The sequence below is a fragment of the Podarcis pityusensis genome, assembly GCF_964106645.2.
Source record: "Podarcis pityusensis genome assembly, chromosome: 7".
Lineage (NCBI taxonomy): Eukaryota > Metazoa > Chordata > Lepidosauria > Squamata > Lacertidae > Podarcis > Podarcis pityusensis.
In genome coordinates this window covers 71720592-72005326 of record NC_138031.1, presented here as the reverse complement: position 1 = coordinate 72005326, position 284735 = coordinate 71720592, and the positions used below count along the sequence as shown (strand labels likewise).

General features: G+C 42.5%; 1 protein-coding gene and 3 long non-coding RNA genes across 12 annotated transcripts; 2 read left to right on the top strand and 2 right to left on the bottom strand.

Annotated features, from left to right (window-relative positions):
• The first annotated feature begins 55501 nt into the window (after nt 1-55501).
• On the top strand, nt 55502-262605 carry LOC308482073. 8 transcript variants are annotated; one of them, XR_013988949.1, is made up of 6 exons: nt 220772-220806; nt 221722-221822; nt 223197-223303; nt 230823-230957; nt 261996-262109; nt 262217-262605. It is a non-coding gene; the product is annotated as an uncharacterized lncRNA (long non-coding RNA). The 8 variants fall into 8 exon arrangements; XR_013988951.1 differs by having other exon boundaries at nt 220773-220806; nt 230823-230941; XR_013988946.1 differs by lacking the exons at nt 220772-220806; nt 221722-221822 and adding an exon at nt 55502-55568 and having other exon boundaries at nt 230823-230941.
• LOC308482065 (uncharacterized protein) lies at nt 55515-76474 on the top strand. Its single transcript, XM_081015081.1, has 4 exons — nt 55515-55770; nt 58599-58642; nt 59952-60047; nt 76162-76474. Exons 1-4 carry the CDS (start codon nt 55711-55713, stop codon nt 76268-76270), a joined length of 309 nt encoding a protein of 102 aa, XP_080871207.1. The 5' UTR covers nt 55515-55710; the 3' UTR covers nt 76271-76474.
• LOC308482159 lies at nt 246239-254564 on the bottom strand. 2 transcript variants are annotated; one of them, XR_013989098.1, is made up of 3 exons: nt 254531-254564; nt 249539-249789; nt 246239-246435 (listed from the first exon to the last, which is right to left on the bottom strand). It is a non-coding gene; the product is annotated as an uncharacterized lncRNA (long non-coding RNA). The 2 variants fall into 2 exon arrangements; XR_013989099.1 differs by lacking the exon at nt 254531-254564 and adding an exon at nt 253884-253962.
• Nucleotides 262173-267885, bottom strand: LOC308482086. The gene is made up of 3 exons (XR_013988978.1): nt 267447-267885; nt 263308-263430; nt 262173-262332 (listed from the first exon to the last, which is right to left on the bottom strand). It is a non-coding gene; the product is annotated as an uncharacterized lncRNA (long non-coding RNA).
• Between the last annotated feature and the right edge of the window lie 16850 nt (nt 267886-284735).

Genomic DNA, 284735 nt, shown 5'->3' with positions numbered 1-284735 from the left:
CACAGCTTAAGTATTTTTGGCATGTGTTACTTGGCAGAAGAGCTGCATTGCAAAATCCAGAGCCGTGAATTTTGAAGGATGGCTGCGTTTCAATCCTCCTATTGTTCCAGAGTGTGAAAAGTTGGTAGGTTTGCTTTTACATGCAAACTTACATGGATTTCTCCCCCCATTCCTATTCGAGAGAGGGCCTTTTTAATGTTCACACTCCAGTTACAGAATGTCCTCTTCAGAAAGGCTAATCAGACACTTAATAATGGTTCTTTGGGCACCCAAGCTTCCCTCCTCAATATTTTTTATTCACCATTTAGTCAGTGCTATTTTTCTAGAAAAAGAGGTGCTGGAAATCACCATGAATGCCCGCCTTGTTCTCTTATATTGGCAATGCTGCCCACCTAAGAGATTCTGAAACTAAGTTCCGGCAAGTTCCAGCTGAAAAAAGCCCTGCCTTTAGAACTTTTTTTGTCATTTTATATTACAGTGGTACCTCAGGTTAAGTACTTAATTCGTTCTGGAGGTCCGTACTTAACGTGAAACTGTTCTTAACATGAAGCACCACTTTAGCCTATGGGGCCTCCTACTGCTGCCGCGCCGCCGGAGCACAATTTCTGTTCTCATCCTGAAGCAAAGTTCTTAACCTGAAGCACTATTTCTGGGTTAGCGGAGTCTGTAACCTGAAGCGTATGTAACCCGAGGTACCACTGTATTTTCTACTGCAACTTCCTCACCTTTCGTTGTAATTATTTGCTTACTGGTTTTGCTTGTATATTATTTTGCTGACTGCTCAGATAATGTTAAGTTATTGGGTGCTGTGAACCAACCTGAGATCTATGAAGGATGGTTTGCAAATTGATCAAATAAATAAATACGATGCACAAATGCTTAAATAAAAATAAAATAATCGAATAGACTGTACATCCAAATTCTGTGATGCACAGTGGTTTTTTACTGCAATGGTCTTGTCTTTTCCAAAACTAAAGACAGATAAAACCAGTGCCTTGCATTCAGGGAGTAACCGATCCCATACATATCCCACCAGTGCTTATGGGATCGGTTCAGATACTTATTCTGCAACCCACCGAGGGACAGGTTGAATTGCTTCTGCAACAAAATGTAGTTCCAATCTCATGGATGCAATGATGTTCTTGATGGCAACCACATTGTTTCAGGTGCACATGAATTGATCTAGTGTCCTTGAACATTCATCGATTATTAATCCATTACATTCAGGTAGGTAGATGTGTTTGTCTGATGCAGTAAAAATAAAAAAATAAAAATTGTCCAGTGGCACCTTAGAGACCAACTAACATTTGTTTTGTGCATGCACACAAAAGCTTATACCCAGAACAAGCTTAGTTGGTCTCTAAGGTGCCACTGGACAAATTATTATTATTATTATTATTAATTACATGTTCATTCCAACTTTTTCCCCAAAGTTGCTCAGGATGGTGTCTCCAACTGTATCTTTTTAAGAACTCTGTAAGGTAGGTTAGGTTGAGAGATAGGCATTGGCACAAGGTCAACCAGCAAAAAATTGTGGCTGAGTAGAACTGTTTGTATTTATGTCATATAGCATAAAGTGAAGGTCAGGGAAATGAAAGATAAAGAAGATTACAGTGGTACCTCGGGTTAAGTACTTAATTCGTTCTGGAGGTCTGTTCTTAACCTGAAACTGTTCTTAACCTGGAGCACCACTTTAGCTAATGGGGCCTCCTGCTGCCGCTGCGCTGCTGGGGCATGATTTCTGTTCTCATCCTGAAGCAAAGTTCTTAACCTGAAGCACTATTTCTGGGTTAGCGGAGTCTGTAACCTGAAGCGTATTTAACCCGAGGTACCACTGTATGTCTGTTGAATTTCTACCACCTATTGCATACATTATATATATATATATATATATATATATATATATATATATATCTCAGCAGCCATTTTTATAGAAATCTGATTTTATAGTCTAATGGATATGAATTGTTTAAATACAAATAATAATTACCTAGCATACCTACCAGTTATGTCAACTCCTCAGTCCAGTTAAGAACCAAAGTGCAGGTTTACTGCAGAAAGCCTTTACAATTACAAATTCAATAGGAATTTTGCTACTGGCTTCCATTAGAGGGGATTATGCTATGACTGTTTGAGACACAGAGGAGAAAAACCAGTGTGATGCTGGTATCACAATTGACAGTGTTGTTGCTGTTGATAGAATCCTCCAAATTTCTCATCTTCCAGCTTTGATGTTGCTTAGAATTGCTACAATGATTGCCAAATAGCCCTACAGACCTGGAGAAACAACATTCGTATGCAGTATTATAGATTAAATGTGGCTGGCTTCAACCCTATCTGAAATTTAGCACAATATTTTCCAATGGACTTGCAGATTCCTGCAAATTCCATTTTGTGGGAATTTTGTACATCTGAAATTTGCTTCTTGGCTGCGGCCCTTCTCCTGAAATTTGCGCTTCATATTTTTACTCCCTGGATACATTCCTCCTAGCTATATGTCAGCATGTAAAAGACTAAAGATGCAGAGCAGACTATTGAGAGGTTCTCTGAGAGTGCATGATTGATTGCATTTATCCAACTTATCATTAGCCTTACAGCTTGTCTTTTTACCTTTATTCCTAAATAATACCATTAGGTGTTGCATGAATATGTGGGGCAGAATTGCACAATGCACACTACAAAACAGCAGCCCCCATATAATAAGCCAACAAAAGAAAATTATAGCTTTTATGTAGAACTCACCGAAACATGCAATTATCCAGCTGGGGGGGAGAGAAAAAGCCATCAATGAATGATAGACATTAATGGTGTCAATTTGTTCGTCAATCAACAGACAATCTGAAGCCAAATCTTGGCAAATACAATGTTTTCCAAATTTCAGGAAGTACGTTTTCCATGTAACCTATCATTTGGGTGGTAAGGATCTATCTAATCTTGTGGACCGGTAGCATATTTTGAAAGTTATGTTCATCATATGTCAAAATCTGGCAGAGAAGCATGAATAAGGGCCACGAAAAGTGCTCAGAAACATAGTGGTTCAATATCTGGAGCTGTGGGGTATCTGTGGAAACATGTTAGCATATTTCTGGGATATTTATTTTTTCTTCCTCCAAAGACCTCAGGGTTTCACTGAGAGACTGACCCTCTGACTTTATTGCTTACATTTTATTTTATATTACCAGGCAGACATAGCTTTTAACTGAGGATAACACTGCACACATCTGATGAAGTGGGTTCCAGTCCACAGGAGCTTATGTCATAACTCCCTTGTAAATATATAATGTAAAGGAAGATTCATTATTGCTTGGTCAAAGTCACCCAGTGAACTTCATGGCAGAATGGGGATTTGAACCTTGGACTACACAGTGTAGATGTTGATTGTTGAGTACAGAGTACAGAGTGGGAAGATGACGACTTCTTCTTCTTCTTCTTCTTCTTCTTCTTCTTCTTCTTCTTCTTCTTCTTCAATTTATATACCACCATATACCCGGAGGTCTCAGGGCAGTTCACAGAAAATATCAACATAAAAACCACAGTAAATATAATAAAAACAACAACAACCCATTAATACCCCCCACCCAAAAGAGCCGCATTTTAAAAGGGTATGTTGTTGTTCTTTAGTTGTTTAGTCGTGTCCGACTCTTCGTGACCCCATGGACCAGAGCACGCCAGGCACTCCTGTCTTCCACTGCCTCCTGCAGTTTGGTCAAACTCATGCTGGTAGCTTCGAGAGCACTGTCCAACCATCTCGTCCCCTTCTCCTTGTGCCCTCCATCGTTCCCAACATCAGGGTCTTTTCCAGGGAGTCTTCTCTTCTCATGATGTGGCCAAAGTATTGGAGCCTCAGCTTCAGGATCTGTCCTTCCAGTGAGCACTCAGGGCTGAATGGATAGGTTTGATCTTCTTGCCGTCCATGGGACTCTCAAGAGTCTCCTCCAGCACCATAATTCAAAAGCATCAATTCTTCGGCGATCAGCCTTCTTTATGGTCCAGCTCTTAAATGATTGACTAGTGAGTCATCTGGGTCTTTAAATTCTTGGGTTCAAATGTGATTTCTTTGGGGGGGGATGGGGTGTAGGGGGAACTAGGGACCCCTTTCCCCTTTCCAGAAGCTTTTGTACCTACCTGCCAAACTGCTTTCTGAACTTGGAAGACTTCAAAGAGCAACTTGCAGGATCGAGGGATGAGCAGCATCTAAAATGGCAGCTCACGGAGAAACAAGAATTTTTATTCAGCCAGAATCATTATTTAATAATAATAATAATAATAATAATAATATAATTCATCAGCAGGGCACTGATATCAGGAGTAGAAAAACAGTGGGTGCATGCTTGATTCTTTCACTTTCTCCTGTTTGTTCACTCAAAATCACCCTTAGCTGATTTCCCATTCATCGGAGAAAGTGCCAAGGACCCTTTAACTTTTCCCCCCACTGGGAAAAAAAGCAGCTGGGGTGGGGCAGTTTTGAGTAGAGAAATGGAAGAAATCTCCTGGTCCCCCACTTCCAATTTTAGCTTTTATTTATTATTTGAAAACTATTGCAAATAATTCATTTGCATATCTGTATTTATGTGCCAAAAAAAGGTCTAAGAGGTGGATCATAGCAGTGAACAACATCATATCAACAACACAAGACTGTTGATGGGGATAGATGGCCTACAACATTTGTCACATTTGCTAAAGCATCTACATGGCTTGCCCATATGCTACCAGGCCAGATTCAAGGCTCTGTGTTGATATACAAAGTCCTGAATAACTTGGGTTCACGATATCTTTAAGACTGCGTGAACCCTTATATCCCAGCCCAGTTTCTGAGATCCTTGGGAGCAGCGCTGTTCATTGTCTCCCATGTTACAGAGGACTAACTGGTCTCAGCCATAGGAGATCACTAATGAGGGTGTGGGAGAGGTATAAAGATTTAATAGAACAAAAAAACACCCTGGTGGTTATCACCAATTGAAGCTTCGTTACTCAAACCGCTTGGCAAAAAGGGGAAGTGGCCTACATACAGAGATTTACTGAGAGATCATGAAGGGAAATGGAAATTTAAAGACTATGAGGAAATTAAAGACCATTTTCAGAGTTGGTTACATTACAGACAACTACATGAAATGTATAAGGAAGATAATAAGAAAGGGTTCAATTATACAATTTCCAGATTTCAAAAGGAAGTTATAGAAGAAGAAGTGAAGCTGCTGAAGAAAGCATATAGTATTCTGCTAGAATGGGAAACAAAAGACGAGGAGGTCAAATCAGTCATGATCAAATGGGCACAAGATATAGGACATAATATACAATTTGATAATATACAAATTGTGAAAGGTAGATCTGAAATTTACAGAATGTTCTCTTTTGAAAGAAAACTATAGGAGAATAATGTACAGATGGTATATCACACCAGTACAAATAGCAAAAATGTACAAAACCGAGTCAAATATATGTTGGAAATGTAAAGAAAAAGAAGGTACTTTTTATCATATGTGGTGGGAATGTAGAGAAGTTTAAAAAAATTGGGAAATGATATATAATGAACTGAAAAAAAAATGTTTAAAATGACATTTGTAAAAAAAACACAACAAAAAAAAACAGAAGCATTTTTTTTAGGGACTGTAGGACAAGACCTGCCAAGAAAAATAAAGAACTTATTTAAGTATGCTACAACAGCATCAAGAGTCTTGTTAGCACAAGGTTGGAAGAATGAGGAAATCCCAACGAAAGAACAGTGGCAAGAAAAATTGATGAGCTATGCGGAATTGGCCAAATTGACATACAAACTGCGTGATAAGGACAATTGTGACTTCAAGGAAGAATGGGAACTTTTTACAAATTACCTAAAAAGACAACAAAATGATCTGGACTCCTTGGCAGGTTTTGAATAAACATCCACAAATTTATGAGTTGAACACGTGATAGATAAGGCAAGGGTAGGTACAATTTTATAACACGCAGAGAACAATATGTGCAAAGAAATCAGAGAGGGGAGCTGAGGGAAGTCCTGGGGGGGGGGAGAGGGAGGGATGTGGGGGAAGGGAAAAAATAATGCAATTGATTATTTGAACTGATAATTTGTTATGCTGAAATTGTTTAATAAAAATATATTTTTTAAAAACTGGTCTCAGCCAGAAGACAGACATTTAGTTATGCTGGTTTCATGCGGTGGAGTACTCTTCCAGCAGAGATTTGGCAGGCATCTTTGCTTTTCAATTCAAGGCACCTATTGAAGGCTTGTTTTCCATTCTGACAAGCCTATGCAGTTGTTTAAAAACGTTTTTTGGAAAAACCAGTCATGTTAATGATTGTTCTGTGCTGCTTTTAAAGCTTTTAAAACTGCCCTGATGTTTTGTAAGACGGCCGGACACAAATGCTTTTACAAATTAATAAATGTACGTCTCAGTTCAGGGGATCACATTAATTAATCGAACATAGCAGGATCAGCCCTCAAGGAAAGTATTGGTAGGCAGGTGACCTAAATGCCAAAACCGAAAATGCCTGCCTGAAGTTCATTGGGAGCACATTCCAAAAGGCATATAATGCCACACAAAGGATCCAGGTCTTTCTGGACATAAGATGAGCCCTGGGCACTGCTTACAGATAGGTAGAGTGTATGGAAGAAGACTTGTGGAACCACTCATCATGTGCAGTTTTGACCTCCATTTTAGCTAGAATGGGTCCTCATCAATTGCCATGTTAATTTGGTACCATTCCCGAAACTTTCAAGGACAGCTCATGGCACCCTAGACTAATGTTTTCTTTATAAACAATGCATATTAGCTGAACATGGTGTGCATAAGCAGCCAATCTCCTTATTTCTAAAGCTTGCTTTATGTAAATGCATATTGCTTGCATTTGGCCTGTTAAAACCTAATTTACAGTTTGTGCCCCAAGAGGATAAGAAGTTATGCCTATATGCTCTACTGTGTGTCCCTAAGAAACAATTCTCTCTGTAACTGTGATATTTTTTTTCTTCCCATGGCAAATTGGTTCTGAGATAGGAAAAATAAACACATTTGTTTTCATGAAATGCTATAGGGAAAGAAAAGTCATCATTTCCTTCCTCCTCCTCCTCCTCCTCTTCTTCTTCTTCTTGAAATGTGCCATAATTTTTGTCTTTTGCACTGGAGGTTTCACTATTTAACTGCAATGATTGCTTTTAAACACAGGGGAAAACCTTCTGCAGGGGTAATCACAAATAACTCACATGTTTAAAACAATCGTGATTTGGGATTTTAGAAGCATGACTCAGCATCATTTCTGGATAATATCAGTTGGGGCCTCAGTACCCAGGAAGGGCCTAGCCCCACTGTCAACTGCTCTGGTTCCCCCTTACCAGGTGACAAGCACTATCATCCATGATTTTAATATCCCAAAATGGCCTACAGCATGAATTGCAAACCTTTGACCCTCCAGATGCAGTTCCATCATGCCTAAAAGTCTGGTAGTTGTTCTTCTCTTTGACATCTGGTGGGAGGGTGTTCCATAGGGCGGGTGCCACTATTGAGAAGGCCCTCTGCCTGGTTCCCTGTAACTTGGCTTCTCGCAGTGACGGAACCGCTAGAAGGCCCTCGGCACTGGAATTCAGTGTCCAGGCAGAACGATGGGGTGGAGAGGCTCCTTCAGGTATACTGGACCGATGATGATGAAGAAGAGGAGGAGGAGGAGGAGTTGGAGGAGGTGGGGGAGACTGAGAAATTTCAGGTCACTCCTTACCTGCCTCTTAATAGTAAGAAGAGACATTTAGACAGTGGGTTTTTATTTTGTTTTTCATTTCTACTCTAAAATTAGACTTTGCTGGTTGCCTTGTTTTCATCTACCAAAAATGTTGCTGGGCCTTATTTGCTGTGGAATTTCACACTGAAGCAGCAGGTTGTTTTGCCATGGACCTCAGCAGCAACAGCCAAAAGTAAACTCAGCTTCTCTCTAGGTTCATTATTTTATACCAGAAGTACTCCCAAATAGCTACAAGTCAAATTAAGGATATTTGAGGAATCAGATTTCGATGAATTCCAAAGTGTGCTGACCTGATCTGCTTCTCCCAGATTAATGTGCAGGTAAGAATGTAAGAATCATAGAATAGAATCATAGAATCGTAGAATCATAGAGTTGGAAGAGACCACAAGGGCCATCGAGTCCAACCCCCTGCCAAGCAGGAAACACCATCAGAGCACTCCTGGCATATGGTTGTCAAGCCTCTGCTTAAAGACCTCCAAAGAAGGAGACTCCACCACACTCCTTGGCAGCAAATTCCACTGTTGAACAGCTCTTATTGTCAGGAAGTTCTTCCTAATGTTTAGGTGGAATCTTCTTTCTTGCAGTTTGGATCCATTGCTCTGTGTCTGCTTCTCTGGAGCAGCAGAAAACAACCTTTCTCCCTCCTCTATGTGACATCCTTTTATATATTTGAACATGGCTATCATATCACCCCTTAACCTCCTCTTCTTCAGGCTAAACATGCCCAGCTCCCTTAGCCGTTCCTCATAAGGCATCGTTTCCAGGCCTTTGACCATTTTGGTTGCCCTCCTCTGGACACGTTCCAGTTTGTCAGTGTCCTTCTTGAACTGTGGTGCCCAGAACTGGACACTGTACTCCAGGTGAGGTCTGACCAGAGCAGAATACAGTGGCACTATTACTTCCCTTGATCTAGATGCTATACTCCTATTGATGCAGCCCAGAATTGCATTGGCTTTTTTAGCTGCCGCGTCACATTGTTGGCTCATGTCAAGTTTGTGGTCAACCAAGACTCCTAGATCCTTTTCACATGTACTGCTCTCAAGCCAGGTGTCACCCATCTTGTATTTGTGCCTCTCATTTTTTTTGCCCAAGTGCAATACTTTACATTTCTCCCTGTTAAAATTCATCTTGTTTGTTTCGGCCCAGTTCTCTAATCCGCCAAGGTCATTTTGAAGTGTGATCCTGTCCTCTGGGGTGTTAGCCATCCCTCCCAATTTGGTGTCATCTGCAAATTTGATCAGTATGCCCTTGAGTCCATCATTCAAGTCGTTGATAAAGATGTTGAATAAGACCGGGCCCAAGACAGAACCCTGTGGCACCCCACGTCACTCTTCTCCAGGATGAAGAGGAACCATTGATGAGCACCCTTTGGGTTCGGTCAGTCGGCCAGTTACAAATCCACTGAGTGGTAGCATAGTCAAGACCACATTTTACCAGCTTCTTTACAAGAATATCATGGGGCACCTTGTCACATGCCTTGCTGAAATCAAGGTAGGCTACATCCACTGCGTTCCCTTCATCTACCAGGCTTGTAATTCTGTCAAAAAACGAGATCAGGTTAGTCTGACATGACTTATTTTTCAGAAATCCATGCTGACTATTGGTGATCACAGCATTCCTTTCTAGGTGCTCACAGACTGTTTGCTTAATGATCTGCTCCAGAATCTTCCCTGGTATTGATGTCAGACTGACTGGGCGGTAATTATTTGGGTCCTCTCTTTTCCCCTTTTTGAAAATAGGGACAACATTTGCCCTCCTCCAATCTGCCGGGACTTCGCCTGTTCTCCAGGAATTCTCAAAGATGACTGCCAGTGGTTCTGAGATCACATCTGCCAGTTCTTTTAATACTCTTGGATGCAGTTCATCTGGCCCTGGAGACTTGAATACATCTAAACTAGCCAAGTATTCTTGTACTATCTCCTTAGTTATTCTGGGCTGTGTTTCCTCTGCTGAATCATTTGCTCCAAATTCTTCAGGTCGGGCATTGTTTTCTTTATCGGAGAAGACTGAGGCAAAGAAGGCATTGAGGAGTTCAGCCCTTTTTGTGTCCCCTGTTTGCATTTCACCATCTTCTCCTCTGAAGCATCCTTCAGATTTTCCACAACTTCAAGTTTCGTGATATAGCTCTCAGCTCAAAAAGCATGTGGAAATGAGTTTACAAATGCGCAGTTTAGAATAAAACAAAATACATTAACCAACACATGCATTGGGATGCAATACATAATTGATGAAATACATATTTAAAAATATGTACTTTGTGATAAAAAATATTTAAATGCATATTACGCAGATTGTCAAGCTGATTTTTATTCTATTTCTTACACATTCCACTCACTAATGCAGAAATGTGATAGGATGGATTTAGGGATGAATGCAAAATTATCAATGGCCAGAAGTAGAGTGATACGTCCACTGCTAAGTCAAATAGTTTGCAAAATTTAGAGCTGCTCTATCTTCAATGCCTTCTAGTCTGTTTCCAGGTTCAATTCAAAGTGCTAATTTCAGATTTTTATACCTCTTCATGGCAGGGGAGACATGTATAAACAGTTGCTTTGTCCCTGTTGTCCAGTTCTGTTAGCTCACTAAAGGTTCTTACTGTTATCACTGTGTCTTGTCTTGTGGGAACCTACTTATACTTCAGTTGGAACCCTTGTGCTTGCCCTTCAAATGCCTTAGGTTTTTATTGAGGAACTGCCACCTCTAATTGCACACTGGACAATCACTTCAGCACCAGTTCTACCATAGATTGTGCTTCCTAATGTTGCCACTGGTTAAGTGCATATACTGTTCCCATAGCCCAGTCGTCCACTCAAGTTCCCTACCCTCTAAATTCTGAAGCAAGATCAGTGTTCCTTCAGCAGAAAATTGCACTGGACTTTCACTGGTAACCATGGAAAGATATTTGCAAAATTAGGGGCTGGGGGTGGGAATTAAGGATGTTGCTAGAGAATTGTTGTTTCTGACCCGTGGTGCATTTATGGTTGTTGTTATTATAATTTTTAAAACTTAATTAAATACAGTATCCTATATATATATATATATATATATATATATATATACACACACATATATATATGTAAAGGTAAAGGGACCCCTGACCATTAGGTCTAGTCATGGACGACTCTGGGGTTGTGGCGCTCATCTCGCTTTACTGGCCAAGGGAGCCGGCGTACAGCTTCTGGGTCATGTGGCCAGCATGACGAAGCCGCTTCTGGCAAACCAGAGCAGCACACAGAAACGCCGTTTCCCTTCCCGCCGGAGCAGTACCTATTTATCTACTTGCACTTTTTAAAAATGAGTATTTATTTTCCATGTTTGAACTGAGCTATTTTAAAGCCCTAAATCCATTTAAGTTTTGTCATCACCTGTAACAAAGCATGGCAAAAATTGTGTTCCAGTGTCTGAATTTCCCCTCTGTTCTGCATGTATAACTTGTAGCACTGCAAGCATCCAAGCCTTTGTTCCATGTTATGGATTATTGGCACCATGATTTAGAGTCCACTTGGTTGCTATGCACTTTTGTGCCAACTTGTTCTCTGCTGCTCTTTCTCACATTTTGTGTTGCCTAATGGTTTATGTTGCTAGGTAACACACCTACTTTTCTCGGTTACCATAGTGCCCCCTTCAGAGGAAGACAGAGCAAGCAGAGACACATTCTCCTCCACACAGTGGGTGAATGTAGAGAGAAAAATAAGTTTTTACTCCAGGATTGACTTCAGATTTTTCCACACACTCCCTTCATAAGTGCATATTTGTTACTAGTTTGTGCAGTATACTCACACATCTTCCCTCGAGATTGCACATTTCCCAGTTGACTTTTTTATTTTTTCGTTTTATGTCTTTATCAGGTAAAAATGGACAAAAGTAATGTCAATTTCATGAAATCTACCCAGCAAGGATTTTCTGCCAGTATCCCAAAATATCAAAAACAGACAGCAGTTCTTTCCTTTTGTTCTGTTGATGTTGTTCTATCCTTCTTTCACATTAGGGGAAAAACAGGGATACAGCAGCAACAGAACAGAAGGAATAACCTTCCACGTATATCCTGGATTCTTTGGGATATTGGTGCAAAATTGTGTCTGGGTAGATTTCATGAGAGTGAATTTCTCCCACACACTCATTTCTCATGCTTGTTTTGAAAAGACAGCATAGCTAGTTGGAGACGAGTATAATCAGAGTTAACATCTGAGGGAGGAACATAAACGTTGGAAAATGCTGCAGTATTAGGAGGTCAGCAGAGTGCAACCTTGGGAGCTCACAGGCTGCCACTATTTTTGAGTAAGGTGCCCTCACATACCAGCACATGTAGGTTATGCAATTGAAGTTAAAATGGTGTTATTGCAGAAGAAACTCACTCCTCCTCAGATTTCTTGCAATAAGGAAAATGACAAAAAAAGTGCACTTGGAAGTTGCTTGATGCAATCTTGTCTTGCCTCCTCACAAACAAATTAGGACGAATGAGCTATAAACAGCTGGTGTCATCTACCACCCTACAGCCTTTCTGCAAATCAGGATGAATGCTCAAGACACATGTCATCTGGAAGCAACTGCAGATATCCTGTTTATCCCTTTAATATTTCCTAGGCACGGGGGGGGGGGGTCTGGGGATACTCAAGAGTATGCAGTGCCGGCTCTTTTTTGTTCCAGAAGAAAAGTTCTGGTTAAAAGTGTGGCATTTACTACAATAACTTCATGGTGAGTTTCACACCTTTTTTTTTCTAGGAAAAAACACCCCATGGCCATATCTGTGTCCATGAATATTACCCTCTTCTTAAAATTCAGAATGCTAGTTTGCTTTTCCACAGCAACGATTATATGTACAGTCATACCGCGGGTTACAGATGCTTCGGGTTGCGTGATTTCGGGTTGTGCACCGTGCCAAACCCGGAAGTACCGGAACGGGTTACTTTTGGGTTTTGGTGCTTGCACATGCGCAGAAGCACTAAATCATGCTTTGCGCATGCACAGAAGCGTCAAATCATGACCCGTGCATGCACAGATGTGGTGCAGGTTGCGGACAAGCTTCCCGCACGGATCCTGTTTGCAACCCGAGCATCCACTGTACTATAAGAATTCATTGTGGCCCAAACTCACATTATGCCAAAATATTTCAAGAGATGATGTCTTTGCAGCCCTTGCAAATGGGCTCTTCGTTTCCATATCTAAGGTCCTCTTCTTCAGACAAGTGGACTTGATGTCTGTGACACCCATGACCTTATGAAACACCCACTCTCATCTTGATGACCCCTTTTCATTATTATAACATCCGGCTGGCCACATTTTCAACATTATGTTTAAGAAGGTTCCACTCGTCACCTTGCTCCAGGTATGTGACATTTACCTGTCTGCCAAAAATGCAATGAATAACCTCATGCATCTTTATAGTCTTTCATCATTCTAGCTCTGCAACTCTCATATCTTTCTATTTAGCTATAACCTCTTCCTCTCTGTTCACCCCCCCTAAACTCTGTCTCCTTGCCGATCTCTGAACTCCTGCCAGCTCTTATAATACACGTCTATTCTGTACTTCTTTTCCAAGCCCCCTTCTTTCTTCCTCTCACCAGTGCTATCTGTTTCATTTCTGAATAGTTTGATGTTCCTAGCATTAATTTTGAGCAGATGACATTTCTACTGCTAAGACAGTGTAAGCTAACCTGGTCTCAAATTGCTAACATATTAGGAAAACAACAGTGTGGCCTGCTTACTCCTGTGCCTTTAACAGCTGAAACCAGCAGAAGAAGGCTTTAAAGATATGGAGATAGGTATTATCACCTCTAATGTCTACAGTTCAAGTTGCTGTTCAAGGCACAGGAGAAGAGGCCAATTTTCAAAAATGAACATCCTTAATAAGGTCACCTCTCTCATTCTAACAAGGTGACTTATTTGCCAAACAATTTCCTGTCAGATCGAATTCCTTAATTAAGAGTGACTTCTGGATTAAATAATAATAATAATAACACCAGGGTTGTCCATTGATTAAAGATTTGTTAGTTGATTAATCATCTGCCATGTAACCAATGAATGGATGAATTAATTACATATTATTTCACCTTTCTAGTGCATCTGTAGCAGCCAGACACCATTCATGATATTTATTTAAAAAACACAGGCACTGCTTCAGTCTTACAATCCAAGCAAATCCATTTGATAAGTACCAGCTCTTTAATATACTAAAGGAAAAGACAATGTAATTAATATAACAAAATTATTTTTCAAACATAGCAGCATAATTCCCCCCCCCCCCTTTTTCCAGTTGTTCTAATGAAAACATCCCAGAAATGCAATGGCTTCTACATAAATGTCTCTTAAATGATACACTTACATTGAGGTTATTTTGTTTGGGCATGTTTCTCAGCTCCACTAATTAAAATGCCTACTGATTAATATTGCTTTTGATCAATTAATCACCTACAACTATAGTGGATACATTCACCAATTAAAACTTGCAGCCCTAAACTATTCCTTTATTTTTGAGTGATCTAACTTCCTTTGTGTATTAAAAATTACCTAGACCATCTTACTAACATCACTTCAGCCAACCACATGCTTTTTGGGACTGCATTATTTTGCTATTAGTTGTATATCTTAAGTCAGTAGTAACGGACATCTTCATTATGATAGGCTGTAATGGTGAGAGAGGGGGGGGGGAAATATTTCGCTTCAACAAAATCTCTCCAGAAGAGCTCCATTAAGGCATTCTGCTGCATGTAGTGAAGGTGCAAACTGTGCCCTTGGGACACATTCTCTGGCCCTGATCCCACATCATACAGGTGTTGCTCACTCATCCACTTCTGATATTCATGCACTCAGAATGACAGTGCCGGTGAAGGAGATGGCACCATTGGGAGGTTGTTGGTGCTGTTGTTTTCAATGAATTCATCACTTAATACAAAATGTCTCTATGTGACTTACATGAGCAATCAAAAAAACCAGCCATGAAGTTTCGCAATAAAACAACAGTACTCCAACAACTCAAAGCATGCAACACATCACGAAGTATGATAATCACATTATTTCATGGGAGAACATGCTAATGCCAGTGCTTGGTGGGTCTTGTTTGGAAGAGCATTTTATAGACTAGGGGCTACAACTACTTACCCTTCAACATTTCTCCGATGAAAATAGGGATGTCCTATTAAATAATAATAATAATAATAATAATAATAATAATAATAATTTGATTTGTATCCCACCCATCTGACTGGGTTGCCTCAACCATTCTGGGAGACTTCCAACATAAATAAAAACATAATAAAATAATAAACATTCAAAAACATTCAAAAACGAGTGGAACCTCGTGTTACGTACTGTCCTCCTTACGAATGTTTCAGGTTACGAGCTCTGCTAACCCGGAAGTAGGTCTCCTGGTTGCGAACTTTGCCCAGGATGTCAGCGGAAGTCGCACGCCAGTGGCAGCGGAAGGCGCCATTAGTGAAAGCACTCCTCAGGTTAAGAACGGTTCCAGGTTAAGAACTGACCTCTGGAACGAATTAAGTTCGTAACCGGAGGTACCACTGTACAGGGTTGCCTTCAGAAGACTCTGGGGTTGGATAACTCCACACCCTCAAACATTTCTATGATGAAAATAGGGATGTCCTAAGGAAAAGCGGAACATTTCAGGATCAAATCAGAAACTGAGATGGCTTCTTTAAATCTGGGACTGTCCCTGGAAAATAGGGACACTTGGAGGGTCTGCAACTGTGAAGACCTTCTTTGAACAACTCTTAGAAGAAGGGACTCACATAATGAATGCAGGGTCTGGCATATTTAAGTCAGGAGAGGCTTTCATGTACAACCCCATACATTCTACACAGTTCTCTACCTATACATTCAGCCAAATGTCTGAATACTGCTAATCCAAAGTAATAAATGTTGGAAACATAAAGAAAAAGAAGGATCTTTTTATTACATGTGGTGGGAATGTAAGAAAGTGAAAAGCTTCTGGGAAATGATATATAATGAGATGAAAAAAAATGTTGAGATATACATTTATTAAAAAAACCAGGAGCATTTTTACTTGGCATTGTAGGGAAGGATATTAACAGACAGGACAGTAAATTGTTTTTATATGCAACAACGGCAGCAAGAATATTATTGTCACAGAAATGGAAACAAGAAGAACTACCGACGAAAGAAGAATGACAGATGAAATTAATGCAGAATTAGATAAGATGACAGGATGGATCTGAAACCTGCAGGACCAGAGATTCTCAGAGGACTAGAGTAAATATCTGAACTGTTTGAAAAGCAATTGTAATCAACAGATTACGCTAGTAGGACTGCAAGAAGTTTTGTATGGAGGATTATGCAAAATATTGCAGAGAAGATTATGAAGAGAATTATTAGTCAAGGTCAATTAAAAGCAATCGAGAAATTAAGAAATGTAGATTAAGTGATAAAGACTGAAAACTTTCAGATGTGGTTGATGGAAATCCAAAACATTGTATAAGATAAGAAAGTATGTTATATGATTTTTTGGAAATTATGTGTGTGTGTGTATGTGTGTGTGTGTGTGTGTATGAATACTGCTAATCCAGTTCAAAGTTCTACTGCTGAAGTCCTACTGAAATGAGTAGGAGCTCCTCAACAACACTATAGTGGCAATATCCTTTGCTTGAAAAGTCCCAGGAAGTCTGACGCTGATAATGAACACATCTTCTGAGCGACAAAGTGTAGCATCAGAATGTCAGGATCTGGGATGCCCATTCCACTTTGCAGCAGCAGGCTGTTTGCCTTTGAGACAGGCTCCAATGCCTTGAGTCATAAATGGAGCAATACCAGTGCAAGCTTCACAGAACTTTGTCACGACAGCTGCAAGTTTCCTGTGCAGCCATATATCTGGATCAGGAAAATGCAACCATCAGCGTTTTTTGATGGCAGAAATGAACGTGCAGAGGGAGAAATAAGCGAGAGAAGAGAAATAAGCAAGTCTGCGAGGCATTTTGAAAGATAAAAGGACAAGAAATCATAAACAGTAATAAGCTTGAAAAGCACTAAGGTCTATTAAATGCAGCCCATAGCACAAATAAACGAGATGCCCATGGTGGGTTTGGATGGTGGGAAGAGGAAGAACGCAATAAAATTGACTGGTTGAAGTCATAAGCATGTCATTCAAGCTAGTATATCCACTTTAGAGATACGTAAGCTGGGTCCCTCACCTAGAGTCCGGTTCTTGACAAACTAAGGGCCCTTCAACATGGTGCACAAATACATAGAGATGGCTATCACTACAGTGAACTCGCCAATACCAGGAGCATTTCCTATTCCAAACACAGAGCTGAATATGGAAAGAAGCCCTAACTACACACAAAGCTCACCCATTTATTTTCAGGTTGTGAACTGAAAGTGACCTCTAGAGCAGGGGTAGGCAAACTAAGGTCCGGGGACTGGATCCAGCCCAATCGCCTTCCAAATCCGGCCCGCGGAAGGAATCAGCATATTTTTACATGAGTAGAATGTGTCCTTTTATTTAAAATGCATCACTGGGTTTTTTGTGGAGCATAGGAATTCGTTCACCCCCCCCAAAAAATATAGTCCCCCCCCCCAAGATCTGAGGGACAGTGGACTGGTCCCCTGCTGAAAAAAGTTTGCTGACCCCTGCTCTAGAGCTTAAATCATCCCTTTAAGGGGTGTGCCATTTATTGTGGAACGATGCTTAAGTAACTTCATCCACAATCTGGATTACAGCACTTCTAATTAAATGTCCGCAATGACAAATCAAAGCACTCCATTTCCACTGGGCCACTTTCATGTGGCACCAAGAAACGCTTTGACATTTGAGCGTTGGGAAAGTGCAACCTCTTACAAACTCTTTTTGCCGCTCTCAAATTCTCTTGCCCTAACCACCCATTGAGCTGCTGGGACAGCTTCTTGCAATACATTCAGACATAATTAAGATACCAATTAGGGACTGAAATCAAAAAGGAGAATATGGCTATTTAGCATGGGCTGGAAATGGCTGCTTTGATCGCACAGCAAGAGCCACAGCCTTGCTGCCTGACTCCACAGGTAAGTAAAGAGTATCATAATCAATAGTTCAGTGTTCCAGGGCACAATCATTCCATTCTTTATAAGCCGGTACAAGTATCTTTAAATCAATTCAGCCTTTGACAAGAAATCAGTGCTTACAATTTAGTACCCATTTGGTCTTTATAAAGGTTATGTTTACAGGGTACCGTGGGAGTGGGGAATCTGTATAAACTGGAGTTTATGAACCAAAGCAAACATCTGGGGGAACTGGAAGTAAGACTCTTGAATTGCCTATATCGTGTTGCTACAAGCAAAAGAAGAGAAAAGCAGCGTGACTTGGTTCATAGCATCTGTTTCACCCATAGCTGTCAACTTACAGATTTGAAAATAAGGGACCAGCAGCCTTGAAAATAAGGGATCAGCAGCCAAAATAAGGGACCTGTGGCCTCACCTGTTTCAGGCACTCCAGTCTTCCTGTCCTCCTGCAGTCTGGTCAAACTCATGCTGGTAGCTTCGAGAACACTGTCCAACCAACTTTGTAACCAGAGGTTCAGCTGAATAGAATCTGAATCACATGCACCACAAGGCCTACGCCGCCTCAACTTGCTCCCCAGCCTGGCTTTGCACTGCAAAGTTTGCAGCAGCACATGCAACAAAATGGCGTCCAGCATTCAAAAAACCCCTCAGCTTGCATTAACTAGCCACACACACACAGCTTCCCCCCCTCGCCACGAGATCGCCAGTCACCCACCATTTTAGCCAACCAGCTCCTTTCTTTCCCCCCATGTCAATCGAAGGAGTCTCCAAAACAAATTCAAAAGCTCCCCCCCCCAAGATCTCCTTTCCTTTTCCCCCACCATGTGCCCCCGCTCCAGACAGACCTTTTCGCCGGCAAGGGTGAGTGGGCCATCGATGACGTATCCATCCGATTCCGATGCAGGCACTCAGCACAGGTATGTTCCACTTCTGAGCCCCTCTGAGCCAAAGGCAGAAAGCCCAGCCAGCAGCCAAACAAAGCCTCAAGGAAAACCACCATCACGTCTCCGCTGGGAAGCGCTGAGCAAAGGCGAGTCCCCAGGCAACGCAGCTGATTTGATCAGCACAAGGCATGCAAGCTCCACTCCCCAGTCGTTCTTAGACTTCTTATTGGGTGAGCAACACAGCCAAGCAACACAGTTGGAGCCTCCCTCCTCCCTGGCTGGCAGGGAGGGAGGGAGAGGAGCTGCTTCCTTTGAAATTTAAGGGACATCATTTAAGGGACATCCATCAATAAGGGACAGCAGCGGGACATGGTGCTGGAATAAGGGACGCTTGACAGCTATGGTTTCACCTCTAGTATACTGTGCTAAAATTTGATGGAATTCTGTTTTTTAAATTTTTAAAAAATCTAGAGGGGAGATGCATCCATACTGTAGCATCCTTTGGTGTCTTCTCTGTTCCAAAAGTAGAAACTGACAAACTGATGCCTTTTCCCATTTTTATTTTCAATTAATTAAAACAAAAAAACACTTCACTTGCTGAAAATGTACAACCCCTGTTGGTCCCACAATCTGCTACATTCCCACACCTAGGCAGGGACTGGGGAGCATCTGAAATCTTTGAGGGGTATATCCTGCAGAAATCAAATGTTGATGATTAGACATACCATTTTGCATACCTGCCTTTATAGTCTCAAGGGGTTGGATGGTGATTGGCAATGCACTCCACTGGCTTTTGTTGAATGCTATATTGCAGTGATGGTGAACCTTTCAGAGACCGAGTGCCCAAGCGGCAACCCAAAACCCACTTATTTATTGCAAAGGGCCAACAAGGCAATTTAACCTGAATTGGTGCAGAATCTGCAGTAGCTGTCACTACTCTGACTCCTATTTAGCCCTTAAGAAAGAAGTACCTGGTTACCATATTGCATTGTATCTGGGGAATTTGTGTGAAGTCAAGGCAAGCTTTTGCATTGAAAGAAAAGATGTATATAGATCTTTTTGCCAACAATTACCCATTCTCAGCACTGTTGTTTGCCTTCATGAAGGTAAGTGTAGTTAATATGTTTTGACATCACCACCACGAGACTGGGTTTGTCTTCTCTATGAGATACTCATCTTCTCTGTTAGGATAAAAAACTTGTTTCTGCAGCAGATGCAGCTATTACAGAAAATAAATTCCAACAGTGTTTTCCCCGCTCCCTCGCCCAGCCCTGACCGGCTCGTATGCAGGGTGTCCGGCATGGCCCCAGCTGTGCCATTCACTTGCTGTGCTTGGCTGTGGTTGAGCCACAAGAAGTATGCCAGCAAGTGGGAGGTGATCATGGTGTGGCGAGACCGGTGGGCCCCGGTGCCGGGTGAGGGGCGACAAGGACGGGGCAGAGGCGGCACTGCCTGGCTACCCAGCACTGGAACAAAGTGGCTTCTTGAAGCTCGCCAGCATTGCCATCCTCCCCTGCTGGCTTCTGCATGACACGTCCTGCCTGGTGCCTCTCATTGGCCCTGGCTGGAGGGTGTGTAAAGCCTCAACCTCGCAGCAGCAGCAGGACGAAGGAGGCTGCTCAGATGCCCAAGTTGAGCCCAAGTTGAGCTGAGGACTTGATGTGCCACCCTCGCCTTCTGCCAGCTCCATCTTGGGGCGATGGTGCATGTACCCACAGAGAGGGCTCTGGCACGTATGTCATAGGTTCACGCCACCACTGCTATATTGTCATAAGGAATGCTAATTTCTGTCTCTTCTCTCACACTGTAAAACCAGATCCCTAAATTATTATTTTAAACCATTCCAATCTGTGGGATTTTAGAACAGCCAGATCAGTTAAGTGTTGCTAAATTAGCTTCATTGCCCTTTTATTTCTACCAGGTAACATGTCAAAATGAATGATGGATATCTAAAGCCTCTGATGTAAGACTAGCTAAGACATTATCCAAACGAAATGTTTAAATAATAGAGGAAATTATAAATATGCTCAGCTTGCACGAACACTTTCAAATGGATGCTGCCATCTGTATTCTTCAAATTACAAGGACAGGCCTCAGGGATGGTTTTCATCTGATTTTGAAAGAGAGAAAACAGACCTGCCATTTACCTCTATGAATAGAGCAAATTGAGATGCCCTCAAAATTCATGGATAATACATACAGTAGTAGAATTCTAAAACTGAGTCTCAAGGTCTGGGAGGAGAAGCAATTTGTCCCTCTTCCATTAGCATCAGGTTTCCCCCGATAGCATTGTTTTCACTTTGTTCCATACAACTCGGTAGAGCGTACATTGATACTCTTGTATAACAAAAAAGAAGAGCTATAGTCTGGAAAACAGTTCTATCCCAGGCCGACCACCGAGTGGCTCAGTCAGTGACTCGGTTGCTTGGCTGATGTCAAGGAGCTGTCAACGAACCAGGTCAACCACAGGGCAGGCACACACACAGAAGGCACAAAATGCCATTTGCTTTATTAACAGAAAATAACAACACAGCAGAGGCCTCTGGTTTGTCTTAATCCTGCTAAGACATTGTTGAAACTGACCACTAGCTCTGCCCTTCCCCCTCTAGCCTCTCACTCTGGATCCCTCCGAAGCAGACAAAGGCTACATCTAGGGGGTGAGCATCACCTCAGCAATGTGCAGGACTCCTCTCGAGTGGGGTGTCAGAGGGGTGGGGGGAGAGCCAGCAGGACTGTGTCTGGCCTGCTGCTGGGTAGCAAGGGCAACCTCTGTCTGAGTCTGCTCTCACACTGTGACTCTCAGCCTCTAAGCCTGTCTTGGAAGACCCTTTATCTCCTGACCCACCTTGATCACTCAACCCCCCTGCTTCTAGAACCTCCCAGCTCATCCCTTCTGCAGACTGCTCTTCCGTGTCCCACCACGAGGATCCGGGATCTAAGTCATCATCTTCTGTGCCCTTCCTGGAGGGCTCTTGGGCGGGCGGTTCCCAAAACTCTTCCTCATCCAGTCAGTCTCTGACAGCTGAGTACTTTAGGAAGACACTCCATTACCCATTCTTCAACCCAAGTTACGTTGTTCTTCCATGTATGTTGACAAACATGCTAGGTTCTGAGCCAGCTTTTCTGTGCCAGCAGCCTCTCATTGGGTAGAATGGAGCCAGAGTCACAGTGAGAAGTACAATCCCCCGCCCCCAGTTATCCATTATTATTCTGGAAAGATGTATCCCCTGAACATGGAGAATTAGTTTGCAGATGTGTACAGAGACACATGTCCAGAGAAAGCAAAGCTGCAGGGGACCATCCATGGCTCAGTGCTTACCGGCCCTATTGTGCTTCTAAGCATGTCCATGTTACTTGTCTCCTAAAAGCTTGAGGGACTGGAGTCCATTTCTAACCTTGCCAGGCTTTGCAACAGCTGGAAACAGGCCCACATCAGCAAGGCAACTGTGTTCCTTGCCATCAGATGTGACTGATTCTGCCGTCTTTGGATGCTTCCACACTGACACAATTTTCAGATAGGATTCAATCACAGACCAACAAATCTTGGTTGTTCAATTAAAATTTGGAGCCTATCCTCATAGGACTTTTTGTGATAAGGAAAGTGACATGAAAATGCACTGAAAAGTATGGGGCAACATAGGGTTGTTCCAATGTTGCCAGGATGAGTGCTCAATAAATAGCCCACATGGTTTAACCTCCCCCACAAATGCTCAGTGGCTGTGTCGGACTTCACTGCCATAAGCACAGTACAATAGGAAATACATTTAACTACTTTAAAACATGTCACTTGTAGCTGAAAACTTGTCAGTTCATTTGGCCATAATGAAACAATAGTCAACATTTAAGGAGGCAGTATTTCCCTGCTGGCTTTAGGTTTTGCACAAATTATGATGTCTGATTCTCATTACACATTCTTAATTTAATTTTTACGAGGAAAAAAGATCCACATGCACTAGTTCTCAAGAGTGCAATAGTAACAAGAAATCATTTTGATAATTTTAAAGTGATGGAGTGCCCTATTATAAACTCTGTATTAATTTCATATTAAAAATTAATTTGCTTTCTGCTTAATTTGAAATGTAAAGTAAATAAACAGATGGGAGGGGGATTTTTTTTTAGTAGCAAATGGCTTTTCAGATTTTCTGCTAGTGAGCTTATCCTAAGGTGAATAAACTCTGGTGCACTTAAAATGTGGAGTTGCATGCATATATATATATATATATATATATATATATATATATATATATTCAATATCTTCTCTATTTTTCTTCTGCCCAATTTTCCAGCCTAAAAGCCCTTATGTCAAGGCATCTTTTAAGAGACCTATATATGGGGATGCTAATGTCAAATTTTGGTTTCTCATCTTTAAGAAAATCTTAAATTCATTTCTCCACAGTTCCACATTGGTTTGTAATTATACTTTATTTCAGTCCTCATGAAAATTCATCAGAAATCTGGTGTGGATTTCTCTGAATAATTTTTTTTGCAAAAGAACTTTCCTCATATAATGCATTTTATATGCTTTTTTCACCCACCAATATATGCATATATGCATACTTTACTCTAGTATATGCACTTTTGTACACAAAATGACTGGAGAACTGCGTTGCAACATCTGGAGATGTGTGAATTTTGAAGGATATCTGTGTTGAAGTTTGCATATTGCTTTGTAAAGCGCAAGTTAGGTAAGATCACTTTTAAATGGGAACTGAACTGAAATTGTCCCCCGTCCCACTATATCTATATTTAGACAGACAGACAGACAGACATTTTCTTCTGGATCAGGATCTGTGATTTTTGTTCAAAAGGTGGAAAGAAAATCTTTTTTTTTTCTAGGTTGGGGGTAAGTAAAGGTAGATATATATATATATTTATATAAATCTAGATCAATCTTTCCAAATCTGATATCCTCCCGATATCTTGTCCTAGTGTGTCCATCAGCACAAGCTAGCATGGCCAATGAACAGGTATGCTGGATATTGTTGTATCCCTCAAGAGCACCAGGTTTTGGAAGGTTGATCTAGATCAAGAGGCTTGGACATTAAGCAGAATGTGAACTGAGAAGCAAGAATATTTTAGTTTAATTGTTTAGAAAATTATAGAAACATTTTCTTCTAAAATTAAACTTACCCAAATATCTGAAAGCAGGACTGGAACATTTTAACAAGGGCCAATATTTTATGTCCAGTTTTGTTTGAATACAAGAACCTATGAAGAACTTATACCATGTCAGACCATTGGTCTGCAGTCGACTCTATACTGACTGACAAATGACTCTCCAGGATTTCAGACATGGGTTTCTTCCATCCCAACCTGAAAATGCCAGGGACAGAATCTGCACACAAAGCAATTGATCTACCATGGAGCTACATGCCTTCTTCACCCTTACATAGTCATTTGGTTCAGGGTATGTTCACACAGCTATGTGCTAAAGTATTCATATCGGGGATTTGTCACCATTTATTCTAGACGGGAGCCATTTTCATGATCCCCATGTGAAAATGGCTGCAGTTGCTATGTCAGAGCAACTGTTGGTTTTGAAAGGCTTTCTCTGACATAATATCTTTAAACAATTTCAGGTAAACTGCTCTCCCCACCTGAAAATGAAGAGACAAAATCATTGTGGTCCAGTTCACATGCTGATCCTCTCAGCAGGTTGATGAAGTGTTAATCTGCATGGGCTGTCATCATTCCTGCAATTGGAATACAGTGGTACCTCGGGTTATATACGCTTCAGGTTACAGACTCCGCTAACCCAGAAATAGTACCTTGGGTAAAGAACTTTGCTTCAGGATGAGAACAGAAATCGTGCTCCGGCGGCGCAGCAGCAGCAAGAGGCCCTATTAGCTAAAATGGTGCTTCAGGTTAAGAACAGTTTCAGGTAAAGTACAGACCTCCGGAACGAATTAAGTACTTAACCGGAGGTACCACTGTATGGCTCATGATCATAGTGTTTTGCAGAATGCCTCTGAATACCAACTGCTGGTCAACACAAGTAGGAAGAGTTGTGTGACAGCCAGCCAGTATCCTGTTGCTTATTCCTGAGGAGAGTCAAAATGCCTGCATCTAACTGACTTGCCCTCTAGTTCACAGACTAGATAAGGTTGCTCTAGTGTAGAACTTTTGGTATCTCTAACAAGAAATCAACCCCTTTAATTTTGTACTGTTGGATGCAGAGAGAAAAACCAACCCCTGTATATGCAGTTTATTGACCTGACTAAGGATTTTGACACTTTAAATCGTAATGCCCTGTGGACTATCCTTCTGAAAATTGGCTGCCCAGATAAATTTGTGAACATCATTTGATTCCTTCATGATAATATGACAGCAACAATTGCAGATAACAATGGCTCTCAAAGTGAACCATTCACAGTGGGATCAGGTGTTAAACAGGGTTGTGTTATTGCCCCAACTCTATTCATTATTTTCATTGCCATGATCCTACACTTTGTCGAATGGAAACTCCCCACCAGAGTAGAAATCATATATCAAACAGATGGAAAGCTCTTTAATCTGAGCAGGCTGAAAGCAAAGAGTAAGGTTACTGTAACTTCCGTCATAGAGCTTCAGTATGCTGATGACAACGTAGTGTGTGCACTTTCAGACGATGGCCTCCAAACCACCCTAAATATCTTTGCAGAAGTTTATGAAAAGCTTGACCCATCATTCAACATCCAAAAAACCAAGGTGCTGCGCCAACAAGTACAAAATAACCCCTCTGCAGTGCCACAAATCCAACTCAATGGTGTAATGTTGGAAAATGTTGATCACTTCTCCTACCTGGGCAGTTATCTTTCCACAAGGGCCGACATTGAAATTCAGCATCACCTTAGCTCTGTGAGTGTGGCTTTCTACCGATTGAGGTGTAGAGTGTTTGAGGACTGGGACATTCGCAGGGAAACCAAGATGCTTGTTTACAAAGCTATTGTACTACCAACCTTACTGTGTGCTTGTGAAACATGGACAACTTATAAACGTCATCTACAACTTCTAAAAAGATTCCATCAACGGTGTCTCCGCTGTACTGGAAGAAGCAAAGATCACCAGTGTTCTTCAACATCAGCTTTGTTGGACTGGTCATGTTGTGCAGATGCCCGATTATCATCTTCCAAAGCAACTACTCTATTTCAAACTTAAAAATGGAAAGTGCTATGCTGGTAGTCAACAAAAGAGGTTTAAAGACTCTCTCAAGGCAAATATAAAAAAATGTAGTATAAACACAAACAATTGGGAAACACTTGCCTGCGAGTGCTCCAACTGGAGAACAGCCTTTACCAAAGGTGTCATGGGCTTTGAAGACACTCGAACTCAGGATGCAAGGGAGAAATGTGCTAAGAGGAAGGCACACTTGGCAAATTCACACAGTGATCAATTCACATCAGGAAACCAATGTCCCCTCTGTGGAAGGATGTGTGGATCCAGAATTCACCTCCACAGTCACTTACGGACTCATTGTTAAAACCATGTTTATGGAAGGTAATCTTACTTGGCTATGAGTGATCGCCAAAGAAGAAGACACTCCTTCTTCACCCTTGAAATGTGCATAGTCATTTGGTTCAGGGTTTTTCCACACAGCTATCTGCTAAAGTATTCATATGGGGGATTTGTCACCATGTATTCTAGATGGGGGCCATTTTCATCATCCCATGTGAAAATGGCTGAAGTTGCTATGTCGGAGCAACTGCTGGTTTTGAAAGGCTTTCCTGGCATATCTTTAGACAATTGCAGGCAAACTGCTCTCCATATGAAAATGAAGAGACAAAATCACTGTGGTCCAGTTCACATGCTGATCCTCTCAGCAGGTTGCTGAAGTGTTAATCTGCATGGGCTGTCATCATTCCTGCAATTGTAATATGGCTCGTGATCATTGTGTTTTGCAGAATGCCTCTGAATACCAACTGCTGGTCCACACAGGTAGGAAAAGTTCTGTGCCAGCCAGCTAGGATCCTGTTGCTTATTCCTGAATCTAACTGACTTGCCCTCTAATTCACAGACTAGATAAGGTTGCTCTAGTGTAGAACTTTTGGTATCTCTAACAAGGCTTCACCCACTCTAATTTTGCACTGTTGGATGTATTGTCTGATAGGCATCATTATGTTGCATCATTCTCAGCAGGAGGATATTGTGGAAAATGTAGTTTTCATGAACCCTAACCTTCTAATATCACCCATGGATTCTTCTATCCAGGATGCACCTCTGGCAGAATCTCAGGTCTAGATTAGACAGCACTGTGAATGAGGGGAAGGCTAACACCCAGCCGAGACCATGATGAGCTGGAATTGTATCTTAGAACTTGTAATTGGCTCAGATATCCAAATGCCATAGCCACAACATACAAACAACACATTTGTGAATATTCACAATGGCTCTGTACTATTATTTTTATACCATAAATGATGTTTCTGTACCATTTCTGCCCAGAGTGGCTGAAGCAACCCAGTCAGATGGGCAGGGTACAAATGATTTGTTGTTGTTGTTGTTTCCCTTGCTGATGATCTTTTCTCTTTCCTGGATTAAGACACATAGGCCAATCTGGCCATCCCAAGATCATACTTTAAATGCAAGAATGTCCCAATAATGAATGAGATTTGTGTTAGAATCATAGAATCATAGAGTTGGAAGAGACCACAAGGGCCATCGAGTCCAACCCCCTGCCAAGCAGGAAACACCATCAGAGCACTCCTGACATATGGTTGTCAAGCCTCTGCTTAAAGACCTCCAAAGAAGGAGACTCCACCACACTCCTTGGCAGCAAATTCCACTGTCGAACAGCTCTTACTGTCAGGAAGTTCTTCCTAATGTTTAGGTGGAATCTTCTTTCTTGTAGTTTGGATCCATTGCTCCGTGTCCGCTTCTCTGGAGCAGCAGAAAACAACCTTTCTCCCTCCTCTATGTGACATCCTTTTATATATTTGAACATGGCTATCATATCACCCCTTAACCTCCTCTTCTCCAGGCTAAACATGCCCAGCTCCCTTAGCCGTTCCTCATAAGGCATCGTTTCCAGGCCTTTGACCATTTTGGTTGCCCTCCTCTGGACACGTTCCAGTTTGTCAGTGTCCTTCTTGAACTGTGGTGCCCAGAACTGGACACAGGACTCCAGGTGAGGTCTGACCAGAGCAGAATACAGTGGCACTATTACTTCCCTTGATCTAGATGCTATACTCCTATTGATGCAGCCCAGAATTGCATTGGCTTTTTTAGCTGCCGCGTCACACTGTTGGCTCATGTCAAGTTTGTGGTCAACCAAGACTCCTAGATCCTTTTCACATGTACTGCTCTCAAGCCAGGTGTCACCCATCTTGTATTTGTGCCTCTCATTTTTTTTGCCCAAGTGCAATACTTTACATTTCTCCCTGTTAAAATTCATCTTGTTTGTTTTGGCCCAGTTCTCTAATCTGTCAAGGTCGTTTTGAAGTGTGATCCTGTCCTCTGGGGTGTTAGCCATCCCTCCCAGTTTGGTGTCATCTGCAAATTTGATCAGGATGCCCTTGAGTCCATCATCCAAGTCGTTGATAAAGATGTTGAATAAGACCGGGCCCAAGACAGAACCCTGTGGCACCCCACTAGTCACTCTTCTCCAGGATGAAGAGGAACCATTGATGAGCACCCTTTGGGTTCGGTCAGTCAGCCAGTTACAAATCCACTGAGTGGTAGCATAGTCAAGACCGCATTTTACCAGCTTCTTTACAAGAATATCATGAGGCACCTTGTCAAATGCCTTGCTGAAATCAAGGTAGGCTACATCCACTGCGTTCCCTTCATCTACCAGGCTTGTAATTCTGTCAAAAAATGAGATCAGGTTAGTCTGACATGACTTATTTTTCAGAAATCCATGCTGACTATTGGTGATCACAATAGTGTTAATGGAGCTGAGTGCAGTGAAGGCAGTGCAAACAAATAAATGAATGGTTTTACAAGGATTTCCAAACCATCATTTGAGGAGGAGTCATTTTTTTGACACTACTGAAAATGTTGACAAAGTTAAATCATGAGTGGTTTCAGCTCATCTTGAACAACAATGTATTTCAGAGCAGTAATATTACTAAAAAGAGTCAGGGACGTGATGCTTCAGTTCTGTGGAATTTCTTTGTGCCTCTCAACAGCATGCTTCGGTGTCCCAAGAGTCTTGCATCATTGTCTTTATTTTCATTCGTGTCCATGAATCACGCTTATTAAAGACACATTGAAGAAGGTATCATTTTCTCCTTCCCCTCTTCTATTTTGAAGACTGTCCTTGTACAATAGAAAATTGCCCCATTGTTCAATGATTGAGCTATGCTTTAAGTACACTAATTTCATCTATCTGTAGATGATTAAAAACAAAAAGCCCCCCAACAGGAGGACATAATTTCTTGAGAAATGGCATAGTATGATCTACAGTTAGCAATAATAATAATAATAATATTTGGATGTTGGACAGTTTGGAGACATTGATATAAATAAAGGAGTTATTTGTTAACTGTAAACTTTTAGATTCCCCAAAAACAGAAACAAGGAATAAGTTCGTTCAAATAAAGTAAAAAGTGGGTCATCGTCCCCTTTGTCATGGGTATATATAAGAGGTAGAACCCAATTCAAGATATATGAGAAATTACTCAAGGAGTCTACGGGAATGAAATTCAAAAATTGGAAATATGGCAGAGATCTCTTTACAGAATTGTTGCTTGCTAAAAGTATAATTATATTGCTGACCTTTAGGATCATTTACAAATATATGAACTCCATGTTCTATTCCTTACTTTACAAAGACCTTAATAATCTCAGAGGTTTTTGCTCACATGAACCTTCCTGGTTATCAAGGACTTCTCAAGAGGCTTTGTTTTTATGTCTTGCTGTTGACAGATCATGGAACTCACTTCCTGGAGGGCCCCCATTTACATTATCCTCTGGGTAGCGATGCGGGTGGCACTGTGGTCTAAACCACTGAGCCTCTTGGGCTTGCTGATCAGAAGGTTGGCGGTTCGAATCCCTGTGATGGAGGTGAGCTCCCGTTCTTCTGTCCCAGCTTCTGCCAACCTAGCAGTTCAAAAGCACACCAGTGCAAGTAGATAAATAGGTACTGTTGTGGCAGGAAGGTAAACAGCATTTCCGTGCACTCTGGTTTCTGTGACTGTGTTCTGTTGCGCCAGAAGCGGTTTAGTCATGACCCAGAAAGCTGTCTGTAGATAAATGCCAGCTCCCTCGGCCTGAAAGCGAGGTGAGTGCCGCAACCCCATAGATGTCTTTGACTGGACTTAACTGTCCAGGGGTCCTTTACCTTTTTTTTTTACCTTTTATCCTCTGGTTGTAGGATCTGCTGCACTGTACACACCATTAAGACACTATCAGAAGCCCTGGAGCACATGGGATAAGACTGTGTTGCAGCTCTTGCCTGAGACAATGTTGCACTCTCATAACTTGCATTGTTAGGGGGAAGACAAATGTAAGATGCTAATGTTGACTCTGAATAGTTGCTCAGAAAGAACTAAAAAAAGCATGGTGTTAGCACTACATGGACAATTATCTAAACAACAACAACAACTTTATTTATACCCTGCCCATCTGGGCAGCTTACAGCACATAAAAGATTGTAAAACATTAGACCTTAAAAGTTTCCCGATACAGGGTTGCCTTCAGATGTCTTTTAAAACCAGATAGTTGTTTATTTCATTGACATCTGATAGGAGGGTGTTCCACAGGGTGGGCACCACTACTGAGGAGCCCCTCTGCCTGGTTCCCTGTAGCTTCACTTCTCACAGTGAGGGAACTGCCAGAAGGCCTCGGAGCTGGACCTCAGTATCTGGGGTTGAACGATGGGGATGCGGGGGCGGAGAGATGTTCCTTCAGGTATACAGGGCTGAAGCCCTTTAGGACTTTAAAGGTCAGCACCAACCAATTGTGCTTGGAAAGGTATGGAGATTATATGATTTGTACCCCTGAAAAATTCAGAATTAGGCTAAGAAACACTACATTCTTAAATTCCCCAGATACTCTCAGATAGAGTCTGTGCTGCAAAAACACACATCTGCAAATTAATTCCTGCACTAAGGGTTTTTAAATGTTAATATTAACATTAAAGTCAGCACTGAAATTTCATCCAGATTTAAATTCAAAGTGAGTGTCTGGGTTCCTCCTCCCATGAAACACCTGAGGAATTCTGAGGGAAGCCAGAAGGGTTTTGATAGCAAAATTTCTCAGGGGGTTCCATACAACCTTACAAAGGCACCGAATTCTACCCAAGCACCTTTGGATATTCTTCCTTTATACTAAGCAACTGAGGAATATTGTGGAAAGACAAAAGAGCTCTGATATAGCCAGTACATTACATCCTTCCCTCTTGGCTGAAAATTCTGGCAGATTGCAGCTTGCATGCTCTCTACACTCCTTGATATCTGTATTAGTAATTTAAATTGATCACAGGAAAGGCAGATGTTGTAGGAAGCTACGGATGGGAGATTTATATGTGGGATTTGGTGTTTCCAACCTAGTGGACCTTTGCCCACATCAGATGTTATGAATGAACCAGCCCCCAGGGAAGGGTTGCAACCAGCTCCCAGTGAAGGAAGTAGCCAGGAAGAGAGAGGGTTAACTGCCAGGCAAGATGAGCATAGCTTAGTGCCAACTCCCCCTCCCTTTGGAATGCCAGTTGAGAAGAGAATGAGGGTGAATAGAGAAGGAAGCAGTTCATCAGGTGGGAAAGAGCGAAGAGACAGTCCCTCAGAGAATGAGGAAGAGGCGGGAGCTGCCCCTTTCAGTCCCAGGTCTTGGCGAATGGGAGGGTTACAGGATAGGAGGCAGGGCAAAACACATCAGAGGAAAAAGGTCAGCTGCTTCTGGTCTTGCAGGACGTAGTTCTGGTCTTGCAGGAAGCAGTTGATGAGACTAGCGGCATGTTAGAGCCGTCTGGATAACTCTGTTTTTGAAATAAATCTTCCTTTTTAATTAACCATGCTTGCTGTGTTATCAAGTCAGAGACTGGGACTCCTGATATCAGACCACCACTTGTTCCATTGCTTCATGCACACCTGTAGTGTCTGCAGGGAGGACATGACAATGGGGGGGGGTGTCTTCCGTATCATGAAAACCACTGCTTATGTAATTAAAACAAAGACTTAATCCCGTGTCTCTTTCAGAAGTCATTTTAATATCATTGATTTGGCAGGTCTCAAGCCCATGGATAGGGAATCTGGTTTGATCCTTGAAGAAAACATGTGAAATTATGGTCCAGAAAAGGAAATACAGGTAAGACATGATGGGAAAATGCCGCTCCAAACTTAAGGAGGGAATCTTTGCCACACCCTGGGCTCACCTAAAAAAGAAGACTCAGAAATATTGCCCAGGGGAGGAGTGGACAATGACAGACAGGTCCTAATGGGCCAATCCTGAGTGAGAGCTAGTTGCATTTTATTAGGTAGCTCCTCCCCAGGAGTGCCTCACTTTTCTCCAATTTTTGCACCCAGCCTCCATATTCCAACCAAACTGAGCTTTGTCCACATCAGACCACCTCCTATTTCATGCATGCCTATAGTGACTGTGTGGAGGACATGACAAACTGGGATGGGGGCAGTTCACCTAACTTAGTCTACTTCCTACCAACAGCACCCCTCCGAAGAAGAAGAAGAAGAAGAAGAAGAAGAAGAAGAAGAGTTTAGATTTGATATCCTGCTTTATCACTACCCGAAAGAGTCTCAAAGCAGCTAACATTCTCCTTTCCCTTCCTCCCCCACAACAAACACTCTGTGAGGTGAGTGGGCCTGAGAGACTTCAGAGAAGTGTGACTAGCCCAAGGTCACCCAGCAGCTGCATGTGGAGGAGAAGGGAAGTGAACCCGGTTCACCAGATTACGAGTCCACTGCTCTTAACCACTACACCACACTGGCTCTCTAAAGTCCTAGCTACAATGCTACCCATCTATTGTGGCCTGTCAAATGCTTAACAAACCCACATTCTAGGTGGGCAGCAAAATCTAGTAAGTTTATGGAGCCTCTGTTGGACCACCATCTCCAGCTAGCAGAATGCATTGTGTTCTGTCTCAGGTTGTGCAGTCCTTTTGTCCTTGGAATGTTGTATTTACAATTTGCTTTCGATTACATTTCCCCTTCCTATAGTCCCTGACTCTGTTTTACATAATGCACACCTGCGGTTGGTATCCTGTCGTATTGTATATGCATTTGGGACCATGGAGAAATAGGTAAATGAACAAAGGGGCATTGCTTTGTTTCCAATAGGTATATATTTCAGTGGCACACTGTTTAAACAGCATAGGCTCACAAGCCCTCCTAAGGGAGCCTTTTGAGAAGTCTCTGCACTTATCCATTCTTTTGAGGAAACCAGAGAATTGGTGAGTCATAATGATACATGGAGCTCATCTCTGTTGGAAAACATCTTTCATTTGTCTACTGCTGAAAAATGTGCTCCATCCAAGTTTACTTTGATATCTGTTAGACATAAGGAGAGCTTCACCTTCTTATGAGCCACATTAAATGATTACAGAAGTATATCTTAGCTCTATTTTTATGTCCCCTGATGCCAGGACATCATGTCTGTTGTTTTCCCCAAAGCTCTGTGTGTGTGTGTGTGTGTGTGTGTGTGTGTATCTCAAAGTAATTCTCAAAAAGAAACCTTTTGGAAGATTGAGGAAAAGGCGAATTAAACACCTCCACTGATATTGAGGAACACCATCATGGAGCATTTAAGTACATGTGATGTGATTTTCAGAAAGCGTGTTCTCCCTCATGGGGAGCACGGGTTGCGGTTGGGGATGACAAGACACCTCACTGTTGCTGGGCAAAAGAGTTTGGCCATCTTTAAGCAGGGGTGGGCTGTTACTGGGGAGATTTATATGTTGCCATTTATTGATTGACAGCCCTATTTGTTAAATACAATGGACGCAGCGACAAACCTCCTCTTTTCGCTGCGTGCTTCGGATCACCCACCCTCCATTTCCTAATTTTAGGCTGTTTGCTTGACCTTGCTATGCCTGTCATGGGGTCGTCTGCTTTGGGGCAGGGGCCTGGTAGGAATTTTGTCCATTTGGCTGATTAGTGTGTGCCATTTGGTTTTTGCCTACTGCGTGGCAAATCGTCACAACTTGTAAGGTTGCGGTTAGGAATTGGTCTGGGAATTGGTTGGTGGAGGGGTATGGATTTGGCTGTGCCTGCCCCTCCGAAATACTGATGCTGCAAGGGTTTTCCATTAAAGGAACCCAGGGGCTCCCCATGCTTTTGTCCGAAACCCCCTGGCAAGGGGCTAGGGCCACGCAAGCCCCTGGGAGCATTCTGGGGAGAGGTGAGGCATGGTTCCCAGTCCCGTCTCTCTCCCCAGGTGACTTACCCTTGCTGACTTCGTGGGGGGTGCGAATGTCAGAGCTGTCCCCGTGCGGGGTCAGTTAGTGCTACCAATGTCTAAGCAACCACTCACATTGCTGTAATTTGAATAAAGTTGTGGCCAAAATTATGCCAAAAACCTTAAACAAAAATTAAGTGTCAATTGTGTTTTTATTTGGGGGGTGTCCTGGGAACCTCAACGCGCAACACAGTGGCCAAAAGAAAAGAAAAAATGTGGAACTCAAACAAACAAACAAGAGTAGGAAAGCTTGAAACCCCTTTATAAAAACTGATTGTAAAATTTCAGTACAAGGATTTCTCAACAGTTCAGTTTGTAATGATATTAATATTAGCACTGTCTTTTGTACTGTAAAGTAGACTTGCTGTACAGAAGCCTAAACTGAATGCCACAACCAGACTGCAGAACCCCTTTCATCCTATGGACCACATTCCCTCATTCAGAACCTTCCAGGGACCACATGCCCATAACAGGTGGGGCCAGAGATATAAGTGGGTGGGATAACTGGTGTGACTTTCACTTTTCTACAGTAGGTAACATTCCAGTCACACAAAAGTAAGAGCTTTCTATGCACCTACAAGTCACTCAATCATTCATCCAGGCAAGTAAGCTAGACACAAGTGCTCAAGTAGGGTGTGGACTAGAAGAGGTGTGTGGCATAGAAAACATCTCAAGAGTCATACAGGCCTGGAGGACTGCATTATGGCTGAGGTTCTACACAGACACCAGCTCTGGGAGGCTCTGGGTGCCAGGGCACCCACAATTTTTTGTGTGGCTGCTGGCTACAACGCAACTTCTGGTTTCTACCGGAAGTCATGTCGGAACCCCAACACAACCTCCCAGACACCATCGGAGGCCCTGTGAAACCTCGGAACATGACTTCCAGTAGAAACCGGAAGTTGCATCAAGGTCTTGCAAAGTGTCGGATGTGACCTCTGAGACCCCACGAGGCCTCAGGAGAGCTGCTGTGCTGCCAATGCAATGTGACATCATGACATCATGTTACATCACAGGTAACTTATAACCTGGGGCACAAATCAGCACTCCTGGTTCTACACCACTGTAGTACAGCATCCACTTGACAGCAGCATTGCCAATGCTCAGAGATGATAGTAAATGCAGGGCTTCATGTTGGCTACCATGGCCTAGTTTTCACTGAGATGGCAGCTGTACCAATTCGTGCAATGTAGGGAGGAAGCTCCCATTACTGAATGTTCTCCCCCCCCCCCACTCCACAACAAAGCATATTGAGGAAGATGCTAGGATAAAACCTTTCTTCCCCAAATCTAGGGGTTTCTTGTGTGGAGTTTTTTCTTTCTTTTTTTCTTTTTGAATGAAGACTATTCAGTGATGGTTCTCACTTGCAGTCTGAAATGATACAACTCAGACGCAGGCAGTTCTATGACAAAAGTGAGAGCGAAGCAATTGATGGAGCAATGTTGCCTTCCTTTCCCACAATAAATAGAGCAACTACCTTAAGTTAAAAACACTCAGCTATATAAAATGATCATTGTAAGAAAGAAAAACAAACCCACATGGTTTACCCTGGATTATGACAGCTACAAAAACATCATTTTGTTCTTTCCCTTCCACTGCTCTTTGTTTTCCATTACCATCCTTGCCAGCATCCTTGAACTATTGTAACCATTGTGGTATGACAATAGCACCTTTATTGCTGCTGATCAATCCACCTGGAATACATATGCTGCTCTTTCATAACCAAAATTTGCTAAACAATTACTCAAACAATTTCTCTGATTATTATTTTTTATATGTGTATTCTGCAACCTAGTCCATATGCCAATAAAGATATCATTCTCGAAATGTGGATCCTAATGTACTACCAACCTACATACAAGCGTGGGATATCAGCTGGGTTTTTTTTCATATTTGTAGAAATACGAAAAAAGGTGTGTGGGGGTGGGGGAACTCAATGAATAAATCCAAGATTTTTAACAAAGCCATTAGGCAAAACTGAGTCCACCTCCAGCTCGTTCTGCAAAAACTGAACGCCTGCAGCAAATAGAAGAGTTTCAGCTCTTTTAAACTCAGTTCTTATTTAATGTGAAAACTTTAAAAACTAGCTCTGCGTATACAAATTGTCAAGTAGATACAGTTCTCTATTCCTTTGTAGCAGGATAGAAGGGGCCGTGGCTCAGCAAGATGGCTTATGATAGCCTTGCAGTGTAGTTCATAATTAATATTGCAAATCAGGCACAGATTGATTCAGAAAGAACCCTGTTTGTCAGAGCTGCCAGTTAGGGGTAGGGCTGAAGCTGAGAGAGTAGCTTGTGACTTTCGATTTTTCCAACCCTCTAGCCCAGGCGTTGTCAACCTGGTCCCTACCGCCCACTAGTGGTCATTTCAGCATTCTAGGTGGGCGGTAGGGGGTTCTACAGCACAAGCTGAATCCTCCTTCTATCGAGCACTGGTGGGCGGTAAGGAAATTTTACCATCAAGAAAGATGCACTATTGGGCGGTAGGTTTAAAAAGGTTGACTACCCCTGCTCTAGCCACAGGGTCAAGAAACACACACAACAGGAATACACCACAACATTTTTTTGCTGGGCTCCATTGGTATAATGAATATTAACAGTGAATTCATACTCAAGTGCTTATCCTTGTGTATAAGCACCAACCAACAGATTTGGAGGAATCCCAAGGTTTGCACAAATACCCTTCCTTAAAAAAAGAAAACCTTCCAAAAAGAAGCTCTATGGCTGGGGAGAAACTAAAAGAACCCCAGGGAGAACAGAGCATGCTGTATTGCCATATTACAGAAGACCACTGTGGTGCCCACAAATTGCACCTCTCATATCCACATAATACTTAGAAATCTTGTGGCCCCTTTAAGTGGTTAATTCATTCCCGCTCCTAGTATTCCATAAGAGAATCCTTTCACCCAGACTTTGTGGGAATTGTGAACTTCTCGATAAGCTTCCACAGGGATCCTCTGATGACACCAGCTGTATGGAATTTCTGCTAGTCCCAGAGCTATCTATGGTGGCTGCTTGTCATATATTAATTAGTTATTTTCTCTGGCAGGAATCCATGCATTATGAGAAGGCCACTGACATATAAAAGCCACCAACAAATCAAAACCACTGACATAAATACTAGGCCTGGTTTATGTAACCCTAAGAGTGTATCAGTCCTGAGAACATCTCAGTTGGCTAGCCTGGTACATGAGACTGGGAAGAATAAACGCCCAATGCCTGAGCCAAGGTCTCCCTACATCTGAAACTTAATAAAGTTGTGGCCAACACGTTGTCTTGAGTCATTATTCTGCTTGGGGGTCGCCTGGGGTTGGGGGGACTCCGCCTGTCCATGCAAACAGCTTTCCATACAGAAATGTTGTGTCGCACAGCCCATTCATAGGTCTCTGTATTCTAGAATGTGTGAAAGTTATAAGCACATTACAAACTAGACAGAACTGCAATGCCTGGATGATTCTCTCCTTTTGTTGCTCATTAAGCATTTTGCCTTAGGGTTCAAGCTCAGCAGGGTTTAGGTCCTATTTCTCTATGTCGCATAAGGCTTGGATTCCAAAAAGCTCCTTAATCACTTCAATCCTTTTTGAGAGTGTGTGTGGTTCGCACAATACCCTTAGGATGTAAGCAAGCACATGAAATTCCCTGAGTCACATCAAGGAGCTGGCAGTGTTCCGAGAACCACTGTGTTTTTGTTTCTGTTGTAACACCAAACATTTCAATTTCATTGGACTCAAAATGTTGAGACAAGGAGGGTGAGCTGACTCTTCCAGATAAGGCTGTCTCTTTAAGAATTGTGTATTAAAACAAAACAAGCCCTGAGCTCCCGTTTATAACAGTCATAATCTTCTTGATGTGCTGCTGTGATAATGGTAATCCCTTTGATTTGCTCGTGTTAATGACCCTTAACTCCGCCTTGGGTTACTGTCACTACGTACTGGTCTTTAACTGCAGAACAGTAAGAAATGAAAAAGAGAATAGCAAACTGTTTGCCTACCGTTATTGCTCTGGCAATGAAGACAATATCATTTTATCTCATATTATCACAGCTCTCTGAAAAATAGTAGAGACACGGTGGTCTACCAGCAGTTCCTAGAAGGCGCTAGCTACTTCACAGGAGTAGGGTGATTTGTTTTCCCATTGGGATGAAAATAAAAGAAATATCAGTTCTGGCAAACACTTCCTCGACACTTCATAGAATATTCTTGGAAAACCCAGGGTGGGTGCAATGATTTCTGGCAAGCACTACTTATTGACCATTGCTGGTCAATTCATCAACCAGTGTGCCGAGTAAATGAAAAATAACTTTTACAAATTTGCAACTCAATCCTATGCATATTTAGTGAGCATATTGTGTTCTATTGAACCTACCTCCTAATACGTGTATTTAAGGCTGCATTCTTATACTGCAACTAGGAATGTTGGGAAATTATGAAGGAAATGGTAAGGGGAGCAGAAATTGCTGGTGTTTGCTTACTTGACCCATGTCTATGTTGGAAGTGTCAGGGTGCAACTCAGCCTATGTGATCTGTGTTGATCTTTCAGTGTTAGGCTGCTACTTTTAGGGTTACTGGCCTTCCTCCCCCAAGTCTTCCTCTTGAGTGCAGACATATTTTGGATCTCTCTTCTCTTGAGATGCAAAAGTATCATTGCAAAAGATGCTCATTGCATCTCTACCATAGCCAGATAAACCAAAGCATCTTTCCAAACATCGTGCATTTCCGATAATAAATATAAGCCTTCTTGTTTTCTTAAACCCAAGAGTGTAAGTGAGATTGCATCCAGGGGAAGCGTGCTCCTAGAACACAGATTCGGTTTTAGTTAAGCCTTTGGGATGGAAACCAATCCAGTGAATATGATCAATATTCACTGTGGTTGTTGTTTTCAGTCCACAAACAAGTAATTTATGACTTTTCCATTGCATTGTGTTTCCTATGCATGGAAACTTTTCCCACCAAAATGAATGGTGTATAACATAACTAATGCTGCAATTAGTTACATAAAATTCAACCATGGTGGGCTAACATGGTTTTTGTCAGAAGCTGAACTGCAGCAGAATGGCAACACTGGCATGCAACAAACACAAGTCAAAATGCAAATCAATGCCTTCCTATATCTCCAGCTGCAACTCTCTGCACATTTAGGAGCAAACCTCACTAAGTAAAATGGGACTGAGTTCTTAGTAAACATGCAGAGGATTACATAGTCTGAATTACCTACACTTCCAAATATAGAACAGTTTATAGAAAATTAAACAATGTAGTTAAATGCAGCTAGTCTCCCACCTAGGTAGTTTAAAGGGACCAACCTGCTTAGTTCTAGCCATAAAACTGTCTCACAAATCCTAATACAATTTCTGGGCCATAAACCCTTTGGCTAACCTGCGAGTAAGCCCCGTTGGGCACAACAGGACTTTCTTTTAGGTGAACACACATGGATTTGAGGTTGCTCTTATGAACTATTTCTGAAGTTGTAAAAACTGCTAGCTGAAAATATGTATCAAAAGACAAAGAGGGAGAGAAAAAAAGGCTTCCATATTTTTGCTCTAAATGAGACGGTTCAGGTTTTTATTCAGTGAGGGATGCAAAATTGGCTCACGTTTGCCAGTTTGCACAGGTGCAGATGTGTTTGATCATATGGCATGCTTACTGACAGCCAAGGGCACATCTCCAAATTGCAGACCCAGATGCTTGGATCTTTGCTGCCTTCTTCACTGCCGGAGATGGAGCCGGATGCATTCACCTACTTGCTCTCTCGCTAGACTAGGAAGCCAATCTCTTTTATCAGACAAAATGTGCAAGGAGAATCAGGTGGTGTCTCCAGATTGTCATAGCCAGTGTTCCTTTAAAATGAAATAACCCTATTTTATGCTTGGTTTATCTATACCCCCGTGTCCCGGCCTAATCCCCCCTCCTGCTACAATTCTAGGAAGAAGGGAAAAAAAGCTATCCCCTCCAGCAAAACTCCTCTCCTTCCTCCTCTTTCTTGATCTCTGGTGGCTTTTGCATCTATTATGGCACTCTGCATGAAACAAGCTCATGTCAATTCCCACTCTTTCATCTTCATTTTTAATTAAATTCACTTGTTTTGTTCATGGCAATATAAAAATCTGCCTGTCGCAGTTTATTAAACTCTGGCAGTATGAATATGTATTTTAGATGGAAAGCATTTCAATATTTTTATAGATAAATTGCTCCCGAGTTTAAAAATAAAACAGAGAGGAAACAAAAGAGGAAGGTGGGAAGGGTGCTTTTTCGTGCCTGCAATGCAGACCTTTTTAGTTGTTCAGTCTTGAAATGAGTGGAGAACCTTTATTGCCGCAATTCAGAAAGAAGATCGAGTAAGCCTGCTTGAACTTAACAAGATAGGAAGGACAATCCTATACACAAGAACCTGGTGTAAAGTTAAGCCAAGCCAGGATAAATAAATCAGATCCAAACCCCATGTCAGTATCCCAGGGTGAGAGGCTGGGAGGAGAAAGGATTCCAGTTGAGAGCTGGGAGGGACTACCTTTTGTGTGTGGAAGGGGCTGAGAATGGCCTTTAGGAGAAGACTCCTACCTTTGGTTGTTCTGTTTGTAATTTTTGTAGTTATTATCTTGTTGTATTGTTATGAACTTCAATAAAAGTTCGATAAAATGCATTCATTAATGCATTTATCCAAATAAAATAGTAAAGGTAAAGGGACCCCTGACCATTAGGTCCAGTCATGACCGACTCTGGGGTTGCAGCGCTCATCTTGCTTTATTGGCTGAGGGAGCCGGCGTACAGCTTCTGGGTCATGTGGCCAGCATGACTAAGCTGCTTCTGGCAAACCAGAGCAGTGTATGGAAATGATGTTTACCTTCCCACCAGAGCAGTACCTATTTATCTACTTGCACTTTGACATGCTTTCTAACTGCTAGGTTGGCAGGAGCAGGGACCGAGCAACGGGAGCTCACCCTGTCGGGATTCAAACCGCTGACCTTCTGATCGGTAAATAAAATAGCATACATCAAACTGTTGCCTCAGCTCCTTCGTAGCTGATACAAATTCAGGATGTTGCTTATGTCAGTCATCTCTCTCCCTATTTTATCCTCAGTCCCTTTGTGGGATACTGCTATGGCGATTCTGTCAAACGTGGATGTCCTTAGTTTACTGACCCCCAGAACTGTTCAACAGGGCTGGCCACTTGGGGATAGCACTCTTTTTAGTGGTGCCGGTGGCATCATCTAATAAACAATACAAAGAGGTACTACATCATGAGTATCAGCATCTTAACCTTCAAATCCTAGGGCCAGCTAGTCAAAGATATTTTGCTTCCCCTAGTGGCCGCACCTCATCATATGAGAGATACAGCCTTTGAGTGATGCAGCCATATGCAATCACATATGCTTCCTCACTATGTTGGAAGGGAGTGTATTTGTAGCATAGTGTTATAAAACTGCTTGGAGCAGCAAAATGTCCCCAATGAATGACACGGCATCTTGGATCTGAATGCCTGCATAACGCCACAGGTTATGATGCTATAATGATACAGTGGATGTTCGCCCTATTCCTAAACACTTGCCTCATGGAATTAGGCTGTAACTTCTTGAAAAATGCAATAAGGAGACTGCTGGGCCATACCTTGGCTATTTACTGACCATGCTTGTTCCCAGTTGTCTGTCCCTGCTTGCAACTCCTTGACTCATTAATCAAGAGTGCTGAGCAAACGTCCATTTCCGGCACTGCAGCTCCGACCTGCTTTCACAGTTACTAGATTAGCACAACCCAACACACATATTCTGTAAACTGCGGCAAAGGCCAGGCTGGCTTCTTATCTTTTGTTTGCACAGGAGGCAAAACGAGCAATAATTATGTCTCAGGGTATGCTTGCAATTCTACTTTGCTTAAGCTGATTCATTCATAATGTATTTCAATACCGCCTTTCAGCTCTGGAAAAGAGCTCCCAGCAGCGTGATGCCTGTTCAGATGGACCGAGATCCTCAGCATCCTTGCTAAACTACAGTCTGGCTAGCATCCGTCTGTCTCGGAAGATAATGGAAGAGTGTGCCTTTGGGGATGAAGTCGAATCATTGGAGAGTTGCAGCGTCTGCTGTGGTTGCAGAGACTGAAATGGGAGAGACATGTTTTGTTGCAGCTGGGGCAGATGAAGGCTTCCAGTTGTGTTGATGCAGGTATACCATGATGTTTCTTCTTTCTGTGCTCCTCTCAGCAGACCAGACCGCCTCTGGTCACTGTTGTACACACATGACCTGATTGTGTCCAGACACTGTGGTCGGCTGCAAGGGATTCCCACATGGTGGGGTTAATGTTGTGAGCCTTCATATCATCTTTTCAGACATCTTTGTAAGCAGACAACACCACTGGGCAGGAATGGATCCACCCTTCCCTGTATCTAGGAATGCCTACACCTGTTTTTATCTGTTTTCAAATGGACACACTACAGGGTAATGCAGAATCAAACAGCACTGAGCTTTTATTTTTGGAATTAACCCAGTTTCTCAAGAAGAGCTTGTCAGTGGCAAAAAATATGCAGTGGATCTAGATTGTGTGGGGACCACAAAACAAGCATTCAGTTTCCATTGTTTCTAGAGCAAAAAGTCATGTATCCACAGTCCTAGTTTGTCCCCTCTGAGGACTGGGATGGACTGGATTTTAATGGGACCCTCCATCTCTAGTGGCAAGTGGGAAAAAGGCCTCACAGTGGTAGATTGCACTTCATCTGCTCATTGCTAACATACAGTACATAAAAATCTTATATAAAATAAGAATAAATGCCCTGCAAATTCAAATCACCACAAAGCGGATTATGCAGCAAGAATCATCTCAACTAATTCTGAATATCATATCTGGCATACGGTATCAATTTCTCCTAAAGCCTGAATGAATAAACACACTTCTAAACATGATGGAAATGAAATACTGGAGCTACGAGTGGAGCGGGGGGTGAGTTGTTCATTTTTGGTACATCCTTATTCATTCTGCTACTTTTTACTGTTACAGTGGTACTTTGGGTTACAGATGCTTCAGGTTACAGGCTCCGCTAACCCAGAAATAGTACCTCGGGTTAAGAACTTTGCTTCAGGATGAGAACAGAAATTGTGCGCTGGCAGAGGGAGGCCCCATTAGCTAAAGCGGTACCTCAGGTTAAGAACAGTTTCAGGTTAAGAACAGACCTCCAGAATGAATTAAGTTCTTAACCTGAGGTACCACTGTATTAGTCACATTCGCTCCTTTCTTGTAGACGACTTTAAATGCTTTTCATAGACAACTGTCATATAAATGTTTTAAACAGATAAATAAGGGCATGAAAGTAGACAGAACATGTTCATGGAGGCAAACATGTCCTCAAAATGCATACCGCTGTGTGTGCCATGAGACTCCTAAGTTATCAATAATTTCCGCTGCCTAGCTTACATATGGAAGCTGCATTGTCAATTATTTTTCTTCTTCAGTGGTAAATACATTTTGGAATTTCAATAAACACATTTGCACCCTCTGGGCAAACAAGAAGACTCCCAAAGTGCTACACCATATGGCCATTTGGATGCAAGCCATGCTTCATGCTGTTGCACTAATTAAAACAACTGTGACTTTAAAGACATCACATGGGTCCCCCCCCAATGGGTTAATAAGTTCATATCATTAGTAATGCTAGTGTGGTGTTTCAGGGGGCTGCAGTTTAAAATTCCCGAAGATATGTTTTGGGAGACCATTATGAAAGAGTTAGTTATAAAAGAACATTTTGGCAATGAGAATAAGGTCTGATATGCATATGAAGCTATATGGCACGGTGGAATACTGAAATTATAACATTGATGAACTCTCTCAGTGTTCCAGCATGGGATCACATTTTTCTTGTTCTCCCCAGTATTAAAATTCCTGAAAAACAGAAAAATAGTGCAGCATACAAATGCATAGGGTCTAGGGTTGAGCATCTCCCTCTCGCTTTCTCTCTCTGGTAGAATTGTGACATTTTCTGCTTGTATGCGTGTGAGAGAGGTGGGAGGGCTCATGAATGGTATGTCTGAATCTACCCCCACATTCTGCCACATATGTAGCTCTAGCCTAAGCAAGGTCAAAATGCTGACCAAGGAATCCTAGACTAGAATGCTACCACAGCTGCAATCTTTTGCAAACTTATTTGGAAGTGAGTCCAATTATTTTACAATGGTACCTCAGGTTACAGGCGCTTCAAGTTACATACGCTTCAGGTTACAGACTCCGCTAACCCAGAAATAGTACCTCGGGTTAAGAACTTTGCTTCAGGATGAGAACAGAAATTGCGTGGCGGCGGCGTGGTGGCAGCAGTGGGAGGCCCCATTAGCTAAAGTGGTACCTCAGGTTAAGATCAGTTTCAGGTTAAGAATGAACCTCCAGAACGAATTAAGTTCTTAACCCGAGGTACCATTGTACTGGTATATTCTTAAGAGTAAACACATTTAGAATTGCACTGTTAAAGATATGAGGAGTTAATTTTGAGTCATTCAGTGGCCTACCTAGACCAGTACTGAATTCAGCACTATTATGAGACCATATGGAGTATGGAGATCCAGTTCTGTGCATTGCATTTTTAAAGATATAGATCCAGAGGCAGGAATCTGGTATCCTCCTGTCAGGCTGCTGCCAGTGACTCCCACGGCTGGTTCCCCAGGAATGTACAAAGACAAGGAAATGTTTCTTACAACCTGCTTTTTATTCAGTATTTACAGAGGGAGGCTATAGAATCTCCACCCCCCCCCCGTCTCTCCCACTTCCTCATCCATCTCTTCTACACGTGCTGATAGGTGCCCTCTGTCTTTGAGCTCTTTGCTCTTCTACTTTCAAGGCTCGCTGGCTTCTGGGAGATGGAGGGTCTGGAATGTTTTCTAAAGACACTGTATCCATCAGCTGTCACCCCCCTCGTGCTTCCTCTTCCTCCTCCTCCTCTCCCATTATTTCCCAACTTTCTCCTTCATCTGCCTCTGAGCTGTGACCTCCCTCAAAGAGTGGACAAAGCTGGTGTGTAACTTTTGAATAAATGTGTTCCTAATAAAATAATAATAATAATAATAATAATAATGGTAATAAAGAACCCCCAAATGTGTGAGGCATTGCCCCCAAAGTTGAGTCATTAATCACTGAGTAGGTGAAAAATATTTGTGGTCTTAAATTTTAAAAAAGATTTAAGCCCTCCAAAATAGATGGGAGGTATGAAAGAGGTTTTGTTAAATAAAAGTTATTACAAGAAACACTACAGTAATGCTTCCAAATTTGGCTATCTTATACTTGATACATACCCTATCAGTCATGGATTATATTTTCCATAGGAAGGAAGATATAATGCCCTTGGAGTTACCATATCAGCAGAATATAAAGAGAAAGGAGCTGCTGGGTGTGTGTGGAATACTTAATATTACTAAAGAGCTTTCTGGAATTGGGGGGGGGGGAATCTAAGTTGTTGATTGACTACCTGGTCCAGTTGACATATAGCAGGACAACATTATTTCCCACTGTGTGAATAAGCCCTGAGTTCATAACCTGTTCTGGTCCTCTCAGAGAAAATCTCCATGGGTTTGTTTTTCTTCCCTCAAGCAAAATTTGAAAAGAAATTTGAAGAGTTTGTTTTTGTGGCAATGGGAGATGGGAGAAATTCCTTCCTGGGTAATCATTGGAAGGCATTTTGTGGGGAAAGACTATCCATGACTAGTGAAATCTCAGGGAGGGGGTATTCCCACATATCCCTACGTTGAAATGCTTGGGAAAAAGACATGCTTGAATGAGCAAAATATGATACTACTTAAAATCTGAATGGAAGAGAATTCTAACATGGAAGTGATCAGCTCTTGATGAAAAATACAAGGGTGCTCAATGTGTTCTTTAAAAGGAGAGAAAATGGATAAAAGGGAGGGGGTGAGACCATAATATTTTCAAGACTCCTGTGGAGTTCTATATAAAACTGAGCTTCAGGCACAGCCAGAGGAAAGAGATGAGTTTTTGACAGTCTGCCTTTGTCCGCATTAGATGTACCACTGGGGGGGGGGGGGGGAAGAAACCTATTTGGATTAGGACATGACAAAGGATCTGATCACCAGAGTAATTTCTAAACTTAAAAGTTAACAAGCCTGCTAAAGAAATGAATGGGGCCTTGGCAGAATTCCATAAAGCATGTACAACAGGATGTCACTCCATATGGCTTTGGAGATTTATAATGAAGCTCATCTCCTTTTGCCTTGAGAAAAAAAACTTCTATATTGCTTATATCAGCAAGCTAGTGTGCATTAATTTAAGGCTAAAAACTGAATAGTGCTAGACAAATCATCTACATGCCAAGACCCGTTTTCAGCCCCCTGCGACTCATGTCATTAAAAGTAATGCCCTCTGGTAGTGTGAGGGGTATGGATGGGACCTTTTAGCAAAATCCCCAAATGCCTGCAAGTATGCTAATATGGTGTATTACAGCAACATGGTCACAATACATTAATTGACTTTGCTCCTTTTTGTATTCTTATACAAGGGGTAGGGAACTGGATCTATCTGGCAGGCCAGATCCCGCCCTCCTCCACCACCTGTGAGCCATTTTCATAGGTGGGTCAGGTTGAAATCAAACCATGCTAGTAGAGGAGTGAGGTTTTCCAGGAGCCACCCAAACAGTTGATTGGCAGCATATTCAAACCCTGCTTTCAATAGGTAAAGGAAAAGGTAAAGGGACCCCTGACCATTCGGTCCAGTCGCGGATGACTCTGGGGTTGCGGCGCTCATCTCGCTTTATTGGTCAAGGGAGCCGGCGTACAGCTTCCGAGTCATGTGGCCAGCATGACTAAGCCACTTCTGGTGAACTAGAGCAGTGCACAGAAAGGTCGTTTACCTTCCCGCTGGCGTGGTACCTATTTATCTACTTGCACTTTGACGTGCTTTCGACCTGCTAGGTTGGCAGGAGCTGGGACCGAGCAATGGGAGCTCACCCTGTCGTGGGGATTCAAACCGCTGACCTGATCGGCAAGCCCTAGGCTCTGTGGTTTAACCCACAGCGCCACCCGTGTGGCTTTCAATAGGTATCTGCTCCAATTGCGAGGTCCAATCGGATGCTCCTGATTGGACCCAATCCCAGCAGAGCTTCTGTTTTATGCCAAATTAAAAGGCACCGAGTACAAGTCCTGCTTGCCAAGGAACAATCAGGAATGCACTTTAAAGTTCCCAGTTCTTCATTTGCAGTTGCAACTTCACCAATTCCACCTCTGATATCATATATGAGTGGAACAAGTTGGGGTGGCTTGAGTAAAAGATCCTGACAGGCCAAATTAGGACTCTAATAAAGGTAAAGGGACCCCTGACCATTAGGTCCAGCCATGACCGACTCTGGGGTTGCGGCGCTCATCTTGCTATATTGGCCGAGGGAGCCAGTGTACAGCTTCAGGGTCATGTGGCCAGCATGACTAAGCCGCTTCTGGTGAATCAGAGCAGCACACGGAAATGCTCTTTACCTTACCGCTGGTGTGGTACCTATTTATCTACTTGCACTTTGACATGCTTTTGGGCAGGAGCAGGGACCAAGCAACAGGAGCTCACCCCGTCGCGGGGATTCAAACTGCTAACCTTCTGATCGGCAAGTCCTAGGCTCTGTGATTTAACCCACAGTGCCACCCACATCCCTAATTAGGACTCTGAATGGGCATAATTTAGACCTATGGACTGGAGGCTCCCCACTGCTGCCTTATACCCATTTTTCCATTTCGCTATGGTAGCCCTGAGCTCCCAGAGATCAACTAAGCCAAATGCAGCCTACTAGTCATGTACTGGCAACCCTCTCCCCTATTCATTCATTCATTCACTTTTTAAATTCTCTCTCAAGCAGCAAAATCAGCCTGATTATTAAGCTGGTGATCCAAGTCTGGCAAGGTGAATCACAATTTATGAATGGTAGAATGAGCATGGAAGTCCCATTGCATAACTTTTAAACGCAACTTCCATTTCTAAAGAGGGAAGAGGCTTGGAATCGATCTTGGGTTTCAGGGCAAATGGTACCCATGGAGCCTTCATGGAAATGAACAGCCGGGTTGAGACTCAGCGCAACCGGTGGGCCCATGTAGCATCCCAGCGACTCATCGAACACAGCTGCAAACTCGTTGGTTAGTTTCCAACTTTTTTGGCCTATGGGGTACCTCAGATTGAGGCAGGCTTGTCAGGGTCTACTCTGTATCTTGTGGTTGGTGCACACCTCTGCTTGAAAGCCCTTTGGTTACATAACCACATCTACATAGCAGCTAGAAAGTTCTAGCATACCTCAGTGCAGTTTCTATATTTCCCCTCACTTCAATCAATTTTCACAAAAATAGTTTAGCAGCAGAGGCCCATTGTCCAATGGCAAGAAACATTCAATTATGACAGAAATCTAGGACAAAACACTGATTCACACTTGCATGCCCTACACTTTCTTGTCACTTCTTGGCTGGAAACTGACTGGCATTTGCAATTTACAAGAAAACAAAGCTCTAGTCTGAAAAACAGCATCAACCTAGTCATTCCTAGGTCTGTGCTAAGGGTTTTGTTCAACCAGACATTTGCTATTCTAGAGGGAGACAATACGCTACAAAGCACTTTGCTAAAAGTCTTTTCAATTGAGCACACACAGCAATTACATATATCCAGAGGATAAGATCCAGATCAGCTTCAACAGGATGTCAGAATTAAATGGTGCCCATTTGAGACATAACAATAACTGAGGATTAAGATAAAAGCAAGGGACTTCCATTATCTAAAATTGGTCATGTACCATTACTTTACAGAAAAATGAATGTTCTTGTCTCACCCCTTTGATGGTGATACCAAGCATGAACTGTTGGGGAAAGGAAGGATGTGCAATGCTTTTACAGATTTAATAGAATTAATCCTTCTTAGTTTTTAGAAGTTCAGTTATAGACTAAGAACCTTCAGCATTTTAGGCTGAATGCCAATCTTTCGTCTCACCCTGCAACACTTTCAATTTTTGTTTCATAAACAGCCTTCTCTTTCCCACAATGCCTTTGCCTGTTTCTGTCTCTTGAGCATTCTTTTCCCCATTATTTTTTTTCCTAAATTTCTTTCTGTTTAGAGAACTTAACAACAACAAAATATGGTGTCATTGGAGCATACCTCCGGAGGTATGCCCCATCAGCTTGATTTGGAATTTGCTAGGAGGTGTGTGAGAGCTTGCTTTGAGAATCATCACCAACACACACACACACAGCTTCCATATTTTCCAAGAGTTATTTTCTGGCTCTCCATTAAAGAAAAGAGTCATATTTGTTTTCAACACAGGTCATCACAGTTCTAACAAAAGCCAACAGATACTGCTTTTCTAGGGAATCGTGCACTTTCTGAGGAATTAGACTGCAGAATACAGCCTGAGCTCCTGTGCACTGGAGCAATGCAAAGATCAGGGAAACTCCCAGATCCAAATGAGGTTAAGCTTCAAACAGGCTCTCTGCCATATCTCCCATTTAGCTCGTAATCTGACTATAGTTAGAGCTGAGGGTGGTGCTATGGCATAGTCCTCAGATATTTTTTTCAATAATAGATAGAACACATTGACTTGGAACTAAGTAGAGCCTAATTCTCACCAATGGGGCTGCAGTAGGGAGGAGAGGATAAAGAATTCTGTGAGACGTAAGTGTAGCGGGCAGCCAAGCCCATATCCCCACACGCAGGGTAGTTCACTGACAACCTTTCAGTGTATGGCCAGTGACACCCATATATATAACCCCTTTAAGGGGGGGACCCTGGAATCGCTGCTGCAGGGGGGCTAGTCACCACTTCACACACACCCATTTTAGGGAAGAAAAGACTAAAGGATTCTACCCAAGGCCATAACCACCAAAGTTGTGACAAATTGCTATGGGGAAGACAAAACCTGCCAATGCAGGAAAATTTCTTCCTGGTCCTTCAACAGCAACCAGTCAAAGACCGTAGCAACGCCCGCTAAGCAGGAAGAAAAAGTTAACCTGCAAACAAGTAAACATTAAACAAAGGGAGGGTAGGGAGCATGAATCTCCAGCGCCGACTGCCAGGCTATTGTTGACTCCACCCCCTATTTATAAATGGGTCTGGCCCCACCTCCCAGCAATGAAACTTGATTACTGAGGCTGGGCGTGAACCTCCAAAAATTACCACTGAGAGGTGAGTCAGCCCCTGTTTGCCAGTAAGCTCCCTGGGAACTGTAGCACCACACGTGCTCCCGCAAAGAGCACCCACAATGTAAAGTGTGAGTCCTTATTATTATTAAATATGTACTGGGTGGAATTCAATGTTATGCTATTATAACTGACCTGCCACACAGACATTTCTGTTTGCCAGATACAACTATTTCATCTCTCCTCCCCCTGTTCTGTGCAGGTTCTCCTCAGCCCCAGAGCCAATTTGGGGGGGCACATTAGCGGTGAAGAAGGAAGAAAGCCATACTTGTGCTAGTAGACCTCATTGCATTTGCTCCTGCTGGTATAAGTATTTAGTTGAATCTGGCCCTCTGAATATAACTTAATTTCATCCCATTTTTAAATGTGTATTTTTATCCATTCTTCTGCTTTCACAATTCTTACACCTCACTGATCTAGAGAATTTCCTGGAGAACCATTCAGGGTATGGCTGGTCAACATCACTTAATCTTCCCTGAGATATGAAAGGCCACAGATTCAGAAAATGAGATTATTGCACCCTTCCCTCTTTGCCTCGCCACCATCTGCTGTGAATAGGAGGCTATTTCTAGGCCTATCTCAAGTACTGAGGACTCTGCCAGAGGAGATAAGCACCTTCCAAAATCTTGCATCTAAACAGCTCAAATCTTTCACAAAAGGCTCCAATTTTTGCAGTTCGTTCTTTGTCTCTTTTTCTCCTGATTAGGAATGTGCTCAAAAAGAAAATCTTGCCTTGAAACATCAAAAAGCAGAAAATGCTGAAGCAGCTTTCAAATTTATGCATATTCAATACAATGTGGTTCTTAGCAGAGGGAAGAGGGAGTGTCATCTATCCCAAATAAAACCATATATTCTGCAATTACAATCTCCCGGCAACAAAATGCACAGATGCTTTTTGTGTGCAGATGAAAAAGAAAACACTTTAGATTAACAACAATTTAGCTAAACTGAAGTCTGTTTAAAGTTGGCGTCATTGTAGCACCATAGAGAAGGAGGTCTACTTTGGACTCTCACTTTGTTCATTTCAAAAAGTTAGTTAATTTTAACCAGGAGAGAACCAGCAACTTATTCAGTAGATTGTTAATTGTCCAGTTATTACACGGAGATGTTTGCGCTGCCTTTTACTGTTATTGCCACACGAACAGAAACACACTTAGTGACGCAGGTGGTGCTGTGGGTTAAACCACAGAGCCTAGGGCTTGCCAATCAGAAGGTTGGTGGTTCGAATCCCCGCAACGGTTGCTCGGTCCCTGCTCCTGCCAACCTAGCAGTTCAAAAGCACATCAAAGTGCAAGTAGATAAATAGGTACCGCTCCGGCAAGAAGGTAAATGACGTTTCCGTGCACTGCTCTGGTTTGCCAGAAACGGCTTAGTCATGCTGGCCACATGACCCGGAAGCTGTACGCCAGCTCCCTCGGCCAGTAAAGCGAGATGAGCGCCACAACCCCAGAGTTGTCCGCGATTGGACCTAACAGTCAGGGGTCCCTCTACCTTTACCTTTACAGAAATGAAGTCCCATTGGACTTTCTGCCAGATAAATAGCTCTAGGACTGTGACCTTAGGGGACAATCCAAACTATAAATTATCCTGGAACGATCAAATCAATAACTGGCAGACCTCAAACTTGGATCAGGTAGACATACGCCGGCACAAATCCCTCATTGCAGCTCAGTTTACACTTATGTTGGATTCTAACTTCATTCAGCTTAGCCACATGACCAGGCACCCACAAGAACTTACTCCAGCAAAGTAGTGTAAAAAAAGAAGAAGCTTGTCTTCTCTTTGCCAAATGTGAGCCAGCTCACCTGACAGTAGCGATGCTCCTGCATGGTGTTTGGATTTGGTGTACTTTATGCCAGTTGAACATAAATTTTCACCTGTGGGAAGGTTGATGCCTGTTCCCCCAACAGGGGTTTATTTTTCTTATTTGTGTATGTGTGTGTGATAAAATTCACCTCCATTGTGTTTTGGTGCTACCCTTCACAGTAGCAGCTTCTTCCATCTTTTATATATATACACTTTATTTTGTTGCTGCTCCAGGTAGCAGGATCAGACCTCCTCTTTCAGTGATCCAGCTCCCATTTTCTTTTCCTAACTGTGCTCTGGACATAACATTGTTGCACGGAATTGTGAGGGGAGGTGCACTGCTAAGCCATCGTTTCTCCAGCTTAAGTGCATTAGCTGAATTTATTTATTTTCATTCTGACTTGTGATTAAAATGTTTTTGTTTCTCACCCTGGGACTCTTGAGTGAAGAACGTAAAAGGTCAAGGTCAAGGTCCCCTGGACGGTTAAGTCCAGTCAAAGGCGACTATGGGGTACAGACCATAAATAACTCAAATAAGCAAGCAAACTTTGAATAAAACTATATATATCCACATGCATCCTAGATGCCAGCAGAAATGTGGTGAGGAAAATCTTGGCCAGTCCATTTCCACAGCTGGTGTACCACCAGTGCTTTTTCTTCTAAGAAAAATGTTTAGGGGTTCTCTCATTTTCCTACTCATATTGAAATACTGCTCCTCAATGAGGCCAAACTTAGATTCACAAAATGCTTAGGGGTATGTGTACCCCACGTACCCCCAGAAAAAAAGAACTGTGTACCACTACTGAGAAAGCACCAGCAGGGTTAGAAACTGAAAAATGTGATTTTTTAATAGAAAGTGTAATTTCTGTGTTTGGACCTGTCATGTAAAAAGTCATGTGTTGGTCCACAAAACATGCCTGGAATCCAAACATTGACAAAGACTGCTGCCTCCGCCTAAGAAACCCTCATGCTGAGTTTAGCAGCAATATCTCCAGAGGAGGCCAAACCTATGAGAATAAACAGAGGAGGCCAAACCTATGAGAATAAACAGGAAAAGTCATGCTAAAGTTATGTTTTGCTTCACCATCTTGATTCAGAATGGTACCTGGCATCTAAACAGCAGTGAAGACTACCGTCTCCACTCTGGGAACCCTCATTCCAGCTCTGGTGAAAACATCTCAAGAAATGGGGACTTCCGGGTTGGCGCCTCTGGCAATGGCGGATTTCCTCCGATCGGGAGGAATCCGCTCCGTGGAAAACAGGGTCTGAACCGCCACGGCGAGGGGGAGACCCATTAAAAACCACAGGCGGGAGAAGCCTGTGGACGTGGGATTCGGCTGGCACCTTTGCGCCCCCCCTACTCGCGGGGAAACCCAGTTTCGGGGATCCGGAGCGACGTGGGGTGAGTGGCACGGTGCTTTGAATCGACTGCTTCTTTCACGGAGTGAAGCCGCATTGCTGTTGCCGGAGAGCGCTGACTTTTTCCTGTGGACAATTGGACTTTAAACAACTGCCCGTGAGTAGAACGGAAAATTGGATTAAGAATTTTTTTTTTAATTTGGCACTGAAGTGGGAAGGTCTAAACAGGAAGTCCGCCTTCCGCTTTTGTAGATAGATTGAAGCAAAGACACGGCAAGCTAGAGTTTAGAAAGTCATCTGTAAAGGATCAAATTCTCAACATTTAAAAATACTGAACCCCCCTTGGAAGCAGGAGAAGAGGGGGGAACCTTTTTTAGACTGTTTAAACCTGCAGAAGAGAGAGTAAAGAAAGGCAATTTTCCACCGTCTTGAACCTGGGAGCGGGGTGTCAGGACAGACGTTCTGGGGAAGTTCATTGACTATGGACAAACGTTTTTGACAGATAGTTAAAAGAAGAGAAACATATTGATTCCATTGTTCCCCTTCGCACTTAAAAGGAACAAAATATTGACAAAATATCTGAAAAAGGAAAACCTTGTTGCTAGATCTGCTTTAAAAAAAAAAAAAAAGATGGATACAAATAGAAATTGTTTCCCCTAGAGGGAGCTTGTGAAACTGTTATTAAAACCGAACTGGGGAGCTTTGCAGCTGCAATAGATTAAGATCGTGGGACCAGACTTCGACCTTGAACAAGAATGTACTCGGAGGCTCTGGTGCTTGCTTTTTGCAAGACAAGTGCTTTATTGGAAGAGTTACATGAGAAGATGGATTTGATGACTGTTGCGATCGGAAATTTTGGACAGGCAGTGGGTACCTATATAGAACCCACTCAGGAATTAATCCAGGAATGTGCTTTGACAGATCAGATGAGGGAGGAGGTTGTTGCTGAACCTCGGGTGGCAGAGATGGAGGGAGCTGTGGCCCAGCAGGAATATGAGTTGTTGGATTCGACGAACGAACCTGGAAAAAGTCAGATTTGGAGAGATGGAGTCCAGTTTGGCTTGGAGATGGGGGGCTGGATAGACCCCCCTATGCAGGGATGTTTTGACCCAAGTCTGGCTTTGGGCCGGGGGGAGCTCGGAGTTGTGGGGGCCTTTAACTTTGGAGGGACCTTGAAACATGCCTTTAAATACCACATGGATTTCAGTGTTGACTATGGAAAAGGGGCTGACTTGTCGAGAAGGGACAAAAATATTGTCAAGCTGGAGTCCCCCCGAGTGAAAGGAGCAGAAGACAAAGTAAAGTACAGGTATAAATATGAAGAAGACCTGCGGAAGGGACATGGAAGAGACTTAAGAGCCTCGGACATAAGGTCACCAGGTTGGTGGACTAGATGGATGGGATAGAAAGGACTGACAAAACCCGAGACCAGGAAGAAGAGACGATGGATGAAGATTGGAAGAAAGTTTTAAAAATTCATTTAGAAAAGTATTGTAAAATTAATGAGTATTAGAAAAATGTTGGAATGAAATTATTTGGCTTTAGCAGAAATGTTAAAAAGAATTATGTAAGAATATGTTATGGTTAAGAGAATTTGGTATAAATAAGATTTAAGTTTTAAGTTTTAGGGTTTTTTACGGTAAGATAAGGTTAAAATAGATTATGGTAATTTAATGACAGAATATTGTGAAAGATGGAAAGGATTTGCTGAGATAATTAACAACTAGAATACAAAAAAGGGAGGTGTGAGGAGGTCGATGAAATAAGGTAATGACAGTTAAGGATCTGGGAATATTGGATCTGTTTTTAAATTTTTTGTCTATTTTTGCTTTTTGCTTTTGATGTATTGTGTGCTTTGTTTTTTCTTTTTGACCTTGGTTTTTACTGATTTGTATTGTTTAATTGTTACTTTTATCTACTTTTTTTCTTTCTTTTTCTTTTTCTCTCGTTTTTCCCTTCTTTTTTCTTTGTAATCTTAAAATTCTCAATAAATATCATTTTTTTAAAAAAAGAAAACATCTCAAGAAATGGCTAGACCTATGCCCCAAAGTGGTTGAAGTCACACCAAAGTCACATTTTAATATTCAATCTGCCATCTTGATTCAGCGGCTCCTGGCTGGTTGTCCAGGAAAGTATAAAGACAAGGAAAGGTTTCTGACCATCAAAAGTTACTGGCCATTGCTGTTGGCATGGAGATAGTCTAGGTTGAATGCAAATATGCCATTCTGATGTCATGTGTGATGTCACAAAGAGGATATGCTTTAAGTCTTGGTAAAGCCAAAAGCAGTTAACAGTCAGACTGCATCTCAGCCCTGTCAAGATGGATCTCCATAATAGGTGGTGAATAGTTTTATTTGGGGAATATATTAACTTTTACTATTGGGGAAAAGTTTTAGATTAGTTTGCCAGTTTGTAACCCATCAAACTGAGGCCAGTAGATATACATTCACAACCCTGTACCCATCAAATAATCAACTTCATGTGTGACTTTGGGATGGATTCATACGACCACATTTCCTTTCTCAAGAAAAGTTGGAAGGTATGTAATTTGAATGGCTATTGCTCCCTGCTCCCTGCTGTCAGGGTGCTGCCCCGGTTCCCAGCTAGTTGTCCAGGAAAGTATAAAGACAAGGACAAGTTTCATACAGTCCTTTTTTATTTCAGACTTTACAGAGAGATGTTATAGAACCAAGCCTCTTGGATAATGGCATTAACCCGAGTGAATCTCCATCACCCGGCTCTCCCACTTACTCATTCATCAACCTCATCACCTCCTCTATGGATGCTATTAAGTACCCTCTGTCTTCAAGCTCTTTGCTCTCCTACTTTCAAGACTTGCCAGGTTCTGGGAGGTGGTGGGTCTGGGATGCTTTCTAGTGACAACATGTCAGCCAGCTGCTCTGGCTCTCCCATGATTTCCCAGATTTCCCCATCATCTGCCTCTGAGCTGTGACCTCCCTCAACCCGCTGTTGTAAATCTATACTGTCTTCCTCTTCTTCCTCCCTGGAAGGGTCAGGATGGGGAGGCAGTCTCCCCCACTCCTCCTCCTTTGCCCAGCCCCTGACATCCTGGCATCCAAAAGTCAACAAAGAGTACCAATCTCCCCTCAGAAACCCTTGTGCCAAGTTTGGCGGCAATGTATCGAGCGGCATCCAAGCATACATATGGACAGAAAAACTTCTTTCCAAAATATAAAGTAGATTATATAAGGGGCGGGGAGCTGGATCTGTCTAATGGGCTGGATCTTTATTCCCCCACCCCCACTGCCAAACTTTGACAGGGATTCTTATTTGTCACTAACCTGATACCACAATGCCAACAGGTGGTCCATATTCCTTTATCTATGCAGTTTGAAATCCAAATAATGTGAGCAAAGACTTTGCAAGCACTGGTAATCACAACCAGTGAGGAAACCTGATGGAACAGAGGTACCCCATTGTTTCACTAGATCTTACAACCATCAACCCCATTTATGATGGTGGAAGCACCCAGAAAAATCCTAATGCGATCATGGCAGAATCTATGGCCGGGGGAAGGGTGTTCCTGCAAGTACACCTCCGTGTGGTTATGCTAGGGATTTGAAGATCAATGGAAGCATTTTGAAATGGGCCCAGAAACAAAGAGGCCATCAACCCAGACATTTGGGGGTCTAGTAATAAACACTCGGCTGTTGAAGTCACAATCAAAGCCTTCTCACTTCACTTAGCTGTTTTATTTTGTAGCAGCAGTTTGCAATACTTGGCTGAGGAGACAATTATAATGGCTGAGGTCAAGTTTGACCTTTTGCCCATGCTGCAGCAATTTCTTCACATCGTTCATACCGATCTTGTACAATCTTCCAACACTTTCCTGCGAATCTATCTGCCTCTTGGGGTTATCTATATATTGAATGCTCTGGCACACTGTTTCCTTAAAAAAAAATAAAAAATCTAATTCTACCCTCAAGTCGTAGTTTCAACATTTTTTGAAAGAATGAAGTATTCCTCATTTTCTGTTTTCGCTTTATTTAACAGGAGTGGTAATTTTGAGAGTGTTAAAAAAATATATATATTCGTGCATATTAATGGGCATCTTCCAGGCTTAAGCTGATTTATATATTTGGTGTAGTTTACAGATTATACAGATTTTGGGTTATGAAGATTTTAATCAAGAAGTATGTCTTTTTAATCTTTATGCTCAGCCTCGTTTTGCTTCAGTATTAGCTTGGCAATTAAGGTAATGAATTTTACTGAGGAAGGCTGAAGGAAGGGAGTGCTTTCTAAACAGACACCTGGCATGCACTGGTTGTCATGGTGATTTCCCAGATGCTCAAACAAGTGGAGAAAAGCAGCAGTTCAATATTCCCATAACAGAAGAAGTAGAAACACTAATTGATATCTGTTTCAGAGAAACATGGGCTAGACTGTGGGATTTCAAGCTGCAGATGTTCTTAGGAAGATACATTAAGAGCTATAGTGCCCTAGAAGCACAGGAAGAAGGCACTATTTGAATACTGCATTAATCTGTGCTCAGCTAACAGGCCACATTATCCCTTTGATTAGATGGTCATGAAGAACACATAATTTTTGCCATGCCAAAATCTGCCCTCCAGTTTTGTGAAAGTTCTTCCCACCCACCCCCTGTTGAAGAAGCTTCCATTTTTCTGTCTCACTGAGAATTTGGGCAAAATGGTATTTCGAGCTTACCTTATTGTGAGGTGACCAAGGGTGGTAGCATGCAAGGGCAGGGTGTATAGGCTTTTTTTGTGTAAAAAGGGATGCCAACTTGAATAAAATATTGGGGGGCCCACATAATCAACAACAAGACACAGCACACACATACTATTTGAATGGAAATGCTCATCAACTTTGCGGAAGCTCAGCCCCCTCAAATATTTTATGGGTTGGGGGCAAAGGGACCTCAACCCCTAGGAGTTGGCGCCTATGTGTGTAAATATTTATCCTTTGAAGGTGACTACAACAAATGCATAATGTGGCAGCTAGACTGGTGGCTGGGAGCGGCTGCCGAGACCACATAACACTGGTCTTGAAAAACCTACATTGGCTGCCAATACATTTTGGAGCATAATTCAAATTGTGGGCCTAAATGGCCTTGGCCCAGTATACCTGAAGGAGCGTCTCCACCCCCATTGTTCAACCCAGACACTGAGGTTCAGTGCCAAGGGCCGTCTGGTGGTTCCCTCACTGTGAGAAGTGAAGTTACAGGGAACCAGGCAGAGGGCCTTCTTGGTAGTGGTGCCCACCCTGTGGAATGCCTTCCCATCAGATGTCAAAGAAATAAACAACTATCTGATGTTTAGGAGACATTTGAAGGCAGCCCTGTTTAGGGAAGTTTTTAATGACTGATGCTTTAATATATTTTTGTAGGAAGCCACCCAGAGTGACTTTGGAAACCCAGACAGATGGACGGGGTATGAATAAATTATTCTTATTCTTATTCTTATTCTTATTCTTATTCTTATTCTTATTATTATTATCCTGCCACAGCCTCTCTGTAAGGCTATGCCTCCAGATCTGAAAAAAAGCTCCATGGGAGAAGTTATCTCATGATGTTTCCTCAGGGCCTTAACTGGGCACTCTGGGAAGGTTGCAGAGTCCCGCTTACAGACAACATGTTTCACCTAATGGAAGGAAAGACACTTGTGAACATCGTCAGCCACTTCAGGAGTCAGATACATAAGTGGGACAAAAACCCTGTACCCCACCCATGAGTATTCACAGGAATTTTCTGTCCCCAGTATGCATGGCACTTTACAGAACACAATTCTAAAATTTTTGGCAGGTGAGAAGAGCAGAGGAAGAGGGACCAAAGGGGAGGTTGGAGTAAACAAGGCAAGAGTTTGCTATTGTTCCAGATAACGTGATTTTAGCAGTGCTTTTTTCCGGGGGAGGGGGGATGCAAGGATATGCATACCCCTAAACATTTTGTGAATCTAAGTTTGGCCTCATTGAGGGGCAGTATTTCAAAATGAGTAGGAAGATGAGAGAACCCCTAAACATTTTTTTTTAATAAAAAAAGCACTGGATTCTAGGCTTAGCTGTAGGCTAAATATGTCAGCTAATGATCCACTGGCTCTTAGCTCACCCATCCTATTAGATGGTGGGTTTGGATTGCTCTCTAAGCTAGGATTGTACAGAGAGCCTACTTGAGTAGAGCAGACTCCCCACCACAAATATCCATCCAACAGCTCGTTGTATGATGGGAGAGCAGAAACCATAATGACATATAGGTCAGAACGAGTGGGACCGTTCCCCTTTTCCCCCTTGCATATGTTATGTGTGTGTGTGAAGAATATGCCGCACTGCACACTCTTTGTAAGTGCTTGAGGAGCCCTTTGAGGTTGTGAGCATCAGAAGGAATGTTCACATATCTCCAACAGCTTCACCGCAAACTCACCAGAACTCAGTTCCGGCACCTCTCAGGTGGTCACCATAAGAGAGAACAAGGGAGGTGCTCATGGTGAGTTCCGGCACCTATTTTTATGGGAAAATACCAATGAGCCTTAATCTTTAAGTTTGTTTTCCAGTTCAGGTATGACTTCAGGTTTCATGGTAGAAAGGATTTGAACGAAGGTTCAAATGCCTTCTCTTGATCAGGTTAAAATGAAGCGATTAAAACCAGTATGCATTAATGATACATGTAGTACTTACTTTCTTATAACTTAAACTAATTAGAAGCAATGGCGCTCCTGATAAATAATCATATGTGGTCATTTTCAGAAGCACATTCAATGGTGCCACTACTGACAAGATCCCACGAACTCCTGTATTTCCTTCACATAGTCATCTGTATATGTTATTCAGCAAAAAGCCCAGGTTTGCTACTCACCATATGTTTTTGAAGACCTTCTTGCCATTTACACTCTCCTTTTTCTAAAACGCACATAACTAACGATATGAAGTGTGAAGAGACCTCAAGCTGTCAATGTAAAGGCACTAATTTACGCTCTGCCTGGCTCTATTTTTTCAGGAAATTCATACAGCTGCACTTTTTGTTTTGTTTTGTTTTTATAGAGAGAGCCGAGTTTTAGTATATTTGTTTCATCATAATGATACAAATTAGTTAAGAAGTGGGTGGTGGTGGCATTGAACATTATATTATTTGATATAGCTGGTTCTTTTATTTTATTTTTTGTAATGAAGTATTTTTCTACTCTTGTGATTCAAGTATGTAACAATCTCATAAAGTAATTAACCGCATTTTTCGGATTGCCCGCTGAAGTGCATAGCAAAATAAAATGGCCAATAATCATAATTTAAGATGCACAAGACATCTGTGCACCTCGTTTGCGAAGTTGTTAGCAACACGGCACAGCCTCCTACATCTGTACATTTCATGGACTTTATCCAGCTTCATTGCAAACCCAAACAACGTAATTGTCTTAACATTGTAATGAAGCTTAATGGTTTATATAGTAGCTGGGAAAGCATTATTGGAACAAGTACGTATTAAAGTCTCAATTGTGCACCTTAGACTTTAGAAGAAACCAGAAAGCATTCCACCTCATCCACCAATCTGTTTATTATGGTATGGGGATTCTAAATAAATAATAGGCTGATGGTTCAAGTTGCCGGCTTTTATGCTGTACCTACTCCTGTGCTCGTGGCTACAAACTGATGAGATGGTGAAGCTTTTCCAATCTCTCCAGCTCTATGCCACTTGGGTGAAAAGTTGTGTAGGTGGCAGAGAAAATCAGAATATAAAGGCATGGAAAGTCTTTGTACATAAAACCAATAGGAAGCAACAGTATGCTACCTTGGATTGTTATAGAAAGCCACATTCACTTCCTCTGCCTCTCACTAACGCCATAGAAAGTTTCCTGAGGTGCAATGTTGGAGTAAGTTTCTTGTTATGTCCAAGCTCAGGAGAACTGTGAGCATTTTAAACCAGGTGCGGAAATATTTTTCCATCCAAAGTCTACATTTCCTCATGGATAACTGTTTGATGGACACATGCCAGAGAAGGGTACGGCCAGAGGTAAAAAATGACAAGGCAATTACTTTTGCTCCTACTTTTGAACTAGGCATAAGTTAAAGTAACCAGGATTGGACGTAACAAGGAACTCTGGTTTGCTTCAAAGCAGAAGCTTTCCATTTCGTTTTTACAGCCATTCTAGTGCCATGTCCGAGGAAAAGTGAAGTGGAAGTAATAAGCTCTTTGGCACTAGATGGTGAGTCTCCACAAATAGTGGAAAAAATGTCCCATGCAGAGGACACACTTGCAGACTGAAGTTCCACCAAATGTCACCTACAGTGAAACCTGAGATGAATTTAAAAGTTCCTCCTTAGCATAAACAACTGATGGATTTTCAGGCTACAAAGAGAATTTCAGAAAGATGGCTGAAACATCTGGGTTCTTCTAGTGGGAATTATATTGTAATTCCCACTTTGAGGAGTATGTTGTGGGTGCAGTTTTCTGTGTTCCTTCACAGGGTGAATGCTTAAATGAAGAAGAAAAATAGGTCTCCACGACTACCTCTGTACCACCTCCTACATCTAACAAATATTCTTTCATCTCTTGTGTAGCCATGCATAAAATGTTCTCCATCTAATGCATTATAGATTTGCCAGATGTAATTTAAAGCATAAGGAAGTGTTCAATAAAAAATTAATGACATTTTAAACATTTTTTCAAGCTCTGAATAGGCATTTGCACTCAAGCTAAATGTTTTCTTCAAAAGCAACATTAGAAGGGGAAAAAAGAATTCATTAGGTTCCCACTTTCATTTCTTAAAAATCTTTTTTTCATGAATGAGGCACCCTTGTACGGTATGTGGTATGTGACTATGCAAAACTAATTATTACCTTTCAAGAACAATATATGTATATCCCTGCAGGCTATTATTATTGAAAGCAAATCGTGTGAAGTCGAACAAACAGCCTTGAGGGCTTTCATAATTACTGACAGGGATATTAAAAGTGACAGATATGAGATGTATGCTTCAAAATAATAATAATAAAAAATTATTATGAGCACAGCTACCAATTTGTCATTTGTATTTACTCCTGTTTGACAAACCAGACACCCATTGTGTGGCCACAAATGATCTATTTTTGCTGCATTTGGGGTAGAATTGAACGGTTCAAGCAGGCTATGTTCCCCTTTCTAACAGAAGGATTCCTTCACTTCATGCAGAGATAAAACTGTGAGTCTTTAAGTAAAAATAAATCAAATCTGCTAAAAGGCTTCCAGGCTACTTTCTGAGGCATGTATTTTACGCAGCATATTTCAATTAAGGATTATAAATGTTTTTTAGATGTAATTAAAACTATCCATTTAAGTTCTGCAATTGATGGGGAACAGAGTTAATGTTCTGTGACCCCACAAAAACTCCATATTTGCCTTTTATATTTTAAGATCCATAGAACTGAAGAGTAGTTCTCTTTGTATCCATCGCAGGCACAGCAACCATCCCTCATGCTGGGAGGTAGATTGCCATAATCATCATCATTATAATGATTTTATATGTATGCCGCCTTTCCATAGTTAAAACAATGCTCAAGGTGGCTTACAGCATGACAAGATTTACATAATTACCAACATAACAAAAGTCATAAACAATAAATAAAAAGGTAAACGTAAAGGACCCATGACAGTTAAGTCCAGTCGCGAATGACTCTGGGGTTGCGGCGCTCATCTCACTTTACTTGCCGAGGGAGCTGGCGTTTGTCTACAGACAGTTTTTCTGGGTCATGTGGTCAGCATGACTAAGCTGCTTCTGGCGAAACCAGAGCAGCGCACAGAAACGCTGCTTACCTTCCCACCGGAGCGGTACCTATTTATCTACTTTCACTTTGATGTGCTTTCGAGCTGCTAGGTTGGCAGGAGCTGGGACTGAGCAACAGGAGCTCACCCTGTTGTGGAGATTCGAACCGCTGACCTTCCGATCGGCAAGCCCTAGGCTCAGTGGTTTAGACCACAGCGCCACACATCAAAAAGTACCCAACCAAATGGAAAACAATTTCCACATAAATCAAAAAATCTAAAACCAAGAATACAGCATTAATATCAGTCACAATTTAAAATGAGATAGATAGAAACTAAAATCATTATAGAAAAACAAAACAAAAACGGAGCCCTCTCTGCCCAGCAAGGCAGGGCCCTTCAGGCTCCCAGCAGGTCAGTCCTGGGCAGCAGTGGCGATGGCAGCACTTCTTTATGGAGCCTGTCATGCACTTTGTGTGGGTCTCCTCTTGTTGACTGTATTGGTGTTTCAACTGGCATGGTAGCCAGCCTGATAACAAGGGTGAGATCTATGAGCACCAGTATTCCAACATCAGCACTAGTTCTGGAGTGCCTTGTAAGCACAATTCACTTCTGCACTTTTGAACTGTGGAACACTAAATGGCTTTACCCTAGAACATCTAAGAGCATGCTTCTTCTCGCATAGCCTCTTAGAAGTTTGCTACTAACAGGAAATTGCAGCTTCATTGCATGACAGCTTCATGTCGTTGCATGACAGTTGCAGAGCCTCCATGCATCTGTTCCATGACTGAGACGAATCTGGGTTTACTCCTCTGTCTCTGACAGTCATTCAGCTTGAACTAACCACGACATAGGATACCATACCATTTCTGTATTGCCTAAATGGCAGGTCTGTTAATGGTGTGACCATTAACAGAGGGAATTTCCTGGCATTTTATAGCATAGAAGTCCTTAAGACAAGAAATTAAACCAAAGAAGTTTTTTGTTAATCAAATTTGATACATTTTCAGAAGGCTATCCCTTCAACTAAAGATGGAGGAGAAACTTCACATTTAAAGTTGGAGTTCACATTCAGCTCAAATTAAAAGTCACTATTCAAAACAAGATAAGGACCCAAACACAGCCATCCTTTGAGATTTGCATTCCCCCCTGAATTTTGCAATGCAGTTCCTGAGCCAAGTAATATGTACAAAAATGCATCTAAAGGGTGAGGTGTGCAAGGAAAACACATTTATTAGTGGGAAAATACATACGGGAATGTATTATATGCTTTGCAAAAAGTCCATACGGGACCAAAAATTATCTTCTGTCACTTTTTCTCCTTAAAAAAATTGACCAGCCTTGCATTTTTCACAGACAGCTGACCATTCTCATGTTAAATTGCACTTCCATTCAAATTTTAAGGGGAGGAGAGAATTTTCCCCCCAAACACCTTGTGCAAATTTGATCTTGTTACATGCCATTGCTTCCTCTAGCTGCCTCTACGTTGGCACCACACTGTTTCCAGTGGCACCCCTACTGGAAACTCTTTATTTCTTCTTTCCGATTTAATCATGAAAATTAAATCAGTCAAATAGGGATTATACCATTAACAGGGTGAAATGCTCCGTATTATGCCTTACAGATGGAGGAGAAATCCTGTGTTTTGTATAAGCCTCACGCTCCAGAACTTTTTGCCACATTCAGCGCAGACATACGGATTGGAAAAGCTGCAGAAGTAATATCTGTTATAGGGCTTTTACTCTAACCCTGGTCTCCATATCTGGTCAAGATACCACACCAGCAGTTGTCAGTCAATGCAGATTTTTGTACTTAATTGTATGGTGACTTCTCATTTTAAAATTAGACACCAACCAAGCACCCTGCTTTTGTCACCCCGTTATATTAATGTCACCATAAAGAAAATGTGGGGGAAGTTTTTATTTCCTTAGCATGTAAATAATTAAAAGATAACTTCAATTGATAAATTGAATAGTGGTTTTCGAAATAGCTGTATTTCCCTTTTTACTGCTTTATCCCAACCTAAAGCTGTGATATTTTTTGTTGAGCATTTTTTCCAGCTTTTAAACAGAACTCCAAATGAATGTGCTTATATATACAGTGGTACCTCGGGTTACAAACACCTTGGGTTACAAACACTTTGGCTTACAGACTCTGCTAACCCAGAAGTAGTACCTCGGGTTAAGAACTTTACCATAGGATGAGAACAGAAATTGTGCACTGGCAGTGTGGTGGCAGCAGGAGACCCCATTAGATAAAGTGGTACCTCAGGTTAAGAACAGACCTCTGGAATGAAATAAGTTCATAACCAGAGGTACCACTCTCTCTCTCTCTCTCTCTCTCTCTCTCTCTCTCTCTCTCTTTCTCTCTCTATCTATCTTACATTAACAGGGTGATGCCACGAAGCTACATAACCAATCAGATTTGGCTACTTAGTGATTTCACTGAGGGCAAATAAAATGAGTTCAGAGAGATGTAAATAAACATGTAAACACTTTCTCAAGTGGGGCAAAAAGAGAAAGTTTATACAATGAGAAACACTACTCAGAACCTTCCTGAAAATGTTAAATAACTTTGGCCATTGCTGTCACAAGATATATTAGTAACTAAAAATTAAGAGGACATTGTTCAGTCCTTTGTGGATGAAAACAATGTGGTATGGTTTCCACTGTTACATTTTTGCACAGGATGGAGGAGAGCATGTGAATCTTCTGGACTCCTTTCCCATCTTTTCCAATGCTGAAAGCAAAGCCCTGATTTTGAAAGCTTTAAAGCTCAGCAAGCAGGGGACCAAATGCCACCAGAACACAGTGAAGAGAGAATTAAGGGGGTCTAAGAAAACTGGGCAAGAAATACAAAGCATAGGAAAAGTTCCATTGACTCCAGCATGGTGTTTGGGAGGAATATAAATGGATAACGACACTTGCCAGAGGTCAGAAATCTTCCTTTCGTCTCCTGCTCTTTCTTTTATGGAGCTATGGATTGTTCATGTTCTTTTTGCAATGTGAGGGATGGACAAAGCTTAGCCACCTAGCTGGCCCATGGCTAGCTGACATTGTTGAATATAAATAGAAATAACACACGGCTCACTCAGTCCTAATTAAACCCTGCAATCCATTTTTATGCATCATTTGAACAGGGATCCAGTATTGGATATACGTAGTTGGTGCTTACTTTTAATATAAGGGATGCTTTCTACAAGTTAGGTGAAATGCTTAAAGCTTTATTCTAGGATAGAACAGAAGACACATTGGACTCATTGGTGTTTATTTCCATGTACCTCTCTATAAACCGTCGAACCGATCCCTACCCGCCCCCCAATTTCTCATTTTAAGAGTCAAGTTCAACTCAGCTGACTCACCTGAAATACAAGGAATTTCGTAAGCCTATATGCCTATACCATATGATAAACTAGTGCTGCTTAAATTACAGTTTTAACCAGATGCTGTAAAAATGTAGTGCTCCTGCAATGATAATCTGTATTGCAGACTGTGTGTTCTCCTGCTCCTCATAACCATTCTGTCTTTCACATCACGGGCTGTAGTCCTGCTCAGTCTCTCACCCAGGGATAGAAAATCTATAGCTTTCCCTCCAACTCCCAGAGGTCCCAGGAAGTATGAGACAGATGGTCAGGGATGATAAGAATTGGAGTCCAGCAACATTTGGAGAGCCCTAGACCCTGGGTAGGGAAACTGAGGCCCGGGGCCGGATCCGGCCCAATCATCTTCTAAATCCGGCCTGCAGACGGTCCAGGAATCAGAGTGTTTTTACATGAGTAGAATGTGTCCTTTTATTTAAAATGCATCTCTGGGTTATTTGTGGGGCATAGGAATTCTTTTTTTTTTCTCCTTTCCAAAATATAGTCCGTCCCCCCCAAGGTCGGAAGGACAGTGGAATGGTCCCCTGCTGAAAAAGTTTGCTGACCCCTGCCCTAGACCATCTGTCAGCTTCCAGTGTCAGAGCGCAGCTTCCACCTATGTAAATCCATTCACTCGCTTTTTCTCTGACCTTTCACCAGCTTTGTGGGTCTCTTCTTCACCACAGTTTTCTCCTTCTTATAATTTTAACTGCACCCCCTTTCTCCATACGTTGACTTCCACCCTCCTTTCCTCCAAAATTCCATTCTCCTTGATAACAGATGCATGGAGCTACACACACCCACACCCACACCCACACACACCCCTGTTCTGACCCCAATTTTCCGTCATGCCATCCAAGTGTACCTCCCTCCATCTGCAACAACTGAATCAAATGAGATTGGAGAGAAGAAATCAATGTCAGTAAGTTGCCCCAGTTGGCATGCAGTTCAGTTCAACACGCTTGTTTCTCTAATATACGTTCAAAAACTGTCCTTCTAATTATTTAGCATAGCTAGAAAGCCTAATCATCTGTTTAATATATCTGTTTATACATGGCACTAATTGGTTGACTTCTCTTAGAAACCCATCTCAGTTATGGCATTATTATTATTATTATCATTATTTAAAAAAACATATTTGCAAAAAGGACTACTGATGCCCAGGTGTGTGTTTTTTCTCCTTGTGTCTTACATTTGTGTACTTATTAATTATGGTGAGAGAAGGAAACAGCAACTCCTGGATAAGCAGGGAGACAGAGTAACATCCAATTATGTTTTAGCACATTTGTTGTCTGAGCTTGCACAATAACATTTTACCTAAATGAATCTCTAATTCAGCGTATGTGGAAAAGGTAATGCTTTGAGCTATATTCCCTTCTGCAAGTGTATCGCTTATTGGACCTCATATTTGTAAGAAACACTCCAGAGTGAAGCATGTATCTCATTCTTTATCTCCCTTGCTGGTTTTTAGCCATCGGAGGTTCATGATTTTAGCAGATGTTGCTGGGTTTGTGGGTGGAATTTTTTTCATGTTTTTGTTTGTTTCAAGGCAAGTTAATGAATTGCATCCTTCCCTGCTTTCTCACTTTGGTAGTGCAGGGGGACGATGACAAATGCATTCATGAGTAAGTTCCTTGCAATAGTTGGTGAATCAATTTTGCATGTTTTCCTCAATGTTTTCAGTGCAGTTGTACAGCAGAACTTGTAGTTTCACTTTATTATTGATGAGGGCATTTTGAATAATTAAAAAAACACACACCATGTAAAGTTGGAGTAGTGCAGACAGTAAAAGGAACCATCTTTTCTCTTAGCTTATGATCAGAGGCACTTCATGAAATAGACGTTATATGAATCGGAAAACAGAATTTTTGATCGGTGTCACTGGGAGGCCCACTTCAATCATTACTTAATTGAGTTATCTTTGGGAGAAGAAAAGCCTAAGGAGGAAACCCTACACAAATCCAGAGTAGTGTCTGTAAGATGGTTGGATGGCACCTTGTACACCTCCTTCCAGCAACTCCAGCAGCCAAGCTGGTCTCAAATGTGTTGCTCTGCTTTCCTTTTGACACCAACAAAACAGAGAGGAGGGTCCAGTTATCTGGGCAGCTCAGGACCTCCATACACACTGCCCAGGCTTGCGCCTCAAAAGGTCCCTTGGAGGCTGCTTATACAGCAATGTCACTTTACCCCCAGAGGTGCACTCCAGTCTCTCTCAAAACAGACGAATCTCAACAAGACATGTGAGGGGTGTGTGTGTCAGAGATAAGCACACTTGCATCTGTGTATAACCCAGGTTCTAAAATGTGTTGGGAGCCTCGAAAGATCAAAAAGCATTCCTGCTTCAGTCTGATGCCTTCTATATGATCGAAGCAAGCAAAAAGGTCCTCATCTTCACTGCCTTCTCCTATGCTTACTGTCACCTTATGGTAGCACCTAAAGAGGACTGGATTTCCTTAGAGATGTGGGAACTTCCTCAATAACTGTGGGAAAGTACTGGATTGAGATGAGTCTACCCTGTACATTGCTGCTTAATGCACATTACATTGAACAGTGCAGGTTCAAGCTATAAAGAATCAGGTCACTTGAGGAATTGGATTTTTGTAGATTCCAGTGCCAATTAAGTGATTCAAACTTCCTAGTTTAAAGTGGATCATATTTCAGAAATAATAATAATAATAATAATAATAATAATAATAATTTGTTATTTATACCCCGCCCATCTGGCTGGGCCTCCCCAGCCACTTTGGGCGGCTTCCATAGAAACCAAAAATACAGTAAAATATCACACGTTAAAAACTTCCCTGAACAGGGCTGCCTTAAGATGTCTTCTGAATGTCAGGTAGTTGTTTATCGCTTTGACATCTGCTGGAAAGGCGTTCCACAGGGTGGGCGCCACTACCGAGAAGGCCCTCTGCCTGGTTCCCTGTAGCTTTGCTTCTCGCAATGAGGGAACCGCCAGAAGGCCCTCGGCGCTGGACCTCAGCGTCCGGGCAGAACGATGGGGGTGGAGACGCTCCTTCAGGTATACTGGACCGAGGCCGTTTAGGGCTTTAAAGGTCAGCACCAACACTTTGAATTGTGCTTGGAAATGTACTGGGAGCCAATGTAGGTCTTTCAAGACCGGTGTTATATGGTCTCAGCGGCCGCCCCCAGTCACCAGTCTAGCTGCCGCATTCTGGATTAGTTGTAGTTTCCGAGTCACCTTCAAAGGTAGGCCCACGTAGAGTGCATTGCAGTAGTCCAAGCGGGAGATAACCAGAGCATGCACCACTCTGGCGAGACAGTCCGCAGGCAGATAGAGTCTCAGCCTATGTACCAGATGGAGCTGGTAAACAGCTGCCCTGGACACAGATTTGACCTGTGCCTCCATGGACAGCTGTGAGTCCAAAATGACTCCCAGGCTGCGCACCCGGTCCTTCAGGGGCACAGTTACCCCATTCAGGACCAGGGAATCCTCCACACCTGCCCGCCTCCTGTCCCCCAAAAACAGTACTTCTGTCTTGTCAGGATTCAACCTCAATCTGTTAGCCGCCATCCATCCTCCAACCGCCTCCAGACACTCACACAGGACCTTCACTGCCTTCACTGGTTCTGATTTAAAAGAGAGGTAGAGCTGAGTATCATCCGCATACTGATGAACACCCAGCCCAAACCTCCTGATGATCTCTCCCAGCGGCTGCATGTAAATGTTGAAAAGCCTGGGGGAGAGGACAGAACCCTGAGGCACCCCACAAGTGAGAGCCCAGGGGTCTGAACACTCATCCCCCCCCCCCACTTTCTGAACACGGCCCAGGAGGAAGGAGCGGAACCACTGTATGACAGTGCCCCCAGCTCCCAGCCCCTCAAGACGGTCCAGAAGGATGTTATGGTTGATGGTATCAAACGCCGCTGAGAGATCCAGCAGAACTAGGAAACAGCTCTCACCTTTGTCCCTAGCCCGCCGGAGATCATCAACCAGTGAGACCAAGGCAGTTTCAGTCCCATGATGAGGCCTGAATCCTGACTGGAAGGGATCCAAATGGTCCGCTTCTTCCAGGCATGCCTGGAGTTGTTCAGCAACTGCTCGCTCAATCACCTTGCCCAAGAATGGAAGATTTGAGACTGGGCGATAGTTGGCCATCGTGGCCACATCTAAAGATGGTTTTTTAAGAAGCGGTTTAATAACCGCCTCTTTCAGCGGGTCTGGGAAGGCTCCCTCATGGAGGGAAGCATTCCCACCCCACAAAGCCCATCGCCCAGTCCTTCCCGGCTAGCTTTTATAAGCCAGGATGGGCAAGCTTTTATAAGCCAGGATGGGCAAGGAGACAGGTGGTTGGTTTCACTCGTCCAAGCAGCCTGTCCACATCCTCGGAGGTAACAGATTGGAATTGATCCCACTCGACTAGACAAAACTCTAGCACTCTCCCGCCCCGGCCCTGCTCCCACGGTGGAGTCTACTTCTTCCCAAATCTGAGCGATTTTATCTGCAAAAAGTGAGAGTCCAGACACAAAAGTTGTTGAGGTTTATTTGGGGGGAAAGGGCGAAGATTTTCCAGATTTCTGGGGACATCTCAGCGATTTCTGCCCACACGTATGACAACCTTACATTTCCCATTGGTGCAACTCAATATCTCAAAATACAGTTCTAGACTGGTGTACTTTGAGGGGGGGGGGTGTGCAGCCGCCTTGGCTGCAACTATATGTAAATTCTGGAGGTTACCCACTGCAATAAGTGAAGTTACAGTGAACCAGGCATAGGGCCTTCTCAGTAGTGAAACCCACCCTGTGAAACACTTCCATCAAATGTAAAAGAGATGAACAATTATATGATTTTCCATAGACATCTGAAGGTAGCTCTGTATCAGGAAGATTTTAATGTCTGATGTTTCATTGTGTTCCTTTATATTCTGTTGAAAGCCTCCTAAGGTGGCTGGGGGAACCCAGTCAGATGGGTGTGTAATGTAATGGGTTTAGGGGTTGCTCGTGCGTAAGTTGCTGCCACTCCTGGCTAGGTTACCTGGTTGAACCCTTTCTGATGGGACAGCCTCTAGCTTCGTGGCTGTCTCAGTCGCTGGCAGAATCCGTCAGTGGGCGTTTCTTGAACTTCTTCCAGTATAGAAGTTCTTTGACGCCAAGTCTCCTCCTACTCTCCCTGCGCGGAAGCCTTCTGCGCAGGGAGGGTGTGGGCAGCGGAGTACCCGTACCCTCTCCGCTGGTCTCCGGCGAGGAGTCTTGGAGCCTCCTCTCCGATTCCCCCATCTGCCCCCCTCTCTACTGGTGTTACGCTGATTTCCTTCCCCAGCAGATGGGCTGCCTCTCTCCCTACTGGGACCCTCTCCGGCATCCCTCTGGAGCCTTCTCTCCGCCTCTAGCTCCGATGGCAGTTCCCTGACATGTAACAAGTAAATAATAATAATAATAATAATAATAATAATAATAATCACTGATTCATGTCGCTATTTGGAAAAAATAAGTTATGAATGAACACGTACAAAAGTGATGCATACCAACCACTCATTTGTCTATCCTTAGTACAGAAGCTTCTCCCACTTAGCTATTCATCCGTGTTAAAGAAACCACAGCAAATGGCTTACCATGTATTGTCTGCACACTCTGACAAGCCACACTTGAGTTAATGGCTTTCTCTGTTGGCCATTGGCATAAAACATAGGGGAGATGGGGTAGTGTGTGAGCCTAAAATTTATTTGTAAATGATATCAATAATATCTGGATACCAAGTTCTCCAGTTTCAATGGTGTAAGGTTGGACGCGGGTGGCGCTGTGGTCTAAACCACTGGGCCACTTAGGCTTGCTGATCGGAAGGTCGGTGGTTTGAATCTGCACGACGGAGTGAGCTCCTGTGGCTCTGTCCCAGCTTCTGCTAACCTAGCAGTTCGAAAGCACACCAGTGCAAGTAGATATATAGAGACCACTGCGACGGGAAGGTAAACAGCATTTTTGTGCGCTCTGGTTTCCATCATGGTGTTCCGTTGGGCCAGAAGCGGTTTAGTCATGCTGACCACATGACCTGGAAAGCTGTCTGTGGACAAACGCCGGCTCCCCCGGCCTGAAGTGAGATGTGTGCTGCACCCCATAGTCACCTTTCAATGGACTTTACTGTCCAGGGGTCCTTTACCCTTTCTTTCTTTTTATTAAGGTTAACACTAGGATGGAGAAGAGGTAGCAAAAAGCCACAATCTGTGCATTCACTGAGTCTGATAAATGTGGACATCTCAGAGCTTAACACAATGTACAAACTTCAAGTGAGATTTCCCAGACATTAGAATTCAAACAAACCACTGCTGGTTCTCGGGTGCAGTTCAAATGTAAAACAGGACCCTGGGGATACCTCTGTGGTTCATGTTGAACAGCTTTTACTTTTGGAGACTCTGTCTGTGCTAAGAATGCCTGGGATTTTTCGTACTATCCATCTTGCAACATTTCAAGCTGTGATTGTTTGACTTTTTAGTATGGGTGCTTTCCGCAGCTGCACCATAGGTCTAGGACTAGGTATGCATAGTTTCAATTTCTATTAGTTTTTCATCTTTCCAGTGTTCAGTAAGCCCCATTTCTGCATTACTTTGGCTTGACAACCATATGTCAGGAGTGCTCTGATGGTGTTTCCTGCTTGGCAGGGGGTTGGACTCGATGGCCCTTGTGGTCTCTTCCAACTCTATGATTCTATGATTCTATGATTCTATGACTTTGGAAGATTTTTTTAAAAAAAGAGGTCCACAGAAAAAATTACATACATTTTTTTCTGATGCAAAGATTTATAATGCATTTTTGCCCAATATACACATTTTTTGCAAGCAATTTGTCCTAATATAATGCATTTTGCGCATTATTTGCACTTTCCCCTAAAATACACATATTGGGGGGGGGGCTGGACAATTGAAGCCCACAAAAACAGAGAAGTGTGAATTTTGAAGGATAGCTGCATTTCAGATCGCACATCAGCTTGGGAAAGGCGATTTGCTCTGATTCAGGACTAAACAATTGATTTTCCTGGGGAAAGCAGTGGAACAATGAGAAAACTGCTTGGATCTGTGCTTAGAAAGCACAGGACAGGTGGAAAACTGCTTGGAACTGTGCTTTCTAGATAGGGAACAAGTAGAAGTCTGGAAAACCCCAGGACCAGTGTGACCTGGGGAGAGGAAGTGTGGTTGGGGGAAGTAAGGCTTTCAACACTGTAAATCGTAATGCCCTGTGGTCTTCTGAAAATTGGCTGCCCAGTTAAATTTGTAAACATCATTCGGCTCCTCCGACAGCAACAATCACAGATAACAATGGCTCTCAAGGTGAACCATTCACAGTGGGATCAGATGTTAAACAGGGTTGTGTTATTGCCCCAACTCTATTATAATTATTATTATTTAAAAAACATCTAAAGGCAGCCCTGTTTAGGGAAGTTTTTAATATTTAATGCTGTATTGTTTTTGACACTCAATTGGGAGCCGCCCAGAGTGGCTGGAGAAACTCAACCAGATGGGTGGGGTATAAATAATAAATTATTAAATTATAAATTATTATTATTCATTATTTTCATTGCCATGATCCTATACTTTGTCAAAGGGAAACTCCCCACCGGAATAGAAATCATATATATCGAACAGATGGAAATCTCTTCAATCTGAGCAGGCTGAAAGCAAAGAGTAAGGTTACTGTAACTTCCGTCATAGAGCTTCAGTATGCTGATGACAACGTAGTGTGTGCACGCTCAGACGATGACCTCCAAACCATCCTAAAAATCTTCGCAGAAGCTTAGAAAAAGCTTGGCCTGTCACTCAATATCCAAAAAAACCAAAGTGCTGCACCAACAAGTACAAAATAACCCCTCTGCAGTGCCACAAATCCAGCTCAGTGGTGTAACGTTGGAAAATGTTGGTCACTTCTCCTACCTAGGCAGTTATCTTTCCACAAGGGCCAACATCCAGCATTGCCTGAGCTCTGTGAGTGTGGCTTTCTCCCAATTGAAGTGCAGAAAACCAAGATGCTTGTTTACAAAGCTACTGTACTACCAACTTTACCGTCTGCTTGTGAAACATGAACCACTTATAAACGCCATCTCCAACTCCTCAAAAGATTCCATCAACTGTATCTCTGAAAAGTTTTACACATCACTTGGGAAGACAGGCGAACTAATATCAGTGTACTGGAAGAAGCAAAGATCACCAGCGTTGAAGCATTAATTCTTCAACATCAACTTTTTGGGGCTGGTCATGTTGTGTGGATGCCTGATTATCGTCTTCCAAAGCAACTACTCTATTGCGAACTTTAAAATGGAAAGCATAATGCTGGTGGTCAGCAAAAGAGGTTTAAAGACTGTCTCAAGGTAAATCTAAAAAAAAATGTAGTATAAACACCAACAACTGGGAAACACTGGCGTGCGAGTGCTGTAATTGGAGAACAGCCTTTACCAAAGGTGTTAGGGGCTTGGAAGACACTTGAACTCAGGACGCAAGGGATAAACGCTCTAAGAGGAAGGCATGCTTGGCAAATCCACACCGTAAGCAACTCCCGCTTGGAAACCAATGTCTTCACTGTGGAAGGACATGTTGAGATTCCATTCCACCTTTTGTTGCAGATGTGTGGGACTGTTACATGTCACATGTCTGTTTACATTCCAGCACAGACTGCTGGGTCCCATGAGCAGAACTTCCACTGTATTGCTTTTGTTTAGACTCTCTCTCCGAGAAGATGGCAAGGAGAGACATGTTTCTTTGTCCTGATTTATGTATAATAAATCCGTAGTTTTAGTATGTATCTACAGCCTCACGCCTCTTCTGTTGTACAGTTTACTCTGCATTCATAAGAGTCGCATTCATTGAGTCACTGATTTACGTCGGAGCCAGAGGTCGATGAATCTCCACAGCGAGAAGGCTGAGAGGGAGACGCTCCAGCTGGGGCTGAGCCAGCTGGCCTATTGACCCCCAGATGCCAACAGGACGTGTGGTTCCAGAACTAGCCTCCACAGTCACTTACGGTCTCATTGTTAAAACTGTGTTTATGGAAGACAATCTTACTCGGCAACGAGTGATCGCCAAGGAAGAAGAAGAAGAATTTTGGGGAAGAGTTCAAATTTCCAGACATGGAAGCTTTGGGGGCCACATTTGGCTCCGAGAACTGAGGTTCCCTATCCCTGTTTTACATGCTCAGGTGCCTGATCATAACTTCCATGTGGTGCTTTACTGTTGCATTCTTCTGAACACTGGTAAAACCATGCAACACAAGTATATGGTACAAGTATTCAATCAATCCCCCCAAGATTTCTGTATCTGGAAATGCACATAAGTGCCCATTCAGTCTGGTCAAACAACACACTAATAAGAATCCTTTAGAATTAATTTAAAAGCTTTTCTTGTTCGAGTGGAATTCAGGAGGGGCCGAATGAAAGTGAGAGGGGTTGCTGAAGTATGAATTCTGCCCTTTATTTTCAGATACATGAATAACAATCTGAAGATTACACTTGTGTAGCTTTGAACCCCTGGTCTCTCTGACACCCCACTAGCTCAGGCATTGAGTGTGTGGCAGGTTATGCTACTATAAGAGCTGCCCTGTGTTTGCCTCGTGTTTTGTCCTTTCTCATCCAGATATATGTGACTCAGTGCCAAAGAAAGCCTCACACATCTCCCATTTTGTGTCAAAAGATTCTTAAATAATGGCCACATGGAGAAGAATATAGAACAAAGTTATAGAGGCAAGAAATACCAATCATTATTCACTATTCTCCATATACCCACAATCCAGATTACTGGCATTTCAAAGTGTTGCAAATGTATTCTGAGAATATTTTTCTTGCTCTTAGATATTTATTGCAAAAGGGATTCAACACACTTCAAGTATGTGATTATATTCTTTACTCCTTGTTGTCTCATCTCTTCAAGGTTTTCAGAATTTTTGCAGCAGCAATCTCACCCAGTATACTGCGAATCGTCAGCAAAACGAGCGTTTCATTCCCAATTCCTGAATGGCCCCTTCAGCAGCTTCATGTAGATGTTAAACAGCAGCAGCCCAAATAGCATGGTTGGTTAGAGCATGATGCTAATAACACCAAGGTTGCAGGTTCAACCCCTGTATGGGACAGCTGCAAATCTCTGCATTGCAGGGGGATGGACATGATTATCAGGGTATCTTCCAACTCAACAATTCTATGATTCTATGGGGGACAACATGAGATCCCTTGGGATGCCAAATCAGAAGAGTACAGAATTAAACTTAGTATATCCACATACCACACAATTACCTGTTTGAAATGTGAACAACAGTTTCCCCCCACCTGATACTCAAACCTATACTGATGGACATGGGGAATTTAAAAGATGAAATGTACATTTCAATATATCTGAGGCAAGAATTCTCTAAAATTACATCCTGTTACATTTATATAACATAAGGCTCTACAAATAATATATTTGTGCCTGCTCAGAAGTACACATCATGGAATTCAATGGGTCTTACTTCAGGTAAGTGCATATATTGTTATGAGTTTGTGGGTGCTAGGCAAAAGGGGGGGAGGTAAAGGACCCTGGGCGGTTAAATCCAGTCAAAGGAGACTATGGGGTGCGGCACTCATCTCTCTTCACGTCGAGGGAGCTGATGTTTGTCCACAGACAGCTTTCTGGATCATGTGGCCAGCATGACTAAACCCTTTCTGGAGCACGGAGGACTATGATGAGTGCCAGAGCGCACAGAAACACCATTGACCTTCCCGCCGCAGTGGTACTTATTTATCTACTTGCACTGGCGTGCTTTTGAACTGCTAGGTTGGCAAGAGCTGGGACAGAGCAACGTGAGCTTGCCCAGTCACAGGGATTCAAATTGCCAACCTTCTGCTCAGCAAGCCCAAGAGGCTCAGTGGTTTAGACCACAGTGCCACCCGTGTCCCAGGGTGCTAGACACCTGGGTCCAGTAGCTGTTAGAATTTAAGCAATGCTTGGAGTGTTAAAACTGGGTTGAGAGACTAGTGTGTGTTAAGCCAGACCATGTGTATTAGGCTGTGTACTACACACTTCTAAATCTCCTGGAATCAGCATATGTGAAGAGCCAATTGAAGAATGCTAAGCTTCCTGTGTCCAAGAAATAGCCTGGGATGATGAGCCATTTGGAAAGCCAAAGGATCAAATGAACTCTGTGTGTGATGGCAAATGGATGGGGACTCTTCCTCCTCTAGGTTTGAGATAGTGAGAAGAACATAAACCAGAGTTTAGGGAAGCAAGGGGAGCCAGAAGATGAAGGGAAAACTGCAGGCAGCAAAGGCAAATTCATGGCTGATGTCTGTTTGAATCCAGGGGTGAATCAATGAAGGAAGGAAGACCCTACTGAAGTACTAATGCTAATGCTCAAGGTGTATATATGTGTAAAGAAAGCATATATCAATAGACACCACAGTCTCTGCTGGGTGAATGTACCTGGAACCCCTGGGACCTTGCACTGCTCAGAGATTGGCGTGGCATGCAACAATATGTATGGGATTACAGTTAAAAGTCTAGTTGAGAATGTGGTTGTGTCACCAAGGGGAATCAAATGAGCGCTGGTTGCCTTAGAGACACAGTGAATTTTAGCTACAAGTGTGTGTCGGGGAGAGAAAGTAAGACCTTACAACAATGAGCTAAAAGGAAATGTTACTTTAATTAAGTGTTTGGGGACAGCTGAGTCAATTGCAAAATCTCATACATGGCAGTAGAAGCAGAAGCGTGATTATTGCCTTAAAAGCACATGTTAATACACTGTTGTGAGACCAAGATTGCTGACAATATTAAGAATTGTCAATTGCGATTAATTGCTAGATTTATTGTTAATTGCAATTCTTGACTAAATCGAGTGAATGGTCAGTGGCTCTAGACATGTAAAAAGAAAAAACCTAGTATTGGATTAAACATTTAAATGGTGACTTTTTATCATGCAGTGAACAATCAGAATAAAAAAAGCTTTAATAATCTGCTGCAAGAGATTTGAATTTAGATTACCACAATTTTTCAGGCATCATGGTCTTAAAAGGAGGATAATATCGAAACTTTTTGCCTATGCCTTTCATTATTTTCTATACCTCACTTGCACTAGCAACTGTCACTTTCCTGGGGCTTATTTCCATTCTCGACATTTTTATAGCTCACACCTCGACTCGCCGTGCCTGCATTGCAATCCAAGGGTGCGACTGATTAAAGTAGAAGCTGAAATATGCAATAATTATATGCTTCAGTTTTGTCACTCATTCATTTACATATAATTTTCTTATGTGACTGGCTGCAGCCTGCTAGAATTCAGCTCCTACCTGAGCAGAGTGCAGCTGTATCTGGTAGCTTATTGACATTTCAGGAGTAGCCAATCAGGTGCCCTCTTGGTGATACTGGATTCCAACTCTATCAGCCCCAGACAAAATGGCTAGTGGTATGATGGACGCTGTAGTCCAATCACTGTACTATGTAAACATTCCATTCCTCCTGTTTCCCACCCATCTCCCTTTGATGAGTATTCTATTTCCTTTTTGTTTTATAAAAGAATAAATTATTTACACAAGAGATAAACACAAACAGGAACAACAAACATAAAAATGCAAAAAATAAATCAGAAATGACAAAGGGGCTTGGTATCCATTATCTTAATTGGTTCTTGTTGTAAATATCTCATTTCCCATATTATTTGCTAAAGCCACAGTTACATTCTGAGATTTTGTACGTATGCCTAAGGATGTTGTTGTTGTTTAGTTGTGTCCGACTCTTCATGACGCCATGGACCAGAGCACACCAGGCACTCCTGTTTTCCACTGCCTCCCACAGTTTGGTGAAACTCATGTTGGTAGTTTCAAGAACGCTGTCCAACCATCTCATCCTCTGTCGTCCCCTTCTCCTTGTGTCCTCAATCTTTCCCAACATCAGGGTCTTTTCCAGGGAGTCTTCTCTTCTCATGAGGTGGCCATAGTATTGGAGCCTCAGCTTCAGGATCTGTTCTTCCAGTGAACACTCAGGGCTGATTTCCTTCAGAATGGAGAGGTTTGATCTTCTTGCAGTCCATGGTAAGGTTACCAGATAATTTTTTCAATTAATCCGGGGTCACTTATTGTTTGCTATGTACATGTGAATGCTGAGAAAGCTGTAAATCCAGGGACTGTCTCTGGGAAACGGGGACATCTGGTAACCTTAGCCATGGGACTCTCAAGAGTCTCCTCCAGCACCATAATTCAAAAGCATCAATTCTTCAGTGATCAGCCTTCTTTATGGTCCAGCTCTCACTTCCATACATCACTACTGGGAAAACCATAGCTTTAACAATATGGACCTTTGTCGGCAAGGTGATGTCTCTGCTTTTTGAGATGCTGCCTAGGTTTGTCATTGCTTTACTCCCAAGAAGCAGGGGTCTTTTAATTTCGTGACTGCTGTCACCATCTGCAGTGTTCATGGAACCCAAGAAAGTAAAATCTCTCACTGTCTCCATTTCTTGCCCTTCTATTTGCTAGGAGGTGATGTATGAAAATGTAATGTTAGACAGATTACAAACATGGTTAATTAACCCATTTGATCAGAGCTGTAGCTGCGGTAGTTGATGCAACCCAATTGCCCTTTCACGGTCCATTTCTTTGCCTGCCTATTCAGATATAAGCATCTTGGAGTTCCGTGGGCCTTCATTCCCAAGTAAAGGTGCTAAAGAGCCCTGGAAGAACTAAAAAAATAGCACAGGAGGGTCTAAATAGAATGCATGGTTTTGGACCAATTTGTTGCATTAACTATATCCAAAAGCTGTTAATGATTTGTAAGATGCTTCTGTTGGAGAAAATAATAATTTTGTAAAACTGCATAATTCTGATGATTCCATTTTATTTCCAGCCTATGTCCTAGTTAAATTGAAAAGGCCTGTGCCTTTTCACAGAACATAACTAGCTACTTTTAGGTCCTATATGCAGTGAATATCCATTTTAGAACACTGAAAAGAATAAACTGTTAGAATCTATTGAGGCCACTGTATGCATAAAAAGAGAATCGGCTAGGCATGGCAATTGTGATTAATCTTCAATTGTTTTGTAGACAGATGAAAGGGGATATTGGGAGACATTTAATGAATAGGAAAATTAGTCAAAGAAAGTCAAAGACAGACACTGAAAAATATAATCATATACTGGAGGTTTTGTTGAACATGATTAGAAGGGACCAGTTGGTTAAAGGTATACAAGTCGGAGCTAGACAGTATAAACTGAGAGCTTTTGCAGACGATTTAGTATTGACATTACAGGAGCCAGAATCTAGTACTAAAAGAGTTTTGGAACTGATTCAAGAATTTGGTCAAGTTGCAGGATTTAAACTGAATAAGTTAAAAACAAAGGTTTTAGAGAAAAACTTAACAGCAATTGAAAGAGAAAGGTTTCAGAATGAGACAGGTTTAACAGTGGTCAAGAAAGTGAAATACCTTGGGATTAATATGACAGCTAAAAATGGGAACTTATTCAAAGACAATTATGAAAAATGTTGGACGGAAGTGAAAAAAGACTTAGAAATTTGGTCAAATTTGAAGCTTTCATTGCTAGGCCGTATTGCTGCGATAAAAATGAATGTATTGCCTAGAATGTTGTTTTTGTTTCAAACATTGCAAATTGTGGACAAAATGGATTGCTTCAAGAAGTGGCAGAGAGATATATCTAGATTTGTCTGGCAGGGCAAGAAGCCTAGAATAAAATTTAAAATATTAACGGATGCAAAGGAAAGAGGTGGGTTTGCCCTGCCAGACCTTAAACTTTATTATGAATCAGCAGCTTTTTGCTGGCTGAAAGAATGGCTGCTTCTTGAAAACACAGACATTTTGGATTTAGAAGGTTTTAATAATGTATTTGGATGGCATGCATATTTGTGGTATGATAAGGTCAAAGCACATAAAGCATTTAAGAATCATATTGTCAGGAAAGCATTGTTTAATGTCTGGATAAGATATAAGGATTTATTGGAAAACAAAACTCCAAGGTGGCTGTCACCGATGGAAGCAAAAGCACCGAAACAGCTCAATATGGAGGCCAAATGGCCGAAATATTGGGAAATTTTGGAACAAGGGGGAGATAGATTGAAATTGCAGAGTTTTGAGAAACTAAAAAACAAAGTGCGAGATTGGCTTCATTATTATCAGATAATGGAGGCATATAATTTGGACAAGAAAATTGGCTTTCAGGTGGAAAAATCAAAATTAGAAACAGAACTGTTAGAACCTATAATGAGTATGGGTTGCTCGTGCGTAAGTTGCCGCCTCTCCTGGCTATGTTGCCTTGTTTAAACCTTTCTGTCTGGACAGCCCTTCACTTCGTGGCTGCCTCAGTCGCTAGCAGAATCCGTCAGTGGGCATTTCTTAAACCTTTTCCAACATAAAAGTTGTTTGACGCCAAGTCTCCTCCTACTCACCCTGCGCGGAAGCCTTCTGCGCAGGGAGGGCGTGGGTAGCGGAGGACCAATGCTCTCCCTGCTGGTGTCCGGTGAAGAGTCCTGGAGCCCTCTCGCCGATTCCCCCATCTGCCCCCCTTTATCTCTGGTGTTGCGCTGATTTGCTTCCCCATCTGCTGAGCTGCCTCTCTCCCTGCTGGGCCCTTCTCCAGCATCATTTGAGAGCCTCCCCTCCGCCTCTAGCTCCGATGTCAGTTCCCTGACAGAACCCAAAACTAAGATTTTGTCAAAGATGTATAACTTGCTGTTGAAATGGAATACTCAGGATGAAACGGTGAAATCTGCTATGATTAAATGGGCACAAGATGTTGGACATAATATAATGATGGCTGACTGGGAACAGTTATGGACCACAGGTATGAAGTTTACGGCATGTAATGCCTTAAGAGAGAATATTATGAAAATGGTATACAGGTGGTACATGACCCCAGTCAAGCTTGCAAAAATCTATCATTTGCCCGATAATAAATGTTGGAAATGTAAAGAAACTGAAGGTACATTCTTTCACCTTTGGTGGACGTGCCCAAGGATTAAGGCTTTCTGGGAGATGATCTATAATGAATTGAAAAAAGTATTTAAATATACCTTCTTGAAGAAACCAGAGGCCTTTCTCCTGGGCATAGTCGGCCAATTGGTGCTAAAGAAGGATAGAACTTTTTTTATGTATGCCACAACAGCAGCAAGAATACTCATTGCAAAGTATTGGAAGACACAAGATCTACCCACTGGAAGAATGGCAGATGAAGTTGACTGACTATATGGAACTGGCGGAAATGACCGGCAGAATCCGGGACCAGGGAGAAGAGTCGGTGGAAGAAGATTGGAATAAATTTAAAGACTATTTACAGAAATATTGTAAAATTAATGAATGTTAGAATGATGTTGGATAGAAATTAAGTGGTTTTTAGCTGCAATACTATAAGGGAATATGAAAAATGGATTACTAACAGGTAAAAATTTAATGTTACAATATTTTAAGATTAAAGATTAGGATAAACAAAGAGGGGAAGGATTTGCTGAACCAACAAACTGAACTGGATTACAAAAAAGGGAGGCGTGAGGAGGTCCGGGAAACAAGCTAATGAAAAATAAGTAATGGAAAGATTGAGTTGTTTTTAACTATTTTTATTTTGTATTTTTCTTTTTTCTATTTTTATTTTGTAATATCTTGAAAATCTTAATAAATATCTTATAAAAAAGAAAAAGAAAAATAACATCATGTGATGTGGGCTGATCTGAAGAGCCAAATGATTTTGATTGATTCAGGATGATGACTTTGGCTTGCATCTATTAAGTTTGCAGTGATCCTTTGATTGGTAAATAGAAATCTGGAAGTGTATGAAAAAACATTGCTTTGGATGTGATTCTTTGCAGCCTCCTTCTCATTTTGGAGGCTGTCCCTATGCACATTTGCATTTCAATAAAGGTCTATCTTTTCCCCCTTGGAGCTTGCATCCTTTCCTTTTGGGTTTCTGGAAGGAATACCTCCAGTTTAGGAACCCCTTTTCAAATTTCTCCTACATTCCAACCCTACGTGAGTTAGGTGATTTCTCTTCCATGAGAGGTGGTTGACTCTGCTTCCTTGGAGGTTTTTAAGAAGAGGTTGGATGGCCTTCTATCATGGATGCTTTAGCTGAGATTCCTGCATTGTAGGGGGTTGGACTAGATGACTCTTGTGGTCCCTTCCAACTCTACAATTCTGTGATTCTTGCAGTGTGCAGATGCTACCTAGCACATACTGTACACCCACACCTGTTACTGAGACCTAGTTTACTCCTGGATTTGCTCTAAACATTACTGTTCTACCAAGGTTCATGGTGAACCTGCTTGTTTGTTCTTCTCTCTAGCTTCTGTTTTTACAATGAGCCAATTTGAAAGCTGTGCATTATGATGCTGAATTTTAAATTTTATATTCATACATACAAAAGCTTGAACTGTGTTTATCCTTGAATTTCATTAAAGATGTTACTAATGGTCACCCCTGTGAAAAAAATATTGCTCATCTTATCAAACAATGTTTAGCCCCTCTTGAATTTTCTTTGTGATTTTGCCAGTGGAGGACCTCTCTTATAATGTTGCTTTTATTTGTCCAAAACTATTTTTATTTGTCCAAAACACTAAGAAGACAAAAACATAAGAAAAGCCCTAATGGATCTGATCAAAGGTTTATCTAATCCAGCATCCTGTTCACAGACTGGCCAACCATAGGCCTATGAGAAGCCCATAAGCTGGATTCTGATACCCTGTGTCCCATCCAAACCTGTGATCCTGTTTCTGTAAGGGTATAATGTGTAAGAGGAAGCTTGCCGTACCAGTTCCTTTGTCAAGGTAAAGGTTTTAGCTGGCTAGTTAAGTACCACAATTTAGCATATCCAGAGAAGTTGTTTGGTTGTCATAGAGGCAAATGGGTGGCCCTTTTCCAGCTGAAAAACAATAAGCCAGAAGGATTGAGAGAGTTGTGTGTGAGAGTTGGGCTGACAATGGAAACTAGAGATATAGAAATGTATTCCTCTGTGCTAGACTCGGGTGCTATTTCTTAGAGCTTCCCTGGAACCCTAAAAGGGATAGGTGTTTGAGTGTTAATGCTCATGTTCATAGAATCATAGAATTACAGAGTAATTCCCCAGTTTCTGATTTGCTCTCTGAATGTCCCACTTTTACTTAGGACATCCATATTTTCATCAGAGAAATGTTGGAGGGCACAGAGTTATGCCACCCCTGAGCCGAGGAGATAAGTAACATACAACCTTTAGAAGTCATCTAAAGGCAGCACTGTATAGGAAAGTTTTTAAAAAAAATTTAATGTTTTATTATGTTTTTATATATGTTGGAAGCTGCCCAGAGTGGCTGGGTTGCCCAGTCAGATAGGTGGAGTATAATAATAATAATAATAATAATAATAATAATAATAATTATAATTATAATAGAAGAAGAAGAAGAAGAAGAAGAAGACGAAGACGTCCCAATTTTCACCCGAGAAATTTTTCAGGGTATGCAACAGCCATCCACCCTGAGACTGAGTAAGCAGTTATCATTATTCTGTGTTTAGTGATAGATTTCTTCCCTTTAAAGGGGGATGCACATTAAAAAAAAAACAAAAAAAACTGAGGGAAAGAATCAATGGGTGAGAGCGCTTTAAAGAGCTTGTGTAGCAACAGAGGCTGTTTCTGCAGTTTTGTTTTTCCTCTTGGTAATCCTGCTGTGCCAGTTGTTCTAAACCAATGTGCTCCCGCTGTAACAGCAGATCCAGCCTCCATGCCTGACTAGGCTACTTGAGTAATCATGGTATTATATTGTTAAATCTTAATGAGCTGTGTAGGGCCCATGAGGCCTTAAATCAAGGAACCAACAATTCAAAGGGGGGAGCCTGGGAAGGGGGGTTCCATTCTTCCAACGAGCTGTAATTCCACATCCCATCTGTTATCCTCTCGACCAAATTGTTTACACTGTATTTACATTTGGGATATATCGTGTTTCTTAGTGCAGTGCTGGTAGATAGGGCGAAAACTAGCCATGGTATAAAGAGCTCTATCTGAGAAAGATAATGAATGCCTCGGGGCTCTCTTGGGATTTGTCGGCCATAGCAAAATGCTTCAGCCATTTTCAAGCCAGAAATGGTCATTATTTTTTAGAAAAGTGTAATGGGGGACTTGCTTATAATTTTCAGTCAGCCTGCTCACACTTAACCCCTTTTGTCAGAACTAACCCTGCCTTAATTCTCGATTCCTCAAGAATCTGGGGCCTCGGTCCAAGACCTTTTGTGATCCTGTGAGAAAATGCACATGAATTAAAAGTTGCCCAGCGCAGCATTAGTTTTGGTACCAACTGATTCAGGAGGGGAGTAGTTATTCCTAGCACATGCAGTGAATCTGAAACAAAAGTGTAAAAAGGGAGAATGTGCTGGATATCTTCTGTAAGGTAGTTACTGCCACAAACAACAGGTAGACAGGTGTGTGTTCCTTACCCTGCAACAACTAAAGCAACAGCAGCAGTATATGTGGCAGAGAGTGTACACTTCCATTATAAAAAAGTGCAATGCACTACATCAAATGTATTGATCAGCTTCCAGCATTTGGACTCTGGTAATATTTACACCAGGGGTCAGCAAACTTTTTCAGCAGGGGGGCGGTCCACTGTCCCTCAGACCTTGTGGGGGCCCGGAATATTTTTTTTGGGGGGGGAAATGAATGAATTCCTATGCCCCACAAATAACCCAGAGATGCATTTTAAATAAAAGGACACATTCTACTCATGTAAAAACACGCTGATTCCCAGACCGTCCGTGGGCCAGATTTAGAAGGCGATTGGGCTGGATCTGGCCCCGGGGCCCTTAGTTTGTCTACCCATGGTTTACATGAAGGGCACAACTCTCTCTCTCTCTCTCTCTCTCTCTCTCTCTCTCTCTCTCTCTCTTAAGGGCTCAATTTTAAAAGCATAACTAAACCACAAATGAGTGAACCAATAACACAATGATATCGTGTTTTTGAAGTGCTTTACATACATTATCTCAGTAACCCTTAAAACCACACTGTAAAGCCAGTGGGCCATAACCAGCCCCAAAAAGTTTTTTTGTAGCTCCCAAGACCCATCCACAATTCACAATTTTGGCCTGTAGTCCCTGAGTATTGACCATGTGTCTCTGTGCCTCTCAGACTGAACAGGGTTAGCCTTTAAAGTACGTCACTTTAAGTACATAGAATAATAGAATTGTCAGGTTGGAAGGGACTTTGAGAATAATCTAGTTCAATTTCTTCATTGCAGGAACATGCAACATACAGGGATCAAACCTGCAACCTTGGCATTATCAGGACCACACTCTTGCCAGCACCACACTGAGCTGTCCATCAGCAACCCTGGGCCATGCAGTTTACAGGGTGTAATGTCCATACTAAGGATGTAAGTATCCTCGGGTGCCTGACATTTGAGGTGCTACCATATCAATGTCATAAGCATTGGGAGGAAAATGAAGGAGAGACCAAGAGGTCTACCTCTCAGCAGCAGAAGTAGATGAGGAAGCTGGATGGGTGAGAGGCATTCTTCTATGGCATGAATGACAATCTGAGTTGGAGAAGATGTGTTTGAGAACAGGTGCCCAGTTGGGAATACAGGCATGTTCAAAAGTGTACAATTCTAACTGGGGTATTTCTGAATTTCAGAGACATCATTCCTTTGAATCACAGCCATGTGATAAGTGCTGCTCTTTCCTTCTGGGTAGCCAAAGTTCTGTCTGCCACACCCTCTTTGTTTCTTCTCTTTATAGAATCTAAGCCCACAGCTCTTTGACTCATATAAACAAAGATTGAATGTCCGTGTGAGTAATGTTGGAATATCAACAATGATTAAGGGATCCCTTTCAATCCCCGCCATATCATAATTAAAACTAAATCTTTTTCTTTATTTCTTTTTTTGCAAAGCAGTTTGTTTTGAGGTTTAATTTTCTTTTTATTTAACCTTTCAGAAATGCATAGAATGGTGTACCGTTGAAATGTGAGTAAAACTTGCTGCAAAGGTCTCTGTGTCAAGAATGCACCTGACCTTAACAATTAGTTTGTAGGAATCAGGAAATGTCCTTTGATTCCTTTAAGAAAATAACAATTTCTCTCCTGGGCAGGACCATCTGTAACTTTCAAAGAATAGTTGATATCACTGAGCAGTAAGCATCTCCTCTGCCACTGTGATTTAATGAAAGATAAAATGGATATCTGTGATCAAAGGCTGTTGCAGAAGATGACACCAATGTCAGAAAGAAAAGGGAGAGTGCTGGGTATTTGAGTATTGTTTTTCAACTACTTTTGTTGGAATTAACTTTTTAAAAATAATAATAATAATAAACCAAAAGCCATCTCTATAGAAACCTTTGAAAAGCAGCATTGATGGTTTATAGATTAACAATAAGGCAAGCCACTTTCTCTTAGACCATTTCTCTATATAACCTAGTTTCCGAATAAATGTATAGAATTTTTTTTTAAAAAAATTAAAATAATATAAGCACTTGTCTGCACAACGCAGTAAGTGCACTAATTAAAATAATCAAAACTGTGAACCATTATTACAGGCCTAAAATGGACAATTTAATGGACTGGATTTTATGAAGTTTCTAATGAAAGTTGACCTCTTTGTTAATCAGAATTCAGGGTAATTCAGCACTGCCTGAGTACTGCATAAGACTGCAGTTAACGCTGGGGTGGAAGGGGGTGGGGGAAGCAATAAAAAAATTATGCATTCTTCACCCTCATAAAGCACTATCATGCACATTTATCCAGGTCAGTTATGCAATACAACTTGCTGTGTTAAAAAAAAGAAAAGGAAAGCATTTCTTCAAGAAGAGATGAGACTGCAAATATTGCCTTATATTATTATGATTACTATACAGCATAAGTGCTGGGGCCCATCAGTTCCTGATTCACAACAGTCTAGCCATTTAATCTTCAACAAAAGGCTTGTTCTCGTGTTGCCATTCTCTGGACTAGTACTTGTGGAGGGGGCAATTGAAGAAGGGCCTCAGATGATGATTGCAGGGTCTAGGTTGGCTTACATGGGGAGTGGCTCTCCTTGAGGTGTTGCTGTCCTAAGTCATTGAAGGTTTTATAGGTCAAAGCCAGCACTTTGAATTGGGCCTGGAAACTAATTGACAACCTGTGCAGTGTAATATGCTCAAACCGTCTTGTCCTGATGAGCAACCTGGCTGCCAAATTCTACAACGAACATTCTTCAGAGGCAGCCCTACATATAATGTGTTGCAGTAATCTAACCCAGAGACTACCAGATCATAGATAACAGTACAGTGGTACCTTGGTTCTCAAACTTAATCCGTTCCGGAAGTCTGCTCCAAAACCAAAGCGTTCCAAAACTAAGGCGTGCTTTCCCATAGAAAGTAATGCAGAATGGATGAAACCGATCCAGACTTTTAAAAACAACCCCTAAAACAGCAATTTAACATGAATTTTACAATCTAATGAGACCATTGCTCCATAAAATGAAAGCAATAGACAATGTACTGCAGTCACGCAACAAATCAATCAGTAGATGAACTGGGTTCCACACAGTCTCTCTCTCTCTCTCTCTCTCTCTCTCTCTCTCTCTCACACACACACACACACACACACACACAAAGAGCCGCTAAAAGAAAAATGCAAAATAAATAGCAAAAACAGACAGACCTCGGCGTAACAGTAAAAATGGAAGTGTGGCACTCAAAACACTCAAATTGGAAGCATAACATTCAAATCAGAAGCATAACACTCAAAACGGAGCACGTTCAGCTTCCAACAAAAGTTTGCAAACTGGAACACTTACTTCTGGGATTGCAATGTTTGGGTTCCAAGTTGTTTGAGTACCAAGGCATTTGAGAACCAAGGTACCACTGTAGTTAGACTATCCCTGTCCAGCTGAAGCTGATGGAAGGCACTCAAGGCTGCTGAGGCCACCTGAGCTTCAAGCAACATCAAAGGATACAGAAGTACCCCCAAGCTAAGTACCTGCTCCTTCATACGGAGTATAACCCCCTCAAGAGCAGGCAAACTCCCATCCATACAGTCAAGGTACCACCCACCAAGAAACTAATCTTCAGTTTGTTGGTACTCATCAAGTCCACTGCCAATCCAAAGTCAATCCAAAGCATTTCGGAGGGCACTTGATTGGCAAAATCTAGTTTATACTAACCCAAATGAACTATGACTGAAGCAGGAAGTCTCGGAAGAGTTTTAGTCAAGAGGTGGAATTTCCTCTTCACAATCATTGTGACTATGGACTTAGAAATCTTAATTCCTAAGAAATGAGGGCTACAAAAAACACCCTATATATTAAAAATCTTTAGACTTCCTATAGCAGGCATGTCGATCACTATCTACCGGTCGATCGCGGGGCGTCTCTGGTCGTTCCTGGTCGATCGCGTGATCCTGATCTATCGCCAAAACAAAACAAAACTCAACAACTTTGCGAAGCTGCCCCAGAAAAAGCTCAACAACTTTGGGTCTTCCTCCCACCCAAAAAAACTTTGGGAGTAGATCACAGTCCCTTGGGAGTTAGACATGCCTGTCATATAGCATTCATTTTGTGTGAATCAAAGCAAAGAGCCAGGCTCGTTAATCTAAATTTGAAAATGAAGACTTTAAAGGAAAGGAATAATAATAATAATAATAACAATAACAACAATAATAATAATACAGGGGCTGAGGATGGTTAGGCCGGTGTGCAGCTTCTGAGCTTGGATTCACTGCTAATATGACATCCCACAGCACGTCTTGCTTCATCGGAGCCAATCCAAACTCGGCATGGAGTAAGGGAGGTAAAGCCCTGACCTGCTTTTCTTCAAACTCCAAAGCCACAGTAAGCTGGAAACTCTCCTCTCACTAACCAGTTGTGCTGTGACTGCAGAGTGCTTCAATAGCTCCCTATAGCTCCTGGAGGCCTATAATTGTCAAGTGACTTATGGTAAATGTTTGAACTCTTCCCTCCTCCCCCTGCTTCTTGCTATCTTCCTGAAGATGCTCATAATAGCTGCAAAAGACAAAAGGCAAATGCCTAGAGTGGCAGGGGATTCATTTCAGCACTGCTCCTTGATGTTGGTTTGCTTTCATTTACTTCTGAGAAACAGTCCCTTTTTAAAAAAAAATATTAAATCCTTGCTTTTAATTATTTTTAAGGAGCCATGTTTGGCACATCATGCCTCATTTCAGACCAAGGCCAACTACAGGCACCCGGGAGAAAATAAGATCTCTGATTGCTCCTTTGCTACCCTTTAGTGTCTCCCTTTGATGCAGTAAAGCTATTAACGACTCAGAGCAGCGCATGGGGGAAGCAAGAGGGAGAGAAGGCTTGTTGTAATAGCTCAGTGGAAAATGTACTATGAAATTCCTATAATTTCTCTTCCAAGGGATAGAAATAAATTCTGACTTTCATGCCAAGAGCTGGTAATAATTTAGCTATTATTATTATTATTATTATTATTATTATTATTATTATTATGAAGGAATGGGTTTCCCAAACCCCAAAACTGACTGTGCAGGCAGTTTTTAAATTGCACCAAAATCCCCATGTCTCCTTAGCTAAAATGCATAAACTTTAGCCGTTGAGCAAATGCAAAACAAGAACACAGCTCTTTCCCTTATCAGTTTGACGGCAAGACTGGCCTTGACTTTACCAGTAGAACAGACACAGACATATCTTATGTCCTGACCACAAATGACACAGAGACCCAAGTCTGGGACTAACGCCAGAGCATGTTCTCGGAAGTAGTGACCTCTTGTTCCAAGATAGGAACAGGAATATCCTTTTATGGTCAGAAGTACAGGAAGGAAGATCCTTTTATGGTTGAGAGTACCAGAGCAGGAACATATGTGATGTCAACCTGTGTACGTACGTCGACGTGGTTGGGCTCCTAGGGGAGGAGTGAGAGGGTGCCTGGAGGATATATAAACTGCATGAAACCTGTCATTTCTTTGGACTTGCTGTGGACTTGATCACGCAAGTGCCTTCTGCTATCCGGAGAGCAGAATAAATTCTTTCTTTGAATCAACCTCAGGTGTCGTTTGACTTCCTTCCTCCTGTCCCGGAGCAACGCTGACCCAATCGGTGAATTCCAATAAGGCTACAATCGTTGTTGTTGTTGTTTTCATTGTTGCCCTTGTCGAACTCAGTAACAAACATTATTTGTACCTTGCCCACCTGACTGGGTTGCCCCGGCCACTCTGGGATGCTTCCAACAAATATAAAAGCATAATAAAAAAACAAACATCAAAAGCTTCCCTATACAGGGCTGCCTTTAGATGTCTTCTAAAAATTATTTGGTTATTTATCTCCTTGACATCTGATGGGAGGGCGTTCCTCAGGGAGGATGCCACTGCCGAGAAGGCCCTCTGCCTGGTTTGTTGTAACTTCACTTCTCACAGTGAGTGAATTGCCAGGAGGTCCTTGGAGCTGAAAGATGGTGGTAGAGACGCTCCTTCAGTTATACAGAGTTCTTAGGACTGATTCGTTTTGAGGATGAGCTATCTGAGATGGACACTGCCAGTGGCTGTAGTGACTTACTTGTGGCATGCAGATACAGAGATGGATGGACTGGAATGTGAGTGTCATGCTGACAGGCAAGGGGGGTGCCATGGGGTGCACCACAGTTGTGCAAAAGCCAAGCAGTGGGCATCACAGTGAAAGGAGTCGTTAGCACAGAGTGCTATAGCATATCCTCCAACATATCTCTGTAGTAAACAGGGACATCCTATTCCATCATCATCATCTTTTTATTTATACCCGACCCATCTGGCTGGGTTGCCCCAGCCACTCTGGAAAGCTTCCAACATATATAAAAACATAGTGAAACATCAAACTCAGCCCGCCCCCCCAAAAAACATTTCCCTATACAGAGCTGCCTTCAGATGTCTTCTACAAGTTGTACACTTACTTATCTTCTTGGCTAGGGCATTGCATAGCTCCATACCGTCCAACACTTATCCAATGAAAATAGGGACGTACGTACTAAGGGAAAGCAGGACATTCAGGGATCAAATCAGAAAGCGGGATGGCTTCTGTAAATCTGGGAGTGTCCTTGGAAAACAGGGACACTTGGAGGGTCTGCTGTAACTGTTAACTGTGATAGAAACAGAGCAAACAAAAGCAAGGAGAAGAGAAGGGGTGCTGTGATGAGATATGATAAATTTGTAGTGAGCAGTCTCAAAGAAGGGTGAAAAAGAGATTGGAGCATCATGGGAGATGAGAGTGGCTACAGGACTGCGGGAAGAAGGAAGTTTGTTTGCCTAACAGATCACCTGAGCAGAAAGCTTGGTGGCCAGCCAGGATGTGTTTAAATCAAAGTTAACTCAAGAAGTTCAACGATGAAAGGGACTCAAATGTCCTTGGAGTGTCTGGGATCCAGTAGATGAACCCTGAAGTAATGGTACATTCTGTGGCTCTGAGACCTTCACCTTGCAAAGTGGTAAACAGTCCCCTTTCAAGGCCATGCCCTTGTAAACTGCTGCACATGATATTGAAGAGACATTGCTAAAAAAAAGAAAAGGATAAAGGCAGACACATTTTCCATGGTTTTGTAGTAACTGATTTTTACAAAAAGAGACAGATCTTGCCTCCAAAAACTTTTTTTTTTAACATTAATAATAAGTTTGGCCCATTTTAATCTCATATATATCAGAGTAACAAGAGGAATGGAACTACATTATTGTTGCTTCAGATTTTTTTGGGATTATATTAATTTAGAAAATGGACATATTATTGTTAGTGTCTCTTTCCTTTTCCTTCATTATTTTCACACTGTGCTTGCTGACAGAAGTTCTTTTATTCATTTCTCTCTTCTTTTCTTGCCACAAATTCTCCCTGCTTGTTTAACTTTGAATTCTTAGTCATTCTCCATAGAGGAAACCTGTATAGATCTTTATAAAATGTATCCATTCTTTCCCATTCATTTGCTTCTTGAGAGTTTCAACAGTCTAGAAAAAATAATAACCACTTGTATCAAATAGATGAGTGAGCATGCCACGACACACCCAGTTGTATGAAATACATCCTTACTTCCAGCAGGCTATAATAACAAAATTGTGTGTGTGTGTGTGTGTGTGTGTGTGCCCGTGTCCCTGTGTGTATCTACCAACATCTTATTTGATAGCATCTCATTGTGCACAATATAATGAAATCTAAATTTATTGAGCTTTCAAAAAGAATAATGCTGCTATTATGCACAAAAAGCCCTCCTCAGTTTTGTTAAGTATTACCGAACAGTCCATCTATTATGCAGAGAAACAAATAAACTTCATGAGTCCATTTTCATACTGAAAGAAAATTAGTACTAGTTTTGACAAAACCCCGCAACAATTGGATTGTGTGGTACCTTTATCGTAGGGTGTTGTCATTGCATTTTAGGGTTAGGGGTGGTCAATTGCTTATTGGGGTATACAAACACTTGTTGGGGTATACAAGCAAGGTTGGAAGGATGCAAGCTCATCCAGTGGCCTGAATCACTGTTGCAAGAGTGCTCTCCCCATCATGCTAGACCCTTCACATATTGGTTGGTGTGATCACAATGGACCTCAGCCTGAAATCAGGTTCATGGCAGAATGGTGTTGGGTAGGAGGCTGCAATCTGAAACTCATTTTCCTGAGGTTAAGACTCATGGGATTTGATAGGACTGCTGAGTCCATTGTTAGGATTGTGCTGTATGAGTTCTAAGCCAAGAAGGTCAGTAGAGCATGAGACTCTTGATCTCGGGGCCGTGGGTTCGAGCCCAGCTTTGGGCAAAAAGATTCCTGCATTGCAGGGAGTGCTTCCTTCTAACACTTCAGTTCTATGATTTTATAATCCCTTGTTGTAATAGTCACAAACTCAGTAGATGTCCTTAAACAAGCCATTATTTTATGACCATTTTTGAAACCCTTATTCAAGCATTTATCTGCCCAGACATGGAAAGTGATATGCAAATCCCATCCCCAGTGTACCCAGATACATGGGCTCCTCTCAAGCATTTTTCAAGTTGAGCATAATTGTCTGGAGGGGCTTCTGAAGACTTTCAACTGGTCATGCTGAGAAGACCCTGTGCACTCAGGAATCCTGATAGGCAGGGTTCCTAGACTGCTAAATAGTCATTCCTGTGCTGGATAACATCTTTTCCACTTGAGTAAGGATGGGCAAATCAATTTAGGTTTCTCATTTTTCCAATCTTAAATTGAGCTCAACACATTCCCACAATTTTTAGGCTTTTTCCTCCGAAAAAGGTCTCGTGAAAATTTGTCAACATTTTAGTGTGCATTTTAAATACTGTGGCACATTTTTGCAAGCAATTTCACTTCATATAATGCATCTTTTATGTTACTACACAGCTGTATTTATTTTTATGCATACTTCTGCCTAATATATTCATTTCTGGATTGTTGTTGTTGCTTTAATTGGAGAACTGCATCACAAAATTGGGAGAATGGCAGATTTTGAAGGATGGCTGCATCTACATAGCTTTGGGAAGTGTAAATGGATTGAATTTATCCACCATGTCTACACCTGAGCATTTCAAAATTCAGTAACATTACAGGTCAACTCAGAAGTAAGTCCCACTGAGTTCAATGGGACTTATTTCCAGGTAAGTGTGTACAGGATTGCAGTCTAAAAGTACTGACTAGATTGCTGAAATGTGTGGAGACCATGGAGTTTGTCAAGTAGACATGAATCAACAAAGCTAGACCAGTTTCAAATTTCTTGCCAATAGCACCTAAGTTGTAGGTGATCAGAAGACCAGACACTCAGGAGATCTAATATTTCTTCCATCCCTCTGAGTCAATCACACGATGTTGTACAAATAAGAAATGGGGGAGACTCATATCTGCCTCACCAAATGAAATTGTGCCATTTAATTTGGCAGTTGCTGGGCCTCAGGTGGTGAAATTGCACCTGCATTTTCAGTTCCTTGTGCCCAGTAATGCTAGAGAGGATTCACAGACTAAAAAAGGATTTGGGCATCAACAGGATATTGTGTAAGGAAATGGTTAAACTTCAAAGTGAGATACCATTACAACTATGTAAAATGTTGTTGGAGGCAATGGGGAACAGTTCCCAGTTATGGCCACAGAGAGTGAAGGGGAGTGGGGGAGTCAATGGTCTTTAATTAAGAAGTGAGGAAAATGCAGATCGAATATCAGGAAGGCTTTAATAACCATAAAAATAGTCAGGTAATGGAAGAGATTACCAAGGGAGGTTTTATGAAAGTACTAAAATAGGTTATGAAGGCTGCAATCTACAGGCCACTTACTTGCAGTTAAACCACCTGAGCCAATTAGGCAAAAGCAGGCTTGCTTAAGTGGTTTGTAGAAAGGAACTATAAACATCTGTCAGAAGTGAATTATGAATAATTGGTCCTGCTTATATGATGGAGCGTAGGCTTTAAAGGATTACTTTCTAAAAGTGTCTCCTTTTTCCTAAGGTTGTAAGGAAACTGGGTTGACTTTTACAACCCAACTCCCCATCAAGCAATTTGGAATCCCTTGAGGTCCACTTTTGTTCAGAAATACAAATGGAGGCTACAACCAGGAAGGAGGAAGTAAGACAGTTTTATTGGAACAGTTGCAACAGAGTCTCTAACTCGCCCCTTGTAAGGAGGTGAGGAAGAGCCCAGAACAAAAGCATGTTACAATTTTTAAGCCCTCAGGGTGTGACCGCCCCATCACAGAAAGCCCACCCCACAAATACCACAGATACATCACAAAATGGGTTGTACCTGTAAATCAGATCATGCTCAGTGTTCATGTTTCTCCAACATTTTCACAAGTCTGTCAATCAAGATGCCTGACAATACCTTGACTCCAGAATCCATTGTCCCCATTCATCCACAGAAGGTACCCTTTTGGTAGGTCTGCTTGGCAGATACCTGTCTAACCAGTTTGTGGAGGGGCTGCCTATCAGGAATTTCTGCTATGTGACCTGAGAGGGTCTCTGAGGTTGACTAGGGGCCAAATGGCCTTAGTATTGCTGTCTCTATTATTTTGGCCCAAGTTTAATTGTGTAAACTGATATTTCATTGGACAATTTGTGTCTTTCATTGGTAAAAATAAAAAAGAGGATGATAGAAAGTATCAATAAGCAATAGACTGCAGTGACTGACAGATAAAGAGTTACACTGTATTCCTTCAGGTTTTGTTTTTGCAAAAGGGATCCTGAACAATAGCCTGCAGTACCTAATGGTTCAGAAAAGATCAGAAAAGAGAAAGTCTTCTTTGTGTTGATGAGGAGATGATAGTTTAACTCAAATTAGATCTAAAATAAACTAGTTCATGCATCAAAAACAAGCTCACACTTTTCATAGAGTTTGTAAACATACTTAAGGTAGGTGTATAAGAGGCTTGTTTATACAGTTTTACCCTGGATCCTAAACGCTTTGCGACTCTAATGTTTTGGCTCCTGAACGCTGCAAACCCAGAAGTGAGTGTTCCGGTTTGTGAATGTTTTTTGGAAACCAGACAACACAGCTTCCACAGTTTCCGATTGCGTATAGGAAGCTCCTGCAGCCAATCGGAAGCCACACCTTGGTTGTCAAATGTTTTTGGAAGTCAAACAGACTTTCGGAATGGATTCTGTTCAACAACCAAGGTACGACTGTAATTATATTTTGGGAATGATTCATGCAGCTGCATTATTTTATACTTTGTGGATGTCCCATGATCATATCATAAAGTAGTTGTGTTCTGCATTACAAATCAAGCACAGCTAGGAGTTGTTTCTTTTTGTTTTTTCCAAAGTATTTCTTATCAATAAAAAAATTGGTGTGATGCAATACGCCCTAGTGTGTGTTTTATATAAATACATACATTTGTTGTTTAGTCATTCAGTCGTGTCCGACTCTTCGTGACCCCATGGACCAGAGCACACCAGGCACTCCTGTCTTCCACTGCCTCCCGCAGTTTGGTCAGACTCATGTTTGTAGCTTTGAGAACACTGTCCAACCATCTCATCCTCTGTCGTCCCTTTCTTCTTGTGCCCTCCATCTTTCCCAACATCAGGGTCTTTTCCATGGAGTCTTCTCTTCTCATGAGGTGGCCAAAGTATTAGAGCCTCAGCTTCACGATCTGTCCTTCCAGTGAGCACTCAGGGCTGATTTCCTTAAGAATGGATACGTTTGATCTTCTTGCAGTCCATGGGACTCTCAAGAGTCTCCTCCAGCACCATACATACATACATACATACACATACCTTTATATACACAAATGGTCACTCAGGTTCAGGAAGATTTTGGATGACTGAAGAAGGACATTTCTTCCATTTCCTTTTAATATGTGGCTTTGGTTTGCATTTTTACTGCATTGTTTTTTATTTATTGTTAGCTGCTTCTAGAGACCATTTGAACAGCAGGCAAAATATGGCAAAAAACCCAAATAATTTGATTTGTAGAGTTGTAACTTGCTTTGATGGACATTCAATTGCTTCTGAAGACACTTGTCTGCTACAGCCACTAAGTGCTGAGGAGAATTTTAACAGCTTTCTTGCTTACCAGATTTCTGATTGGCTCCCTATCTAGAGCAGGAAGTTACCGGTACATTTCTAATGGCTATTGATCCACAGTGAAATATAGGTAATCCCTGAACTCTTTAGAGGAGCTAAGTGATTTATAAATTAATATTCAGATCAATGAATTGCCCTTCCCAAGGCAAACTCATAGATATCATGGGGGCAAATGTATGCTCAGAAGTGCTCTCTTGAAAGGTTTCATTCATGTAAATTCAATGCTGTTAGCTAAACAGTCTCTCTCTCTCTAAAGAGTGTGCCATTTCATCTAAAAGGGATAAAGTTCATTCTCTCTCTGGCTTGAATTCTGCTATGCCACTGAGTTATATCTTATCTCCTATCTCCATCTGATCTTAGTTCAGCTTTAATGAAAAAATAATAATCAAACACTTTAAAAAGTTGCTGAGCATGTACAAAGAGGTTCTCCGGAGAATTGCCAATGTATCTACTTCTTAGACATCATATCTTAGACATTGTGAACACTGAACTGCCGTCCTGGGACAACAGAGAAACTTTTAAAACAAACAAATCTTCCTTTTCCTCAATCTGCCAGCAGCTGTGGAAAAGCCCTCCGTGGATTATCGGTCTCTCCCATTAAATATACACGATGATTCTTTGAACGAGTACCAAGCCAAGCCTAGAATTAAAATGCTCAACCTGCTCTGAAGTGTATATTTTTTATTTCTTATGAGTGCTTTTCTCCTTACGTAATTAAATCTGTGAATGCTAGCTAGGTCAGAGGCTTCTAAGTAAAGCAGCTTTCCAGTGAAGATCTAGAATTCTCCTCTGAAATATATATGAGAATGTTAACCAATTATTCTTCCTGTCTCTGTCTGTTCTTCTTTTCCTTTCCTTGTTAAAAATAAGTATATTGAGGCCGTATTGGCAATGACACCAGTTCTGATTAATTAAGGTGGTGAAAGGAGGAATTCAGTTGGGGAGGGGTATTATTAACTAATTAATTGATTAATTAAAATTGTATACCACCCTTCATCCACAGCTCTCAGGGCGTTTCACAACATAAAAATACAATATAAAAACACAAAGTACATGATAAAAACCAGGAAAAAACCAACAACCCCCACCCCATGCCACAAACACATTTAAAAGGGGTATAAACAGTGATTTTTTCTGGGGGTACGCAGGGGTACGCATACCCCTAAACATTTTGTGAGTCTTTGTCCATTTACTGTATTTATTTTTCCTGATTTGAACTATAAAATGGTGATTTTCTTGAGTCAAAATGAGAGTACCCCTAAACATTTTTTATATATATAGAAAAATATCACTGGGCATAAACATGTGAATCAGTCAAAGCCCTGGTTGAAGAGGAACATTTTTGCCTAAAGGTATTCAGTGAAGGTGCCTGTAGAATCTCCCTGGGGAGAGCATTCCATAGAAGGGAGCCACTGATTTGGCATTCTTGTACATAACAAACCAAAGTTTGTTTCTGTTTCTGTGCAAAGGAAGCAAATCATGTATAAATTTTCTCCTCCAACCAACACATCGACAGTGTGTGTGTTGCTTTGCTATTCCTAAAGATTAGGAAGCAAAACCTCTGAAACTCAAAATCTCTGAAACTCAACATTAGCCAGTTTATAGGTCCAATCTGCTATAATTGTGATTATCAAATGAATCACGAAACCAAGTTTCAATCAAATGAAGTTTTACTCTCAGAGCAGCCGGTTTCAGAAGTCCCGGGGAAGGTTTATTGACTGTTTGACCACTCTGGGAATTGTAGTGCTGAGCCACTGAAAAACTCTGAGCAGGGTCAGGCAGCTCACCCATGAGGTTACGTGAGACTACTGCCTCAGACAGCAAGACCCCAGGGGCAGAAAATCCTGATGTTAATCCTTTCCTGCCTTGTTCCTGGTGTAGATCCTCACTCACCCCTTCTTCCTTGGTAGCAAGGGAGACATCATTTGCGGGGTTTGCCACAGGTGCTGAAATGCCTTGGGCCGGCCCTGACTCTGGGCACCCTTAACAAGCTACCATTCCCAGGATTAGTTATTGGGAAGCCATGACTGTTTAAAGTGGCATGATACTACTTTAAATGTTATAGTACAGAGATGGCCTTCATTCCCTGATGGCCAGTGTTCACTGTATGAAATAGCCTGCAGAGGATGCAATCCTCTTCACGGTCTCCGATCCAAAGTCAAAGCAGCAAGAAAAAAACAAGGTAAGAAAACAGCAGCCAGTCTGAACTGGCAGCATGTCCTGAGGCCAGATCTGAAGGGCAACAGTTATTGAGTCATAAAATTAATTAACTGAACTATGTGGGAAATAAACAGAGCAAGCAGAGAATCCAGGAACCTCAGCAGGTGATCAACGTCTCTCAGGCATTAAAAGCATATCCTGGACAAAGGACCAGGAAATGCACTGGGGACAGTGCTAATTGATGTCACCTGCCATGCATTTTTTATTACAGCATCTAATACACACACACACACACACACACACATTGGTAACTCGTGTTACAGATGCTTTGGGTTACAAATTCTGCTAACCATGAAGTGGTTGCTCCCGGTTAAGAACTTTGCCCCAGGATAAGAATGGAAATTGCATGCCCGTGGCACCAAATGCCCCATTAACAAAAGCACGCTTCAGGTTAAGAACCGTTTCAGGTTAAGCACGGACCTCTGGAACGAATTAAGTTTTTAACCCGAAGTACCACTGTATATGAGGGACGTGGGTGGCGCTGTGGGTAAAACTATGGTCGGCGGTTCGAATCCCCACGGCGGGGTGAGCTCCCGTCTTTCGGTCCCAGCTCCTGCCCACCTAGCAGTTCGAAAGCACCCCTAAGTGCAAGTAGATAAATAGGTACCGCTTTATAGCGGGAAGGTAAACGGCGTTTCCGTGTGCTGCGCTGGTGCTGGCTCGCCAGAGCAGCTTCGTCACGCTGGCCACGTGACCCAGAAGTGTCTCCGGACAGCGCTGGCCCCCGGCCTCTTAAGTGAGATGGGCGCACAACCCTAGAGTCAGACACGACTGGCCCATACGGGCAGGGGTACCTTTACCTTTACCTTACCACTGTGTATGGGAAATGCTGTTTAGTAAAAGGGTGACAGTGTTTTGCTTTGCATAAGTATACACCCACTTTTTGAAATTAACTTGAATTTTTCTGCTGTTCTTCTCCATTGTAGAATTCACATATGGGGCACAGGTTAAGTGACAAAGTGTGCCTAGCCGAACTATGTGTGATGTCACTGACATGTGTAGCATGTAGCTACAGGTTACAGAGCTATGAATGTACATAGCATGCAGCTGCAATTTCCAAATTGTAGGGATGGGGGTGATCCTTATGTGGAAAGCAGTGCCTGGGGAGGGAAGGCTTCTATCTGTCGGTGCATTCAGAACAATCCCCCCTCCTGGAACACACATGTAACATGGAGCCTATGGGGAGTGTCCCCATTGGGAGTGGGGGAGATGCAAGACTCCCCTTCGCTGCATCCTGCCTTCCCAACAGCATCACTTATCCCTTATTCCTGTAATGAAGTGGCGGGTGAGGGAGGAGAGAAGCGAGATACATAGCTTCATGCAATGTATCTAGAGGGCTTATTCTGACATTGTCTGCGAGGCATGTGAGTAACAGCAGTAACTCATAAATAGGTGAGTCGAAATGAAGAGCAGGAGTGAAGGACATTTTTCAAGGGAAGCACCACATTCCCTTCTGGGCGGCGTTCTGAGAGTCACAGGCCAGCAGAGGGCAGAACAGGAGGACAAGCTTGGTGGAGCAGTTAATGTAAATGTTTCGTTTTGTGGTTTGTTTGTTTTTCATGCATAATATTTCTATATGCCGCTTTTCACTCACAAGCGTAGCAAAGCGGCTTACAAACAATAAATGAACATCACAGATGCAACACAAATGGGGTAGAATAATGAACAAATCATCAGTAAAACAATTACAAGTCACCACCGAAACAACCACCTTCTATAAAAGACTATTAACAAAGCAACTAGAAAAAAAAGCTAAACAGCACAACCCAAGCAAACATCATATTATAAGATTCACAAAGCATTACAGCTTTCAAGCTCCACAAAACAATATTAGCAACATTAGCTGGATCTACACTGACTTTTTAAACGTTGTTAGAACAATATTAGATATATCATTCTAAAACATCGTAGGGCATACTGGTAACATGAAAATGTTCCTTACCTGTTTCTTCTGTTGTTGTTGTTTTCGTTTAGTCATTTAGTCGTGTCCGACTCCTCGTGACCCCATGGACCAGAGCACGCCAGCACTCCTGTCTTCCACTGCCTCCCACAGCTTGGTCAAACTCATGTTGGTAGCTTCGAGAACACTGTCAAGCCATCTCATCCTCTGTCGTCCCCTTCTCCTTGTGCCCTCAATCTTTCCCAACATCAGGGTCTTTTCCAGGGAGTCTTCTCTTTTCATGAGGTGGCCAAAGTATTGGAGCCTAAGCTTCAGGACCTGCCCTTCCAGTGAACATTCAGGGCTGATTTCCTTCAGAATGAATAGGTTTGATCTTCTTGCAGTCCATGTCTCCAGCACCATAATTCAAAAGCATCAATTCTTCGGTGATCAGCCTTCTTTATGGTCCAGCTCTCACTTCCATACATCACTACTGGGAAAACCATAGCTTTAACTATACGAACCTTTGTTGGCAAGGTGATGTCTCTGCTTTTTAAGGTGCTGTCTAGGTTTGTCATCACTTTTCTCCCAAGAAGCTGAGGTCTTTTAATTTTGTTACTGCTGTCACCATCTGCAGTGATCATGGAGCCCAAGAAAGTGAAAGCTCTCACTGCCTCCATTTCTTCCCCTTCTATTTGCCAGGAGGTGATGGGACAAATGGCCATGATCTTAGTTTGTAGGTCCTGTAAAAAAGCAGTTTCCGTATTGCCTGGTTCCTCATTGCTCTGTAGCACCCTCTGGTGTCACACTTTAACAATGCATTGTTAATTAATGCTACAAGCAAAACGTTATGTGTCCAAATACATTACGATAACCATTCCTTAACTCTTCCTTAACATTATAAACCATGAGTGTAGATCTTCCTGTTAACAATGTAACTATGCACTGTTGAAATTTACACACACACTCTTCCCATCCTAATAACTCATAGTTTTCCCCTCAGTTCATCAAAAGACACATACACAATAATGGCCATGGCAGCAACTCTATTCTGAAGGCCCTTAGGACTCCTAGGTCTGGAGGGTGGGGCAAGGCAGGTAGAAAAGGCCATGGCCTGGTGGTCAGCATAAAGTCTCTTTCCCCTTGCCGTTCTTCCCCTGGAAACAGCTCCCTTATGAAGCTTAAAAGGACTGTCCACTAGCTGCTGCAGACGCTCTCATGGGCCCTTCCCTATCCTCTATCTAATGCAAGGGACATTGTCAGAGAAAAGAAGGTTGTGGAGAAAGGTAAATGAGGGGCCTGTGGAAATTGGAAGGGGGAGCAGCTCCTGTGCAACTCCCACTTCTGATACTGAGTCCCACCTCTGAGAAATGTCTCCTCGCCCTGGAATATGTTGGTGAAATAGGCCCCACCCCGATTTGTTTGTTGTCAGCAAATAGGAAGGAGGATTTTGAGAGGCCATTTGCACACAGCTGTAGACTGTTTCTCCCATATTGCTTCACTACACTTCGTAGGGACCACAGAATATTATCATATGGACTCCAGGACTTGAAGGAGACAAACCAGACTTAAGGACAATGGGTAATGTATATACTGAATGGCAAAAGATAACTGTGCAGGTTATGTGTGTTGTCCGATGGATTGCTACACATATTAAATAGACAAGGGACGTAGGGGCAGGTTATGGCCAGCAACTCCATTTCATAGAATCACAGAGTTGTAGAGTTGGAAAGGACTATGAGGGTCATCCAACCTACTGCAATGCAAAATCTTTTGCCCAGTGTGGGTCTCAAACCCACAACCCTGAGATTAAGAGTCTCATGCTCTACCAAACTGAGCCACCCCACATATCATATTGGGTGTTTGTTTTGAAAATGAGCATCATGAAAAGCTTAACTTTGTAGATAAATAGCCACTGTGAGCATGAGAACAGTAGCCAAGAAGCTAGTTCTGGTGTTTAATTCAGACCTAAATCTCCCTTTCCGGGGCTGAGTTCTAAATAGTGGCTACAGGAAGTGGCTGTGGATTGTCCAGAGGCTGACATGATCCTTCATACTCCCCAGGCTCTATCTACGGCACATTCAGTTGAAACAAGATTTGCCCCCATACCATCACTGTGTCATTATATTTGCATTTTTATTTGCTTGTATGTCGGCCTGCAATGGAAATTTCACAGCTAGGCATGCACTGTGGGGTGAAGAACTCATTGCGATTTAATATTATGTCTATCTTCACTTTTCAAGACTGTCTGGATCTTACCTTCTAAAAAAAAGGCTTTGAAATATGAATCTCTTTTTCTCTTGGCAGCAGGTGTCATAAATACAACAGTGTGGAGCCCCTAAGAGTGGCAAACTGCCCCACAGTGGGAGCCCATCAATATCTATTACACGACCAGCATGCGAGTCTGATATGGATGGCACACCCTGATTCATATCCTATTTCCTCTGTCGCCTTCTCTCCAGGACCGATGTCAGTTTGGCTCAGTGAGAGAAAAGAATAGACTCATTCTGACTTGAATCTTTTTCAACAAGGCCGTGGAGAATATTCTCTGAATTACGAGTAGGCAGCCAGTTATTAATTCAACAAGGACTGTGTTGTTGCAAGAGGACAATGAACAATGCTTCTATGCTTTTGACATGCTGGAAAATGAAGTGCGGTGGTCAAGGTGTCATTAGGGCTGGAATAGGCTTCTGAATTACTCAAATGGTGGGCTTTCCTTTATGGAATGCACCATGCAACCTAATCTGTTATGCTGCCTAATCACACCCAGGGAAAGAAAGCTGATATATATTGCATTATAATTGGCACACCCCAAACACCATCAACAGTCCAAAGTAGTACAGTCTATTCTACTATGTCTGGGCTTTACCACTTCACTTGGCTGCATATGTAGAGCCAAATTACTCCTATCTTGTGAGATACAGATAGTGAGAGATGTTTTGGAAGTCTTCACAAAGTTATTCTCCGGCTTGTAGGCTAGGGGCCCATTTCTCCCGTCTTGGGTGGGGTGAAGACAACAGGTACGCCTTGGGTACTTGTACAGCTACTGGGGAGGTTCTGGATGGTTTCTTTTTAGATCTGTCTTCCTCAGCAGTGTTTTTGTCCTAAAGGAAGCCTCTCACACCCAAGGTGCCAACTCCTGAGGGCCAAGCCATTCCCTCCCCCAATATTTTTGGGAGGGGGCCAACCCCCCAATGCATGAAAATATCAGGGGGTGGAGTAGGCCAAGCATAGATCCTAGCACATTGGGGTTTCAATGGCCTGGCCTGCTCTTTCTCCTCCTCCTCCTGTTGACTCTGCCCCTGGCTTCTCCCAATGCCCTGACATGACGCCAACCTCCCACCAACTTCCCTCACAAGTTGGCAACTCTGCCTCACATAATATAGCACTTTTGGTCAGCCAACCAATCCTAGGAGCTGAACAGGAATTTTCAGAATGGCTCCCACAATTGGCCATGGGGAAATGCCTATTTTTCACTGATTCCACACTCCTGGGGATTCAGATAAGAAGAAGAAGAGTTTGGATTTGATATCTCACTTTATCACTACCCGAAGGAGTCTCAAAGCGGCTAACATTCTCCTTTCCCTTCCTCCCCCACAACAAACACTCTGTGAGGTGAGTGAGGCTGAGAGATTTCAAAGAAGTGTGACTAGCCTAAGGTCACCCAGCAGCTACATGTGGAGGAGCGGGGAAGCGAACCCAGTTCACCAGATTACGAGTCCTCCGCTCTTAACCACTACACCACACTGGCTCTCATTTTACAGCTGGCCTACCCAGCTTTTGTACATGCTGATCACGGCAAGAAGCTTCAGAGCTTTTTGGATCAGGGAGTTTAAAATGTGGCCTTCTGGATATTGCTTGACTCCAACTCCCATCACTCTTAAGCAGCATGTCCAAGGGTCAGAGGTGATGGGGATTGGTTCCATCAACATCTGGAGGGCAGGGGTAACCCCACTCCTGCTTTAGATTGCTCCTTATTTAATAGCATGAACATAATACAGCATACATACAATAGCCATTTTGGGATGCTGGCATCCAGCTCCAACTCCCCTAAACTCCCAAGAAAGGAAAAACATGCTCAGAAGTGTGGAGAGGATGCTTCTTCCTAGCCCCCTTCTGCTTTCCTCACATGGTGCATCAGACTGTAGTGTCCTATAATGTCTCTGAGCCAGTGGGCTATCTATGGCTTTTATGCCTACTCTGCTGTCAGGGACTGGGCTGAGGAGGAATTGTGGAGACCAGCTCCTCATCCTGAGCCTTCCAGGGAGGAGGAAGAGGAGGACAATATGGATTTACAACAGGGGTTTGCAGGAAGTCACAACACAAAGGCAGATGAGGGGGGAAGTTGGGAAATAATGGGAGAGCCAGAGCAACAGGTGGGAAAAACAGATCTGTGGCTCTGGTAAGAGATAAGAGGGGAGTTATTCCTATAGCAAGTGAAAGAAGAAAACAGAATACTGTCACAGAAAACACAGAGAGTGGAACCTCGAGTTGCGGACGTAATCCGTCCCGGAGACACATCCGCAATTTGAAGCATTCACATCCAGAAGCACTGTGTCTGCGCATGTGTGCGGTGCGATTTAGCACTTCTGCGCATGTGTGAAGCATGATTTAGCGCTTCTACCCATGCGCGAGTGGCAAAACCCAGAAGTAAACATTCTGGTACTACCGGGTTGCTGTGGGACGCAACTTGAAAAGATGTAACCTGAAGCGGACACAACATGAGGTATGACTGTAGTGACTTACTACATCTTGTTCAACAGGATCATATGGCCTTATACTGTCCTTCATTTGAATAGGTCTTCCATCCATAGAAGGGGAGTCTCCCAATAGATTCTAGTAACTTTTTCCAGATACCTTCTACCACTACTCCCAGGCAACAGGCTCACCCCCTGCATTACTGTTTATTTGTTTTTAGAAGGCCTTGCAGAATATGTTTAAGCCACAACAGGAAGAGGGGCTTTAGGATCTTATACTGCTGAATTTATTAACTTTGTCATACACAGTTTGGAAATTAAATTGCTCTTTGGAAGTTAAAGCTAATGTACTCTTAATATGTAAGCTACCTCAGATGAATTTTTATTTGGAAAACCAGTACACCCACATACAAACTAATAATAATAATACTACTACTACTACTACTAATAATAATAATAATAATAATAATATGAGCAGAATTGTGTATTAGATGTTATTCCAGAGTAGGCTTCTTCTTTGTGGAATAGGAATTCAATACGTAATATGAAGCACCCATCATTCCTATGCTGGACCACAAAGCAATCTTCCTAGCCCCCTCACTTGTCAAGCTTAGATCTTCACCATACTCATCCAGATCTTATTCCTGGTTCCTTATCTTCTCCTTCTTGGTTATCTTTCCAAATACAGAGAAAAAGCTGCTATAGAGTTGAGAAAGGAAATGTGGTTATATGAATCAGTCCCAAAGTCACACATAAAGTTGATTATTTGATGGGTAAAGGGTTGTGAATGTATATCTATTGGGCTCAACATAATGGGTTACAAACTGGCAAACCAATCTAAAACTTTCCCCCAATAGTAAAAGTTAATATATCCCCCAAATAAAACTATTCATCACCTGTTATGGAGATCCATCTTGATAGAGCTGAGATGCAGTCTGACTGTTAACTGTTTATGGCTTTACCAAGACTTCAAGCATATCCTCTTTGTGACACCACACATGACATCAGAATGGCATATTTGCATTCAACCTAGACTATCTCCATGCCAACAGCAATGGCCAGTAAACTTCTGCAACCAAGTAACCGTCAGCCTGACTACCCAGTTGTTTCTATCTAGACTATTGGATGTTTATTTTTTGCTCTCATAATCAAAGCCTGAAACAGAGCTGTGTATAATCTGAAAACCTCCTTCCACTGTTAAAGAAAACTAATTGTCAGAGACTGGGCAGAGGAGGAACATTGGAGACCGTCTCCCCATCCTGACCCTTCCAAGGAGGAGGAAGAGGAAGGCAGTCTAGATTTACAACAGGGGCTTGAGGAAGGTCACAGCCCAGAGGCAGATGAGAGGAAAAGTTGGGAAATAATGGGAGAGCCAGAGCAACACCTGGCTTACACGTCATTAGACAGCATCCCCGACCCACCATCTCCCTGAACCTGGCAGGACTTAAAAGTAGGAAAGCAAAGAGCTCGAAGACAGAGCAGCACCTGTAGAGGAGATGATGATGATGACGAATGAGGAAGAGGGAGAGAAGGGGGCGTGGAGATTCACTCGGGACAACACCATTATCCAAAAGGCTGGCTTCTATGGCCTCTCTCTGTAAAGACTGAAATTAAAAAGGACGGTAAGAAACTTTTCCTTTTCTTTATACTTTCCTGGGCAACCAGCTGGGAGCTGCTGACAGCATCCTGACACCTGGTCTCTCTGCTGAATCTGCTAGGAGTTCTGGTTGGGCTTTACTGCCCCTTCCATGCCATGCCCATTCTTTTATAGTTCTGTGCCACCCTACCCAACCTTGGCCAAGCCTTTCTTCATCATGTCCCATATGCTGCTTGTTAGCTCCCTATCCTCTGTTTGTCATACCCCATTCAAGGCAGTGTGTATGTTTTTATGTCTGGTTCAGGTTCCCTTAACGGAACTCCTTCCAGGCTTGATGCAGAAAGGATCCAAAACCATTGCTTCTAACTCCCTTTTGCAATGCAGTTGGAAATTACTTTCCTTCTTTATCTGGGAACAGTGCAGAAATGGGTACTCATAGTTTATTCCCCACTATGGTGGCAGTGTGAACTTTACAGATGAAATTAGTGTGGGAGCAATCAATCTTTGTTTGAACAGATTGTTCCAGAGTTCATTGGTAGAAAACATGTTTCACATACAAACGGTCACATGATCAATCACTGGCTTCTCTGTGTAGGGTTGCGTGAGATTCCAGTTTGAAATAATCGGTGCAGAAGAACGAACAAATGTTCTTTCATATATGGTGGAGCTTTAAAAGGGTAAAAGAGTATTGGGAAATAATTTATAATGAACTGATTTTTTTTTTAAGCACTTCCCCAAAAACCCAGAATCCTTTCTGTTGGGGATAATTCAGATGGAAATTCCCAGGTGTCAAAAAAGGTTATTTAAGTATGCCACTACTGCGACCCATGTTTTGTTAGTCCAAAAATGGAAAATGAGCACGGTCCCAGCCAAAGAAGAATGGCAACTTAAACTGATGGAATATGCAGTTTGCGGACCTAACTTATAGAATAAGAGAACAATAAGAACATACATTTAAAGAAGATTGGAAAACATTTATTGAATGTATGGGGGGAAGTGTGTACATTTGAAAACGTTGGCAGCATTAAGATAAATTCAACAGTGTAAATAAGTTTTGATGGATGTAATAATGGAATACTGAATGGTTTAGTTTGTATAAAATATGCAGGGATTTATGTTATGCAAAATGAATCATGCAAAGAGAAGAAGGGAAGCCATTGATATTTTAAGATTATTTAAATGAATATTTTAAATTGCAAAACAGAAAATTTAATAAAAAATATGCATATAAAAAATGAAATCATTGGGCAGTATCCAGCTAACACGTCCCATTAGTGCAAGTATTTACACTTGCACAACAGACCTTGCTCACTTCCTTCCACTCATGTGTAACCCACACCATCTCCAAATCTGCTCCAGGGGTTTGGAACAACTCCTAGAACAGATTCCACAGATGGGACAAGGTAGCAGGATACTGCCCACTAGAGGGGCACTGCCAGTATTGACAATACTGAGCTAGCTGGGCCAATTGTCTAAAGCATCATCCTATGGCCTAATGAAACTTGCAAAGAGGCCCTTATATGAACACACCAGAATTGAGTTCAGCTCCTATCTCAGGATCACAATTCCGGTTGAAAGGTTCCTAATCTCCTACTTCATATATTACTAGATCACTAAACTAACAAAGTCGGAGATAATTGACTGGTATCTAATCTAAAAACCCAAAAGGTCAGGTCAGAAAAGCTTTTATCCCTGTTGTCCTGATGCACTCAATTAGTCATGTGACAGTGGGCTTGCAACTTGAACAGGAATGGGGGGGGGGGCTTGACAGCATTCCATTCATTAGTAATTATTGCATTCCCATGTCTGAAAAGCAATGTGCATTTGACCCCCCCACACACACCTCACCTCAGAGAAAGAAAAGGGGAAAAGGCTGAAAACATTTCTAGCATCGTGGATTCGAATTTCTTCATTGCCACATTACATTCTGACAGCATCTTCTTCATAGAAACCTTTGGCCCTTTGAGATCAAAAACTTTTATCTCTTTAAAACGATTCTCACTTGCTCATTTGGTCAAGGTTACAATCAAGCTTGGCATAAATGGGGAGAAAATGAGGAAAGAAATCAGGAAAGTGTTGCACTTCCTCACAGCATCTTTGAAGGAGGATGCAGCGGGAGAGATAATTTTGCTTTAAGTGGGCTTAATCATAGTTAAATAATGCTGGACCACCCAAATATTTGTTAAATTGAACAGAGACATAAGATGTAACAGAGGTAATTTGTCAGGCTAAGGAAATTCAGATGTGATTTAATTTTCCTCACACACAAATTCCACCCTCCTGCTTCTGTAGCACCCTGCTTGTGGTTAACGCTTAGCTGGAATGAAATATTCAACGCAGCAATAGAGAAATTAAAATAATAATTTATTTGTCAGACAAATAAATGAGAGGCACAGTGGTATATGGTTACCAAGCTCTGGCCTGGTCTCCTGCCATTATGGCCAGCACTTATATTCCCTCAGCCCAGCCCCCTTGCTCCTCCTTTGGCTGCCTCTGTCCAATCAGCCTGGTTGAATTTCCTATTGGCTGATTGCTAGAACCAATCATATAAGATACTCCCATTTCCTATTACCTTTTATGGGAGACAAAGAGCTATATTTCCTTCTATTTATAACTGGCAAACAAGTAGCCATTAACCTCTACAAGGCACCTTAATTAACGATCACCTTTGCCCCCTTACCATTAACCTCTACAAGGCACCTTAATTACCAGATAACCTTTTGCCCTAGACAAGGCGCCTTAACTAACATTTCACCTTTTGCCCTATTGCCCTATTCACTCCAGAACAGATGGTGGCTAATGGTTCTATTTTTATCTGAACAGAGATCTTGGGTTCACCAGCTATGAAAGATCGCCTTCTTTGGAGCCATATGTCAGGAGTGCTCTGATGGTGTTTCCTGCCTGGCAGGGGGCTGGGCTCAATGGCCCCTGTGGTCTATTCCAACTCTAGGATTCTATGATTCTATGAAATAAGAATCTAACATAAGAATCTAAATTTCTAAATCCTTTGCATAATTACATTTAAGCCAATATATTTAATACATAACATATATAGTTTTTTTATAAGCAAAGATGTTCACAGTAAGAAAAAACTTAAAAACACTTTCTTCAGAGAGAAGCCCCCCTTTCCCTAGCCAGCTGCTGTTTCCATTAGCTCTTGCCGTTTGTCCTATTTGTGGCACAATATTCTTACTATTTACCAGCTTACCATTGTGTTTTTGCAACTTGATTATTTGTAAGGTCAGTGACCTCGCTTCCCAGCCTTTTTATGACCGCAATAAACCAATAAACCAAAGGGGCCCTCTGCCTAAGAGGATGAACATCTGCCAAAATCTTAGCCAGCCTAGTTCCTGCCTGGCATGAAACATTTGTGAATTTAAGCTCATTTTTAGAATTATAGGAACCTGATCAAAATATAAGCCTTGATTATAATGCAGGCTCAGATGCCTCATTCCCCCCTTTCAAGCTCAAGGACCTTCATCCCAAGTGTCCTTGATAGCTTGACCTTCATCATATTCCTGAGGTAAAGCTCTATATAGGGCCATGATATGAGGTAGAGTTTCATTCGAAATCATCTTGCTAATTGTACTTCTAAAACATGAAATGATACATGGCACAATACATAAAACCATTATTACTACCGTCAAGAAAAACAAACAAGACAATAGTATTCCTTTGAGTCCCGCAACATTAGGTAACCAGTTGGTGAGCCATCCCATATCCCATCCTTCCCATGTTTGTACTGGGACATGTGCTATACTCTCCATCTTTGTGGCCAACACACGGATTGCCTCACCATTATCAGAAATGTTAAAGCAACAGGCATTCCCTGTCAAGTTCAAGACTCCACATAGGCCTCCCTGCCTGGCAAGTACATAATCCATTCCCATTTTCAGCTGCAAAATGGCGGCTCTACTTTCATCCAGCTGTTGTGCAATAAGTCTCAAACTCTGGGCTGTTGCATTGGTTACAAGTTCCACTACTGCTTGCAATCGAATTATTCTGTTTAGATTATAAATAGGATCCCGTGCCCCTTGTATGAGCTCACCAGGATTCCAGGAGGCAGGATCATAATAGGCTATAATGCGCTCTGGTGGCCAATCATCAGTATCGCTCCAACTTTGGGTACTTCCTCCTGCTATATGAGAAATATCAGCGTTTCTTCGTGTACGCTTGGCCGAATTAGTGGGCATAATCCACATTGGTGGTAATACCCATCCCAGGAAACAAGTCCCACTCCATTTGGAAGGGAGTTGCTTGTATGCCCATTCTCCACATATCCACCACAACCATCGGGTCTGAGGTTTTTGGTACGTGGAGTGCAGAAGGCGAAATATCAAAAGGGGTAGAGAGTTCACAGTGCAGTATGTTAGATTGCCTTTTTCTGTCACAGTTATGTTCCATACCACTTTCCATGCATCAATAAAAGGAGGTGCACAGGGCAAGGTATTCCGAGTTCGATAGGTAGTACCGTTTACCCAGGTTTGACTATTCTTAATATAATCCCAAGTATAGTGACAATGAGAAGAGCCTACCATGGTAGGATCAGCTGCCTCTGATGATTTATGTACACAGAATTCCCCTTGTACAGGTATAACTCGTATTGGTTTAGTTGAGTTCCATCCGGGGAAATTCTGTACCTCTGTTTGGTGTGGCATTTCGCTTACCATACCAATGGCATTTAATGGTATCGGTAATAAGGGCATACCTCCCTCTGAATCATCTGGCCCAAGAGAGCAAACAAGACAATTGGTCCTATTTGTAACATTGGCTACCATCTCAGCTAAGCCTACCCACATATTGTGGTCATGGCGGAATCCATATTTAGCAAATTTGGTCAGATTCAAGGACCCTTCCCCTTCCCAAGGGATCAGGATTAATAATAAAATCATGTTGATGTGTAGTATATGCATTCCTTCCACAAAAGATTACCTTATTGTGATAGCATAAAAATATTAGCCCCAATATAATTCCCCCAGTGACAGAAATGGGGAACCACCAAGACCAAAACATATATCCCAAGGATCCCCAATGAGTAATATCCTTGATAATTGTTCCACAAGGGGGGGCAGTCAATTAATTGTATTAGAGAATCTTCCCGTTCACAATCGCTGGTTTAGACGCTCCTCAAGCTTCAGGCGTGCGCAGGTCAGCCAGCTTCCAGGTTGTGGCTGCAGCAGGCCGGTCGTCTAATGTTGCCCGTGACCTAGCCCGTTCCCCGTAGGGCTAGATACAGGGGTTTTTGGAGAGAGTCAGTTTTAAAGGATTAGAGGGGTCACCTTTGCATGTCCAACTGCCTTCAGACTTCTTCAAACGGGAGTGATGAATCCAGGGGGTCACCTCAGCTACCTTCACCGCTGTTGGAGTAGAGAGCAAGACGGTGTAAGGTCCACGCCACTTAGGTGCAAGTGGATCACGTTTCCACTCTTTCACCCATACGCTATCGCCAGCCTGAAACTGATGAATCGGCTCGGCAATGCTGCACGGCGTGCGCTCGAGGGCCCACCTGTTAAGAGAAACAAAAACACGGGAGAGAGATTGCACTTGTCCCTGTGTCACATAGTCTCCTATTTGTTTGAGGTCAGCTAGAATATCCTGAACAAAGGAGGGCGGCCTCCCATACAGGAGCTCAAAAGGTGACAACTTAAGTCTTTTTGTCGGTGCACACCGAACACGAAACAGTGTTATGGGTAACACATCTACCCATCCCAATCCCGTTTCCTGGGTTAATTTTGCCAATTGGGTTTTCAGAGTCCGATTCATTCTTTCAGTTTTCCCTGAACTCTGAGGCCTATATGCTGCATGCAGTCTCCATTTCACTTGTAGGACTCGACATACTTCTTGTACTACTTGATCAATGAACGCTGGCCCATTATCACTTCCAATGCATCTAGGTAATCCAAACCTCGGGATCAATTCAGTGAGGAGTCTCTTAGTTACCTCTCGTGCCTTTTCAGTTCGGGTGGGAAAAGCTTCAACCCATCCGGTAAGAGTATCTACAAACACAAGGAGATACTTGAATCCCTTAGAAGGGACCAGCTCTGTGAAGTCCACAATTAGGCTTTCCATGGGGACATATCCCACATGTTGGATTCCAGGAGGTTGTACCGGTCCCTGCCTGGGATTGTTTTTAGCACAAAGAACACATTTCTGTGAAATGCAAGTTGCTAATTGTGATAGGTTAATAATATACAACTTCCGACTGAGACTCTCTCTGGTTGCAGTACCACCAAGGTGAGTAGATTCATGATAATTTCTTACAATTGTGCCTGCTAGGTGATGAGGTACATAAATCCTATTGTCCGGCAGGATCATCCAACCGTCCTTCACAACCGCTCCTTCCTGTTCAGCCCACTTCCTCTCTTCTGGGGTATAGTGAGGTTTAACTTCTCCTGGAACTACCTCTGGTATGAGGGCTGCTATAAATCCTCCCACAGGCTTTTGGGCTGCCTCTCGGGCTGCTTTATCAGCAGCATGATTTCCTCTGGTTATTGGATCCCTTCCTCGTCCATGACCTTTGCAGTGCATTACAGCAATCTGTTCTGGAGCCCATACTGCTTCCAACAGGATTTCTACTTCAGGTCCATATTTCAAGGCCTTCCCGTGGGCTCCTATTAGACCTCTTTCTTTCCATAGAGCTCCATGTGCATGCAGGGTTAAGAAGGCATATTTAGAATCAGTATAGATGTTTGCCTTACATCCGGCTGCCAATTGCAGAGCTCTAGTTAAACCTATAAGTTCAGCTTTTTGTGCTGAGGTGCCAGCAGGCAAAGCTTCAGCTTCCACAACTTCCTCATTGGTGACCACAGCATATCCTGCTCGTCTGGCACCTTCATGCAGGTAACTGCTACCATCAGTATAATATACAACATCTGGATTTTTCAATGGTTCATCTTTCAGATCGGGTCTACTGGAATAAACTTCATCCATTATTTGGAGACAATCATGTGATTCTTCATCATCTACCTCTGGTAGGGGCAGCAAAGTTGCTGGATTGAGCATATTCACTACTCGTAGATGAATCCTGGGATTTTCACACAATAGGCCTTGGTATCTAGCCATCCTTGGGTTCGTTAGCCAATAACTACCCTTATATTCCATGAGTGTCAGAACAGCATGAGGTACATTCACATACATCGTCTGGCCGAAGGTAAATTTATCAGCTTCTTTGACAAGGCTTGCAGTGGCCGCTACTGCCCTTAGGCATGGAGGCCATCCTTTTGCTACTGAGTCCAATTGTTTTGACAAATAAGCTACTGGACGATTCCAACTTCCTAATCTCTGGGTCAGGACTGCTGCTGCAATCCCATTCTGTTCATGTACATACAGCTGAAAGGGTTTTTCCGAATTAGGCAGTCCAAGGGCTGGGGCCTCCATAAGTCGTTGTTTGATAACTAAAAAGGCTTGTTGCTGCTCAGGTCCCCATACGAATGGGTCCTTTTCTGCACCTCGAGTGCTTTCATGTAAGGGCTTGGCCAGACTGCTGAAATCAGGTATCCATAGTCTACAAAACCCTGCTGTTCCCAGGAATCCTCTGAGTTGTTTCCTTGTGGTAGGTTCCTTGATAAGGCAAATAGCTTCTTTCCTCTCTGGTCTCAATGCTCGTTGTTGGTGTGAGATGTCAAAGCCCAAATATTTGACCTTTTCTAAACATAACTGTGCCTTTTTCTGGGAAACTCGGTAGCCAGCTTCCCAGAGCAAGTGGAGCAGTTCCTCTGTCCCTTCTTTACAAGTATCAAAATCCTTTGCTGCTAATATAAGGTCATCTACATATTGCAGAACCACCTTTTCTCCAGGTATTGAGGGGTAACTTGTTAGATCCTTCGCCAAGGCAGTGCCAAATAAAGTTGGGGAATTTTTGAATCCCTGGGGCAATCTCGTCCAGGTTAGCTGGCCTTTTGTTCCTGTTAAAGGGTCTTCCCACTGGAAGGCAAATATAGGTTGGCTCTGTGGTGCCAGCCGGCAACAGAAGAATGCATCTTTCAAGTCCAATACAGTAAAAAATGTTGCTTCTGGTGGGATCAAACTCAGCAGGGTATATGGGTTTGGTACATTTGGGTGCAAGGTCTCGATAGCCTGGTTTACGAGCCTCAAGTCCTGTACTGGCCTGTATTCATCTGTCCCAGGTTTCCGAACAGGCAAAAGGGGTGTGTTCCATTCTGATTGGCAGGGCTTAAGCAGACCATATTTTAATAGGCGGTCCAAATGTTTCTGGATGCCCTCTGCTGCTCGCCGGGGTAAAGGATATTGCTTTACAGATACAGGGGTAGCCATAGGTTTTAAGGTTACTACAATTGGAGCTATATTCTTAGCCATTCCTGGTGGGCTATTTTCGGCCCATACTCCTGGTGGCACCCGTAGGGTTCGGAGGAGCTTGTTTAACTCTGTATCCAATGTGGGTTGGACTTGCAGGGCTGACATTAGGCGCCATGATTGTTCCTTAGGTACTGAGAGGGAAATTATTCCTGCTGCCTTTGATGGCAGTTTCATTTCTGGACCTCGAGGAGTGAAGGTGATTTGGGCCTGCAATTTGGACAGCATATCTCTACCTAAGAGAGGTATTGGACACTCAGGTATATACAAAAACTGATGGGTTAAACGATGTCCCCCAATCTGGCATTCCAAAGGTTGGAGGAAAGACCTCTTAGCTGACTGACCAGTGGCACTTTTAATGACTACACTTTTGGATGCCTTTTTCTGCAATAGTTCTGGGAGTACTGAGTATTCAGCCCCAGTATCAATCATAAAGTCTATTAAATGGCTCCCTAATTGAATCGTGACCGTGGGCTCCTGGAAGCCTAACTTTATGGAGTCCGGTCGTTCCTAGTCTTGGGTAAAATCCTCCTCTGCCAGTCCAATGAAATTGTCCCTACTCCGTCCTTGTCCAGGTCTCTGATATCTTCCATCTCGGATCATTCCCCGTCCCCGTCCCTGGTTTCTTGGGCCGGAGCCTGGGCCTGGGCCTGGGCCTGGGCGTACTTCTTCCAACCTCAGGGGTTCAGGACACTCCCGCTTCCAATGACCCTCCTTCTTGCAATTTGCACATTGATTCCTTCCCAGTGGTGGATTCCTTCCCCGCCCTCTCCCTCCATTTAAGGGGCGGTAGTCTTGCTTCACTGCTGTGGCTAACATCACCATCTTTTCCTTCTGCCACTTCTTCTTCTCTTGCTTCTCAGCCTCATCCCTATTCCGATAAACTCGGCGTGCAATGGCCATAATTTGGCTCATCAGCATCCCTTCCCATCCTTCTGATTTCTGAATTTTCTTACGAATGTCAGAAGCGCACTGGGCCACAAAAGTAGCAGTAATCATTCTGCTGTTTTCAGGGGCTTCAGGGTCAAAAGGAGTCCATATACGATAGGCTTCCTGCAGCCTCTCTAAAAAGTCTCCTGGACTCTCATTGGGTTTCTGTTCTACTTCTGAGACTTTAGACATATTAGTGGGCTTCTGGCATGCCCTGCGGATACCTTGCACAAGCGTTTGGCGGTAGGTGGTAAGCCTGGCCAGGTGAATTGCATTGTTTGGATCCCAATTAGGATCTTCCAAGGGAAAGTTGTCCCGGAGATGACGGTCAACATTTAAAATATTTCCCACTCTGGCCTGCTCACGCAAATATATCTGTGCCTTTTCAATTATGTCTCTCCTTTCCTCAGTGGTGAACAGAGTATTCAGGAGCTGGCGGCAATCTGTCCAAGTAGGACTATGAGTATTTATTATTGAAGTCACCAAGTCCATCATAGCCTGAGGTTTTTCTGCAAAAGATGGGGTGTGTGTTTTCCAATTCATCAGATCCGTAGTTGTGAATGGAATGTACTGGAGGGTTGAAGTTCGAGGTGGCCGTGGTCCGAGTTGCCCGTTAACCAGCACAGGCTCCTCAAGTGCATCAAATACTCTTCTGAGAGGGGCTACTACGTGATCTTTCTCTTCGCTTTGCTCTAGGGGCCTCAAATCATAGGGGATAGTATCTGTCCCAAGGCGTTCTTTTAGCAGCCTTATACGCCTGGCTGTATTGCTTGCTGACCGATTAAGGTCTCCCTGTAACTTCTGTAATAATTCTCTAGGACTTGGATGTACAGGGGTTTGGGGTAGGCAATCAGTTGTTCCACTAAAAGAGACTGTAGATGGAGTTCTACTGGGACTCACAGGTGGAATAACCACTTCTGCTTGGGCTTTATTATAGGCCTCCAATGCCTCCTGAAGATATTTATCATAATCTATCAAGGAATCAAGTTCTGTGACTCCAGCCCCATTATTCATTCCACTTTCTTGCCTTGGGGTTACAACTGGTGGAGTGTTTGGATTAGGCTCCCTTCGATGTGGAGCATAGGGTGGAGGTGGAAGCACCTCTTCCTCTGGTCCCTCAAAAATGGGTTTGAGTTTATTTGGCAATATTCCTTTCCTAGCTTCGGCTTTTACAGCCAATAATTTGCATCGTTTGACTTTGCATTCCCTTATCCATGGAGGATTTTTATTTAATGTGCTCAGCCAAGAATCTATATATGAAAATTGTTCTGGGCACCCTCCAGTTTCTTTGGCGATATTAGACCAAAGTTTGCTTACTAAATTTATATCAAAGGTTCCCTGAGATGGCCATTCAGTATTTTGTTTCGGCCACTCTAATTCACATAACGTTCTCAAGCGCTCTGGCGTCATTTTGACTCCATATGCCCCTGAGAAGGCTTTCTTAAAATTATTTAACATACATTCAAGAGGTGTATTTTCCCCCTTTGAACCCCCAACTCCCATTGTATGGCCCTGTGAAGTATCCACTCAGTCACTCACACACACGCTTCGTGAGATTCCTTGCCCGGGTGAAGTCGCCTTACCGGGAACCGAAGTACTACCCACTCCACACTCAGGTCAGCTACAAATTGTACTTTCTCACACATACAATGCGCTGGATACTTCACCATACTCTACCTCCCAACCTTTCCCTTTCCCTACACCAGATCACCATCTGATGTACCCAACCACCTAGCGTACTCAGTTCCCCTTTACTGAGACGCAGAAGTTTGATCAAGACTTCTCTTCCTCCCAATTAATTGGAGGGCCAAAAACCCCTTAGTGCACTTACCCTTAGTTGGTTGCCTGTTCATTTCTCCGGTTCCCCCCGGTCCGTCGCCGTCGGTGGGCAGGGTATCAGACAGACGAGACTTCTGCGTTCCCCTGGAAAAAAACTTTCCAGTGCGCGCTGGGTAAGCAGTGAGTGGTCCTCTCTCTTGTACCCTGCCCAGTAAGGCGAAGGGGCTGCGTTCCAGCAGACCACTTATCCGAGTCACAGGCACCATAAAATGTAGCACCCTGCTTGTGGTTAACGCTTAGCTGGAATGAAATATTCAACGCAGCAATAGAGAAATTAAAATAATAATTTATTTGTCAGACAAATAAATGAGAGGCACAGTGGTATATGGTTACCAAGCTCTGGCCTGGTCTCCTGCCATTATGGCCAGCACTTATATTCCCTCAGCCCAGCCCCCTTGCTCCTCCTTTGGCTGCCTCTGTCCAATCAGCCTGGTTGAATTTCCTATTGGCTGATTGCTAGAACCAATCATATAAGATACTCCCATTTCCTATTACCTTTTATGGGAGACAAAGAGCTATATTTCCTTCTATTTATAATTGGCAAACAAGTAGCCATTAACCTCTACAAGGCACCTTAATTAACGATCACCTTTGCCCCCTTACCATTAACCTCTACAAGGCACCTTAATTACCAGATAACCTTTTGCCCTAGACAAGGCGCCTTAACTAACATTTCACCTTTTGCCCTATTGCCCTATTCACTCCAGAACAGATGGTGGCTAATGGTTCTATTTTTATCTGAACAGAGATCTTGGGTTCACCAGCTATGAAAGATCGCCTTCTTTGGAGCCATATGTCAGGAGTGCTCTGATGGTGTTTCCTGCCTGGCAGGGGGCTGGGCTCAATGGCCCCTGTGGTCTATTCCAACTCTAGGATTCTATGATTCTATGAAATAAGAATCTAACATAAGAATCTAAATTTCTAAATCCTTTGCATAATTACATTTAAGCCAATATATTTAATACATAACATATATAGTTTTTTTATAAGCAAAGATGTTCACAGTAAGAAAAAACTTAAAAACACTTTCTTCAGAGAGAAGCCCCCCTTTCCCTAGCCAGCTGCTGTTTCCATTAGCTCTTGCCGTTTGTCCTATTTGTGGCACAATATTCTTACTATTTACCAGCTTACCATTGTGTTTTTGCAACTTGATTATTTGTAAGGTCAGTGACCTCGCTTCCCAGCCTTTTTATGACCGCAATAAACCAATAAACCAAAGGGGCCCTCTGCCTAAGAGGATGAACATCTGCCAAAATCTTAGCCAGCCTAGTTCCTGCCTGGCATGAAACATTTGTGAATTTAAGCTCATTTTTAGAATTATAGGAACCTGATCAAAATATAAGCCTTGATTATAATGCAGGCTCAGATGCCTCACTTCCTTAGAAGAATGCTAAGCACATTATTTATCCTCCTGGCATCCCTATTAGCTGTATTTCCATGAGAGCAAAGTCAATAATATGTCAATAATATGCAATAGTTTCTCATTGCTTTGCACAGACGTGCAAGCACTATGGTTCCTAGGCCCAAATCAGACACTTACTGGAGCTGAGAATTCTCTTCTGGTTGTGGATGAGAGGGTGGATATACCAGCAATGTAGTTAAATACTTAAGAGGTAGTCTAAGTGGGGAGAAATTCAATACAGGTAAGTGAGGGGTAGCAGAAGAAGGATGGGCCACTCTATCTTTTCTTTATTCCCACTGTAATGGAAGTGGGGCAAGTAATATTTTTACTCCCTCTCTTCCATGACCAGGTGGGTCAGTCATGTCAAACTCTAGGTAGGCCCCAACCATACTCCTCTTAAGATCCCAATAGCCCTGGATGAGAGTGCTTTCAGGCATGTTCTTGTAGCTTGCTTTTTCCCATCAAACCTCACTCATACACACTGCAAAAGTAAAGGTAAAGGACCCCTGACAGTTAAGTCCAGTCATGAATGACTCTGGGGTTGCGGTGCTCATCTCGCTTTACTGTCTGAGGAAGCTGGCATACAGCTTCTGGGTCATGTGGCCAGCATGATTAAGCCGCTTCTGGTGAACCAGAGCAGGGCATGGAAACGCCATTTACCTTCCTGCCGGAGCGGTACCTATTTATCTACCTGCACTTTGATGTGCTTTCTAACTGCTAGGTTGGCAGGAGCTGGAACCGAGCAATGGGAGCTCACCCTGTCGTGGGGATTCGAATCGCCAACCTTCCGATCGGCAAGCCCTAGGCTCAGTGGTTTAGACCACAGCACCACCTGTTGCCCACATACACACTGTAGCATTAACCAAATGACTGGGCACATGAGGGGTTGGAATAAGCCTCAGTGTTTTGGCACCAGTGCACCCTAGTCTCCAACAACCAATTTTTGTGACATTTATTAAGAATTTAATTACCCAAACTATGTAGAATTTTATTCATGTATGCAACTACAGCAGCAAGAATGTTACTTGCCCAAAAATGAAAGTAAGTCTCAGCGAAAGAAGAATGGATACAAAAAAATGGAATATGCAGAAATCGTGGCACTTACCAGATAAAGAAGAAATCAAGATAACGAGCTTTTATAAAAGAATGGAAATGGTTTATTGAATATTTACAAATAAACTGTAAACAGATAAGAACATTGGCAGGATTATTGTAATAACCTGCAGGGTTTTGGGTTTTTTTATAAGAGTATATATTTAAAGTAGATGAATAAATGAGTAAATTAAGTTAATTTGGAATATGCAGAAAATATTAAAAATAAATTTAAGGCATCACAGAAGGAGGGAGGAGGAAGTCAAGTTTTGAAATGTTAAAATGATTGTAAAATTATTGAAATGCATAAAACTGAAAATCATAAACAAAATAATAGTAATATTAATAAATTAACAAAGAAGAGGACAAAGTAAAGAAGCAGACTATTGCTTCAAGGAAAAAAAAATAGAAGGAACCTTTCTATCTATGCTGTTATAGCTGTTTAAAAGCAGGCTTTTCCTCACATGCAAAGTGGCAACGTTTGCAGTCAGATGAGAGCAGGAATTGAGAAGGATGAAATGGCAAGCATCCACTTTTAAGAGTTTAGATCCTGATGGGTCTTGATTGACAGCTGACTGTGTCTTGCCAATCACGAGTCAGTCATGTCTGTCGGGAAGCGCTTTGACACCATTTGGAATTTGGAGGAGATGGCTATCGCAGTGTTCATTGCCAGCAGATTTCTCCATCCTTCTGCCAGACCTCACCTAAAGGGTACTTGGTGTATTAAAGGCGAGAGATGTCTTCTCTGCTAAGGCTGAAGGGAAAGCAAGAAATTAGGGCCCTTCTCTACACCCAGCACAGAAACCAAGCAGGTCCCCATGGTAAGGATTTACCTTCTTGTATGTCTGGCATGAAAATTAAGCTGGCTGCAGAAGGGGGAGCCATAGCTCTCAATCTTTCTGCAGATAGCCCTCTCCCAGCTTTTATTATTACTGTTGTTGCTGCTGCTGCTACGTCTGTTATTGGTATTATTACAAGATAGCCTGGCTATTATTACAAGATATCTTGGCTTATTTACATGTCTGGAATATACTCCTTTACCACAGTCATAAAGTGTTGTGCACATATATACATACACACAGGACCGAATTGGTTCCCCCCACTCCAGATTCTAAAAGTTTTATTCAGGCAGAGGGTCTTCTCGGCAGTGGCGCCTACCCTGTGGAATGCCCCTCCCTCCACCCCCATCAGATGTCAAGGAAATAAACAACTATCTGCAGTGCTTCCCCCCCCCTTAAAAATGTTATGGGGCACTCATTTTGACTCACGAAAATCACCATTTTATAGTTCAAATCAGGAAAAATAAATACAGCAAACGGACAAAAGTACAAAGATTCACAAAATGTTTAGGGGTATGTGTACCCCTGCATACCCAAGGGGAAAAAAGCACTGACTATCTGACTTTTAGAAGACATCTGAAGGCAACCCTGTATTAAGAAATGTTTAATGTTTTTAAATTTTTTTATGTAGGCTGCCCAGAGTGACTGGGGAAATACAGCCAGATGGGCAGGTTATAAATATTCCTATTCTTATTCTTATTATTCTGTGCTTCGGTACTGACTGTGTGTCTACTCAGAGGCAAGTCCCATTGATTTCCATAGAACTTAGTCCCACGTAAGTGGGATTACATTCGTACCTGCTTAGCTTCTCTATATATATCATACAAAGAAAGGAGGGGAGATAATAGCTAGAAAAGGCACACGTGAGCCACACTTGCACACATGACTCACAACTACATATTTTGTGTTGCATTTTAATGGAACATGCAATCAAGTTTGTACGATATTTGAATACTTTTATACAGTGGCGGAGCAAGCCGATTGCACGCCTGGGGTGGTGTGCATGCCCTGCACCTAGGGGCGGAGCCAGCCACCCACAGGGCAGGGCGAGCTGGGGCAGGACGCTCCGCGTGGCCTCTGAGGAGTCTGCCTGCCTCCTCCCACTCAGCCACCCTACAGCTGAGGAGGAGGTGGTGGGCAGACCGTTTGGGGCAGTGTGGAGCCTGCGAGCGCCCAAGCCACCACGTCATTCCCAGGAGAGACATGTGGCTCAGGCACACTGCAGGCCCTGCAGTGAGTGCCACCTGGCATTTTGTCATCCCCCTCAATGATGACACCCGAGGCAGCCTGCCCCCACCGCACCCCACCTTCCTCCGCCCCTACTTTTATATCAGGCATAGGCAAACTCCGGCCCTCTAGATGTTTTGAGACTACAATTCTCATCATCCCTGACCACTGGTCCTGTTAGCTAAGGATGATGGAAATTCCAAAACATCTGGAGGGCCGGAGATTGCCTATGCCTGTTTGATATAATGCTGGAGTTTGAAATATACTTTGGATGCCTCTGTGTGTAAACACTTACATGCCTGTTGAATTCATGTAGACATCTATAGCTTTTGTCTACTTCTACTGATTTCTCTTTTGTGGTCACCGTGACTTTTGTTCTGCAAGGCAACAAACTGACTTTGAACTTCTTTTGAAAGCCTGCCGCATTCTGCATCCAACCACCCTCCTTTGTAACGTTTGTTCATTTTCCTTAAAAGCTTACAAATGTGTTCGGCTTCACATTGTTGAGAATGCCTGCCCCCCATGTACTACAACGGTGACATGCTTTTTCAGCTGTTGTTTCCTTTGTCTATTTAATACGAAACGTGTAAGAGGGAAAATCTGAGCACAACAATTGGATGGGGTTTTACTCCTTCATAGTAGTTTATTAGAATTTTGCCACTTAAAGAGGTACGGAAAATGGAATGATTAGATTTTAGCTCAAGAGTTCTCGTGAGTAAGATGCACTCACTTTAAAAAAAAAAAAATGGAGACATGGACAATGATTGCTTATTCTCTCTCTCCCCCCCCCCCCCATCTCCCCTGGAAATCTGTTGTGGAAGGAAGCATTGTGGGAAGTGGGGTGGGGTCTGCAGGGGAAAGAGAAAATGGTGGAGAAATACCCCCCTTCCTCCACTGGATTTTCTTTAAATGTTTACAAATAAAGAAAATCCAGTGAAGGAAGGGGGGGGGGAATGCTGGCAAATATCCCAAATAAATTACAAAATATATTATAAAATAAAAATATAATATACAATAGAATGCTAATAAAGATCTGAATATAAGAAATACATTATAAGAAGCCCATCATTTAAAGTAGCAAGACAACAAGAGGGACTATCTATTTTGGGAAGTGGTTTGTCCAACCAAGATAAATTGGGAGGTGGGGGTTATTGTTTTGCTAGTTACATTACATATTTTTGTATATTTGTATTGTAAACCAACCTGTGATCCTCAGTTGAAGGCCAGTATGCAAATTTAATTAATAGTATAATACTAATACTAATACTACTAATCCTATAATAATATCTCCAGTATCCAGATCTGTCTGGATAAGCAGCTGAGATTTTAGGAGATGTTTCAACCGTCCAACGGATGGAGCTTTCCAAATTCATTTTGGGAGGGTTTTCCAGAGGGCTTGTGCTACAACTGAAAAGGCACATTCTAGAAAAGGAGTAGTCAATATGGTGCCTTCCAGATGGACTACAACTCCCATCAGGCTCGCCCAGCACAGTGATAATGTAGCAGGGTCTCAGTCAAGAATGACAGACATGGGTTCTTTCCAAGGAAGGTTGCTTTATACAAGCTGCACAGCTGGCTCCAGTGAAATATAATCTCAAGACTGGGACCTGTTTTCTAGCTGGGGTTGTTATTTATAATGAGCAGGAAACAGCTTCTTACAGGAATACTCAAGCAAAAGGGGGACCTATACTTGTGATGTACTGAAGTTCTCACCCTGGGCCAGCAGGGGGATACTGTAGATAGTATTCACTCAGGTCCACATATGCAAATAAGGGATTGAAAGTGATGTTCAGTGATTGGATATTTACAGAAATTGGTTACAGTTGCGTTCTAGTGCAGCTCTATATAAGCAGGCTGGCTGAACCATTCAGTTCAGTTCTGTTCTGGCCTGTGAATAAACAAGAGCTGTTTGAAGAATCGCTGTGTCGTCTGATATGTTCACCCACAATTTAACAATACTGGAACACGAAAGCAGGATCTGGCTGGAACATGGAAGCAGAACTTGACTGGAAATGTTGCAGATTCTTCCCTTCCCACCGCATGTCTTGGCTGCCCCAAATTGTGAGCATGTGCAGATTTCTTGCCCAAACTGCAAACGTGTGAGTCTAAAAACAGACACTAGTTAGATCATCCCTTGTGGCAGACGCGTGTCAGACTTTCTGCTAATCTCCAGGGTGGGGGCTGTTGAAGATAGATAGATTCCATTCGGAACCTGCCTCAATAATAGGAGCCATAGTCTACAACAGCTGGGGAGGGGGGACCACATTGTCTATCAGAGCTTTGCAAACCAAACCAGTGTTTTCTGTTATGTGACAAAAAAACAGGAAAATGTTACTACTTCATTATCCCTGCTGGAGACCCATCCCTTTCGATCAGCTACAAGCACATTTGCATTCTCTCTCTCCAGTTCAATTTTGTTTTATTTTGCTGGCTTTCACTTCCCACTACTAGGGCCCTGAGCAAAAGGGAAAAAGGTGTTTATTATTATTAGCCCACGCAAATGCATGGACTTGCATTGCATAATGTTATACATTTCATTAGGAATCGGAGCCTTTCGTCCCACCGTTTCTAATTTTATTCATGCTGTGAGTCTGAATGGTGCTGATTGCACAGGCGTACTGTAATTTAGCCTCTAAAAGTGTCACAGCAAGCAAAAAAAAAATTGTGATGTCAGCATGCATATATATATATATATAAACCACCTCAGCCAACCTTTGTAAAATATTGAGTATTTATCTCACAATCTCATTCAGGTAGATTTAGTTCCAAAATCAAAATGGGGATTTCATGAGATGTGAAATTAACAATTCAATATTTGTGTGAGCGCTTTCTTTCTATCAGTCCAGCACAGATGAAACTACACAATCTCATCATGGTCATGTTATGCTTGAAACCCGACTGCCCTGACCTCAGAAGTGCCAGGCAACTTTCAAGCAGCGGTAGGGTGACGCCACCCCCCTCTATATTTTATTGGGTCCTGAAAGACCTACAATGGCTCCCAGTATGTTTCAGAGCACAATTCAAAGTGTTGGTGCCGACCTTTAAAGCCCTAAATGGCCTCAGCCCAGTATACCTGAAGGAGCGTCTCCACCCACATCGTTCAGCCTGGATACTGAGGTCCAGCTCCGAGGGCCTTCTGGCGGTTCCCTCCCTGAGAGAACTGAGGTTACAGGGAACCAGACAGAGGGCCTTCCCAGTAGTGGTACCCGCCCTGTGAATCGCCCTCCCATCAGATATCAAGGAAATAAACAACTATCTGACTCTTAGAAGACATCTGAAGGCATTCCTGTTTAGGGAAGTTTTTAATGTGTAATGTTTTATTATATTTTTATATTATGTTGGAAGCTGCCCAAAGTGGATGGGGTAACCCAGTAAGGTGGATGGGGTACAAATATTTTTTAATTTATATTTATATTTAATTTCAAGTTGGCACCAGTGCCCTTTGGACTGACAGAGGAAAAGATAGGGAGATCGACAACGGATAGAGTTAGGGCCAATGACAGACAGAGCCAACTAATTCTACTTTTATCACCATCCTCCTCTTTGCTGAGCTCTACAAGGGCAACACTGAAACTAAAGAGGAGGAATCCGAAAGGCAGTGTTATCCCCCTGAATGATTGTCAGTAAGGAGGGAAGGTAACTGAGGGCTGACTAAGGTTGGCGGAGCAGTGCCCCATTTGCCACAATGGACCAGCCTCCACTGCTCAACACGCCTTGAACTTTGTGGGGATCTCCTTCTGAAACATATACTGACCTTGTTTCAGCCAGCTTCAGTTCAGTTGGCTGAGCCCCAGCTGAGCTGGGATGAACAAGTTACGCTGGTGTATCACCTGAGGTGGCGTTGGGGTCTTAACTCTGGCTGAGCCAGGAATCAGATGACTAAGCCGGAGATCTGCTGCATCCCAAACTGCTCGTCCTGGAAGATCTTGCCATAGGGTTACCCTCAACAGCTCCAGTCTGGTATAGGTAATAGGTCCAATCTTAGGGCCTCTCAGAGGGGCTTGGGATCTAGCAGTTCCTAGACTTCTCTACCCCCAGAAGAACAGTGACTACCACTGTTGGATACAGAGGTAACAGAAGATCTATATTTGTGGCCACCTCAAGGATCTTTACAATAGATGGCAAGTCTCCTCTTTACCTCATCTTCATCCATTCCATCTAGCTGATCTGGGAGGTTAGGATCACAATGTAACGAACTAAAAATAGTGGATCTACTATTTCTGAAGCATGAATGCACCCTGTCTTTTAAGAAGGATTTGGTTCCCTTCCGCTTGCGCTCTATCAGCCCAAGAGAGAAAATATATCAGGGACGCTTCTTGCTGTAGATGGAAGTCTATGATCAGAGAAGCACATTTGTTACTGTGAGGGAATGTGTGCCAAGCAAGCAAAACAAGAAGAAGCAGTCGTCTTTGGGTGGACAATAATGCTTCCATTAAATGCTCTATTTCATGTCTGAAATTCTTTGAGGGATATTTGTAATAGACTGCCACTGTGACAGCTTGTTGCGATCAAAATAAGTTGTCTTCAAAAGAAGCTTTAAAAGAGCCCCAAATGTCTTGTCTTTATATTCCCATTTGCTTTGCAATCTGGGGAGAGAGACCTAACCTTCATCTGTGCTGTTTGCTGCAGGATGACATAAGGCCGTTCATGTTTCAAAGAAAATCAGAGCTGTCTGAAAACAAATTGAGGCCCATTACCCTTCATTAATTGCATGGCTGAGCAAGCCATGCACCATTTAAAGGATCTTTATCCAAATGTGTGCACTAAGAGCTTGGTGTGTGAAGTGGATTGATCAGGGAATTTTACAGTTGATCATTACCGTTGAAATAGATTTCCCTCCTCAGACTTCTCATAGAAGAACCCAAGTAAAATAAAATATGAGAAGAACTATGAAAAGAGGAGGCTAGGGATATACTAGTTTATTTCTAGCCTGTGTCAATTTGAAGTGTGTTCATTCATAAATCCATTCCATCTTGTTTTTTGCATCAGTTCGTGAATATATGTGTGTGTGCAATATTTAAATATATTTAAATATTTAAAGCATTTTAAAATATATTTTATCACAAAAGACATATTTAACTACATATTTTATCATAGTGTATGCATTTCTAAAGTATTTTATCCTAAAATATGTATTTTTCTGCATTTTTATATATCTTTTGAACCAAGATGATTTTTGCACATTTTGGAAAAGTGCACAATCTGGATAAGACCACCCCATTGAAGTCTATAATATTCCATTGGAATCCATATTAATAAAATTATTCAATCTTCCATTGGATAGGGTTGGAGCTGAAATATTTTGAAGACTCATTTCTTTTGACAGTGGCTCAGATTCAAAACCATGCTCTAAGCACTGGTGATTAAACTGTTTCAATCTACAGGATACGCCTGCTTTTGAGATAGTTGTCTTTTAAAAATTCACCCATCACCAGGTAAGTCAAATAAGCAGCCTACGTTCCAAAAAAATTGTGAGCCCCCCCCCCCCCGTCTGTGTGCAACATATGTTCTGACGTGTAAACTGTGCTTCAAAGATATTGCAGAACCTAGGGGAGAAGTGCCATGATCCATGTATGGACAACACTGTTATGGTTGTGCACTAGGAATCAATCCATCACTGACTGTAATACACCTGACTAATCAGGAAAACCCCAGGGAGTTAGACCAATCATCACTGTATCCTCCCTCACAATATTTCCTTTCTTATCATACTTCTGAGTCAGCACAGCCGACTCTGTTCCATTGAGAAATTCCACTTTTTGCCTGTTAACATCAAGTGTGGATAGTCAAGCTTCAATTGGTGATACTTTCTCTTCCAGCAAGGAATCCAGCTTGCACGTGTTTCGGGTTTAATTTTGCATGTTCTCAGGCAGGAAGAGACTTTTGTTTCTCAAGTCATGGAGAATCACAGTGCTGTAGTTGCAGAGACTTGTAACTGCTGCGTCCCATGACATTTTGGCTGTGTTAGCAGCACCGGTGACCTCCCCAAGGTGCGAGCCTGGGCACTGTGTATGGAGCTCCTGGGCTGCCCAGACAACAACCCACCCACCCCTCTTACCCTCACTGATGTGGTCCAAAGGAAGCAGAGCAAAACCTTTGGCACCAGTTTGGCTGCAGGAGGTGTCAGAAGGAAGTATACAAGATGCCATCTAACCGTCTTAGGAACTCGACTCCAGATTCATGTAGGATTCATTCCTTAGCCATTTCTTCTCCTTAGCCATTTTTTCTCTGGGGGACTCACAGGGTGCTGGTTCCAGGCCAGGGCCACTGGAGGGAAGGCGAGGGGAGGACAGATGGTGCCCTGGGACAGACAGAGGTGTGTGGACAATTGAGTGCCTTATCTGCACTCTCATGCAGCGGTGCAGAAGGAGGCTGGGGTGGCTCAGCACAGTCATTTTTTTAGGGGGGGAGAAGCTACCCCAATATTTTTGGGGGAGGTGAAGGGGTCCGGGGTGTAAGGAATAATAAAAATAGCCGCTTTAAGAATAATGGAACTGTCGCTTTTTCAGAAATACAATGCTGCATCTTGCTGAAGCTACAGCTGATAGGTAACCACAAATGACTCCAGGCTGGCTTATACACATATTTAGAATAGCCTGGGGCTAGAATGCTCATAAGTAGAATAGCTTGTGGTTGGAATCTTGTTTATTCATAGACACCAGTAGACACAGGACCCGCTCACACCAGTGACTGGAACAACTGAAGGTCAGGATGTGGGTCTGTCCTCTCGGCTTCAAAAGATATAGTAGTCGCTTAGGCTTGTAACTGGAACAATTAGTGGTTAACACATGAAACTAGAACAACTGGTTGTTGTTGCTGTTTAGTCATGTCTGACTCTTCGTGACCCCATGGACCAGAGCACATCAGGCTCTGGTGGTTAGAATATGGCTATACTGCTTACATCAATACACAAATTCATGAGAGCTTTGACCAAATAAGGACAATGGTAAACATGGAGGGTAGATGTCGGAATTCAGAGTGATGGGAGATGTCAACGAGGGCGGAGATTATAGTATTTTTATTAGGCGGTCATGATAGGCTGTAGCCCCTGCATGCCTCCTGACAATGGGGACAGGGGAGGGAACCTGTGCTTGGAGATAGGTAATATAAGCTTGTGCTTTGCTGAATTGGGGTGTGCCTACTTTTGACACCCGTGCTTGCAAGGACATATCTGTATTCAATAAATGTTTGCTGCTTCACCAATTTTTTTTCAGATTTTATTTTGAGGGTCCCAGGAGCCAGAGTCTTGGGACCTGCATTTGCAGATTTGGAAAGGGAAATCAAATACAGAATATGAGAAGCTGTCATACAGACATGTCCTATGAAACCATTCACACACACACATTTTTTTCAGGTTGTTTCATAGCATCTTATCACATATAGGCTGACATTTGAAGTGAATAGAATCAGGAATCAATGCATATTCAGAACTGACCATGTGTCTTGTAAACATAATCTTACCACATATAAAAGTAATTTAATTTACAATTTCTGTGTGTTGGTTTCACATATGACAAAGAGTACGATCTCCTAGTTGCCCTTGTTTCTTTCAGAGGGCCTGCAATAACCATTGCAATGGAATAATAAAAAAGGAGTTAAAAAAATTAACTCAAGGTGAAAAGTAGCTGATAGTACTTCAGTATAGAAAAGCAATTTCTTGTAAGGCAAAGAGATTAAAAACTTTTTTGTACTGTTCTCCCTGTGTATAGACTTATTTTCAAATATTACACAGGATTTTACATTCACTTACTAAAGGTAATACAAGTGCTATTAACTTTTTTTGTTCATTTCTTAAAGATGTGAATATATATATATATATATATATATATATATATTCTATGTGTCTTAACTCTCCTTTTCATCTTAGTTTCTTTGATGTCTGTGCATGAATTAAATGCAAAGCCCAGATCTATAAGGAAACTTCACTCAGCTTAATGTTCTATCTATCTATGATGCCTTTACATTAGTAATCTGGAGAAGTAGACAACTTTGAAGAATTTAATTATTTCCTGACACTAGGATCCTGGGAACCTGTTGAGTACCCTCCATGATGATTTGATAAGCATGTGCATTCATATCCACATCTAGAGGAAGACTAGTCTAGCTGAACGTTCCACCTAAGGTGCTTGACTTCTGATAGTCCTCTGTTTGGGGAATGCCCTCCCTAGCCAGTCTCCCTCACTATTAATTTTTAGGAGAAGTTATTAACTATTTTTAGAAGGCTGTATTAAACTGCTTTAGAAATTTTAATTGTATTGGCACTGATATGTTTTCTGCCCTTGACTCCTTGACAGGGAAGAAGGAGGAGGAGTGGGTGGGACACAAGCCACAACCAAGGAATGGTCATGTCTGATTCTCACATGTTACTTGAAGTCCCTCAAGGGGCCTTGAAGAGATGAGGATCACAGTTCACCTCACTTCTGGAGGTGTCTAAATCTCTGCAGGTCCCAAATGGTGCTCCCCACAGATTGTACACATCATCTGCCATCTTAGGAGCCCATTCCACTCAGGTTCTCCAGACTGGAGCTTTGTGGTCAAGAGGCATGCTGATGGATTCATTGGAATATGAATATGATTTCCCAGACCACAGAAACCTTCCCCCCCCCCTTTTTTGCAGTGGTTCTGTGAATTCCACGTGGAATCAAATGACTGAAACTTCACTAAAAGTTACTGATATAAAATATGGTCCTTAGGCTTCTGTGTAAGAGCTATAATGCACGTTCAGGGGACCCACATGGCAGTTTCTCCTGGGTTCTTTATCAATATTGAACCATATTGAAATCCTACACTGAATGGGTATAAAGTACTCTAGGCCACAGCTGCAAACCAGTCACAGCTGCAGATCATGAAACACTCCAAGGCTGTGAAGCTAATGGACCAGTGTGTAAATGATAGCCTTTTATCCCTCACTCTTCCTCAGATAAGTTCAAAGAGGCCTACAAATGATGATCAGACAGCCTCCTAGGCAGCTTACAGGGACAAAATGAAGGAAAAAAGTAAGTCAGGAGAACCACATATGCTGTCTTGAACTCCTTGAAATAAAGAAATATACGTTTGGACAATTTTAGCAAAATGTGGCCCTTCAGCAGTTGCTACACAACAGCTGTCATCCTCATTGACCATTGACCATGTTGGCTGGGTTAATGGGAGTTGGAGTCCAACAACATATGGAGGGATGTAGGTTCCCCTCCTTTGCTCCATACAGCAGCAGACCTTGATAATATAGCACTCTGAGTGAGGCCAGAATTTGATGCATCTCCACCCTCATGTCACCTCCCTCAAGCCGGTTAAGTGAGGTGCTGGGCTCTGAGAAGGAGGCATGAGGGCTCTGGCAAAGTCCTAGATCTCTCTCGTCTCCTTCGTAAAGCTGGACAAGTGCCAGCTAGGCTTTAGGAAGGAGGTAGGAGGACTCTAGGGTCCCATCAGAGTCCTCACACCTCCTTCCCGAAGCAAGTGCATACTTTGCTTTGGGAAGGAGCGGGAAAAATGCCCCCTCTGCTCAGTTGCCTTTGTGGATGAAGTGGTTGTGCTGCCTTAAATCCACCTCTGCTCCAGGCTATTATGAGCTAACATGATACCTTGTTTCAAATTGCATATCCTTTTAACCAATATAATCTCAGTTTTGTTTGGATTCTGTCCCCATTTGCTTGTCTGTATCCATCTTGCAGCAGGGCGGGTGGGAGAGCAAATTCTTTATATGAGATCCCCGAAAGACTCCCCCGCCCCCAATATTAGCAAGAAAACTTTTCCTTTGCATCAAACACAGTCATCTATAAAAATCCAGTTTATCTTTGACCTAGAAATAAAATTAGCTGGTGTGATGTACTACATAGAGTGTATAATGGCGGAATAACTGAGGAGAACCGCTTTTGTAAAATATCATCTGAAGAGAAGAATTACTGTAAATATACTGTCTGTCTCTTCTGCCTGCCTATACCAAGGCTAATGGGGAGTGAAATTTGTTTCTTTAGGTAATTTTCAGTGAACTGATCGCTATCATCAAGTTAATCTCTGTGAGCCCATCTTTTTTTTTCTTTTTTCCCCATTTGATACCAAGAGAAGTGCAAAGCTTTGTTCAGAATAATCTCCCAGGTGTAATGTGTGCCACGTCACACTGGATTGTTAAACTCCAAGTAGGCCTCAGCATGCAGAAAGATACCTCTTTATATGTCAAAAAGCAAAATCTCGCCCTGAGCTTGCAGGGAGAGAATCGAATGGAAAATACTGAGAACAGCCTACAAACTGCCAAGAAGAAAGGAGTGTTAAGAAGTTTTTGAGTAACCCCTAGGGTAAGCAATTTCTTACATTACAGTAATCATAATGCTACAGTGGAAGCTATTTAAAAAGTGTGAACCTGTTAATATTACTAAGGTTGAATCAATAAATTCAAGAACAGAGTCTTTGGGAAATCAAAGTTTTGCTGGAAATCCTAAATGGAAAAATTATTTTAATGGAGTATCATAACTGAAATATAATGATAGAAAAACCATAAGACAGGCTTCTTTATGCTACTTGTTAGACGGAGGTGTCCCTATGTATCATCTATCTATCTATCCATCCATCTATCTATCCATCCATCTATCATCTACCTATCATCTATCTGGTTGGTTGGTTTGGACTACAAATGAATTTCTCCATGTGATCATATGAGTACATGCCCACTAACATTTCACAACTAAAAATAGGGACACGTCACTATTCTCAAATCACAAAGCTTTCTCTCTACCACCCCCATGATACATTGTAGAAGATTTTTCTTTGGCCACTGTATCCATTTACTGTGCTTAGTGCTGTACCCAGAACTGTAGGGTAACAAGCCTCACATAGCCATCATGCTTGAGTCTAATTAATACATGAATGGGTTAATGCCACAGAGTAAACTGTCCTGCCAGGCTTAACCTATGTCACTTCCCCTCAGCTTGGGAGCAAATGAGCAACCAAGCCTTTTGTCGTAATCAGTCTGCGTGTGAATTCGGTGTGTGAAGAGCTCTGATCTGCTCTCTCCAGTTGCATGGCTGCAACCAACCTCTTTTGTTTTAGACAAGAATGGAGTCTGAAACTAACGTTTTGCTATACCAATACTTTAGGAACTTTTACCATTTTGTTACCAAGCAATCTTTTACTGCCTGTGCATCTTTCTTTTTTTACTGTTGTATGGAAGAGCACATGAATCTGACCTTTGAAGAATTTTGTAAGTAAACCAGTTTATAACTTACCAAACATTTTTTCTATCTGTGTGCTAGGGAAGTGGGATATTTTGGAATTCACTGGAAAGTTACCTTTAAAAGTTTTATAGCCTATATTTCCACATTTTTCTTTGCTGCATGTTTTGTCGTGCTAACTCTCAGCTGGGGTTCTCTCACCAAAGATTACTTGTCCCAAACTGGGGTCTTGGCTTCCAGGATTTCCAACAAACAATTCTTCTACTTTTCCTTCTACTGTTCTCCAATAATTAATGAGAAAAGAAACTGCATTTGTAAACTATCAAAGGGAAAGAAAATTCTGTCGAAATTTTCAAGGGGAAGGTGCTTCATCCTGATTACAGTTTCGCCCCAAGGCTAATGTGACATAATCCCATTGGAAAATCACACACACACAAACATACACACAGAGAGGGGGGGTGAGAGGGAAGCTATTAACTACTTAAAAAATCAAAGATGCAAATGATAAGAGAAAGGGTCATGAGAAGTGATTTCTGTGATTATCACTGCCGGAAAAAGCTTTGAGCTGTCAGCTGGCTCACTGCATGTACTGCCCACTTCAAAATATATTTTCCAATGACTGGAGACTAAATGATCCATGAGGATTTGGAAATCTTAGCTTTAAATGTCTAGTTATTTCTTGTTTCTGTTATTTGGGTTTTCCTTCCACAATACATCTAATTTGTTTCGACATTCCTTTTGCTAGCATAATGCAGCTTAGTTGTATAATTAATAGATAGATGAATAGAGAGATAGAGAGATACTATAGATAGATTGTCATATATTTTGGTCCTCAAAAAGTCAGAAAAAGGAGTCATCACCAAGAGACATCTTTAAGAATGCAAAGAGAATAGTGCTTTCAAAACTGTAGTGCTTGGTGTTACAAATTAATGACCTCACCCCAAACCTTCAGTGATGACCTCCTTTCATCAAGTTTAGCATAACACACAACACTTCAAACCAGTTTTTCCCAAGTGACAAAGGCATGCACACAGTTTTTTTCTGTGTTGAAGCTTGTATTCTACAGGATCACATTGGCAGGATTCACAAGAACAACCCAAAATGCCAGCCATTCTCTTCCTGTTTTCTCTCCAACTGTTACATTACTTCTTCTTTTTTCACTCTTTCCCCAGAATCAACTTCACCTTTGTTAGTCATTAATTGGTATTCTGGTTGAGCATACATTTCCCAAATATCTCCCATCACTCTCTGTCTCCCTATTAGCATATTCCATTCTTAAATTTCCACTGGGTAGGAGATGCGCATAATAGATTTTTTTCTGCACAATTACCAAGGGTGAACAGAGTTCATCCATGGCACTCTAATTCATTTTGGTAGCATGGTGTGTGAGTTTACATGTTCCATTAGATCGAAGGAAGCATGTGATAAGCTTATCACCTCTGAGCTTGCTTCCTATAGACGAGCAATTGCCTGATGTGATAATAGATTATTTATTTAAATTTGTAAGGCTTGGGGCCCTACATTCAGAACAATGATTCTATATACACTATAATCTGATAAAAAGTATAACACATGTTCAAAACTTTGTATCAACCACCTTAACTTTAGCCACTCATGTTGTTGTTTAGTCATTTAGTCGTGTCCGACTCTTCGTGACCCCATGGACCAGAGCACGCCAGGGACTCATGTCTTCCACTGCCTCCACTCATATCCAGCCTAAATATAATGGGAGGAATTCAATGTAGTGTTAAGCAGATCCCTCAATCAGCACAAGCAATTCTGCTTGCATGATGGAACTATGTTCCCTCTCTTTCCCCCATGGGCGTTTCCAGGGGATCTGCTGGCCCCATCAGAGACAATCTAGGCACATGCTCAGGGGGTGCACATGAGGAGGAAAGGAGGAAGTTCCATTGTGCTAGTGCAAGTTCTTGTGTGGGCTTCAATTGGTGCTGCTCATTACCTGAATCCCACGCAATAATCCAGTGTTTTCCAAATCTCCAGCTGTTACTTTTATCTACTTTATTCTTTCTTTTTCTTTTTATCTTGTTTTTCCTTCTTTTTTCTTTGTAATTTTAAAATTCTCAATAAATATCTTTAAAAAACAAAAACAAATCTCCAGCTGTTTTTGTACCACAATTCCCATCATCCCTGACCACCACTAGCTGGTCTTGCTAGCTTGGGATAATGGGAGTTGTAGTCCCAAAACATCTGGAGACCCATGTACGGGAAACACTGTGATAATCCCACAAGCAAGATGGGCTAAAACTCATTTTGTTGTTGTTGTTGTTTAGTCGTTTAGTCGTGATAATGGATTTTGTGCGTGTGCCAACCAGCCAACCAACCAACCAACCAAACGCCTTTCAGTATACACACACCCATTTTTTTGATCTTGTTGTTGTTTAGTCGTTTAGTAGTGTCCGACTCTTCGTGACCCCATGGACCAGAGCACGCCAGGCACTTCTGTCTTCCACTGCCTCCCGCAGTTTGGTCAAACTCATGCTGGTAGCTTCGAGAACACTATCCAACCATCTTGTCCTCTGTCATCCCCTTCTCCTTGTGCCCTCCATCTTTCCCAACATCAGGGTCTTTTCCAGGGAGTCGTCTCTTCTCATGAGGTGGCCAAAGTATTGGAGCCTCAGCTTCAGGATCTGTCCTTCCAGTGAGCACTCAGGGCTGATTTCCTTCAAAATGGATAGGTTTGATCTTCTTGCAGTCCACGGGACTCTCAAGAGTCTCCTCCAGCACCATAATTCAAAAGAAACTCATTTAACAGCCATTAATTGCCATGAGAAAGATGTCTGTTAGAGGCATAGCTATACCGTACATGTTTATTAAGTTCATAACTCTTTAACTATCCCATCTTCTCACTGAGAAGCTTTAAATTAGTTAAAGCAGGAGTGGAGATCCTTTGGACTGCCAGATGTTGCTGAATGAGAACTCCCATCAGCCCTAACATGCATGGACAGTGGTCAAGGATGTTGGGAGTTACAATTCGACAACATCTAGAGAACCAAAGGTTCTCCACACGTGAGTTTAAAGTACAGTGGTGCCTCGCAAGACGAAATTAATTCGTTCCGCGAGTTTTTTCGTCTTGCAATTTTTTTCGTCTTGCAAAGCACGGTGTCGGGAAAGTTTTGGAAAAGCTTCAAAAATCACCAAAGTCTTCAAAAACCTCAAAAAAGGGGGGTGCTTGGAAGGGAGGGAGAGGCGGGCGCGGGGCGTGGGGGGAGGCGGGGCGGAGGTTGCTGCCTGAGCCCCCGGGATCGGTTCGGCTCGCCTTGCTCCGACCCTTTGCACTACAGTCAGCACCATCTTGCTGCTGCTGCTGCTGTCGCCGCGGTAGTCAAAACTCCTACCGGCCTAAAAGTTGTCTGGTGCAAAATCCCTTCTGCAGCAGCAGCCCGAAAGAAAGCGAGAGCGCCATCCAGCCAGCCGCCCACCGCGGGCAGGAGGGAGGGAGCGTCGGCGACGGTGGATGCCTATTGCCCCTGTTGCTGCTGCAGCCAGCCAGCCAGCCAGAAGCGCGCGAGCGGAGAGGGGTGCATCCAGCTCGTTGGAGAGGAGCGCGGGGGCGCGTCCCCGGTGGCTCCCGAGCTCACCTTGCCTGGCCCGGCGCCTTCCATGCTGCCAAAGGGTGACTCACCTGCTGCCTCCGCTGCGCCGGGACTAACTCGAGCGGGGCGAGGAGAACACACACTCGCGCGCACACACACCGAGAGGCAAACTTGCCGCAGCTGTCGACGTCGCGGGGTTGGAAAGCACGGAGATGCAGGTAGGGGGCGCCCCTCGCAGGGCGAGCGCCGGAGGGCCCGGGCAGGCGCTCTTGTCACCGCCGGGGCGCTGGGGGGGGGAGAAGGAAGGAGCCCCGTCCGAAGAGCCCCGGAGCCTGGCCTCCCTAACTGGGAGTTGTGGGGAGAGAAGTGTGCGCGCCTTGCTATTTTTCGCCGAAACAAAGCTCCCTCTCCCTCAGAACCCGCCTTCACGCGTTCTTGCCCCTACGGAGACGCACACCGCGTGCTATGAGTTGCTCCTCGAAGTCAAGTCGCAACTGTATTAACGGTTTTAAGAAAAAGGAAACAAACTTGCAAGACGTTTCCGTCTTGCGAAGCAAGTGCATAGGGAAAATCGTCTTGCGAAGCAACTCAAAAACGGAAAACCCTTTCGTCTTGCGAGTTTTCCTTCTTGCGAGGCATTCGTCTTGCGAGGTACCACTGTACCAAGAATTCTTTATTAACCTCCCACCACACAACAGCAGCTCCCAGGAGCCCTATGAAGGTTCCAATGGGAAAGTGTGGGAATGCCATGTACACCAGCTATGCCTTCCCTGCCATCTTTATGAAGGAGCCCACTTATATGCATGTAGGGTTTCCAATGTAGTTGTAATGGCCTGGGATTCGGACTCGGAGGCTGAACCTGAGGAATCTCAGCCTGCACAGGAGTCCCCGCCTCCAGAACCAGCTGAGCCGGGGCTGGGGTTAAGCCTGAAGGGTCCTCACCTGTGTTGGATCCTCAGGTGCAGGCATCAGCTGAGTCTGCTCTGGCTCCTGGAGTGATGGAGGACCCATTGCCTGCAGGTGCTCCACTCTCAGCCCTGTCAGGGGAAGCTGAGGTTGCCTCTGGGTCCAGTAACCCTCCAGCCTCTCCTGAGCTGCAGAGGCTCAGGGCAGAGAGGCGGAGGGAACTAAGTTCCCGCAGGAGGAGTGCTCGCCTTCAGTCCAGGAGAGACGAGGCACCTGTGGACCGGGGCCGCCCTATGCCTTGGGACAGATAAAAGCCAGTCAGCCCCAGTCCCAGGTTGCTGGAGCAACGTTGTTGCTAGCCTGTTCCTGTCTGCACCCTGTCCTGCTCTTCTGCCAGAGTTCACGACCTCATCCAACTCCGTGCCTTGGACCCCGCTTCAGCTTTGACAGACAGCCTCCATACCACACCCTCAACTTCAGACTGGACTTGGACCTCACCACACGGTTAACCCTCGGGACCAGCACAGTAGTGATGGGAATCAGGCCAAACCAACCTCCTCATTCCTCCCTTTTTCTGTACTAGTATGCAGCATCAACTCAGATGCAGCAACTGTTCTTGTTGGTTTTTGGTATCTATCTGTCTTGAGAGACAATGGAGTGTGCCTCTGGGGGTGAAGTCACACCACTGTGTTAGCAACACTGAAGTGACCTCCCTGGGGCACAAACCTGGCCAATGTGTGTGGAGGTCCTGAGCTGCCCTGGTAACAAGACCCCACCTCTCGGCCTCACTGATGTGGTCCAAAGGAAAGCAGAACAATGCTTTTGACACCAGCTTCCTGCAGGAGTTGCCAGAAGGAGGAATACAAGGCATCACCCAACCATCTTAAGGACTCCACTTCAGATTTGTGTAGGGTTTACTCCTTGGCTTTTTCTCCTCCCCTGAAGATATCCCACAAGGCAGGGGAGGTTTAGGATCAGAGTTTTCCTTCTTCTAGATGGGTTACCTTCCCAGGTTGATGGGCCACTTTCCTCTACAGCAGATGCAGAAACTGCCTTCTTGACCATTGGACCCACAATTGGTCCTTTCCGGACAACCCACTGGAGTCTGTCTTTGCATGCAGGGGAAGTCTCTAACTCACTGAGAGTTTGAGACCCATTGGGTACCCTCACCTGGCTTAGCTAGCCAGTCAAAAGCTATTTCTTATTCCTGTTTTTGACTTCTTCAGGAGATTGTATGGCATCTGAGTACCATGTAGGAAAACTAAAATGTGGGTTCATCTTATGTGTTACTTGCAGATGAAAAAATGGAGATGGAAAGGGGGGAAACCCAATTTCACGCTTGCTCATTCTGTCGAGCACACAATTTCAGCAATGGAACAAGTGAGTTTCCATTAAAGTTGTTTACTGCCCTTAGTTTTGACAATGCAATCAGCATATTAAAAAGTGTAAACACTGTTTTCCTGTCATTAAGTTGTGGTGACTTTTTTTTTCATTTGGAAGCTTTACGTCAAATCACTTTTCAAGTATCTTAATAATTTACTGCAGAATACTAAACCACCAGCATTATCAAGGACATTAATCTTTAATAGAAGGATAATGTAGTTGTCTTTCCAGAAAATTTTAATTAGAACGTACTCTTCAACTGCTTGATGCCAGATAGAATTCATCATCTTAATGTTCAATTTATCATATTTTGGTGTGTTTTTTGAAGTAGCAAATGAAATGCAAAAGAAGTGTCTTACCCTTGAATTTTTTATTAAATAATGTGTTTAAAACAACTGTTTTTGTTATTATTGCTGAAATGCTTTAAGATAACATTTTCCACTTTCCATTTGTAAGGAAGCAGTTTCTTTATTTAGTAGACCCCGACATTTTCTGGAATAATTTCTGCCAGCTGTACTCCTATTGTCTGTTCCCAATCTAGGTAAAGTTAGTAATGATTATGTCCCACTTAAAGTAATGCAATAAGTTATTTACATCTAACCTTAATGCAATTGCTTTCATTGAGAATTAAGTTCTACTATTTCCAGTAGGGCCCACTTCCAGCTAAGTCAGCATGAAATTGCAACCATAGTTATGACTGAGCTGTGTTGAGGCCTTTATTCCCCCCCCCCCCCAAAAAAAAAACCCCTGCCATTTTGAAGATCTATCAAGCTTGGAACAGTTATTTTTGACAGATTGGTGAAAAGCTGGTAAGCTCATTACCTCAAGGATAGGAAGGTGACATGGGACTAGGCCTAAAGTCTGGCTATTTGTACTTCTAGCCCTGTATTAAATATGACCTTGCAGGCAGACAACATAAATGTTTCATTTAAGTACACTGCATCCTTCAAGTATCCCTCCTCCTTTTGTTCTCTTGGGTTTTGCCTGTAATTTTCATTACAGTTGTATGTGGTGAAAATATGTTCTCAAGGACAACATTATTTATTTCTTTTAGTAGTGCAGCTTTCCAGAATTGAGATCACGACAAACATCCCAGTCAGGCTGTGGCAGCCCAAGGTCTAAAGCAGCGGTTTTGCATGTCATTATTGACTCCATAAGTCTTTTAACTGGATTGAACCTGGGACCGGCTGTACAAAAAACATGAGCTGTACCACTGTGTAAGGAGACAGCAATTTCTGTCCTTTCCTATGTTCATCAAAATCAGCACTGTTTTCATTCGGCTGCAGTTCAGCTTCCACTAGAACCCACATTGTTCATCTCACTATCTGCTATGGCCGAAACTAATGTAATTCATTTCAGTGCATTTCAGTGGAAGGGAAACACCAAAATAATGCAGAAAACAATGTAACTGTTTGCAAAGAATTAAAAAACTTAAAAACCATTGATAGTGAACGCTGCTCTTATGAGCTTGCGCGATTTCTGTTTCTGACTGCCAATGAACATGTGAGTTATGTCAATTTTTGCTCCTATTTCCATTTCTGATGGAATTCTCCAACATCCCTACCTCTGAGATATGGACCTACCCCACAGTTACTTTTTGTTATGCCTCAGTGTTTCTCAGCTGCAAATTTGCGGGGCGAGGGGGGGGAAAACATGTTCAAGAATATCCTACAAGAGGTATGAGTGCTGAAGCTGTTAACAATTTTGTGTTCATGCGCAATTAATATGTACACTCATATGATCTGCATACCCAATTAGCTTTTGCTGAGTTTCCCACTCCATGACCCATAATATTCTATTTGATGCTTGCCATGATCTAAATTCTGTAAATTGGCACTACTAAAAGAAATAAATAACGTTGTCCTTGAGAACATATTTTCACCACATACAAGTGTAATGAAAATTACAGGCAAAACCCAAGAGAATGAAAGGAGGAGGGATACTTGAACCATGCAGCAATTCCTTTCCATCTTACTCTGTTTTCTGTTCTATAATTAACCTAACACATTCTTACCATACTTTTCCTTTAATTTTCTATTAATCTATTTATACTTAATTCTTTATGACATTTCTACTAAAGCCATGTAATTTCATTCCAACATTTTTCTAAATTTCCTTAATTTTACAATATTTCTATAAATAGTCTTTAAACTTTTTCCAATCTTCTTCCACCGACTCCTCACCCTGGTCTCGGATCTTTCCAGTCATTTCCGCCAATTCCATATAGTCCATCAACTTCATCTGCCATTGTCCAACACTTCAGTGTTTTCAAAAAGCGACCATTCTCTCAACCAGCAAAAAGCAGATGGTTCACAACGAAGTTTAAAGGTCTGGCAGGGCAGGTCCACCTCCTTCTTTGGCATCCATCAATATCTTAAGTTTTACTCGAGGCTTCCTGCCCTGCCAAACAACTCTAGGAGCATCCCTCTGCCACCTCTTGAAACCCTCCGTCCCATCCAAAGCTTGCAATGTTTGAAACAAAAGCAACATCCCCAGCCCTCATCCCCACCAAAATAACTCGGCCTAACAGTAACAACTTCTGATTTGTCCATATTTCCAAATCCCCCTTCTCTTCAATCCAACATCCTTCACAGTTATCCTTAAGCAGATTCACATTTTTGGCGGTCATACTAACCCCCAAATACCTCTCTTTCTCAACCAGTGTTAGTCCTGTCACCTCCTGAAACTCTGTCAAGCTTTCCTTTTCCAATTCAGATAGGGCTCTGGTCCTCAAATTCATCCGTTCTTCTTTAAGTTCAATCATAACAAATGTCAGCTTATGTTCATCAAGTTGTCTTTGTATGGCTGGGACTCTCCTCTCCAGTTGTATTACTTTGGATTCAGCAGCAAGGGTTTTTTCCCTGACTTCATCTGCAGTTTGCCATATCAGAGTAGATTCCTGTGTCAGTTTCTGGGTGGTTTCTGAATTAGTATTCACCTTTTGTCCCAAGTTATTTAAACTTTCTACACTTAAATCAATTTCAATATTTGCAACATCCAATTTCACATTTATCGCATCTGTTTTCTTGTGGAGTTGTTCCAGCGAGTCGTTTATTTTCAATAATGCAGCCACTAAGGCCTCCTCTGTCGACATCCCGTCTGTTTTTTTCCTTTCCGTTTGCCACAACACTTAAGAGATTCAAGGTCAATTCCAAAGTCTCACACTTTTTTATCTTGCAGCTGGAAATTTCCCTAGCCCAGCTCCTATAAAGTTACCAATTTCAAAAGCTTCCACTAGGGGAAAACAGGTTGTATTTGTATCGGTCAGTATGTCCTCTTTTAAACACAGTTTCAATAATCCAAAGTTAGTTTCAATTTTCAGTTACTTTCCTCCTTTTTTAAAAACAACCGGAGGCAGTAGAAACAATGTATTCTCTTGATTAGCTACCTGTCAGTGAACGTTCTAAATGCTGTCAATGGACGTTCCAAAAAACATCAATCCTGCTAGCAGCCCGTTTCCAGGGTCAGAGCGGCGGTATTTTAACTCTCTTAACTCTCTCCTACAGGCATATTCAGTCCACCACTTCCCCCCCTCTTCTCCTGCCTCCAAAAAGGGGGGATTTAGTTCTTTACCGATGGAAATTTAGTCCTTTACAGAAGGCTTTCCAAGACTTTAGCTTGCAGTCTCCTTGCTTCAGTTAATCTACAAAAGAGGGAGGCGGACTTCCTGTATTGAACCTCCCCGTTTCGATGCCAGATTAAACGTTTAAAAATCCAATTCTTCCCGATTCAGCTCTACTCACGGGTAATTACTTTAGAGTCAAATTGTCCACAAGAAAAAGTCAGTGCTCTCCGACAACAGCTATGCGGCTTCGCTCCGTGGAAGAAGCAGACGATTCAAAGCACCGCGCCACTCACCCCACATCGCTCCGGATTCCCGAACCGGGTTTCCCCGCGAGTAGGGGAGGCGCAAAAGGTGCCCGCCGAATCCCACGTTCACAGGCTTCTCCCACCTGTGATTTTTACGGGTCTCCGCCTTCGCCGTGGTGGTACAGACCCAAATTCCCACAGGGCGAATTCCTCCCGATCAGAGGAATTCCGCCATTGCCGGAGGCACCAACCCGGCAGTCCCCAATGCTACCACATTAACTGGTGTCCAAAGGGGCTCCAGCACAACGAAAGTGGGACAAAAATATACCAGAACATTGGTGGTATAAAACATTGCAGGCAACTATGGGCTGGACACCAGTATGACCACCTCCAAAGTTCTGCAAGTTCAAAGGGTATTGAAAGCGGGATCACATATGACTAACCATAGTATTGTGAGCACAAATTATCATGAATGTGCAATAAAAAATGTCTGCATGGGCCCTTAGAGTACCAGTGCTTGCTTGCTTTTTGTTTGTTTGTGTTTCTTTGTTTTATATACCGCCCTTCGTTATAAGATCTCAGAATAAAATACAGGATAAAAACAAGTAAATAATTAAAAACAAAACAGGAAAACTATACCTTCCCACAGACAGATTTAAAAGCCTGTAGGATATTAATCAGCTAAAGGCCAGGTTGAAGAGCAACGTTTTCGCCTGGTGCCTAAAAATATATAATGAAGGTTCCAGGTGACCCTCCCTGGGGAGCGCATTCCACAAATGGGGAGCCACTACAGAAAAGGCCTGTTCTTGTGTTGCCATCCTCTGGACCTCACTTGGAGGATGCACACAAAGGGCCTCAGAGGATGAATGCAGAGTCTGGGACAGTTTATATGGGGAGAGGCGGTTCTTCAAGTATTGTGGTCCAGAGACGTTCAAGATTTGTAGGTCAAAACCAGCACTTTGAACTGGGTCCAGAAACTAATTGGTATCCAGTGCAGTTGGGCCAGGATCAGAGTAATATGTTCAAACCATCTTCTGCCACTGATCAACCTGGCTGCTGAATTCTCCACCCGCTGAAGCTTCTGAACCATCTTCAGAGGCAGCCCTACATATAACATGTTGCAATAATCCAACCTAGAGATTACCAGAGAAACCATGCATATGCTAATGTTTATTGTTTGTTAACCAAGAGGCTTCAGTACAGCAACAAGGTAAGGGCTACAGTATTCTGTGTTACATGTTCTTCTCAGTGGGAAAAATGTTGAGACATAACCTGGGAACTGCATATAAACATATGTCTGCTCCATTACATGTCAAGCATTTCTGGTTCACCGCTATGTCTGACCAGCAGGAATACAAATAAAAAACACAGGGCCCCCAGTGTCCCACCTTGACCTTCATGTACTGAATAAGAAGGTCTGAAGATGCCTTCATAACACTTTTGACTGAACACACTTAGAAGCCCCCTAGCCATTGAAAATCTGGATACTGCAGGGTTCTCAATCACAGAGAAGCTTCTGAGTGTGTTCAGCTGGACATGGGAGGCCACAGGTGGCAAAGACAGGGATGTGGACTGTGGGCAAGGGTCAAGACTGGTGTGCACCAATCTTTTGACCCTAAACATGTTGCCATTCCATGTTAAGGAATGATGCCTCAACAGGACTTAAGTGTAGGTGTGCACAGATATCACACATGTTGAATGTTACTTGTGAATAACTGTGCTTGTATGTAGCCACACATGCGCACAGATTACACTTGCATTGAATGCAGTGCTTTTTTGCAACTGGAACTCACCGGAACTCAGTTCTGGCACCTCACAGGTGGGTGCCATTGCCATTCTAAGAGAGCAAGGGAGGTGTTCACGGTGAGTTCCGGCACCTCTTTTTCTAGAAAAACAGTACTGATTGAATGTAATCTGTGAACATCCCTATCGTTTAGTCACAAGGTAGCACTGGACTCAGTTTTATCCTGTCAAGAACTTCCTTTGTCCCATACTTGTCAGAGAGTGAGACAATGAAGTTCTTGTCTACATTCCTGACTTGAGAGCCAGTGTGGTATAGTGGTTAAGAGTGATAGACTCGTAATCTGGTGAACCGGGTTTGCGTCTCCGCTCCTCCACATGCAGCTGCTGGGTGACCTTGGGCCAGTCACACTTCTCTGAAGTCTCTCAGCCCCACTCACCTCACAGAGTGTTTGTTGTGGGGGAGGAAGGGAAAGGAGAATGTTAGCCGCTTTGAGACTCCTTAAAGGGAGTGAAAGGCGGGATATCAAATCCAAACTCTTCTTCTTCTTCTTCTGGTGTGTCCTCTAAGCCTTGAAGCTAAGCTAAAACTTTAACCTGTGTATCCCTAGTTCGGACTTAGCACTGGGAAAGCACTGGCCTGCATTGCTGGCCTGTCACATTCCTCTCAATGTCTCAGCATGCTCATGACTTTAGCATCCTTTGCTGGGAATCATGTGGATAGCTCCAAATTACTGCTTCATGACTTCTTTCCTTTCTGGCAGATGTGTGCAGAGCTGTGCAGATCCCTCCCAGCCGTTCAGCCCATTCGAGATTGTCATGCAGTCAAGAAGCATTATGTTTTGATATATAAACACAGTAATAGCCTGTTTCAAGATAGCGGAAACAAATTAAGCAAAGTAGTGGGAGATTAGGGGTTATTTACTTGTCTTTTCTTTCCAAAAGCATGGTTGTTGAAATGTGCTGCATCTGACAATATACTGTGTTTCTGGGGAGATTTCTCCCCCCTCTTGTTGTTGACAAAACGGAGACAGTGTTCAGGCTGGTGACAGATATAAATTTGAAATCTATTTGGAAATGAAAAGCTTCCAATGGATGTTTCTCAAGTCCTTCCATTTTGGACGGTGGGGAGGAGTACAACTTATTCATGTCTAAGTATTATTAAACCCCTTTTGGTATTATCCCCACTCTTTAACAGTAACAATTTGAGATGAAAAGGTACCATACTTATTTTTCTTTCTTTGCTGGAGATGGTGAGCTTAGAGCAGGCCTACACAACCTCTCACATGGTGAACCCACAGACCAGTTACAGCCACCATCAATGTGTAGGTCACTCATGAAATATACTCGGAGTCGAGAGTGGATTTCATGCTCTTTATTCAGCTCATAGTGGTGAGGAGGAATGGAAGTTCCCCCAGAATGTCTGCTATATATACGTTATTTACACAATGGGCCCCACATGATTGGCTAATTCCGGGATTCACCTGTAGGCCAATCTGGTTGTGGATTCACTTCCACCTGGAGCTGGATTGGGTGGCTCCTGTGGACCAATCAGACTGCTGCATTCAGGACCCTATTGTTCTAGAACCAATTAGACTGCTGCATTCTGAATCCTATTGTTCTAGTTCATAACACTCATCTAAAGTTTGATATGGTTTGTGTCTCTGTGTATGCGTTTGAGTTTTGTTCTGCCTGCCTGGGACTGCAAATAACAGCTGGATTGCCATACATCTGGCAGAAGACACAATATACATAGCAAGTGGGCTGCAACTGGCTTGATACATTTGAAGTTGTATACGGGTGAATTCAGGGCTTCCTGAGCCAGACGAACAAATTTTTCATCCTCCTCCCAAGTCTTAAGGTAAATCTGATATAACAGTTAAGGACCTTCAGATGAGTCTGTTTGGCAGGGACAAGCATCCTGACATCCTGATTTTGAAATAATATGTCCCATTCGGCTTTATTCATGAAACTCCTTATGGAGTCAATGGAGTATTATTGCATAAGATTCCAATGCCTCTATATGCGGAATCACACAAGCAACAGCAATCACATGCATATTTATGCATGTTAAGCTGTGGCATGAGCCTGGCAACATTATCATCTGTTATTATGGCAACAGTGCACATGGAAAATGAACAAAGCCAAGTATTAACAACTGAATGCAGAGGAACTTCACAAAAGGAAAAGCAGAATTTTCTAAAATGGGATTTAATCTTTGTTTGCAAGTTCCCACAGTGCAAGCTGAATTTTTTTTTATCTTGAAAATTAACCACCTTAAAAAGAAACACTAAATGGCCACATACATTTCTGTTCTCCAGAGTTAAAGATGGTTACTAAGATTTTCTTCTTGCAAAATGAAGCTTACAAGAAATGGTGCCTGCAATTTCAACAATTTCCACAGTGCCTCCAAAATCCTTCCACTTCTCTAACCTTCACAATGCCCTGGAAATAAGGCCCAATTTAAACTGCAATTTTCTCATTACAAGGATTTCATTTTCTGAAGCTGTTGTTGAAAATGTCCTCATTGGCCAAACCCATTTGTGAGATTTCAGTAGAGCCTCTGCAGTGCGTTAAAAGTGTTGTAGCAGAAGTAGTGGCTCAAGAAATCCAGATCTCAAGGTCTTTGCTGGACTTTAATCGCATGAAAAGCCAATTAAATAACCATTCAAAGAGGGGGGAGACTATGCAAGTGGAAAGAACAGGTTCTTAATATTTATTTTTTATTTTCTTTTGGAAAATGATATTAATACAAATGTGTCTATCTGTGAGCTTTATTTTATCGACATGGGTGACATCAATTGCTGATTCTTTCCTCTATGCCATCACTGTACATCATATATCTGTTGACACTGGCTCTTGCTTGTGGAAGCTCACAATAAATGTCCTAGTCTTAACGTGCCACAATTCATTTTATTGTTGCTTTTGCCCCAGTAGGCAAACATGGCTACTCTTCTAGAATTTACCAATGAAAATATCAGCCAGTGAAAATATACCACATGCTGTAATGTGGAAGCACAGATTAGGAATAGGAGCTGATTGCAAAACCAAGAATGAAGTGGGTGGTGGTAGGAGAAGAACTAAAAAAAGAACATAGAACAGAGGAAGGTTTCATCTTTTTTTGTGTCAGTATAGAAGTAGAGAAAGCAAACAGGCATCTGTCCCTTTCTGCCATTTCACAAGTCATTAAAGGAACTAGCATCAAAATAAGTTAGTTCCACAAATTGTTGATAATTATCCTTTTTATTATTCCTCTGACCAAAAAGATGTAGAAGAAGCTAGAACTGCACCCAATCTATTGTATGCAATCCACCATTTGTTTCTTCTCTCTTCAATATTAAAGCATGAAGATCAAGATGGATATCTCCAATTTCCGCACCAACGCCACCTTGTATTTTTCTACAATTTTACTACTGTTGAAGACTATTTGACATGTGAAATCATAGCGAGATGGATAATGTCACACCAGTTTCATGCTGAAATCCACAAATAATTCCACTGACATCTGCCTTTTGCAGCAAACAAATCAGTAAGGAGGCTGACCAACCGTCAACGCTTTTGGTTTCTTTTCTGATAGACATTCCAATCCAGGATCACTCTCCTTCAAGCTTGACTCCGCATATGACCTCGTGACAAAGTTTGAGCAGAAATAAAAGTTCCTTCTTTTATCACACGTCTGGTGAAACATGATGTGAAATTATATCCTTGCAACGAATGGTTCCCAACCATTACCAGTTATGAAAGGTGAGGTCAGAAAAATGAAGAGCATTGTTCCTTCTAATTCAGTCTCTGAGGACCATTTGTAAAATAGTACAGAGGAGGTCCTCTCTCAACACCAAAAAGCTGTGGCCAAGGGGATGGAGACTGTCTCTGATCTTAGGGTCATCTTACACCCACCTTCAGTTGAGGAGATGACAGACACATGCATCCAAGCATTTTTTTTTTCAAAAAAAGCAAAAACAAATTTTGGTTCTAAATTCTGAAGAGAACACCGAGAGGAAAATGGATCGGAACAAATTAAATGCCCGAAAATTCAATTTCCTTGGGAAACAAAACAGAGCATTTCTCATTAGAGCAGTGTCAGCAAAAGCCACCTCAGTAAAAATTTTAATTAGAAATGGTTGGGGCTGCTCTCAGAGGGTACATATGGCAGTTCATATGCTCCGAATGTTTGTCTAAAATTTAGTTTAGCTAGGCTTCAAAACTCTTATTAATTTCTGCACAAGGACATGCATGATATAGAAAAGAAATTGCAGAACCATGATTATTACCTCAATTCTGAAAGCAGGTAAAGGTCAAAATCATGCAGAAGGAAAAAGCCTTTTTTGATGTTATTCTGGAAATCAATAATGCCAGTTTCTGAAGGAATAATATGCCCAACATAGTTCATGATTCATAGTCTTAGGTCTGGGTCAGACACTTCTTGCCCTCATCTGTTACACTGTACGCTATAAAGTGTGGAAGGCTTTTGGTGGTCTTGCAACCTAGCATCTCAGTATGTGAAATAAATGGCTTCTTTCAGCCAGTCATATGGGTTGAGTGAAAATAAAATGCCCCTGAAGACTGGTGATGGGTGTATTTCTGTAATGCTTGCTGTGTGTATGACTCGCCTTACTTTACCAGTGTGGTGAAGTGGTTAAGAGCGGTGGACTCGTAATCTGGTGAACCAGGTTCGCATCTCCGCTCCTCCACATGCAGCTGCTGGGTGACCTTGGGCTAGTCACACTTCTCTGAAGTCTCTCAGCCCCACTCACCTCACAGAGTGTTTGTTGTGGGGGAGGAAGGGAAAGGAGAATGTTAGCTGCTTTGAGACTCCTTCGGGTGGTGATAAAGCGGGATATCAAATCCAAACTCTTCTTCTTCTACCATTGACAAGGTGGGCAATGATTTCCTCTCCTCTCCATTTAGTGGTTACTTTTAGAAAAAGATATGGTTACAATTTTCGATGCACCAAAAACAAACACAGGGGTAATTATGGATGTATAAAGTATGATTTAACTACAGGTTTACTTATGCTTGTTGTGCATTATGGAACTGAGGACAAGCTCTGACCTGGGGAACAGGTGCAGAACGGCAAACTCAATCACCCACCTGAATCTGTTATGAATTGAGCATACAAAATTCGTGTCCAGGGCACAAGGAGCTCCCATTGACAGTTCATCTTTTCCAGAGCAAATTTACGTAGAGTAGGAAGGGGGAACTGCAGTGGGGAGATATGACAGGCAACGGCCCAGGCTTTGTAGACATCAGCTTCAAAGCATGGACCCATTTTTTTTAAAAAAAAAATATATTTATTTTTTGCTCCTAAGAGGCAGTTCGGTGAACTGGGTCAACACCAGTGGGCTGTCTGGTCCATGAGGCTTAGTGAGGAAGTTGCCTCAGCCGGCAGCCTGCGGACAGCTGGAGGGGTGGCAGGGGTTCACCCCTTGCTGCATCTTGTGCTTGTCGCCCACCCCCACTACCACCTCTTCCTCTGCCCTTGCTCCTTCCCTGACCACCTGCTCCTCTCCAGCCTCCTTTATTCTCCCCTGCTGCCTTCAGTGTTCTGAAGCTTCACCAGACCATCTCCAGTTGCCTCAGGCAGCGTCAGATGGTGGCAGAGGAGGAAGTGGGAGCAGTGTCAGTAGGTGCCATTTTCTGTTTTTCCTCAGGAAGCAAAACACCCTGGGCCAGCCCTTGTCTCCACCCTCCTCATTTAGTTCTTCCTGCTCATTCGCAGGAGCTTGTTTGTTAAAGTCCATTTCGGTTTGATGAGGCCCTAAGCTACTGAACGTAATGGGGCCCTTTATATGTCCAGCAGTCCTTTGTCAACAACAAATTGTTGCTGTTTTTTGTGTTGAATATATGCTAATTTATGGACCTAATAGGTACCTAAAGCCATTTGCACATAACAAAATATGTATTTTATCAAAGTAAATGATATAGAAATGAGCAAACCAGTGATATTTTAGGGAACAGGCTAGCAGGTGGGGCCCATTACTTACGCCACAGGAGCCTACACAACACAAAACACTGTTGCTGTATGTATGTAGGTTTTATTTTATCTGTTTTTTATCTTATATTTTGAAAACGTGCATCCAGTTTTTTCCCCTTTAATTTTTGGAGGGGCCCCAAGAGAATGGGGCCCTAAGCTATAGCTTGTTTAGCTTATATGTAAATCCGGGACTGGTTAAAGTGCATGGAGTGAAGCACTCCTATATGTGCCAATATTTTCAGATTTCTCTGAGAGCTCTCAGTGAAATAACTTGTCCCAAGAGTTTTCTTAGAAAGTTTTGAGAAACTGAGCTAATTATAAGGCAAGTTGATTTGCTCACCCATAATTTTACCTTGAGGTGGAAATTGATCTTTACTCTTTGCAGAATAAAAAAAGATGACACTTTTGATTTGAGAAGCAATATTATTTTGATGTCAGGCTTTAATTCTTTAAATAGCTCAAGGAAGTAATTCTGTAAACAATGTTTCCCCGTTCTCCAGGGTATTAAAAAGAACCTTCTTCAGTTATTAATCGTTTAAGTGTTTAAACTGAATCAGGCTGGAAAAACATGTACCATTGATATTATTTATATTGCATCCAGCTACTCATGCTGCCTTATAATTAGCTATTACATGTGCATAAGATAGTTTACAGTAATTGAATTGACCAAGTTTGCTCTCACATGCTTCTTTATGAGATGCAAACAGCTTTATCCTGAACAGCACATAGAAAATGATGTAATCCCTGAGATCTTTATAAAATAAATCATTATGAAAGATACATAAAGAGGGCTGTGATTAGAAAAAAAAAGTCCATTAGAAAATCTGAGAGGTTGCTTTATCTCCATTAGAGTTTCACTAATGTTTAACTTGAAGAGATTTTGATGATGAAACCATTGTTTTGCACACTGCAATGCATAACATCAGGGCAAAGATAATAACTAATTTTGGATTTATTTATAATGAAAGTTATGAATACAGACTCACCATTTTCATCTCTGGTTGTTCAGCCCAACTGTGTCATCACCAATAAGTTATGGTTGTTTTAGATGAAGCAGTATTAAATGTTTTCATTTAATTGCTGTTTTCAAGGATGCTTAACTCATTAAGTCCACCCCCCCCCCCCCATTGAACTGGAGGATGGCAAAGCACTTTCAACAAAAGATATTATTTTCATATTATCATCACAGACCTTTTTTGTACTTTCAGAGGGAGGGGTAGGAAAGCCACCATATGCACAAACAGATTATTGTCCCCCGCCCCACCCCAGGAGTAGGGCTGTATAAACCTATAACGATAACTGGCTTTACAATATTCTAGTAAAATTGGAAGTCACATTAAATATCACAGAAGACATTTTTTATGAGAAAATTTCTAAGATTATTCTTTTTCTCACCCTAATAATAATAGTATTAGTAATAATAATAATAATATTTTATTTATACTCCGCCCTCCCTGGCCAAAACTGGGCTCAGGGTAGCTAACACCAATAAAATTACAATAAAACATCAGTTTAAAATATATACATACATACAAACACACACACATACATACTCCACCATTTCTTGGTCGTAGCCACCATTTCTCTTTTACAATGCCCTGGAGTAACACAAGATCTGGAGCACTGTGGGCAATGCAAAATGGTGGCCATTCTGTCAAAGCACAAACATACACACAGAGGGAGGGAGGGAGGAAAATAAGAAAGATGCTGTGCTATTGGCATTGCTAATGGGAAATCCTATCCCCAATAAATTGTTGGAAAATTTCTCTTTCTGCTGGAGAAATTAACTGAATTTGTTTTCCTAACTTGGTTCTGCCAATTTAGATGCCTGCAAATAGAGTGGAAAATTTTGAAATGCCATTCCTGCACAGCTCTGATTGTGCGGTCTTCTTTGTGAGCCATCAGGAGATAGCAATGCATGAACACAAGGCAATAAATGAAAGGATGTATGGATGGGTGACTTCAAAGTCGGCCACTGAATCTGAAAGAAGGTCTTGAACAAAAGCGTTCTATTAGCAGTTTCCCTCAGTTAAGGTCGGGGAACCTGTAGCTCTCAATATGTTATTGAACTTCAACACTGGTTGAGATAAAAAGAGTTGTGATTCAGCAATATCCTCAGAGTGACAACTTCACAATCCTCTCTCTAAGGAAACCCTTGGAGACCCAAAGTATATCTTCATGACAAATACGTCTTCAAAAGGCAGCACATATGGGAAAATAAATGGTGACATTGGAAAAGAAGGTGGTAAGAACAGAGTTGTGTGCTGATGAAATTGCTAGATTCTTGTAACACCAGGTGATTACCTTCAGAGTCATGCATTTGTAAAGTACGAGGGCTGTTTCACCCTAAGAAAGACTTCAAATGCTGTGTCTTCCTGACATAATAGTCATGGAACCTGATGGTTTCATTCCCACAAGAGTAAAAGAACTGATCAAAATGGCACCTGTATCACTAAAGTATTGATCACTGGACCACCTTTGAGAGCCCTGCAAGGAAGCTTCTAAGCACATTCAGTTAAATCATGGGTAGGCAAACTAAGGCCCAGGAGGCCAGATCCAGCCCAATCGCCTTCTAAATTCAGCCTGCAGCTGGTCCGGGAATCAGTGTGTTTTTACATGAGTAGAATGTGTACTTTTATTTAAAATGCATCTCTGAGTTATTTGTGGGGTATAGGAATTCATTCATTCCCCCCCAAAAAAGATAGTCCGGCCCCCCACAAGGTCTGAGGGACAGTGGACTGGCCCCCTGCTGAAAAAGTTTGTTGACCCCTGATTAAATCATACTAGAAGCCTTCTTCAGTCCTTCCTACTCAATTCAAGAAGGTAAAGGGGGTTGGGGCATGTCCCTCTACGCCTTCCCCCTTTTTGCCTTCATGTTTCCAGTATGAATTCCTGAATATAGATTAAGGGGTAAAACACGTGTGTGAACTGACCACCTTTTATTCCACATCACCTTGAATGCAATGCTTTGCAGTGGAATCAATCCACATGTATGGCAGCCAGTCATCATATATACTGTGGAGAAATTAAATGACAGACATGCATGAGTGAATGAGTCCCTTACCTGATCGTTTTACCAGGGTAATCTTGACAAGTAGCTTTCTGTGGGACATATGGCTGAGCAGGCTGACCCTCCCCCTGCTGCTACACCGATATCAGATCCCCCAAATTTTGCATAGAGGAACTCTGTATGCCTTCATTAGTCTACGCATTGGACCTTTTCTCACAGTCTCTAAATGTGTGGCCACCGAGGTATGTTGCTTGTAGGCTTGGGGGCAGTTATCCCACAACCCCCTTATTTGATCTTGTAACACATAAGGGTGTTCATCTGAAGTGACTGAGTTTTCAGATGGAATAAAGGGTGAAGTCTTAGCCTTACACCAGACGTAGGAGATACAGGCAGCAAATGATAAGCAAAGCTAGGATAAGAATATTTATCGGGCTCTTCACTTAGCAGAAATTAACTGGTAGGAAATTTGTTCATCTCATGCTTGTGACAGTATTTATGTTTAGGGCAACTTATAATTTGCACATTACTTCAGCTGTGTCACAGGCTTTTGCTGTGCGAGCCTATCTTTTTGATGCTCACGGGGGAAAGAAAAAGTATTTTGCACTGTCAACAATTTGGCTTGCTGTTTATTAAAGGATTATAACTAAAAAATGTAATGAAGTATCAAACACAAATAATGCTTCAGAGCAGCTTAAACGAATGGAAATGATTTGTGTAAATGATGCTGCTGCAATTCAAACTTGCTGCTCCTCAGCAAGCAATTATTTTCCTAGGCCCGCCTATGTAACATTCTGATGACCAAGCATTCCTTCCAGGGATGGGCGCTCTTTCTGCCTTCCCTAGGGATACACAAACCATAACTTGCGACACTAGGGAGTAGGAAGCGTCTGATTCTGATTTCATTTGCAGTTGACCTCAGCTAGGGCCAGCCCACCTGAGGCGTTGAGTCCTGAGGCAAGCCACAAAATGGCGCCCTCACTACCAGGGAAGAAGTGGGGTGAATGATGATCTACATCAGGAAGAGTGGAGGGACTGGAGATCTATATTGGAAACAAGGGGAATCAAATCAACCTTACCTGGTGATTGAAGTGGGAATCAAAGGTCATCGTGAGGAGGGGCTCTGTATCATACCAGGTGGGTGCAGACCCCAGGAGACCCCAGAGGGCAGCCCCCAATTTCCTCCCTAGGGAGGAAAGCAGTAATGCCTTCTGTTTACTGAGAGGCCTTTGTAGAGATGACATGGGACAGGGCTGCCAAGAAGGCAGCAGTCACCCTCCAAAAAGCACGCCACTGTCATGAACACACCAGCTCCAAGTGTAATCTCGCAGCCCCCAGCTGTCAGCATCAACTCCCCCAATCTTGGACGGCTGGCTGATAAGGGAGGAACGGAGAGCCGGCTGGAACACAGCCAAACCTCCCCGGAAGCCCAAACAGGCACGGAAAGCCACAGAGACAGCTTTTCAGAACAGGAAGGTGCTGCAGCTGACTGAATAAGTCCAAGGCGTAGGAGTATAGGAAGGCTGCTAGAAAGTAAGCAAAATAAGAAACATAAGGGTTGAAGGTTCCATCTCTTCTGTCGATACAGGAAAAACACCTCAGAAGGGTCAACTGAGTGATGGGGGCCAGAGACTTGCTAGAGCCGTCCAGAGATAATTGCTTGGGTTTTTGTTTTTGCAATAAATCCTCCTTTTTAATTACATACACTTACTGTGTTATCAAGCCAGGAACCTGGACTCCTAACAGCCACAACCATCATTGTCATTGCGGCAATGGAAACAGCAGTGGTCAATGCATTCCTTAGAGACCAGATCAGCTGCCCCTTTGGGTCCTGCTGCCTGGAGTGGTTGCCTCACCTTGCCTTATGAGTGAGCCTGCCCTGCTTTAAGCCAATTAAATTGATCCTCAGTTGATGATGATAATCATCATCCTTCATATGTTCCTGTCTGCTCTCTAGGGCAGGCCCTGCAGATGTTGTTCAACTCCAGCCTCTGCCATCATGAGCTCATGTTCAGCAGCTTCTGGAGGGTCATGGGTAGGGCTGCCATCAGCAAAAATGACACTGCTGACATGGCTTGCCATACGTCCAGATTTTCCCAGACATTTGTGCTGACTTTCACCCAGACACTGCTTCCGACTACAGTCTTCTGGGTATGTCTGGGAAGTTCTGCATGTATGACAACCCTAGTATGGGTTCCTCACCCCTGTTGTAAGCTGTTATTCTCCACAAACTCACCAATATTTAAAGTCAATAGAAAACTATATGTGAGTGCCTTTGTGTTTATTGAGATACCAATGAAAGTCCTGGTGTCTGTTAGAGTTCCCAGTTAACTATGGAGAGGGAGACTTGGCCAGGGGTGTGTGTATGAAGGAGCAGTTGCCAGAATTTGCAGGGTAAAGAGCAAAAAGAAGCTTAAATCCATTATTACTCAGTAAACGGGTTTAAACTGGATATCCATCACACATGCACTAGTTCCCAGTTGCTGAACTTATCCCCAGCGCATCATTTCACAAGCTGCTTTCATTAAGGATACATGTGCGCTGACTTCCCAGATTTCGAATTGCCATGTTCCAACCTAAAACATGTATAGAAATTCCTATGTTAGGGTACAATGCAAATGCGAATTGTATTGCATACAAGTCCATATATTGACGAAAATAATGTACAAACATGCGTTATGTCCGTGAAAATAAAATGCAAAAATAATCTGCATCCAAAAATCTGTAAATTAGCAGAAATGCAGAAAAAATCCCGACAAATTCTCATGAGGACTTTTGTATGTTTTAAAACTTTGATTTTCCAAACAAAGGATGATTGCATTTCAATTCACATATTAGTCTGGGAAGGATCTATCAGTTCAGTTTGCATTAGGCTGCACAGAAACCAAATCTCTCAAGCTTTGCCTGCTCCCAGATGTGTGGAACATTGTCACTGAATATATTTAAGAGAACTGCTGTGGTGATTATTTGAGTGACGCAGAAATCTTCTGAGGAGCCCAGATGTTTTGTCAGCACGTCATTGGCAGAAACTCATAAAAAGTGGGATAAAAAAGAGAGAAATAAAATAAAGACATATTTCAGATTCTTGAGGAAAGGGGCATGCATTTAAAGATGACAGAAGAGGTGGTAAAGTGCCCCAGAAAAAACTATCTCCATTTGCTATAAGAAAAGGTACAGCTTGCTACAGCAGCAGATCCATCAAAACAGCTGAAAAACACAATTTGAAAGCAAAGAATTTTTTAGAAAGCTGAAGTAATGTCATGCAGCTATTACCATCAATCTCACCTAGAAAAGTCATCCAGTTAAATAATAGCAAACTTCAGCCTCTAACTCTTTCCTGTTCCCCTGACAGGTGCTTAGCATCTTCCTGAGGAGAACATGGTATTAAAAAAAGCAAACTTTTTGACAAGATGATTTAAAACAGACAACATCATTTCAGGAGAAGAGAAACACAACCATTTATAGAAGTGACCAGGGCTTAATTTGAGCCAGGGTCTAGCCCTGGATCAGTTCTCACAACCAGTTTTCACAGCCAGTCTGGAGTAAGAAGTCTACTTGCACTGGATGCAACCAGTACTGAGGACCCAAAGTGGGTATCAAAGATCATGGAATATGTTCATCATTATCAAAATAACATTAAATAGTATAATCTTATGTACATTTACTCTGAAGTAACTCCCACTGGAGATTATTTTCTAGTAAGTCTGTAGGATTGCAGGGCCTTCTGGCGGTTCCCTCATTGCAAAAGTGAGGTTACAGGGAACCAAGCAGAGGGCCTTCTTGGTAGTCACACCAACCCTTTCTTATCCTCAGCATATCGTAGCACTGATGTAGAATTTCTAATATGCCACCTAATAAGAAGACAGGAGCACCAATTAACTGATACACCTGAAGTGGTGTGGAATAAAAAGCCCCCCACCATCTTCCATTCAGTTCTGCACATTTCTGCATCCATCCACTTTTTTTTATTTTATGTCCTCATGAAAATTCAACAGCACGTCAAAGTGCAAGTAGATAAATAGGTACCACTCCGGCAGGAAGGTAAACGGCGTTTCCGTGCGCTGCTCTGGTTCGCCAGAAGTGGCTTAGTCATGCTGGCCACATGACCCGGAAGCTGTACGCCGGCTCCCTCGGCCAATAAAGCGAGATGAGTGCCGCAACCCCAGAGTCGGCCACGACTGGACCTAATGGTCAGGGGTCCCTTTACCTTTATCTTAATATTTACATTTTTGCTCGAAATATTGCCCAATATACTCAATTTTGCAAGGCAATTTCTCCTGATGTAATGTGTTTTTGTACATATTCCTTGGCTGGAGAATTGCATTTCAAAATTCAGGGAACACCAAATTTCAGAGGAGGGGTGTGTTTCAGTTAATGCATTGTTTTGGAAATGCAGATTTAGGTAAGTTTGCCTCTAAACACTAACTGAATCTTAGTTCTCTCCCATCCCTCATTCCAATACAGCTCGCTGAAAGACCCCACTTACTGAACTTTGGAGAAAATATCCATTTCCCCCTATTCTCTGCTTCCTGTTTAGCCAGCTACTGAACCATAAGAGGACCTTTTTCTTTATCACATGAGTGCTAAAATTACACAGGAATTATGTTTAAGATTAAATAACTGTATATACATTTTTTAAAGAATACTCAGGAATCCTAGTGTGGTGGAGCAGTAGTATGGGCTTCTTCAGTCCTCCATGCACTCAAAACTAAAATCAGACATCCTTTTTATTTTATTTATGATTTTCAGTTTTATACATTTCAATAATTTTAAAATCACTTTAACATTTCAAAACTTGACTTCCTTTCCCCTCTTTCTGCGGTTCCTTAAATTTATTTTTAATATTTTCTGCATATTCAAATTAACTTAATTTGTTCATTTATTCATCTGCTTTAAATATATACTCTTATAAAACTGTAGGTTATTACAATAATCCTGCCAATGTTCTTATCTGCTTACAGTTTGTTTGTAAATATTCAATAAACCATTTCCATTCTTTTATAAAAAGCTTGTCATCTTGATTTCTTATATTTCTGGTAAGTTTCACCATTTCTGCATGTTCCATAAGTTTTTGTATCCATTCTTCTTTTGCTGGGATTTCTCCTTCTTTCCATTTTTGGGCAAGTAACGTTCTTGCCACTGTAGTCGCACGAATGAATAAATTTCCATACATTTTGGGTAGTTATGTCCCTATAATTCCCAAAAGGAAAGTTTCTGTTTGTTTGTTTTCTTTTTTATTTTTACAAACATTATTTTAAACATCTTTTTCATTTTATTATACAGTGGTACCTTGGTTTGCAAACAGTCTGGTTTGCATACGTTTTGGATTACAAACACGTCAAACCCGGAAGTGTGTGTCCCGGTTTGCAAACCTTTTTCTTGGATTACGAACAATTGGGGGGGGCCCATTGGCGAAAGTGCACCTTGGGTTACAACCTGTTTTGGTTTACAAATGGACCTCTGGAATGGATTATGGTTGTAAACCAAGGTACCAATGTATATCACTTCCCAGTAAGCTTTAACCTTACTACAAGATCACCACATATGATAAAAAGAACCTTTTCCCTCTTTACAGGTTATCTGATTGATTCAAATCTCAGGTAAACAACCCAGTTCATTCTAGAGGTCACCCATACGGTCAGATGGAAGAATGCATTCCACTCCTCTGCTATGCAATCTCAGTATCTAAGGTCAGCCAAAGAAATATTTTCATCTGAGGCAGAGCAGGAAATGCTTCCCATCCCCCATCAAGATCCATTGTACTCAAAACTGGCCATTTTGTTCTGGCAACTCCAGAAGTACAGTGGTACCTTGGGTTACAGACGCTTCAGGTTACAGACGCTTCAGGTTACAGATGCTGCTAACCCAGAAATAGTACCTCAGGTTAAGAACTTTGCTCCAGGATGAGAACAGAAATCGCACGGTGGTGTCATGGCGGTAGCGGGAGGCCCCATTAGCTAAAGTGGTACCTCAGGTTAAGAACAGTTTCAGGTTAAGAACAGACCTCCGGAACGAATTAAGTTCTTAACCCGAGGTACCACTGTAAATTATACAAGTGCTTCTGAAATGACAAACCTGTTAAATTAAATATCTAAAACTCTTCTGCCCTTCACCTCCCAGAAGTAGTTGCCTCTCTTTATCTAGCAGTTGTCGCATGTATGAACTGAGGAGGAATCTTTCTGAATCTGACAAAGCTTTCGATGATTGCTTTGATGTCTACTCCATGGGCTTATAAGAAAGATTTCCCCCTCTAACCATATAAACTATGGATGAATATTTTTTGAGGGGAGGGAAAAGGGGAAAAAACCACCCTGATTGGTTATACAAGTTTCCTCACTGTGAAACTCGTCAGCTCTGGCAGACTGTTATCAAAGTTTCACAGAGCCTAAAATCAATCTAGATAAGCTTTTGAAACACCAAGAAAAATATACATTACCTCCCTACCCCACCCTTGCCTGTCAGTTCGTTTCTAAAGGAGATAAAGCTGGAGGGGTGGGGGAGGTGAGAGGAAGTATCTTTAAAATCTGATGGCCTCCTATGATTTATTTCTAAAATTACATTTCCCATTGGATAGCTCATTGTATCAGAACAAGAGGAAAGCTTGCGCTGTCGTGTTTGACAGCTGTACATGCACTTCACACACCTTGTTCAGAGGGTTATCGTCTTTCAACTACTCCTCAATCGCTCCCCTGCTCTCTCCATGGGGGCTATTCAGAAGTAGATCTTTACCAGTGATAGCAGTGGAAACATTCAAAGCAACTTTTTTCCCCTTTTTTTGGGAGAGGGCATTGTCCCTCATTCTCTGAGTCCCCATTGTCTACTTTTGGTGTGTGTGTGTGTGTTGGAGGATGACAACTCTGAAGTAAGGCTTCTCAAAGGGGATCCCCCCCAAAAAAAAACAAGTTTAATAAAGTGCCTTTGAGGATTAATGTGGGGAATTAGAAATTTTTCCACTTCTCCGGTGAAAATTCTAATTGAGTTCCTGATTCAGGGCTGGATTGTACTGTTTGACATAAATAAGGAGGGAAAGCTAACAAGGCCTCTTTTCCCCAATGCATGTACCTGAGGGCTTATTGAGGACAGTCAACCCCTTCATGTCTAGAAGCACAGCCTTTACTATTAGCCTGCTAGTGAAAAGCAGGAGCGTTGACGCCTTCTCTTTTTAACTTCATGCTGTTTAATTTGCTGTAAGGTATAGTTCAGGCAAACTAAATTTTTGTGAAAGGGAATTTGTCTGAACTGAGCTGAAAGGCTGGTGCTGCAGACTGAGTGCACGTGATTATTTTCTCAACCCCACAGGGACACATTACACCATTTTCCCAGTTCAGATTTATCTTTACTGCCTGTCATTTCAGTGTGGATCATGAAAGGTATGGAACCACCTCTGTACTACTCTCAAATGAGGAGACTGGAGCATTTTGGGGGCCTTGAAGGAAAGGATATACTTCATATTCTCTTTGTGAGAGTTGCTGCAAGTGGAATCCCTGATCCGGACCTTCTGCAGAGTCGAAATGAATGAGCTCTCCATCACAACAAATGAGTTTCAAAGCTTTACTGGAAACAGTCTTAAAATAGTTACAAAGAAACATTACAAAATACAAAATAACACATTGTTCTTAAACAAGCTATCAGTGTGGTCCTGTCCTCTTTTTCAGTACTTAAGACATTTCAATAAAGTTTCCTGTCTCTGGTCCAGATATAGATCCTAAGCACATTCCTTCTTTAACAAGACTGAGGAACATCTACTGCTGCTGCTGACTCCATCACTGACAAATTTGTGGAGGTCTCAGGTTTCATCCTCCTGTTGTGAGATTGCAGCTTCATGTGCAGCTTCATGAATAATTACGTTATTTTTTCCACAAGTTCTAGTGGCATGAAAAAGGGAGAAAAACTTTTCTCTTACGTCTCTCATAGGGGAGTTATTCCACCACCTTGATCATTTTGGTTTCCCTTTTCACCACCTTCCCCAATCTTCTCCTCTTCTATTTTGATGATTTAAAAAAAAATAAAAGTAATGGGCCTTGCATGATTATGTCATGAAGACCAGTCTCAATTTATGTGAATAACCTTAAAGGAGGAAAATAATGCACGTATAAACCTAAAGAGAAATGGCTGATAGATTTTATAGTACTTTGCTGGTCGGGCCCGTGCTTCCCCAGAGAACAAAAGTGTTTGGGCAGTATTTAGCTTCATGCAACAGGATTTCCATCCTCCTGTGCAGTCCCCAAATTTTCTCCACAGGGTTGGGGAACCCCCAAAACAGATTGGTAGGGGTGGGGGAAGGGGAGAGGGGAGAACATTCCATTGCACTGGCAAACATTTCGTTTAGCACCATGTTGAATACAAATGTAGTTACATGCAGGTCCCACTTTCTGAACACAGCATGTTCCCAGGAAATCATTTGTTAGGGTAATGTTTGCTTAACAAGCTGACAATTTCCATTATCTCATATGGGAACATTTTTAATCTGTGATTTGCCCAGTCTCCTCCCTCTCCCCTTCTATGGTTTCTGCCCTAAACTGCTGCATCCAACAAGCAAAAGACAAACCAAGTGAGGAGATTTGTCTGATCTCTCCTGTTTCCTGATTCTCTCCCTCCTTCCATGTTTTCTGCCTGAAGAAGAAGAAGAGTTTGGATTTGATATCCCGCTGTATCACTACCCTAAGGAGTCTCAAAGCGGCTAACAATCTCCTTTCCCTTCCTCCCCCACAACAAACACTCTGTGAGGTGAGTGAGGCTGAGAGACTTCAGAGAAGTGTGACCAGCCCAAGGTCACCCAGCAGCTGCATGTGGAGGAGCGGCGACGCAAACCCGGTTCACCAGATTACGAGTCTACAGCTCTTAATCAGTATATTACACTGGCTGCCGCCAGGCAGCAGAACACAAACAAGTAAGGAAGTGGACAAACTCCAGCTATTCAGATATCTGAATTAGCCATTTGTGCAGTGAGGTGTGGGTATAATTTTTTTGTGCTTGGATAACTGAAATTTCAGGTAATGATTGTTCTGATAGCGGGACCTGCATTACATTGTTTCAAAGCAAGTGTCATTTCATGCTCCCCAGTCCATCTTCCTTTCCCCTTCCTCATTGCACATAGTCCAGTATTTGGGGGACATGAACTTGTTGCAGAAAACCTCCCAATCAACTTTAACTGTGCACCCTGAATTTTCAAGTATGCAATTGAGTCCCCCCCCAAATAGTGACAGTCTAGAGGCACCCTGAAAACAAGCACAGGCCAGTGGAATTTCACCAACTGTTTACCATAAGGCCTGCAGTTCTGTTATGTTGTCTCAGATACGGCAGACTGAACTATCTGCATCCAAATCTACTTCTGCCATGAGGCAAGGACAAAATGGTCATAATTCTTCTTCTCCCTTCTAAAGCATCTACTGATGTTACAAGAGTCACTTGCTTTGATGAATAAACATGCGCTGAATTGGTTCATTAGGATGACACTATCACTCTTTTGAAACAAAAATAAAGGGGGGACTTTGTCATTTTTATATTTGCTTGTTACAACGGGGATGCTGCATTGCAAAATACAAATGTGTGATAAAAAAAATTATGCTACTGCTGGTGCTGAAGAACAGCACAAAAAATGAGAAAGGAAAAACCTGATGCAGATTGAAGGCTTTATCTTGCTGATTGCCAAGTATATTGACTTATGAGTGGCATTCTTTCGTGTGCTCTAAATAGCTTTGTTCAGCAGCTTGATAATGAATTGTTGAATGCCATTTTCTATTCCAAATCACAGCTCAGCAATTACATATTTTATGGGGAACGAGATGATGAAAAACATCTGTTGTCTTGTGAAATTAGAGAAAGTAATAATGAAATAATAAATGATAATAACTAATGAGTCTCATTTGTTTTGTTTTATTTGTTTTTTTAAAAAATCTAAATCTTGGCTTAATAACATTAGAGAGATTGTCAGCTTTGGCAGGACATCAGTAAGCAACAAGTCATGGGGACAATTATCTTGCCACCATTACTCAGCTCTGTCCTTAGGTGTAAAGCAGCTAGCAGTGGCCATTCATTGAAGTTGTGATGACTTTTGTGTCAGTGGTCCCACCCTGAATAAACACACACACACACACACACACACACACACACACAGTGGTACCTCGGGTTAAGTACTTAATTGCAATCATCAATGCAATCATCAAAAGCTTTGTCAGATTCAGAAAGATTCCTACTCAGTTCATACATGCGACAACTGCTAGGTAAAGAGAGGTAACTATCTCTGGCAGGTGAAGGGCAGAAGATTTTTAGATATTTAATTTAACATATATATATATGTGTGTATATATGTGTGTGTGTGTGTGTGTGTGTGTGTATAATTTAACCTCTGTCACTTCCTTTACTGCCACTTAACTACATCCCTTCCTCTAGGCTCAGCATCTGAGCTGTTCTTCCTCACTGACAATCCTGTGTGCATGTTACCAAAAGGATTTTGTTGTGTGTCCTTTCTTCCTTTCTATACCTTTCAGGGAAAAGGCCTCACGAGGCAGCTTCCAATCAAAAAAATCAAAACAATTGAACAAATAGCTAATCACCATAATCATCACAAGATAAAATCATATATTGGGGGCCCAGCAACGGAATCCATAAAGACAAAGGCCATAAAAGATGTGACTGGATGTCTAGCACTTACAATATGATAAATGTTAGTGGCCAGCTAGAGGGCAGGATGTCTGAGTGAGGCTGATCACAGGGCCCAGATGCCTTCATACAGTAGGCAGTTCTAAAAATAATTTAATTCCAAGACATTCCAAATATTAAAAGTTAGTACTAGCACTTGCAATGAATCTGGAAATGAGTGGGTGTGACTAATACAAAATTTGTGTGTTCCCTAGCTCCCATGAACATCTTGGCCATGGGTAGGCAAATTAAGGCCCGGGGGCCGGATCCGGCTCAATTGCCTTCTAAATCCGGCCCACGGACGGTCCGGGAATCAGCATGTTTTTACATGAATAGAATATGCCCTTTTATTTAAAATTCATCTCTGGGTTATTTGTGGGGCATAGGAATTCATTCATTTTTTTTTCTTCCAAAATATAGTCTGGTCCCCCACAAGGTCTGAGGGATAGTGGACCAGCACCCTGCTGAAAAAGTTTGCTGACCCCTGATCTTGGCCAATGAATTTTACATCAGCTGAAATTTCCAGGTTGTCCTTTTAGGCATCCGTACATAGAGAACATTACTGTAGTCTAGTCTGACTATGATTGTGTGTCTACTTGCTCCCCAAAGGGCCACAACTAGTGAACCAATATAAGCTGTTAAAACACACTTGTAACCATTGAGGTCACTTGAATCTCCATAAGTAACACTTGGTCAAGGAATACATACCCCTAAGCTATATACCTGCCCAAATCACTTACAAACCTCCAACCAGGTTGGCGTTTTCCCCCAGATAACACCATGTTCATCTTATCTGGAACTAGTTTTAGTTTGTTCTAATCCATCCCAGGGCTGCCTTCAGACACATTTTTAAGAGATCGACAAATTTCGCAATCTGATTGTCAATTTGTTTTGACCCTAGAGTGTGCAAAAGTAAAAATAAGAAACTAGATTTTCAAACATGTTCCAAGTGTTAAGTTTAATGATAACCAAATTGGCCATGCTTTTTTTGATATGTTTATCATAGATCAGAAGTTTTCATTAGTCATGCTTGTATTAATGAGCACTACGTTCTTCCATGCTGTCGGCTTCCTGTTTTATCTGTTGCATCAATTTATTGCAGCATATATCAGCTAATTATCACATGAGAGTTACAGACAAGTGGTTTGCTCTTTTCTTCTACACAGATGGGGTGAACAACATTAACAGCCTGGGCACATCTTGCAAATATTCAATTGCCACCCCCCCCCCCTTTTTTAAGACAAACTAACGGAAAAAGAAAACCTTATTAAGCTCTCCAAAAGAAAATATTTTATTCAAAGAAGAAGCAACATTTTTCTCCAGGATGATGAGCCCTGAGATATGGTAAAGCACATTCAAATGCAACTGTCTTTTCCCAGAGATATGAAGTGTGCTCTTGACAATGGGAAGTACTTTGGTTAGCTTTAAAGAAGGAGATATCGGAATGAAATATCTACTGAACTTGCGTTAACGGTAGTGCAACAAATAACTAGTCTGTCCTTGGGAGCCAGAGAGGAGAAGAAGCAATTTTAAAGATAATAAGCATGAAGTGAGAACAAATGTGTTCCAGGAGTTATCAAGTAAGAGGCAAGTATTTGGTCTGAAGTTTATATATTTGTCAAATCTGTCCCTACAAACAATGCTGTCAAAACGCTTTGGACAGGATATGTTCTTTGGGTGAAAGTGCATGATGGTGGGGGCCTTGCAAAGTAGGTGCACAGAGATGCCTTAATTGCTCATCTTCAGAACAAGTCAAGAACTGTGGCTCCTCAGTTCTTTGGACTGTAATCCAAAATACAGGGACAGTATTATGGTAAAATCCACCACAATGAGAAGTTTGTTGTTGTTGTTGTTGTTTAGTCGTTCAGTCCTGTCCAACTCTTCATGACCCCATGGACCAGAGCACGCCAGGCACTCATGTTTTCCACTGCCTCCCGCAGTTTGGTCTAACTCATGCTGGTAGCTTCGAGAACACTATCCAACCATCTCATCCTCTGTTGGCACCTTCTCCTTGTGCCCTCCATCTTTCCCAACATCAGGGTCTTTTCCAGGGTGTCTTCTCTTCTCATGAGGTGGCCAAAGTATTGGAGCCTCAGCTTCAGGATCTGTCCTTCCAGTGAGCACTCAGGCCTGATTTCCTTAAGAATGGATAGGTTTGATCTTCTTGCAGTCCATGGGACTCTCAGGAGTCTCCTCCAGCACCATAATTCAAAAGCATCAATTCTTCAGCGATCAGCCTTCTTTATGGTACAGCTCTCACTTCTTTGGATCAGCTGATGTAAAGTTCTCAGCCTTGGCTTAGCCAAATATATACCAGTATAATTTGATCATCTTGCCTCAGCGGGTGGAAGTAGGGAGGTCATTTGCCCTGTGTAATACAGAACTGTCCCATATTTCAATGTAAAATACCACATCCTGAATTGACAGCTTTGTCTTGTATTTCAGGCAGGCCTTGTTTGTTTGTTTGTTTGTTTGTTTGTTTGTTTGTTGTTTCTTCTCTCTCTCTCTGCCAAGTTAGGGAGCCTCTCCAAATGTATGTTTTGAAAGGGTGTGTGAAAGGTCATGTATTTAAGCTCTGGTTAGTCAAGCACAGACAGATTTACAAATTCATGTGTGTGTGTGAAAATTCCATAGAGGCCCTCCTGTTAAGCTGCAATAGATTGTAATGGAATGCTCTGAAGTCACTTCAGCACCAGATAAAAAAAAAAGCCCACTGCCCACCCTGCCCCACCCTGTATTTTGCCAGAACAAAGGTGGCAACCCTAGATGTATGTCCCCCAAAAGTGTCATTTGGGGGGGGGGCATGGCCAGAGAGGGGAGACATAGGATAAATTCTAAAGCTATCCAGTTCAGTCACATGACATGGGAGCCCAGTGTAGTACACTATTTTAAAAGCTTGCTTTCCCTCTTGCAGGCTTAGGCAGAGCAGCTGAAGTAGCCCCATTTCTGTATGGAGTTTAGATCTGGTGTAACTTTACACTAGCTTAATTTACAGCAGTTTGCTTTAAGCTAGATTCTTGTGCATAGGATTGCTCCCCATGAAGTGTTCTGTCCTTCGCGCTAGGGATGGAGGAGTCTCTTCATTTGAGTTTCTGTTCCATTTCTCTTTTTTCCCCTAGTCTTCAGTTCATCCTCTTTTTGCCTAGAGATGTGGGAGAAAATCATTTATTTATTTATTTGCATTATAATGAGCAACTACTTATTGGGCACTTCTCGAACCAATATAGGATTGGAAAGATGGTTAGACTTCAAATTTGATGGCGCAGCTCTCCAACCCAAAAATGTATACAAACATGTGTATATTGGGCCAAATAAATGCATTTTTACATATATTGCAGCCACCAGCATCACTCCCACATGTTGTGGAGGGTCTCCTAATTTTTTGGAACAGTGAAGAAGATGGCGTTAAGGGCTTAAATGGGTCTGGGGAATTAGCACAGATCTCCCCCGCTTCTCCACCACTGGGAGCCTTCCCTGAGAAGCAATCAGTCAGAGCAACACCTGGATACAGCCAACTGGAAGGAACAAGTTATCTGCATTGCTATCTATGGAACAGAACTACGAAACCAGCTTTCAAGGTCACAGAGCCCCTTGAATTTCAGAATGCTGTGTTCATCCTTGAGTCGCACAATGCAATGCATTCCGCATTTCTCACTGTGTATAGAAACAGATGTTTAGAGGAATTAATAAGGGTGAAAAGGGGGGAAACTGACTCCAATTCACGAACCTTAATTAATTCACTGGGAAGAAAGCCACTTTCTGTTTGGTAAGAGGTAAAAAGATGAAGGCAGCACATCAGAACAATGCACAAGGTCATAGGAAATACGACACATTCATCTGAAAGATTTACTAAGAGGGCTAAAATGATACAGTCGCTGTAGCAGCAACCCCACCGACTTTTGACCTGCCGACAATGATTAATGTGATATGAGCTGAAAAGCAGACTAGCTGTCCCACCCCCCACCCCACTACAAACTCTCAAAGGCAGGGCTGGCATATTTGAGGCTGTATAATAATTTCACCCAGAAAGGGTTTGTTCCGGTCAGTGGTGGAGCTTCATGTGGTGGCAGGGCTGGCGTGCGTCCTGGGGGTGTGACATGCATCCTGGGGGCGTGGCACGTGTCCTGGGGGCATGGCATGCCACCTGGGGGCATGGCACACTGCCTGCGGGGGCATGGCGCCCAGTGCAGGCAGGGGGCAGTCGCGATGGCACCCCACCAGGATCGCGCTGCCCGGGGCGGTACGCTCCCCCCCCCACTCCTCTTCCTCCACCAGTTGTTTCAGTAGGCTGCTGAGGACCCTTTCTTCTGTCTAAAGCCAAGGGGGGAAAGTGAGGTCATACACAGTGGGCAGGAATACGTTAAGGATGACTTTCTTGGCTCACAAAAAGAGTAGTCTGGAGCTGCCGTTTAATCAAGCAACCCAAAAGCATACAAGATTTTCAAAAAAACCCACAGTCTTGGCTTTATTATTGACATCAACTTAACATAATTAGCACGATGTGCCAGGCAGTGATGTATCGTATTGAAATTTGGATGCATCATTTGAAGTTGGCTTTAGCTTGGGTGGCCTGTACCGTTCGCTGGGAGCTCGCTTTGCAGTTCTGAATGGTAATAGCACGGAAAGTTCTTGCCAGATTGGCCCTGCTTTCAAATGTATAACGAAAATGTCATTCATCACCATTAATCCAACGGATTTAGATATGAAAGTTATGGTTCGCCATTCTCAGGTTTGGGAGAGAGGGAAAATGCCAATTAAGAAGTGTAATTAGGTAATAAACAATATGCCCTTCCACATGCAAAATTAGTGAGAATATATGTTATAATAGTTGCTAGGTGAAACTATTCCAATCACAGTGCTGTCAAACTTAATTCCATCGTTTTGATTTTGTTACAGTGTTCAGTGCCCCAACTTCTGAATTAGTTATATGAAAATAAATTAATTCTATTAATTCCATTGTAAAGAGCTTTAGCGTGTTCAAAATATTTCACATGCATCATCTCACTAATCCTTAGAAAAGCACTGTAAAGCAGGTCAGTGTAATGATGGTATTATTAATGCATTGTATCCTGTCCTTCATTTACTATACTCAGGGAAGGATGGAGGAAGTGGGGTATAATATTATCTGCATAAGTGCCCTGAAAGGAGATTCCCACACTTTTAACCAGAAGGAGTAGAGCTAGGCCCATACCAATATTAACTGGTTGTCTTCAGCTAAGTTTTACTCAGAAAAGACCCACTGAAATTAATCAAGTCCACAATTTTCAGTTGATCTGTTCTGAGTAGGATTAGCACTACATACAAACCAGGGCCAAGGATGGCTTGATGTTTCTATTATGTTCTGTATCAGTTTTGCATGTGTTCAATTATAAGTTCATTCCAGCACATTTCATCTTCATCTTTTTTAAAGGTCTGCATAAAAACGGCATTAAGTTCTATGCTTTCTCACCTTAAATATATACTTTTGTATGCTTTTTTTTAAAAAAAAAAAAAAATAGCTGAGAACTGCATCCCAAAGTCTGGAGGACCATTCAAAGGATAACAGTATTCTATTTTTTAAAAAAATATATATTTATTAAGGTTTTCAAAATATTACAAAATAAAAATAGAAAAAAGAAAAATACAAAATAAAAATAGTTAAAAACAAGGCAATCTTTCCATTACTTATTTTTCATTAGCTTGTTTCCTGGACCTCCTCACGCCTCCCTTTTTTGTATTCCACTTCAGTTTGTTGGTTCAGCAAATCCTTCCCCTCTTTGATTATCCTAATCTTTAATCTTAAAGTATTGTAACATTAAATTTTTACCTGTTAGTAATCCATTTTTCATATTCCCTTATAATATTTCAGCTAAAAACCATTTAATTTCTATCCAACATCATTCTAACATTCATTTTCCATATTTCATAATATTCTGTCGTTACATTACCTTAAACTATTTTGATCTTATCTTACTATAAAAAAACCTTGAGACTTAAAACTTAAATCTTATTTTTACCAACTTCTCATAACCATAATATTCTTGCATAATTCTTTAAACATTTTTACTAAAGCCAAGTAATTTCATTCCAACATTTTTCTAACATTCATCAATTTTATAAAACAGTCCTAGTAGTGAAAAAAAGAAATAAAAACAAATCCAATCTTCATCCAGCGTCCCTTCCTCCTGGTCCCGGGTTTTGTCAGTCCTTATTATCCCATCAATCTGGCGCATTAACCTGGTAATCTTATATCCGAGGCCCTTAAGTCCCTTCCATGTCCCTTCCGCAGCTCTTCTTCATATTTATAGCTGTATTTTCCTTTGTCTCCTGTTCCTTTCACTCGTGGTAACTCCAACTTAGCAGTAATTTTGACCCTTCTCGACAGATCAGCCCCTTTTCCATAATCGCCACTACATTCCATGTGGTAAACATGATTCAGAATCCCTCCAAAATTAAGAGCCCCCACAATCCCAAACATCTCACGGCCCATTGCCAGACTTGAAAAGTCCAATTTCATAGGAGGGTCTATCCAACCCCCCATTTCCAAACCAAACCAAACTTTTTCTTTCCAAATCTGGCTTTTTCCAAGTTCATTTGTCAAATCCGAAATCTCGTATTCCTGTAGGGCCCGTTCTGTCAAGACACACTCCTGATTTAATTCCTGGGTGGGCTCCACATATTTTCCCACTGCCTGTTCAAAATTTCCCACTGCCTGTTCAAAATTTCTAATCGAGTCAGCCATCAAATTCGTCTTCTCATGTAACTGTTCCAGTAGGGCATTTGTTTTATAGAAAGCACACAACAGAGCTTCTGAATACATTGTCCTGAAGGTCAGATGTCTATTCCCACGATTGTAATCTGTAACAGATGGCGGCTCCCAGGAGTTGGTTACAGTTTCACAGTCTCCCTCTAGGGGGAAAACTTCTGTTTAATCTTTCTTTTAAAGACAAGTCTAGCAACAGAGTTTCCTTTTTTCAGTTATTTTGTCAATATTTGTTCCTTTAAGGTGTGAAAGGAAACAATGGAATCACTATGTTCCTCTTCTTTTAGCTATCTGTCAAAAGCGCTTATTTCTGGTCGATGAGCTTCAAACGTCAGTCCTGACACCCCGCTCCAGGATCAGGACGGTGGAAAGTTACTTTACTTTAAATTCACTTCTGCAGGTTTAAACAGTCCAGAAAAGATCCCCCTTCTTCTCCTGCTACCGAAGGGGGGTTCAACAATTTTAAATGATGAAAGCCAATCCTTTAGAGGCGATTTTCTGAGCTCTAGTTTACGTTGTCTTTGCTTTATTCTGTCTACAAAGAAATGGAAGGCTGACTTCCTGTTTAGACCTTCCTGTTTCAGTACCAAATTGAAATAAAAATTTTAAGTCCAATTCCTTTCTGCTCGCAAGTCCTTATTTAAAGTCCAATTGTTCAAAGTTTAAGTACTCACGGGTGCTTATTTTAGAAGCCAATTTGTCCCAGGAAAAAGGCAGCGCTCTCCGGCAATGGCTGTGCGGCTTCGCTCCATGGAAATAGCAATTGACTCACAGCACCGCACCACTTCCCCCTCTTCGCTTCGGAGCCCGTTAGTGGGTTCCTTTGCGGGTTGGGGGGGGCGCTAAAGGTGCCTGCTGAGTCCCATGGTCACAGGCTTCATCCGCCTGTGATTTTTTAAAAGGGTCCCCACTTCGCCGTAGCAGAGAAGACCCGTTTCGCGCGGAGCTAGTCCCTCCAATTCAGAGGGAGTCCGCCATTGCCGATGGCGCCACCCCGGAAGTCTCCAAAGGATAACAGTATTCTAATCTGTGATCCCCCCCCCCCCAGGAAACCACAGTCTTTACTGTTTCACATATGCTTCCATAATCCATTACTTTTGGCTGGGTTCCAGTCCATACTTTATAACTGAATGCTTAAGTGGGGAAGGAATACATGCAATCAGTGCAGCAGGTAGAACAATTTAGAGACCAATTAATATCAATGACAGGGACCGTGAAGCAAGTGCCTTTTTTTCCTGTTGTTTTCTCTTTTTTTGCAAGTCTTAAATCAGTTCACTTGCAGGCAGGGCCCGCCCAATAAATTTTGGCACCTGAGGTGAATCACAACATAGAACTCGCACAACCCTGCCAGGAAAGAAGAGGAGGGTGAAGATCCACATCAGGAACAAGGGGAGAATAAAGATTTACATGGAGAACAGATTGCGGGAATCAAATCAACACCGACAGTCAAAGTAGGAATCAAAGGCCATTGTGAGGGGGGAAATGTGGTCACTTTCAATCATGGCTGGTGCAGAGCCCAGGACACCCCTGAGAGCAATTCCTGCCATTTTGTCCCTAGGGGTGGGAAGAGACCAGCAGTACCTCCTATTTGCTGAGAGGTCACAATATAGGTGGCATGGCACAGCCGCCTCTTCACAAATAAGATTATTTGATTATTTAATTTCTATACCACTTAATATATTTTTTTAAAAATCACTAAAGAGTGTGCAAGCAACTACAGTCATACCTTGGGTTACAGACACTTCAGGTTGCGTTTTTCAGGTTACGGACGTGCCAAAACCCGGAAGTACTGGAACGGGTTACTTCTGGGTTTCAGCGGTCGTATATGTGCAGAAGCACCAAATCGCAACCCATCTGTACGCAGATGCGGCGCTGCGGGTTGCAAACGTGCCTCCCGCACGGATCACGTTCACAACCCGAGCGTCCACTGTAAACCAACAACAGACAATATTACAAAAAACAAACACAGTTACATATGAAATTGTTATGTTAGTACAATGTTACTAATATATGTAAACCAATCATTTCCCTTCTGAAACACCCTCCATCTCAGCTTCGGGTTTCAAACAAACTCTCAACTCACTGACAAAAGTCTCACAAAGAGAAGAGTTCCTGGAAACAGCAGATTTCACCCTAGTCTCTCACTCGAGACTTGCTTTTTTATGGGCAGGCCCAAGGGGGATGGTACTTCCTCAGGCTGCCCACAACTGAGTCCCATTCAGCGGCACTCTCCACACCCTGTTACAGCAGACTTGTTGAGTTTCCCAGGAGGTTCAAAGGATGGGAAATCTCCCCCCCCCCAGCTCTTCTTTCACCCTGTGGAGGAGGGTCCTGGGGTGGGAGGAGGAGCCAGGGGTGGGAAGAACGCAGCAGTGCCTTCTATTCATGAGGCCACTGTGGTGACAGCACTTGGGGACAGCTGCCAAGGAAGAGGCCTCTAAGGAGCACACCACAGCTGTTGCTACTACTGTGGCAACAGCAGCAGCAACAGCAACAGAAGATGCATTCCTTGTAAGCCAGATTTGCTACCCCCTATGGATCCTGTCACCTAAGACAGGCATCCCCAAACTCAGCCCTCCAGCTGTTTTGGGACTGCAATTCCCATTATCCCTGACCACTGGTCCTGTTAGCTAGGAATGATGGGAGTTGTAGTCCCAAAACAGCTGGAGGGCCAAGTTTGGGGATGCCTGGCCTAAGGCGATTGCCTCACCTTTTCTCATTGGTGGGCTGGTCCTGCTTAGAGGTTAACAAAGACATTTTCTATTTCTGCAGGCCAAGTAAGTCTTTACATATGTTGGACTTCAAGCTTGATTCAGTACCATCTCTTTGGCTTGTTGCATTTTATTTATTAACATGGATGAATTTCAGGATTCCCTTACGATTTTTCTCAATTGTTGCAGTAGTATACCTTTTTTGAGGGATCCAATAACAGAAAGAATGCCCTCCTTTCACATCGATTTCTATGTATTTCTCCCTCCGTGTGGGAAAACCATCTCGCACATCTTCATGCAGATGACATGATCAGCATGCATCAACACACAGGGCTTGCTTTGTGTGAAATGAGGGGCACCTTCATTTGGCATGAGAGAATGAGTGGTTTGAAAAAAAACAAAAAAAAAAACACATGAATGATGCTGGCCCTGTGTAACAAATGAAGGACTTGAAATAGCAAGCTAGAATAGCAAGCAAGGTGGAGTAGCAAGACATTGAAGGCAAGCTCATGTTGCCTGATGAATTTTACCTGAAAATGATAATCAGAATCAACTCCAAAAAAAGCCCTAGGCAGGACCTCTCAAATGATTTCTACTGTCCAGAGGTGCCCACAAAGTTGTTTGGACTGTGACTAAAATATAATTTTTGGATGCTCGAAGGAGAGGTAAGCATTCTGTTGCATGTGTAGACAAGGTAGAAATGTTAGAAGAATTAATTGAAAACGGACTATTGAACAGATTTCTGTCTGCTCTTATGCTTTTCTCCTTAGTTCTCTGCAATAACAGGGTGTTTATTTTAACATGTGCACATTATGCATAAATAGATATGCAAATTGCTTTGCAATGCACATTATTTACACATTCATTGATGTATAATTGCCACTGTTCAGACAAATGCCTCATTGCATTTCTTTTTCTGAAGGGTTGTTTGTTGACTTTGTGCAAGTTGTTTCATTGCTAGAAGCAGCCTATATGCATTAAGGCTGAAAGCCTAGCCCATATCTTATAAAATAACCTGATAAGCTAAGCTCAAAACCCTGCACTCACTGAAATTTTAAAGAAATTCTAAAGTGTCCTGAGAATGAAAGAGAAAAAGGGAAACCTCTTTCACGGGGGAATAATTTTTAAAAAAGAAATTGGAGAACAGGTTTTGCTTCAGCACTGTTTGGAAACATAGGGACCTTGTGAATTTAAAACTGTATATTCTGTGTATATTGGAATCAATAATGCCAGTCTTCTTAATTAGGGCAACAATCAAAGGTACATATCTGGAAACGAGTCAGATTGTTGAGCATCATCTTGCAGGTGGGGAAATCTGCTTTACATGCATTCATCATCCAGGTTTGATCTCAGCAACTAATTCACTCGAATTACAAAATGTTGAATGACGAACCAATGAAAATAAAAAGATAAGTACAACAGAAATATGTGTGGTTCCACCTTGAATTCCTTTGTATTTAATGGCATACCTGTCATGACAAATGCAAATCATGTTGGTGAGAGCACGCTCTCCCCGCCCTTCCCGGAATCCATTTATTATAACACAATAAACAGAACATTGCAATCCATTACTTCTGTCTTGCTAAACAACCCTCTTGAAAACAGCGAGGTAACGCTCCCACGCTATAATGATGTGGCATCAGAGAACATATTGTGATTTTTATTCAATACAAGGAGACACGGGTAATTTCATATTTTGTGTACACAGAGGCTTTTTGTCAAGGATCTGATTGACCCTTTGAGAAAGGCACTGCAAAGACTGAAGTAGGTGAATTCAGCTGCGCTGCTTCCTCTTCCAGGGAGCATTCTTTCTGCAGGAAATTTCTTTCAGGGACAGCATTGTGCGGCATTGCTCTGAATATTGTGGTAGAAAGCAATCAATGCCTCTACAGAAAGCTTAAGAAACATACAGCTTTTGTCAATTACGATGCCCTTTGAATACTCTTGGCTTCCTTTAGCAATGCCTTTCGAATCTTCATCTTGACATTCCTCTCAAAAGAACAGGTTCTTGTACAGAGCTGAGCCTCAACTGCGTACCTCATTTCATGTTTGTTTTTGAGGATATCAAAAGGTGCCTTGTGTTTCTTGGCAACTTCATCCATACATATTGGTTTGTAGGGTGGGTTTTTTGGGAGGGGGGTCTTGTCTTTATTATGCATTTTGAGTTTCTATATTGTATTTTTATGTTGCGAACCACCCTGAGATCTATGGCTAAGGAGTGGTACACAAATTAAACAAGCAAACAAACAAGCAAATAAAATATCATTGTTTCAATGGGCACCCTTTCTCTTCTTCTTTGTCCTCACTTTGTTCTACTTATTCACTTATACTGAATCCTTGTCCAGTGGTACCTTGGTTCTTAATACATTCCGGAAGTCCCTTCCAAAACCAAAGCGTTCCAAAACCAAGGCACGCTTTCCGATAGAAAGTGATGCAAAACGGATTAATCCGTTCCAGACTTTTAAAAACAACCCCTAAAACAGCAATTTAACATGAATTTTACTGTGATACATAAAATGAAAACAATAATCAATGTACCATACTATAAGATAAATAAGACACTATTGTAAATGATATTTTTTTTTAAAAAAAAATCTTACCTGCACTGATGATGGTCATTGTTTGGATGGGGGGCTTTTATCAATTTCCACAGTCACACAATCAATCAATCAATCAATCAATCAATAGCTGAACTGGGTTCCACATGGACACAAAAAACAAATTAACCGAAAAAGCCTCAAAAACAAAAAAGCAAAATAGATAGCAAAAAGTGCCAAACTTAATCCGTTCTGGAAGTCTGTTTGACTTCCAAAATGTTCAAAAACCAGGGTGCAGCTTCTGATTGGTGCAGGCAACCCAGAAACAATAGCCAACAACCGCATAAACGTTTGAAAACTGGAACACTTACATTTGGGAACCAAGGTGTTTGAGTATCAAGGTGTCTGGGAACCAAGCCCTCTGGGAACCAAGGCACCACTGTATAAGCAGTCGAATCACAAGGGTTTGGTCGATGATGATTTAGGAATCAACCAGATCGGGATCAGCTAAAGCAGGTCTATGAACTTCATTCCACATGTGTCAGATGAGATCCAGCCTCACCCTCTTTGGACCAGTATCACTATTTCAGAATCTAGGCAAGTGGGGTTATAATAAAACATGCAAACTACACCAGTTTAGAGCATTTAAAAATCTTTTCTAAAAAACTCCACTTTTGACAGAGAGAGGTTAAAAACATCAACAGCTGCAGGCAATTTAGAAAAGAAACCAAAATAGAAATATCATTTTAGCTTCCCCAGCCTGGCATGGTTGGAACGGAGGTGATTTTGCTGAGCAGACCCTAAGATTTACTTGTTAAATGTCCTTATCTTTGTACTCCCATCTGGATTGAAACCATGGCAGACAAACAGCAATTCCCCTGGATGGGTGAATTCTAAAATGCAGCCACCTCCATTGTCTTTCATTATCTTTCTGATAAATAATCATTGAGTAGTGGGGATTGGTATTTGAATTTCAATCTGAAATTAGCATGTTCCAACTTCCACTAAAACCTCTAGCCTGAACTCATCTCAACAGCCATTGAGACAATCTCCGACATTCCAAAGAAAAGGAGTGGAAGAAATCAAAGGAGCAAATATTTCTGTTACAGTAATGGCTTCCACATTTAAACCACGCCAAACTGTTCATAAATGTACAACTTTTATACAAAATATACATATTTTTATTTTACTTTAAGAGCTGGTTGAGGTTCAACAAAACAATATTCAAGTTTGTTTTAAAATGTACTTGTGAGATTCTGGATGCATTATGCTGAGGGTTTTGTATGAGCTCTCTGTTAAGTCTTCATTAAGCATATTATACTGCCCAGAAAACAGTAGTCTTCTATGTGCAAAACAGCAATGATCTATTTGTTGAAATTAATATTTTTTAAATCAGATTGACATGGAACAGAAGGAACTTTTTGTGTGTCTGCTTGTTAAGAAGTTGGCTGGTGTGATAAAGAAGTGAATTTGTTTGCCATAAGGCCAATCAAATATGTGCACAGCTGCAGATAATTTTGCAATTAGCAGTGTCCAAAACATCTAACTCCATCAAATGCTTCAGATGGTGCTAATTTTAAATTGGACCAAAAAGAATCTTGCATGCAAAAGAATGCTTATGATCCCGAAAAATGTATTAAGATAATCCCAGCCTATGAAATTGGTGATTAGAAAATGAAATGCATATGGGGAAGATGAACAGGCAAAAAATATATACAGTGAGCAGGAAAACAAATAGGTCCATTAACCCTTTGTTAGTGGCCCTCCCAAACTGGAGGCAGGGTATTGCTAGATTTCATGGGGGGCAGGAAATAGGTATTAGAAATTTAATGATTATACATCACACAACGGCTGTTCAAGGGCTGAAAATCTATCCTGGAGAAAGCCATTCCACATATTCCAAAATGGCCACTGAAGAACAAGGGGGTGTCAACTAACTCATCCCCTTCAACATTTCTTTGATGAAAATAGGGCTGTTCTATTCTATTATTATTATTATTATTATTATTATTATTATTATTATTATCCCATCCATCTGACTGGGTTGCACTAGCCACTTTGGGCAGCTTCCAATATATATAAAAACATAAAACATTTAACATTTAAAAACTTCCCTATACAGGGCTATCTTCAGATGTTTTCTAAAGGTTGTATAGTGACCTATTTCCTTGGCTCGGGGGTCACATACTGTAGCTCCAAACCCTCCAAAATGTCTCTGATGAAAATAGGGACATCCTAAGGAAAGGCAGGGCATTCTGGGATCAAATCAGAAACCTTTGTAAATCTGGGACTGTCCCTGGAAAATAGGGACATTTGTGGGGGTCTGCTAACTCACCGACCACTGCATAGATGTCGATCAACAATTACTCTTGATACCAGGAATGAAAACCATGTTGGAGATGTATGAAAGGAATTGGAACATATATGCATATGTGGTGGGATTGTGAAAAGATTAAAGGTTTCTGGGACACCGTATATAATGAGTTAAAGAAAATGTTCACTAAACATCTTCACTAAAAGACCTGAGGCATTTTTATTAGGAATCATGACATCAGAAATCAAGAATAAAATTAGACCATTATTTATATATTCAGCAACTACAGCAAGGAATCTAATAGTAAGAAATTGGAAGAGCGATACCATCCCTTCAAAGACTGAATGGCAAGGCAAATTAATAGAGTATTTACGGCTAGCAAGGAGAACTGGGACAGTGAGAGGAAACTGTTATAAAGATGAATGTATTGCCAAGAATGTTATTTCTGTTTCAATCATTGCAAATCTTGGACAAGATGGACTGTTTCAAGAAGTGGCAGAGAGACATTTCTAGATTTGTCTGGCAGGGCAAGAAGCCCAGAATAAAATTTAAAATATTAACCGATGCAAAGGATAGAGGTGGATTTGCCCTGCCAGACCTTAAACTTTATTATGAATCAGCAGCATTCTGCTGGTTGAAAGAATGGCTGCTTCTTGAGAACACAGACATTTTGGACTTAGAAGGTTTTAATAATGTTTTTGGGTGGCATGCATATTTGTGGTATGACAAGGTTAAAGCACATAAAGCATTTAAAAACCATATTGTCAGGAAAGCATTGTTAAATGTCTGGATAAGATATAAGGACTTACTTGAAAACAAAACCCCAAGGTGGTTGTCACCGATGGAAGCAAAGGCTCAGAAAAGGCTCAATATGGAGGCCAAATGGCCGAAATATTGGGAAATTTTGGAACAGGAAGGAGACAAACTGAAATTGCAGAGTTTTGAGAAATTAAAAGACAAAGTGCGAGACTGGCTTCATTATTATCAGATAATGAAGGCATACAATTTGGATAAGAAAATTGGTTTCCAGGTGGAAAAATCAAAATTGGAAACAGAACTGTTAGAACCCAAAACTAAGATTTTGTCAAAAATGTATAACTTGTTGTTGAAATGGAATACTCAGGATGAAATGGTGAAATCTGCTATGATTAAATGGGCACAAGATCTTGGACATAATATTATGTTTGCTGACTGGGAACAGTTGTGGACCACAGGTATGAAATTTACGGCATGTAATGCCTTAAGAGAGAATATTATGAAAATGATATACAGGTGGTACATGACACCAGTCAAGCTTGCAAAAATCTACCATTTGCACGATAATAAATGTTGGAAATGTAAAGAAAATGAAGGTACATTCTTTCACCTTTGGTGGACGTGCCCAAGGATCAAGGCTTTCTGGGAGATGATATATAATGAATTGAAAAAGGTATTTAAATATACCTTCTTGAAGAAACCAGAGGCCTTTCTCCTGGGCATAGTCAGCCAATTGGTGCCAAAGAAGGACAGAACTTTTTTTATGTATGCTACTACAGCAGCAAGAATTCTCATTGCAAAGTATTGGAAGACACAAGATCTACCCACCTTGGAAGAATGGCAGATGAAGGTGATGGACTATATGGAATTGGCGGAAATGACTGGCAGAATCCAAGAGCAGGGAGAAGAGTCGATGGAAGAAGATTGGAAAAAGTTTAAAGACTATTTACAGAAATATTGCAAAATTAATGAATGTTAGAATGATGTTGGATAGAAACTAAGTGGTCTTTAGCCGAAATGTTATAAGGGAATATGAAAAAAAAAATGGTTTATTAATAGGTAAAAATCTAAAATTACAAATACTTTATGATTAACGATTAGGATACATAAAGAGGGGAGGGATTTGTTGAACGAATAACTGAATTGGAATACAAAAAAGGGAGGTGTGAGGAGGTCCTGGAAATAAGCAAATGAAGTAACGGAAGGAAGGAATTGCTTTTAACTGTTTTTATTTTGTATTTTTCTTTTTTCTTTTTTTTTCTTTTTTTGTCTTGTAATATTTTGAATATCTTAATAAATATATTATAAAAAAAAAGTGAGAGGAAACTCAACACAAGATATTAATAAGGAATGAATAATAATTAAGGAATATCTCAAAGGGTACTATGATAATAAATGTTTCCTGGCAGATATTGAATGAGTCTTGTGATATAAGGAAGTGTTAGAAAAAGTTTAAACTAAAATATAGAAAAATATTAATAAGAAACTGTAAAAAAAAGAATGCAAAATAGTACAGTGGGTTTAGTCAGAAGTTTCTTTTCTTTTGCTATTTTTTATTCTACATATAATTAAATTCTTTTTTCTTTTTTCTTATAGAATGTATTGTATGTTTGTTTTGTGTGCATTTTATGATGTTATATATATATATATATATATATATATATATATATATATATGAGTGAAAACCATGCATATCAAATTACTGGAGTTAATTAAATCTCTTTTTCCTGAAATGCTCTTAGAAACTGGGGTAGGACATGCATCACACACACTTTTACACTGCCTTAATTAATTTGGAAAAAAGACAGCTCATCACATATGGATGCCTAGGGCAGAACTCACAATCCCTCTAATGTTCAGTAGAATAAGCTCCATCACTGGCACATCATTGTTTTCTGCTTGCACTCCAAAGAGTGTCACCTGAGGCGTGCCACCTCTTCCTGTGTAACAGCAAAGCTGGGCCTGAACTGGAAGAAAAGTGAACTCCCCAGCTTCTGAATTCAACATCTGTACAATGCAAGCATTAAATGAGTGGGAAAGCCATTTCCGAGCCTCGGGAGGAGAGGGGGTTGCGGGCTGGCCCCTCCCACAAGCGCGGGGGCTGGAGCTTAGCCCCCGCGAGAACTAGGGAATCCCCGGGGGCGTGCCTCACCGCCTTCCCCCGTGTCCGCCAAGCGGCGGACCGGGGAGGCGTGGCCTGCGCTATTTAAGGCCAGGCACGCCCCGGGATCGCCCTCTTTACTCCTCGGCAGCAGAGAAGTTTTTTCTTTCCCAGCCCACCCACCCTTAGGTTAGGCAGCCTTGACCTTGCTATGGACTTCGGTTGGTCGCCGCAAGGGGCCTGGTAGGAATTTTTCCAATTTGGCGTATTTTCAGCCTTTTGGTTTTTTCGCCTACCTCGTAGCAAATCGTCACAACTTTCGCGGTTTTGGCGGTTAGGCATTGGCAGGGGTCTATTGTTATGCAAATGGATGGGGGGGGAAGGAAACGCCATCACCTTCCCCCGAGGAAAAGGGTAGTCCGGTAGAGGACTCCGGGGGCGTTGCCTTGTCCGAGACCTAGTAAGGTAAGGGCCACCGGCACGTCCACGAGCGGTGACACCCGGGGGGTCCTAGTTGGCGTACTTCAACAGGACACCCTCGGTTAGTGTTCAACCCTTCCCGGTCACCATGCCGGGTAGTGTTAGGAGCCAATGCCTAAGGCCAATACCTTCAATTCTGTAATCAATAAAGTTGTGGCCATTTTATGCCCATTAACCTTAATTAACGTGTCCTGTGTCTTTATTTCACATGGGGGAGGGAACTTGCCACGCAAATGCCCCCTTTTTTACTTTCCCAACTGTGAGCACCGTGGAGTCAAGCGGCAACTAAATGACTTTGAACTATCTCATGCATAGCTCCTGAGGAGATTATATTTTAGACAAATTGGGCTTAAAAACAAAGCAAACCAGGTTTCAGTCTTCACATTTCCCCCCATTGTTAGCTCAGGTGTGATTCACTTTAGTAGTTTGGAGAAGAGAATGTAATACTTTAAAAGGAGAGAGATTTAAGTATACAGGTCCTCTCCAGCTTCAGCCTCACACATCCCTTTCAAACACCTTACAGGGCCTCAAAGTCGAACAGTTACTGTTATTGAGGGACATGGCTCTGAATTAAGCAGTTGGTAATAGTGCTTTTTTCTAGAAAAACAGGTGCCGGTACTCACCATGAAGTTGTTACAGTAAGTGCCACACTTTTTAACAAAAACCAAAAAAAGAGGTGCCGATACAGTGGTACCTCAGGTTAAGAACTTATTTCGTTCTGGAGGTCTGTTCTTAACCTGAAACTGTTCATAACCTGAGGTACAACTTTAGCTAATGGGGCCTCCTGCCGCCGCCACACAATTTCTGTTCTCATCCTGAAGCAAAGTTCTTAACCTGAGGTACTATTTCTGGGTTAGCGGAGTCTGTAACCTGAAGCATCTGTAACCTGAAGTATCTGTAACCCAAGGTACCATTGTACTGTGTACACTTGAAGTGGGTGGCGCTGTGGTCTAAACTACTGAGTTTCTTGGGATTGGCTATCGGAAGGTCTACGGTTCGAATCTGCACAATGGGGTGAGCTCCCTTTGCTCTGTCCCAGCTCCTGCCAACCTAGCAGTTCAAAAGCATACCAGTGCAAGTAGATAAATGCAGTGAGAAGGTAAACGGCGTTTCCGTGCACTCTGGCTTCTGTCACGTTGTTCCATTGCGCCAGAAACGGTTTAGTCATGCTGACCACATGACCCAGAAAGCTGTCTGTGGACAAACGCTGGCTCCCTCGGCCTGAAAGCAAGATGAACACCACAACCCCATAGTCACCTTTGACTGCACTTAACCATCCAAGAGTCCTTTACCTTTTACCTTACCCTTGATAACCCTGTGAAAAGAAAGCACTGCTAATAATATATGCACATAATTTTGCCCACAGAAAGAGACCACTCTTAATCTGGCTCTCTTTGGTTCAAGTCTGCATTACTTTGTAATGGTGAACCTACTTCAGTATGGGTTGTCAAGGAGGGGGTCGCTTTCCCAAGTCCTCCCTCCAAGCTACTAATCAGTCACAAGCAGGCACTGAATGGGTTATCAGGCTTCTTCTCTGGCACCAACTACAGAACATCAAACAGCAAGTCTAATACAAGGCTTGTTCCCTTTCTCCCTTGCAAGTTAACTTAAAGATTTATAGTGGCTGGGGAATGCTGGCAACCAGCCACCTGATCACATGCTCCCATTTTGGGGACAAATACTTACCACCTGCCTGGGGTGCCCCACCCAGCGATACCTGCTCACAGGATCACTACTTCATGACATGGGTGACAGGATGAAGAGCTACCTCATAGACCTGAAGGAGCATCTCAACCCCCATTGTTCAGCCCAGACACTGAGGTCCAGCTCCGAGGGTCTTCTGGCGGTTCCCTCGTTGTGAGAAGTGAAGCTATAGGGAACCAGGCAGAAGGCCTTCTCGGTAGTGGCGCCTGCCCTGTGGAACACCCTCCCATCAGATGTCAAGGAAATAAGCAACTATCTGACATTTAGAAGACATCTGAAGGCAGCCCTGTTTAGGGAAGTTTAATGTTTGATGTTTTATCAGGCTTTAATATTCTGTTGAGAGCCACCCAGAGTGGCTGGGGAAACCTAGCCAGATGGGTGGGATATAAATAAATTATTATTATTATTATTATTATTATTATTATTATTATTATTGCAGTCAGATTATCCCCACAGGCATCTCTGTGAGGTATAAGACGGCACATAAAGTACACTTCTTTGTTTTGATTTAAAATAAAGGGTTTTCACTCTTACCTGGGAGGAAACATGGATTCTGCTAATTTGCACAGGGCAAGTCATGATTATGTACAGGAGCTATCCCTGAAGCCTTTCAGTGAATATTGCCCCACTCATACATGATTTCAGCATGTTATAGCAGTTTTCATATGGTTACCACATGAGAACATACTTGCAGCGCTTCAGGTAAATCAAATTTAATCCAGAGGTCTAGGCAAGGGAAGCAGAGGTAACTGCCAAGCAATTGCAGCAGGATTAAATTAATTTCTCTTATATGGACAGCCCTGGTTCTTTACATACTGTAGTGAGTATACAAGAAATGCAGGTGGAGATGCCTTACCCAAGTAACTCAGCTTTCTCCACATAACAAAACCTCAACAATTGTAAAATACCCATTTTGGCATAATCGCCTTGGCCACAACAGAGACTGGAGCTCCCTCACAGTATGAACTTTTAAATGATCAATGTCTCTTGTCAAAACAAAAAGCAAGCCTTAGCACTTTATCATAGAATCATAGAGTTGGAAGGGACCACAAGGGCCATCGAGTCCAACCCCCTGCCAAGCAGGAAACACCATCAGAGCACTCCTGACATATGGTTGTCAAGCCTCTGCTTAAAGACCTCCAAAGAAGGAGACTCCATCACACTCCTTGGCAGCAAATTCCACTGTCGAACAGCTCTTACTGTCAGGAAGTTCTTCCTAATGTTTAGGTGGAATCTTCTTTCTTGTAGTTTGGATCCATTGCTCCGTGTCCGCTTCTCTGGAGCAGCAGAAAACAACCTTTCTCCCTCCTCTATGTGACATCCTTTTATATATTTGAACATGGCTATCATATCACCCCTTAACCTCCTCTTCTCCAGGCTAAACATGCCCAGCTCCCTTAGCCGTTCCTCATACGGCATTGTTTCCAGGCCTTTGACCATTTTGGTTGCCCTCCTCTGGACACGTTCCAGTTTGTCAGTGTCCTTCTTGAACTGTGGTACCCAGAACTGGACACAGTACTCCAGGTGAGGTCTGATCAGAGCAGAATACAGTGGCACTATTACTTCCCTTGATCTAGATGCTATACTCCTATTGATGCAGCCCAGAATTGCATTGGCTTTTTTAGCTGCCGCGTCACACTGTTGGCTCATGTCAAGTTTGTGGTCAACCAAGACTCCTAGATCCTTTTCACATGTACTGCTCTCAAGCCAGGTGTCACCCATCTTGTATTTGTGCCTCTCATTTTTTTTGCCCAAGTGCAATACTTTACATTTCTCCCTGTTAAGGTTCATCTTGTTTGTTTTGGCCCAGTTCTCTAATCTGTCAAGGTCGTTTTGAAGTGTGATCCTGTCCTCTGGGGTGTTAGCCACCCCTCCCAGTTTGGTGTCATCTGCAAATTTGATCAGGATGCCCTTGAGTCCATCATCCAAGTCGTTGATAAAGATGCTAAATAAGACCGGGCCCAAGACAGAACCCTGTGGCACCCCACTAGTCACTCTTCTAGGTCACTTTAGTCACTTTAGGTCCACTGCAATTCTTACTTGAGTCATAGAATCATAGAATTGTAGATCTGGAAGGAACCCTGATCTAGTCCAACCCCTTGCAATGCAGGAATAGGCAGCTGTCTCATACAGGGATCGAACCTACAGCCTTGGCATTATCAACATCACACTCAAACCAACTGATCTAACACACCTTGCCTCTGGTAGTAACTATTCAATCTTTGAAATGTATCATTTCCAGTTCCTTTCTGTTATGACTCATTGTCCATTGGGCCTGGTTATGCCGCTTCTTGATGGCTTCCTGCTGAGGACAAACCACAGTTATAAAATTAAGAGAAGGCAGAAGGCTAATTAACCTAACCCCTAATGATAAAGATATAAAGCATGATTTATCTGAGCCGAGAAAAACTGGCAATACACTGAATCTCTTATTATATGAAAATTGGCTTCATGACCCTCTTGGCATTGCAGTTGGCTCTTTTGAGTTAACACTTCAGCATTTTGTGGGGGGGGGTGAGCTAGAGTAAATTTAATGTTCCTAACAGAATGCTTAAGTCAGACATTTTAGTGCAAAGGATTCTTTTTCATTATTACAATAGTCTGTCAAATGATAAGAGTTCCAGAATAATCATTATTGTTTAAGGTCGCATATATAAAGTTAGTCAATCACACATAAAATCACTTTTCTATGTATTTATTTTGGTTGCCTCATGATGGAAAAATGGCTAAAGGGAAAGGGAAAGGGAACCCTGATCAATAGGTCCAGTCGTGACTGACTCTGGGGTTGCGGTGCTCATCACGCTTTATTGGCCGAGGGACCCGGCGTACAGCTTTCGGGTCATGGGGCCAGCATGACTAAGCCGCTTCTGGCGAACCAGAACACTGCACAGAAATGCCGTTTACCTTCCCACCTATTTATCTACTTGCACTTTGATGTTCTTTCAAACTGCTTGGTTGGCAGGAGCTGGGACCGAGCAACGGGAGCTCACCTTGTTGTGGGTATTCAAACCGCCAACCTTCTGATCGGCAAGTCCTAGGCTCTGTGGTTTAACCTGCAGCGCTACCCGCGTCCCTGGATATATGGCTAGTATAACCTTAAAGGTATGTTTACCTCACCCTTTCACTGATATTCATTCAGTGGCATAGACTATGTTGATTTCCAACACTGGCTAAAACCCAGTGTATAATATGATAAATGTAAGAGGTGGCTATGGAGATAGAAAAGCAACTCTTTTGTTTTATTTTTTAAAAAAGATTGATATCCTACCTTTTGGGGAAACTGTTGTCACAAGACAGTGTCCCAAACTCATCACAGAGCCACATAAACACCATGATTTAAAATAATTATACCGCTCTAAGATGAGGAGCAGAACAGTGAGACACAGTTCTTGATAAGAATTAATTGAAAAATGTCTTGAGAGTCTTTTTAAATATCATGACTTTGTAGTTCCTGGGGGATCGCATTCCAGAAGGATGTGGCCACCACTGAAAAGTTATCTTTGGTACCTGTCACCCTATCAGGGACTGAGCAGATGGCGAGGAATGGTAGATTTACAACAGGGTTTTGTGGAAGGTCACAGCTCAGAGGCAGATGAGGGGGGAAATTGGGAAATCATGGGAGAGCCAGAACAACACCTGCCTGACACATCATTAGAAAGCATTCCAGCCCCTCCATCTCCTAGAACCCAGCATGCTTTAAAATTATGAGAGCAAAAAACTCAAAGACTTCTTTGTGGTTTATTCTTTGTGAAACAGGAATTCAATAATACAAAGCACTCAACATCCCTATGCTGGACCACAAAGCCATCTTCCTAGCCCCCTCTCTTGTAAAACTTAGATCCTCACCATACTCATCCAGATCTTATTCCTGGTTCCTTATCTTCTCCTTCTTGGCTGTTTTTTCAAATACAGGAAAAAAAACTGCTATACAGTGGAGAAAGGAAATGTGGTTGTATGAATCAGTCCCAAAGTCACACATCAAGTTGATTATTTGATGGATACATGTTTGCATTCAACCTAGACTATCTCCATGCCAACAGCAATGGCCAGTAAACTTCTGCAACCAAGTAACCATCAGCCTGACTACCCAGTGGTTTCTATCTAGACTATTGGATGTTTATTTTTTGCTCTCATAATCAAAGCCTGAGGAAGAGCTCCGTATAATCCAAAAACCTGCTTCCACTGTTAAAGAAAACTAATTGTTAGGGACTGGGCAGAGGAGGAATGGTGGAGACCACCTCCCCATCCTGACCCTTCCAGGGAAGAGGAAGAGGAAGACAGTATAGATTTATAACAGGGGTTTGAGCAGCTCAGAGGCAGATGAAGGGAAAAGTCGGGAAATCATGGGAGAGCTAGAACAACACCCAGCTGACACGCTGTCATTAGAAAGCATTCCAGACTCTCCATCTCCCAGAGCCCTGTGAGCCTTAAAAGTAGGAGAGCAAAGAGCTCAAAGACAGAGCAGCACCCATAAAGGAGATGATGACAACAACGAATTAGGAAGTGGGAGAGAAGTGGGGTGGAGATTCACTTGGGACAACACCATTATCCAAGAGGCAGTGGCGTAGCATGGGTTGTCAGCACCCGGGGCAAGGTAAGTAATTTGCACCCCCTAACCCGTGGATTTGCGCCCCCTAACCCATGGATTTGCGCCCCCTAACCCTAACCCCCAGATGTTGCACCCGGTGTGGCCGGGCCCCCCTGCACCCCCCACGCTACGCCACTGCCAAGAGGCTAGGTTCTATAGCCTCTCTCTGTATAGACCGAAATAAAAAAGGACGGTAAGAAAATTTCCCTTGTCTTTATACTTTCCTGGGCAACCAGCTGGGAGCTGCTGACAGCATCCTGACACACCCTAACCTATCTTATTGACCGATGATTGATGATAAGAAATAAGAATACGAGTGTTTACTCACAAAGGTTTTCCTACATCACACAGCTGTTTAAGGCCTTTGCATTGGTGACCAAGAAGGAAAGGCCTCCCCTGTTTTTATTAGTGGGTGTTGCTTCCTAGTTGCAAAGGCAGCAATGGGCTGGGGCTGCCTGATGCAGGCGCCATTGTGCAGATACAATGATGTCACCATTCTGCACCACTTCTGGGTGCTGTTAACCCCTATCCAAGCACAGTCCCTGCATTGCAGAAGTGGGCAACCTGTGGTCCTCCAGATCTTGTTGCACTCCAGCTCCCATCATCCCTGACCTTTTGTCATATGGGTTGGGGCCAATGAGAGATGGAGCCCAATAACAATTCCCACTCTTGTTGAATCATATAGTATTCTGTATCCTCTGAAAGTGACCGCCTCTGTTAATTGTAGGGACCCTCCATTCCTCTTCCTGATCACCACCCGGTGGATTGGCTGAATAATGCATTCATCATTCATATGCTGTCACTTCTTCAGTTACAATGTGCTTGTGATTCATAAATTCACCAGGAGATACAAGGCTTCTTATGCTACAAATTACATGGCTTTCACAATATAGAGACTATGAGCTAAACCTGCCTCAGCTGAGCTAGGACATTTTTTGAAAACATCGGCCATTGTTCCTCCTGCCCATCCCTCTGCTTTTCAGATCTAAAAATGTTTTCTTACCCATTGTCTGTTCAAGTTGAACAAATCCACCATTCTGAACCAAGCCTTTTGCATGCTTCACAAAATGAAATAATTTTATTTTCTCATCAAACAAGCTTAGCAATTACAGTGGTTTATAGCTATCTGTATCAAACAATGAGCGTATTAATTGCCGAGGGTTGGGCTACACGACGGAGCATGTCAGCAACATTTTTATGACCGTGATTACATTGTTCAAAATGTAATGAACGGGAATGGCATTTCTGGAGACAATGAGCCCTTCTTTCCAGGACGAAAACGAAAGTGTTCTGATTTTCATTATAGATAAAGAGTTGTTTGTCCTCAAGGGAGATATTCCTTTGCTCTATCTCTCAGTTTCTCTTTTAGATTCAAACAGCCTCGATTCTCGTCTCCCGCATTAGTTTACACCAGTGCCACTCAACTTCCAGTGGGTATTATCCTGGTTTTCTGTATTATAGTGGAAGAACTCTGAAAGGTTGAGCACACAGCCAGTCATTGCTTTTCACCCCAGAGTGGAAGGTTCCCCTCCAACTCTCTTCCATGCCATTTCCTGATCAGGTATAAGAGAAAATGCACACATCATAATAACATTAATAAAATGAACAGTGCGATCTTGTATATGCCTATTCAGATGTATGCCCAATAAGTTAAATGGAACCCTGCTTATGTTTATTAACAAGCTGTTAAAGCTATCTTACTGTCATTAGTGTCTCAAGGTATTTGGCATGGATATTGGGCTACAGTAAAAATAGCTCTCAGTTAATTAAATCAAGAGGGATACGTTGTAATTTTAATCACACCAGTTTGCCCAAGGAACTGAACAATGCAAGACCCAGTATGGCATAAGTGGTGGAGAGTTTATGTGGATCAGGGAGTCCTGGTTCAAATCCCTGCTCAGTCTACAAAACAACAACAACAGCAACACCTTTGTTCAGTCATGAAGTTCACTGGTTGTTCTGGGGGTGGCATACATTCTTTAAAGGCTAGACAACTTTACAAGGCATGATCAGATACCTGTAACCGCCTCACAGAGACTATCAGTCTGCAATCTCTATCTTCAGCTTGAGTCTGAAAGCAGACTTGAAGACTTCACCATCCATCCTAATTTTTGAATACAGTGGTATCTTGGTTGTCAAACAGCTTGGCTCCTGAACAAATTGGTTCCCAAACGCCGCAAATCTGGAAGTGAGTGTTCCAGTTTGTGAATGTTTTTCAGAAGCTGAACGTCTGATGTGGCTTCCGCAACTTCTGCAACTTCTGATTGAGTGCAGGAAGCTCCTGCAGCCAATCAGAAGCCGCACCTTGGTTTTCAAATGGTTCTGGGAGTCAAACAGACGCCTGGAATGGATTATGTTTGACAACCAAGGTACTGCTGTACCTCTCTCTCTCATACCTGCCAGCCCCTAATATCTAGCCTGATGGCAAGTTCTGGAGAAGCTGAAACCTTGCACATTGTTTTTTGATAATTTTCCTGTTCTTAATATATTGTCCAGCTGTGAACTTTGGAGGTGGTTATTATTATTATTATTATTATTATTATTAACAACAACAACAACAACAACAACAACAACAACAACAACAACAAAATATGGCTTCCATGTGATAGTTCCAAGTTCGTACAGTAGATGCTAACACTAGAGTTTCAAACTTTTGGGCAGAAAAATGAACACCAGAACATTTAAAACTAGACTAAACTAACTAAAATCATGATAACAAGCGTTTGGAATGCTGACAGCCAAAAACCTTTCAAACTTGCTGTCTTTTTACTGTGCTGAAACTCTTTCATTTCATTAAAAGCTTTTGTGAAGAGGAACAATTATATTTTTCAAAAGTGAATTTCTTAATTAAGAGCATTAGGGTGTGTGTGTTTTTTAAAAAAGACATTACCAGTCATTTCCTCCTGCATCTTTTATAATAATCCAAATCTTTTACATCTCCATTTTATCCAAAATTCACCATTAAACTATGTGTTATTCCAATCCAGTAATGATTTTAACTGTTTACAATGATTTTTAAGATAAATTATAAATTTCCCCCATTCCTTATTAAAATTTTGGTCTTCCTGATTTCTGATTCTTCTGGTCATTTTTGCCATTTTGGCATAATCCATCAACTTAATCTGCCATTCTTCTCTGGTTGGGACTTTTTCTTCTTTCCATCATTACATTGATCACAAGACAAAGATGGGAAATAGCAAGCTCCAGCAGCCTCTGTCGACATTAAATGGAGGTGCCAAGATCTCACTTGTCAAGCTGTATGCCTGCTACAGGCATGGAAATGGCTGGCTGGAGAATAGGCAGGGACTCTCATCAGTACAGGACCATTTACCTGCCAACAGAGCTAGGCTAGATGAAGGAGAAAGGGTGTGTGGAAAAGATGGAGGAGGAGGAGGAAACTAAAGTTGGGGGTGAGTGGGAATAGAGAGCAAAGGCGGAACAGATAGAAAAAAAAGCACTTTTATAGAAGAAGCTGGTTGGCAGCATAGGCCGTGGCATAGCGGGGGGGGGGGGCAGGGGTGGTTGCCCTGGGCACAGAATTTAGGGGCATAAAATTTCAACACCCAATGCTGCCTCAATACAGGTGCATACTTCCATTGCTGGGTTCCATCAAAAACAGCTTCTCTATGTGAATCAAGAAGTGGTATCTCCAGACAACAGGGCAACTTTTCTTTTCTTATATCTGCAACTATGATCTCCTGGGTGACACACACACAGTTAGGCAGTTGAATATGCATGAGTATTCTGTCTGTTTCCCTCCTACCCATCCCCCTTCACAGGGTCCCAGGTGCTGGCAACCCATGCTATGTCACTGAACATAGGGCAAGGCCAAAGGGCGCTTGTTTGCCCTTTTGGGTGTGCAACCATTTTGTTCCAAAAGGTGCAGGAGGGAGACAGATTGAAACTGCAGAGTTTTGAAAAACTAAAAAATAAAGTGCGAGATTGGCTTCATTATTATCAGATAATGGAGGCATATAATTTGGACAAGAAAATTGGCTTCCAGGTGGAAAAAATCAAACGAAGATTTTGTCAAAGATGTATAACTTGCTGTTGAAATGGAATACTCAGGATGAAACGGTTAAATCTGCTATGATTAAGTGGGCACAAGATGTTGGACATAACATAATGATGGCTGACTGGGAACAGTTATGGACCACAGGTATGAAGTTTACGGCATGTAATGCCTTAAGAGAGAATATTATGAAAATGATATACAGGTGGTACATGACAACAGTCAAGCTTGCAAAAAATTATCATTTGCCCGATAATAAATGTTGGAAATGTAAAGAAACTGAAGGTACATTCTTTCACCTTTGGTGGACGTGCCCAAGGATTAAGGCTTTCTGGGAGACGATTTATAATGAAATGAAAAGGGTATTTAAATATACCTTCTTGAAGAAACCAGAGGCCTTTCTCCTGGGCATGGTTGGCCAAACGGGGCCAAAGAAGGACAGAATTTTCTTTATGTATGCCACAACAGCAGCAAGAATACTTATTGCAAAGTATTGGAAGACACAAGATTTACCCACTCTGGAAGAATGGCAGATGAAGGTGATGGACTATATGGAACTGGCGGAAATGACTGGCAGAATCCGAGACCAGGGAGAAGAGTCGGTGGAAGAAGATTGGAAGAAATTTGAAGACTATTTACAGAAATACTGCAAAATTAATGAATGTTAGAATGATGTCAGAATGAAATTAAGTGGTCTTAGCAAGAATGTTATAAAGGTGTATGTACAAATGGATTGTTAACAGATGAGAATTTAAAGTTATAATATGTTAAGTTAAAGGATTAAGATAAAAACAAAGAGGGAAAGGAATTGCTGAATTAACTAATAGAACTGGAATACAAAAAAGGGAGGTGTGAGGAAGTCAGGGAAGTAAGGAAATGAAATGTAAGTTATGGAAAGATCGATGTGTTTTTCTTTAAAGTGTTTTTTAACTTTTTTCTGTATTTTGTATTTTTTTTCTTTTTCTTTTTTTCTTTTTCTTTTCTTTTTTACCTATGTAATTTTTTCTTTGAAACTTTAATAAATATCATTAAAAAAACAACAACAAAAGGTGCAGGAGGGGACCTGGTAAATATAGTGAACCCAGGGCTGAAAGAACTGGCAGCAGCCCAGAAAAGTTGTCCTGACATCAGTAATCCTACAAGTCAAACCCTGCTATGAGGAGAAACGGTTTGCTGTACAAATTACATCCATCATTGCATCTCTTGTGCAATGAGGCAAAGACAGCATCTGGGACCCAGAAGGCCCAGGGAGAGAGATGATCTCATGAACTGGCTAGAGAAACATGGAAGAGAGTCCACTGTGAAAGAACTGATCCTGACCTCACATTAGTATTGCCAGCAGTATGTGTGTTTATCAGCTGCTTCCTCCCTAATGGTCAGAAACCAAGCAAGACCCTTTAACTTGAGCCTGCCTGTGAGTCAGAGGTATCAACAAGGCTACTCAGTGATGCAGCTAGGGGACAAATGAAAGCTGTATGTGTATGCCTCCTATTCTGAAGGCTGGGGAGAGAAGACAGAGTTTTTGACATTGACCTGCTGCAAGACCCCACAACAACTTTCTATTGCAATAACCTTATTCTGCATAGAGCGAAAGCAGTGTGACATTCTAGAAGGGAGTCTCCTGTAAGTACTCCCTGCAAAAATGATTAAAATTGATTGTCTTCCATTAGCCGAGATTTAATACCACATTCATACACTAGCTTATCACATTTATCCAGTAAATTTGTAATAAAACGAGACGTTAAAATACAATTTCAGGAATCAGAACGTCTGTCAATAGAATAGAAAATGTTTCTACAATTAGTGAAATATTATACACTTTCAATAAATGCCTGCGACACAGTCATCTTGGTTCTGAAGACGTTTGAGATACTTGGAGGATCAGAAAAGAGAGTACAAATGCCTGCCTGTCCATCATAGAGGCTGTCTGCTGACCTGCCTTCAGATTGGGTGATTGCAGGAAAACAATCTTGGTCTCTAGGTACTTCAATAAATGAGATCGTTGCTCCTAGATCAGATGTATGAGAAATAAAGGAAATCCAAAAATGGAATGAGTGGGCCAGTCCATGTGCCAATGCCACATCACTCCAAAATGAGAATAGAGGAACCCATGCTGAACGTTGAGATGGAAAAAGTTCCTTCTCTACCATGGGGTACCATACGTACGAGGGCTGTAAAGTTCAACCCCAATTATAAGTAAACACAGCTGAGACGGAATGTGTGGAGACCTTCCAGTGATGAATGGTCCCTGTCCTAAAGAAAGGGCCCACGCTTCAGAGGAGGAGGAGCATAATGAGGAGAGAGAAATATATTGTAGCAGGAACAAGTAGCTTCTGGACCTCAGCCTCAACAACAGCTGTGCCCTTCCCTAACAGAGGCAGGGCAACACTTCCAGCACTAGTAACCACAGTGCATGTTGAAGACACTAGAGGGAGGATGTTTCACAAGGTGTGAGGCGGTACACAGTGTCACACCCTTTAGCCCTTCTGCATGCACCAGCTATGCTACGCATCTGCCATGCATCGAGAAGCTGTGTGAAACGCCCTATGCAAGTATCAATATATGTGTATAGAGGAGACTGATACATGGCACAACTGCTGAATCCACAGCATCTTGTTTGGCCAGCAGGATTGTGAGAACAGTGGGGGAGGGAGATGCAACATCTCCCCACAACAAAATGTAAAATGGATTTTACTCCTCTTATTTGTTGTTGTTGTTTAGTCATCTTAGTAGTGTTCGACTCCCCGTGACCCCATGAATCAGGGCATGCCTTGGAAACTCTCACTTTCTTGGAAACTTTCTCACTTGGAAACTTTCACCCGGCTTCGGCTGGGGAGGGCGGGATATAAATAAAATTTATTATTATTATTATTATTATTATTATTATTATTATTATTAGCTTCTCCTTTTTTATGTCCATAGAGTTTTCTGGCAAAATACTGGAGTGGTTTGCCAGTTCCTTCTCCAGGTGGATCACATTTAGTCTAAACTCTCGGCTATGACCTGTCTGTCTTGGGTGGCCCTGCACAGCATAGCTCAGAGCTTCTCGGAGTTATTCAAGCCCCTTCACCACAACAAGGCAGTGATCCATGAAGGGGACTCATCTTATAGAGGTATACAAAATGGTCAGTTCTTACCCATGGGCTTAAGTTTTCAGAAAAATCATGACAGACAAAGGAAAGGAAAGGATTGCTTGGTGGGGTTAGCCAGGTACTTAGCTGAAGTTGTGTTGCAACACATAAGAGTGCAGTCTCCTCTCCTGATGATGTCCTTGGTTTCAGGAATGATGCCAGCTTGGGGGACTGGGGGGAAATGGCATTAGGAGCCACCATGGCTACAACCAAGGGTATTAAAGCCTGAGCTTTCTTGCTTCTAGTTGTGAGCCAGACAGGACTGGCAAACTCAATGACATCCTTGACTGTTCATGTGCCACTAACATTTTAATCAGCTGGCTAGTTGAGCAAGTTACTTGCAGTGCCAACTTGAAAGCACTCTTGGCAAATCTGAGTACTGAGTAGCGCATGGAGTACAATGAACCAAGATAGCACAGTCTAGTCCCCCCCCCCTTTAATACACACACACAAAACACCTTTTACACAGTATGTCAGCACTGACAGGTTTGATTTATTCTCAGCGGTATTCACAATGTGACAGTTACTATATCTTGAAACAGAATCAAATTACAGCAGTATTTCTACACTTGAAAGTGTGATGAAAACCTTGTTCTTTTGTGTGTGTGTGTGTGTGTGTGTGTGTGTGTGTCTTACAGCACTGTCCACTTGGATCTGAACCAGGTTCAATGGTATTATCTCTAAGCTTGTAGAAGAAACTTGTCACGATTTCGAGCCAGTAGAGAAGATGAGTGAATGTATTGATCCAATCTGCCCTGGATGCTTCCCTCTCCTTTTAAAAGGTAAATCTAAGTGGAATTTAGCATATGCATCAGTACTTAGCATTCAAAGGGTATCCTTCCACACTGGAAACCCAGAGAACCACAGTGACCTCTACCACCAAAGGAACCTCTACTTACCTCATTCTTCTACTGTATTGTGTACGTCTGGCATAGATTTCTTGCTTTTAAGTAATTTTCCAAAATAAAAAGGGCATTTTGCTCATTTGGAAACAGTTGCTGTCCCAGGATACATATTGTGATCTAACTGAAAGCCATTGCATGATGAAAAAACCTCTCTTGGAGTAAAATCTTCATTCTGCTCAACAAATTACAAAGGATGTGTATCACCAGGAAGTCTGCTACCTTGGATCTCAGAGAAATATTGTTGCCCAATGCCCGCATTGAGCTATTTGTAAAGATTTTCTGAGCTTTTCCTGGAAATGTCAACAAATCTGTATTTATGGTAAAATTGTGATAACGTCACTGAGATAAAAATGGGAGGAGGTGAGTGGAAAGAATATGCTGTAATAGTAATTCCACAACCAATGCTACAGAATGCAGTATATACAATGGACAAGTAACATTTCTGAAACATATTTATCATAGGGAAAACTAAATTATATGGGAGGAAAACACAGTCTCAAGAACAGACCCTTGCCTAAGTCGGGGGGGGGGGGCATTACAAAGCTATCATCTAGTCCAGGATTGGGGAACCTCAGGTATGGAGGTCTAATGTGCCCTCAACATCTTTTGAGCTGGCCCTCAGTCAGGACTTTTCCCAGGCCACATCCCTCCCCAAGTTTCATACATCCCTAGCCCTATTTCACAGCCTTCTTCAGTGCTATTACATGGTGGGAATGTCTCCTTGAACTCTGATCATCTTCTATCCAGGCAAGCAAGAGGCACAGAGTTTGGGGTGTATGTGTAGAAACTACAAAGGTTAAATTTAAGTTGTTGCTTGCTTTTGCCTCTGAACATTCCTACAGTTGGCTTGTGGACCCCAGAAGGTTGCACAGAAAGAAATGTGGCTCTGGAGCAGGTTTAGTTCATATACTGCTCAGTGTGGCTGCAATACTCAATCTTAAGTGTTGCCTAACACTCCCAGTGAAGGAGAGTAGACCAGCCCAAGGCAGTCACTTCTGCTGTAGAACAGTACTCACAAAGGATGGGGGGAGGAATTTGATTCAGTTCACAGTTAAAAATCCAACTCTATCAAAATCACACTTTCTGAAACAATACGAGGACACAGCTAGCCTCTGAAATTCACGCTTATCTGAATTTTGTGAAGCACTTCTCCAACCAATGTTTACAAAAAAGGGAAAGTGTGCATAAAAATTAATATGTACCGGTAAATGAAAATAGGATACTTAAATGTGTTATATTAGGGGAAATTCCTTGCAAAAAAACTTATTACAAGGAATCTACACTTAAAATGTTGATGAATTTTCATGAGAATTACTTTTGTTTAAAGCAAATTGCTGATGGAAGCTCTAGAACTGAATTTAAGTTTGGGAAAATGAGAAACTCAGAGAACAAAAACTGACATATTCTTCCACCCCTAGCTCTTATCATTATGCATTTTTCCAAATGTTTTGCTGAAACCTACAATTCCCAGCAATTTCCACCCACTGGTTTTAGTCCAGACCTATGAAGCAATGGAGAATAAATCTGCATGAAAACCCTTCATATATTTGAAGACTGATGTTGTGCCTTCCCTTGATCTTTGCTTCTCCAGCTTACACCCCCCCCCCCCGCCCATCACTTTCAACTTGATTTCCAGATCCTTCATCATCCTGGTCACCTTCTTCTTGGATGGCCCTTTAAAAGTGGCAGTCATAACTTGAAAGAAAATTAACATCAAAATTGGTTCATTAAAATTGTTGGTTGATAAAATAAAAAATGTATTAGGAGATAATTTGCAAGACACCCCCCCCCCCCAAGTTTTAAATCAGACTGCATAGGGGCCTCCACAAGGGATGCAGGTGGCGCTGTGGGTTAAACCACAGAGCCTAGGACTTGCCGATCAGAAGGTCGGTGGTTCGAATCCCCGCGATGGGGTGAGCTCCCGTTGCTTGGTCCCTGCTCCTGCCAACCTAACAGTTTGAAAGCACGTCAAAGTGCAAGTAGATAAATAGGTACCGCTCTGGCGGGAAGGTAAATGGCGTTTCCGTGCACTGCTCTGGTTCGCCAGAAGCGGCTTAGTCATGCTGGCCACATGACTCGGAAGCTGTACGCCGGCTCCCTCGGCCAATAAAGTGAGATGAGCGCCACAACCCCAGAGTTGGCCACGACTGGACCTAATGGTCAGGGGTCCCTTTACCTTTACCTTTAGGGGCCTCCACAGGGTGTAATCCTGCACTGCTCCTCAGGTGCTTTGTAGAGCAGAAAGAAGTGGAAGGAACTGTGAAAAAGGGGATGAAGGGAGAGGTTAGCCTCTTGTTCACCAACTCACCCCAAACAGCCCTGGTTATAGCCACTTCTTTCTCAGAGTGACGGGAGAAGTATTCAACTAGCCAGAAAACTACCACCAATGAATAATTGCTGGCTGTAATCAGATACACTGACTCAAATGCTGTTGCTCCATGTATCTCAAGGAATAGGCACTTCACACAAAGGAAGCAGCACATACCTGAATTATTCTGATTTCTACTCTTCAGCAGCAATCTTATGGTGACTTTATGTGACTCTGCACCTCACTCCCAACCCACACAATGAATCCTGTCACTGGTGCTATCAAGGTAGAACTAAAGGTAACAGGTAAAGGACCCCTGGATGGTTAAGTCCAGTCAAAGGCAACCATGGGGTGTGGCGTTCATCTCACTTTCAGGACGAGGGAGCCAGCATTTGTCCACAGACAGCTTTCCAGGTCATGTGGCCAGCATGACTAAACCGCTTCTGGTGCAATGGAACACCATGACGGAAACCAGAGTGCACGGAAACACCGTTTACCTTCCCGCCACAGTGGTACCTGTTTATTTACTTGCACTGGCGTGCTTTCGAACTGCTAGGTTGGCAGGAGCTGGGACAGAGCAACGGGAGCTCACTCCATCGTGCGGATTCGAACTGCCAACCTTCCAATTGGCAAGGCTGAGGCTCAGTGGTTTAGACCACAGCACCACGCATGTACCCAAGGTAGAATTATGAGGCAGGCAGCTGTGGCCCTACCCAGCACAATGAGTAAAGCCCCCCCCCCGCAAGAAAAACAACCTAGGACTGGATTACCACATTTTGAAGTAAGATTACCATCTGAAGAGGATCTCCCTGTAAGACCATTTAAATTTGCCTAACTGCACCAATCCAGTCTAAAATGACTGAACTACCCCAATGAATCTACTGACCTTTTTTGGGGCCATATGTAGAGTGCAAAGCAGAGAAACTAAAGCCTATCTGCTAGGATATATCTGTAGTGTATGAACTTATTTTCTTCAACAGCTCTTCCCAAATGCAAAAGGTACAACAGCAGATGTAGTACATTTAGTAAAGTGGATGCAAAACTGTCTGGCTGTTTATGGCTTTGTTTTCCAAGAGAGCCATCTGCCTGCTAACGGTGGCTGGGAAGTAGAATCTGCTGCAGCTATTCTGAAATGGCTTCCTGGGACAGAGTGGTCAAAGCTCTCTGCCCTACTTGTATAACTAATACAAAACCACTCTGGTTCTTGAAACCTGGCCTATGTCCTTCCTGAGTAGTTGGAGAACAGTCTAAAGAACAGAAAGTCAGAGGTCAACATGGGTAATTGGCAGCACAGCAAGATGGGAGGCAGGAAGAAACTAGATAAACTGAGGGGGAGAAGGGTTGTGCAGAGGCTGATCAGCCAAACTAAGGTGGAATCTTTAAAGGTCTTCTGTCATGTCTGAAGAGGTCAGATCCCATGGACAACTGACTTGAGTAGGGAACTGGAAGGAAAATTAAATGGTTGGTTTTTTTTAACCACCTACAGGAATGGAATGGCGGAAGATGGAGTTTGATCTATGTATGGACTACCTTTCTCATTTGTGGTGCCTAGCACCAGGGTGTAGCAAACTTATAAAGGGAGAAAGAATCAGAATGGTTCAAGCTGTAAAGAACAGTTGTAAAACTGCTTTGGGATATGTGAAGTGCTAGTAATCATTCTGCAGAGGAAACCATAAACGTGTGCTTTTAACAAGATAACAAATCATAATACAATTGCAATTCATAGATTTATCAATGGAAGTTTAAAGGTTTACTTACTGTTACAGCTAACAGGTGTTCTTGTTAACTACATTGTTGGCTGCAGTGTGTGATTCCTATCAAAATCAATAGCAAAAGAGCCAGGATACGAAATGTGCCCACTTTTATGGGAATGATATCACACTCCAAAGGAGGCAAACATTTTCGTTAGCTTTCCTGGGGAACTAAATCACCAAGAGAGATAAATCTCTGAACAATTTAAGGTACATGTTGATCATGTGGTAGAAATATTCTTCTCCGGCTTTCCCTGACAATGCTGCAATTATCCTTAACTTAGGTGCATTTTTATTTATTTTTTTGCCTTCTGTAAGCAGTGACTCCTGAGGTTCCTGTCCATTTTCCTTCCTATCATTTACTGATCAATCTTTGGCAGATCCCCAGAAAGCAGCACCATAAAGAACTCCAACGGTCATACCCACACTGTACATTTAATGCCCTCTTATACCACTCGAATAGTCCTGGACTAGGACTATTAAAGTTAGTAATAGTTAGAAGTGGTACCCAGCAGTTACCCTTTTTGATGCCCTCTAAGGTGCTCAAAGAACAGTTCTGGACTTGCTTGTAGTAATGATTTTGCAGCTTTGTAGGCTAGAGTTCTGTAAAAGTTAATCACAGTAAGTTAGAATCAACACGGATTATGAAAAGGTCACTTGACAGATGGTGTGGTAGACATGGGGATATGTGTCCCCTAAAGATAGGGTCACCTGGGTACCAACCTGAATCCCAAGACACCGACTCAGCACTTTAAGTGTTCTGTAGACCAATATGGGAACATCTCATCATTCACAGCTCTTTGTAGTTGGCCTCTTTTTATGACTACTCTGCTGACCTGCCCAGATGTAAACAGGGTCAAGGTATGTTAATTTGACCCCAAATATATAATGTTGTCAGCACTACCACACAGTAGATAACACTTAAGCCCACCTAAGTCTAATGAAAACATCGGGGCAGACCTTTCTATTCCCACCAGATGCTGCACTCATTGTCTGTGAGGTGTTAGGACCCATTGCCTGCCAAAGAAGGGAAAGGATTCTCTGGCAAAACTAAGGGCTGTAAGATTATATCAACTTCTTCTGGTTTTGTTCTTTATTTTTCTCAGCTTTTAAATTAAGCCCGTAAAAGCCACTTTGGTAGTCTTTATGGACTCTCTGAATCCAGAAGAAAAAAAGCCACAATTGTCATGACTCTGCATCAACTTGCACACCCACTTCTATTTTTCTCATGCATCTGATGGCAATGTTCACAGGTTTGATGTCTCTTTCAGACACTCATCTGCAACAGAAAATCCTCACTTTTCACAGAAGAAGTAGAAAATTGCAGATATCCCTACATCAACTGTTATTTAGATTAATGTGTTCAGTGTGTAATGCAAAGCTACATAAAAGGATGGGCTTGGAACAGATTGCTTGGCACATCAAGAACCTTTAATAATAATAATAATAATTTTTATTTATACCCCGCCCTCCCCAGCCAAGGCCGGGCTCAGAGCGGCTTACAAGCAATAATAAAAACAAGTTAAATGATTGCAACTTAAAAACAAAATTTAAAAAAACCAAAATTAAAATATTGAAACATTAAAATATTAAAATGTAGCCTCATCGCATCTTCGGATTACACCGGACAAGAGTGTACACAGAGACTGAACATGGAGCCTGGCACACTTCCGTTGCAAAACTCTGCAAGCTATCCGTGCCTCCTGCAAAAGTCCTCCTCAGGCCTCTTTCTCTTGCCGGTAGCAGAGCGAAACACAGCGGTGAGAAGCAAAGTGCAGCACGTGTGGAATAAATCAGAGCAGACACAAGGCAGTACTTATCTACTCTTGGCTTTAATCATGAAGAATAACATCATAAATTCAGACCTGGCGAGAACTGACACATTCTCCCTTTCGCATGGCGTTCGAGAGTCAGACTGAAACACTCGGAGTCAAACCCCTCCCTTAAGTGTTTCTAACCACGCCTCAGGAAAGAGACGTCACCAGAACTCTTTAACTCTGTGAGTTCTGAAACCATTAACATCGCAGAGGGAGAAGGAAAAGAAAAAAGAAAGAGAGGGAGGGGATCAAACTGGCTCCAAGCCAAAGGCCAGGCGGAACAACTCTGTCTTACAGGCCCTGCGGAAAGAAATCAGATCCTGCAGGGCCCTGGTCTCATGAGGCAGAGCTTTCCACCAGACCGGAGCCAGAGTTGAAAAGGCCCTGGCTCTGGTTGAAGCCAATCTAACTTCTTTAGGGCCCGGGACCACTAGGGTGTTGCTACTTACGGACCTTGAGGCTCTCATGGGGCATACCGGGAGAGGCGGTCCCGTAGGTACGAGGGTCCTAGGCCGTGAAGGGCTTTAAAGGTCAAAAGCAGCACCTTAAATCTGATCCTGTACTCCACCGGGAGCCAGTGCAGCTTGAAAAGCACTGGGTGAATATGCTCCCATGGCAGAGACCCCGTGAGGAGTCTCGTTGCAGTATTCTGCACCCGCTGGAGTTTCTGGGTCAGCTTCAAGGGCAGCCCCGCGTAGAGTGAATTACAGTAGTCAAGCCTGGAGATGACCGTCGCATGGATCACTGTGGCCAGGTTGGGGCGGGAAAGGTAAGGGACCAACTGCTTGATGCGGCGAAGGTGGAAAAATGTTGCCTTGGCTGTTGCTGTAACTTGCGCCTCCATGGAAAGAGAGGCGTCAAGGATTACACCCAAACTCTTAACGGAAGGCAATGGCACTAATTGGGAAAATAAACAAAAGGAATCGATAGGAGGGGAAAGTTACATGGTAATTATGAACTGTGGATTCTGTTGGGGGCTGCAATCTTGGTAAATTAGGCATTTTGCTTCCTCCTGGCCTACTTTGAAGTGCACGAGCTGTGCAAAGCCTGCTTCTGGAGAAGGAGAGTGAAGAATAAGAATGAAACACAATAGATATTTTGGTGAAGGTTCTGGCAGATGTATTATTAACAAAACCCATTACAGTGGTACCTTGGGTTAAGTACTTAATTCGTTCCGGAGGTCCGTACTTAACATGAAACTGTTCTTAACCTGAAGCACCACTTTAGCTAATGGCGCCTCCTGCTGCTGCCGTGCCACCGGAGCATGATTTCTGTTCTCATCCTGAAGCAAAGTTATTAACCCGAGGTGTAATTTCTGGGTTAGTGGAGTCTGTAAGCTGAAGCGTATGTAACCTGAAGCATATGTAACCCGAGGTACCACTGTATATAGAAGCCCTATACCGGGGCTTAGGTAAACATTCCAGGAGGGGATGGTGTGCATGTCCACACAAGTTCCTCCTGCAAGTTCAGAGGTGATGGACAGCTTTGAGGCCTGTGAAGCCATTCACAACTTCTGGGACTGTGAGCTGTAGCCCTGCAAGATTTAAAGATACAAACCAGCACTTTGAATTAGATCCAGAAACAAATGGGTACTTGCTGTAGATGTCTCATGAGAGGTGCTTCATAAGTATTGCTGCATATAGGTGTCCTGCCCAATCTTCCGGTACTGTAAGTCACCAAATCAAAAGCAGCAGAGTAAGAAGTTGAAGTCTCCTGTGGGCACCACTTGAAGTTTGCTTATATAATATAGACAAGACAGGAAAGCATTTGAGTGCTTGAATCTAGGAGAGAGTGATTCTTGTCAGCATCGCCCTAGAGCCAGTGCGCCGACTGGACTCATGTACCTCAACCCCGACTGGGCTAGGCAAGCTGGGTAGCACCGCCAGAGACCTCCTTTCTCACAGGAACAGGTCACAGTGCTGTGGACTCACAGCTTAGAGCTGAGAGCACCGGATTCACTGTCTCAATAATACAGTCGTTGCGCAGCAGAGTTTTGCAGAGTCTTGCAGAGTATAAACCACTCGGAGAGCAGCTCTGTAGAATATCTTCCTTTTATTCTATAACTACAACTATGATACAAAACTATATACAGAGCTGAATATTCTAAGCATAAATCAATGCTACACTGAGAGTCTGCAGCTGCTCTAACAGCAATCTTATCTCTAGGATCTCCAACACTCTCACTCTCTCCGATACACTGACTGACTGACTGACTCTCTCTCACACACACACACAGATATGTTGCTGGGCAGAATAAGTAGATAGGCAGGACACGCCTCCTCTTCTCTGGAGAGTCAGCAGAGACCATCAGGAGATGATCAGGAGATTCTTGGGTATGGGAGGGGTGAAATCTCCTCATCCTCCCCCATTTCATCCGACCATTTCAAGAATCTTTAACATAACTGCAATTTGCACATACACTCCAAAAGTTGTTCTCTGCTTACAACCTTGGTTAACATATCTGCAGGTATCTCTCTCCCGGCATATAAAACACTTTTACAATACCATTGAATAAGCAGCTTCTGGAAAAATCTTCACACACATTTCTTCCTTTCAAATACAAATTGACATTTCTAATTAGGCAGATTTGAACAAACCATTTTTCAGAACTCAAATACACGCTTTCCTTCAAATATCAGGTAAGGAAATAAATAAAGCGTTTTGTGCTACTACTCTCAGCACACTTCATGCCTGGTTTAAAAACCCCACCAGAGTTGCTCGTGACCGCAGTCTTTGCAAACTCTTCAGAAAACCTTTTCGGTGGTACACCCTTGGTTGTTCTCTCGGACCTGCGCAGAACTCTTTGATCCTCTTGTTCTGGTGCTTCCTCCTCTTTGGGAGAATGGGGAGCTAAAGTATATGAAGCTGCTAAGTCTGAGTCAGCGTCAGACTCACCTGAGGCTTTTGGGCTCTGATAATCTGTGCCATCATCTGGAACTACATTGGCATCAGGATTATCACCACCAACAACACTTGCCTCCCTCTTAACTTTCTTTGCCCCTTTTGCACCATCATCACAAATGGGATGGCACTGAAAAACGCCAACTCTGTCCCATTGTGGATTGTCATCAATACTCCTGGTCAGCCTTATGGTTTTCGTGTCTGTGATCAGAACACGATAAGACCCTTTCTCATATCCTAGGAAAACACCATGTTCTCCACGCTTGCTCAGTTTGTCACCCTGCGAGGTGTGCACCCAAACCTCCGAACCAAAAATTTTAAAATGCTTTACACATGGCTTTCTTCCGTGAAGCATCTCATATGGGGTGCAATTTACACTAGACTGGTATCTCCTGTTATACACATGACAGAAAAACGAAAGAGCTTCAGCCCAAAAAGGATTGGGCAGCCCTGAATCATGTAACAGCGTTCTGATTCCTTGCTGCAGAGTCTGGTTTACTCTCTCACATAAACCATTCTGCCAGGGTGATCTGGGCGTGGCCGTCCTATGCTCAATGCCCTGTTCAGAAAGAAAACTCTCAAACTCTTCTGAACAAAACTCTCCACCCTTGTCTGTGAAAAGAAAACGTACATTCTCATTATGTACATTTCTGAGCCATTTACAAAACTGGCGAAACTTGGTAAAGGCTTCAGCCTTTTTCTGCAGCATATAGACCCAAACATATTTCGAATAGGAGTCTATCAGAACCATGAAAAACCTTGAATTGCCTCTAGAGAGCGCTAGAGGCCCCACTAAGTCTGCATGAATGACTTCATATGGTTTCTTGGCCTCTCTCCCAGACTCTGTACCTTTGGGAGCTTGCCTTGCCTTACTCTCTGCACAAGAAACACATTTCATGTGGTAGGGACATTCTTTCAACTTCATACCCTGAACCATATCAGGCATTTTTGCCACAGCCTGGAAATTCAAATGACCATAAATACGGTGGTAATAATGAATACATTGGTCATGCAACTTCTCATTCTTATCTACAGACAAATTGCAACACTCTTTCTCAGTTGCTTCTGCAGCGCCTGTACCTGAAACAAAAGGCAATTGGTACAATCCATTTACACATTTTGCATACAGAATGAGCTTGCCATCTCTAAGAATTTCACAGCGAGATTTAGCAAACGCCACCTTAAACCCTTGACGATCAAGCTGGGAAACACTCAACAAATTGTCCTGAATATCAGGCGCATACAGGACATTCTTAATAGTTGCATTCAGGCTCTTTAAGAACACAGTTCCCTGAGCCATACTCGTGAGAACTGTCCCATCTGCTTGATGAATTTCTTTCTTTTGCTTCTCAAGCTGAACAAAGAGATTCTTATCTTTGGCCACGTGGTTTGAACAGCCAGAGTCGACCACGAAGAAACTCCGCCCACGTTGACTGGAACAGCGAGAGATCAAGGCCTTTGAAGTAGCAGGTGCATGGGGATTTCGTCCTCCTCCCCCTCTGCCTCTGAAGTTTCCCTTCTTCTTTGAAGACTTCTTACACTGGAAACTCAAATGGCCTTGTGCTCCACACGAAAAGCACCGCTTCAATTTCAAAGCTTTAACAGCAGCAGTTTCACTTTCACTTTCCCCTGCTGAAGACTCAGGCACATTTTCAAGCATATTTTTAACAGCACAGTCCCGGCTTTCTTTAACAGCCTGTCTGCGATCCCACTCATTCAAGAGCACGCTAGACACATAATCTTCTGTTAGCCGGTCAGAAGGCATTGTGGAAATCTGGGCAGCCACTCCATCATAAGACTCATCTAGGCTATTGATCATCAGCATTGCAAATACAGCCTCTGAAATAGCCAGGTCTCGCTGAACAAGGTCCTGTCTGAGACGCTTTAATTGAGATAGATGGCTAGGCAAATCACCACCTTTCTCCAACTGCAGCCTGCACAGCTTCTTAAAGAAAATCACACTGGAACCAGCATTTTGTCTAAGATGCATATCTCTCAACTTATGCCAAACAGCTTGTGCAGTCTCTTGACCCTCTAAGTTCACCAGCAAGTGGTCTGAAACACTCAAAATAATTGTCCCTCGGGCTTTCATGTCTGCAGCATGCCATTCAGCCCAATCATCATCATCCTTATCTGGAGGGTCATCTTCTATCGTGTGAAATAGCTTTTCCCTCTGTAAAAGCGCTTTCATCTTTACTTGCCAAACTGCATAGGTTTCAGGCGTGAGGAGAGGAAAGGACAGAGCCATCTGGCCAGAATGTGCACAGGCCATGTCTGCTATTACTTGGAGCAAGACACTTCCCTCGTGCAACACAGATAAAGCCTTGACTCCTTCAGCCACTCTCTCTCCCACTCAGAGCGCAATTAACAGGCAAACAGGGATGCTATCTTCTTCCTTTGGCAGTCAGCAACATACCTCCATAAATCAAGCAGCAGCAACAGCAACAGCGGCAGCTTGAACACTCTGCTCCAAAACAGCTCTGCTTCTGGGCACCGCAAATCAGTCCAGCATGCAGCGTCCGTTCCACCGTCCGGCAATCAGCAACAGAAACCTCTGGCGACTGGGACGCCTGGGACGCCTGGGATGACTGGAACAACGCCAGGTCAGACGACTGGAACAACGACTGGGCCCATAACCGATGTCAGCATCGCCCTAGAGCCAGTGCGCCGACTGGACTCATGTACCTCAACCCCGACTGGGCTAGGCGAGCTGGGTAGCACCGCCAGAGACCTCCTTTCTCACAGGAACAGGTCACAGTGCTGTGGACTCACAGCTTAGAGCTGAGAGCACCGGATTCACTGTCTCAATAATACAGTCGTTGCGCAGCAGAGTTTTGCAGAGTCTTGCAGAGTATAAACCACTCGGAGAGCAGCTCTGTAGAATATCTTCCTTTTATTCTATAACTACAACTATGATACAAAACTATATACAGAGCTGAATATTCTAAGCATAAATCAATGCTACACTGAGAGTCTGCAGCTGCTCTAACAGCAATCTTATCTCTAGGATCTCCAACACTCTCACTCTCTCCGATACACTGACTGACTGACTCTCTCTCTCTCACACACACAGATATGTTGCTGGGCAGAATAAGTAGATAGGCAGACACGCCTCCTCTTCTCTGGAGAGTCAGCAGAGACCATCAGGAGATGATCAGGAGATTCTTGGGTATGGGAGGGGTGAAATCTCCTCAATTCTGGTACTGAAGCATCATTCAGTACCTTGGTTCTCGAATGCCTTGGTACTTGTACATTTTGGCTCCCGAACACCAAAAACCCAGAAGTTAGTGTTCCAGTTTTTGAAAGTTTTTGGGAAGCTGAATCTCTGATGCAGCTTCCGCTTGAGTGCAGGAAGCTCCTGCAGCCAATCAGAAGCCGCACCTTGGTTTTTGAATGGTTTCGGGAGTCAAACGGACTCCCAGAATGGATTAAGTTCGAGAGTCTACACCTCCCATTGGCCGGGGAAGGATAATGCACGGACTTGACTTACTTCACATAGATAAGTTCAATATCTACACACAGAGAGACACCCATCGTGCACAATTCTCTAGTGCCAATAGATGCAGGACCTACACTAGGCAATCTGCTCCCTGAGGCAGCAAAGTAAATGTCACACACAAACTAAAATGCACAGGATTCAAGGTTGCTCAAGTTACTTTAGTACCCGAGGCAGACAATCCTATAAACACCTCTCCTACCTACCCTCTGACAGTAACAACAAAAACAACAACAACAACAAATGTCCTTCATGACAACTCATACCAGCTAGCTGATCTGGCTACTTCACTCTGTCTAACAGTAGGACCGGCCTTGCAATAGTGTTGAATGAAGAAGATGGGTAGAGTTAACCAATGGCACTTGAACATATGATTGAGAAGTGAATGCAGGCCTTAAGGAGTGTTGCTGTATTACTAGTTCTTTCATGTCTCTCCACTTCTGCAGATGGCAGTTTTGTCAGTACAAAAGGCAATTCTTTTCCTCAGCTTCTCTGTGGCCTTTAAGTCCTGCTTCTGCCCAAACATAAATTCAACTATCATAACCCCCTGAAGTTTCCATAACTGTGAGTAAGTCTTCAACTGCTGAAGTTATTTCTTACAAATCTCAGTGTTCATAGGGGTCAAAAAAACACCCACAACAACAAAGGTGACCAATTTCCAAACCTTCTCTAAAAGACACCTTTTGGAGTGAGGAGGAAAAAGCCGAGGGATGTTGGAAATTGCTAATGGCTCCTTTAAACCGAGGGTTGAACAGTCAGATGTGGTAACAGCACACAGTTTTTTAATGGATACCTGATGGAGGGGAAGAGAAAAGTTTTATTGGATGCAAACTGTGACCAGGGGAAAAAACTTTAAAGTGAATAATTTTGCTAAAAATCTACTATATTCTTGAGCATACAGTCAGCATGATGTAAACTGACAAGATTTCAGAGCTGCGAACTTGAATTTCTCCTGAAAAGAACTGGTCTGATCTTGACACCCAAGGGGTTCAATCCAATCCCCAGTATTCCCTATATTAATCTGCATTCCCAACATCACCCTTTAGTATGTACCTCAATGGTTACCAAGAGGCCTTTGTGTCTTAGAGCAAGTGGTTGAACGGCATAAAGGGAAGTCTCTATAAATGCCTCAGATGCTATTCGCAATGAGAAGGAAAGGATAAGACAATCTGTAATGCTTGTTTGGTGTTGTAATTAAAATTATATGATCTTTACAACCCATACTACTTTGGCTCAATGCAGCTCATAATAATCTTGAAGAATACAAATAAAATGCAATGATGATAGACGATAGATAGATAGATAGATGATAGATAGATAGACAGATATAGATAATATGGCAGCAGTAAAAATCATCTAACAATTAAATTGCAGCCAGCAGAACTAGGGTTGCCATATGTTCGGAATTTCCCAGATATGTCTGGGTTTCAAATGGTGAAATTAGCGACGGGGGGGGGGGGGGATTTTGAAAAATTAACAAAATGTCCTGACTATCGCACTTTGCCTTTTTGGGGGTGAATTCCCAAATCAACTTTGAGGTTCGTTTCCCAAAAAAAGCTCAGCAACTTTTGGGGGCAATTCCCCAAAAGAAGCTCAACAAATTTTGTGTCAGGATTTTTACTTCTTGAAACATGGCAACCCAAAGCAGAACCAATGAAAACATCAGCAACATGAAATTAGTTAAAAGCAGTGTTTTTTTCTGAAATTTTTTTAGGGGTACTCTCATTTTGACAAAAGAAAGTCACAATTTTATAAATCGGGAAAAATAAATACAGTAAATACAACGAAACTGACCAATCACCATGCTAGATTCCAATTCCTACTTCACACATTAAATGCTCGCTTCCATCTGAGACTCAGGAAACACCGTGACAGGAAATGAGGCTGCTATCGAGGGTAGCAACAGAATTGACAATTCACCATGCTAGATAAGAAACTAAAAGAAACGCCTGTTAGAGTCACAAAATGTTTAGGGGTGTGCGTACCCCTGCATACCCCCAGAAAAAAGCACTGGTTAAAAGGTTCCAAAAATGTATAAAAACCAATTAAAAAGCATGAGATAATAAGATGGACCTGGCTTGATGCTGAAAAACATAGACAGTAAATGTGTTGGGTACAGTACAGAGCTTAGCTGCTACCACTGAAAAGGCCTTCTCTTCTGTAGCCTCTTCAGAAAATGGGGAGCGTCTGAAAATGATTAAATGGCTGACATTTTCACCTGGCACATGATGTTAGTAGCAGATAGCGTGGTGGAGCGTTAGCACCCACAAGACATCCAAAATGTGGGGAGAGGATGGGCAAGGCGGCAGTAAGGGTGCACACTCATGGGGTTTTCGGATTGGCTCGGCTGGTATGCTTGCACTCCTCCAGTTTTGTCATTTCAATGACACAAGCAATCAGAGGTCAGGTGAGTGCTGTCACTCAGGGCCGTAGGAAAGTGGGGTGGAGGGGCGGGTCACCCCAGATGCCATCATGTAGGGGGGTGACAAATTATCAAGGAACAATTACTGCCGTACTAGGGCGGCTCATAAAAAACTTTTTTTAAAAAAAAATGCCTGCTCCAAAGATCGTATCTTACTACGCTAGGGATTATATAGCTACATATGAAATTTCATGCATATCAGTTAGTATCTTGACCCTTCTCCATGAAAATAGCTGTTTACTTGGCCGTTTTCCTATGTCGTGAAGGCTGAAATTTCAACAAAGCACGTGCCTTTGCTAGACTCTTTTCCGGCACCTGTTAAAAGCATTCTTCTTTAGGCAAGCATACCTAGGAAGTTTAGGAAGTTGAAGTAATTTTAATCTTAATATTTTAGCTTTTGTATGTTTTAAAGTAGGATTGTTAATTTTTCTTGATTTTACTGTTGTGGGGTTTTTTGTTTTTTGTTTTGGTAAACCACTTTGCAGGTTTTTTAAAAATAAATTTTATTAAATAAATAAACAATAAATATAAATAAAATAACACAAACCAAAACACAATCTATCCTGTAGATTTAAGTATCTGTCCATAGTCGCCAACTTGTTATCAGAAGCTCAGAATCCACATTCCTTAGTAAGAAAATATAAAATAAGGTAAAACCATTTTTGCAGGCAAAAAAATAAATAAATCAATGTGTGTGGGGGGTGGGGTATGACAAGAAATTTTCTGCACCAGGTACCACCTGTCCTTCCTACGCCTCATCATCATCATTTGCTACTAGATGACAGTCCTTTGGGTACCTGATTGTCAAATCATTTCATATTTAAAGGTTAAAACACTATGAATTGAGCCTGGAAACAGAGATGGTAACCAATGAAACTTTTGTAATACTGGCACTCTCTCTGTTCCTTCTAATGAGTTAATAGCAGTGCTCCCCCCCCCCCTTTAAAAATGTTTAGGGTTACTCTCATTTTGACTCAAGAAAATCACCATTTTATTGTTCAAATTGGGAAAAATAAATAAAATAAAACACTGGTTAATAGTGTTGTATCAATTTCTTACTGCTTAATTGTATCTTTGCTAATTCCTCCTCTAAGGAAGCTCAGCTGTTCATGTAGCACACTGTGATTCTTGTTTAAAATCGTAACATATGTTACTTAAGAGGGGGCAGTTGAGTACACTTGCCCTAGGCCCTGGTAGGGGGCACCAGGGGCCTGCTGAATTTACTCTGTCATGCCAAGTGTTTATAACTTTATTCTAACAAGACTCCTGCCCAGGGCCACAGGTGAGCTCTGTATGGGCCTGCCTATAACAATTAGCATGGGTGGACAAGGGTACATGGTACCAAGGTACTCACTAGGAGTACAACAATTTCTATGTGGGAGTAATCCTTACATTTGTGTAACCTTGACAGGCAACAGACTCTGGTTTGTATTATGTTGATAATGGCACGGACTATGTCAGAGACTGTGCTAAGGAGGGATGCACTGAGGAGGAAGGTGGGAACCTCCCCCTCCTCCTTATCCGGATCCTGAATCTTCCCAGGAGCAGGAGAACAGTATAGAATTGGAACAGTGGTTTGCAGAGGGACATAGTTCTGAAGGCAGAAGCTGGGAAATACTGGATGGGGAACAGCTAGGATAGGAAACACTGGAAGAGAGAGGGTTAACAGATTCAATGTCTCCGGAAAGCATTCCTCCACTCTTCCCATGGTCAAGAAGAGGTTGGAAAGTGGCAGAACAGATAACACACAAAGCACAGAGGGTACAAGCTCAGATTACAAAACGTAAAAGTGACGTAGATTAATAGAGACGTAAGAGGGTGGAGTCCTTAATTGGGACCACCGCCATTCTAGGAGATGTGTTCCTTGTTCTCTCGCTGTGATTATTAAAGTTCCTAAATGGTAAGAAGACTCCTTTTCCTTTGTTCTACTTATCTGCAGCAACAGGGGGAGGAAGCCAGTTTCCTGAAGCCTGACAGACTATGTCTCACTGCAGGGATGTGAATCTGCTGAATCTTTGCAGATCTGGGTTTGGTCTTTGGCTGGATGGGAGACCTGGGAACATGCGTATGCCACCTTGGGTTTTAGGAGGGAAGAAAAGCAGGATAAAAATATAAGAAAATAAATGTTCAGCCTAAGTTCATAACTAAAGAGCAGCAATCCTTACCCCCACATGACTGGTGTTAGGCAGTGAAGGTGGTGGCTTATGTTGCCACTGGCATTCCATGCCACTGACTTCACTTATGACATATATGATGATGGTCATAATCCAGAACAAAGTTGGCAAGCTTCATACTATTGTCTTCCATTGGATTAATGAGGTAGAAAATAGCATTCTAGAGATATATAAGAATTTTTTTTGTAATTCCCTCCCAGGAGGTGTTATTAACTCTGAGAGACAGCAGTCCACAGCCATGAAACTTAGTCTCAATCTGCTAACAATATATCTAGGCAAGAGCTGTAGCCTCAGACTTGGAATGCTTCTCTGAATAGGAACCAGCCATATGGTGGTGTTATAGGTTTGTCAGGACATTAATTTAATAAAAAGGAAATCTAAATCCCAATGCAAAATTATACAAATGCCATCATTTAAAATCCAAAGCTTTACTAATAACAGCCTCATCCAGCTCACAAGAGGCTATTTAAATGGTTAAATGACAAGGCTCCAAGTTTAAATGCCCCCAAAGCGATGTATGTACTATATTTGAAGGACATTTGTTCTGCTCACTTTCATATACCTCGTAATAACCTGTGATTTAAGCACATGGGAGAAAGAATCATATGTGACCTGAAATATAGAAGAGGGCAACTCCTTCCCAAATTTCCCTAAGCACCACCTCTAATTTTCATGCTTCACAGTGAAAACAAAACTCATACCTTCTTCAAAGCCCTTCCATTTGACCCAACTAGAATGGAAGCATGTCTGGAGGTGACAAGAGTTAGGGTCTGTTCAATGGCCAACAACTTCCAAGTTGCATTAAGAAGTGGCCACTCAGGCAAGAGACTTGATAACACAAGGATGGAAGAATGAGGAAATCCTGACAAAAGAACAGTGGCAAGAGAAATTGATGAATTATGTAGAACTGGCCAAATTGACTTACAAACTGCGAGACAAGGACAACTGTGATTTCAAGGAGGAATGCGATCTTTTTACAAACTATCTAAAAAGACAACAAAATGAACTGGACTCCTTGGCAGGTTTTGAATACCAATTTATTGGTTGCTAACATGATGGATAGATATGTAAGGATATGAACAAGTTTATAATATGCAGAGAAAATATGTGAAGAGAAATCAGGGAGAGGAGCTGAGGGAAGTCCTTGGTGGGGGTGAAAGGGGTGAAAATAATGAATATGGTATGATAATTTGTTATGTGGAAATTGAGCAATAATTTAAAAAAGAAAGAAAGATGTGGCCACTCATACAGGATTTTCACCACCTGAAAGAGTATGCTCTTTCAGAAGAGTCTTCTCACACATTCCTTTAAGTTTAAAGGAAAGAAGTGATATGTGTGTATGTGTGAGCCAGGTTTTTAAGATCACTTCAGTACAACAGATACCAAATAATCAACTTTATTTGTGGCCATGTTTAACTTTTTAGCTTGTGGACTTTCTCAGTTTGATGGATATATGTTTGCCATCCAGAGACAGCCATTACATATATGTATGGGTTAATTCACACCACCTTCCCTTTTCATGTTGAATATCTTGCCTCTAGCTTTGGAAGCAGTAAGTCATGGCATTGCTCTACAGGTTTCAGAAAGCGTACACCTTTTAAAAATCACCTTTCTTCAACGTCCCCTTCTCTGCCCCCTCAGGTTAAGCTTCTCAGGAAAGAAATGGTTTACAAAACACATGCTGTTGTAAAGGTTAACCTTCTGCCATCGCTATCTGATTTCGAAGGCCAGCTAAAAGCAGATGGGATTAACGTATAAGGGAAGCTATTAGAGAGAGGAAAGGGGGTAAAATCCAATACACAGAAACTGTGTGAACATATCTAAAATATTTAAGACTCCTGCTAAGAACAGGAAGTGCAGTTAGTTCCACTATGGCTATTGTTTTACTGTCAAAAGTGGCCAGCAATAATGAAGGTGGTCAGTTGTCAACCCAAACATCATGCTTGCTTCTTGAAAATTTCTGAAACATTGCACGCCCTACTGTTAGGCAGAGTGATGTTCCCACCTCAGGCAGCAGCTGTTGGTGGGGAGGCCACAGCAAGCTCCCAAGTGGTTCCTTTTTCAAAATATTGCAGACTTGTGCAGGACCACTGGTTCAGAAAGGCAGAATTTTTAAAAAAGAACTTACACCAAAAAACTGGATATGGAACAACTGATTGGTTCAAAATTGGGAAAGGAGTACGACAAGGCTGCATATTGTCTCCCTGCTTATTTAACTTATATGCAGAATTCATCATGCGAAAGGCTGGGTTGGGTGAATCCCTAGCCGGAATTAAGATTGCCGGAAGAAATATCAACAACCTCAGATATGCAGATGACACAACCTTGATGACAGAAAGTGGGGAGGAATTAAAGAGCCTTTTAATGAGGGTGAAAGAGGAGAGCGCAAAATATGGTCTGAAGCTCAACATCAAAAAAAAATGAAGATCATGGCAACTGGTCCCATCACCTCCTGGCAAATAGAAGGGGAAGAAATGGAGGCAGCGAGAGACTTTACTTTCTTGGGCTCCATGATCACTGCAGATGGTGACAGCAGCCACAAAATTAAAATACGCCTGCTTCTTGGGAGAAAAGCAATGACAAACCTAGACAGCATCTTAAAAAGTAGAGACATCACCTTGCCAACAAAGGTCCGTATAGTAAAAGCTATGGTTTTCCCAGTAGTGATGTATGGAAGTAAAAGCTGGACTATAAAGAAGGCTGATCGCCGAAGAATTGATGCTTTTGAATTATGGTGCTGGAGGAGACTCTTGAGAGTCCCATGGACTGCAAGAAGATCAAACCTATCCATTCTTAAGGAAACCAGCCCTGAGTGCTCACTGGAAGGACAGATCCTGAAGCTGAGGCTCCAATACTTTGGCTACCTCATGAGAAGAGAAGACTCCCTGGAAAAGACCCTGATGTTGGGAAAGATTGAGGGCACAAGGAGAAGGGGACGACAGAGGACAAGATGGTTGGATAGTGTTGTCGAAGCTACCAGCATGAGTTTAACCAAACTGCGGGAGGCAGTGGAAGACAGAAGTGCCTGGTGTGCTCTGGTCCATGGGGTCACGAAGAGTCGGACACTACTAAACGACTAAACAACAACAACAACAAGATCAAAAAAATGGGTGTGTGTATACTGAAAGGCGTTTGGTTGGTTGGTTGGCTGGTTGGCACATGCACAAAATCCATTATCACCAGCATTCTGAAATCCTACCAGTGGAACCCAGAGCATAGCAAAAGGAACTTGGACTCCATTATCTCCTTCCTAGTAGGTTCCATGGTGCCTCTAACCAACATTCACTCTTTCAGAAAGGATGTGGGCATTCCTTTCCCATTCCCTGAATATTCGATGGAATTGGGAAAATTTCCTTTTGACTGAGGGCTTATCCACACTTACTTTTGCCCCACTTTATCCAGGCAGAGGTCCATGTCAGAGTTTGGGATTTATTTATTTCTTTTGCCCCAATCTTTCTCTGCAAAAACCCACTCATTAAAGCTGAATTGGAGCAAATGTCCATTTGAGTTTTCCATGGATTGATGCTTGCTCTGGTTGAGGTTTAAAGAGTGGGATTTTGCAGGGAAAGCTCCCCAGCAAAAAAAAAAACAAAAACAATAAAACAAAAACAATAAAACAACAACAACCCCCCCACAGTGCTTCAGTGTGGAGATTTAAATCAGAGGAAGGGTAACTGTGGAGAAACCCTGAGGCATTAAGCCATCTGTTTTTGTCTGAGGTTTACACAACTGGATTCCTTCTACAGTCTGCATGCTGATAAGTCCATGTTTATCTGTGCAAAAGACACACGTATATCTTATTTCTTCTTCATACATGCACATAAATCCTGACCTGACGAGGGTATTCATTTAAAGGTGATAACTTCTGCCTTTGGGGGGGTATGGCATAGTTAATGGAGCCACATAATAAAAGCAACCCCCCATTTATGAGCTCACATAAAGAGGCTTGGGCTGCTTCGGACCAGCATAATGGTAAATGGTAAATGAAATTTTATGGCACTATTTTTCACTGGCTCATGTTAACCAGCCTAGTACCAAGGTTGTAAATTCCTCAGTCGCATTACAATCTGTATACACTGTTAAGCTCCTCAGTAAGCAGTTATTTATTTATTTATTTTAAAAGGAAGACACACAATATAAATTATTAACATTTTAGTTTATGACGGCAATGAAACCATTAAAAGAATGGACAAACTATGATACTTATTTATGCTTATGCCTTCCTTCCTAACCTATTAAAAAGTTCCTTGATTTACTTTTCAAATTAAAAAAAAAAGTATTTCTTAATAGTCTGATGTATAAGCGGTTCTGCAAGCTCAGCATTGTGTGTGGTGTTTATATGTGTCTGAATTTACAGTGGCCTTTGAAATGAGCATTAATAGAGTTCCATTTGCGGACATCAGGATGAATAATCGTAAAAAAAGTGCCTCCAAAGTCTAGCAAGTGTACATGAGGATGAGTGTTTGGCAAGAGCAGGAAACTACTTAAATATAATTGAACTCACTTAACAGATTTTATGTATCAATCAAATGGCTTTGTTGTTGAAGAAAACCCCAGTGTTAGAGAAGATTGCTAGCTTGCTTCTCCTTCTTGCTTATAATGGGCTCCATCTTTTCTGGAACAACATTTAAGTTCCCCCAACACTTTTTCTTGGCAATCTAGAATTGCCTGATTCATGAGGCTGCAAAGGGAGTACGAAGGGTAAGAACTCTCTGTTTTGACTTCCTCCTGTTCCTCATGCTTTTCCATCTCCTCCAGTATTGTTCTTCCATATCTCACCTGAAGGAAAGATGCACAATCTTCCTGTGATGTAGACAAATAAATTTAACTCGCAAACTGGAAGGAATTCTAAATCTGCTCAGGGGAACAGGAGGTAGACGTCAATCATGTTCGATCTCCATTCTCCCACTTATCACCTCATCTGAAATGATTCTCTTGGATATTGACCTATGAGCTCTGTGATCCTAGGAACTCTACCATTGGGAGTTCAGAGAAGATGCACATTGATTTTGTGATTGTATGTAAGATTAAACTGCATCAGCAATATTTGTATGATCTGCATGGGCTTTCATATTATAGAGAATATCCCCTTAAAACAAAGGCACCCAGAAGAAGTAAGAAGAAATATTCAGATCGCAGTGTAGGACCAAAGGATTATCCTGGACACAAGCAATAATGCATTGCTATATTCTTTTTGTGTAAGTGAACTGATGGTTGAGTATTAATACCCACAAGAAGAGAAATTACATCATTAGTGTCAGGATGCTGTCAGCGGCTCCCAGCTGGTTGCCCAGGAAAGTATAAAGACAAGGAAAAGTTTCTTACCATCCTTTTTTATTTCAGTCTTTACAGAGAGAGGCTATAGAACCAGCCTCTTGGATAATGGCATTGTCCCAAGTGAATTTCCAACCCCCCCCCCCATCTCTCCCACTTCCTCATTCATCATCAACATCACCTCCTTTATGGGTGCTGCTAAGTGCCCTCTGTCTTTGAGCTCTTTGCTCTCCTACTTTTAAGGCTCTCTCGGTTCTGGGAGATGGAGGGTCTGGAATGCTTTCTAATGACAATGTGTCAGCCGGGTGTTGTTCTGGCTCTCCCATGATTTCCCAACTTTCCCCCTCATCTGCCTCTGAGCTGCTACCTCCCTCAACCCCCTGTTGTAAATCTATACTGTCATCTTCTTCTTCCTCCTCCCTGGAAGGATCAGGATGGGGAGGTGGTCTCCACCTTTCCTCCTCTGCCCAGTCCCTGACAATTAGTTTTCTTTAACAGTGGAAGCAGGTTTTCAGATTATACACAGCTCTTCTTCAGGCTTTGATTATGAAATCAAAAAATGAACATCCAATAGACAAGATAGAAACAACTGGGTAGTCAGGCTGATGGTTACTTGATTGCAGAAGTTTGCAGGCCATTGCTGTTGGCATGGAGATAGTCTAGGTTGAATGCAAATATGCCATTCTGATGTCACGTGTGATGTCACAAAGAGGATATGCTTTAAGTCTTGGTAAATCCAAAAGCAGTTAACAGTCAGACTGCATCTCAGCCCTGTCAAGATGGATCTCCATAACAGGTGATGAATAGTTTTATTTGAGGGATATATTAACTTTTACTATTGGTGAAAAGTTTTGGTTTGCCAGTTTGTAAGCCATCAAGTTGAGGCTAATAGATATACAGTCACAACTCTATACCCATCAAATAATCAACTTTATATGTGACTTTGGGACTGATTCATACAACCACATTTCCTTTCTCCACTCTATAGCAGCTTTTTTCTGTATTTGGAAAAAATAACCCAGAAGAAAAGATAAGGAAACAAATAAGATCTGAATGAGTATGGTGAGGATCTAAGCTTTACAAGTGAGGGGTCTAGGAGGATGATCCAGCATAGGAATGGTGGGTGTTTCATATTATTGAATTCCTGTTCCACAAAGAAGAAGCCTACACAGGAATAATGTCCAATGCATAATTCTGCTAGTATTATTATTATTACTATTATTTTTATGTGGGTGTACTGGTTTTCCAAATAAAAATTCATGTGAGGTAGCTTACGTATTAAGAGTACACTAGCTATAACTCCCAAAGAGCAATTTAATTTCCAACTTCTTTACCACAAAGTTAATAAATGCAGCAGTATTAGATCCTAAAGGCCCCGCTTCCTGGTGTTACTTAAACATATTCTGCAAGGCCTTCTAAAAACAAATAAACAGTAATGCAGGGGTTGAGCACATTGCCTGGAAGTAATGGTAGAAGGTATCTGGGAAAAATTATTAGAATCAAATTGGAGACTCCCCTTCTATGGATGGAATACCTATTCAAATGAAGGGCAGTATAAGGACATATGATTCTGTTGAACAAGATGTAGTAAGTCACTATGGGTTTTTTTTCCTGCAACAGTATCTATTTTCTTCTCTCGCTTGCTTTAGGAATAACTCCCCTCTTTGCTTATCTCTTACCGGAGCCACATATCTGTTTTTCCCACCTGTAGAATCTAGGATCAGATGATATCTGCCTCCTAGCCCGTTCTGAAATTACTCTGCACGCCATGAGTATCAACAAATCTGCACTGGTCCTAAAGACAGTTAGCAGGTATCAGCAGGATTTCTGCGAGGCACAATTATTTTCAAACATTTGATCCCATATGTGATTTTCTCTCATATACTGGGCAACGCTGGATTTTTGAAGCACCACAATACCTTGGGTGAAACTTAGATGAATATTATTATGACATCAAAGTATTTGGTGCAGAGGTGGGATTAGAGTTAGAGTGGCTTAGCAGGGATGGGGAAGTTTGATGGTGCAGGGGAGTAATGTGAGGTCTTGACCAGCAGAAAAGAAAGTCCGCCCTATCATCCGGCGAGTCTTGGTATGCTTCAGGAGCCTTCTCTTAAAATCATTAATGTAATGTTTTGCGAGTGTCTCTCTAAATTCCAGGATGTGGCAAACTATTATTTTATTCAGCTCTCTCTTCCCTTGTTAATATCATTCATTACATACATAATCCAAGTCATCCAATCATGTCCTCTGGACAGTGAAATCATAGCTGTCAACTTTTGCCTTTTCTTGTAAGGAATCCTATTCAGAATAAGGGAATTTCCCTTTAAAAGGGGGAAATGTTGACAGCTATGAGTCAAATACAAAGGGGAAAGGGGGTGGGGGAAGTTTGAAGAAAGATAAAATAAACAAAGACAACAACCCCCCCCCAAAAAAAAACCCCACACATAAAACATAAAACACATCATCTGAAACCACTTTAAAATCATCATGAAACCCAGCAAAGAGGAAACTGGTGTAAACAAAAACCCCTAAAGTGACGGACGGATTCTGATTAAAAACTTGAGGAACGGAGGTTTAACTCAGGCCCCTAAAAATTATATTGTGAGTGCTAGGTGAGCTTCTCTGGGGAAGCCATTTTGTGAGCACAGCACGGCCAATGAAAAGGCCCTTTTTTAAGAAGTCACCAGTCTCACAGTGATTTGTATCCTGTGCAGCATTCATTAAGCATCCCATCAGCGCAAGGATTTCTTCTTGTTCAACAGGAGTTAACTCCATCTCCTCTCCCTGTGAACCCCCTAAATCTGTTCTACGTTTTCCTCCAACACTCTGGAGCATGGGGAGGGCATGGGGCACGTACCAGATGCAAAAGGGGAAAGAGAATCCTGCTGCCCAGATGGGAATCCTTTCATTGACAGAGCACTTACTTAGCACTATACTGGATACAAACCTTTACTTCTAAATATTATTTTTCAAACCTTATACTGGTTATTTTAGCAAGTAACCATCTTGGAAATCCATTTGTACATCCAGACTGTAACCCCCTGTACAAAGGTAAATGTGACCTTTGTTGCCCTATCCCAGAAGGTTGTCCACCACTGAATGCAGTCATTGGACTAGACTAGAGGGATGGAAAAACGGTTCTCCATCCCTGTTATGCGATGAAATGCTTGATTTCTTTTCCAACAGCTTCAACGGTTTGGAGCGAAACCCCTGCTCTACCTCTCTGACAAGGTTTCCTCTTTCAAGAATTCAGAGAAGAGGAAAAGGCTTTGAGGAAACATCCCCTGCCGAAGGTCAGTGGAAGCCGCCTGATGAAGTTGGCAGGCAAGTTCAACGCATTGGGTGGAATGAGAGAAAACTGTGCAGGTTTTCAAAGCCTTAGTTCTCACTGAGGTGGTAGACCTGTGCCAAGTCAGATTACAGAGGGGAGCTCACATGAGTGAATGCTGCTCTTTCTCTGGAGATACTCCATGACTTCCTTGGCAGAGGTTAAGCCCAGTAAGAGAAACAAGAACTTTATTTATTAGTTTGACACTACTAGGTTAAAAGCATTGAAGCAGTACATAATACAGAGATTCTCCTTCAGAAATCCTCTTGACAGACACCGCTAGGAATCATATAACTCTTTTTTTCCCTGCCAATTCCTATATAGCCAGACAATGTAACCAAGGGCTCATCTACATTTCTTCTTGACCTTTGCCTAAAAAGCAGTCTTCTCTTTGTCCTACTACTTTCCCCAAGAAAAAAAACTCTTTAGCACTGAATCGGAGCAAATGTCCGCCTGCAGAAAAGCCAATTGACATTCGCTCCAATTCTACAGTAAAGATTGGGTTTTCCTGGAGAAGAGAGGTAGGACATGTGGAAGTCTGGATGAGCTCCTACTCTAAACTCCCAGTTGAAAGAAGGAAGCGCCATTTTTAATGCAATGAGTGCAGCCTCTCAGATGGCTACCATAAAAGCAGCTGAATCTTTAGGCAGTTATGATGTCAGGCTGACGCCATCTTAGAATTTCCTCTCTGGCTACTCACAATACAACACTAGGCCAGGCTTTCCATAAAGCATGATAGAACCAGGGATATCAAAAGCCACCATTTCCCATACTGCTTTGCAGTCATCATATGCAGTGCAGTTTCCATCCCACTGCAGTTTGTCTTCCTTCAAAAAACATGTTTTTCATTTCCTTGTCCTTTGTGGCAAAACTTAGGTAAATAATTCTGTAATTGACACTGTCCTTGCCTTATTCCACCCTGTTCATGTAATTGCAAAGGAAACATAATACAATTAGAGATGACTGTAGTGAATTGCTGTATGTATAATCTGTGGACTGAAAGCAACAACAGTGAATACCAATCATATTTATTGGATTGATTTCCATTCTGGGCATGGGACAAATAAGCAAACAATGGCAACTTCTGCTCCCTTTTCTGGGGTTGCTTTTTTTTTTGGTCAGAATACTCTGACATTCTTGTGGTGTTCGTATGGAGCCCCTGGTTGTCTCACGGACTATTGACCCGTACACCACTAATCCACTGCCACCAACCAGGTCCTCCCTGGTAAAATCACTTCAGTCTCAGTCAGCTTTTCAATTAATAAAGAAGAGTGTATTTTATTTCAGACACAAACAAAACTTTTACAGCATTCCAAACGTTGTTGCTCTTTACTTTCTTAGTCTTATTTTCCTCTCTCTGTCTCTTCTACCTCGCCACACTCAAGAACCCACGGCCCTAACTGTCTCTCTATTACCAACTGCCTTTCCCAACCAGCCAACCCATGAAAACAAACCAACTGCCCACCAATACCTCCCAACCAACTCCTCCCAGAACTCCTCCCAGAACTGGTTTTATAAACCCACTGACTCCACCCCCCTGGGTCCTGTCTGTGCAACCTATTTAACTATTTCCCCTCCAGCACTCTCTCATATATGTTAACGTCACAATTCTTTAGACAGAACGTGCAACTTTGGGCAACAGTTTTCTGTATTTCTTTTTTTCTTTTTGTAAAGGCTCTTTAGTCAAGAGTGGCAGTGGGATGTATTTTGCTTTTTCACTTCACAAGAGTGGACAAGCACAAATGCAGCATGATTCTATTCTGACACTAATGGTTGGACTAAATAGGTTGTTTTCCAAAGCTACAAATGAATACATCTACACAGTCGTCTTCTGCCAGCTTAGTTTCATGAGTCTGCAAATCTACTATCCTCATATGTTGGGAATTTTATGATAACTTGGAATAAATATCAAATAAGAAATTCCCTCCCAGAACACCTGTGTGATTTCACCTCTCTTATTTTCTTCAGAGTTTTATAATAATAATAATAATAATAATAATAATAATAATAATAATAATAATATTTTTATACCCCACCCTCCCCAGCCAAGGCCGGGCTCAGAGCGGCTTACAAGCAATAATAAAAACAAGTTGAATGATTACAACTTAAAAACAAAATTAAAATACAACATTAAAATATTGAAATATTAAAATATTAAAATGTAGCCTCATCGCAGGAGGAGAAGGAAAAAAAGAAAGAGAAGGAGGGAATCAAATTGGCTTCAAGCCAAAGGCCAGGCGGAACAACTCTGTCTTACAGGCCCTGCGGAAAGAAATCAGATCCTGCGGGGCCCTGGTCACATGAGGCAGAGCGTTCCACCAGGCCAGAGCCAGAGTTGAAAAGGGCTTGGCTCTGGTTGAAGCCAATCTAACTTCCTTAGGGCCCGGGACCACTAGGGTGTTGCTATTTATGGACCTTGAGGCTCTCCATGGGGCATACCGGGAGAGGCGGTCCCTAAGGTATGAGGGTCCAAGGCCGTGAAGGGCTTTAAAGGTCAAAAGCAGCACCTTAAATCTGACCTTGTACTCTACCGGGAGCCAGTGCAGTTTGAAAAGCACTGGGTGAATATGCTACCATGGCAGACACCCCGTGAGGAGCCTCGCTGCAGCATTCTGCACCCTCTGGAGTTTCTGGGTCAGCTTCAAGGGCAGCCCTGCGTAGAGTGAATTACAGTAGTCAAGCCTGGAGATGACCGACGCATGGATCACTGTGGCCAGGTCAGGGCGAGAAAGGTAAGGGACCAACTGCTTGATGCGGCAAAGGTGGAAAAATGTCGCCTTGGCTGTTGCTGTAACTTGCGCCTCCATGGAAAGGGAGGCGTCAAGGATTACACCCAAACTCTTAACAGAAGGCAATGGCACTAATTGGGCCCCCTCAAGAGAAGGGAGTTGATCCCTCATCCCCATGCCATCCCGACCCAGCCATAGGACCTCTGTCTTCGAAGGATTTAGTTTCAATCGGCTCCCACAAAACCATCCAGCCACAGCTTCCAAGCATTTGGTCAGTGTGTTCGGGGCCGAGTCGTTGTGGCCATCCATCAGCAGATAGAGCTGAGTGTCATCAGCATATTGGTGACAGCCCAGCCCAAAGCTCTGGATAATCTGGGCAAGGGGGCGCATAAAGATGTTAAAAAGCATCGGGGAGAGAATTGCGCCCTGCGGCACTCCACACACCAAGGAATGGTGCGACAACATTTCCCTCCCTAGTGCCACCCTCTGTCCCCGACCAGAGATAAAAGAGCACAGCCAGTTACGGGCTATGCCCTGTATCCCCACGTATGCGAGGCGATGGTCCAGAAGATCATGATTGACCATGTCAAAGACTGCTGACAAATCTAAAAGGATCAGCAGTCCTGACCTGCCTCGATCCAGTTGTCTACAGAGATCATCTGTTAGGGCAACCAGAGCCATCTCGGTCCCAAAACCAGGACGGAAACGGATCTAAAGCCGATGTTTCCTCCAGAAACCTACCAAGCTGTTCAGCAACCGCTCTCTCAATTACCTTACCCAGATATGGAAGATTTGAAACTGGGCGGTAACTGGATAGGTCTAAGGGATCTAATGAAGTTTTCTTTAAGAGTGGACACACTATTGCTTCCTTCAGTTCCCCTGGGAATGTCCCCGTGTCAAGGGACAAATTGATAATTTCAACCAGGGGGGTCTGTGCAACATCTGGACTCTCCCTAATCAGCCAAGATGGGCACGGATCAAGGAGGCAGGTGGTGGGCCTACCAACTTGGAGGAATCTATCCACATCAGCAGGGAGTATCCGATCAAAATGGTCCAACACTGGACCTGAAGTCAGTCAAGGGGCCTCCAGTTCAGTCACTGTATCTAAATTGGCAGGGAGGTCACGGTGGAGCAACAGGACTTTCTCCGCAAAAAAGCTCGCGAATGCCTCACAGCTGTGGGTCGAATTTGTGCTTAAATTTGGTTGCCCTCCTAAGGACGTTATTCACCTAATTACTCTAAAAAGTTGTGCCGCGCGAGAGCTAGCGGATGCAATGGAAGTTGCAAAGTAAGATTTCTTAGCAGCTTTCATAGCCATCTCATAGGCTTTCATAAGCGTCCTATAATATGTTCTTGAGGCTCCGTCATGAGTCTGTCGCCATACTCACTCTAGCCGTCTGAGATCCCGCTTCATTTTCCGGAGCTCCTCAGTAAACCAAGGGGCCCGGTTTCAACGGGGTGGCAGAGGGCGCTTAGGCACGATCTCATCAATGGCTGCCAAGAGCCGGTTATTCCAGTCCTCAACAAGGTCATCTAATGAGTCAGGAGGAGCAGGGTCCCACAAGGCTTGTCGGAATCTATCAGGATCCATCTGTTTTCGCGGATGAGCCCAAATAGGTTCACCACTCGAGCAGGGGAGGAGCAGGAAGTCAATCTTGGCTTTTAGAGCATAGTGATCAGACCATGGCACTTCCACAGAGGGGAGCATGATCACATCTATGCCAGCCCCAAAGATCAGATCCAGCGTGTGGCCTGCTTGATGAGTGGGGCCCAAAACAAACTGGGAGAGCCCTAGTGTTGCCATGGAAGTCACTAGGTCCAGAGCCTGTGAGGGGGGAGCGGCATCGGCATGGACGTTGAAGTAGGTTTGGGAACTCCAAGGCCCAGCGCACCACCACCTCCAGCAGGTCTCACAGGGTGGCTGCCGGTGTGCTGGGTGGTCGGTACACCAGCCAGACAGCCAAGCTCTCCTTGGTGCCCCACACGAGACCAACACATTCAATGCCTGAGATCGCCGGTGATGGCAGAGCTCTGAAAGAGCGAGCCTCCCGGATTAACAATGCTACTTCTCCCCCCCGACCCACAGTCCGCGATTGATGGAGGACAGAGAAACCTGGGGGTGTTATCTCATGTAGGGAGACTACTTCGCCTTCCCGTACCCAGGTCTCCGTCACGCAAGCCAGGTCAATCCCCTGCGAGACAAAAAAGTCACACATGGTGACGGTTTTGTTGCCTATGGACCTGGCATTGCACAGCACCAATGATGGAGGTGGGTAATCCTTGCTCTCCCTACCCTCATCCCTTGGGATGGGGCGTAGATTGGAAGGGGCTCGAGGATCACTGCATCTCGAAACCCTTCACCGATAGAGATATCTAGCCCCACCGCCATTCCTCCCTAGCCCTTCAATAGTGGAAATCCCAGACCCCATACTAGCCTCCCCAATAGAGGGATAACATCCCCTTAATAACAAGTCATCCATGGGCCAGGACTCCTGGGTCAAAATGGTATGGGGAAGAGGTGGAGGTTTGATAGGGTAAGTATCCCTAGAAGATAAAACCCAACCAACCGCACCCCAAGCGGGGAGGACAGTCCCATGGTGTTTTGTTAACTGTTGATCCCCCTCTCCCTCCTGGGTTGATTGGAGGATGGTTGGTTCTATCTGTGGCTGTGGGAGTATTAATGAGGTGTGCGCTATAAAATGTGGATCACTGGCCAACAAAGAGCCAGCTTCGGAAGATCTGTCCATCCTGTCTCACCAGGAGTACAGTAGAGAAGATTGATCATTCTGATAAGTTTTTGGAACATTAGGCAAAGGTCCAGATGTAGATTTGGTGCTGGATATCTCCAGACTGTCAGCAACATAGAGTTCTTTAGGTGTTGTTGCCATAGAAATGTCGGAGGTGCCAAATTCCTCATCTAATTTGGTGTCGTTTGAAAAGGGAACAGGGAGTTGCACTGATGTCTTTCTACGGGATAAAGAGCTGTTGGACGTCTTTAAATATTGTGCTCTAGGCTCTACTGTCCTTATATTTTGGGTAGAAATCTCAGTCTTTATACTCATTAGCCTCTTCTTCAGGTCTTGTAATTCTAGGCTTACAGAGTTCTCTTTTTTTTCCTTCGGGCAATTAGTGTTTCTAGTGTTGAGCTTGGTTTCCCTTATCCACATTAGCTTTGACTCTATGCAAGGGACCAATTGCCTCCTTGTTTTGTCCTTAAATGCCCTCACTGGGCGGAGAGAATGGAACCACCATAGAGTATCCTTTATCTTCATGATTTGAGATGGGAGGGCTGATGACCTAAAGGTCATAAATAGGCGCGTTGTGTTTCTCACGGTAGGCAGGAAGTGGAAATTTGCTAGATCTACATTTCGGTAATGGTAATTCAGGAGCTGAGACAAGGACATAGTAATTTGTCTGCGGTTCATCCACCTATGAGTGTATCGGTGAATCTCAAGCATTATCTGGTTCGTTTGCAAGACTTGACAGGACCTCACTTCACCCATAGATTGAGTTGGTGAGTTGTTAACAAAGTCATTTCTTATCATCCTTTTAAGCCCTTGGGCATTTAAAGGGGAGGAGCTAGTATCCAATTGTTTCTCAATGTTAACTATTTTGGTGAGGATTTCATTCAGTCTTTGGAGAACCAGAACCATAGTTTCTGCAGACAACATGCAAATCTCTTGGTAGGGGTGCGTATCCGGAATCGGTTGAAAGCAGGCTCCTCTGATATCTTGTTCTAGAGGCATGGGTGGGTCAGCGTTAGGAGTAGGAGGAATCCCTCCTGCTCCTACTCTTGCCCTTTTGGACGGATTAGCTTTTTCTGGGAGAAGGGGGGGTCGGGTGATTGTCATCCTCCTTAAGGGGGAGGGGGAGATTCCCCCAACGTTGTTACTCACTGTTTGTTCTATTTGCTCCGTTTTCTTGGCTTCCTCAACCCGCTCTGTTTCTGAGCCAGGGAAGATGGCGTTGGCTCTCTGCTGATTCTTTGTTTTAGAGGAATTGTGAGTCCCAATAATGATCTTCTGGCTCTTTGCACCTCGTTTTCTCCTTCCGGCAGGCATTCTCAATAAGGAAGTGACATGCATTGCTGCACTATCTGTTTAACTGCTGGTTACTTTAGGAAATCTGTATATAAAATAGTCCTGTAATATACATACAGTGGTACCTTGGTTTATGAACTTAACCTGTTCTGGAAGTCTGTTCTTAAACCAAAGCGTTCTTAAACCAAGGCGTGCTTTCCCGTAGCAGTGGGGACTCAATTTACAAATGGACCACACTCAACAGGAAGCGAAAGATGTTCTTATTCCAAGACAAAGTTCACAAACCAAAACACCTACTTCTGGGTTTGCAGCATTCTTAATTTAAGTTGTTCATAAACTAAGCTGTTCTTAAACCAAGGTACCACTGTATAAGAATGTGTACACAAATGCCGATAATATGCAAGAGTTGTTCATATTTTTAGTAGAACTGGCTGAAGAAAAATAACTACCTTTTCAGGATCAAGGAGTGAGAGAGAAATTAGAGAAAAAATCCATGTGAATAAGCTTGACATCAAGATTTTCTGAACAGAACATCCCTAGTTGCCTCCGCAGTGGCAAAATATAGTTTGTCTCTTGGCAAGAACCTGTTATCAATAATGCCATCCAACTTGCCTCAGGGCAAAATCTCATGAGATCATTCACTCTACATGTGTGTGTCTTCTCTTCCAATAAATTGATTTTTTTTTTAACTTTTTTACCATTCCTCTTTTTGCAGCTGTTCCTCATTCAATGTTACAGGGCAATAATTTGTGCTTTGGACAATCTGTTGCTGGTGGAAGAATGCCTGGGCAAGCTCCTCCAACCATCTGACAGAGCAGACCATCTGACAGAGAGGTAAGAAAGTTGTCAGGTTTGGCACCAGGATACTTTTGTATATATATATATTTAATTAAATAGGTATTTGATTATGAGCAGCAATGCTAATAATTGTTTCATTTTCATATATTACAAACTTATAAATCTCTGCATTTGGGGCTTCTTGAATTCCACGCTGATGTAATGAAAAGGTCATAAAACAGCTCAGAGTGTTGCTACAAGGACCTACGGTGTGTTAAGTATAGTAATTTAATTCACTGAAATTGTAAATGCTTGTATGCATTACTATGTGTTTAAATTTGACTGGTTGGTAAGTGAATTCTAGAGAGTTCTCTAGTCATCCTCATGTGATTGACTAATGTTGGTCACATGGGAGGTACCTCATGAAGGAGAGATTCCATTCTATGTGATGCAGGATGGCTGTGCTTTGAAATCCACTGTGAACACTGCTAAGTTGAATAGAGTGTTGGAGTGCATTTTTTCTGCTTAAAGAAAGAGATTAAAGCTACAGGAGAAGGTAAAAGTGGAAATCTCTCATAAGAGTTGCACGGGATGAGATACAGTAGGCTGAGTGCTGAGCTCTCAGAGGAGGACAATACAGTTGTTTGCAAGTTAGAAGAAGAGACTGTAAGCCCATGCTTTGAGAAACACGTGACTGTAAACATTATGTTTTAATTCATCTGTAAGTTTCTGCAAGTAAAGTTTTTGTATGTTCAAGTCTGGACATTGGCTTAATCTCCAAAGAAGGGTGTCAGTCATATATATGATTTGATCTTCTTAGCTGTGCTTTCGCTATTCTTATTTCAGCACTCTGTGTATGCATGTAGCAGGAAGGAATTTAAATCTTATGAGATTCCCACTCCCCTTAAGCAGTACAGTGGTACCTTGGGTTAAGTACTTAATTCGTTCCGGAGGTCCGTTCTTAACCTGAAACTGTTCTTAACCTGAAGCACCACTTTAGCTAATGGGGCCTCCCGCTGCTGCCGCGCCGCCGGAGCACGATTTCTGTTCTCATCCTGAAGCAAAGTTCTTAACCCGAGGTACTATTTCTGGGTTAGAGGAGTCTGTAACCTGAAGCATATGTAACCTGAAGCATACGTAACCCAAGGTACCACTGTATATCAGTGGGTAAGAACAGGCATTGCAATGCTCTTCTCAATTAAATGTTCCTCCTCCTCAATCACAGTAGATTTCCATTGCAGAGCTAGATACTAAACAAGCTTCCTATCTCTGCTACAATGACGATATACTCTCTGAGCGTACCATGGATAGGACTTGGAGAGAGAACCACTTTCCCCTCATATTTTTGAGAAAATAATTTCTTGGAACTATGCACACACACATATAGTAGTATGTCTTCAGCATATCAAGGAAGAACAGAGCAATTGAACATTCCATGCTTCTTTCTAGAGTATTGCTTTTACAATTGGACTGGTTGCATCTCACCACATTGAGTGCCCCCCCCCCCCAAGAAAAGTGCTGAGGGACTTTATTGAGAAATGTACAGAGGACAACCCTTTCAACAAAGCCTTTTCAGGCATAATATCAGAAATGTAAAGCATTCAGGAAGAACTATGGGTCACATTTAGCATGTGTGGCAGGCTCTAATTTCTCACCACTAGATGACTCAACAGTTGGAGATTTCTAGCTTTACTAAGCCCAGCACAGAACACTGGCAGAGTATTATGGTTTGTGTGGTTTCAGATTTCAGATTTAGATTTATTGCGGCCATTGGCCCATATCGAAGACAATACATCAGAATTTATCCATAAACAATACAATTTAAACAGTTCCAAGTTAAAACACCCTTATAAAACCAATTTTACTTTAGTTAAGTAAACACTATACACAATAAGCTCCCTCTGTGTAAACCGCAATTCCGATCCATCAGATTTTGGGGGGTATACGTGTTAGTTCTGGCACTTATTGATGGTTCTTAAGTTTAGCTAAGCTGTCAGAAACACACAGTGATCCATTTCTCCTCTTTTGAAATAAAACATTACTCAGATATCTAGCGATTGCAAGGGATCTACTTGTATCTTCGTCGTTTAATAAGTATATTATTTGGGCTTCCTGAGGACTGTCCGCAATTCTCGATAAATATGGGGCCAGAAACTTGGACCGTGAAGCCGAATGTAATGGACAACAGAAGATTATATGATATAACGATTCTATAGATCCGCTTTTACAGTCACAGAGGAGTGAGATCTGTCCGTTGGAGAGTCTGTTACCCAACACGTTTGATGGGAAAGCATTGAATCTAGCCATTATAAAGGCATACCTGTGCGTCACCACAGATAAGGTAGTTAAGTAAGATGGAAGTTTCGTTGGTGGTGTTAAGCCAAGGTTTATCGGCGAACAGGTGCCACCACCTGTCGCAATATTAAATTGTAAATCCATCTCCTCTAATTTGTGGGTTATAATTCTTTTGGCCAAAGTTAAATCCAATTTTAATAGTTCAGATGGAGATAGTCCTAGGGACACAAGTTTCCCATGTATTATTTTTGCCCAGGGGCTAGGGAAGTCATCTCTCCAGAGGCATTGTATCAAGTGGAGATTTGGAAGTTTATGCCATAAAGCCAACCAGTAACAGAGGATGCATTTCCATAATGTGGTTTCTAGAGATGTAACATTTAGTTCCAGTCGTATAGCAGTATTGCTTACACACCTGGGTAATTTTAACAACCTTCTTAAAAACTGGTTTTGGATTACCTCCAAATGGGTTAGATTAGCAAAGGACCCCCATAATGGGACTGCATATGCTATTGTTGCAATCACCTTTGCCTTGAAAACTTTTAACACTGATGGAATATGGAAAGCCCCATCTGAAAAGAAAAAACGCAATAGCGCATAGGAAAGGGCTTTAGCTCTGTTTAATACATATGCAACATGGACCTTCCAGCCCATGTTGTGTTGGAGAAAGACTCCCAAGTACTGAAATTTAAAGACTTGGTCAATAGCTTTTCCGTCTATTCTCCAATTATAGGTTTTTCGACTCTTGGTGAAAATTAGGACTTTGGACTTAACATGGTTAATTGTAAGAAAATTTGATTTGCAGTAAACATCGAAGATTTTTAATGCCCTCCTAAGGCCGACTCTTGAAAAGGATAGGATCACTGCGTCGTCTGCGTAGAGTAGAAGGGGGCAACGATATTGGGCAAGACGGGGGGCGTGGATCGTTTCTTGAGCCTCTATCAGAGGCGCCCTCATATCACTTATAAATAGATTTAAAAGGGTCGGAGCAAGGATACATCCTTGGCGAACACCTCTATTGATAGCTACTGAGTTTGAGAGGTCACCTGCCGGAGTGATTCTCACCCTAGCGGCCGATCCATCATGCAATTTAGTTATTAGCCACAATAGTCTTTTGTCTATTCCCCATCGGGCTAGTTTTCCCCAAAGCAATCCTCTGGGGATGCTGTCAAAAGCGGCCTTTAAATCAATAAAGGCCGCACAAAGTTGGCCTCTATTTGGGGAGGAGTATTTCCGGGCAAGGTGGTATAAAACTAAGACCTGATCAACCGCTGACTGATTCGGTCTAAAACCAGCCTGTTCAGGCCCAATCAGGTTGTTCTCTTCGGCCCACTTAGTAAGCTTAGTTAACAAGAACCGTGCATATATTTTCCCAATTAATGACAATAGACTGATATTCCTGTAATTTCCCGGGTCATCTGTCGAGCCTTTTTTATGAATTGGAACAATAATCGCATCCTTCCATATTCTTGGTACCTTCCCACTGCTGTTTACGGCATCAAAGGTAGCGGCCAAGATTTTCGCCCACCAGTCAGCATGAAGTTTTATAGCTTCTGCCGGGACTAGATCAGGACCGGGGGCTTTTCCGATTTTAAGATTAGAAATAAGTCCGTGGATTTCTTCCGGGTCAGTGGGTGGCCAAAGAGGGAGCTGCTCATAGACTCCATCGATTGTATTAATATTAAGGTCTGGTAAGGCAAAATAATTCCTTAGAAAGGATTCCCAAATTGGGGCAGGAATAACTGTTAAGGGGTATCTTTTAGATTTTCTGTTAACCAACAGCCAGAATTTTCGGGAATTACGGGTACTTGAGGCAGCTATAAGTGCTTGCCAGCGGTTCAATTGCCATTCGTGTTTGGCCTTTTTCTGCACATATTTGTAAGCAGATTTTGCCTGGTAGTACTCCTTGGGAAGCGTAATCGCCCCTGAGGATTTGTAATCATTATAAATAGCACAAAAGTGTTGTTTGGCTTGTTTGCAATTACGGTTAAACCACGGTGCACCTATCTTGGGGTGGGCCCAATTTGCCTGGTGGGTTGGGACAGAAAAGAATGACGTGAGGTCATTCAACAGATTGGCAAATAGATTAATAGTTTGATCGTGATCATATGAAGTTATGCCAAGGGCTGAATGGGTTTGTATGATCTCCTGCTGAAAAAATTCAGAATATTTTTGAGCCTGCGTTACAGACCACTTTATACCCTTCACTCGTAATGCCGTATTAATACCCTCTACCGGGTTTTCTGCATTAGTATCTAATTGAGTTAGATGACCGTGCTCGTCCCCGTGCCAGTCTAGGTCAAACGTAGCAGCAAGTGGAAGGTGATCACTATAGTGAATATAGCCAATCTTAAAAGAGAGAGCTTTCGAAATCAGGTCACTCGAGGCTAAAAGGTAATCTAGTACACTGTTTGATTTTATGCCTAGGTGGGTATACTCCCCCGGTATATCAGGAGGGCAACAGCCATTCAGGGGTTCTAAGTTTAAGCGAATAGCCATCTGGTAAAGAAGTACTCCAGCCTCGTTTACTTTAGAGTCTTTTGAGGCTCTCCCTAAGGCATGTCTCAAATCATAATTGTCAAGGCATGGAGCAGTCCACCATTTTGCTTTAGTTAAACCAGCCCAATTTGCTGCTATACGTGTGTTGAAGTCACCACCAATTAAGAATTGGCTATTGGCATATTTGACTCGGCATGATACTAAATGATCTTCTAATATTTCCCATCTATCATGCAGTTCAAGGGACGAACCCCCTGGCGGGAGGTAGACATTAGAGATTAGCAGTGATACTTTCCCCCCCGACATCAACCCGGATAAAGCATAAGGGGGAGCAATCAAAACTAGTGAAAGTTTGAAATGCAGCTTCAGTGAGATACCAATTACTAGACCACCTTTCGGCCGTCCTCCTTTCTGGGAGGGGTAAGCTGGAAGGTATAATAGGTCGAATCCGTTTATGACAATTTCACCCTCCTCCCAAGTTTCTTGCAATAGAATGATATGAAGCGAGTTGATATACGACTGGAATTCTGGGTCACATTTTTTCCTACACCAGCCAGCTATGTTCCAACAGAGGATCGATATTGGTGGTTTTCTGGATTGTCCGGCTAACCGTCATTTAAATTCTTGTGGGGGGCTCTTATGCGACCAGGACGCTCCCTTAAAGAAGTCCGTTATTTTCCTTTGCTGAAAGTTGTCGTCCTGGTGTGGTGAGTCTTTTGCTCTGGTGCACACCGGTTGTGATGGGACGATGAGCTGCTTGTGTGTAAAATCCTAGTCCCTCAGAGTTTGGTCAAGTTTGCAAACCTCTGTCTGTAACGGAGCCCCTTAAACATGGCTCCGTCAGTCGCTGGCAGATTCCGACAGTGGTTGCTTTCGGAATCGCTTCCAACATAAAAGCTCCTTAACGGAAACACGTCTTCTGGACTCTCTGCGTGACAGTTTCCGGCGAGGAGTGGGTGTCCCTACAGGAGGTCCTGAAACCTCCCCACTGTTTTCGCTGGAAGTGTCTCTGAGCCATCCCTCCAGCTCCCTTTCCCTCAGCTCAGCTCCTCTCCCCCTACTGGTTCCCTCTTCAGCTGCTGAGTCTCTCCCAACCTGTGTGAGCCCTTTCACTTCCCTTCCTTCCGATGGCAGTTCCCTGACATCCACCTCCCCTCCAGGGCCCCCTTCATCCCCTCTCGCCCCCTCCTCTACGGGCGGTGAGGAGGCAAAACCCCGGAATGAACTTCCTTCATCTTCCGATGTCCCGAACACTTCTCTCCACCTGTTGCGGTTCCTGGTCTCGAAGTACTCCTCCTCCTCAGAGTCCATCTCCCCTTCCCCTTCCGATTCCGAGAATCCTTCCAACTCCTCCTCCTCATCGGTGGTCCCAAAGTATTCCCTCCGGAACCTCTCCACAGGCTGAGGTTTCCTTGGGAACCTTTGATGGAACGTTTCTATCAATACTTCGTCATTGATATCTTCTGCCATTACCCAAGTGTTTTCTGACTCCGGTTCTCCTTCCCACGCTACCAAATACTCCACCTGATCCCCCTTCCATCTGGCGTCTAGGATTTCTGCCACATGGCTGCTGCATTCCCTTTCTTCTATGACCGGTCCCCGAGTGGCCATCCCTTCTCGTCCCCCCTCATACGGTGACAGTAACGACCTGTGAAATACTGGGTGCAGTTTCATGTGGTTGGGTAACCGGAGCCTGAAAGCCACTGGGTTGACCTGTTGAATGACCTCAAAGGGACCCAATCTCCTGGGTCTTAATTTCTTACAACCTCCTTTGAACGGCAACCCTTGGGTTGACAGCCACACCCTATCTCCCACCCTTATGGTTTCACCTTCCCTTCGGTTCTTGTCTGCCTGCCTCTTGTATTCTTCCTTCGCCCTTTCTAAGTTGAGTTGGAGCTGACGATGGATTGCTTCCATTTCTTCTACAAAATGCTCGGCTGCCGGGACACCCCATCTCTCCCCTTCTCCCCCTGGGAAAGCCCTGGGATGACACCCATAATTAGCCAAGAAGGGGCTCATCCCTGTGGACACATTCTCGGCATTGTTGTAGGCAAATTCCGCCAGCGCCAACTTTTCTACCCAGTCATTCTCTCTGTCATTGACATAACACCTCAGGTATTGCTGGAGGACCCCGTTTGCTCTTTCCGCCTGCCCGTTGGTTTCAGGGTGCCGGGCAGTCGAAAAGTTGACCTCCACCTGCAGTAAGCTCATGAGCTTCCTCCAGAACCTGGAAGTAAATTGTTTTCCTCGGTCTGAGACCACCCTCAATGGCACCCCGTGCAACCTAAAAATGTGTTCTACAAATAACTTCGCTGTCTCTTCCGCCGTGACTGCATGCGAGCAGGCTACAAAGTGGCACATCTTTGTTAGTAGGTCTACCACCACCATGATGGCGGTTTTCCCCTTGGACTTCGGCAGATCAGTCATAAAATCTATCGACACTGCCTCCCAAGGTCGTTCTGGGGTTGGTAAGGGTTCTAATAGCCCCGCCGGTGCCCGCCTCTCCCCTTTGGCTCGCTGGCATTGCTCACACCCTCTTACATACTCCCGTACATCTTCCCTCACCTTAGGCCACCAAAATTCCCTGGTGACCAACCACATGGTTTTGTGTTGTCCAAAATGCCCCGCCGTGGGGCTGTCGTGCAACTGCTTGAGTACCCTCCCCCTTAAGTCTCCTTCAGGGATATACAGTGCCCCTTTGTAATACAAAGCTCCATTTCTTTCCTCGAAACCCCCTGGTTCCTCTCCCTCACCCCTAAGACCTCTGAGCTTATTCTGGGCGTATTCATCATTCTCTGTTTCCTCTACCAGTTCTCTTTGTCCCACCAATGCCGCCCCACACACCCAGTGGTCCTCTGGAATGACATGTCTCTCTTCGGGTGCTCCCTCCCCCTCCAAATATTCAGGTTTGCGTGAGAGAGCGTCCGCCCTAATGTTCTCTGGGCCTGGCACGTAACAAATCTCAAAGTTAAATTTGGAGAACTCCTGGGCCCATCTCACTTGCCGTTGGTTGAGCACTCGTGCCGTCCTCCAATACTCTAGGTTCTTGTGGTCAGTGCACACTTGCACCTTATGTTGTGCGCCAATTAGCAGGTGCCTCCATCTCCGGAACGCCTCATGAATGGCTAGTAGTTCTCGGTCATACACCGTGTAGTTCCTCTCGGATTTGTTCAGCTTTCGCGAAAAAAAGGCACACGGTCTCCACTCTGACTCCTCCTTCCCTGGCTGCAGAAGCACCGCCCCAATAGCTCTGTCTGATGCGTCAGTTTCCACTCTCATCGGTTTTTGTAAATCCACATGCAGGAGTTGTTGTTCCGAGGCGAAGGCCCTTTTTAGTTCCTCAAATGCTCGCTCCGCCTCCTCAGTCCAAACGAACTTCTTCTTACTGCTGAGACAGTCCGTAATGGGCGCCGTCAGGTGGGCAAAGTTTCGGATGAACTTACGATAGAAGTTCCCAAATCCTAGGAACCTCTGCACATCCTTCCTTGTTTTGGGTGTTTTCCATTCCAGCACCGCCTGGACCTTGCCGGGATCCATGGCCAATCCCTTGTCTGACAGGCGATACCCCAGGAATTCCACCTCCTTGGTATGAAACTGACACTTCTCCAGTTTCACCCACAGCTGGTTGGCTTGCAGCCTGCTCAACACTTCTCTGACGTCTCTCACATGCTGCTCCTCATTCTCAGAATACACCAACACGTCGTCTAAGAAGGCCACACAATTCTTGTAAAGCAAAGGCCCCAGGACATGGTTCATAAACGATTGAAAGCACGCGGAGCCTCCTTGTAGGCCGAAGGGCATAACTAAATATTCAAATGCCCCCAAAGGGGTGAACATGGTGGTTTTCCATTCATCCCCCTTCCTTATTCGTATCAGGTTGTACGCCCCCCTTAGGTCCAGTTTAGTAAAAATCTTTCCCTTCCTGACCCTTGTCAAAATGTCGTCAATCCTGGGCATAGGGAAAGCCACTGGTTCTGACACTGCATTTAAGGCCCTGAAGTCACACACAAGCCTCGGCTTGTTCGTGTTTTTTTTATCCACAAAAAACACTGGGCTGCCCCCCACCGCCCTGGACTCTCTGATGAACCCTCTCTTCAGGTTCTTGTCAATGAACTCTCTTAGCTCCTGCATCTCTCTGTCTGACATGGCGTACAGCTTGCCTACAGGGAGCTGTGCCCCAGGGAGTAAATTGATTTGACAGTCAAAGGGTCTATGCGGGGGTAGTTGGTCAGCTTCCCTTTCGCTGAAGACGTCGCGGAGATCTGCGTATTGTCGTGGTACCTTCACGTTCTCCGTTACTTCAGTCCCTGCTAGGGTGGCTTGGGCCCCTGCCAAACCCTTTCCCTCTTTGCAGTGTTCTAAGCAATGTGCTGAACCAAAAGAAACCACTCTCTGATGCCAGCCCACCAGCGGATCATGTAACGCTAGCCAGCTCATCCCCAATATAATGGGAGCTCCTCCCAAGGTGGCCACATTAAACGCTATCAGTTCGGTGTGCCTTGCCACCTTCATTATCATTGGGACGGTCTGCAAGCTGACTTCTCCTCCCAACAGCTCCCTGCCATCGATCGTGGTCACCTGCAGGGGGTTGCTTAAAGGGATCGTCTGTATCTGGTGTTCAGCTGCAAACTCTTTGCTCATGAAATTGCAGGAGCTGCCTGAGTCCAACAGCGCCTTTATCTTTAGAGGGTGTCCGTTTGGCAGCTCTAGCGCCACTTCTATCACTAGGGCGGGTTTAGGAGGTTCTGGCGTGGGCACTTTCACTGCTCTTTGGCCTGGCTGCTGTGCCCCGACGGTGGCAGCCAGGCGTTGGCTTTTACTTGCTTCGGTATTTCTTCCTCTCTTCCCTCCACAGCTCCTACCATCCCTTGCCATTCCTTCCTCTGGGGGCAGACTCTGGCAAAGTGACCTGGCTGTTGGCAGAGATAGCATTTCCGGGCGCCTTTTCCCTCCTTCTTTCCCCCCTCACTGGGCTTTGAAACTGCGCGCGCGCGCGCTGTTCCGATTTCCATCGGCTCTGCCGGCGGGAAAGTTGGCTCTGGAATGTCTGGAATGCGGAACTCCTTCCAACGTTCCCCCTTCCCTTCCCGCCTCTCCAATGCTCTCGCCTCCTGGCACGCTCCTATGGTCAGCGCTGATTTGGTCAGCTGGTCCATAGACTCCGCCCTGGGCGCCCGGGAAAGTTTGTCTTTCACAGCCGAAGAAAGCCCTTCTTCAAAGAGCATTTGAATGGGTTCCGCCGATAGATCCCACCCCAATTTATGGATCAACATGGTGAACTCAGTCCAGTACTCACGGACAGATCGGCTCCCCTGTTTGCAAGCCATTAACTGTCTGCGGACCACTCCCTGTTCAATATCGCTGGAAAACATCAGATCCATGGCGCGAAAGAACTTCATCGTGTCCTTTAGGACGTCACTATTCGCTGCCATCAGGGGTCTAACCCAGTCTCTCGCCCCCTTTTCAAGATGCCCAATCACGAAAGCCACTCGTGATTCCTCGTCAGGGAATTCATCAAACTGCAGATTGAGGGCATATTGCATCTCTGTCCGAAAGCCATGATAGTCTTTGGGCTCCCCCCCAAACTTCTGCACCAATCCTGGTACCTTTCTGACGAGCTGGGTGTCTTTCCCCTTTTTGTCTGCATCCTGAGCCCTCCTCTCCTCAAGCCTCGCCGTCTGCAGCGCTAGCTGGACCTCCAACACCCGGTACCTTTCTTCCAGGCTTGGACCCGCTCCAGCTCCTGCTTCTCCGGTTCCGGCTGGGTTGCTCATGATGCCTTCTCCTGCACAAGCTGCTCACGAAGACTGTCGGAATGCTGTGATGGGACGATGAGCTGCTTGTGTGTAAAATCCTAGTCCCTCAGAGTTTGGTCAAGTTTGCAAACCTCTGTCTGTAACGGAGCCCCTTAAACATGGCTCCGTCAGTCGCTGGCAGATTCCGACAGTGGTTGCTTTCGGAATCGCTTCCAACATAAAAGCTCCTTAACGGAAACACGTCTTCTGGACTCTCTGCGTGACAGTTTCCGGCGAGGAGTGGGTGTCCCTACAGGAGGTCCTGAAACCTCCCCACTGTTTTCGCTGGAAGTGTCTCTGAGCCATCCCTCCAGCTCCCTTTCCCTCAGCTCAGCTCCTCTCCCCCTACTGGTTCCCTCTTCAGCTGCTGAGTCTCTCCCAACCTGTGTGAGCCCTTTCACTTCCCTTCCTTCCGATGGCAGTTCCCTGACACCGGTTGAGGGGAGTCTTTTGCTCTAATGCGAGCCGGTTGTGGCACGATCGACTCACGAGGGCCAGAATTTTGGGGGGGCAGAAGAGAGTTAGCATCCTGGTGGGTAGGGATAATATTTGGCGTTTTTAGCTGTCGGGCCCAACTAGGCTCTGAAGAGGCTCCTGCCAAGTCCGCTGGAGCCGTCCTCTTTGGGGATCTAACCGATACACTTGTGATCCTTTGATTTATATGTCCTGCTGGGTCTTCAATCCACTCTGTGGTGACTCTCGACACTGTAGTGTCTTCCTCACGTAATTGTTGGATTTTTGGTGGACAAGAGTGCTCTGAAGAAGCCTGACTTGGAGTGGCCATTGCCGTCTCAGGTCGTGGATGGTCTTCGATGTATGTTGATTCCAAGTCCGGCATGGAGGAATGAAGGGACAACGATTTATCCAGGGGGGTGTTATCCTGAGTTCCATTCTTTGATCGGTTAATCACGGAGGGAACAGATAAGTCTATTAGCAGCAGGGATGAGTTACCAACGTGAAGGGGAGGAGAAGAGTCTGCCTCCAGCAGTGAGACCTTCCCATCCAATGCAGAAGGCACCTTATATGCTGGGTATTGGGGAATTGCTGTTTCCACCTCCATGGGGCATGGCACCGCTAAATTAGAGTGGATATTATTCGTAGAAACTCCATTGCAGGCAATACTTAGGAGCTGAAGTTTAAGTAAGTCAAGCCTATTTATAATTTCTTGTTGTTCCATCGCTGGTAACTCTCCAAAGGAGGCGATAAGCTCTCTTTCCTCCTGGGGTGACAGAGAGTTACTGGCACAATCGTAGTGTTTAGTTGTAGGAGTGGAGGCATTTGGGGACTGGCCCAGACATGGGGTGTGCAGCTCAGCCCTCTTTTGTGGTTCAGGATGGGAGGGTTGTGCCGTCTCCTTGATTAATCCCTCCGATAGGAGGGGTCTAATTATGGAATCCATGAAGACTCTCGTTGGAAAAATGCCAAGACTATTCAAAAACACTTTTTGCTTAATAATAAGAGAGGGGATTTTTGCAGAGTGGAAAGCCAGCATCATTCTCTGATATCTGTTCAGTTGGATTAAGGAGGCGGTCAACCCAACATGGCGACGAAGGTAGTTACCAAGTAATTTCGTTTACCCTCATCAAAGTCTTACGTGGTTTTAAGCGGTTTTATCCTCCTTTGTTTTTATCCAAGAGTTTTAATGATCTGCTGGTTGTGCTGGCTGTCTTTTAATCTCGCTCCACTTGTGTTATTTTGTTTTATCTGGGTTGTTCCGACCCCCCCGGACTCGCCGCCACGGCTGCCGCCGCCTCCCTAACTGGGAGAGATAAGTGAAAAGTTTCCTGGGCATAAATCCTCTGCCCGGTCAACCAGCTATTTTCCTTTAGCGGTTAGCTTACTGCATATTGCGAAGTGAAGTTTGCCCGACTGCTGGAACCGGGCTGTTTTAAAAATCCTAGGAATAAGGAAGAGGGGAAGGAAGAGGCTTGAACTGGAGTAATTTTACGGCACCACTCTCCTGGAAGTGGTAGTATTCCTGTGAGGAAGACTAAAGGACTTAAGGAGCTCCCCAGCACAGTGCTCATGACGGTTCCCCTGCAAAATTGATTTATGGGCCATGGAAAACGCCCAAGAGACCCTGACGAGGCATTATCCTCTCCGAGGCCTAAGCAATCAAGGAAGGGTTTACCTAAAGGTGGGAGAGGCCCCGAGGAATGTATCTACTCAATAGCAATTCAAAATCGTTTCGATCCTCTAACGGCCCTTGAAACAACATCAAAAGATGAGGCCCCTGAGACGCTACAAATTGGAAAAGCCAATGGTAACACAAATGGGGATGGTCCCTATCCGAAGGAGGTGTTGGTAGCTGAATCTGCGGACTGCACAGGTTGTGAGCAACTCCATCTAATAATTAGAACTCTAAACTGTATATTTAAGAGAATTGATGGCCTATCCTCTCAGCTGCATAGCCTTCAGCAAAAACTGGGTGACCAGCCGGTACAGACAGCCCAAGATGGGGCAGTAGATGTTCCATTGTGCCGGCAGAAAGCGCCACCAAACACTGATCGTATGAAGAACTGTAAATATAATCTCAACCCCTCACTGAATCGCCAATCCCTGACTCTACATCCAAGGAAGATTTCCCTAACCTTCCAGGAAAGGGACCCAAGTTGGGCAACGCTACATGGGACTAAAGAGCACCTCAGATGGCTTCTAAAACTTGAGACATCACAAATAGATCTTTGTGCTGTGCTATGGTTTGTGTGGTACTTGTTTTTGCAATCTCAAGTGAAGGGCAAAAACTAGGTGTTTATTCAGCCTCTTCTGGGAAGCTATACGTGGTTGGATGAGCTGAATTTGGCTTGGTTGAACACAGATTGTGTAGGTGTGCTGTTAGAAGACTCTAGTAAGAAGCTCATCTTTGAGCTGATGTGAGAGAAGAATTTCTGTTTGTGATAGTTGATTCTGTTGGCTCATTCATACATGCATGCCACCCTTGCTGCCACAGGTCGCATCATGTGTGAACCAACCCTTAGTCTGGTTTAAAATAATCCAAGAAATTCATGCACATAATTCTCAGAAAATGTTTTTCCCCCAATAGAATTCTGTGCATGATTTTCTTGATTCCTTTTAAACCTCCTGCACAGTTTATTACTTTCGGAGTGGAATAGGACAAAATGGAGCTTTTGTGTGTCCACAAAATAAAGCATTTCATAAACTTAGATTCCAAAGTCCATTTCTATCCCTTAAATTTACTGATGTGATGGCAAATAATGCCGAGGAGTACTGAAGATATGGACTGAAAATATTCCTAATCTATCGGATTTTTTGGGTAAGATTGATCTTTTTCTTATGCCCATCCAAATTTTACATAGTTGCAGAGAATAACTTCTGCATAAGATTATCATGCGATAAACCAGACTTTCACACCTTATGGTCTACAAAGGCAAACATAGCCTACCGGACAAATTATTGCCTAACAGTCTATAAAATACTCAGGCTCAGTTTTGATCCGCAGCCTGCCAAACCATAGTTAGGCACACTCCCTCCCCGCTCCTTGTCTCCCCCTTCCTCCTTCCTTACATACTGGTTTAATGAAACCACAGTTAGTCATTATGTCCAAAATGGGAATTTATACTTCATCACCAGTTTATTTTTTGAATGGTAGGACTATGATCTTGTTGCTTAGTCGTTTAGTCGTGTCCGAGTCTTCATGACCCCATGGACCAGAGCATGCCAAGCACTCCTGTCTTCCACTGCCTCCTGCAGTTTGCTCAAACTCATGTTGGTAGCTTTGAGAACACTGTCCAACCATCTTGTCCTCTGTCATCCCCTTCTCCTTGTGCCCTCCATCTTTCCCAGCATCAGGGTCTTTTCCAGGGAGTCTTCTCTTCTCATGAGGTGGCCAAAGTATTGGAGCCTCAGCTTCACGATCTGTCCTTCCAGTGAGCACTCAGGGCTGGTTTCCTTAAGAATGGATAGGAAATCATCTTAGTTCCCTTCATGAAAACAATTCACTGGCCTGAGTATGTGCTCAGAGACCCATTTGTTCTTAATTCTAAGTGTACGTGGTCCTGCTACTCTGTACCTAGTCCTAGCTGGTAGACCTTATGATTCAAGTAAAATGAGAAGCATATGCCAGAAACCTCAGTCTTGTCACCCCTGGAGTAGTTTAGATAGAATCTTTCTCTGCTTAAATCGGCTAAGGATGTTAGTTAGGATTAAGGCAAAATCTTCCTCCACAATGGTGAGTTTTGGGGTGGGTTTTGTAAATGGGTGTGTGTGTGTTGATAGGTAGCACTTCCTGCTGTTGGTGTTTATCCCTTTGAGTCTTAACTATAAACAGAATTTTTGCTGCTCCCTGAAGTCCTAGTAGCAGGGGAGCTGTTTTGACAGATGTCATCTCCCCACTCCATAAGAATTCCTCTTGGGGGGGGTGATGTCTTGTGATGCAACAGTGCATATACATTTGGGGGAGGGGTGGCTCAAAATAATAATAATATTTTTTAAAATAAAAATATAGGGTAGAGATTTTTGTAAAAAGATAATTGTTATTAAAGATTTTCTTAGGTTACAAAAGTACGTGCATTGTCTTCTTCTTTTTCAGGTTCTAGATTCTTGCGAACAAGACTTGTTTTCCCAGTATTAGTTCACTTTTATCAATTAAACCTCTAATGTCTCCATGCTACAGAATTCAAGCAATTTTCTTAGTAAATCTAGCAGATGTTTAAAGATAACTTCTGCCTTTCCTCTCTCAGCGTAACATCCAGAACACTACCCTGTTGTGTTACCGACACATTGTGGCAAGAATTAATGAGGAAGTTCTCTCCAGGGCACAACAGATTGTGTCCGGAATTATCAAGGTTTCTGGAGACTAATCCAATGGTACTAAGAATTTTTATTTTATTTAGAATGGGCCATTGTGAATAGTCAGTCCTTTGCATCTGAGGTACTGCCATGGGCCAGCTATGAGGTGTTTCAGCTGCTTGGAATCTGACGAGTATCATGAGAGGTCATGGTTTCCTGAGAGGAGGACAAGGAGTGGAATTATGTGAAAATGTTAAGGTCAAGGCCTGTTCACTACAATCCACTTGAGAACTAAAAGCATTCTTCACCTGGGGAAATCTTGCTCTAGAATTCAGGCTTAATGAAATTAACTTCATCCCTGAATTAACCTTATCCCTTTTATCACAGGAAAGTGGTTGTTGAGGAGAAGGCCCACTGCAGAAAACAGCCCTAGGGCAGGAAGGAGCAGAATCAAAAAGCCTTGTTGCAGACATGGGGCTGCCGGAGCCCAGGTGTTCCTCTTACTGAGAACTGCCTCACTTTGCTAAATTCTCCAGAACATGGGCACATAGGAAGCTGCCTTGTACTGAGCCAGATCAATGGACCATCTAGATTAGAATTGTCTGCACAGATTGGCAGAAGCTCTCAAGAGTTTCAGGCAGCACATCTGTGGCGTTTGCCGTCCTAGGTGGGTCATAAGGAAAGGGTTAAATGAGTGTGAAGTGATTGGCCAGTGGGAACCCAAGGGGAGGAGTTAGAGTTAGAGTTGGAGTTGTTGGGAAGTCAGTTGGGAGTTGGAGAAGGAAGAGGGAGGATAAGTCTGTGGGTTGGTCAAGTTGTGTTGTGAGAGAGTGAGAGAAACTGATAGGAGGAGTCAGATAGACAGTTGGGATAATCAGTTAGCAGTTATTTAGGAAAGGTATAAGCCGGTATAGAAACTAAGATTAAGAAACTGACAAGAAAAATTATCTGAAACCATAAACTTGTTAAGGCTTATAAAATAAACTTGCTTATTTGATTTAATGTTAACAACTGTCTGGACTCTGTGTGTACCTGAGAGAACCGGGTTGGTGGCAGCGGGGAAGCAATCACAGTGGTGGCACAGAGATCAATAGACTGTCAAACATCCAGGGACCCTGTGTGATCACCACAACATCTTTCCCAGTTCTGCCTGAAGGTGTCGGGGAATGCACCTGGAAGCTTCAGCATGAAAAGCAGATTCTCTACCACTGTCATTTCAGTTTGCTTTTCCACTTCGAAAGCTCTGCTGCCATGAGACAGGGTACTGTGGCAAACTCCACAAACTGGCTCTTTTGGCTTAAGACACTCCTTGAATGCCTGGTCACAGGGCACCTTCACAGGGCTCTTGAACACCTCCAGGCACACCGGGCAGGTGAAGCGGGACAGTGGGCCTAGTCCACTCAGCAGCAGCGGCAGCAGCCATTGCCCCCTCCATGTTCCCGGGAGCTCACCTCAGCCAGTGCCATCTTCTCCACAAGTCACTTCCAAGAGCCTCTGCTGGCAGCATGACAGCGACACTCACCAACAAACCGGGAGGGAGGGAGCTTCCTTTCCCACTGAGCTACAACCCTTCCTCATTATCTTTATGTGTATTATCTTAATACTTTAAGAGTATTATCCTCTTAAAGTTAGACAATCATGGCACTCTAGCCTTGACTTAAAATTAAAGCACATAACCCCCAGTTCAGACAGCAGATGGGGAATTATTATTGTTTTTCCTCACATGAAACTTCTGCTCCTGGTTTAACTCCTAGACATCACCAGGTGAAAGGGATGGTGAGGCCTTAATTCAGAGCAAGCAGTCACCTGACCATCTCAAACTCGGCCAGCAAGGAGATTGAGGCAGGGTCCAAGGCCCTATAAAAGGAGTAGGTGCTGGTGGTAGCTGTTCAGCGACATCGGGAGCAGAGGCAGTTTTAGGGTAGCACTGGGCACCATGCTTCAGGGGGCACCAAAACAATGCTGTAAAATGGAGCCCAAGAGGTGAGGAGGCACTAATTTTTTGTGTCACACAGGGTGCCACTGATACTTGAGAGCTCTGACGGAAACCAGCCGTCATCAAATGGTGCACAGCATAGAAAAACACACAGAGAGACAGCAGTATTTTCAGGGTGGAGGGCAGCTCATTCGAACTTCTCTCCTGTCCGGTATTTTTTATTATCCTTTGTCTCCCCGCCTGCATGGCCGTCTGCCAATGTCTCACGTTACATCGCCCAATCATGGCTTTACAACACCCATCACCATATAAGGTAATTACTGCCCAGAGGGAACACAACTCCATATAAGGTCAATACACCCTACCAGGAAAGAACACCCATATATGGTTATACTGCTAGCGAGGATAGGCTACATCCCTGAGTTCAGTGAGGCATTAGTAGCATTACAAGCTACTACCATGGCTGCATGGCTCCCACAGAGCTCAAAGTCTGCTACTTTCTGGAGGGTCATAGATGGGCTGCCTCTGTTCTAAAACACCCCATGTTTATATTTATCAATAAGTCTCTTTACGTGTTACACATGAGTAGGATAATCGTAAGGAAAATGTGTGTTTAAGTACGCCACACAATCCAGATGCTCACAAGCTTCCTCACAGAGAAAGATGGGCAACACTCTGGTAAGCTACATGCGGTGATGCTGTGGGCAACGCTCAAAGTGTGTCCCCAACCAACTCCTGATTGTCCTAAACCCACCCACCCACACACTTAACTCATGCATAAGACTAGACACACATGTAACTCAGTCACAGACTCTCATGCACAGATTTCACATGTATGCAGCCACACGAATATATCTACGCAAGTGCATATCTCCCTCTGTCATACATATGACTTAGACAAGCAAGTCAGTACAGTGGTGCCTCGCAAGACGAAATTAATCCGTTCCGCGAGTCTCTTCGTCTTGCGGTTTTTTCGTCTTGCGAAGCACGTCTATTAGCGGCTTAGCGGCTTAGCGGCTATTAGCGGCTTAGCGGCTATTAACGGCTTAGCGGCTTAGCGGCTATTAATGGCTTAGCGGCTTTAAGAAAAAGGAAACAAACTCGCAAGAAATCGCAAGACGTTTCGTCTTGCGAAGCAAGCCCATAGGCAAATTCGTCTTGCGGAACGACTCAAAAAATGGAAAACTCTTTCGTCTAGTGAGTTTTTCGTCTTGCGAGGCATTCGTCTTGCGGGGCACCACTGTATATGATAAGCCCATTTAGGCACATTTAAGTTGTGCACATTTAACTTTACATGCTTGGCAATTTTTTAAAAAATAAAACAAAAGGGGGGTGGAAAGGGGGCAGACATCTAGGAAAAAAGACTTTGGCAATCCTACTCACCATTGCATCCCAGGTGCTTTGACTATAAGGGATTTTGGCTTTAGGCACCATCTCTGGAATGTAACGTAAGCTGCAGGCTTACTGTGTAGGACTGCAGCCTGAGAGAACCTCGGTCTTGCAACTTCACTAAACTACTGAATGAGATAGTATCTTAACCACATGAGTTTTCCACATAATGTGGGGAGACTCCACGCCTTCACTCAAAATTCTTGCTGGCAACTTGTAATGCAGTCATGATTACTCTTTCTTTACTAGATAGAAGCAAAAGATATTGTTTTATTATTATTGTTGTTGTTGTTGTTTGCACTTAAAAATCTGTTCTTTTAGAAAACATAGCTCAAAGCTACTATCTCACATTCTGCAAAAAAAACAGTGCATGCCAGATCCACAACATAAAAAAAGATGCCCTATGGAAGATGAGTCAGTGAGGCATCTCTCCATTTTGAAGAACACCCCTCAAGAGCTTTTTGTTTGCTTGCTTTTTTGAATCAGTCAAACAAATTGTACTGGCAGCTGCTTCCTCTCCCCACCCCCAGCTTTGAAAGATCAGAAGCAGGATACAAATTGATACAAATTCTTGATAATATTCTAAAAATATGTATCTCTGATCAAGGGGCATTCAGCGTACAGTTCCTGCCACTCAGTTATTGATCTAGCTGTTCATTGTACTGTGGGCCTGAGAAGAAAAACTCATTTGGGTTGGGTTGGGGGGATTGTATGCCACCTCTCTCACTTGTGCCCTCTGTTCTACCCAATAAATCACTTTCTTTCCATATAGGCATTGCAAGCACAGGCCAAAGGGGCTGCCTTTAACCTTTGAAGGTGGCTTGGAAGCTACGGTTAGAAGCTGTGGCCTTCCTCCAGACAGAGACGAGTCTCAAAGAGCATACAATTCCTATTTTAGCTCAAGCTCTCTGACTTTGCTTCTAGGCTCAATTTAAAGTGCTGGTTCTGACTTTTTCAGACTTATCTGAGGCCTGCAGACTTCGGGGAGCATCTCTGATATGCACTTTCCTCTTTCCTTGCATCTGCAGTGAAGGTTCTGCAGTGCATCCTGCCCTTTTGGGAGGGGAAGACTGCAGGGGTTTCATAGCATGGCTTCTTCTGCCGAGACAACCACATAATAGAATGCTCTTGCTAGTGGGGCTTCCATCGGCCCACATGCTGATGGCTTTCTAAAGTCAAGTTATTATTAGATGGCTTTTTTCAAATGGGTTTCCTAATGGAAAACTGAATGTGTGTTTAACTGCTGTGTTTGTTTTGAATTTGCTTTATTCTCTTCTATTCTGTTCTGACTGTGGCTGCTTATGGGTGATTTTGTATTTCTGCCATTTTGTGCATCTTTCACGGTTTGCAATTGTTTCTTTGTTTTAACCGGAGTGCCGCTTTTGGATTCTTCACTGGGGACCGAGAATGTAGCTAATAAATGCTTAAACAAAGCAAAATAAACCTGGTTCCCCCATGCTCTGAGGCAGTGTGGTTAAAGTGTAATGGTTAAAGTGCTGAATGGGTTCAACTCCCTGCTCAGCCATGAAACACAATGGATGATCTTGGGTCAGTAACTATTGCTCAGCCTAAGCTTATAGTTGTGAAGATAACATTGTTTCACAGGAACAAAGGAAGTTGTCTTATACTGAGCCAGACCATTGGTCCATCAAGATCAGTATCGTCTACCCTGATTGGCAGTAGCTCTCTGGGATTTCAGACAGGATTCTCTCCCATCTCTACCTGGGATTTTACCTGGGCCCTTTTGCATCCAAAACAAATTGTTACATGAAACTCTATAGTTAGTTCATATTAGTTCATAGTTCATATTAGTTAGTACATATTAGAAGAGCTGAGAGAGGGTGACTAGATAGAGTAAAGGCTGAACCTATTGCTTCCTCCTAAAATCTTCTTTGGCAATCACTTGTAGCCGAGTAAGATTGTCTTCCATGAACATGATCTTAACAGTGAGTCCATAAGTGACTGCGGAGGCCAATTCTGGATCCACACATCCTTCCGCAGTGGGGACATAGGTTTCTGGGTGGAAATTGATGACGGTGAGGGTTTGCCAAGCATGCCTTCCTCTTAGCACATTTCCCCCTTTCATCCTGAGTTTGAGCATCTTCAAAGCCCATGACACCTTTGGTAAAGGCTGTTCTGAACCTGGGGTTAATGATCCTTTAGAATCAAAGAACCAGGTGTGAGAATGCAGATGAGTGGGGCTTCTCTGTGTTACAAATGACCAGAGCTTAGGTTAGCAAGGATAGAACAGGTGGGATGTGACCATTCTTGGGGACAGGCACACTGCAGGGCAGGGATGCTGCTTCCTTTGGAAGAAGCTGGCACTGATTCGGATGTGATGCTCAGAGCCCCCTCCAGAGTAGGCACAGGTTGTATATAAACCATACAGCATAAAAACACCACAGTCTCCACTGTATCTCATTGTCTGAAAGGGAGCATAAACCCTGGTATGCACACCTGGTACCCCTGGAATCTCGCACTGCTTGAAGACTGGGGTGGTGCATAACAATATTGCAAAACAATATTAAAACTGGATCCACAGTTACATTTAAAAATCATGGATGGTGCAAATGGTGAGGCCATTTTGCTGAGTATTTTTCCAGGCGGTGACTGAAATTCTCCAGCAGTTCAGTAGCTAAAAATATATATTTAAAAATAGAATATTATTTTCCAAGAAATAAAGGCTCAACTCTCATCTTAGCATGGCCATTCTGTGTTGTTGGAGTCTGTTTCTGTTCATTTCCATATGAGCAAAACACATAAAAGAAATGAATTGGCAACTTTTTAGTGACTGAAATGTACCTGGGATCCAGACTCAAGCTTATAAAAGGACAGCAATGCTATTATTATATCCCACCGCAGGAGAGGGTATTTTGCATTTAATGATTATTTACAGCACAAGTTGATGGACGATGATTCCTAGTTTCAGACCCTGGGATATTGCGCTTCCATATGAAATTTTTACATACCCTGAAATATTGTGCCATGAGTGACACTTTTCATGTGTTGTGCAAGTTGTCATTTTGGAATGAAGTCTTGCAGCAGGGGGTAAATAAGGAAAGCTTCTGCGGGCTGTACATTTGAGTGCTTCAGCTCGCCTCTCCGAAAACTGCACATTTGAATCTAGGCATCAGGAAAAGAGGTTGCTTTTGCTATTATTTCCAATGACAGCCTGCATTGTTCTGCCTTTGTTGCTTCTTTGCTAAGGGGCTATGTGAAGGGCTGACTGCTTATCTGAAGAAACTTCAGAATGGAGATTATTGACATTGATGGCATGGTATCTGGTAATAGCTCCATCCTTTTCCATTGAAAACACCCATGTCAACAACAGAAGGCTTAACCTGAAGAGGGCACCCAGTTGCAGGACACTTAGTTCAGGTCTCCCATGGAAATGGGACTTAAAAGTTTTGGCTACATCATGCTATTTTAAAATTACTTTTTTGCGGGGAACAGCGGGAAGTAAGCTGCTATCACTTCTTTTAGCTTCAATGTACAATTAATCTATGGCATCCACAGTCGTGAAAATACTAGTAACATAGATGGCTGTAAAATCCTGTTTATCTGAATTATGTTTTAATGGGCATTGTGTAATGTGTCCTGACGTTTGTATTGTAATGTATTTGATGTGGAAAGTTTTCTGTCTGTTCCGGTGAAAGTTAGTTTAACTGCTGTGTGAGGACTTAACCGATGGCTGTGAGTCAGAATTCTCAGTATGCAAAAGCACCGAAGGTTTGCATGTTTCAGTTGGTGGTGCAGGCTTATGAAGAAGGAGAAGGAGAAGGAGGAGGAGGAGGAGGAGGAGGAGGAGGAGGAGGAGGAGGAGGAAGAGAAGAAGAAGAAGAAGAAGAAGAAGAAGAAGAAGAAGAAGAAGAAGAAGACAATAACAGCAGAGGAAGAGGGTCAGAGACAAAGAGTTGCTTAAGAGCTGACCATGGTGGCAGCAGCTGATCTTTTCTTCTCCTGCTCCACCTTCCTTTGTAAAAATGCTGTTTCTGGCGACATTATCTCATTTCTGAAATAATAACAACTTTTGCATGATCCTGCCTGTAGTGGCAGTAATGGTCAGAGAAGAGCTCCTGCTACCACTCCACCTCCACAACACCATGACAACCTAAGGAATTATGCCACATGCCCACCAAGCATGCATTTCTGGGGAAATATGGAAGCCAGCACCTCTCTCTCTCTCTCTCTCTCTCTCTCTCTCTCTCTCTCTCTCTGTGTGTGTGTATGTGTGTGTGTGTCCCTCCCTCCCTCTTTATGCTCAGGAGACGGTGCTTCACTAGGGATGATCAGTCATACTCAGTGTTATTTTTCTGGAAAAAGAGGTGCCACAACTCACCAGGTGTGCCTCCCTTGTTCTCTTATAATGGCAGTGGTACTCAACTGAAAGATGCCAGAACTGAGTTCCAGTGTATTCTGGCTGGAAAAAAGCCCTGGTCATATTACATTCTATTATTAACATTGAAGGCAAAGACAAAAAAAAAAAAAAAAAAAAAAAAAAAAGCCAGCACCTTATTTCACCTATTCCACCGCACCACCTCTGAAAAATAGCCAGAAAAAGGTCCTCTTCGTCTTGCCACTCACAGTAGAAGTAGATTTTTTTTGGTAAATTATTGGACATTGTCCCACCAGCCTCTGTCTGTCCTTCCTTGCCTACCTTCTTTTTTACACCAGTCCAGGGGTGACACTGCCTGTTCCAGGAGGTGGCAATGTCTGTCAGCACTGTGTCTAGGCAGAGGAGGAGGAATGGTGGACCACCTCCCCATCCTGACCCTTCCAGGGAGGAGGAAGATAGAAATGTTGTATGAATCAGTCCCAAATGAATCTGTCCCAAAGTCACACATCAAGTTGATTATTTGATGGGTACAGGGTTGTGACTGTATATTTATTTGCTTCAACCTGATGGGTTACAAACTGGCAAACCAATCTAAAACTTTCCCCCAATAGTAAAAGTTAATATACCCCTCAAATAAAATTATTCATCACCTATTATGGAGATCCATCTTGACAGTGCTGAGATGCAGTCTGTTAACTGTTTTTGGCTTTACCAAGACTCAAAGCATATCCTTTTTTCTGACATCACATATGACATCAGAATGGCATATTTGCATTCAGGCTAGACTATCTCCATGCCAACAGCAATGGCCAGTAAACTTCTGCAGCCAGGTAAGCATCAGCCTGACTACCCAGTTGCTTCTATCTAGACTATTAGATGTTTAGTTTTTGCTCTTATAATCAAAACCTGAAGAAAAGCTGTGTATAATCTGAAAACCTGCTGAGAGCATCCTGACACACTGTCTTGATGCTGCCATGGTAGAACTCAGCAGGGAGGAGGAAGGGAGCAATATGAGAATTAGTTGGCTCCACCTCCTGATGGGCTCTGTCAGGGCTTTTTTTCCAGCTCGAACTCACAGGAACTTAGTTCCAACACCTCTCTGGTGGGTGCCATTGCCGTTATAAGAGTACAAGGGTGGGTTCCGGCACCTCTTTTTCTAGAAAAATAGCACTGGGTTTCCTGCCATCAACCCCACCAGTCCCATGGAGAACCAGCCACCATTGATCAATCCCATAGGGTGGCAAAACAGAGGGACATTTTGGTTTTTCCTTGTCTGAAGACATGCTGACAAATTAGCCAATATTGAGTTGCACATCGATAAGCACAGGATGATAATAATAATAATAATAATAATAATAATAATTTATTTGTATCCTGCCCATCTGGCTGGGTTTCCCCAGCCACTCTGGGTGGCTTTCAACAAAGATTAAAAATACATTAAAATGTCACACATTAAAAACTTCCCTAAACAGGGCTGCCTTCAGATGTCTTCTAAACGGGTTAGCGCCATCGGCGAATGGCGGAGTTCCTCCAACTGGAGGAACTGGCTCCGTGGAAACTGGGTCTTCCCGCCGCGGTGAAGGTGGGGACCCGCTAGAAATCCCAGGCGGAGGAAGCCTGGGAACGTGGGGATCGGCAGGGCACCAGGAGCGCCCCCCCCTACTCACCGGGAACCCCATTTTGGGGCTCCGGAGCGAAGTGGGGTGAGCGGCGCGGTGCTGCGAACTGATTGCTATTTTCACGGAGTGAAGCCGCACAACCATCGCCGGAGAGCGCAGACTTTTTCCTGTGGACAATTGGATTTAAAACAAGTACTCGTGAGTAGAAATGGAAAATTGGATCAAGAAATATCTTAATTTGGCACCGAAGCGGGAAGGTTCAAAACAGGAAGTCCGCCTTCCGCTTTTTGTATATAGACTTAAGCAAAAACCTTGTAAGCTAAAGCCTGGAAAGTCATTAAAAAAGTCTAAATTTCCTTCATTTATAACTACTGAAACCCCCTTGGAAGCAGGAGAAAAGGGGGGGGGGACTTTGTTTAACACCTGCAGGAGAGGGAGTGAAGAAAGATAAGTTTCCACCGTCTCTAACCTGGGAACGGGGTGTCAGAGACAGAAATTGTCGGAGAGGTTCATTGACTGTGAATGGAATATTTTGACAGATAGCTAAAGAAGAGAAATAAACTGATTCCAATGTTGCCTTTTGCATTCTAAAGAAACAAAATATCTGAAAAATGAAAGTAATTTTCCTTTGTTGGACTTGCCTAAAAAAATGGATACAAATAGAAATTGTCTCCTCTAGAGGGAGCTTGCTAAATTGTTGCTGCAGTCTACTTGAGGACTCCACAGCTGTCAGATTAAGATCGTGGGATCAGTCCTTTTTGACCTTGACTAAATATAAGCTGGGAGGAAGTTTTGGTGCTTGCTTTATGCAAGACAAGTGCCTTGCTGGAACAGATGCATGAGAAGATGGATTTGATGAATGAGAAAATGGATTTGATGACTGTTGTGGTTAATAACTGCGGACAAACAAGGAATATTGATACAGAAACCATTCAGGGACCAACTCAGGAACCTGAACTGATTGGGCAAGTGCAGAAGATAATGGAGGAGGTTCCGGTTGCACCTCAAATAATACAAATGGAGAGACCCAAGACCCTACAGGAGCATAAGCCGTTGTCTTTGAAGATTGAAGTTGGAGTGGGCCAGGGGGAGTCTGGAGCTGAGGAGGTTCTTAACTTTGGAGAGACCTTGAAATATGCTTTTAAATATTTTTTGGACTACATTGATGACTGTGGGGAGTGGGACTGTGGGGAATGGGCTGGTTTGATGAAGGGAGACGGAGATAATTTTGGGTTGGTATCCCCCAGAGACCTACTCCTCAATGAGAAAGGAAAGAAATTAAGAAAGAGACCAACAAAAGACAAGGAAAAGTGCAAGTATAGACAAGAAGAAGAAGATCTGCAGAAGGGACATGGAAGAGACTTAAGGGCCTCGGACATAAGATTACCAGGTTGATGGACTAGATGGAATGGACAGTAAGGACTGACACGACCCGAGACCAGGAAGAAGAGACGTTGGATGAAGATTGGAAGAAAATTTATAAAGAATTTTTTTTTTCTAGGGAATTAGCCTAAAATTAATGAATATTAGGGAAAATGTTGGAATGAAACTAAATGATATCAGGAGTTATGTATAATCAAGTATTAAGTTTTAAGCTCTAAAGTATTTTTTGGTAAGATAAGGTAAAATAAATTAAGGTAATTTGAATAACAGAATATGGGGAAAAGATGGAAAGGATTTGTTGAGTTAATTAATAGGTTAAATTGTTAAGATAAATTATCTAATAAAAATTGAGAAAGATGGAAAGAATTTGCTGAAATAACTAACCAAACTAGAATACAAAAAGGGAGGCGTGAGGAGGTCAATGAAACAAGCAAATGGAAGTTAAAGATATGTAATATGGGATCTGTGTCTTTTTTTCTTTTTTTCTTTTTACCTTTTTGGTGTATTGTTGTATTGGTTTTTATGTTTTGCTTTTTTATTCTTTTTTTTTGTATTGTAGTGTTGTTTTTAATTTTTTTCTCTTTTCTGTAATTTTGAAATTATTAATAAATATTATTTAAAAAAACAACAACAGATGTCTTCTAAATGTCAGGTAGTTGTTTATCTCTTTGACATCTGATGGGAGGGCGTTCCACAGGGCAGACGCCACTACCGAGAAGGCCCTCTGCCTGGTTCCCTGTAGCTTTGCTTCTCGCAGTGAGGGAACCACCAGAAGGCCCTCGGCACCGGACCTCAGTGTCTGGGCAGAATGATGGGGGTGGAGACACTCCTTCAGGTATACTGGGTCGAGGCCATTTAGGGCTTTAAAGGTCAACACCAACACTTTGAATTGTGCTCAGAAACACAGGATCAAAACTGAGGATCTTAGTGTGGCTTCAGCCAAGACTTTTGAAGTTTTTCAAAGAGGTTTATTTTTTCCAGGGGACAGTAAGGTCGAAAAGGAAGCATTAGCAGAAGTGGGAGTGGGGGAGATTTTGGACTGTTGTGAGTACTGATGTGTCTAAGGATGTCCTTCTCTAATGTCCTGGAAGAATAAGCATTTAGTGCAGTAGGGAAGTTCACACGATGCAGCCTTAACCTTAGCATTCAGATTGCTGACTAGGGTAGCCTTTACTGACCACTCTAGAGGAAAATGCTGCCCGCTAAGTCCATAGGCTAAAAGCACCAATCCCCTTTGCAAAGGTCACTAACCATCTGCCTGCAGAAAATTAGTTTGCCCGCTGCCAGCCTGACCCTCATGTGAACTGCAGACCTGAAAGTAAAAGGTGCCCTAGTCTATGAGAAAACCCCATGCCACTTGGGTCCCACAGTATATAAAATTTGTCTGCTTCCAACCTGTCATTTCTCACTTCCATCCCTTTATAGGTCATGCGAGGGAACTGAAAAACAGCCTGGTTGGGGTTTTTTTCCAAGTTAAGTAGAGGTTTTCAGGAAATGTTTCTCCCCTTAGGATTTCACAAGGAGAGGCTTCACATTTTGATAAATTAACAATGCTGAAACATTTAGGTTCTGTGGCCACATTCCAACATTCTGTATCCACGGAGTATAGAAAAGTGGTTACTAAAAAAATGTGCCATTTCCAATGCAGTTTTCCTTTTAACTGCATGGGGTTTCCCCCCATGTTCTGGATATACGCTTGTAGCATAAATGCAGTGAACGACACAGAAGGAAGATCTCCTACATGCTACATATAGTTTTAGGTTTTCTTCTTCTTGGACTTCCACATACCCTCCCGCCCCAGCCAGTTTAAAAACAATCAAGCTGTCAAATCTGCAATTTGAAGTTTCAGGACACCCCCCTCTTTAAAAACAATTTTTTTAAAAATCAAAATTTCACAACAAAAACAATTTTCTGCACAGACACACTTGTTTACATTAATACCATATTATTTTGCTTGCAAAAAATCCCTTCCCTTTTCTGCAGCTAATTGCATTTACCTAAATTATTACATTTCCATTTTTCTCCTTTGTCATTATAAATTACAAGTGCTATGTCAATCCTGAAACGTTTTTAATTGTTTACAGTGATCTTTGATGTACTCTATAAAGTTGTGCCATTCTTGACTAAATTTATTGTTCTTTCGGTGCCTGATTTTCCTGGTCAGCTTCGCCAGTTCTGCATAGTCCATCAATTTCATTATCTATTCTTCTTTTGATGGGGTTTTTCATAAGACCCTCTTTCACACAGCTGTCTTTGCATGTTCAGGCCCAGAGAGATCCCCCCTAAATCAACACACATTTGACTCAAATTTTAGTTTGGTTTTTGGCAGAATTTAGGCCACAACTTTATTGATTACAGAAAGTAAGTGGTTGCATAGGCTCTGGTTCGACTAGCTCCCTGCACCCTGGCAGGTAGTGCTGACCCAGAGCTCTATCATAGGTCAGCCAAGGGTGAATACCTGAGGTAGGTAGAAAGCCCAGGTACAGACTATGTCCACTCCCCAGATGCTCCCCTGGACTCAGGCACAGGCACAACCCCCACTTGGGGGTTGACCAAACCAAGCTGAGTCCCTGGATTCCTTGAACGGAATACCCTTCACATAGGGATGACGAGACCGTACTCCCATCCCTATCACCTGAAACAGTGCCTATCCACAACCTTACAAGTTGTGACAATTTGCTATGCAGCAGGTGAAACCCAAATGGCAACAATCAGCCAAGTGGGGGAAATTCCTGCCGTGCCCCTGTCCCAATGACAGACGACACGTGACAGCATAGAAAGGTCAATCACAAAATGCCCTAAATATAGGGAGAGGTGGGTGGGTGTTCTGATGCACGAGCCAAAAGAGGAAGCTCTGGGTCATGTGCAAAGGTATTTATAGGTCCCTCAATCTGTTGAGACAGCACTCCATTGACCAGATTAAACCCAGCAACAAGGGACCTATCACTTGGGTGTGGGGCTGTCCAATATACCCACCCACAACAAGAACGTCAGTCTCCAGGTCTCACCGCAACACTTTTAGGGAGGACACGCTTTATCGACTCTGCTGCTTCAGCAAGCAAGGCTGGCCCAAGACATTTTGCTACTTAGGACATTTGCTGCTCTTTCCCCACAAGTTAAGGTGCATAATTCTTAAAGCTGGTCAAGGTAGTTTGGTGACTGAGGCCGAAAACCCAATAAGCCCCCTCTGGTCCAACTGCTGCACCCCCTTTTCAAAGTTTACACTGACTCAAGAGAGCCAGCGTGGTGTAGTGGTTAAGAGCAGTGGACTCGCAATCTGGTGAGCCGGGTTCGCTTCCCTGCTCCGGCACATGCAGCTGCTGGGTGACCTTGGGCTAGTCACACTTCTCTGAAGTCTCTCAGCCTCACTCACCTCACAGAGTGTTTGTTGTGGGGGAGGAAGGGAAAGGAGAATGTTAGCTGCTTTGAGACTCCTTCGAGTAGTGATAAAGCAGGATATCAAATCCAAACTCCTCCTCCTCCTCCTCCTCCTCCTCCTCCTCCTCCTCCTCCTCCTCCTCTTCTTCTTCTTCTTCTTCTTCTTCTTCTTCTTCTTCTTCAAGAACCACTGGGATGGGCTCAGCTGGCTGGGTCCAGGCTGAGACAGGATGAGGGAAATAACGCTAGTGTATTTCTGAATGATCTGAGGGTGGGGGATTTTGGCAACATAGCCCACCCATGCCAGAAACCTCCCTACTCAGCCAGAGATCTGCTGGATCCCAAACCCACTCAGCCCAGCGGATCTTACTGCAGGATTTCTCCCTATGTTCAGTGGGCTCTTTCATTCTCCCCACCCCACCCCACATTTCCTAACTGAAAACTGTGGGGATGATTAGGGAGGCAGGAAAGGATATATTATTTAAGCATATCCTTCCTAACTTGTGCTAGCAAGTTCCATATCCTAGCAGAGTTCCAAATATCCCACTTTTTAAATTACACAGCAGTTAGCTTGTTGCTGGCTCGTTTGAGCCTCACTACTTAAGATTCCTGGTAAGATGCCTTCTAATCCCTCTTAAAAAGAATAGCCATGAGAATCTGATTAAACTTAATATAAAATAAGTTTACTCACAGATTCATTCAGGTTCACAGATAGATCCCTGAAGGCAGACTTAGGTTACATAATTATATATCTACATGAACTGCCCCATAAGGGAAATAGTCTCAAGTGACTGCGACTCCGCAGTCACTTCTCCTATCTCTTAGGAACACAAAATGGAGAATACACACTGATCAGAACATGGAGGCCATGTGCTCCTCCGTGCTAGTACAACAGACCACACCCTCTTCAAGTCATATGTAGTGGAAGTCTTTCCCAGCTCAGGAGGAAACAGGAAGTCTTCTCCTGAGTGGTACAAAACATCCCCTAACATGTCCATTGTAGGAATGTTGTACTTTGCTGCAGTTTTAAATCCCACAAAAGCATACTATTCCATACCTCTTGGAAGCTCAGATCATTGTCAGGCTGTTTTGAAAGGTCCCCCCACTTTCCCACTTTTTATTTTCATTTATAAATTTGCTCCCTGAGTATGCAGAAGCCACTTCCTTATTTTATTTTATTTTTTTTTTTTTTTTGGGGGGGGGAGTCCTGCCAGTGTGGTATAGTGGTTAAGAGCGGTAGACTCGTAATCTGGGGAACCGGGTTCGTGTCTCCGCTCCTCCACATGCGGCTGCTGGGTGACCTTGGGCTAGTCACACTGCTTTGAAGTCTCTCAGCCCCACTCACCTCACAGAGTGTTTGTTGTGGGGGAGGAAGGGAAAGGAGAATGTTAGCCGCTTGGAGACACCTTCAGGTAGTGATAAAGCAGGATATCAAATCCAAACTCTTCTTCTTCTTTCTTGTGAGGTGATGGACCCTATTAGAGGGAATTGCCAACAATGGAACAAACTCTCATGAGAGGTGGTGGACTCTTCCTCATTGGAGGTTTTCAAGCAAATGTTGAGTGGTTATCTGCCACAGATGCTTCAGTTGAGATTCCTGCATTACATGGGGTTGGACTAGATGACCCTCAGGATTCCTTCCAACTCTACAATTCTACCATTCTAATTAAACTCTCAAAATTCTTGACACAGCATACAGTGCTAAGATCTCTCTCTTTCTCTTTGCCTCTCACAGGTGCTTAATAAGCATTGATGGAATCCCAGTGAGGGACTAAAATTCAGCCCATTATTATAGTTCTTGGCCTGCTGTTCTTATGTGTTCATTAAGACTTCCCTGGGATTTGTATAGGTAATTTCAGTATTTTCTTTCTTCCCAAGATAAAGAAAGAAATGTTTCTAGTCAGTTTGGAAATTCATGCGAGATTGTCAGCTTTATTAATATGTATTCACTTCCAGGGCTGCCATCTCTTCGCCTTCACTCATATTGCAAGTCAACCACTGGAAACAGATTTTAGATTGCTCTCACAGGGACTGGATGAGAAATAAAGGAAGTCTGCTGCTGTGGAATGTTCCTGCACCAAGTGGCAATAAAAGAAGAAGAAGAAGAAGAAGAAGAAGAAGAAGAAGAAGAGGAGGAGGAGGAGGAGGAGGGGGAGTTTGCTTCTCTTCCTTAAGAAATTAATATTCTGTGAGCCCATACATTCAACTGTAAAAGTCAACTGAATTTATTTATGTTGTTTCTCACATTGATCAATATGCAATCCTAGTTCAGAGTAGACTAACTTTGATCCACTAATAAATTTCAGTGGATCTACTCTGAGTAAAATTTAGTTGGCTACAAACCAGGATTTTCAGAGGATGGGGTGTGTGAATCTAAACCAGGGGTTGTCAACCTGATCCCTACAGCCCACTAGTGGGCATTTCAGGATTTTAGGTGGGCGGTAGGGTGGTCTACAGCACAAGCTGAATCCTCCTTCCATCGAGCACTGGTGAGTGGTAGGGAAATTTTACCATCAAGAAAGATGCATTAGTGGGAGGTAGGTATAAAAAGGTTGACTACCCTTGATCTAAACAAACAAGAGAGACTGTGTCTCATGTTTTGTAAGAACTAAGAACTAGATTCCTCAGGTTGGATTTTGGATTTTCTTAAAACAACTTTAAAATCAGATGGCAGCCTTCCAAAGCATAGCCAAAATTTGGAACTTGTGGGAAGTTCTGTTTCAGTGCCACAACTAAAATGAAAACTCCTGCAACTCAGCCCCAGACAAGCAGCAGCATACACCATACATTTAAAGCACATTGCTTACCCCAAAGAATCTTGGAAATTGTAGTTTACCCCTCACAGAGCTATAATTCCCAGTGCCCTTAACAAACTATAGTTAAGCCACCCCACTATAGATAGTCTGGCACAACATACAAGGCACATCAAGCATTTCACCAAAAAGTGGGAAGGAAGCTTTGTAGGCTATGGTGGTAAAGAAGCAAGGATGATAATATCTAATTGGTTCATGATGGACACCAACACTGATTGCACTTTAAATACTTACAAGCAGACACTTTGTGTAGCTTCTGGTCCTGCCAAGCTTTTTCTTTCGGGCTTGCTGTGCCATAGTGACAGTCTTGAGGAGGGCTTGAACCATGGCCAGGAAGTCTATCTTTAGGTTCATGTCCTATGTAGAAACATAATCCTGTAGAAACAACAACTAATACTTATGCAAGGCCAAATATTCCAAAGAGGTGGTTTGCAGTGGGCCCTGATCTGAGAAACTGAGGTGTGACAATTAGGGATTTAGGAACATAAGAGCAGTTCTGCTAGATTGGACTGAAGGCCCATCAAGTCCACCCTCCTGTTCCCAGCCAGAAACCTGCTGGAAGCCCACATGTAGTAGGAGTCAGTCTATATGCCCCTGGCCTGCTAAAGAAGAAAACTATGGTCAGATCAACCAGGCCAGCAAAGAAGCCTCTTAAAATATAGACTTAGGGGGCAAGACTGAATGAGATGAGCAGCTTAGGATGCAGCAAAACTTAATTTCAGCCAGCATTAAGTCCTCAAATCCAGCTCAACTGAAGATATACCAGCGTAACTTGCTCATTCCAGCTCAGCTGGATGAGATGAGGCTAGCATAAGCCCCACAAAAGAGGCATTCTGGAGGCAAGACTTGAGGGATGGGGGCTTAGGCTGGCTCAGTCACATGATCTGGCAACCTGGAGTAGACTACTATTTTAAAAACTCATTTTCCCTCTGTCAGGAAGGAGTTGCAGCCCAACAACGTATTGAGAGCCAAAAATTACCCACTCCTATTTTAAGGAGAAGAAGGTTACCCAAGAGCACGAGAGATATGGGCAACTTTTACTGATACAAAGGGATATAGATAGGGCTGGTGCCATATTTGTTTGAAACCTGGACAATGTGTCATCTGGTGTTGCCACTCCTATGTTGGCGGACCTCTTTCAGCTTACCTGGGATCTGTCCTTTTATGGTCTGGTGCTGGTTTTCCTGTCGCATTCACTTATTTTATGCCAATATGTTTAACTTTGCATATTGTTGAAGCAGCAGCAGTAGTAAGTATATAGCTAATGCTTTTCTATTTTTTTTAAAAAAGATATTTATTAAAAGTTTAATAGTTACAGAAAAAAGAAGAAAGAAACAATAAAAAGTTCACAATACATCAAAAATAAAGAAAAAAACAAAAAAAAATACAACAAAACAACAAAAAAAGCAAAAACATTTAAAAAACACATCCAGGATCTCTATATCTCTACCTTTCATTTACTTGTGTCATCGACCTCCTCACACCTCCCTTTTTTGTATTCTTGTTCAATTAGCTATTTCAGCAAATCCTTTCCATCTTTCTTAATTTTTGTTCTATAATTTATCTTAACACAATTAACCTTAAATTTCCACTTTGACCCATTAACCATCTATTTTTACTTAATTCTTTATAACATTTCTGCTAAAGCCATATAACTTCATTCCAGCATCCTTCTAACATTCATTAATTTTACAATATTTCTGTAAATAAGCTTTAAATTTTTTCCAATCTTCTTCCACCGACTCTTCTCCCTGGTCTCAGATTCTGCCAGTCATTTCCGCCAACTCCATGTAGTCCATCAGCTTCATCTGCCATTCTTCCTTGGTAGGTAGATCTTGTGTCTTCCAGTGCTTTGCGATAAGTATTCTTGCTGCTGTTGTGGCATACATGAAAAAAATTCTATCCTTCTTTGGCACCAATTGGCCTACCATGCCCAGGAGAAAGGCCTCTGGTTTCTTTAGAAAGGTATATTTAAATACCTTTTTCATTCCATTATAGATCATCTCCCAGAATGCCTTAATCTTTGGGCACGTCCACCAAAGGTGAAAGAATGTACCTTCAGTTTCATTACATTTCCAACATTTATTATCGGGCAAATGATAAATTTTTGCAAGCTTGACTGGTGTTATGTACCACCTGTAAATTAGCTAATGCTTTTCTAGGCTGCATCAACAGACGTATAGTGTCCAGATCAAGGAAAATAATAGTACCACCCTATTCTGCCTTGATCAGACCACACCTGGAATACAGTGTCCACTTCTGGACACTGCAATTTAAGAAGGGTGTTGACAAGCTGGAATGTATGCAGAGGAGGGTGGCCAAGATGATTAAGGGTATGTGATTAAGGTAAACTAAGCCTTACAAGGAGCGCTTGAAGGAGCTGGGTAAGTTTAGTTTGGAAAAGAGAAGACCAAGAGGTGATATGATAGCCATCTTCAAAGATCTTAAGGGCTGTCACATGGAAGAGGGAACATGCTTGTTTTCTCCTGGAGAGGTAGGACTTGAGGACTCTGGAGGGTAGGATTTGAACCAATGGCTTCAAGTTAGGAGATTCTGACTAAATGTTCAGAAAAAACTTTTTGACACTAAGAGCTGTTTGGCAGTGGAGCAGACTCCCACGAGAGGTGGTGGACTCTAAGATTCTATGATTCTATATTTCATTTTATCTGTAATTTAATGGATTCTTCACTGTCTTTTGGAATACGTGCCTTCCTAATACAGGTTTTAGGGGTGCATGAAGTTCAACTATTTTCTAAGCCTTTTAACTTTCTATACATTTATCTCCAAGATGTGTGTGCTGTTGAAAATAGGAGACCAATGTTTAGAGCACAGTTTTGGGGAGCAATATGATGTGGCTAGCATGCTGAGTCAGATAATCACACCAGCTTCAAAACAACATTTCCTTGAATCTGATGTACCTTTTGCAAGCTTGTTTATGGCACATTTCCCCCTAACTTGAACTGTAGAGTTACAGAGTTAGACACATCCTTAAAAGGCATACTGTCCAAATCCTTGCTCAATGTGATATCTGTAATGTAGGATTCCTGACAGATGGCCATCCAGCCTCAGCTTAAATGCCTCCAATTTCTTCCAACTTCAATTTCTTCTGATGTTTTTGAAGGGTATGATTGCGGGTAAGATGGGAGGGGGGAGTCAAGGCACTCTAAAGTCCTCACACCACAGGAGCTCAGAACAGCCTTTCCCCCTATTTGAAACAATAGGTTCGGCAAGGGAAGCCGTGGCAAGAAGACAGTGCGAAGCTATGAACAGAATAGAGATTAGCTGGGATGAGTCATTAATGACGGATGTAACTCTCGCATTCAGATCCTGACAGGGGAAAAGGAAAGGCAAAAATGAAACCTGTTTGTTTCATTATTGAACAAAAGACATGCATATATACATGAAAATATAGAGAAATGGCTCTTCAGATAATGCACTTGGTAAATTCAATGACTTACGCTGCTTTCTGTTTTTGGATTAAAGAGAAAAAAAGAGAGTGATTCCATGTGTCTGTGCGCGTGCATGTGCATGCATGCGTGTTTTTTAAGAGCCACTTAGAAGTACTTTATAACCCTTCTGCAATGAATTTAAGTATTTTGGGAAACGATGGCAGTAGATTTAATGATAAGGCCTGCTGTGCTTATCCACAACCATAATCCTAATGAGTGGGTTTAGGTCATTAGGCACACACATCCTTGCTTTCCTTTTCATGAAGTGCCATGGGACCATCTTCATTCCATTCACATCCTTAAATTATAGTCTTGCCTGCCTCCCCTCCCCCGCCCTTTTTTAGTTAGGCTTCACAGCATAGCTTGCCATCCCTGTGCTCTGAATTTCCAGACCTTCCAGGTGTCTCTATTTCCCAGTATTAGTCCTAGATTTACAGAAGCCACCTTGGTTTCTGTTTTAATCCCAGAATGCCCCATTTTTCCTTAGGAAGTCCCTATTTTTGTCAGAGAAATATTGGAGGGTATGGAGTTAAGAGACCCCCGAGCCAAGGAGATAAGTAACTATACAACCTTTAGAAGACATCTGAAGGAAGCCTTGTTTGTATAGGGAAGTTTTTTAATGTTTAATGTTTTATTATTATCATGTTGTTGTTTTTTTATATGCTGGAAGCTATCCAGAGTGGCTGGGGCAACCCAGTCAGACGGGTGGGGTATAAATACTAAACTGATGATGATGGTGATGATGGTGATGATGATGATGGAATCATTCCTATTTTCATTGGAGAAATGTTGGAGGGTATGAATTTCTTTTTATCTGTTAGGGTAAAACTAGCTGTCGAGGCAAATGCATGGTTACTGCTGGAAATGGCAACCACACCCCTCCTTCGCCTTTAACATCTATTAAAACTTGACTCTTGTTTGTACCTCCATATTGTTCAGGGTGTTCCATATTGTCCACACCTGTTGTGATGTTTCTTTGATCTGATTCCTCTTCTTTAGGCGATGAGGATTCAAAGAATCAGAAGGGTTATTGTAGGCTGAACAGGCCCCAGAAGAACATCCACAAAATGAGCCCATAGTTGCAGTGTGCCTGCAGCCCAAACGTGTCACATGGTCGTTCCTGGCTCCAAGGACCACATCACAAAAGCTGCAGTACAACCGGCGTCTGCCCTGCTCCCTCAGAGTAAAAGACTGCTAAAATGGGCCTGTCCCCTGTAACTTGAAGAGGCCGTAAAGGTTGAGTTAACAAGTGAGACAGAAATGCTGCCCCTGTTTAAGGCTCAGTCCAAGGTTGGTTGTGGCTGAAGCAACATCAGAGTGTGCTTTTCTCATTGCAGTCAGTCAGAGCCCTCCACAAAGCCTGGTCTCTCGTGAGGTCATTGCTCGCATCACAATGACGGCACTGGTATCATCATAATACCAGAGGCAGAAGTGAGGGTGCTGGAAGAGAGAATGTCATGACACTAATGTGTTCTGCTGTGTAATGTTTTGGAGGAAATGAAAGAAATATATGAACCCAGAAGCTGAAGACCTGAAGTCTAACGTAGGGTGCCTTCAGGTTGATATGGGTGATTTAGCAGCACCCAGTCACTGCAAGCAGAATAACAACTGCTTCCAAACCTCTGAAATCTGAATGGCATCCTGTACTTGAGAAGGAAAACCTTCCTTTCCCCAGCTGTGTGTGTGTGTGTGTTGGACAATGTTCATCAGAAATATAGGACAGAGAGCAAAACGGTTAAACATTCTCTCTTCCCTTGCAGTAGTCCCAATGGTGATTGCTCCTCAGTAGGAAGTTGTGGGTGGCGAGTTGATGTGATTTGGAAAGGACAAGGTTAAAGTGGTAGAGTTGATTTTTAAAGGCAAAGAGAAGGAAATGGCTAGAGCAAGCTACATAGATGGTCTTCACCAGAGGAGATGGCACAGATATTATATTGTGTCTTTAAAGTCAGATTTTTTTCTGAGCCGGCGACCAGAAGCTGAAGTGGAGTAGCATAAAAAGAGGATGTTTATCTCATTACATCATACAGATGCCACATAATGAATGGAATATGGTCATCCCATAATATAATGTATCCCTTTAAGCTACAATGTGTTCAGTCCTCAGAGTCCTCTTTAGACATTACCCTTTTGCCTGAAGTTCTTAAAGAAATATAAAAGGAACAAAACGATATCCATCTACAAATAAAGTAAGTATCCTAAACTCGTTGTCACCTACAGCTTTCCACAGTAGAGTATCCCCACAGGCAAACAAAAGGCAAAATGGGTTTGGTGTTAGTCAGTAATTGTACAAGTGTCAAAACAACTTCCAACTTGTACAGGGATCTTCGTGCTTGGGAGGGGTGGGAGATGTTTCACACCAGGTTCATCTCAGAGTCTGACATTTTCAAAGGTCATAATGCTCCTTAGCACCAGTCAATTACTGAGCAAAGGGTACCACTGACAGTTTTACCACCATGGTTAAATTAGCCACAAGATTTGCTGAGACAGTCAGTTTTGTCTTTCATGGCAAATGTTCCTTGAGATAATTATAGAAGGCTTCCAGTCCACCATATTTCCCAGCAATCATCATAATGCTGCCATAATTCTGTTTTGGGTTTCCTTTGATATATATGGAAGGGGGGGGGGGACTCAACAGCTGCATTTCTAGGTAGTCACTGTGGATTAGAATGGGAGAGTAGAGGCAGTGTTCCATATTAAGCAAACATCCACCATTTCCCATAATTTATTACAATTTCTGCAACTGCTAGTCATGGGATGGGCAAGCAGCTATGCAGGGTACAAATTGCTGTCCTCCCTCCACAACTGCCAACATGTCTTAGGATGGCAACCAACTGATAATCCATTTGCACTATTCATTTAAAGCAGAATCAACACTTTAAACCATCCTGGCTTCCTCCAAAGAATCCTGGGAAGTGTAGTTTGTTAAGCATGCTGAGACTTGTTAAGAGACCCCTATGGGGCGCTGTGGGTTAAACCACAGAGCCTAGGACTTGCAGATCAGAAGGTCGGCGGTTCGAATCCCCGCAACGGAGTGAGCTCCCGTTGCTCGGTCCCTGCTCCTGCCAACCTAGCAGTTCAAAAGCACCTCAAAGTGCAAGTAGATAAATAGGAACTGCTCTGGCGGGAAGGTAAACGGCGTTTCCGTGCACTGCTCTGGTTCGCCAGAAGTGGCTTAGTCATGCTGGCCACATGACCCGGAAGCTGTACGCCGGCTCCCTTGGCCAATAAAGCAAGATGAGTTGGTCGCAACCCCAGAGTCGGTCACAATTTGACCTAATGGTCAGGGGTCCCTTTACCTTTACCTTATACTTCTTAAAGACCTACATTTTCCAGATTGTTTTAACAATAAATCCCTCTTCCCATGAAACTCTGGGAGCTGTAACTCTTTGAGGAGAATTGAAGGTGTGTGTATAAGAATATAAACCAATGTGCTCTCCTGAAACCAGCACCGGGAGTATTGCAGCACCTTGATTCAAAATAGTCCATAATATTCAAAATTTTTAGAATAATTTAAGTTGTGTCTTGAAATAATTTGTTTGAACTGGGTCCACTCCAAATTTGGGAGGGGAGTTCACTAGCAGGGTCATCCTAAAAAGTATTTCTTTTAGAAAGAGAAGAAAGCAGAGAGCAGATTTTAAAATGTTGTCCAATTCGTGGTGTAGGCCGCTTGTGGAAAAGACATTATCAGTTGACAAGTACAGGTCATTGTTTGGATTATTTTTCACACATACAGAAAGACATATCTAGTAAAGGTGAGCCTCATGAAAGTCCTGAAATGAAACATAGAAATGTCTTCTTTGTACTTATCTCTGTCTCACTATGAGATACTCAGAACAATTGTTATCACCTTTTCCATCTTGATTATTTTGAGCTGTAGAGTTGACCTACATTGAGTCAAGATTCCCTGAGCAGAATTCAGTCCACCAACCATGTATGTTGGTCCACCACACACCAACAAACTTCCTGTTTCTACCTGCCTGATTGTGATCAGTAAAATGACGGGTTGTGAAGCAGTTTGGTGAGACAGACATTGTGCAACCATGGTCTGAGCTAGATGAATATTGGAGTTGATTCTGTTTTTCCTTAACTGCATTCGTTGTTCCACATTCATCAAAACCGTGCAATCTAAAACTTGTTCCAAAGAATTCAAACTTTCAAAACTCATTTACGGGCGGGAGGAAATTATATACTCAACACCTTCCTTATGGCTGGAGTAAGTGAGAAATCTGTCAAAATTGACTGACATCAAACAGAACTCACTCTTCGTTTAAGTCTTTGGCTTATCAATCACTAGCAAAACACACATACTGTGTTAACATAGATTATAATTGCTTCTTTACCAAATGCTACACCAGATTTTTCATTACGTAAAGTAGATGTGTTATTATGATGTGCCATCCTTCCAAATGTAATGACACCTTGTCTTCCTTTTTTTAAAAAAAAGGCATAGAAAAAGATAATGAATACAATGTAGTATTTGTCTAAGCAATGGAGGCTGTTTTTGCTTATGAAAATGCAGTTATTGGTGTGAAGTCTCATGCTCACCTCGATTGCCTGAGTATAGTGAACACATATAGTGGAAAAAGTTGTTGAAACCACTTGAAAAATGTTAGTAGTTTTTTGTTTTTGTTTTTCATTTATCTATATACCTTTCGGTGATATACTTTAAATGTTTTACATAAGGACAAATGTTTAGAAGAGAGGAGACTGAGAGGAGATATGATAGCCATCTTCAAATATCAAGAGTACTGTCACTTGGAAGATAAAGCAAGCTTGTTTGCTACTGCTCTTTATGGTAAGACCTGAACCATGGATTCAAGTTACAAGAAAGGAGATTCCAACTGAACATCAGGAAGAACTTTCTGACACTAAGAGCTGTTAGACAGTGGAATGGTCTCCCTCAGCAGGTTGTGGATTCTTCTTCATTAGCGTATTTTAAGCAGAGGTTGGATGGCTATGTGTCATGGATGCTTTAGTTGAGATTCCTGCATAGCAGAGAGTTGGAGTAGATGACCTTTAGGGTACTTTTCAACTCTATGATTCCATGAATCTCCACTTTTTTGCCACAGGAAACTTAAATGTTTGAATTTTATGAGAAAATTGGAAGTGCATTTTTTTCCGTTTATTTGGCGAAACCTTTAATTGGGAGAAATTAAAGACATTGTTAAGTTTTCTGGCTGTGTTTAGAAGACAAAAGCAATCTGACAACAGAATTTCCAATACCGAATGGAAGAACAGCTCTTCAAGAAAAGCAGTGTGAGCAGTGTTATTTTTCTAGGAAAAGTGGTGCCGGATCTCACCATGAACTTCTCCTTGGTTTTCTTAGAATGGTAATGACGCCCACCCAAGAGGTGCCAGAGCTGAGCTCTGGTGAGCTCCAGCTGAGTGTGGTGATTACCATCTTACTTGCTTGCAGGTCCCAAGTGCCTTCAAAGCTCCAACACATTTATACTTCAGTCGCAGGAGTAAAAAATTAAAAAGTTATGGATGTGCCTACTAATGAGGATAGCCATAACCATGAAAGTGGGAGGGTCTCACTACGTAGTTCTGAATATAAATCAAAATAAAATAAAATGTGTCAGAGCCAAACCCCATTTAGGAGCAAGGCTGTTCCTGGCTGTGTTGGTCGAAGCCTGTCAAAGGGAAAACAAGTCAAATTGAGATATAATAATAATAATAATAATAATAATAATAATAATATATTATTTGTACCCCACCCATCTGGCTGGGTTTCCCCAGCCACTCTGGGTGGCTTCCACAGAAACCAAAAATACACTAAAATATCACACATTAAAACTTCCCTGAAAAGGGCTGCCTTGAGATGTCTTCTGAATGTCAGGTAGTTGTTTATCGCTTTGACATCTGATGGGAGGGTGTTCCACAGGGTGGACGCCACTACCGAGAAGGCCCTCTGCCTGGTTCCCTGTAGCTTTGCTTCTCGCAATGAGGGAACCGCCAGAAGGCCCTCGGCGCTGGACCTCAGCGTCCAGGCAGAACGATGGGGGTGGAGACGCTCCTTCAGGTATACTGGGCCGAGGCCGTTTAGGGCTTTAAAGGTCAACACCAGCACTTTGAATTGTGCTTGGAAACATACTGGGAGATTGACTTGGACCTCCCCTTTTGCCAGTGTAAATTCCTCCTGGTTGCCAGGTCACATGACATGAATGGAACAGTTTTAGGATCCAGCATAAGAACCCCCTCACTGGATGCCTGGTCCCACTGCCGAAACTGATTAACTCTGCTTGGCAAAGTCATTGCCAGTTCAGTTTGCTTTGTACTGGCTGAGCTGGGATGAGGGACTTTTACTGAGATACCTCTCGCTGAGCCAGGGTTGGGGACTTATGCCAGTGTAACCCTGGCTGATGTGGAGATCTGTTGGATCCTAACTCTCTCATTCCAGCAGATTTTGGGTTTAGATGCCCCACTAAGTGCCCACAACAGTAAACAAAAGTTTTCTTCAGCAGGGTGGATAGACTAAGAATTTCCAGAGTGGGTCAATTGACAGAAGTGTGTGTGTTTTTCAGACCATCTCTTCCACAAACACAATTATCAGTTTAACAGCTGAGTCCAATTCTAGTTGCCCTGGTGCATTGCTGATTAAAATGGATGGTCTTGGAGTTTGATGATCTTCACTTCGGCCTTGATTGCGCATTCAGGATGATGCCACATCATTTGGCTGCAACATGTGCTGTTTGTAGAAGGCTCCTCCTAATGAAGCTAATTACTCTGCTAACACGGCATATGGAGATGATAACCAAAAGATTCAAAACATAGGAGCATGTCATTTTTATTCTTAAATTATTATACTTCCTTGCCCTGTCAGCTCCTCTTACAGCATGTTGAAATCTGTGGGAAACATGCCATTGCTTACTAATCTCCAGAAAAGGTATTTCCAAAAAGAAATTCATAAAAGTGAATGCCATGCTGTAGGCGTTAATTAATCCAGTTCTTGAGGGACTGGCAAAACACTGGGGTCAATTGGTCATCAGCTCTTGAATAAAGGCTGGCCGGCTCTGCAATTGCTATGAAAGGGCTCCTATCCTAGTAAATCTAATAGTTGGTCCCTGCAATAGCATCTAGGGAAGGTGGAGAACTTCAGATGGTGAATGTGGCCCTCCATGCTGCTCTATCTGGCTCTTGGGACAATCCCCAAGTCATGGGTACTCCGTTCATATTGGGACACGGGTGGCGCTGTGGTCTCAACCACTGAGGCTCTTGGGTTTGCGAATTAGAAGGTTGGCAGTTCAAATCCCTATGACGGGGTGAGCTCCCGTTGCTCTGCCCCAGCTCCTGCCAACCTAGCAGTTCTAAAGCACACGAGTGCAAGTAGATAAATAGGGACCACTGCGACGGGAAGGTAAACGGCATTTCCGTGCACTCTGGTTTCCATCACAGTGTTCCGTTGCACCAGAAGCGGTTTAGTCATGCTGGCCACATGGCCCGGAAAGCTGTTTGCGGACAAATGCCAGCCCCCTCAGCTTGAAAGCAAGATGAGTGCCACAACCCTATAGTCACCTTTGACTGGACTTAACCATCCAGAGCTCTTTTACCTTTACCTTTTTTTTTTTTTTTTTTTTTTTACTCTGTCCATTCCACAGCTCTCATTTGCCCTGCCCCATACCTTCCTTTTGCCGGAATGGATTGTGTACCTGAACAGCAGAATGCCTCTAGTTTCCTTCGGTGGAGGATGGAGAGATTTCTCTCTTTGTATAAACCTCTGACTTTTGTATGGGAGCAGTGATAATGCCAAGGTTGCAGGTGTGATCCCCATATAGGACAGCTGCATATTCCTGCATTGCAGGGACTGAACTAGATCAGGCTTCCTCAGCCTCGGCCCTCCAGATGTTTTTGGCCTACAACTCCCATGATCCCTAGCTAGCAGGACCAGTGGTCAGGGACGATGGGAATTGTAGTCTCAAAACATCTGGAGGGCCGAAGTTGAGGAAGCCTGAACTAGATGATACTTAGGGTCCCTTCCAACTCTACAATTCTATTTTTTTAAAAAAATAATAATTTTTTATTAAGGTTTTAAACAACAAAGAGAAAGAAAAAAAAAACATACGCAATACATATAACAATAACACACACAACAAATAACACAAAATTCAACAATTAAAAAAAACCAAAAAACATAACAATTAAAAACAATATCTCTTTTCCATTTCCATTTTTAAGTTACTTATTTTCTAGACTTCCTCATACCTCCCTCTTTTGTATTCCAGTCCCAATTATTTGTCCAGCAGTTTCTTTTCCACTTTTTTAATCCCAATCTTTAGTTTGATACAATATTAAAATATATAACTTCAGCTTCTTTAAAGCTAATCCTTGGTCTTAATATCATATACCGTTAAAATTTTCCCTCTTAATATCATATTTCCATTTTTTTAAACATCTTTAATCTTAATCTTTAATCTTAGTCTATCATTAACTTTAACCTGTCCAGCTGGAAACCACTTATTTTCAGTCCAACATCACTCTAACATTCCTTAATTTTGCAGTGTTTCTGAAGATAGTCTTTGAATTTCTTCCAATCTTCCTCCATCGACTCTTCTCCCTGGTCACGGATTCTACCAGTCATTTCCGCCAATTCCATATAGTCCATAAGTTTCATCTGCCATTCCCCCAGCGTGGGAAGTTCTTGTGTCTTCCAATACTTTGCGATGAATATTCTTGCTGCTGTTGTTGCATACATGAAGAAAGTTCTATCCTTCTTTACCACCATTTGGCCGACTATGCCCAAGAGGAAGGCCTCTGGTTTCTTAGGGAAGGTATACTTAAATACCTTTTTTAATTCATTATATATCATTTCCCAGAAAGCCTTAATCTTTGGGCACGTCCACCAAAGGTGAAAGAATGTACCTTCAGTTTCTTTACATTTCCAACATTTGTTATCGGGCAAGTGATAGATTTTCGCAAGCTTGACTGGGGTTATGTACCACCTGTATATCATTTTCATAATATTCTCTCTTAAGACATTACATGCCGTAAATTTCATGCCTGTGGTCCATAACTGTTCCCAGTCAGCAAACATAATGTTGTGTCCAACATCTTGTGCCCAATTAATCATAGCCGATTTTACCGTTTCATCCTGAGTATTCCATTTCAGCAGCAAGTTATACCAACTCTACAATTCTATGGTTTTCTGGCCAATATAAAGAAACCCAATATAATAAAAAGCCCAGTGGAAGCTATTCATCTTCAACTGCTTTACTGCCACCCTACCTACTGGATGTTAGGATTGGTCTCAAAGCTATGGTGCATCTTGAGACTCAGTTCTAGGAACTTTTGGGTAGGGTTTCTGTGGTAGCCCTCAGCTCTAACCAAAGGAGGCAGACCAATCAGGCAAGCAAGGGAGAGTCTTAATAACAATAGGAAAGAGCTATAACCATCCCACTCCCTACATTTACAGATCTTACAAACCTTCCATCCAATACATGAAGTTTTAAAGGTGGAGCCGAGGGGGACATTAGAGGGTAGCATATTTGCTCCCCCAACCACCCACATTATTTGATTGCACCACAGAATCTAATTTCTGAAGGCTACTCAAGAGAAATTGTGATTCAAGCTGTGTTGGATATGTTGTATAAAGGGGGGAAAAGGTGAATGTTGAATGAACCATTTTGAACTGATTTTGCATGTAGAGCTTTGTATCTTTTCCTTTAACATCTTTTGTTGTTGTTCTACTTGTATTTGAACTTATTATTTAAAAGGAAAGAGGGTTTAAACTTCAGACCGTCCCTAAATCTCTGTGATTCCATAGCTGTGCATCGATTCATACCGCTCGGCCACATGCAACAAATTTGATGGTCATGTTAAACTGAGTATTCACAATGTTAAATAAATAAATAAGTAGGAAACCCCTGGCAGTGGATTGAATGGGCCTTACAAGATTTGCCTAGGAGGCGTTTGCTTCCAACAAAGAATGAAAGAGTTGCTAAATATGTATTTTTAGAAATGGCCCTTTTCAAGAAGCCTAGATGCAAGCAACAAAGAAAGAAAAATCTCATCAACAAATAATGAGCCCAAAGGAGAAAGAGCAGGATAAATAGACATTAGCTACGCTATGAAAATACATTTCTACCATGAATACAACTACAAACATAAATGGAAAAATGTATATGCAATGATAAACTGATAATTTGAAGAGCCACATTCTGACTTTAGAAAAGAGCTTTAAATGGGGTGGGGGCGAGAGGGGAGGGGGAGAAATACCCAGACTCATTAAGCAGACATGCATTTACAAGGAAAGTCTGAAAATCAAAACAGAAGCTAAGAGGCAGATCAAAAACTGCCAACATCTTTTAGATCTTCTTTCCATTTGCTTTAAATAGCACAGGGTGTGCTTAGAGTAACTTGTTTTTAAAAAGAAGAGAAGAGAGTTTTATTTGCCCAGACTATACAACTCCTGGGCAGGATCAGCAAGAACAGTTTGCTACACTTATTTTCTTTTTCCTGAGATGGCATAAATTTATTTTTGGCCAACTATGAATAACATTTACTTCAATCACTGTATGCACAAAATACTGACTTACACTGTACGTGTAATATGCATAGGGAGAGCAATGCCCTTTTCTATTGGTCTGTGAATAAAGCAAAGAGCAGCTTTATTCCTCTCATTGTCGGCCTGAAATGGTGAACTTTTTGTACTCATGGAGGCTCCCTGAACATATTAGACGCATGATTTTCCAAGGTTACCTAAGGGCTCCTCCAGATAACCTATTTACTCAGCATTCATCTTGATCTGCTTTCACAAAATTCACACAGAGTTTGTTCATCCTCTATGTTTGCATGGAGGTAATAACACCAGCCTTCATCCTGATTTTTTTTGGTGGAGTATTCCCCCATCTCTCCAGCAATCATTCATTCCACACTTTTTAATGCAAAAGGTCAGTTTCTTTTAAAAGGGAGAATTAGGGCAACAGACCATTTTAATCCACTTGGATTACATGAACCCAATTTTCACGGTATGCAATTGGATCCATTCTGCAAAATGCAGTCTGGAGGCACCCTAAGGGGATAGCTAAGTTCCAGTCTGTACTTTACTCCAAGAGGTGTAGATCAAGTTAGTTTGCATCAGAATTCACAAAGACTGAATTCCTCAAGCATCTCAAAGTGCCTCTGACTAGCTCCTTCCACTTTCGGCCATTATGGTTATTAACATCAAAGGATCTATTTTCTCTGCATATATCTAATTATTTTGTAAAGCCATCTAAACTGGTGGCTGCCACTTCATCTTCAGAGAGGGACTTCATGAAAGTGACCTTTGAAAATCTTTATCGAAGAATTAAATTCAAATAGGAGCAATTTGCTACTTATCTAGAGGGGAGGTGCACAATATGAATCTACACACAGCAAAACTGTACAGTTTTCCATTCTTGGTGCTGTCATTTTCCAATAGTTTCTTCTTTGCTGATTCTGGCCAGTCATGAGAACCATACAAAATCCCTATACACGAGTGGAATGATCATTTTCTTAAAGGTTGGTGGATAAGCACAAGTCATAGTTTTTTTGCTGCTTAATCCCTGTCTTCTGCGAAAAGGCAGAAGGCTAGGAGCTGACAGAAGGAAAGAGAAGTATCTTACCACTTACCTAAATCAGTGTAATCTAGCAAAAGTTAATTGTGATTATCATAAGCAATTTTAAGTGTTCACATTTGGGTTTTTTATTATTTCAATGGGGCATATGATCAATTCACTTTTACCAGCAGTGGTGTGTGAATCACTGTGTCCACATCACTCTGGGAATTCAGAAAAGGAATAACTATATGGCAATGGGAAATATTATATAGGAAGAAGCAATACATTTTTTCCATGGAGGCATATGAGAACAAATTGGCTCCTTGCTACATTGGAAGTTTAAGTGCTGTGGATCTTACCTTGACAAAGGGAGATTGGATTTGATAACCTTTCTGGTCCTTCCAAGTATTATGGTTTTGTGGTTCAGTGAAACAATGATCTCATAATTGCAAATGATTTAGATTTTGTAAAAACTCAGCAATGAAGGCTAGATAATTTCATTCTTTGTCTTTCATACCATTAAACACCAATGGAAAATTTCTCATCTGAAGCATTAAAAATATAGAAAAACATGGCGTTGCAGTTCAGATTATCCCAGAGCTGAAATAATGATGACATTTCATAGAGGCAAGCAGCTGAGATGGGGAGATGCTATAATCTGTAGGATGGCTGAAAGCCTCTAAGAGCATAGCTGTCAACTTTTCCCTTTTCTTGCGAGGAATCCTATTCAGAATAAGGGAATTTCCCTTAAAAAGGGGAAAATGTTGACATCTATGTCTAAGAGCCAAGTCTCCGGCTTGGTGACACATTGCATTGAACCCAGGTGACAAATATCTGGCTCTATTTGTATAGCTCAGCTATATTGTGTACACAGGTATACAGATTGTACGCTTGTTGGAAACAGTGTAAAAATCCCTTAGTAGCAGCAGGAGCCTATGATAAAGTTCTCTGCATGTATAGAGCTATGCAGCAGAAACATACATTCACAAATCCTTGTATTTGTGAATATTTTTTACTCCATTCCTTCTTTTGTACTGGTCACTTCAAATCTGAAATTTCACAAACAGGTCAAATGTTGCATAATAAATAGATTATCTTTTCACTTTACCTTGAGTGTTTTATTAGCAAAAAATACAATTAAGGCAGCATGTTCTTTTCTTTTTTAAAACATGTCTTTTCTCACTAACTAGAGTGGCTACTGCAATTTTGCCTTGAGTCAATATGAGTAGATCTGGTGTGAAACCCAGGGAAAGGCTGAGGCTCAGAAGCAGAGCTTTGTAGCAGAAGGACTCCAGTTCAGTCTCTGCCATCAAAAGATAAAAAGAGCTGGCAACAAGTGATGGAAAAGGCCTCCCGAGAACCCCTGGTAGTCAGATTAAATACTGGACTAGATTGACAGACGACCAGGCATAAGGCAGCTTCCTGTGGTCCTTGATTTGAATACCCTGGTGCAGGAGGAAGCAGAATCATTGGAGGCATCAAGAAGTAGAATGTGTTGTCGGGTCACATTTATCAAGCAGTAAGGAAAAGGAGGCAGGGAAGTGGGAGATCTGCTAAGATTTGCCTCTCCCTTTCTACCCTGCCCCATTCATTCACTACCACCCAACCTTTCATGAGCAGAACCAACCCACCTTGCCTATTACCATCAATGGATGCTCAATTTGGTTTAAGGCAGTTCCCCCCCCCCTTCCATTTTTCATCCCCAGTCATTCACTCCTGTGCGAGTCTGATGGCTCAATTAAACCCACTTCTATTCAATGTGGTTGCATGGGTTTTCCTGTTTAAAATGAAGTCAGCTTGACTTGGTCCATTTCCCTCTTTCTTCTCCAAAGTCTGTATCTGTCTTTAATCTCTATTGTTTTCCGTTATTGAAGTTTCAAATCCTGAACATGGTACAGCATTCTACTGTATTTTTCTCCCCCTGATCCCTGCCCACTTACGACAGTCTATGAAACAATTAGTAAAATGGTAAATAAACGAGCTGCAGTGTGTCCAGAGATGGAGAGAAATCCAAACAGGGCCATAATGTTCTTTTATTTTGGGCGCCGAGGGTAAAAGAGGAAAAAAGAAAGAAATCCAGCTCTTCAAAACAAGACTTTAGATATGTCTGAACTCTGAAGATTTCCTTAGAGATGGTGTCAGTGTTGATGATAAATGGTTGTACTACTTTCAGTACTGTTACTGAAGATGCACAGCCAGATAAACTGCTTGTTTCCGTAACCAAGACTCCTTGTTCTGTATAAATTCCTTGGGGAGATTTAACATTGGGAAAAGGTTCCTGAGCAACAGCTCCATTCTGCTGATCGTGTTTGTTTACCCCCCTTAAAAAAATAATAATACTAGTGCTTCTTACGGTTTGACTAAAAGTCTGTAGTCTGCTACCAAAAGTAATTGTCACCTGTGTGTAGTGAGACATCTGTTGTGCACTAATCATTTCCATCTGTCCTGGGAACATGTTGAAGGATTAGGGTATAAATCCCTTAAATCAGGCATCCCCAAACTCAGCCCTCCAGCTGTTTTGGGACTACAACTCCCATCATCCCTAGCTAACAGGATCAGTTGCCAGGGATGATGAGAATTGTAATTCCAAAACAACTGGAGGGCCGAGTTTCGGGTTGCCTGCCTTAAATAAAAGAATGAATGATCAAAGATTGAGCAGTATCCAACTCAAGAGTGTGTTCTTCTGTTCATGAGCCAGATAGCTCAGTTGGTTAGAGCATGGTGCTGATAATGCCAAGGTTGCATGGGACAACCCAAGCATTGCAAGTTATTGGACAAGATGACCCTCAGGGTCCCTTCCAACTCTACAATTCTATGATTTATATCTTGTGTACATGCTTCTCATAGGCATCTGGTCTCTCTACTGTGAGAACAGAATGCTGAAGTAGATGGGTCACTGGTCTGATCTAGCAGAGCTCTTCTTATTATGTTCTCAAGGTGGAATCACCTGGCAACCATTTATTTATTGCAGTTTTAGCCCACCTCTCCTCCAAGGAGCTCAAGGTGATATCCATGGTTCTTCCCCTCCCCATTTTATCCTTGAAACAACCAGGGCTTCCCCCCCTCCAGCCAGAGATTTGAACCTTATTCCCAAAATTGGGAATTATAGGGACAGAACTACTTAAATTGAATAGAAATTTATTTATTTATTTATTTATTTATTTATTTATTTATTTATGCTACTACAGCAGGAAGAATGCTACTCGCCCCCAAATGGGGAAAAAGCAGAAGTTCCAGAAAAGGAAGAATGGATACAAAAACTTGTGGAATATGCAGAAATGGTGAAATTTACTGGAAGAATAAGAAATCAAGATAACAAACTTTTTCTAAAGGAATGGAAATGGTTTATTGAATATTTACAAATAAATTGCAAACAGATAAAAATCATTGGCAGGATTATTGTCATAACCTGCAGTTGATAAGAGTATATATTAAGGAAGATGAATAAATGAGCAAATTAGGTTAATTTGGATATGCAGAAGATATTAAAAACAAATTTAAGGAACCACAGAAAGAGGGGGAAGGAAGTCACGTTTTGAAATGTAAAAATGATTGTAAAATTAATGGAATGTATAAAATTAGGGAAATGTATAAACTTGAAAAGTATAAATAAAATACTTCCAAACACACACACACACACACACACACACAGAGCCAATGACAGGCAGGGCTTGGCAGGAATCAAGGTCTGAAATGTTAAAATGATTGTAAAATTAATGAAATATATGAACTTGAAAAGTATAAAGAAAAACTTTTTTAAAAATCCATGCAAAAGAAGAAGACAGATTTGAACCTTAGCCTCCCAGGTCCTAGTCCAACACTAATCACTACACCACACTTGATAACAATAAGGCCCTAATGTTTCAAAGTGCTCTTTTATTTCAGTTTATTGGTTTCTGTATTGTAAGTTTGGTACCAGGAAGTGTCTCTTCCCCCCAACTTGCAAACTGTTCTTCACGTTTGTGTATGTATGTGTGAAGTATGTGCATGTTACATCAAATTCCTGAAATGTGGTGAATGTTAACATTCACATGTGAATCTTGAAAGTCCCCAATGAAAGTAAATGAACGTATACAATAGCTGTCAAGCCTAGGTGCTTGCTCTAGGGGGCGAGGTTCTTTGGGCTCCCTCAAGCTTTTTCTTGAAGTAGCTGCCCCCTCCCCACAATTGTTGAGGCTGAACACAGAGCCAGATGTGGAGCAACATCAGGACATTGTGTCAGGCCCCCTCAATGTTCTTTGAAAGATGGCACCTCTGCTGTCAAACATAGCTCAGTAAATGTTGTTCTTATTTATCACCTTCCACATACACATCTCAAGATGATGTACAATTAAAACAGTGAAACACAACACAACAACACAACACAACAACACAACACAACACAACACAACACATAAACCTAATGTGCTTTTCCTGGAATAAAACATGGAGAAATGTCTCCTCTAAAGAACTGAAGACACAACAAGGTCAATGCACAACTTGTGAGTCTGGATGCTACTCTGATAAGTCATACTAGAGCCTCATCCCCTGAAGAATAGAAGCAGCATATCATTAGAGAAACCAAACACACCATTAAAAATTAAATGAGACTTACATTGTTGGTTTTTTGGTAGGAGAAAGCGTGGTATTTGCACTCAGCTAAGTCTGTCCATGAACATGGTGGTGGTTGATGCGGGTGCCTTTCGCTGAGAGACAAAAGAACAGAATAGGTTAGGATATGGTGTGGTAGATAGTGTCGGTAATCAAGCCTTTATCAGGAGAAACTGGCCACTCTCCAGGCACCCGGCTTGATCTCCTGTTGACCTCCCTGTCTGCATTCCCCAGCAGGATACAGGCTAGGTCGCGATAGGCGATCCTTCTCAGCGTGAGAAGAACACACCCCCTCTTTCCTGCCCCCCCCCGGGCAGGGGAAAGAGATAGACAGAAACGTATTTACATGCCTTTATTTCTGTCTTTGCAGCGTTACAAAAAACATGACTGCTCTCTTCAAGCTCCAGCAGTCGAGAGAGAAACACTTCCTGTATTAGAGCAAAAGGAAGAGCTCATATTACACTCTGAGCTAATTCCGGTGCATTGCCCTGTGAGTTGACTGTCCCTCTGTTTCCCACGGAACAGTCCTAACATTCCATCATGTGCTGTTTTCAAGCTAGCAGCTCGCGGCTGCATTGCTTCTCTATCGTAACAGATAGAGTGTTGCCATTAAATATATGCGTCTTCACCTCCTTACTCTATCCTGCTCCATGGGACTGTTGTCAGGATGCACTGAGGTACCACTGGAAAACACAGGACATATAGATCTAGGAGTAAAAGGACCCTTTGGATTTCTATTCCATTGTGCTTTCTAACCATTTCAAAGAACTCATATGCAATTTGCAGGCCATTTACGATTGATGTGAAGTTTAATTATGATTTAAGTACTAATTAAGCAAAAAGTAAATTGAGCTCAGTTTCCCTGGCAACAAGTCAGCAGTTATAAAGGTATCACATCAGGAGGTGTCTTCTGTAGTTTATTGTCACTTTTCTTCTTTTTAAGATTCAAAGATGCGAATGACTTCTTTCCACCACCCCACAGTGGTAGGTAAAAAAAAACCCGGCAGCTTGCTATTAATTTGGCACAACAGCAAGGTTAGATGTGTGGTTGATTTCTATAACAGATTGGGCAAATAAAATAGGAACGAAAGAGCAGGTCCTCACAATGCTGTTGTAGCCTCAACAGACAAAGCCTCTGTCTTTGAATTATGTGAAAGTAATTGCTTTAATCAAAAGAAGTTGAAACAAATAGAATATGATGGCTTGTAAATTGGTTCCAGCTGGAACACAAAGATCTTTGAGCCCTGAATCCCACTGATCTAGTTTGAAAGGGTTAGGAACCCTGTAATAAAAGTGCAGCTGGCACTCCATCACATGCTTAGAAGTTGTTGCCTTCTAAAACAGTGGAGGAAGAAAAACAGAAGGAAAGTCCTCCCATCGTAAGACAACACTAGTGTAAATGTGTCCTTGTTCTTGTCTCTTTCTCCTCCTGCCCCAGTAGCTCCAAAGCATACACAGCTTATGCCAGCTGAATAGGCTAGGCTTCATTCAAGGTTTGGACTTCCTGACAATGGCCTGGAGCAGGCAATAGACAAAGCTATGGTTGCTTTTTCAACAACTGCTGAATGTTGCATCTGAAGACATAAACCATACTTAATGACTGAGATGCTTTTGTAAAACCATGGTGTTCATTAAACATAAGGGTTGCCATATTTGAAAAAGTGAAAATCCAGAAACGAAAGTGTTTCGCTTTGGCAAAATTGCAATAAATAAATAAAAAATCAGCTATTTTAAAGGAAAATCTCCAAAAACGACACTGCTGACATTGGTTGCCATATGTCCAGATTTACCCAGATATTATAGTGATTTCCGCCTGGACACTGCTTCCATCTGCAGTATTGAACATTCAGATGTGAATCTGAACTGAGCAAACCATAGTGGGGTCACATGTTTGGGATGTTAACCAAGGTTCAGTTGACAAATCAACATTAGGAATGACCATGGCTAAGCATACTGAGCCACAGTATTGGCTCAGCAAACTCACTTATACCTGATCCTATGCTTCATTCAAAATGAGGATGCTGTGGTGAGACCAATACAAGGATCTGGCAAAGTCTAGCAAGGCTTTGTTGGGCCGCAAACATTGCCACAATTCCATTTGATATTA

Coding starts and splice junctions, on each gene's coding strand:
- LOC308482065 (XM_081015081.1), top strand. CDS start 55,711: ATGTGTGACTTTGGGATGGATTCATACGACCACATTTCCTTTCTCAAG. Junction 55,771..58,598: donor TTCTCAAGAAAAGTTGGAAG/GTATGTAATTTG, acceptor ATATTTTTGTAG/GAAGCCACCCAGAGTGACTT. Junction 60,048..76,161: donor TTATTCAGCAAAAAGCCCAG/GTTTGCTACTCA, acceptor CATCTCTTCAAG/GTTTTCAGAATTTTTGCAGC.